The sequence below is a fragment of the Podarcis liolepis genome, assembly GCF_965112155.1.
Source record: "Podarcis liolepis genome assembly, chromosome: 10".
Lineage (NCBI taxonomy): Eukaryota > Metazoa > Chordata > Lepidosauria > Squamata > Lacertidae > Podarcis > Podarcis liolepis.
Window position 1 is genome coordinate 28,672,503 of NC_139562.1, and position 264,075 is coordinate 28,936,577.

A 264,075-nucleotide genomic window follows, 5' to 3' on the forward strand; every position below is an offset into this window, starting at 1 on the left:
TTTTGTGATTTTTGTGATGATTTTTGTGATGATGCGTAAGTGGCCCCCCTAAACAGGATGGGAGAACAATTCTTATTTGTTTAGCTGTAACTATTTTATTATTTCTGTCCTACCTGTGGGAGTTTCCAGTGCAGATTATCAATTTCATAAGACCCAGTGTTCCCAGAGTCCGATGTCCCTGCATACACAGTCTGACCCACAGTGTAGCCTGCAAACTAGGAGGCCAAGCATTTTTACCTGGGGGGCATCCACACACCAATGTTCCCTACTGTCAGGGGAAGGAGGAGGCTGTGAGTGGAGCTGAGCACAGCTTCAGGGCTCGACTCCTCCTCCTGCTGCCATGAAAGGCTGCTGAGCATGAGAGAGGAGGAGCCACCAGCCACTGCGTTCAGCTCCGCCCCCTGTCTCCTCCTGAAATGTCACACACCACACACGTGCCATCACGCGTACAACCTGGCCCCCTCAATCTTCGGTGCAAGTTGGCGCCTCTGCTGCAAACTGTCCCCATATGAAGGGGTATCTCTTAGCAGTTAACTTAAGTAAAGATAATCAGTTGTTTACTTGCTGTTCTGTGGGAATATTAAGGAGTGTCACATGTGCGTATCATGCACTTGAAGGCATCTGCAAAGCCTGTTCAAGTCATACCAACCCACATTTTACAGAGCTGCAGGCTGCAGACTGTCAAGATGGCAAGACTAGACTCACAAATGCTGTGAACGATACAGGCTTTCAGAACGGCAATTCTCAGTGACTTGGGAAGAGTCTCTAATGTACTTAGACAATCAGTGCTGGAAGAAGACTTCCTCAGACAGGGCTCTAGAAGGGAGGTCTGGGTGGTTCTGCTGGGTTCATATTCACTCCAGATTGCTTTCTTAGGATAAGGCTGACAGAAGCATCACCAGCTCCATCCAAGGGAAAGAATGGATTTGAAAAGCAGCCACAAAGTCAAACCATTCAATATCCATTCCCCAGTCATCACACTATGGAGAGTTGCTGCTTCCCTGTTTTTCAGATACAGTTTCTGCTTCAAATATATCACTGGCATAAACCAGCACGATACAGTTTTGTTCCCTAAGGATTATATGTGGGAATGAATGTAGAGGTGGGTGCTGCTCAGTTACTAGGTAGATATTCTTTGAATACATAAGGGTGTGATGTCCAGGGACCTGTCCCCTTTAGTCCTTCCTGTTTGGATTCAGTTCACATTTAAAGGCAAATCTACCTAATTCACACTTTTCAAAACAATTCGCAAACTGAAACACAGCTGTCCTTTGTCATTTGCCCATCTCAGATTTTGCAATGTGGTTCTCCAGCCAAGTATTGCATTTTTAAAAAGGTTTATATGGAGGGGAAGTGTTCCTAAAGGTGCACATGTTAGTGAAAACAATGTACAAAAATGCTTTCTCTTAGGGGAAATTGCTTTGCAAAAATTGTGCATATTAGGCAAAATGACATAGAGAAATGTGTTTTATTAGGAGAAATTCACACTAAAATGCTGGCGGATTTTCACAAGGGTTTAATTTTTTTAAGAAAACTGATGGGGAAATGTGGAGAACTCAACTGAACACTTGAAAAATAAGAATCTGAAACTGACCCACTCAACTCTACTTCCAGGTCAATAGCACCGCATGTTCACACATCAGCATTTGGGTTTTAAACCTTATGTTGTGCTAAACTGTGACAGAAAGCCCTCCCAGAAAGGCACGATGAGGCTACACACAAAGCTGAGCCGCAGGCACATGTCACTTCAGCTTTGGGGGACATTGTCAAGGAATTCAGGCATCTGACTGGTAGCTGATGCTGGTCTGCAGACTCTCTAGGACCAGGGAGCATGTGAGCATGTAAAGAGGAGGGCATCAGCAATGCTTGAGGCTGAAGAAGAGAATGCCTAATGTTTACAGGGACATCATCCATAGCATTTTCACCATCTGCTCCTCTGCTGTGCCAAAGGAGCACTAACTACCTGGCTGCACTGACTAGAAAGAACTGGAGGGTTGTTTTTGCAAGTGGTTTAAAGAAGGGCTTATGTTCAAGACTATGCTGCTTGCTTGTTGGGTTTTTTTTGGGGGGGTGCTGTTAACAAGATCTGGGTCCCTTCTACACGGCTAGTCCCTGCTTTTCACAAACTCGTTTAAAAACTTTGCCTACAGGGCTATGGGTCACGCTGCAAAGCTCATTGCCCATGAGTCCCTTGGACACAGATGTGATCTATGATCTGATGCTGGTTTTGTGAGGATGTCCTATAGAAATTGTGTATCCATGCCTTGGCTGCGCCCTTGTGCAGCATGGCAAAGCACCAGTACAGACAATGGGAAATGATTTGACAGTGCTTATGGAGAGAGAATCTTGAAAAAATTATGCAATTTCAAGAGGATCCATTTAGGGGATCTGGTGTGCATGCATGCCTGCTGGCCTGCTCTCTCTCCCCCTGACACATGCAGAACCTTATTTTTCTCCACCACCCTCCTGGTCCCTGGTAATTCTGTTTTCCTCCCCTACCACACGGTCGGTTTCCCAAATCACCCCCCTTTCCCTCCAACTCTCTTGCTTGTTCCACTTTCTGCTCAGTTGCTCAAGTGCTGACCTCAGCCTGGAGTGGCACATAGGGCTGAATAGAGGAAGTGGGGAAGAGCATTGCTTTTCCAACTTCCTTCTTCAGCTCTATGCAATTTTCAAAGGCAGGATAATGAACCTCAGCCCCTCATGACCAGGGTGAGGGGGTGAAGGCTCAGAGGCATTTCAGACTCCAAGGAAAATCTTCAAGGGCACCATGGTACCCATGGATGGCAGGCTGGCAACTTCAGGTATCCTGTAGTTTACAAGCTAAGAAGGCAGCTGAGAGAGGAGCAAGCAGGCCTGTGCCTTGGTTTCCTGACCCAAAAGAAAAACATGGCTGCCTTGCATTTTCTCCCTTCTGTTTGATTGGAAACCAAAGCAGGAAACAGTGAGGTGCTTGTTTTAATTAATACAAGCTTTCTCTAGCTTACTGCAGTGGTCTCTTGCTGCCATCACCCCCTCTCATGCTCTGCGCTCCTTCATCCCTCCCACCTTTCTGTTTTGCCTTTGCTCACCAACAGTTTAATTAAAATAATCCCAAGGGAAGCAATGCCTTCCACACCATTTTATATCTGAAGCCCCAAGCTGGGTGCATTCTGGTCAGCTTTGGGCCTACAGCTCAGCATCTGAAAATTACTTCTGTAACAATCAGGCAACAGAAGGGCGTTGTTCCTAAAAGAGTTTACCCCCCGGCTGAAATGAAATTGAATTGTTTCCTTCCTTCGGGAAAATGTCTCTCTTCTTGTTTTCGGGGGACATTTGACATGCAGATTTAGTGCCCATCCTGGCTGGTGGTTCTATGTAAGTACAAAAGCTCTCTATTTGGCTTTTCCCCCCTTCCCCCCTTTTCTCCTCCTTCCTCTTTGCCTGGAGAAGAGCATCTCTGCAGTTCCACCAACAAAAGCTGATTCAATAAAAGATATAATCTTAACCTACTCCAGGTACATTTTGCTCAGCTGGAGGATATAGGAGTCTATGATATTTCTGCTTGATTAGATTCCAGGTTTTCTCTTTTCTGAACACGTAAATGCAAAACTCCACCGTGTGACTGTATGATAATGTGAAAATGCATTTGCCTTCCGTTTTCTTCCGCACTGGGATCAGATAGTACATTTGCAATATAAGTTGGGGAGAACTGTGGTGCAGAGAAGAGGGGGGAGCTGCTATCCAGCGCTTGCCTAAGAAAAAGTTGGGAAATTGTTCTCCACTAGCATTTCTTTATATCAGGGATGAGGAACTTGTAGTCCTCTAGATGTCCTTGGACCACAACTCTCATCATCCTTGACCATGCTGGCTGGGGCTGATGGATGTTGGGGTGTGGAGGGTTACAGGTTCCCCATGCTTTCCATTCTAGTTTACTTGCATTTGCCCATGTGCCTCCCTTCTGACTTCTATGGCACCCTCATTTACTGACCTCACCTAAATTTGTCCCTACTCCTTTGCCCATACCCAACTTTATCTGCCATATTGCATTACACATGCAATATGCATTACACATAAGCAGTGTGTGAATATCTCCATGAGTTTGTTGGAGATTTTGCCCCTCACCTTTATATTTGCTTTGCAAAGACTTAATTTATTTATTGAAGCACTTAGGTCCTGCCCTTCTAGTACAAAGACACCACTGAGGATTGTGGCCAGTCATTAAAAAAAGAAAGAAAAATCATTTAATCATTTTAAATATAATAAGATCAAAGCCTGGTCAGAATTTTAAAAATGGTATTCAGTAACTGGGGGGGGGTGACAGTAAGGTGCAGGGCCAGGTGTTCATGAGGCAAGGTGCCACCACCAAGAAGGCCTTCCCACTTGTCCCACTCAGCCATGCTTCTACCCTAAGTGGGTCATGAAGGAGGGTTCTTCCTGAAAGTGCCTGGTGTGGTGGGGCAGCGCTGTGGAGCTGCCTTCCTGACATTGACATCTCTGCAGTTCACCTGGACAGAGCAGGAAAGAGTTTGTGGCTGCACAGGCACACTGGAAAAGCCAATCTGCCTCAGGATTGGTGTAACATGATTCCATGGAGCCATCAATATTTTTGTAGTTGCATTTTGGGACTAACTGGAGGCAGGGCAACTCAGGTGTATGTCATTCTCACCAGGTCTGGCTTTCTTAGGAGTGGATGCAGTTGGTAAACCAGTGTCAGCTGACCAATGGCTCTCCTGGCTGCAACTACCATCTGGCCAACCAGGTGTAAAGCTAAGTCCAGGAGGACCCCCCATAGACCTAACTCTTCAAAGGGAGTACTACAACACCCCATCAAAGACAGGTTAAATCACTATTCCCAAAGCCATCTGCTTCCCATCCTGGGACCATGTGCTGGCAAAGTGGTTGCTCTGCCACTGAGCCATGGCCCTTCCCACATGGAACAACATCCCTGTCCCTTTCCAAATTCTGCCCAGTTTTTCTTTTGAGTGAATGAATGAATGAATGAACAATCTGGAAATCTCATTTAAATATACAATTTACAAGGGATTATAGGGGATGCAAACTTCACAGAAAAGCAAGATACATCAGAGTTGTAAATAATCAAACAGAACCAATTCAAGGACTTAAAAGATGTTCCCCCAGATTTCCCTAGTAACATGAAGGAAGCCATTGAACCCAGGTGCCTTATTAAATTTCTAACCAGTAGGACCTGCAGCAGAAGACGGCAGTGTATCTTCATGCCCTAGCAGAAGGGCTCCTGGTCAGGCAGTCAGCCAGCAAGGGAAACTGGGACTCAGCGGCAAAGTACCTGCCTTGCATGCAGAAGATCCCAGGGTCAATTCATGGCATTGCCTGGTAAGAGTGCCAGAGACTCCTTGTCTGCAGCCTTGGAGAGCCACTGTCAGTCAATGAAGGCAATACTGAGCTAACTCAACATAAGGTACAGTAGTTTTCTATATTGCTCTTATACGGGGCTCAACCAGGCTAAAGTAACTCCCTCCACCTTTTCTGCTCTTCTTTTCTGAATGTCATTCAACATTCTGTGGCTCCCAGAGGTTTCTGAGCATGTTTATTTCTTAAAGGAAAGCTGCCAAACCCCTAGATCATCGACATCTGGTTTCTCTACTAAGGGAGGCAATGGTTGAAATCGAGCACATGGAAAGGAAACAGCATGCCTTTACATTTGTGTGGTGGCTTCAGATAATGATTCTAGCAGCATTTAAAAGGGTAAAGGTATAGGGGCCCCTGACCATTAGGTCCAGTTGTGACCGATTCTGGGGTTGCGACGCTCATCTTGCTTTATTGGCCGAGGGAGTCGGCGTACAGCGGCTGGGTCATGTGACCAGCATGACTAAGCCACTTCTGGCGAACCAGAGCAGCACACGGAAACACTGTTTATCTTCCCGCCGGAGTGGTACCTATTTATCTACTTGCATGTGCTTTCGAACTGCTAGGTTGGCAGGAGCAGGGACCGAGCAACGGGAGCTCACCCAGTCGCGGAGATTCGAACCGCTGACCTTCTGATCGGCAAGTCCTAGGCTCTGTGGTTTAACCCACAGCGTCACCCACGTCCCGCCCTAACAACATTTAGTAATTGTTAAATATGGAGGAAAGCTATCCAAGTGGGCTTTTCCTGGGGAACTTGGGTCTAGTCAAGTCCTATTCATTACTTCAATGGCCATTCTATTTGGGTAAAGCAGCAGACTTTGCACTTAACAAATTCAAAGAAGATACAACGCTGCAAACAGTTTGGGGGAGGAAAATGTCATTGAACATACTGCATAGCTGACCCAAATCTTCCATTCTTGGGCAAGGTGATTGAGCGGGTGGTTGCTGAACAACTCCAGGCACACCTGGAGGATGTGGACCATTTCAGGACCAATCAGGATTCAGGCCTCATCAAGGGACTGAAACTGCCTTGGTTGCACTGGTCGATGATCTCTGGCAGGCTAGGGACAAAGGTGAAAGCTGTTTCCTAGTTCTGCTGGATCTCTCAGCAGCCTTTGATACCATCGACCATGACAACCTTTGGGACAGTCCAGAGGAGCTGGGAGCTGGGGGCACTGTCATACAGTGGTTTCGCTCCTTCCTCCTGGGCTGTGTCCAGAAAGTGGTGTTGGGTGATGAGTATTCAGATCCCTGGGCTCTCACTTGTGGGGTGCCTCAGGGCTCTGTCCTCTCCCCCATACTTTTTAACATCGACATGAAGCCGCTGGGAGAGATAATCAGGGGGTTTGGGCTGGGTGTTCAGTATGCGGATGATGCCCAGCTGTACCTCTCTTTTAAATCAGAACCAGTGAGGGGAGTGAAGGTCCTGAGTGTCTGGAGGCAGTTGGCAGATGGATGGCATCTAGCAGATTGTGGTTGAATCCTGAGAAGATACTGTTCTTGGGTGACACGGGGCAGCCAGGTGTGGCGGACTCTCTAGCCCTGAATGGGGTAACTGTGTCCCTGAAATACCAGGTGCACAGTCTCAGAATCATTTTGGACTCACAACTGTCCATGGAGGCACAGGTCAACTCTGTGTTCAGGGCAGCTGTTTACCAGCTCCATCTGGTACACAGGCTGAGACCCTCCCTGCCTGAGGACTGTCTGGCCAGAGTGGTGCATGCTCTAGTTATCTCCCTCTTGGACTACTGCAATGTGCTCTTTGTGGGGCTACCTTTGAAGGTGACCTAGAAACTACAACTAATCCAGACTGCGGCAGCTAGACTGGGAGTGGCCGCCAAAATCATATAACACCTGTCCTAAAGGATCTTCACTGGCTCCCAGTACATTTCCAAGCACAATTCAGTGTTGGTGCTGACCTTTAAAGCCCAACGGCTTCGGCCCAGTATATCTAAAGGAGTGTCTCTACCCTCATTGCTCAGCTGAGGTCCTCCTCTGAGGGTCTTCTGCTGGTTACCTCACTGTGAGAAGCAAACAGGAAACCAGCAGAGGGGATTCTCAGTAGTGGTGCCCTCCCTGTGGAACTATCTGGCTTTTAGAAGACATTGGAAGGCAACCCTGCTTAGGGAAGTTTTTAAGGATTTATGTTTTTATTATGTTTTTAGATATGTTGTAAGCCATCCAGAGTGGCTGGGGAAACCCAGCCAGATGGGTGGGGTATAAATACAAATATTAGTATTAGTATTAGTATTAGTATTAGCATTTGCCCGGCCTCCCCCTCTTGTTTCTCTGTGGCTTCAAACCTGTTAGCACTCAACCACATGCATTTGCTATTAGAGGAAGTGATTAAAATGACATAGCACAACAATAAGGTGTAACATAAAATATTGCTGTGAAATAATGCAGATGAATGCCATATTAATGGTATAGTAAGCATAGATTTAGTTTGGCTAAGAAGCTATTCAGGTGTTCTCTCAAGTGGCCATCTTGGAAGACTAATTGAGATCATCCAGTGTTATGAATGATGAACCTGGAAATCAGGTTTTTTTTGGACTGTGTACAACATCCTTTGTAAAGGGCCTAAAAAATACAGAATTATCTCAGGAAGCTTTGGGATTTGGCCTTGGCTACCCCTGCTCCAGAAGGTAGGACACAATTCATAAGGTTCAAACTATGGCGGGGGGATTTAGACTGAGCATGAGTAAGAAATTCCTGGTAATGTGAGCTTTTTGACAGTGGAAGAGACTGTCTCAGAATGTGTCTTTTGTCTGAAGTTTTTAAGCACAGACTGGATAGACACCTATCAGAGATGCTCCAGTAGCGGGTGTCCTTTATTGCTACGGGGGTTGGGTTGACCTTTCAAACCTGGAGAGTCCAGGGATTGAATCTGGGACCTTCTGCATACAAAGCAGGTGCTCTTCTACTGAGCTATGGAATCTGTCAATTACAGTTTCTCCCAGGCTCTCATTTTTCCACTCATAAATTTAGTTCTCCACATTTCCACATCAGTTTGCAATTTTTATAAGGTCCTCGTGAATATTCAGCAGCAGTTTAGTGTTAATTTCTCCCGGTACATACAACTTCCCCATACATAATAATTTTCTGCATGATATTCTCACCAATACACGCAGTTTTAGGCATATGTTACCCCAACATAGGCAATTTTGTATATATTACTTGGGTGGAGAACTGCCTTGCAAAATTCAGAAAAGTTACAATTTCTGTGTGTTTCGGTTTGTGCAATGTTTCAGAAAGTGCATATTTGGTATGTTTGCCTCTCAATGTGAACGGAATCCAATTTCTCCCTGGTCCCTACCTGAGCGCCTGCATGTTTTCCTACAGGGAAGTAATACCCACATCAGAATGCTTTTTTCTTTTGCAAAGATCTCCAAGAGCAGCATATGTCTGTCTAAATAGTCTGCCAAATAGCTGGAGTGCAGATGCAATGTTTCCAGTGTGTGCATGATCAGCCTGAAAGGGGACCAGATAAGCAAAGAGTGAGTGGCGGCAGGCAAAGGAAGAGGCAAGCAGAGGATCTTGTGGAGGGTTGCTTTGAAGGACACCTTCGGCACCACGTCTTCAGCAGCCCATGTGATCCCTCCCGGGATAGGACCTGGTGATAGGATAATACAGGCTGCCTTGTGCTGTGGCATCACTAAACACCGGCTGCAGTGATGAGAGGGGGCTGCCTTCTGGGTTTGCTCTCTGGAGAGAGCTATGGAGGGGCATTTTTGAACAGGGGAGACAGGAGGGCTGGTGGTGACTTTGAAAGCATCCTTGCTCTAGTTTAATCATTATTCCAAGAGGGAAACAGGTAGCAGAGGCAGCTGAATACTGAGCTAGTCACAGGGGTAGGGACTTTCCTTCTTTTGTTGTAAAAATACAGTACAACCAAAAAGACAGTTACAATGCAGTGCCTTCCTGCTTAGTAAAACACATCTGGAAGAATGCCTGTGGAAAACCTTTTCGGAATGAAAAATCTCACTGGGCAGCTATTAACTCACTTGTCCATCTGCTTGCAAAATCTGTACGGAATTCTCATTCAGATATAACTTCCTCCACACATGTTAAACCAGCTAAAAGGCATTTGAACCAAATGGATAAACAATAGATGAGGAAATCTGTTGGTGGTTCAAGTTCTCAGATAAACCCCCAGATGTTGGGTTGATAATGACAGGAACAAAGAAAGCTCCCTTATACCGAATCCATTTAGCACAATACTGTCTACACCAAAGGGCAGTGAGCTCTTGCAAGTTTTCAGACAGGGTCCTTTCCTAGTTCTTCCTGTGGATGTTGAGGACTGAACCTGGAACCTTCTCCATGCAAAAGGAAATGTTCTACCACTCGGTCTACCACTAAGCACGGACCTTTTCCTTTTCATAGGTGGTGAGGCTGTGGCAAAGGTCCACTCCCCCCAGCAGGGTTTTGGAATGAGGAATACTCCTAACACACAAGAAACTACACCTCTGAGTTCTTCCAATAAAACATTGAAAAATAGAGCCAGCAAGAGGTGAATCACTATTGACATATAATGAAGTCAAGCATTCGCTGCACTGTTTTTGCCCTGCCAAAATCCCCTGCAGTCTCAACTTTATCATGGAAACTTATTTATTTACTGTTATTATTACTATTTATATCCCTCCCTTCCTCCCAAAGGAGCCCAGGGAGGCAACTCTGTCATGCTTATTTTCACACCAGCCCTGTTACTTCATCTTAACAAAAGCTCCTTCAGTCCTTCATATTCTTCATTTCTTTTACTGTTCAGACAACTGCTGGACAAAAGTGTACATCCCAGACATTTTGCGCCATTTCAGAGGGAAGAGGTCCCCACAAGTTTGAATTAGAATAGAATCATAGAATCATAGAATCATAGAGTTGGAAGAGACCACAAGGGCCATCGAGTCCAACCCCCTGCCAAGCAGGAAACACCATCAGAGCACTCCTGACATATGGTTGTCAAGCCTCTGCTTAAAGACCTCCAAAGTAGGAGACTCCACCACACTCCTTGGCAGCAAGTTCCACTGTCGAACAGCTCTTACTGTCAGGAAGTTCTTCCTAATGTTTAGGTGGAATCTTCTTTCTTGTAGTTTGGATCCTTTGCTCCGTGTCCGCTTCTCTGGAACAGCAGAAAACAACCTTTCTCCCTCCTCTATGTGACATCCTTTTATATATTTGAACATGGCTATCATAAATTAATCTTTTTATTTGAGGGTGCGAGATTTAAGTACCTTCAGGTGAAGGTCTAAGTACCTTCAGGTGAGATGGGCTCACCTTTAAATCTCAGCAGGCCTATTATTTATTCATTGGTTGGTTGGTTGGTTGGTTCATTAAATTTGCATACTGCCCTATACCCACAGATCTCAGGGCAGTTCACAACACAAAATTACAATATACGAAGCACAAAATACATAATAAAAATATAATGAAAAATAAAAGCAATTAACAATGCTATTGTATACACACTAATTATCAATACAACCCCCCCTCAAAAGCCCCCTAAACAATATTTCAGCCCGCAAATACCAAAACCCAAATTTAAGAGTTTAAAACCACCCCACCCTCTAAATAAAACAGCACACACCCAAGTTAAAACCCCATCCCCTGTTAAAACAATAATTTTCAGTGAGTTTTTCCTGTTCTTATGGTTGATTTCAACTCCTTTTATGATGTGTGTGATGTATCTGGTGTTCCTTGCTTGCAACACCACAAAGCCACTGTCTGTCAACATGGAGCCAGATGGACTGATGGCTCTGACAGAGTGTGGGGCAGCTTCCTGTGTATGCCACCATCTTTCACTGAGTGCAGACTGATTTTTGACACACCATTGGAATCACAGTTTTGGAGCATTTGCAATAGTACCCAAGAAGCCAGCTGATGGTATATGCACTGTATTTTCATTAGAAAATGTATTTTACAAAGAATTAATTGTACTGGGGGAGAGAGAAAACCCATGTAATGTAATGTAACAGCTGCAAAATCTTGTGACTCCAATTAAGGTCACAGAAATGCTGAATCATTGCCTTCTCAATTTGTTTACTCCCTTTAAAAGTGAGCATGTAAGTGATAAGAGGGGTGAGATTGGAGGTTGGTTGGTTTTGCCATTGTTCTGCTAAGCGTGGAAACTTCAGGCAGTCACTGTCCAGAAGAGCTGGTGAGGACGCACAAACTATAATTTATGGATTGCCATGAAGGAGTTTTGGAAACAAGAAGACCCTGTCTTGGGCTCAAGGAAGAGAACCACATCGTATTGGACTTCATATGTATAAACACTACTGCTTGTAATAGCTGCCATCTTGCAAGTTAAGAGTCATCTTCAAAGTCTTGTGTGTGGAATGTACTTCATCACGAGGGCTTCGAGGGTGAAATCGCTGCATCACTTTTGCACGACTCAGAAAAATAGCTTCAATGTCTTTAAGCATAACTGATCTGCTTATGCATGCTATGAAGCTCTTCCAAAGCTTAATCCAACTTTCTGAAATTTAAATTCTGTAAGAACCTTGTTAATTTGGAAGTGAACTGAAGTGCCAGTTTTGAGTCCATTGGGTGGGATTCACCTGACCAGCCCCATCAGTGGAAGTCCTGCGCAAGGACTCCTGCTTGTACAACAGGACTTTCCTTCCTTGCCCCCCTGAAATTGGCTCAGAAGGGGTCGGGAGAACCCCCAGAATACCAAAAGGCAGGAGAGGAAGGAGCCTTGTGTCATCGGGCAAGCGGGAATGCTTGCGCACATAGAACAGCTGGAACAGTGTGACGCTAAATTCCACCCATTGTGTTTAACGTGGCATTTGAGATTGATTTTGAGAGCTTTGAGATCAACTTTGTTATTGAGACAGTTTTAATTTGACTGTAATCCTGATCCATGTAACATTTTAACTGGTATTTCTTGCTACGCTATACATAGATATTTTTAGATTTCTAAGCTTCTCGGAGCATTGGTGGTCAGATGGGAGATAAAATAATTAATGTGGTGAAGATTAGAATCGGTTGCCTTTCTTCCTTGACAGAATTTTGAAATTGCCACAAAATTCTGCCCGCTCCCTATTATTACTCATATATATGACCTCAAAGACTGTTTCTTAGGAGTGAGTCCTGTTGAACTCAAATGGTCTTACTTCTGAGCACACATGCATAAGACTGTAGTGTAAATCTTGCTTTTAAAAAATGTTCCTGTAGATAGATAGATGATAGATAGATAGATAGATAGATAGATAGATAGATAGATAGATGATAGATAGATGATAGATAGATAGATAGATAGATAGATAGATAGATAGATAGATAGATAGATATTTTTCCTGCCACAGGTAAGGTATCGCCTAATGACAGAGGCAATATTTTAGAAATGACCCAGATGCAGATTTATGTAAACAACAAATTACAGGTGCCCCTTTTCTGCTTCCTACGATCATTTGGGAGCAGCAATACAGGATATAGCTATACTTGCAACATTCACAAACCTCAATATTGAAAGCAGTCTGTTTCTCTTGGCATCAACACAGGTGAGCCAAGCTTTCTCTGCTTCTTTGTCAAAACTCTCACATGCGGGTTGTTGTTTTTTGCAAAGCCAAACCAAGTTACTGGCTCTTCCCAAGTTCCAGCTGGCAGAAACGACAGTCTACATCTATACTGGAACAAACAGGCCCCAAAAGTAGAAGATAGAATAAGGCGAAGAAGAAACGATGACAACTCTACAGCAGTTTAAATGAAAAGCTGACAGTGTGTGCCAACTAGGGATGGGTGAATGTGTCTGCTTTGGTTTCTCTCCAGTTCTCATTTTTCAGGTGTTAAGTCTAAGACTCCACATTCCCCAATCAGTCTGGGCAACATTTCTTTTAAAAGTCCTTGGCATTTTAGTGTACATTTCTCCTAATATAATTTTTTTTTTGGTATGCTGTTTTGCCTAAAATACACTTTTTGGCAAGAAACTTTCCCCAGTATAATGCAGCTTTGTACGTTGTTTCCACAAATATATGCATTTTTATGCACACTTTACCCTGGCATATGTAATCTTATGCAAGTTACTTGGCTAGCAAACTGCATCGCACAATTCAGAGGAAGGCAAATTTCCAAAGATGGCTGTGTTTAGTGTCACATATTATTTCAGGAAGTACCAATCAGGTAGATTCATCTTTAAATGCAAACAACCAAATTTCTTCCACATCCATTGTGCCAACTCAGATTCCAATTTGCTTATTTAGTCATCAGACCGACACAAATCAAGGATTTAACTCTGGCAAAATTATTGCAATGCCCACCTCTCTTTCTCCCTCCTCTCTCTCTCTCTCTCTCTCTCTCTCCCCCTCTCTCTCCATTTTCTCAGCTTCATCTTAGCCAAACCTTGCTGCTAAGAGTTTGAAATTAGCTCTGCTATGGAAGAAGATTCCTCTTCTTTGCTAGTTTACCTTTCAGAAACCAGCCCTGCAACTCCACTAATGTTGCATGCAAGCATAAGAAACCAGAATGGAATAAAGAAAAACACCATGAGCAAAAGTCAGTTCCAGAGTGCCCCATTCCCTTCTCTTCTTGAACTTAAAGCTTGTATGATTTCACAAGTGGCGTGATTTTTGCCACTGCCAACAGCAAGACAAATACAGTGGTACCTCAGGTTACAGACGCTTCAGGTTATAGACTCCGCTAACCCAGAAATGGTATCTCAGGTTAAGAACTTTGCTTCAGGAGGAGAACAGAAATTGTGCGGCAGCAGCGGGAGGCCCCATCAGCTAAAGTGGTACCTCAGGTTAAGAAAAGTTTCAGGTTAAGAACGGACCTCAAGAATGAATTAAGTTCTTAACCTGAGGTACCGCTGTATTCCCCCCCCCCCATTTCATTGTGTGTTTGAAACTTTTTTTAAAAAAAAGAGCCCAGTTTTTCAATATATTTATTTATTGTTTATTTTATAAAATGTATACTCTACCTGATTGTAAAACAAACAGACAAACAAACAAACAGCTGTTTACCAAAAAGGATGTTTGTCAAAATACCAAAATTAACAATAAACTAAGAACAGATCAAACTCACATCAACTTTCTAAATAGCTGGCTGGCTAAGGCTTGTCAGCAGGCAACAAAAAGAGGGCAGTGAAGTCGCCTGCTTGATTTCAATAGGCAGGGAGTTCCAAGGTGCAGGCGCACTGAATGATAAAGTTCTGACGAATGCAAAAGGGGTATTATGTGGCACTTGCAACAGTGCCAGTTCTGCCAGTCAAAGTGGTCAAGTGGGAATATATGCGGTAAGGCTGTCTCATATGTAAACTGGTCCCAAATTGTTAAGGGACTGATGACTGTATACTAGGTAAAAAAAAAAAAAGGTAAAGGAGCCCTGGATGGTTAAATCCAACCAAAGGTGACTATGGAGTTCCAGCACTCATCTTACTTTCAGGCTGAGGGAGCTGGTGTTTGTCCACAGACAGCTTTCCAGGTCATGTGGCCAGCAGGACTAAACCACTTCTGGTGCAACGGAAACTCTGACAGAAGCCAGAGTGCACGGAAATGCCATTTATCTTCCTGCTGCAGCAGTACCTATTTATCTACTTGCACTGGCATGCTTTCGAACTTCTAGGTTGGCAGGAGCTGGGACAGAGCAACAGGAGCTCGCCCCGTTGTGGGGATTTGAACTGCCAACCTTCAGATTGGTAAGCCCAAGAGGCTCAGTTGTTTAGACCACAGCGTCACCCACATCCCTACTATATACTAATAGTAACACCTTTATCGGAAGCTCTGCTGGGGATGATGGGGTCCTACCCTCCCCCCAAAAACTACAATTGCAAATAAATAACTAAAATTAAAATTAAAAATGCTGTTTGCGATACATCCCTGTCAGGTGCCATATCTGAATGTGGTAAGTGTAAAATCCACCACTTTACCCAAGTCATTAATTAGGATAATGAATGGGAGTCAAAGATCCCTGGAGAAACCCACTTGATAACTTTTCTCAGTCTGCAACGATTCCTTACCTGCTGATCAACCATTATTTTTAGCCACCAAACGAATGTAAAGGCAAGCACATTGATTTCCATGTGCTTTGTATGGCCCAGTTCCATAGATGATTTCAATCATTTCCTGCCAGGCTTGGCTCTGGTAATCTGTTTTCCATTTAGAAATAAGCTACTGAAACTTATTTCCAGCAGAGATATTTTGTCTCTGGTGAGATGCATTCAGCACTTCCCCATTCAGCTACTGGTTGCTTTGAACCAGTTGCTTTGAAGACGCATGGGCATTCTGGCATATTTTTCCAAGAGAAAAAATGGAAAGGCAACAGCCTTGACCTCCACCTTCACCTTTGTTCACGGGGATGGATGGCTCAGTCTCTTTCCAGTCTCTTTGCATTTATTTATTCGTAAGTCTGTTCCACCCCATTTCTTCATTAATTTGTGGGTGAGTTTTTTCCTTAAATGGGCACAAAAAGTCTTGTTTAAATTCATATTTTAATGTATTTCCTCTTTAAGTATGCATTTCTAAATATTTTTTATCCTTAAACTATGCATTTCTATACCCATGTTTGCACTGTGGGGGGTTTTTTAGCCAAGATTAAAACACAAAATTCAGAGAAGTGCAGAATCTTAAGTCTGAAGATCTGACTCTGAAGATCCGAGCTGCAGGCTTCTTTAGTTTTTTCACTTTGCGAGTGATTTCTGCCATTATAATCACTGACGTGATAAAAGTGCACTTACGCAGAGGCATCCACACATCATTCCACTTTATTAGTTGTTCCAGCATCAGTCCAGCAAATCCAGCAGCATCTGCTGTAGCTGTTGATGTCAGTCAGTTACTAATGTTGTTGGTGTCAATTACAACATGTCATTTCCATTCTCACTCAAACAAATAGGGCAGAATGACAATTGGCATTTAAACAATGAAGTATGATGCCATTTTGCCACAGAGGACAGCAGGATGAATAGTGAGATGAACGGCATAGTTTTTGGTGGAAGGCGAACTGCAGTGGAATGGGAACAGTGCTTCATGTGAAGAATACAGGTCACAACAGAAAACATCCCTATCTATGTGCAAAAAATTAATTCTTTGGGTACCCCTATACCAAGGGTTGGCAAGGTTTACCTCACCTGGGCTGGTTCACTCCAGCAGAGATCCCTCTGTTGGCTGGACTGCATGCACCCCCATGATTTCCAGCATCTACACAGACAAGATTTCCGGCCCCATGGAAGCGGGTTCCCGTGCTGCACTGCGCCGGTTTAGCACAGCGTGTGGGGACTTGCCGAGCGGGCAGCTCAGTTCGGGGGCAGCTCGTGGGCTGGTTAAACGACCCCCATGGGCCGCTTGTGGCCCATGGGCCTTAGGTTGCCTACCCCTGCCCTATACAGAAGACTTGCCTGAGCACAAAGTTGTGGGAATGTAGGGCCTCCCTCCCTCTTTGACCCCAAGGCCATCTGAGATGCTGGCACACTCATTCCATGTGGGCTGATTCACTCCTCTTTATCACAAGGCTCTGGCTACCTCTTCCATCTCTCCTTGTAATTTTGATGAAAAAAGAACCTGAATGAAATAAGATTATTATTTTTTTAATATAAAAAACCCAACAAATAGGCAGAGTAATTTTTCTCAGTCAATGGAAAGCATGTGTTCTGGCTTTCATTCCTCCCTTCATTTTCTGGCTCTGCCTTCATCTCTCTCTCTCCCCCCGCTCCCGCTTTTCTTTGTAATGAGGTCAGCAGCTGCTTCACAGCCACATTCATGTAAATCAGTCCCCAGAGCCCCTAAAAGATAAGAGGTGAAGAAGCGCACTCATCCCTCCAGATGCTGGCAAGATCTCCAATTCTCCTGCCTATCTCCTCTGACATCATGCACAACCTTCTCCCACAGAGCAAGAGTGGAGAATTCTTGAAAGGCAAAATCCACAAATGGAGCCCCCCAAAACCCTTTTCCCCTTTGGAAATGTGAAGGGGACAAGGGCAAGGACGGGGCCAGGCTGAAGGTGAGGATGATCAGCTTGGGGCAGCTAAAGTGGAAGACGCAATCACAGCCAGCTGTATCTTGTGAGTAGCCCATGCATGACATGTTAGCTGGCTGAAGAATGGTTCTGTTCCCTCTATTAGGGATGGGAAACTTGTAGCCCTTCACACAGCTCTCCATTCTTGACTACTGGCTGTGCCAGCTGGGCCTGATGGGAGTTTGAGACCAACAACTGGAAGGCCACAGGCTATCCATCTCTACCATACATGGAGAAGCTACCCTGAGATTGTGCATCACGGTGTTCCATGTCGACAAGAGATATGTCCTTGTTAGGTTTCCCACCTTTCTGCTGCCTCTCCTCCTGTATCATTAACAGCACCCTGACATATTGGCATGAATCGGGTGAAGCTCTTCTTTGCCACTTCTCCACGCCAGGAAAATTATTTTATTTGCCGATTTCTGTGTCAGGCAGGCTGCAGTTTTTGAAAAGAGGGTGACAGCCTTTTCTTCTGATGCTCAGAGGTCTTACCGTATAGCAGGAGACACTACCTTCTCTGAACACCCAAATCCTAGCAATTTAATTTGCATAGTATGAAAATTAAAGATGCTAATTGCACAAAGTTGTTGCAGTAAATCAGCACGTACCATTTGCATATATTCTGACTGCTAGTGCATACCTGCTCCTTCCTTGCAGGATGGAAGCCTTTCCCTGACTTTGTGTGGCTCGCTGTCCATCAGCAGAGGGGAGAGAGGTTGACTGTGTACTCATGCCCCAACTAAATTCGAATTAAATGTGCTAATGTTAATTCACAGGTATAGGTGCAAATTTAGAAATAATGACTGCAATATAAATGGAAATATAATACACCTTGCTTGGTAGGGCAGATTGTGACCTGTGTGCCCGCTCAGTCCGCTACCAAGGTTCTGTAGGAACACTTTGGACCTGCAGGTGCTGCTGAACTACAACTCCCATTATCTGTGGCCATTGGCCATGCTTGCTAGGGCTGATGGGAGTTGTAGTTCAGCAACATTGGGTGAGCCAAAGGTTTCCTATCCCTGAGGTACTGCTATCTCCTGCTAGTCTTCTACTGCCCTGCCTCCTTTGTCTCAAAAGAGCCAATGTGGCATTGTTATGGGCAAATCACACTCATATATACTCTGCAGTCTCCCAGAATGCAGTATGTGAAATTCTGCTCTGGGACTCAGCTCAGGGACCTGATGTAGCCAATATTGTGCTCCCAGATGTTGTGGACTACATTTCCCATCAGCCCACTGACCACACTGCCTGGGACAGACGAGAGTTGAGGTCCACACCAGGAGAGCACCACGTTTATGAACAAGGGCTTACAGCCGCTGTGTCAGCTAGGTTTAAGTATACCCAGTGCTTTTTTCTGGGGGGGATGCATACCCCTAAACATTTTGTGAATCTTTGTACTTTTGACCATTTACTGTATTCGTTTTTCCCAATTTGAACTATAAAATGTTGATTTTCTTGAGTCACAATGACAGTACCCCTAAACATTTTTTTTGAAAAATAGCACTGAGTATACCCACTAAATAAAAAGGCTGTAGCTAAATTATACTAACCCCCCCCCAAAAAAAACCCTGGCATTACTTAAATAAAGTCTATCAAAATAACATGCACACTTGCTGGATCATTTTAAAAACAACCCAGAAGTGTTTTTATTGCAGTTTTTGAACAATACAATTAAAGTAACATACAAAAAGGTGGGAAAGTCAAAGCGGGAAAGGTGATGGGTTAAGGTGTTTTGTCCATATAAACTGTTATTACAAAAATATACCAGACTGCTGACTAGAATGCCTAAGTCTGAAGAAATGTAGGCCAAATGGTCTTGTATTTCTTCTTTGTGCTCAGGCTGGTACATTGCCAGCTCAAATAAGGGCAGGGAGTGCAAATCGTTAATCCATTGCTGTATGGAAGGTGATGGCTTCTTCCAAAACTGAAGCATCGGGCATTTTGCTGACCCCAGTCCACGCTTGACCCATAATTCAAGGCCTGGAGGTAAATTCCAGATAGTGGGGATATAATTCAGAAAAACCTGCACATCTTTGAAATGGACTGTGGTTTCCAGGACTAAATTAATAATTTCCAAGACTTTGCCTCCAAAGGGACTTCCAACAGTGCCACTTCATGTGGCTAAGGGGCCCAATTTTTGCCCCACATCACCAATACCATAGCTACACAATAGTTGGGCAATTTTAAATACCTGACTAGCTGGCAACCCTCAGCACTCGCATCCCAAGTAGCCTACCAGCATAGTTATTTAGTTTTAAGCTTTTACCTTTAGTTTTAAGCTAAAAGATTCCCTGTTCTCATTTCAGAAACCCTGACTGTGGATCCCCAACTCAGCCACTGAGAGTGAGAATAAGGCTGTTATCACCTGGGAGTAAGTATCACTGAACGAACTACAACTCCCATCAGTCCTAGCAAACATGCTCAATGGCTAGGGATGATGGAAGCTGTAGTTTGCCATATCTAGTGGGCCAAAGGTTTCCGGTCTAATGGTAGGGCCAGCCCTGCCTAGTGTTATGGAGCATGTAGCAAGAAGGGTCACATTTCCACACCCTTTCCATGTCCCACCCTTATACTCTGCCCTTTATATCCCTGCCACAAACTGAACTGGATTTCTAAAAACTAAGGCATACTGGGGAAACTCAGCATAATCAGTGATTCCTCAAAGGCCCTACCAACTTTCTGTTAGTTATCTTTATAAAAGAATCTAGTGGGTGAATTATTACGGGCAACACATAATAATAAGGAACATGTCAGAAAATAAAGTATGCATGCCCTTAGTACTGTCAGAACTATACATTCATTGATCTTTCAGATATAATTTGATGCAGGACTTAGAAGTTTGTAAATAAGAAAATAATTGGTTTGGTTTTTCATCACATCTCATCTATTAGTATGTGGCGCAGCTCAGACATTTACTGCGACAGCGAGAGTTTGGAGCCCTCCTCCCCTTCCATAGGAAGAAACTTAGGAAGCTGCCTTTTACTGTGTCAGATCAGGGCTCCATCTAGCTCAATATTGCCCGTTCTGACTGGCAGCTGCTCTGTGGGGTTTCGGGCAGGATGTTTTCTCCTAACTCGGGATGTTGGGGATTGAACTTGGGACCTTCTGCATGGAATGCAGATGCTCCACCACTGGTCCTTCTTATGGACCTACCATAGTCCATAAGAAAATAAGAAGAGCCTGCTAGGTCAGATCAATGGCCCATCTAGTCCAGTGACCTGTTGTCACAGTGGCCACCCAGATAACCAATGGAAAACCCTCAAGCAGAGCTGAGCCCAAGACCATTCTTCCCTCCTGAGGTGTCCAGCAATAGGCATTCAGAAGAACTATTGACCCTGACGATGGAGGGTGAATATCATAGCTAGTAGCCATTGAGAGCCTTGATCCTCCATGAATTTGTACAATCCTCTTTTAAAGCCATCCACGCTGGTGGCCATCACTGCCTCTGTGGGAGCAAGTTCCTTTTTAAAAAAAATGCTTTTTATTAAGTTTAGTCTTTTAGTAATGAAACTGTGAATTAAAGATTGGAATGAGAAAACCTGTGGAAGGGAAGGAGAGAAGTCAACGGCTCTACGGAGCATAAAGTAGGATACAGGTAAAAAGACTTGATGTTTTTGGTTTGTTGGTGTTGGTGTATTTAAAATGAAAACTGTGGGAGCAAGTTCCAAAGTTCAACTATGCACTGCTTGACGATGTTCTTCCCTTTCCTGTCACAACACAGACAATGTGACGTGAGCACTCTAACAGTGCAGACATCCAGATGTCTGCAATTATTCCTCCTTATAAAAATGTGGGTGGTGGGGAATGGAGGGTGAGTTTGCTGAAATTAGGCATCCACATGCATACTGGAAGGCAAGGTGTCTGCCTTTCAGAAGTACTGTGTTCAGTGGGACTTAACTCAGAACAACTGCACATAATATGGTTGTGGCCTAAAATGTATGAACCAGCCCTTGATCTCTGACCTTATCCAGATATATGTCACAGCTGGGAGGGGCGGAGTCAAACCATGTTATAGTTTCAACTAAGTCTTAGGACTTGACACAAAGAGAAGCCCTTAGATATTGAATTTATGTATGCTGCTACAGCAGCAAGAATGTTATGTGCCTCAAAACGGAAAGAAGCAGGAGTCCCAGTAAAGGAAGAATGGATACAAAAGCTTATGCAATATGCAGAAATGGCAAAACTTACTGGAAGAATAAAAAATCAAGATAACAAACTTTTTATAAAAGAATGGAAATGGTTTACAGATAAATTGTAAGCAGATAAAAACATTAGCAGGATTACAGTAATAACCTGCAGTTTTATAAGAGTAGATAATTACAGTAGATAATTACCGTATTTTCCCGTGTATAGCACGCCCCCATGCATAAGACGGCCCCTATTTTTGGGGACCACAACAAACTTTTTTGGGGGGGGGATTGCCAAAGTTGTTGAGGTTTTGTTTTGGGGGGGAGATTGCCTGGAGTTGAGTTTTTTGGAGTTCACAACCGCTAATTGCTCTACAGCCTGCCTGCCTGCACAGACACCTCACTGCAAAAGAAATTCAACAGCCCAATTGCCGCAGCCAAAGCAAATCATCATCAGGCCTTGATGCAGCAACCAATCACATGAACAGTCACTGCTGCCAATCTCCTGATGGCTGCTGCCACAAATCGCCAGTCCCCCCTCTGCTATCTTTCCCCGCAGAAAGAGGGGGAAGTCACATTTCGCAATGTTAAATGGATCGTAAAACTAAGGATATGTATAAATTTGAAAAGCATACATATTTTTTTTAAAAAAATAGATTTTTAATTTAGCTTAGAGTCATTCAAGAGATAAACAGCAAAACTCCTTTAGAAAATGCTTTTGCATGAGCCCCATTGAAATGAATGAGATTTGCCAAGAGCAAATCTATCTATCATCTATCATCTATCATCTATCTATATCTATCATCTATTAACCCAAGGCAATTTACAACCAAACAAATAGACAGACAATAAACTCCACATACATTAAAACCAAGAGCAAAGAAAAATACACTAAAAAACATCCAACCCACTTTTAACAGGCCACAGATAGTTAAAGGCCAAAGGAATTTTTTTGCATGGCACCTAAAGATATGTAGTGAAGGCACTAGGAAAGCCTCCCTGGGGAGAGCATTCAACAATTGAGGAGGCACTACAGAAAAGGCCCAATCTCAAAGGAAAAGGATCTAGGAGTCTTGGTTGACCACAAACTTGACATGAGCCAACAGTGTGACGCGGCAGCTAAAAAAGCCAATGCAATTCTGGGCAGCATCAATAGGAGCATAGTATCTAGATGAAGGGAAGTAATAGTGCCACTGTATTCTGCTCTGGTCAGACCTCACCTGGAGTACTGTGTCCAGTTCTGGGCACCACAGTTCAAGAAGAACACTGACAAACTGGAACGTGTCCAGAGGAGGGCAACCAAAATGGTCAAAGGCCTGGAAACGATGCCTTATGAGGAATGGCTAAGGGAGCTGGGCATGTTTAGCCTGGAGAAGAGGAGGTTAAGGGGTGATATGATAGCCATATTCAAATATATAAAAGGATGTCACATAGAGGAGGGAGAAAGGTTGTTTTCTGCTGCTCCAGAGAAGCGGACACGAAGCAATGGATCCAAACTACAAGAAAGAAGATTCCACCTAAACATTAGGAAGAACTTCCTGACAGTAAGAGCTGTTCGACAGTGGAATTTGCTGCCAAGGAGTGTGGTGGAGTCTCCTACTTTGGAGGTCTTTAAGCAGAGGCTTGACAACCATATGTCAGGAGTGCTCTGAGGGTGTTTCCTGCGTGGCAGGGGGTTGGACTCGATGGCCCTTGTGGTCTCTTCCAACTCTATGATTCTATGATTCTATGATTCTATGATTCATGTTGCCACCTTCTGGACCTTTTGCGGAGGATGCACATGAAGAAGAGCCTCAGAATACCATTCCCTTCTAATAGTTTCCAGTTTCGTTAATTAATGAGATTTCCAGGTTGAATACAGCTCCTGTAGAGTTCCTGGCCATTGGCAAAAGGCCCATGACTATCTCTTTCCTCCCCACTTCTAACCTCTTAGCATAGAAACACAATCTAGCCTGAAGTGTCAATATTATATTGGAATTGAATTGTTTTAACTCAAAGGACCAGAGACTACATGATTCCTAATTACAGCTGGAGAGTACAAGATATCTAATTAGAGAGCAATGTAAGACTTTATGTAGGTGGCGTGAGGTCTTTTGAAGTTTCATATTTATAGACAGTGACAAACACTGAGTTGTCACCCGTCTCCCTCTGCCAGCAATTAGGAACCCAACAGCACACCCTAAAAACTCTAGCGTTGTAGCACCTTTTCTCAGAAAGTTGGCTCATCTGCCACACTGTGAAATAGATAGTGTTTCTGCACAATCAGATGCTTGACTTTGGAGGGAGTTATCTGGCAGAGAATGAAACTGAGTGCGTTTCAGCACCAATCAAAAGGTAAAGAGAGCCCTGAATCTGCTACCCATTGAATTTAATGAACTTGACATTTCTGACATTCTGCCATAAGCCAAACGTCTCATTCTCTTATAAGCAATGCAAATGACAAAGAATGTTTCACAATAGAATCATGTCATGCAAAACACAACAGGTAAACCACTTTCCTACTTTACATAAATATTATTTAAAGATTTTTAAAAAAAACATCAGAAGGGAAAGGAAGGGCCTTGAAGTTGCCCATCAACAGTTTGCACTTGACTGGTCCTGGTCACAGAGGTCCCCGCTATGGAGAGATATATTGTGCTTCTATTTAAATGACAGCAATCATTTCTAAATGTGCAGCTATACCTAAATGTGCATCTAATCCTATAGAATAGCACATGCAAATTTTATGCAAATCTGTGCCCTCTTTTCATTGCCATGCATTTCCTCTTTTGTGGGTGTTTTGCTAGTGGCCACTCTAGAGAGGATAGAAGAGCTATTCATTCACCCACCCACCCATTCGCTCATATTTATTTTATTATTTCTATCCCTTGTGTTTCCTTTTGGAGGGGAGAGATGTGTAAGTAGCCACCCTAATATGGAGAACCATACCCAGTTTCAGCCACCATCATGTCTCTTTATCTCACTGTAGCATTACACATTAGCATTGTCAAGAGACACAGAATGAGGCAATGCAGCAGATATGTGGAGGTGATGGGGTCCTTCAGACAGTTCCATATGTGCCATGACAGGGGTCTTGCTGCCACTGCCTTGTCCCATCCCTGTCCCACCACTGCCCCAAGAGAATGCCACTGCCTTCACAATAAGATTCCCTCAGCTGCTCTTTTTTTCCAATTTGTAAACCTAGTTCTCCACATTTCTACCACTATTAGTGTGTGTTTTTAAAAATCTTCATGAAAATTCATCAGCATTTTAGTGCGAATTTCTTCAAAGAAAGACATTGGGGGAAGTAATGCATTTTGTATACTTTTTTTTAAATTGATATATTCATTTCGATGCATGCGTTCCACTAAAATGCGTGTTTTTGTAAACATTGCTTGGTTGGAGAACTGAATTGGAAAGTTCAGTTCTCATATTGTTCTCATTTTTGTTTTTATTTTGAAAGTGTGAATTGAATAGATTCACCTTTAAATGCAAACTAAATCAAATCTATTCACCATCCCTGCTTCTCTCTCTCTCTCTCTCTCACACACACACACAAGCTTCAGCTAGGGACAAAACCTCTGTGAACGCAACCTCAAACACTAGCTGTAGTTATGAGATAGGTAAGATCACCGTCCATGGAAATCTGTGGGCCTCTAGATATCATTGGACTCCCATCAGCTTCAGACAGTATGGTCAGAAATGATGGGGAATGTAGTCTAGCAACATCTTAAGAGCCACAGGTTCCCCATCATTGATCTATGGATTACCTGCTAATTGGGAAGTCAAGATAGACGCAAAGTCCTAGAATGGCAGAGATGACACATATATCAGATAAGAAAGAGATAGGGAGAAGATTACGAGAAGGAGAAGGCAATGAGAAGGAAAGTAAGCCCAATACAAGAAAGGGAAAGGGAAAGGGAAAGGGAAAGAACGATTAGACTAGGTTGCAATCTGTATTGTCAATCATGGTTCCCCTAAAAGAATCCTGGGACTTGTACTTTGGTGAGGGTGCTGAGAAGTGTCATCCCACAGCCCCATCACAGAGCTACAGTTCATGGAGAAACTAGTAAACCAGTTTAATTTATGGTATCGGCTGAGAGCTGTGAGGGCGGATGCCGTGAAAAAGAGACGCGGTCAAGAAGACAGGGTGGAAAAGAAAGCTGGAGGGATGAAGAATGCAAAGGCGAGAGGCCAAGGTCAAGAGTAAGGGATTGGTGTCATTGCTGAAAACCGTGTGGCTGCAATATAAATGGAAATTCCACCCGACTCAGATCGATGTGGTCCCGGGAGAGGGAGCGGGGAGGTGAAGGAGCAAACGCAACCAGGGTGGACTGTCTCATCCCTCAGCCTGCGATCATTGCCCCATTTGATTAGCTCAACCTGCCTGTGACAAGTCATATCCATTAAGAGGATGAGAGCCGACTGGCTGATTATGCCTTGAGGAGGGGGCAGGTTTGATGCTTTGCCTGATCGCTTCATCATTCTGTTGACAGCCAAGAGAATGCAGGCAACTTTTTTTTTTTTGCAGGGCTCGACTTTTCCTTCTTCCTTCTTCCCTCTCTTTATCTGGCAGTATCCTGGTTGCCATGGTGATCTAGATTAAACGCCCCACTCCTCCCCACCCCACCCTGCAATTGCTGCGTCGCGCAGGGTTTTTTTTTTTTATTATGTTGTGATGGCATTTCTAAATAAGGCCCTGGGGACCCGTGAGACATGCTAATGGGCCCTGGAGCCCCATTAATGCACACAGGAGCCTCCTAATAATATGATTGTGCCTTCTGAATTAAATCCCAGCGGAGAAGATGAGGCCTGTTCTGCTCATTGCTCATGGCATACACAAATAATGGCTGCTTAAAGGATCAGCCAATGCTTATTGCGCTATGAAAAAAGAGGCTCCATTCAACTGCCATGGAATTCAGGGAAGTGGGATTATATTGATTTGTAGCAGCCCTCTGGTTAATTGTACAGTGGTACCTCAGGTTAAGGAAATCAGCCCTAAATGCTCACTGGAAGGACAGATCGTGAAGCTGAGGCTCCAGTACTTTGGCCACCTCATGAGAAGAGAAGACTCCCTGGAAAAGACCCTGATGTTGGGAAAGATGGAGGGCACAAGGAGAAGGGGACGACAGAGGACGAGATGGTTGGATAGTGTTCTCGAAGCTACCAATATGAGTTTGACCAAACTGCGGGAGGCAGTGGAAGACAGAAGTGCCTCGCGTGCTCTGGTCCATGGGGTCATGAAGAGTCGGACACGACTAAATGACTAAACAACAAGAACAACAACAACACCTCAGGTTAAGTACTGAGGTCTGCACTTAACCTGAAACTGTTCTTAACGTGAAGCAATACTTTAGCTAATGGGGCCTCCTGCTGCTGCCGCACCGCCAGAGCACGATTTCTGTTCTCATCCTGAAGCAAAGCTCTTAACCTGAAGCACTATTTCTGGGTTATCGGAGTCTGTAACCTTAAGCATATGTAACCTGAGGTACCACTGTAATTCACTGGTGAAGGGTTAGATTGGCATCCTGCAGTCAATGGGAAATGAGGTCTATGGAGCTTCCAAATGTTTTCCCACCCCACTGTAGGGATAGGGAGTCTGTCTCTTCCTCCAGATGTGTTGGACTCCATCTCTCCTCTTTGCCAGCCAGCATGGCCTACAGTCAGCGATGATGGGAGCTACAGCTTAACTTCCAACACAACGTGGCGCAAATCTGGGACACCATCTTCTGGGTCTGCGCTAGATCACAGCCCCCACAAAAAGCACTTCTGCGAGGCATAGCTCCCCAAAATGAATGTTTCTGAGCGCCATAGCTGGGAAAAAATGCAGCCTGAAATTGTGCAAGACTGTGGCGGCCATTTCGGCTGCTGTCCTCTCGTGAGAAAAAATTGGGTGTCCCTTCTTCTTCAGGGCAGGTGACAGGTATGCTATTCTCCAGCACCACATGCAGAGCCACAGGTTCCCTATCTCTGCTCTACTGAATCCACACATTCAAAGAGGAGTCTAAGATCTCCCAACAGATTGATTGACAGGGGGAATGGGATGGGACAGAGTCCTGTGGTTATAGGACTAGACCATGAGACAAGAAATGGTGATGAGGGTTCCACTTTTTAACCTGTTGAAATGTTGGCATTGTGGGGCTTTGCCAAATTATTATTTATGAATCACTTCCTATGAAGCATCTCACAGTGAAGAAGCGTCTCCCACAGGCACCCCAAAAGACAATAAAGAGGACACCTTTCTGATCATGTGATGGAAGGGCATTCCAAAGGGTACGTGCCACCACCATAAAGGCTCAATTCCAACATTGTGGAGAATAGCCCTCCCAATAAGAGAGTATTTGCAGGATGGCCTCTCCTGCAGAGTTCGCTGATTGGTTTGGGTATATGAGAGATGAGATGATCTTTTAGTAGGACACCAGATGGCTGGTTGAAGCCACTGTACAATAATGGGCATCTAGTCAAATTATTTTGATTAAAACATGTAGCTGGAAAATTGGTCACTAATGCCTAATATTCATCGTAGAACCTTATTTTCTTGCACAGCAATTTCAGGGCTGAAAATAGGTATGACAAGAAGAACACCATGCTTTATACAGCTCTGCAAAACAGCTCACCTCCATTAGGATAAAGCTCTTAGAAAACAGCCAACAGGGCTGGCTGAAGTTTGCCTAAACACCCAATTCTGCTCTCCTGCAGTGAAAATGAAAGAAATATAGACTAAAGCTTCCATTTATCATGGACAAGCTCTGGAAATACGAAAGCCTCATTTTTAAAAAGCGTGATATTCTGTTATTCGTGAAACAAATTCAGGCTAATCAGCTGTTTTTAATTTAATTGAAATTGATACTCTACCACACACAATTTTTAAAATTTAAAAAACCTAGCTTGTCAATAAATATGTCCCAAATGTAAGCAGTCTTTGAAGCAATAACTTTCAGACCAAACATTTTCAAGTTCATCTGGTCTTTGAAATCAGCTCAGTCCAATAAAGACTGTCAAATATGTTTTGACTCCCGTCTTCATCAGCGGCATAAATTCATTGTTTTCAGCACAGATCCATGGAGATCTTTTCAAACCACTGGAAATATAGCAACTTAATCAAGGCTTTACAATTCTGGAACCTCCAGGCTAAAAGTATAAGGAATCTCATCAATCTAGTGGGGCCAAAATTCAATGTTTCAAGACCTGGTGCAGCATGGTTTCATAAAAAATTATGAGCAGAAAGCAACCATGTGTGTGTGTGTGTGTGTGTGTGTGTGTGTGTACTTATCTACACAAGCATGAAAGCACATACACAGCCAGGACTTCAGAGCTAATAGGGAAGACTATTGCATATGGAATGTGAAGGGTGGCAAGTCTCTGAATGAAGGCATCAAAAGCTTCTGTGTTTGTTATTTATATATGTGTTTCTAAGCAAATTTGATCTCACCTCTCTATACAGAAAATGGGACCTAACACATCTTGCAAAATGCATAATATCAGAAAAGTACCATTTAAAAAGAAATCAACTAAGCCACACGTTCTAAACATCAAAAATGATAAATGATATATCATAAATCAAAGCTTAGAATTAAATCACAAGTGCCTGTTTATACAGAACAGCAACAGCATCCAAACAGACCATTTTTACCCATTTTCTAAACGCAGATACTGCAGGAGGTGTTGTGCGCGAAGAGGGAAGGTTAGAGCACATAGGGAGGATTAACCCTTCCCTTACCACCTGCACCCTTTGAAGAGACCCCTATGTGACAATTAGGAAGAAGCTTCCATTGGTACTAATGGAGAGAAAGGGCAAGAAGGGGAAGCCTCAGGCTGGGGGGGGGGACATCCTGTGGGCCACCTCTGGCCCATGAGCTAAAGGTTCCCCACTCCTGAGATGCAGTCTTGCTTTGACAGGCCTTCTTAAGAAAGGAATTCTTAATTTACGAGTCGCAGGCAAAATCCTCATTCTTTGTTGCAGCAGATTCTTCTACAGACATAACCTAGTGTATGGGTTTGCATCTATGGGAGGAGGAGCTCAAGCCATATAAAGGTGTGTTATCCTATTCATCAAGACACCTATATGCTTGGAAGAGCTTTACCTGCTCTATCTATGACCACCATTACATAGAGACAGGAGTCCTGTCAGGGGGAAAGCAGCAACAGTAATGCAAACCAATAGAATCAACTCTCCTGCTCCCCGGGAAAGGAATGCCTGGATGCTCTATCATTTGGAGGTCAAATTACTTGGAGGTTGATGAGGAGGGATCAGCTACCGGGAGAAATAACTACTAGGTTTGCCCAAAGGCAAGCTCCCACCCTTGTTTTATGCAAGTCAGTGGCAGGTGGGAGCACCATTTGCAGTGAACTTGCGTCTGCTCAATTCTGCCTTGACTTTTCCCACAAATGGTTATTGGAGCTGAATTTTGTCATCCACACAATAAAAGGAAATGTGAACCTTTAATTAAAGCAATGTTGATCAGCCTTATCTAGGAAGAAGACACGAGGAAAGGGCGGAGGAATGAACACATTACATCCAAATCCAGGCTATGTCTCCCTTTCAGTAGCGCAGTCTCATGAAAAGACCTGGGCTCTGGGTGGGGCCAGGAAGAATGCAGCAAGAGCAGGAAACTCTGGACTGTGGGGCTTCTCTCACCTTGCTGAGGTCGCCTGATGTCAGCCACACACTCACTCACACACACACACACACACACACACACACACACGCTGCAGCTGTGGCTTCTTCCTGGGTAAGGCTGGAACCAGTTGTGATACATTATGCTGCCGCCACTGGGACATCTGGTCCTTGGGCTGAAGACCAGTAGCAGATACCAAGGAAGATAAGGGGGCCATAGCAAGAGGAGCCACTTCTGCCAATAAAACACCCCTTTTCTCCTCCTCAGTATCACATCAGAACAATTCTTCCTGAGCCTGTATTGTCTGCATCTGTCATATATTTGCAGATGGTTATCTCATGTCCTCTTAGTCACTACTTAGCAGAGCTAAATATACTTCTCCTTACACTTCCCTCATAGATCAGTCTTTTTCATGCCAGGCTTTCTTTGACTTTGTTTCTGTTCCCTGACTTTCCTCTCACTTGGCTCTGGAATTGTGGTAAAGCAATGGGATTTTTATTTTTTTTTAAAAAAAAGGTTGTCTAGAAAAGGCTGTAGTGGCCCAACTTTGCTGCCCTGCTGTCTGGGGAACGGCCTTAACTCAGCAGTTTGTCACCTTTTTTATATATGTATAGAAAGAAGGCCCCCAAGATATTACACGAAAAAACAGAAAGTTCATTTTCTCTGGGGCGCTTGGAAGGCATGTCAGAGTGCTTTAGATATATGGCATGGGTATGACTGAAGAGAAGAAAAAAGTGTTATATTAACACAGCTTGGAAGCATGCAACCAAGACACAATGTAGAATTGTCAAGTACACAAAACCACCAGAAGCACACACTTCAGAACAATATGTAGTAAATAAAACATGCAAGCATGGCTCACCCCACAGATACAACAAAAATGTATAACAAAAGAAGAAGAGGGACTGCGAGCATGGTGGCAACCCCCATGAGATTGCTGAAGGTGTGCAAGTGTGCCCATATTGCACACAGAACTGGGCAGGCCTAGACCCTTCTTTCATAGCCAGGGATGGTGCTTTTTGTTGATGTGCAAACAAACTGCTGGTATACAGATAAGTGTACAGCAGGGGAAAGACTTGCAGCTGTTATTCCAGTCCCCTTATGTATGCTTAATGATGTTTAATTGCAATTTTTTGAATTATGCAAACAAAACTACATTCAAGCAAAAACTAAACGGAGTGTGTTCAGACAGGGAACACTCAGATAAGGAAAAGACGAGTTGAGGCATTTTGACCTTGTAGATTGTGCTTTGTGTGTGGAAAGGGCTGTTGGTGTGAACTAATGCACTAATTAATAGAATAGAAGCATATGATTTCTAGAAACAAACCCATATCCTGGAAGACTAGACCAATGAACTTAGCATGGCACAAAGTCATCGGGGTATTATTTTTTAACCAATTGAGGAAATGGATATATACACAAACACAGCAAGTGTTACATAATGAGCAAATGTTGGATCATAAGGGAATAGGATTTGTTCCCTAAGTCACTGGAATAGCCTTAGATAAATCACTAAAACAGTATTTAGGAAATCCTATGCACATCCTGTGAACATAAATGTGGAAGGAGAGTTGGATTATGGTGGCAAGCTCCCCATCATGACCTAAGTGTGTTCATAGAGCATATAAACCTTGGAACTCACTCCCACAAGAGGCAGTGGTGGCTACAAAAATTGCATGAAGAATAAAGCTATCAATGTAATGGGATGGGGGGTGCTGTGGTCTAAACCACTGAGCCTCTTGGGCTTGCTGATCAGAAGGTCGATGGTTTGAATCCCCATGATGGGGTGAGCTCCCATTGCTCTGTCCCAGCTGCTGCCAACCTATCAGTTTGAAAGCAAAACAGTGCAAGTAGACAAATAGGTACCACTGTGGCAGGAAGATAAACGTCATTTCTGAGTGCTCTGGTTTCTGTCACAGTGTTCTGTTGCACCAGAAGCAGTTTAGTCATGCTGGCCACATGACCTGGAAAGCTGTCTGTGGACAAACGCCAGCTCCCTCGGCCTGAAAGCGAGATGAGCGTCACACCCCATAGTCGCCTTTAACTGAACTTATCTGTCCAGGGGTCCGTTACCTTTTTACCTTACTAGCTAAGATGGTTATGCTCAGTCTCAAGAGTGGGAGGCAGCAATGTTAGGATCGTCCTACTCGTGTGTTGGACCCTGGCAGAGACACATGCCTGACTGGCATGTTCTCTCCCTCCTGGTCAGTCGTTCGGGAGCTTCAAAAGCTTTCTCCAGCCCGAACATCACAACGACTGATACCAAAAGGCATTAGCACGCTTAGGGATCCTGCAGAATATTTGCAGTTCGCATAACAGACTCAGTAGCTCAGCATTTTGACTAATCTACTTTATTTACATATAATACACTCAGATCATTCTGACTTAACTCCTTCCTCTTTCTCATCAGACAGCAAAGAGAGAAAGACAAAGGACAATAGTCCCACATCAAGGAACACGGTAATACCAAAACATCCTGTCTCCATCACTTCCCACACTGTGGAATGAAAACATACACCGTCATGTGATAGACAACAATCCCATGACTGCAAGCATGGAGTAAGAATCCTAACAAGCAATGCTTCTGAATACCAGTTGCTCAAAACTACAGCTGTGAAGAGCATTCTTATTGCTTGGGTCCAGCTTGTGAGAGCCAGTGTGGTGTAGTGGTTAAGAGCGGTAGTCACGTAATCTGGGAAACCGGGTTCGCGTCTCCGCTCCTCCACATGCAGCTGCTGGGTGACCTTGGGCCAGTCACACTTCTGTGAAGTCTCTCAGCCCCACTCACCTCACAGAGTGTTTGTTGTGGGGGAGGAAGGGAAAGGAGAATGTTAGCCGCTTTGAGACTCCTGAAGGGGAGTGAAAGGCGGGATATCAAATCCAAACTCTTCTTCTTCTTCTTCTTCTGGGTTTCCCACAGGCATCTGGTTGGCCACTGTGAGAACAGGATGCCGAAGCAGATGGGGCCATGGGCCTGATCTTTCAGGCTCTGCTTATGTTCTCACCTCAACCAGCTCACATATATTTTGCATGTCCAAAGGGACCTATCTGGATGGTTGAGCACCACAATCCTGCCCCTGCCCATGTGCATACTCTGTTCACATGTTGAATCAAAATAGTGTTTCTTCCTCAGCCTCCATTTCCCATCAGCATGAACTTATGATGACTTGTAGGGTCATTATCACATGCAGAGCTATGATCATATTATGGGAGAGAGCTATGGCAGATGTACTGCATGTACCCTGGGGTTCAGTTCCTGGCATTTGCATTTATAAGTGTCTCTGATATCAGATTCTGGGAACCAGAAGCACCTGTCTAGATGGTCCTGAGTTCGATGGGTCCCAAAACAGAGCCTTTAGCCTCAGAGACATCTCTGAAGGAACAGCAGCCAACTCTTGCATTGGGCTCACATCACCTCTGGGCTGCCAAGTGCTGTCTACAGCGTCACCTTGAATCTGCTTGTTGCGTAAAATGAATGAATGACACAAGACACTTTTTTTTTGAAGAATTTGAGTTGCTAACCCTTAGCTCCACTGAAAGGAAATGGTGAGGTGAAAGCAAGTCAATTGCGGAGAAGAATGACAAGAAATTCAACTGGCATTCCAGCTGTCAGCTTTTGGCACCTGTACACTGTCCTATTGAAGTCCATTTGATGCCAGCTTTAGTGGGAGCCGAAGGAGGCCCCTCATTAAGAAACCAGCTTAGGAAAGGGCTGACAGAGTTAGGCTCTGGGAACACTCAGAGCTGAGTGAGGCAGGAGACAGGCTGCCAAGGGATCAGTTTCGTTAAGGGTAATATCAACAAAAAGTCCTTGCTGAGTTGCTATGCCACGTGTATGTCAGAGAGCAGCCTGTGTATCCAAGACAGAACTGACAGGGAGCCAAGCAGATTCATTAGAACTTCTAAAGGAAGTCTCTTGTTGAACACACACGAACACACACACACACACACACACACACACACACACACGCCCCTCATGGGATAGAGAACTCTTCAGCCCATCCATTTATTTTCTTTCCCAGTGCAGTGGCCAAGAGGAATTAAAAACAATGGAGGATGGAGAGGGATACATAGAAAGAAAGTGTGGCAGAACAAAAAGCTTAATGGTGAGGCCATACTAGAGATAGCCATAAAAACATAGGAAGAGCCCTGCTGGTTCAAACCAATGGCCCATCTAGTGCAGCATCGTGTTGTCACAGTGGCCAAACAGATGCGTGTGCAAAACCAGCAAGCAGGACTCATACACAAGAGCACCCTCCCCTCCTGCGTTTTTTTGGCAACTGGTATTCAGAAGCATTACTGCTTGCAGCTGCTAGAAGCCTTCAACAACCCTCTTCTCCATGAATTTTGCCCATCCTCTTTTAAAGCCATCCAAGCAAGTGGCCATTGCTATCTCCTGTGGGAGTGAGTTCCATAGTTTAACTATGCTCTGCACGGAGAAGTACTTTCCCCCCTGTCCTGAATCTTACAACTTTCAGCTTCATTTGATGCCCGTGAGTTCTTCTTCTTCTTTTTATAATAATTTTTATTGAGTTTTCCATATTTATCAAAATCACATTCTGATACATAATTCTATAGCCTAAAACATTGCTCAAATTGAGCATCGACCTCCTTCCCTCCCCCTTTCTGACTTCCAAACGTCTTTACTAAATTCTTAGCATTTCTATACCCACGTTTTTACCTTCTATCTTCTTTTTTATGTTTCACTTCATTACATGTAAACCAGTTCCTTATATTCACATTACAAAACATTCCAACTCAAACCTACAAACGTTTTCAGATGTTTACAATGTTCTTTCATATAAAATATAAATTTGCTCCAGTCCTTTTGAAACAGTTCGTCACGCTGATTCCGGATCTTCCCCCTCAACTTTGCCATCTCTACGTATTCTACCATCTTGATCTGCCATTCTTCCAATGTTGGAAGTTCTTGGTGCTTCCATTTCTGAGCCAGGAGTATCCCTGCAGCCATTGTGATGCCCCTGAGTTCTAATGTTATGAGAGGGTGAATGTTTATCCAATTTCTCCATGCATTGCAGAAATTTATGAACTTCTATCATATCACCTCTTCCTTACCTTTTGTTGAAATGAGAACATTCCAAACACTGCAGCCTTTTGAATGAGTATTGGAAAGAGGATATCTTAACTATATTTAATCCTCTACAGACCCACATGTGTGAGTTAGCAAACAAAAGAAAAGCGCCTGGTGCCTGTTGTTGTTTTTAAATACAGGGGTTGAACATAAAGAGTCCCATTGTTAGGCAGATTTAGTTAAGCATAGGGATAGGCTTTTAAACCTTCTTTTAAGATGTTCCAACTACTTGAGGCAGCTGGCTCCCTTTACTATTCCTGCAGAGAAACAGGCACCACACTGAAGTAAGTTTAAAATATACTTTACTTACAACCATGTTTTGTCCTTAGAAGCAACAATAAAATGCAGATAAATGTTCTTAGTTGAAAAATACAGCAAGCGTGAGGCAGAGAGATATGTTTAAGCATGGCTGCCTCTATTGCTTCCAGCATTGGGGGTGGGGGGAAAAGAAAGAAAAAATGAAGAGCAAACAATCCTTACTTCTTCCGTCTCAGGAGAAGAGGGGATGTCACATCACTGAGTCTATTGTAGCAAGTTAGAACTCTGTGGTCCTTAACTCCTTTACATACTAACTAGCATTGTTAGGTTTGACTGCAAATCTCACACACTTTCCTCCACCTCACACAGCAGAAGACCATTAAGGACAGCAAAGCAGGCAACTGTAATGTAACCCATGAGGCACAATGAAAGGAGGCATTCTCCTCCACGAGCTACATAGAAATGATTGGGATTAAAGCAAAATAGCATAGGGAGAGAGAAGGAGGTGCCATTTGGATTTTCCACCACCAAGTGCAAAATGTCAGAGCACACATTCTTTTAATCAATGGTTTAATGATAGAGTTTATAATTTAAATATATTCTCTTAGTATTAAGAAGTTGGTAATTTGAGAACTTGCTTTAAAGTCACTTGATCCAGGCTGTTACAAAGGCCCAGGATTGGTTGTACAAGTTTCTTAGAAACACTGAAGAATAAAGTTGTTGCATGCCTTTCCTCATTCCTCTCATTTGCCAGTGGACCCAGAATCATCACATGGTGTCAGAAGTGCAAAATAAGGAGCCAACTGAATCAGCTGGAAGCAGTTTTCTGGATATACAGCTAGAAACAGATGATATTAAGAAGCTGTGGCAACCACTCCAATGAAAGCAATAAGGCCCCTGTAAATGCTGTTATATTCTTATAAACATGGATATGTTTACAACTACCACTGAGCCTGCAGTTATCAGGTTATTTCACATAACTGGAAGAAAGTTGAGACAAAGGTTTGAATTGTCCCTGGCAGCCATAGGAGCGGGAGGAAACTGATAAGATCGTTGTCTATGGACCCAGAATCATTACATCTGGGCTGTGAAATTATATCTAAGGTTGGGTATATTTTTTATTACTGCTGCCTATTTAGTAGAGTTGTAGAATGGTATGTTTTTATTTCTTATACTGTATTGGCTTTTTATTACGTGAACCTTCTTGAACAAGCTGCAGTCAGAAAGGTGGCCTATAGATATTTTAAAATAATAATCATACATTAATGTCTTACATTATGAGTTGCTGGAGGGAGTTGCAACAGACTCTTTGCAATGCCGGTACATTATAAAAATAATAAGATACGCAGAGAAGCTACAACTAAGTTATTCCTAGTTTTACATGCTCCACTTCAGTTGTCTGAAGCAGGGCAACAACACTCTTGGTGCAGCCTTTCCCAATCTAGCGCCCTCTAGATGCTGTTAGACTCCAACTTCCACCATCCCCAGCTAGCATGGCCAATGGTCAGAGATGATGGGAGTTGTAGTCCAAGGTTGGAAACAGCTGTCCTAGCCTGATGAAAACAATGTGAAGGCTGGAAAGCACAGGAGGGGAAACGTCTCTTGGGCTCGAGTTATACTTGGGGGGGGGGGAGGTTTCCCACAGGATTCTGGTTGGCCACTGTGAGAGCAAGATGCTGGACTTGAGGGGTCATTGGCCTTGTTCAGCAGGACTCTTCTGATGTCCCTAATTGTGCTTGCCTCTTTGTTGACAGCTGGAGGGGATCAAACAAACTGGTGGCATATGTGCCCTCCTTGTACCAGGAAAAAACAACCAAATATACCAAAACAACAATAACATAAAGGCAGGAATTACCAGGATTGGTGCTTGCTGTATTATTCTATAATATTAATCTTTCAGGCCTATTTTGATTTGACCTAGCACTTTGGGGTGTTGATGGCTATCCACACATGCACTGCAACACTGGGCCATGTCCATAGAAACATTGCAAACATTTGCATTACATTTTGCTGTGTTTTGGTTGCATTCCTTGATTTTGAAAGAATCCACTGCAGAGCTCTGACCATGACTAATGAGTCTCTGAGTGCCCAGCTTGTATCCTTGGTCTTCTATGAGCTGTCAGCATTGGTGGGGTCAGAATGGGGTGGGGACAGGCAAGCACCTTGAATGTGACCTTTGTCCATCAGAGTCTTTATCGCTGTACTTAGAGTCCAAACGAGGTTCCATCTCTAAATCAAACAGGAAGTGTGGGGTCAAGGAAGGTGACGCCAGCCATCAGCACACACTGCTAATATTCTTCCCACCAGCTGCAGCATTGTTTAGCTTGACTGTTTCTCTCTTTTCCCCCTGGGGTTTGCTCACCTCTGCCACAATATAAGCCCACTCTAAACCTACATGCAGAGCTGCTCATATTCTTTGCTCTCCCATCAACTCTCAAAAATCCAAATTTGTTGCCAAGGAAACCCAACTTCTACGTTAAACAAGCTCAGATCCTGTTCTCTAATAAAAGGAGCCCACATCAGTTCAATTTGTGCAAATGTTCTCCCTTTGCCTAAAGCTGTTACGTTCGCAAGCTTGACTCCACACCGAAAAGTTGTGGTTTTGCAGAATGTGAAATATTTGAGCAAAGGGCAGTGTCCTGTCAAGGAAAGACATATGGGCAAGTGAGGATAAGTAGAAATGTGGAAACAGAGATAGTGTTGCTGGAGGTTCATGAGAAATAGAAGGCCTTGCTGAGCCCAGACACTTTCATCACACAGCTATCATTTTACTCGGAATTAAGTCTGGTTAGGTACAATGAGGATTACTCTTGGGGACATTTTTCATATATATGATTCCAGCCTCAGTCCCTTAAGCACTGGAACATATCACTGACAATTCCTATATGATATGGAGCTGTATCATTATCACTAAGGCCAAGGAATTTCCACTCTCCCCTCAAAATGCAATTGCAATTCATGAAAGTCTAAAATTTTGCGTTATACACCAGATTGTGCATTGAACAGCCTATCCTATGGAATACACACCAGGATTGATGGGGTGGGCAGATGGGAGGGAATATCGAGCTCTTGCTTTTCACTGATTGGAGAAGCAGTTCAGAGGAAACTAGTAGAAGAACTTCCTCTTTAAGGCTTAGTGGCATGTCCCATATTATTATACGCAGGCTTACTTCAAAACCTATTATTTCCCTAAAACCTTGAAGGTATGTTGATCCATGAATGGCAGATATTTGCATTACAAATCTTTGGTCAAAGTTGCCAAAATTGCTTCTGCATATTGACATTTCGTGCAGAGACAGAAATATTTTAAAGTTACTTTTTATGTGGTTCCATCTAATCAGATGGAAACCTAGTGGCTGCAGCCATTGGATGTGTGCGGGCGTGAACAACCTCCACACATTTAGAATGGACCACCTGGAAAGCTGTGTGAAGCAGCAAGAGGTGGAGGCAGTTTTGAACTGTTTCCACAGGGGATATGTAATGTACAAAATGGCCCTTAGAATTACTGTGGGCAAGTAGAGAATGGTCCTCCCTTTGAAGTTCTTTCAAGAGCTGTCAGGTCTAAGTCTGGTTTAAAGGGAGAGCAGGAAAGACCCTGAAGATGCCTACCAGCAGAATGTTTAGAAAATAACCAAATTTCATGGCTGTTGGGATATCAGTTGAGATCATTTCTTACAAATATACAAATTTAAAGGGAAGCTACAAGGATATGAAACAGTAACATCCAATGAAAATGAATATGAAAAGATAATAAGAAGTGATGGTATAACAACTAAGGGAATGTTTTCCCTTTTATACCAATCCCTTATTGAGAACCAAATTTGCCCCCAACGGAATTTTAAAAGCTGGTGGTAATTAAATTGGGGCATAACCATTGAAATGGATGAATGAAACTATTTGTGGACAAAAGCACCATATAAATGTCTGTCAGCAACTACTAGGCAACGTTTACTCAAAATTGTGCATGGATGGTAGTTAACACCAAGGTGCCTATCTTATATAAAGCCCAATAGCTCTCTGTTATATTGGAGATGTTGTCAAATGATAGGTGCATATCAACATTTGTGGTGGGAATGTCCACAAATTGAACAATTTTGGAAGGAGGTTTTTAAGGAGATAGATTACAGCTCAGACAATCCCAATAACCCCAGCATTAGCCTTACTTCATTCATATATTTCAGATATGAACCAGTTAGGAAGTTTATTTACATTTATTAACAGCAGCTAGAATGGTAATAGCCAGAAGTTGTTAAACCTTGCAATTAATGAATATTGATCTCTGGTATAATACAGTCTGGTAAATAAGCAGAATGGAAAAGCTGTTGCAAAATTGATGGTGGCAAGGGGAGAGAAAAAAAGATAATTTTTACACAGTAAGGTGTGATTTTATTAAATATGGGGGGGACGGGACATGGATGAGAAATACCTACAACATATATCGCAACATGGTTTAAATAAGCAAGCACTACTTATTAGCTCACTCCTATCACTCTGTTTCCAAGTTGACGTATTGAAGAATTCATTTTACTGGTTTACAGTACATTATTATGCACTGTAAAATAATATGTTTAGTATTTTACACCTCTAATGACCCATTTTTGATAGTCATGTCATGTCATGTCTTATGATTTATGTATGTGTGTACAATTTTGTAAAAAGAAAATAATAAGAAAAAAGCAGTTAGCACCAGGACAGCAGACTGAGCAGAGACACAGGTCTTCCCCATTATGGTGAGATGTATTGCATTTCTGTTTGAATTTTAGTAATTATTTCCAAATTTGCTTCCATAGCATATGGAAATAGTATGCAAATCTGTGTCCGCTGTTTGATGCTCTTCCTCTTTTCTTGGCAATGTGTAGCTGGCCATCAATTTATTCAAATAAAATATAGAATGCTATAAATGTGCTCTGCACAATGATTCCTGTCCAAATGTTTACACTGGGGATGCCAGAAAGGAATTCATTCCTCTCTGCTCAAACGCCATAGTGGATTGTGGTATCCAAAGTAGATCCTGCAGCCTGTTCATGGAGCGGCCTCTCCCTGTATAATTTATGAGGCCTCCAGATTGGCAAAGTACTCTTTATACCACCTGACCACTATAGGCATTGTTTTGCATGTTTCAGCCTCTCCAGTAAAGTGTGTGTTTTGGAGGTGGAGGGGGGACAATTTTCATGCTGTCTTCACAGCAGAATGGGTACACCCCTAGTAGAAAGCAGAATTGCTTTGAGCATGCTGCTGCCCCAATCAGTCTGGGGGTTTTGGCCTGAACCCCTGCTGGGCCAGAACTTCTGAACCCATTTCTCATTCCTATTAGCAAATTTGTGTGGTTCTGCTTCCAAGTTAGCCAAAGAGAACCATATGCAGCCAATGAGATCTGGCTGGTCACCAGACATTGGCTACAAATTCAGCATACATCAGGAGCCAATGCACACAATAAGAATTCAGGTATATGCAGGTGAACTTGGGTAAAATGCAGTTCAGTCTACATGACTTTATTCCCCACGGCCTCCCCATTTGCTATCAAAGCGCAGCGGCCGTCTCTCTTTAGTACATGGCCTGTGGGAAGGGTTGGGGCCCATCTACCACAAGATGTGAAGGGAAATTTCCTCTAGCTCAGGAGTTCCAGGCCTTTGTTTCCAAAAGCAGGAAAGAACAACACTCTCCACTTTAGTTCCCTTGTGTGACAATTAGCAACTGTGCCTGCTGTCGGCAGCTGGTGCATCCATTACAGGAGCACAATCTGACTTAGCAAGGACAACCATGTGTTGAGATCCAGCAGCCTTTCCATTCACTCTCCTCTCCTGAGAGACAGCCAGCTTGGACAAATGATGCTGCAGGCTAGAAGCTGTTGGAGGGGACAGAAGACACACACACACACACACACACACCGCCCACTGCCAGTCTCCTGGGCTTGGCTTCTCTTTTCACTGTGATCCTATTTCTGGAAAGAGGTTGGTGGGCGCTTCATGCAACAGCCAGTTTTCAAGTTGTTGACAACAGTGATCCAGAGCAAGGTATAGCCCTCTTCCTCTTTTCTTTTTCTGGCTCCGTCACTCCAGTGAGAGAAGTCAAGAAAGGGCAGGAACGATGGGAAGCCAACAGACCAATTCCTCTTTCTGCAAAGGACATCAGGACTTTTCAGAATGTGCAGCAAAGAGAGGGAGGGCAGTGCCGTCTCACATCCTCACCTCCATGTCATCTGCGGCTGCCTTGCATCTCCACCACTGATGTCAACTGCGTGACAGGAGATCCTTTCGCAATGAAAAGAGGCTGCTCCCTCTCATCTCCAGCTGCTACTGAACCAATCATCTCAAATGCAAGGCGGGCTGATCCCTGGGGAGCTCATATCACACAATGACAACCCCTTTTTACTTGTTGCCCTCCCACTCCCCGAGATGTCATTCCAGGTCAGAATACAGCCCAGGAATGCTGAAGCAGCAATCCCCTGGAAGAACACCTGTCCCCTTCCATCTGCCAGTCACTCTGTCACTTTCTCACACACAAACATAATGCACGCATGCTTCCCCCCTTAAATGCATTAGGCCCTGTCCAAAGACAGTTTTATTCATGTCCCATTAAAATCAGCGGGGCTTGCAGAACAATCCTATGCCTGTTTGCTCGGAAATAAGCCCCAATGGCTTCAGTTAGAGTTATTTCCTTGTCGGTGTGCACATGATTGCAGTCTTAAGCATGCCAGCGTGTCCTTAGAGCTACCTGCCATTGGCTCTGGTCTCACTTGCTTTTGGCATTTCACAAGGTCCCAGTGTGGGTGCCAGCCATCACTGGCAGCTGAGCCTCTTCCAAAGACAGAAGTGGATAGGTAGGTTCAGCTGGGTGAAGGTGGTCCTTTGGATAGCAGGCCCCAAGCTGTTTAGGGCATTAAAGGTTAAAAGCAGACCTTTGAACTGAGAATCACAACACACACACCCCATATATACATATCTGTGGGGGGGGGGTTCAGATTGCAAACAAAGGAGGCTGTATTTTTCTTTAAAAGCTCTGAGGAAGTAGAAGAAAGAGAATGTAGACCCTGCAAGTCTAGTCCCATCATCACCAGATCCTCCCCACTAGAAATGAGGGATAAATTTTATTCACTTTTGGAAACTTACGGTAATTAATTCACAGTTTCCAAAACATTCGTTGTTGCTGCTGGCATATGCAGACCAAAACACGGCTATCCTTCAAACTGTGCACTTCTCTGAATTTTGCAGTGTGTATTAGTAACTAAAATGTAAAAAAAAAAAAAGCTTTATATTAGAATGCAATGCATTGCAAACATATGCACATTTAGATAAAAATGCATACAAAAATGTGTCTATTTGGATAAATTTGGCCTAAAATGCTGATGAATTTCCATGCAAACATATAAAAAACATCATGAATTGATGTGGAAATGTAGGGAACCACACTTAAGATGTGGGGTGTGAATGTGAAAAATGCAGAGAAACAGAATTGGACAAAATGACAGGAAGGATTCAAAACCTGAGGGACCAGAGATTTACAGAAGATTGGAAGAAGTATATGAATTATTTGAAGAGCAACTGTAATCAACAAATTGCGCTAGTAGGACTACAAGAAGTTTTGTAAGGAGAAATATACAAAGTGTTACAAAGTAGAAAAAGATAGAGATATTGGTTATGAGTTTGAAATGTAATAGGGAAGATAAGAAATGCATATTGAGAGATTAGATTGGAAAATTTTCAGACAGGATTGATGGAAGTCAAAAATTTGAATAAGATGGAAAAGTATGTTTAATTACTGTTGAAAATGATATGTTAAAAAAAACTAATAAAAATTATATTAAAAAAAAGAAAAATGGAGAGAAACAAATTTGTCAGATTCGCCCATCCCTACTTCCCACCCTTTGCCTTTTGTAAGTCTAGTTTACCCCAGCCATGTTCTTCCTCACATCTCCCTTCCCCCCATCTGTGGGCAAAGGGAGGGCTTTTGTTTTGCCTGAGAGCATGTAGGAGGAAAGGATGGGCCAATGGACCAGGGAAGGAATATGGCTGAGCTTATTGCCTTTTCAATTGGCTCCTGGAGCTGTGTCTTTATGAGCAGGCTTCACCTGCTGAAATGTTTAGGTGAAGCTTTTCATGGCGTGTCGGTGGGCACTATCAGTCACTGGTTCTTGCATATCAAGCTGCTGTTGAAGCAGTGTTACAGAGGCAAGCTGAAAAGCTGGCAACTCCGATGGCAAAAGAATTCATGTGTGCATCGTCTTTCCCGGTTGCAGAGCTGTTAAGGAGCAAAGCGGGATTCTCCAGGATGCAACAAGGCAAGCTTCTGCAACAGGGGTCGTGGGGAGGACACACATGATAAAGTATGCAGAGCACTTTGCACATAAAATTTTGGTATAAATGATTAACAATAATACTGTAGGAAGAGCTACTAGTTTTCCCAGAAGTGGGAGAATGGTCATTGCACGTTCATATAGGTTGAATCACTTGCTTCGCTTTAAAAATTCCCCATTGCCACACAGGAAAGCTTGTTTTAAAGAAAAAGAAAACAGCCGCGTTTGAAAAAATGAAGCGGGCGGGGATCAGAATCACCAGATGGCAGCCTTCAGTGTAGCACATGGCATTTTGGGTAAGCCTTTCGCGAAACGAAATTCTTTCCAAGTTCAAGTTGGTGTGACAATCAAGTGATTTGCTAATTGCTGGTTAAATTAGGGTTTTTAAAACAAGAACTGCACTATTGCACTGATAGCATTGCTGTAAACAACTGTGTACATCTCCTCATTGTAGGGCATGTGTTTTAAATTAAATTCTCAAAACATTCATTGATTTGCCAGTGTTTTGTTTCTGTTTCTTTGAAAAGAAAAGAACAAAACATACCAGGGAAAGCAGTTTCCTTCATTAACACTCCCAACTACAGGTCCTGTGAGGTATTGAGTTAATAATTAGGGTGATGAGGTCAAGAGCTTGAGACTGTTCTTGTACTTTTTAAAGGTGTGGTAGGGAAGGGAAAGTTCCCATCAGGTACAGCTTTTTCCTGCCAATGTTGCACTTTGTGTGGAAAATGTAGTGGGTGGTGCTGTGGTCTAAACCACTGAGCCTAGGGCTTGCCGACTGGAAGGTAAGGTCGGCGGTTCGAATCCCCACAACAGGGTGAGCTCCCATTGTTCAGTCCCAGCTCCTGCCCACCTAGCAGTTTGAAAGCACGTCAAACGTTTGCCAGAAGCGGCTTAGTCATGCTGGCCACATGACCCGGAAGCTGTCTGCGGACAAACGCTGGTTCCCTCGGCCTATAGAGCAAGATGAGTGCTCAACCCCAGAATTGTCTGCAACTGGACCTAACAGTCAGGGGTACCTTTACCTTTAGGGAAGGGAAAATTCCCACCAGGTACAGCTTTTTCCTGCCAATGTTGCACTTGGTGTGGAAAATGTAGCATTTGGTAAAAGCACCAATTTTGTTAATGTTTTAAAGGCACCAAAGCCCTCATGTGGTCTGGATTTGACATCTCCATGGATAATGGAACCTAAGGATTTGCAGTAAGGCATGCAAGGATTCTATTGATACAGAGCTTTTTTCAGCTGGAACTCACCAGAACTCAGTTCCAGCAGGTGGGCACCATTGCCATTATAAGAGAACAAGGGGGGCATTCAGGGAGAGTTCCAACACCTCTCTCTGTAGAAAAACAGCATTGACATTAGCTCAGCATTAGAACACACCTGAACATGAACACACACACGGTCGCAGGCTCAATCCCTGCCATTTCCAGGTAGGGCTGGGAAAACCTCATCCGAAACCCTGGGTCATAGGGTCCAAGATGGTTGGCCTGCCTCTGAACACTAGCTTTTTGGAACTGCAAGTGTGAAAAATGCTGTTACATTCAGGTCCTGCTATGGGGCTTCCTATAAGCATCTAGCTGAGCAGTGTGAGGGCAAAATGCTGGATTAGATGAGCCATAGGTCTCTGTCAGACACCCTGGAGAACCACTGTTGTCCATATTGTACTAGAGGAACATGGGTGGCACTGTGCTCTAAACCACTGAGCCTCTTGGGATTACCGACCGGAAGATTGGCAGTTCGAATCCCCGCCACTGGGTGAGCTCCCGTTGCCCTGCCCCAGCTCCTGCCAACCTTTGAAAGCATGCCAGTGCAAGTAGATAAATAGGTACCACTGTGGTGGGAAGGTAAACTGTGTTTCTGTGCGCTCTGGTTTCCTTCACAGTGTCCCGTTGCACCAGAAGCAGTTTAGTCATGCTAGCCACATGACCCAGAAAGCTGTCTGTTGACAAACGCCAGCTCCCTCGGCCTGAAAGCGAGATGAGCACTGCAACCCCATAGTCTCCTTTGACTGGACTTAACCGTCCAGGGGTCCTTTATCTTTTTACCTTTTACTAGATGGACGAACTATCTGACCTGAGCTAAAGCAGCTTCCTGCACCTCTGCCACGTACAGCGTAAGCCCCTGTGAACACTGGTTAGCAACATGGCTCCCTTTCAGATGCTTGCCTGGTTGGGTTAGAGACTTCTGGAGGTCACTTTAACATGTCAGCAGGTCCCAAGGTGGCTGACGACTGAAACTCCATTTCCCCTTGCTCAAGCATTTTCTCCCAGCTCCTGTGTTCTCTCAGCTCCCAATTGTGGCAGAGAGGAATGAGGGTCTGACAAGGCCCTGCCCACAGCCTGCTTTCCCAGGCTTGTGCCATCCATCTTGGCTCTAACTCGTGACTCCGGACAGGTGGGAGGCAGAGACCTGTCACTTTCCTTTACCAGCCTTCCTCGCACCTTTGCCCTTGTAAGCAAGGCATTAACATTCCGTAAAAGCTTCTGCTCCGGCTGCAGCTTATGGCTGAAAGGGCTGGGTCAAGTTATGTGACATCTCCGTCTGGGGCCCTTTCAACCAAAGGACCAATTAACAGGACCTCCCGCAGGTGTCTCCAGCTTCCTAGGACAGAGGAATGTCATCCGTAAGGCTCCGTGTCCACGCTGACAGCTCTTGTAGCATTTCTTTGACTTCCGCCCCTCTTTGTTCCATTTCTTTTCTGTGCTGCTCTTTATATAGCTAGCAGGCCACATGCAGAAAGATCAGGAATGCTCACAGTTCAGGGAGGAGCCGTAGCTCAGGAGAAGAGCCCGTGCTTTGCATGCAAAAGGTCCCAAGTTCAATTCCTGGCATCTCCAATGGAAAGTATCAGGTGCAGACCCTGGAGTGATGCTTCCAGTGATAGAAGGGAACACTGGTATAGGTGGATAAATACTCCGACCTGGTGCAAAGCACTTTCTTATGTTGCACAGTATGGCCTGTTGCTTTAAATGGCTTGCCAATGGGTTGCTTATCGATGAGCCATTCTGCTTATGGGTCGGCCTGTCAGTATAAATGACAGCTGATAAGCACTTACCCAGGTATAGGCTATTGCTTGAATTTAACTAATTAAGTCTTGCTAATGGTAGGAACTAGTGTGCCAAGTAAAGCAGCAGGCCAGCATGCTTGCTCATCAGAAGTTGTACCAATCACAGATCAGCACTACTGCTTGCCATTAAAACAAAAGAAGAAGAAACTTATACCATACATACAAACACACACACACACACAAGCAGAGGGCGCTTTCATAAGACCTGTTTATTCAGCAACCGTCTTGATTTGTTTGCAGGGAGGTTAGACAACATTGTATCAAAGCAACTGTTATCCCAGACTTTCCAGGGCATTTTCCTGTCTCCTCTTTACCGTAAATAGTCCAGTCTTTTGGGGAAGCAGGTTTTAGTGTGCAAGACTTCTCAGTCAAGTGTAACTGCACAGCCTAGATTTGCTGATTTGTTATTGAACCCCACCCCAAAGTATTGTCAGTCTGGAAGCACCCCTTCAAGGATGGAAGCAGGCCTTTTTTTCAGCCGGAACTCACCAGAACTCAGTTCTGGCACCGCTCAGGTGGGTGCCATTGCCATTCTAAGAGAACAAGGGAGACATTTATGGTGCGTTCCAGCACCTCTTTTTCTAGAAAAAATAGCACTGGATGGAAGTATCTGAAAATCTGAATGTCAAGGCTACATCCATGGGTGTGTTTTCTTATTCACACCTTGTTCCTTCCTCTTGATGAGAAATAAGTTTCCCCTCTGCTAAAAATATGGACCATTTTGCATATTATATACATTCCAGGTTTCCTAAAGTAACCAGCACACAGACAGATACATACAGCAATAATAATATAAAAATATGCATGTGGTAATTAGCTGGTGAAATTACATTGTAGAAATAAGGCACAGCAAGGAGCTTGGCTCTTTTAGTATTATACATACAGTACACATAATATATGTGTGTTTTGCATATAATCAGTCTGGTGGCTTTTTTAAAAAAAAGACAAAGCTCAGACATCGGTGGGTGCTCCTCAGGAGGTGCTCTGATGTGAGCAAAGCTCAATTAGTCTGCAGCGGCCAGACTCCATGCATAAATCTGCTTGAAACTGATTCTTTCTCCATCCCTACCAGCAGCATAAATATTGTCTGATAAAACAGCTAACCAATAATATAAATAAGCAATACAAACAAGACACCAGTATTTATAAATCACAGCAGGATCCAAGCAGTGCAACAGCCTAAAGTTAAAAATGGAAAACCAAACAGAGAAGACATGCAAAAATGAAGACTGTCAGAACAGAAACAGCTTTGCTCAGGTCAGGACAGACTTAGGTACCTGTTGGGTCTTATGGAGGTGTGGGTTCCAAATCAGAACATCCAGATCCAACCAAAGCAGGGGTCAAACTGCACGTGGAGGTAGAATTCAGAGCAGCTTTTAATCACTGGACTCCAATGAAACAATGTTGCTGATAAGATCTGCCCAGGCAACAACACAGAAGAGTGCTGGGAAATTACTATAGCAATACTGTATATCTGTACTGATTTCCCTGTAATATAATCCAGAAATGGAACCCAATAAAGGGACAGCAACTGCTTATGTCCCAGGATACATCTTCAGAGGCAAGATACCCGCTCACATGAGGCTATGGACAGGCATGGAAACAGAGGAGCAGGAGTAAATGTGAGGGGGATGGCAGAGGAGTCTGAGATTGATGAGATGACAGCAAGGGGGAATAAATAGTCTCCACAGTAGAGAAGTCAGATCCTCCAAGTGTTACTGCTACAATCAAGGCTGTTTAACATGCAACCCATTCCTATCCATGGCTACGTTAAAAAACAAGCTAACTGGTATTGGATGTTGTACTCATACCATCACAAGGAACTGCCTTGTGTCACAAAATCATAGACTGTAGAGTTGGAAGGGACCCTGAGGATCAGCTAGTCCAGTCAATAGACAGCTGTCCCATAAGGGGATCAAACCTGCAACCTTGGCATTATCAGCACCACACTCTAACCAACTGAGCTAAGTCAGATGATTGGTCCATCTAACTCTACACTGCAGTTTTGTCTACACCAACAACAGCTCTTCAGGGTTTCACACAGGGGACATTCTCAATTTTTGCTGGTGTTTAATCAACTGTAAAGGTAAAGGGACCCCTGACCATTAGGTCCAGTCGTGACCGTCTCTGGGATTTCGACGCTCATCTCACTTTATTGGCCGAGGGAGCCGGCGTACAGCTTCCGGGTCATGTGGCCAGCATGACTAAGCCACTTCTGGCGAACCAGAGCAGTGCACGGAAACACCGTTTACCTTCACGCCGGAGCGGTACCTATTTATCTACTTGCACTTTGACGTGCTTTTGAACTGCTAGGTTGGCAGAAGCAGGGACCGAGCAACAGGAGCTCACCCCGTCGCGGGGATTCGAACCGCCGACCTTCTGATTGGCAAGCTCTGTGGTTTAACCCAGTGTTTCCCAACCACTGTTCCGCGGCACACTAGTGTGCCACGAGATGTTGCCTGGTGTGCCGCGGGAAAAATTAAAAAATTCGAAAGATTTTTTTTTTAAGTCAAATTTTCGATTGGGGCGCCGTCACTAGATGACCCCTGGGGTTCCCTCCCTCCCTCCCGCTCTGCGCCTCCCTCCTCCTCCTCCTCCTCCTCCGGGGAGGCCCTTCCTGGCTCTCGCCCAAGGCTTGGCGGCTGCCACTCACTCACTCGCTCGCCCACCCGTCCCTCCATCCCTGCACCCGGCCTCTCCCCCTCCGTCCCCGACGTGGGGGCTGCCGGGATCCGTAGTCCTCTCGCCCTTGGGCTCCGCACCCGCGCGGGGTGTGCGAACTACGTTTCCCAGCGTGGCCTGGCGGGCCGGGCGTTTTGTTTGAAGCGCTCTTCTCCCGGCCATGGAATGAGCGCGGCGGCGGCGGCCGGGCGGGCAGGGGCTCTTCCGCACAGACCCTGCGCAGCCTGCCTGCGCCCCCGCGGAGATCGGGTGGCAGGATGGAGCCCGGGGATCCCCGCGGAGGCGGAGCGGCGGAGGCGGAGGCTGCCCCCCAGGTAGGGCTGCGTCGGGGGGGGTTTATTTTTGCAATGCTGCATCCGCGCCGGAGGGGACGCATCGGACCGCGGGGAGACCCCTTGGCGTGCGTGCAAGGCAATGCATGCGTGCAGGCGTTGCATGGAGTGCAGTGCAATGCAATGGCAACGCGGCGCCCTGCATGCATGCATGCAACTTCCACCGGCGCTCCGGACTTGGCAGGTGAGGGGGGTCCCCAGTGGGTGGCAGAGAGAGCCGGGAGGGCGAAGGGGAGCCGGGGGGGGAGCAGCGCTGCTCCCCGAGCCGAGCCCGGGGGGGGAAACTTCGACGTCGTTGCGCCGGGTGTTGGAAGCGGAGGCTGGCGGGGGCCCCTCACCTGCAAAACCTGGTCGCCTCTCATATATTTCGTGCATTGCATTCATCGCCCGCTTTCTCCTCCAAGGAGCTCCCGGGGGCGCGCGTGGTTCTCCCCGTGTTATCCTCGCAACAACAGCCCTGCGAGGTGGGTCAGGCGAGTGGCCCAAGGGAGCACCCAGGGATTGTCCTGGCCAGGTGGGGTGATTTGAACCCTGCTCTCTGCCCGGTCTTCGTCCTCATTTAGCCCCCACATGTGCATGACTGTGCATGACTGAGGTTTTCCCCCCTCGTCTTGGCTATGGTGTGAGTCTGTGCTGTTAATTAATGGGGTTCTGCCTTCGGAGAAGATGAGCCAGCCCTCAAGGAGGTGATTATGTAATTTGCTAGCAATTCATGTCCCTCCCGGCGTGACGCTGCGCGCTGACGTCACGGAGCTGTAATGGTGGTGTGCCTCGAGATTTTTTTCATGAAACAAGTGTGCCTTTGCCCAAAAAAGGTTGGGAAACACTGGTTTAACCCACAGCGCCACCCATGTCCCTTTAATCAACTGTACTGGCTCCCAAAGAATTACAACAATCTTTGCCACCTGCTTCACTGGACCTTTGGAATTTGTGACTCCTTTTTTTAAAAAAACAACAACAACAACCCTTTTTGGGGGGCACACCATATTTATTTGATGCTTTTTAGCTGGTGTTTAAAAGTATTGACCTTTAAAGCCTTTTATTGTTTGGGACCAAGAAGGACTACTTGTCTCCACATGTGCCTATCCCTACACTAACCACCCACTATCTCAGGCAGAACAACATGTAACTATTAAATCCGAGGATATAAGACCTTTGTGGGGCTTGATTGCACTTTGCCTGCTATTGCATCTTGCTTTTTCTTTATAATGCCAGCTGTCAGCTATATGATACCGGATTAGATAGGATCCCCAAACAACCTGAGAAAACGCAGACCCTATCTCCTTTTGTACTTTTAGCAGCTGCTTAATCTGCAGAAATCAGCTGCTGAAATTGCATGGCATGGTGATAAATATTGTCACTTGCCTAAATGATTAAGCTGCCTTTAAAGGCACAACCACAGGAGCCCACTGAAACCCCCGACTCCTGGAAAGGAGTGAGAAGATGCCAAAATTTACAGCTGCAAGGATTTTCAGGCATTCGCAAATCAAAGAAAAATATTGTGAAAGAAGACACACACACACACTCCACCTGAATGAGAACAGCCTCAACAAGTGCCTGTAACTTCACAGGAAGCCCCAGATTAAGATAGCTATATGCCAGCTATTCTGAATTAACCATCAACAGTGAGAGCCATACAAACAGGAATGGAGAAAGCCATATTGGCTGGGGTTGATGGAAACTGAAGTCCAGCAACATTTTGAAGGCCACAGGTTCTTCATCCCTGAAGTAAGGAATATCATATCCTCCAGCATTTCTCTAATGAAAATAGGGGTGTCCTATATAACAACAGCAGCAGCAGCAGCAGCAGCAGCAGCAGCAACAACAACAACAACAACAACAACAACAACAACAACAACAACAACAACAACAACAACTTTATTATTTATACCCCACACATCTTACTGGGTAGCCCCAGCCACTCTGGGCAGCTTCCAAAATATATAAAAACATAATAAAACATTAAACATTAGGAGGACTTCCGGGGAGGTGCCTCAGGCAATGGCGGAGTTTCTCTGACCAGGAGGAACTTGCACCGTGGAAATTGGGTCTGGCTGCCATGGCGAAGGCAGAGACCCGGAAAAAATCACAGGCAGGAGAAGCCTGTGAGCGTGGGATTCGGCGGGCACCTTTTGCGCCTCCCCTACTCGCGGGGAAACCCGGTTTCGGGGATCCGGAGCGACGTGGGGTGAGCGGCGCGGGGCTTCGAATTGTCTGCTTCTTCCACGGAGAGAAGCCGCATAGCTGTTGTCAGAGAGCGCTGACCTTTTCCTGTGGACAATTCGACTCTAAAGTAATTACCCGTGAGTAGAGCTGAAGCAGGAGAACTGGATGTTTAAACGTTTAATTTGACATCGCAATGGGGAAGTTCAAAACAGGAAGTCCGCCTTCCCCTTTTGTAAATAGACTGAAGCAATAAGGTTGCAAGCTGAAGTCTTGGAAAGCCTTATATAAAAGATTTCCAGTGGTAAAGAACATTAAATCTCCCCCTCGGAGGCAGGAGAAGAGGGGGGGAAATTGTGGACTGAATATGCCTGCAGGAGAGAGTGAAGGGAGCTAAAAAACCGCCGCTCTGACCCTGGGAATTAACAGAATTAACAATTAACAGAGTGGAATACAAAAAGGGAGGTGTGAGGAGGTTGTTGAAATAAGTGAATGAAAGATAAGATATTGAAATTGGATTGTGTTTTGAATGGTTTTTGTTTTGTTTTGTAAATTGTTTGTGTTAGTGTTGTGTAGTGTTTTTTGTATGGTATCGTATTGTTGTATTGTTGTATTGTTTTTTGTTTTGTTTTTTGTAGTGTTGTGTTTAAATTGTTGAAAATTAATAAAAAAAAATTTATTTTAAAAAACACATTAAACATTAGAAAACTTCCCTATGCAGGATTGCCTTCAAATGTCTTCCAAAGGTTGTATAGTTTCTTATCTCCTTGCTCAGTGGTCGCATAACTCCATACCCTCCAACATTTCTCCAAGGAAAATAGGGACATCCTAAGAAAAAGTGGATGGCATTCCAGGATGAAATCAGAAACCAGGATGGCTTCTGTAAATCTGGGGCTTTCCCTGGAAAATAGGGACACTTGGAAGGTCTGGAATATCTGGAATTGGATGCCAGGTAAACAAGGGCATTTTAAAGGCAGTAGCCTAGATCTAGTTGAGATTCCTGCAGTGCAAGGAGTTGGACTAGATGACCCTCAGGGTCCCTTCCAAGTCTACAGTTCTATGATTCTACTCTCCTCTCTTTCAAACTGGGCCCCAAATATCCTGTCCCTGTCCCTTTTAACGAGAATTTATTTTTACTTTGTTTAGAAGGTGGCGATGCATGCTGTAAAGGACAAAGGCAGAGCATCCACACGCAACAAGTCTCAAGTCTGTTAATATAGAGAAATGCCATTGCTGGTAAGGCTATTGGATCCTGATCCACACAGTGCTTTTGTGCCTTTAAACAAGGAGAAGTTCGTCATGTGCATCGCACCTGTCCTGCTGAACCTCACAAGTATTAGCAATTCAGCAAGTGCCTTTCAAAGCCAGATGTTGGTAACTTTAATGCCTGGCACCACCATCAGAAGGAACCTGAGATACAGATGTGTCCGTCCCACACCCTGTGAAGGTGCTCTGAATTAAGTTTCTGCCCATCTCCTTTTTGATGCCCTTCTGTTTGGCTCTCCCTTCTCCTCCCATCACCCCGCTCCTTCCTCCATGATGGTCCTGAAAAGGAGGCTGCATTATCCTCACTGAGCCTGTGTGGTTACATAGCCCAGAAGCCTATAATTAGCCTTAATTACCAGAATCACAGCTTCATTCCGGCAGCTCTATGCCGTGGAGCACTCAACAGACGGTGTCAAAAAATACCAATTATCTCTGTGGCGGCTGCTCCCTCTTCTAAAGAGAAAGAGAAAGATGGGAGATCGGGTGGATGGACAAATGGACAGTGGAGAAAATAATGAGTAAAAGAGGCAGACAAGACAAATCCCGTTGGCTGGCCTTTCACTTCCTGGCTGCCCCTCTCCTGCCCAGCTCTGGCTCCCTGGCACTGCTGCTTCCATGCTGCCTTTTGTGGTACTTCACAATTGCCTCCCCCAGGGATGGAGGGCAAAGGCCACATAGCAATAGTAATTTTTTTACCATGATTTGAAGCCCCTTCCTGGTGGTAGTTTAAAATGAGACACCAATGTGAACCAATTTTATTTTTAAAACAGCAATTCCAGGCCGGCAAAGAAGTCATGACCTTTGACCTGGAAGATCTTGCCATCCTGGACCCAAATTGGTCCAGAGTTCCAATTTGTTGCATTGCACTATCTGATCACAGATGGGCTGCAGTTATTGAGCTGTGTTGGAACTGTGTGGCATATATACTCAAAGGAACTCTGGCTATATACACATTGTACAGTTAAAGCCCCAAAGAATCCTGGGAATTGTAGTTTACGCCCTACAGAGCCATAATTCCTAGCACCTTTTACAAACTACAGTTCCCCAGAATTCTTTGAGGGGAAGAATGAGCTTTGAATGTGCTTTAAAGGTATAGCCTGTACACAGCTTCTGATACAGCCCTGAGACCAGGATGGATTCAGCTTAGGTTCAGCACTCACTTCAGCCAGAGATTTACATGCTGTCTGTTGGTCGGCCAATCTCTCTCTCTCTCTCTCTCTCTCTCTCTCTCTCTCCCCCCCCCATTTTCAGTTGCAATGTGTCAAGCATTTTGCACTTATTTTGTGTGCTTGTTCAAAATATTTCTGCCTCACGACAGACCTCCAAGGCAGCTTGCAATAAAAAAAAATGCAACAAATATTGGTGTTGTCTTTTTTTTTAATGGGATGGAGTAACCGGGTGATGATACAAACTTCTGGTGCTCTTATATGTTCCACACTGACCACTTGGGGAAATTGCCCTCCCCCCCATTTTGGCTCAAGGTTGGGGTATCTCCTCAGACATTTGAACGATCTTTAATTTTTGTCAGTGGGGTGTGGGGTGATGCAAATAGTTCACTCCTTGGGCTTTAGATCACCAAACTGCGGTGATCCTAATCCTCTCAATCATCTTATGTTGAAATAGTCCTACTTTGAATTGGGCTGTACTGTATGTTTCTAAAAATTAAAAACATGCTGCCTTGCTGATGAATTGTCTACAAATGTACAGGTTATCTTATGGGAGCAATTCAAAGTGCAGCAGCCACAAAGAAAGCTCTAAATGACCTGGGACCTGCATATTTCAAGCCATGCTGGCTGCCCCTTTAGATCTGGCACAGAGTGAACAAGAAGGGTATGGGATAATCACAGCCCCTCTTCTGTTTCTTCCTGGCCAACCTTCTCCTTCACCCTAGGTACACCACTGTAGTAATTCCAGACCATAAGATGTCACACAAGGTTTGATGGCTCCTTTTGGGGATTGTTGCACTAGCCCTGGCCCTAACTAGCCGCCATATTCAGGGTCTGGACGGAGGAACTTTCCTTCATGACAAATTGCCTAGCAATCCCAGGCTGGACTGAAGTCCTTCCTCTGCAGTGTGAGGCTTGACTTAATTCCTTGAACTTACTTACTTCACCAAACTTTTATTAGGCATTACAAATATAGGCCATCAAAAAACATCCATATATAACATTTTAAAATATATACAAAAACAGCCATGTAAAATAGGTAATAACGAGGATTTCCATTGGAGTTTCTTCCCACTAAATAGTGCCATTCACCACTCTAAGAGATACTATTGACAAAACCTCAGCCACCCTTGCAGTTACTTCCGGGTTAACGTCAGACAGAATCTGATATTTTCATTGTGGTGTGATGTTAGACTACCCCAAAAAGGGGGTGGCACGTGTTTGCGTAGCTGGTTGTACAATGGACATTAGAAAAGAATATGTCCTACAAAACACCCATTCCTTGAACCATCTAGAGCAGGGCTTGTCAACCTGGTCCCTACCACCCACTAGTGGGCATTTTAGGATTCTAGGTGGGCGGTAGGGGGTTCTATGACACAAGCTGAATCCTCCTTCCATTGAGCACTGGTGGGCGGTAAGGAAATTTTACCATCAAGAAAGATGCATTAGTGGGCAGTAGGTATAAAAAGGTTGACTACCCTGATCTAGACTGTCATACTCAAATGACCTTTGTCTGCAGAAGACAAAATAGTGCCTACGCTATTTCTGCTCTGCATTTACGGTACACGTATTCTGGACGAGGGCTGTATTACTTTTATTGTTGCTAGTCGCTCTGAGCCTGGCTTCGGCTGGGGAGGGCGGGATATAAATAACATTTTATTATTTTATTATTATGTGCAGAAGGTTCTGTTACAGAGCAGTCAAGGTTGCTGCTGTAGACAATATCTTTGCCCTCCCAGGCTCAAGACGGTGAAAGAATAATTCCTTATCTTAGCATTTCTCCGAAACTGTTCTTGGGGTGATCTGTGCCAGTTGGCACCATGGATAATATGCAAGTTGGGGCAATGCACCCATGTAGAAAAATGAAAGGAGACAGCTCTTCCCTGCTCACCTGGTTCTCTACTTCTCTCTTTCTCCGGGCTTGGCTGGGAACATCTAAGATCTACATGTGCCAAAATAAAGAGGCTGCAGACTCCAAACTGTGGCGGTTGCTGGTGATGGTGACAGGAATGCCCATGGAAAGCAGAGACCTAGCAGTCAGAGCTCCTCTCTCTCCTCCTCCTCCTGCCACCAAACTCCCTCCCTCCCTTGGCATTCCTAGACCCACATCTGTATGTCTGAGATTATTCAGACACTGACCCTCCCCAGCGTTCTGGGCAGCCTCCTTGTCTCTTCTCTCTTGCCTCGTCAGCTAGAAGCCTGAGCTAGAGCGAGACGAGCAGGACAGAGCACTGGGCTGGAAAATTGGGTACAGAAGCAGCAATGAATTCTTAATGTCATCTTTTCTGGCTAGACATATTTTGTTGTTTGGTATGGTTTTCTTCATTTTCATTATTATTATTTTTTTATAATAAAAAAGGGAAAAAGAAAGACTGCTCAGGCTCTTGATTCATTTCCTGAGGCAGCGCTGACCAACCTGCGTCACACACTCCTAGCCTCTGGGCTTTTGCGCTGACAGCACTTTAAAGCCACAATGAGGAGCGGTGGTCCTCTGGGGCCAGGAGTATTTTCCCTGCCTCCACGAGATCTCAGAAATGTGTCTTTTCCCCCAAAGGCACTGGGGCAATAGAGCTAGCCAGTTTATTATTTTGCATTAAAATCATTTGTTTGCCACCTCTCCAGTGCTCAAGGTGCCGTATAAGAACAAGAAAGCATGTGAATCAGGAGGCAGCAAAGCCATTTCAGATCAAGGGCCACATTCTCTTTTGATCAGCTTTCTGGGGGCCAGTGGTGAGTGGGGTAGAGGCAAAAGTTGACAGAGCAACTCATACAAATTTCACCTTTGTGCAATCAGTTAGTTTTACAGGGCATCCGATTGCGCCAATTGACCCGCCTCCTCTAGGTTTAGATTCATTTGGCACTGATTGGCATTGACAGGGAGCCCCTCTTGCTATGGAACAATCTACCCCCTAATCTACCCCCCATCCACTCAGAGCTAGGATACATCCCACCCCACCAAGCTCAGTCTACAACCAATATATGGGGTGGCATTGGCTGTCAGATTCTTCTTCCTTAGTCTCAGTGTTGCCTTTGTAGAACTCAGCAGGGAGGAAGATGGGATCTAAACTGGAATTAGTCGGTTGTGTTTCTACCAGCCATTCGCCCTGGCTCTACCTACTGCTGGGCCTCCCTGCCTTCTTCCCTACCAGTCCCAATGGGTGCCAGTATCTAAAGGTCACCTGTAAATTGACATTTTCCTTCTGCACAAAGTTTGCTGATCAGCAAAGGGAAAGTGTCCATTTGCAGGTGTGGTTTGGATTCAAACCTCACCTGCAAATGGATAAAGCAGGGCTCACTCTCAGACCCAGCCACCTGATCACTGCTGACAGCACACCCCTTTGAGGTTGTCACCTGATCACATAATGATGTCAGGTGACTGACAGATGGGCAGCTCTGCCTACCTGGCAAAGTGGCCCATGGGGGACTAGAGGAGATTAGGTTCTAGTTCAGCTGGTTCCAGTTTACCACTATGTATTTAGCATTTATCTGTTTTACTCAAATCTGCATCCCCATTTGTCCTTTTCCTTTGGTGATGCATTTTCTCTTTTCTGGTGCAGCTGAAGTGGCCACCCTAACTGTATCCTGTTTGGATTGCAGATTAGGGTTGTTACACCTGAACGTTCCCCATGAAAAAAAAATCCTGACTTCTAGTAAACTAGCTTGTCAGGGTTCCATGCAGAACTTCTTCCTGTCTTTTTCTTCCTTTCTCCAGTTGCAGGAAGCTCAATTGGTTTCTCATGAAAGGACACCTGCAACTTGACTCCCAACCTATAACCCGAAGCAGTACAGCTCAGAAAAGCTTTTACCACTTGATTCTGGCTCCTGTGGTCTTCCTGCCTGCTTACTGTTGGCAGAGTCATATTGGGGGTTTTTTGGCTGCCTGAGCCAGCTTGCTTGATCCTGACCTAGAAACAAAATGGGGCCTCTGGAATAAAAGGAGAGCAACTAAGGTCCTCACAGCTGAATGGTCTGCGATTATTATGGAGATCAACGTATCACAGGGTTGTTATGGCCAGAACCTATGCAAATGGACACAGTGATGGTTTGTAGTTCAGTGCATGCAGAAGGTCTGAGGATCTCCCCCTGGTATCTTCAGCTAAAGATCATTTTCTCAGGGCTGCAGAAGAGACACTGCCTCTTGGAGCTGGCAAAACTAAGCTTGGGGGCTCAGTATGAGGTACTTTCCTGCTAAAAGCAGGCTGTGGCACAGTCTAAATCAGGAGTGGCCTGGAGGCTTCTGTTAGAGTCCTCCTATGACTCTCAGATTCCTAGAGTGTATTTGCATGGAAATGAACAATAGTCTCACAGGTCAAATAACAAAGCCAACTCATTTACTGTGATGCCTTGATGTTTACAACTATTGGTTTGTGTATGGAGGAAATAACATTAGTGTCATATAGTGTCTGGAAGCAGGACTTGCTAAGCGAGAGCTTCTGAGTTATTTTCTCCAGATTACTGTGCTTAGTTTGGATAGTCCAATACTTATCCGAATAGCCTTTTGATTTTCTGCCTTGGAGGGGGGTGGATGAAATCTTTATGCAAATATAAATAGGGCTCAGAGAGAATGGATAATTGAGGACAGTGTCTGCTGGGTCATTTTCAAATAGGGCAGTTGCTGGGTTGTTGTTTTTAATGAAAAGAAGGCTTTGTATCTCGCACACTTCAAAGGAGGAGAATGAAAAACAATTTTGTTCTTTGAATTTCAAAAAAACTTGAGCCATATCAGAAGACCAATATGGACATGAATGGAACAACTAGCTAGCCTTTGATGCTGGTATTTATTTTATTCTTCTTCAACATTCTTAAACACCCATCCCTCACAATGATCACAGCTCCCCAAATCATATCTGCATGTATATTAAATTTCACCTCATTCACTTATTCCATAGTTGTTACTAAAGAGACAGACCATCAACAGGCTGCTGCTGGATAGAGTAGCCATGTGCTCTAGTTTGCAGTCCCCTATTTAAAGGAGTCTTCTCTTTGAAAGGGTGTCTGGCCCGAGTCTGCTTTAAAGATAAATGACCATAAGAAGGGAGAGCCCATCAGTGTTGTGCACTCGGACAGTGGAGAGCGCAGGCCACTATTTCTGTTCACCATGAAACATGGGGATTGGGGGGCATTCCATTCAGTTCACATTTAAAGGTTAATCTGCCTAATTCACACTTTCTGAAACAACATGCGAATCAAAACATGGCCATCCTTTGAAATTTGCACTTTTCTGAATTTTGCAATGCCATTCTCGTGTCAAGTAATGTGCACAAAAATGCATATGCTAAAGTAAAGTGACCATAAAAAATGCATATATTAGCGAAAACTACATACAATAATGTATAATGTTAACAAGGATTGCTTTGCAAAGCTGTGCATATTAGGCAAAATTGTGTGCAAACGTGTGTGTTCAGAAAATTTCACATTAAAATGCTGCTGAGTTTTCATGGGGAGTTTTTTCTTAATTGCAAACTGATATAGTAATGTGGAGGACACAAGTGAAGAGTGAAAAACTGGGCAAAACCAAAACTGACAAATTCACCCATCCCTAGAGAGAAGTATTTATTATTACTATTACTATTACTATTAATGTCTATACCACCCTTCATTTGAATATATCAGAGTGGTTTGCAGCATAAAAATATAAAATACATAATAAAAACAAGATGATAACCATCCCTTCCCACAAACACATTTAAAAGGACATGAAATATAATTCAGCCAAAGGCCTGGTTGAAGAGGAACATTTTTGCCTGGCATTTAAATATGTATAATGAAGGCGCCAGGCGAGCCTCCCTGGGCACGGCATTCCCTTCCACAAATGGGGAACCACCACAGAAAATCCCCATTCTTGTGTTGCCACCCTCCATACCTCTCACAGAGGAGGCACACATAGAAGGGCCTCACATGATGATCACAGAATCCTGGTCTGTTCATATGGGCCCAGAAACTAATTGGCAGCCAGTGCAGCCAGGCCAAGAATCAGTGTAATATGCTCAAACCATCTTATCCCAGTGAGCAACTTGACTGCTGAATTCGGCACCAGCTGAAGATTCCAAACTGTCTTCAGAGGCAGCCCCACGTATAACACATTGCAGTAATCTAACCTAGAGGTTATCAGAGCATTGGTGACAGAAATTAGGCTACCCCTGTCCAGAAAGGGGCACAGCTGGGCCACAAGCCAAAGCTGATGAAAGACACTCTGTGCCACTGAGGCCAGAGGCAGATTTAGGGCAGTGTAACTGGTTCTGCTGCACTGGGCACCGAGCCTGGGGGGAGCCACAGGGTGTCACAACTATGATGTAGCGAATTGAGCAGAACGGAAGGTAAGAGGTGGCAGGCGCCAAATTTTGACCCTGCACAAGTGCTGCTGGAATTTGAAAGACCCAAGCCCACCCCTGCTGAGGCGATCTGAGACTCCAAGTGATTGCAAAGGATCAAGAACTACCCTGAAGTACCCACTCATTCAGAGGGAATGTAACTCTAGAAATTAAATTACAGTGGTACCTTGGCACTCAAACGCCTTGGTTCTCAAACGCTGAAAAACCCGGAAGTAAGTGTTCCGGTTTTTTGGAAGCCGAACATCCAAAGCGGTTGTTGGCTAGTGTTTCCGGGACACTTGCACCAATCAGATGCTGCGCCTTGGTTTCCGAACATTTTGGAAGTCAAACAGACATCCGGAACGGATTAAGTTTGGTGCTTTTGTTTTTGCCATTTATTTTTTGTTTTTGAGATTTTTCCATTTAATTTGCTTTTGTGAGTGTGTAGAACCCAGTTCAGTTACTGATTGATTAATTGATTGTGTGACTGTGAAAATAGATAAAAGCCCCCCATCTAAACAATATTTTTTTACAAAATATTTTATCATCTTCAGTACTGTCTTATTTATTTTATAGTACAGTACATTGATTATTGCTTTCATTTTACGGATCAATGGTCTTGTTAGATAGTAAAATTCATGTTAAATTCCAGGTTTTTGGTGTTGCTTTTAAAAGTCTGGAACAGATTAATCCGTTTTGCATTACTTTCTACGGGAAAGCACACCTTGGTTCTGGAACGCTTTGGTTTTGGAATGGACTTCTGGAACAGATTAAGTTTGAGAAGCAAGGTACCACTGTATAGTATTTATTTTTAAATTCTCATCTTTTCAAGGAAATAAGATCCGTGTCCCATTTTGTTTTTGTTTTTTGGTGATGCACTTTATCTCTTCTGGCAATGTATATGCAGCTATCCTACTATTCGTATTCCCCAACATACTGACCTATAATTACAAAGATAAGCTTGAAATTCTGAGCTTACATGACAAACGTCTCCTTCTGAAAAGGAATGATGTCACGACTTTCCCAGTCATATTTTACAGATGGTTGTAAACGTGCAGGCATCACGCGTATGTTTGATAGGCCATGATTTGTATGCCCATCACAGGACTTTCTGGATTTTAAACAAGGATTTTAAACAAGTTCACATTCATATTATTTTTGACTTGAGATGCAGGGCCAGAGCAATGATTTTCTAATAGTGTAGCCTTTGATACTGAATCAGTTGTTTTGGTTTTAGTCTTAAATAGACAAGATGGAAAAGTAGCGTTGTCAATGCTATTGTGTTGGTGGGAAGAGAGCCGCAAAGAGATTATGTAATTTGCTCAAGATCACTCTAGAGGTCAGTACAGACCTCTATGAAGAGGTCCTTCAGCAACAGCAAGAGATTTCCTTGTCTGAGGCAAAAATGGCACTGCCCCCCACACTTTGTACAAAAGCCATCCAGTCTGGCAGTTGAAACTTACTTCGTGGCTGAGGATGGCAAAGCATTTCCCACCCTACCTGAAAGCAGCAGGCTAGTTTACATGACATAGAGCAGCCATTTTATGACTGGCGCCCATGGCATTTTTTCAAAATTCCAAATACATCCACTGGCCCTAAAGATTGTTGGTCCTGCACAAGCCCTTGATAACACTGGGCAACAATTTTTTACTTTTTGAATGTTGTCTAGATTTCTACAATTGATTTAGGGTATTTTTGCACTGCTGAATCAGGAAATGGCATCCGTTTCTCTCCATCAGGTCAGGTTTTTGTGCTATGTTGATTTTTTAAAAATTATTTAATAAAGTCAAACCAGACCAGATTAAAAAATGTCCTTTCTTGATATCCCCTCTGTGTAAATGGACTTTTTGTGGTAGCTTTTCTGACACAGCCACAAATTTCCACTATGGCTTTGTCTATGTACTTACAAGTTTATTAAATTTGTGAGGTCCATGCCTTTACACAAAATACCATAAAACATTATTAAAAGATAAACAATAAAATTATAAAAATAAACTAAAATTCATGCCATGCTGTCCCAGCAAGGAAACTACCCAATAAACCCCACCATTCAGGAAAGAAGATGCAGCAACAGGTTAGGAGAGCAATGGGAGGGACCTCACCGTTTCATCCAGGAACCATACCCTAGTTTTCATAGCCTTCACCACAAAGACCGCTACCACGTGAGAAATCCGTGGATCAGCGTCCACCAGTAAAAACTTTACTTGGTCCTCAGAGCTGACTATTGATTTGGGAATAGTTTGTAACATCGCATCCCTGAAAGCCGAATAGATGGGACAATACAACATGTAATGTATGAGATCCTCTTTGGTTCTCATATAACAAGGACATATACGCTGCTCTACTGGGATTTTTGCATAACTGCCTGACAGATAGGCCGTAGGAATGGTTTGAAAACGGGCCATAATAAAGGCTCTCCGAAGAGTGGGATTGATGATATTCGCCAAGTAATTGGCGCAGATTTTGACTGCTTTCAGTCGGGGAAACCAGTGGGAGGACCCTAGGATCTGTATTTTTGTGATATCTAACAAAGCGTCTTTCTCCAGGATCCATTTCCAGACTTTGTCCGGGCTCCACAGTTTGAGGATATTAAACTCCGGTAGGGTGTATCTAACCAGGATCTCAGATAAGTTTTGGCGCCAAGTGGTGTTCTTTTGAAAGGATACAAAGGCTTGTTTGGCCAATAAGGTGTTTGAAGTGTTTGCAAGGTTGATGTAAAATCGTAGGAATCTTAAGTGGGCCCTGGCAGATACAGAGGGTAATCCAACCTCCACCCTCAAGAAAGCTGCTGGGGTTCCTTGAGGAAGGCCTAGAATCCTCTTGAGATAATAATTTTGCAAAATTTCAAGCCGTTCCAACAGCCTCTGATTCCACCCCCAGAGTTCTATCCCATATAACACCTGGGGAATAGCTTTCCCAACAAACGCTCTTAATGCCGGGATCACCAATTGTCCCCCCCTGGTATGGAAGAAACTAAGCAAAACACCAATTGTTCTTCGTGTTAGAATGGTTACAGCCTTAAAGTGGGCTAGCCAACTAGATGTAGCCTGGAATGTAACACCCAGATATTTAAAAAAAGGACACTGTTCAATCACATGTTCATCTAAAGACCATCTAAAGATGTGGTGAGCTCTAGTGAACACCACAATTTTTGTTTTGTCATAGTTTATCTTTAGTGAATTATGGGAACAGTAGGCTGCGATCCTCTCCAGCATGCTGCGTAAGCCTCTTCGGGTGAGTGCCATTAAAGCCATGTTGATTTGAAAAAAATCAGATCTTGTGACAAAATCGATTACATTTTTGTGGCATTATCAGCTGATTTTTGTCAACACATATCATCCTAAATATGTTTTTAAGAGAAAAAAATGTTTTTCCAACAACATGTACTGATTACCCGATAGAAACATTGATTACTGTAAACTGAATGGTGGGCATTGATAAAGGTAAGTACACGTAAATTCCATGTTGCTTCACCATTTTTCAAACTTCAGGGCTTGAACTTCCGTTTCTTGTAACTCCTGGAATGCTCAGTGGTAGGGAGGTCTCTCTTCAGAGTCCAACAGTAGTTAGCCATCATGACTGCGTCCCAGCGACCCTGATACCTGGTCTCCATCTCTCTTATGTCCTGATGGAATCTCTCCCCCTGCTCGTCACTCATTGAACCCAGGTTCTCAGGAAACCGGTCCATATATGAAAATAGGTAGTGCATTTTGACGCTCATGTTGCAGCCCAGGTTTCTGAAAGCAGTCAGCATGTTGTTGACAAGTTCTGCATAGTTTCTGGCCTTATTGTTGCCAAGAAAGTTCTTCACTACCAGAACAAATGCCTTCCACGCTTCCAGTTCCACTTCGTTCATTGAGTTTCCGAACTCTGGATCTCTGATGAGCTGACAGATCTGAGGACCGTCAAAGATGCCAGCTTTCAACTTCTCCATGGTCAATCCTGGAAAAGCCTGGCACAAGTAAGTGAAGCAGTCACCATCCTTGCCCAGAGCCTTGGTGAACTGCTTGATTAAGCCGAGCTTGATGTGCAGCGGTGGGAAGAGTATTCTGTCTCTGTCCACCAGTGGGTCATTGATGATGTTCCTTTCTTTGCAAGGCACCAATTCCTCCCGCACAGGCCAGTCCTTCTTCGTGTAATGCTGAGCACGGTCCCTACTATCCCACATGCACAGAAAACATGGGTACTTGGTGAAGCCAGATTGTTGTCCCAACAAAAAGTTCACCATCTCCAGGTCAACACAAATAAACCACTTATGCTGATCATAACCAATTTTCTCCAGCACATACTTCACCGCTTGATAGTTCTCCTTCAGTGTAGTCGAGTGAGCCAGGGGTATAGAGGCAAACTGGTTGCCGTTGTGTAGCAGAACACATCTCAGTGATCGCTTGCTGCTGTCAATGAACAGTCTCCAATCTTTGGGTTCGTACTGTGGCACTCCAAGCTTGAGCAGAAGCTGCACAATATCTACACAGTACACCAAGTCCTTCTCTTCTGAGAAAAAACGGAGGTACTCTTGATGCCTGTTGCGGAAGAAGCTGATGCGAGCACTGTCAGAGACCTTCAACAGTTCGGCAGAGTCCTTTGACAAGCTGAGGTGACGAACTAGATCATTCAACTCCTTTTGGGGAAATGGATGTGGAGCATCATCTTCAAGAACCACTTCTTCTTCATGTCCTTCAACACTGGAGGCATCTTCATCACTAATGTCAGGAAGTTCTCCGAAGATAGGCACTGGAATTTCATCACAATGAGCTACAGAACGACATGCTGATTGAAGATCAGGATACTTGAGGCTGCTCCGGTTCTTTCTGTTGATCCCAGTCACATCAACAGCGCAGAAGTAGCAGTCAGTGACATGGTTTGTCGGCTCCCTCCAAACCATGGGAATTCCAAATTTCAGACTCTTCTTGCCATTGGTCCACCCACGTAGAGTCTCGGTGCATGCCTTGCACACCATGTGTGGCGCCCAAGCTTTATCCTGGTCACCAAGTTTAATACCAAAATAACTTTATGCTTTGCCGCACCAATTTATGGAAGATTTCGAGGTTTTATGACTTCAAACTGATCCCTTTTTGACATAATCAACCAGAACTATCGGACCTGGATACTTCTTGTCATTAAAATAATCATTTCCAATCAAAACAATTATTCGACATGGCATTTTACCACCACCAACTTCTTCTAAAATGTTCCACACAAGCGTACATGTGAACAAAAACGTAAAAAACGACATGTGGCCATCGCTCAAAAACTTGACCTGATTGAGCAAAACCAATGTGATTTTTATATTCAGCGCATCAGATTCGTCCTAAATCAACTGAAAAAATGCAGACAACAAATTTGTTGTTGACCAGTGTAATTATCTAGTTTTCTGACCTCAAGGCTAGGCCCTGCTATCTCACAGCTTCTCACCTAATCCCAATTTTCTGCTGTCCACCTTCCTTTCTAAAGTCTAAAAGTCTAAACTAGAATAATTCAGTGCTGTGTTTTCACAAGGCCACAAAGGAAATGCATTTGCTTTTTCCGTTTCCCCACATAATGAAATATTTTCACAATTCTTGCAAATGCAGTTTAGCAATGGCAAACTGCAGAGAAAAACACTAACATGTTTGGGGATTTATTTATTTTTATTTTAAAAAAAAGAACGTTAACACGTTTCAAAAGAGGATGATATATTTATGTACTGTGGGGGTTTTGTTTTTTTAAAAAAGCTTTGTTGGTGTGATTACTTGTCCAATCTTCTTTTGCCCTTAAACCCCTTAGCTTTGGGATTTTTTTCTTCACTTCCCTTATTTGCCCAGCAATAAAGCTTAGCCATATGGATAGATACAACAAGTCGGGATAAAGTTTTTCTCCTTTGCTCATGAGTGCCGCTGCACTGCTGTACATTTGCAATTCATTCTTTCTCAGTGGTCAGGCAATTAAGCTTATTACCATCTCCAATAATGTCAACGCATGCTGGAGTGGGAAGAAGGGTCAGCAAACAATGGCCTTTCTCATCATCAGTGGGCATGGCAGTACCAGACAGAGAAAAAAGTCAAACCTAACTTGCAAGGTAGCAGTGTGTAATCTAGCCAGCTGCCAGCTTGCGGCATCCTAGGACAGAGGTGAGGAACCTCCAGAACTCTTTGTTTCGTGCTTGGAGCACTACCCCGGCTATATCCTCCCCAGCCACACCCCCTCTCCTCGGGCTGTTTGGGTGCATCTCCTTCTCCCCCTGCCTCAGCACCCCAACTTCATGTTTATTTAAGGTTCTAAACAGGCTGAATAGACTGTTCAAAGCCCCCTATTCAGTTCAGAGAGCCAGTGTGGTGTAGTGGTTAAGAGCGGTAGTCACGTAATCTGGTGAACTGGGTTCACGTCTCTGCTCCTCCACATGCAGCTGCTAGGTGACCTTGGGCCAGTCACACTTCTCTGAAGTCTCTCAGCCCCACTCACCTCACAGTGTGTTTGTTGTGGGGAAGGAAGGGGAAGGAGATTGTGAGCCACTTTGAGACTCCTTAGGGTAGTGATAAAGTGGGGTATCAAATCCAAACTCCTCCTCCTCCTCTTCCTCTTCTTCTTCTTCTTCTTCTTCTTCTGGGCCTGGATCTAGGTCATCCCCAGATCGTCCCAGGTTGGATTGAGGCATTGACATAGGGCTAGGGCGGGCAGAAGGTTGGCACGGGATCTAGAGGTAGATCTGTGGACGATTTGCAAGGGTTTCTTGGCTCTTACGGTAAATGTTTGACAACAGAAACAGTATGCCTGCAATCCTCCACCCACTTAACCTGGGTGTAAGTTGCATACAATTGAGTGAGTCTTCCTTCTTAATAGACATACAAAGAATTGCAGCATGAGAAGACCTTTCCCACCCACTTTCTAAATTAGGCTGCTGAGATGACGTTAGTGGGAGGTTGGGGTGAAAGGATTTTGAGGTGGTACTGAAAACAAATTGCTGGGCTCAGTATGTGCTCAGCAGGACACTCTGTCTCTTAATTCTCTGGGCATGTCCTGAGCCATTATACTACAACATACTATGAAAGGTGGACTATGGGTTCTGGGGTGGGGGTGGGGAACCAAACAAAATGGATCCCAGATGCCTGCCATCTTCCCATCCCTGTAATAGGGGCCACACACAATGGTAAGCATGCAAGAAGTTGTCCTGTGTTTGTCATATGCAGCCCTGTCTGCATTCCGCCTCAATTCGCCTCCCACCAAAAACTGCATTATTTGTCTTGCTGTTGGCAGTGGCAAAAATCACGCCACTTGTGTAATTATGTAAGGCGCGTGGTCATTACATTATTCTTCCCCGTTGATTTTAATGCAAACGAAACACATTGCAGATGGGGGGGGGGGGGACATAATCAAACATGGATCGTGTCCTGACAGAAAGTAACAACAGCAAATGCCAATTCTATTTGCTGGATTGATTTGCGTTCTGGGCATGGGACAAATAAGTGAAAATCAGCAATATCTTCTCCTGTTTTTGTTGGATGCCTATGACATTCCAAGAAACTCCACAGACCTAGAGGTGGCCTGATACGCTAATGAGGTCTGAGTGTTAATCCTCAGAGAAAGGCGCCCTTTTCTGCCTCACTGAATTTCCACATCCGTCTGATCCCACTCGTATTTTTCTTCCTTTCTAATGTTGGGCCTTGAAATGTTTTTCAGGACCCTTTCTTCTGCTAACGTAGCCAGAAATGCTATATCTGTCAAACTTGCCCTTACCTTGCACTTGTCAGAGGTGCAGGAGGTCTCTTTGGGCCGGGAGTTGACAACCTTTGTCTCCAGCAGGAGTGGAGTTCTGTCTGCTCAAAACCTGAAGCAGAAGGCCTTCCTCTCTCCAGCCTGCCTCCTCTCTGACCTCCTGTCAGGAAGAACCCTTAGCGCTAATTGTGCTGTGAAGGCTAGCTCATGAAAAAAGCGAGAAGCCGGCAGGGGAAAAGTTTGCTTCCTGTAGGCCTTTGAGAAACTCTCCGAGAAGCCGTCACTGAAGATGTTGAAGCACAGCAAATTAATAGCGCTCTCAGATAGTCAATCCACTGACCCAGCAAAGGCAACCTAATGGCAAATAAGTACTTACCTTCTTCGTTCTGAGCTCGGCTGGGCAACCACAGTATTTGCACACAGCTATGAACCAGGCTTTTTATGACGCATTTGTATTGGTAGCCCCTCCTCCTCGAGCCTCTTCCTTCCAAGTACTAGGGTTCTCCTTGAAGAGGAACAGTTTTGCACGAATTGTATACCTCACCCTCTTTGGTACACTTCCTCACTGAGTGGATCTTGCAGCAAAATGGCGGAGGTGGTTTGAATGGCAGCCCAGGCTAGGGAACGGAGGGACTGAAGAGCGCAATTTTATTCATTTCTGCTCAGACACAAGTCTCATTGTGTCTAATTGCACTCACTCCCAGCTGTGTGTATAGGATTGCAGAATTACTTGCTTTTGAGGGTGGGCGGTGTTGGTGCTGAGAGAGCTCAATACCTCTCAACAAGCCACTCAAAATCATATATTCGTTTCAGAGTTTTCAAAGGCAATCAGACGATATCAAAATAAAATGGTTGCTGGCTGATTTGGGCATATTGGTTACCTGAATTGTCTGGGTGTTTTCTGTGAGTTACGTTGGTCTTGTTCACATAAGGCAGCAAGCCAAACTCACCATGGCTACAGATTGTGGTTAGCAAAGAGAGAGCTTGACCAGGCAACCACTGTGGGGAATGCTATGAGGGCATCTATGTGCCTGCTCAGTCTGCTGTTCAGGTGCTAAGTGCTGATGAGCTTTCCCTTCTTATAGGGATAGACTTATTAACGCCCATAGATGCAGATTTAGATATAATTTCTATAATCAAAATAAAAATATGACACATCTCACAAGGGATAGGCTAATTTGTCATTTTCAGTTTTCTCCTTTTCCAGTTTTAAACAGAGTCCTCCACATCTGTTTATGATTTTTTAAAAAAATCCTCATGAAAATCCATCATTTTAGTTTGAATTTCTCCTAATACACACATTTGTATTTAATTTCCTGTAATATACAGTTAAGCGAAGCAAATTCCCCTAAAATTGTGTCTTTTTACCCTAGTATATGTGGTTTTTATGCAGGCTACTAGACTCTAGAAAGACTTTGCAAAATTCAGATAATTGTGAATTTAAAATAATAGCTATACTTTGGTCCTCACATTGTTTCAGAAAGTGCAAATCAGGTGGATTCCCCTTTAAGAGTGAACTTAATTCACTCTTACAGGGGAATTCTCTCCCCCCCCCCATCCCTACATTTCACCATTGTGGGTGGAAATGGTGGCCTGCTTACTCCAATGTCTGGGTCCCAACTGTTGATGGGCAACCGCAGCACTCCCTTTTTATAGTTATTTATACTTAAACCAGTCTAAACCACAGAGCCTAGGGCTTGCTGATCAGAAGATCAGCGGTTCGAATCCCCGCGACGGGGTGAGCTCCTGTTGCTCGGTCCCTGCTCCTGCCAACCTAGCAGTTCGAAAGCACGTCAAAGTGCAAGTAGATAAATAGGTACCGCTCCAGTGGGAAGGTAGACGGCATTTCCGTTCACCAGAAGCGGCTTAGTCATGCTGGTCACATGACCCAGAAGCTGTATTTCAGCTCCCTCGGCCAGTAAAGCAAGATGAGCACCACAACTCCAGAGTTGTCCATGACTGTACCTGACGGTCAGGGGTCCCTTTACTTTTACCTTTATCCTTAAACCAGACTTGTACCAGATAACCCTTCAAATAGAGGACTCCTTAAAACAGGAGTTGTTTGACTCCAACTCCTACAAGCCTCAGCCAACATGGCCAATGGGATGAAGAGATCTGGAGTCCAGCCACATCTGAAGCTCACCATGTTGGCACCCCTAAAATAGAGGGCCACCTTCTATAAAGCAGGATGCCGGGCCACCTTTTCTCTCAAGCAATTCATGTCTCCAGTATTGATGTCAACGCCTGAAAGGTCAAGAAAGCCTTAGGAAGGGCAGGGATGGAGTTGAGGATGCTTGCTTGTTTCTCTGAGGAGGCAGGATAGAAATGAAAGGGTGGGAAGAACAGTCTTTCACCCACTGAGAGAACTTTTGGCTGTTGCAGGAAGCGTTGGTTTGCTTTCCTGTGTTGCAGGATGCACAGTCATCAGGCATTATAATAGACAAGTTTGAAATGATGCATAAGTCATTGAGCATCCTGCTTTTTTGGCACTTCCTATATCATGCAAAGCTGGCAACCCATCCAGCACACATAGTAATTCTTCTGCCGTAGCTTCCCAGATTGTCATACAGACCTCCAATGCTACTTCACATGGGCTTTGGGGGTGTGAGAGAGTGAACATTAGTAGTGTCCTGAAAATAGAAGGCTGACATCCGGGTGAGCTACGTCACAAATTAAATTGAAAAGGAAATGTTAACTGTGTTCTAGTTTCTTGTAATAAGCAATACCTGTAAAGATTTTGTACTTTTATTTCATGACACGTGTTTTCATATGTGTTGGAAGCTTTGTCCCAGAGTGGCTGGGGCAACCCAGCAAGATGGGTGGGGTATAATAATAATAAATAATAATAATAATATCCCATCACTACCTCTGAGATTGGAATACTAAGAGTTGGAGGGGACCTTGCAGAACATTTATTCTAACCTGCTGCTTGATGCAAGGAATCCAGAATCAGGGCACCCCCAAGAGATGGCTGCCATCAGGAAATCTGCTTGAAGAGTGAGAGCCCACCACCACACTAAACAATTGCTTCCATTGTTGATGTGCTCTTACCATCAAGACATTTCTCCCAACCAAAACATATCCTCCTGCAACTTAAGCCCATTGGATCATAACTTAAGCCCCTGTGGGGCAGCAAAGAATGGGTCTTTGCTGTCTTCTATTTGACAACCCTTTTGTGTATTTGAAGAGTTGCCCATTTGACTCGGATTCTTCAACTGTTTATGTGACTGGGGCCCTCCATTTTGCAAAGAATTGTGTCTCTGGGTGTGCAGGTTCATTCTGTTGTTTCTGCTTTAGGCACCATAAGGCCAGCCTTCACTAGATGCTCCTCTCCAGCTCTCACCTAAAATACAAAAGTCACAATTCATCAGAGTTAGGTAAGCTTAACTCTATTGGTGTCAGTGGACTTAAGGGTGCCTAACTCTGTTTTCGGCTATGACCAAAGTGCTTTTTCTTTTCTTTTTCACATAGCACAGGGTAGTGAAACAAAGTGTGTATTTGTGTGGTGTGTGCATATGTCGTCTTGTTATGAGATATCTCCAGGATGCTGAGCACATGCCCCACAACCCCAGTGCAGCTTTTATCTTGCGTTCATCTTCCCATTATAACTATCTTGTCTCTGCCAGGACAGTTTCAACCAAGGAACATTTTTCCACAGAAGTCATTCACAAGAATCTTCATCACCTGTAAAATGTTTTGTTTTTTTCAGCAAGCAAATGGAAGGAGAGAAACTATAGGTGAGCAGTCCCAGTCATACTCTTAACTCATTTTTCTTTTCTTTCTTTTTTTTAATAAGAAATTTATTGCAAATATAGAAATTGATTTTCTCCATACAGGAATCTCCGATTCAAGGAAAACAATTTCGTGCCATTCAGTTTAAAACGTGTGTAGGATGGGGGAGAGGGAGGAAGAAATATCAAATAAAACTCAAACCTAAAATTAAATCAAACTTCAAAAAATAAATCTCCATACACAACCAAGATTCACAGGATCATTACAGGAGGAGGAGGGAACCCGAATGGCTGGTGAGGACCCAAACCAGCAGATGCCTCCAATTGTGTATTACATTCAAGGGGCAGGGGAGCAGAAGTGGGACTTCAGGGGGAGACTGGGAGGAGAGGGGGCACTACCCCCTGCTCTTGTACCCCAATTCTGTGCTTGTGGGTGGCAGGGCTATGCAGGGATTCCACCCCTCTTACAACTGGCTCCCTCTCCTCATGTCGTAGTATGGATTGGGAGTGTAGGAGTCACCTGAAAGCAAGGCCTCATATTGGAATCAAAGGCCAAGAATGGAGGTGGGGGGGCAGGCAAGGATCTAAGGAAATTCATCCCTCCAGAGGATGGAAAGGAGATGTGTGTATCTGGGAGGAAGGACCTTCCATTTGCAGTCGTCTTCCACTGTGGTTTTCCTGCCCTGAAGTATATGGAGTTAAATCTTCCTGAACAAGATACAGTAGACAGAAAGGGGTAGATGTTTTATTCCAGTTCACAGCAAAAAGGAACATCGATGAAGAGATCCCCAAGGTGGTTTAAGATCTGCTTCGCGGAGTTGATCTCCACAAAGTACCAAAAAAGCAGGAATGTTAAAAGAGCATGGTGGGGGATGAAAGTTTCCTCAAAGCCCACAAAAAACCCCAAATAAAACAAAAGCTCAGTACAAAACATTTCACAGTGAGATTCATTAAAGAACAACTTCCCAGTGTTGTAGTTTATACACCGTGACTCTAGGGAGGCTGTTGTCCCTGATCCTGGAAGGGTTGCACTTTCGTCTGTGCGCAGTGTCATGGCTGTTGAGCGGTGGGTGATGGCCGCCACTTAAAAAGGGATCCCCCCATCTGATAAATGGGCTTTCCACATGCTATCTTTGCTGGTCCTTTCATATGCTCAGGGCAAGGAAGATGGAGCTCATTAAGCAGCTCTTGATGTCCTTCCGTGGCTGCATTCTTCTCCATGAGATTTGGCTGAGTTGGGCTTTCTGGTGCTTAGTTCATGGAATGCTCATCTTGGCATATTGTCTTGTATACTATGCACTTGGTTGCATCTTGCAATGTCTAGTTTAGCTAGTATGTCATCTGATGAGATTATGCTTAATGAGAGTATATAGAATTAGGCTCTGGATTCCAAGAACTGGTAACTGGATCCCACAAATCACTTATCCTCCAACTTGCTCCATCCTTCTCTCCATCTCCACCTCATTAAATTTCCTAATCCTGTCTGCTTTCGTTCCTGGTCTCCTCCTCCATCACCTCATTTTTCCCCAACACTACACTATGTTCTTGCCCAGTTTTCCAATGGAGGTCTTATCAAATGAGGACTCCCCACTGGACACTTCAGCAGCAGAGATGGGTAAGAAGGCTGCCCTGCTTTACAATGTTCTACTATAGCCAGGGCTAGGAGGCTTTATTGGGTGAGGGACTTATTCCCGCATGGGAAACCTTCTGGGGTGGGACCATATGTCAGCGAGGACAGGACCCAATGCAAAAGTTGGTGAAGCAACAGGCGTGACTCTTACCTTTGTAGAGTTGGCTCATTCCAGCTCTGCAAAAACCAGTGGTTTCAACAAATATCCAAACCTCTACATCCAGGCAAGCAAAATGTGCTGGCCACACTCCAAGGACACAGTTCAGGCAGGGAAAAGCACTTGAGGAAGGAATGGAGCAGGGTTGGTGTTAGGGGAGGGGTATGGGCTGGCCATGGTCTGAAGGCACATGAGGCCCCCACCTTCCTGAAGCTAAGGAGGTCTGGGTCTGATTTCCAGGAGACCACATGTACATTGGTGGAATATAAATGTAAGCAACTATATTAAAAATAAGCAAGTGTATAAGTGGCCCATGGAACAGTTCTGTGGGTCAGAGAGAGGGGGGCCTGGAGGACTGCATTCACTGCCCCACCTCTGGGCAAAAGGTTCCCCATTGCTGTCCTACAAAGACTCTTGGAACATACATTGATTTGCCATCGTATCATGCAGGGTTCAGTACACAGATCAGCACTTACAGAGATTCAATGCTCTGAACCAGAACCTCCATGCCCCACTGTCTGGACCCATGCCCCTTCTTTCTAGTCATTTTCTATATTCTAAGATACACATTTTTCCTCTTCATTTTCACCACTATGTCACTCTTTCTTCATGATCCCCTCCTTTTATATCCTACAACCTCCTCTCCCATTTTTTCTTATCACTTTTTTTCTGGAATAGATATAGTAATTTCTATGGAGAATTGGTAGCAGGGATGCCAGTGAAAGTCTCCAAACATAGGATCACAATCAGATTTTGGAAGGCTCATCAAAATCCATCTCAAAGGAGAGGTGAGTTTTATGGCCCCTGAATTACATGTTCTCTGGCTCAGATTAAAACCTGAGCCGCAGAAGAATTCCTAACCTCCCCGCTCCCATCAATGCTATCTCTCATAGTTACTTAATGCCCTCTCTGCTTGTCCCAGTTTTCTCAAACCATTCCACTCTTCCTTTCATTTACCTTTCTAGAGCCAGGGACAGGAGAAAGTAAGATGACTGGAGGGAATATTTCCCCCTTCTCCCTTCTGTTGCACTGATGTGATTAGCAGTGTAACAAGATGCAAAAACTCGGAAGGCCATGGAAGATGTGGTTCTCCCAAGAGTTGCTGCAACTGCAGTGGGAAAAGGATGACAGAAATGGAAAGCTCCATTTCTTGGCTGCAATGGCTGCTGCTGCTGGGGAAAACTTTAGAGGACTGCAACAATTTGTAGGGTTTGGGATTTTTCTAAGCTCTTGGCTTGGAGAAATGATCTAAGATTTTCATTTTTTTCGGGGGTGGGAGTTAATCCAATACAAGCTTGGGGGAGCTCATCCACATGTCTCTGCCCTGATCTAGTAAAATAGCCCAAATGACCACAGTGATCCATTGTGGCCTTGCAAGTTCTAATTATCACTGTTTCTGCATTATTTACCCTCCATTTCTCAGGTGTCCCTCGCTGTCCCCCCAACTTCTGTGTTTCCCTGTCAACCCCAAATCTTTCTATAGTGTTGGCTTCCCAGAGGCTGAGTGAAACTGGTATTTATTCATATCTGACCTTCCCCAAAACTTGTGCGACAACTTTTCATGCATAAGGTAGGGCAAAACTATCTCAAGTTTCATCCTGTGTTTGTATTTGGCCTGGCAGGAGAGGAGCTGGAACAAAGTAGTTTGATGAAAAGACAAAGAACTTCTGTGCAATCCTCAGGGAAGCTTAGGATGAAAATCAAAGCTTCAAGCTAGCCCAGGGTCACTTGTCTACAGCAGATTCTTAAACAGGCACGTTCACAATACAAGATCTCCAGTCTCCTAACAGGCTGGTATACTGGATGGTAACCATTACATTCAAATAAGGCTGTGCTTTTGACTTTTCTTTTTTGCAACTTTTCCAAGTGACCCCATCCACCTGTCTTGAGTATCCTCAACAAGCTTTTTCCAATCCCTGTACTGGGCAGCTCAGAGTGCTGATAGCCAGAAAAAGGCACCTTATGCTGGTTTTTTGGAGCAGCAGTACTAACAGTCCCAAACAGATATTTCCTCCTCTTGTTAGTCCAAGTTTCTGCCTCTTGATACCTGTCCCACAGTCTTGGCTTTCTTATGCCTCTTTTCCAGTTCTATTGCCATGATCTTCTGTCACCACCCCTCTCACTCTCCCTCACCACATATCATCACCCTCCTTTTGGGGGTCCCTTTTCCTATTACCTCTCCCCACCCTCATCTGGCCTCCGAGAGCCTCTAGTTAAGTATTGGGGCTGATTAGCATTGCAAACACATCGACACCACCTCAGCCAAGATTCCTTGACATAAATTTCCATTTGTCGTTCATGAATATTTCAAGCCCACCTCAGGAGAAATTATCTGGCACAGGAGGCAAGATAGCAAAGAATGAAGTCGGGGTGGCACTGCAGTATTTGCAGAGGCGGTGCCTGTAGCATCTTCCAATGAGATCAAAATCACAGCACAGTGTCTTTTCACAGGTTGTAGGTGCTGTACAAAAGCCCACTTTGCCCTTGTACTCCTGATCCTCCTAGGAGATTTCTCCTGAGTCATTTCTAGAGGGTGTGCGATACACTCCAGATTCTTATCTTTTTCTTCCAACTCAGTCACAGGAGGATGGGCTGTACGCACCACCCCTCCCATGCGGAACAGGTGTCCTTCCTTCCGAAGTGCCACTTTGGGAAGAATCTGGTTCACTGTCAGTTTTAGGTTCTTCTCTACCACTGAAGTAACCGGAGTCCCTTTCAGAGGGGAGTACGAATCCAACTCTGGCCTTCTCTTCCTCCCAGCAGTCTAAGCAAGGTCTCCATCACTTGATGGCTGTCCAAGCCCAGCAAAGAAAACAAAGCAAGAATTTTCTAGGCTAAAAGTGTCCGGTTTCTTCTTGAATGCGCCCCAGGTATTTCAGGACTCCAAGGCAAGAATGATCAGCTCACTCTGGGGAGGCTCCTTTAGTGCATTTCTCCACCACAAAGAGGTGGAGATCAAGATCATTATGTGAGCTACACAGTGGCTTCGTTACTCAGTCACCGCAAACAGTTGAGGAAGCTTCATCACCAGAACCTACTGGAGTCAAGGGGAGACACACACACACCCCACTGCTTTGGACGAGGCCTGCAAATTCCCAATTAAGGTGCCCTTAAAGCTAAAGGTTCTGGTTCTGCGCTGGGATGACCCTAGCAACAGATGTTTGGCCAAGGATTGGGATTTCCCTTGACCTGGCTGCCCTCAAGCGTTTCTAGGAAATCAAGACTCATGAGGGTAAATGACTACCACAGGATGAGCCCATGTTGAAGATTTGGTGCCATCATTTTGGCCTCAGAAAGTCATTGAGGCCAAAGCCAGATGCTTGCAAAGGGGCAGTCTGCCTGTAGGGGTGGACTGCATTGGAAGTTGGGGTTGCTATTTTGCTGGTGGCACCTGGTTTGGGTCATCTTTGGAATCCACTCCCTCCCAAAGTTGTCAAATCACAATGGCGGTCAAGGGCATATGGGGAATTTGGAGGCAAAGTGGGAGGAAGGAGCAAAGGAGCATGGTTAGGTTTAGTCTCGACAAACCAGCACATACACAAAAGATGTTTTTGCTCAGAAAAATACAGTTAAAATCATCATGCAAATATAACGCTTAAATCTCCTCTTTTCGGACTGTGTGCATGTACTCTGTGGTTGTTCAGAGTCTCATCTAGCAGCAGGGAAAGGGTTGGTCAGAGAGTTAGAGCAAGCCTTCCTCTCCCTTTGCCACCCCTCTCCACTCCTAGCCTGTTGGAACAGTTCTGTCCTCCATCAGCTCTGGAAGATCCTGGGCTTACTATGTACCCACCACCACCTATGATCTAATCTGAATCCTTTTTTTTTCCCTTTTCCCTTTTCAGAGAGATGGAGGAAATTGAGATCAATGGCAACACACAGCACACAGCCTCTTACGTATGATTTCATCCTGCTCCACAATAAGAGATTATGGGATGGGGAGGCTGGGGTGAAGCAGAGGAAGTGGGAAACAGGGTTTGTTTGCACCTTCCTTCCACCCTCACTGCCTTTTACCCTGATTCCGAGTCAGAAGGCAAGTTATCTCATTTCCCTAGGGTTGTGAAAATCTATCTGGGGTGGCTTTGGTGTGCCTTTTAATAGCAACATAATATGGGAGAATTTTGGCTGGTGCAGTTTCTGCCACCACTGCAGCATGAGTGTGGGAGAAACTGCCAAATTTCTCCCATCTCCACACATATTAAATGGCACAGGTATCCTGTCCTAGATGGATTTGGGTGATCCTATGACACCAGAATGATCCAGCAACACTTCCCCGTATATGATGGTTGATGGCTCTACCTGGCCGAATGTTCCAGTTCCTCAACAAGTCCAGCACACACAACCATCACCACTTTTGAATCACGCTGAAACATCTCCTCTCCTGCCAACAAACTCACACCTCCCTCATTGTTTCAAGCACCATAAGGGTGTGCTATCCAGGATGCCCCCTACACCCTTTACTCAGACCGAGTGCTTTAGGGGAGTCAAAAACTGTATTTGGTCCTGCTGTTAATATCTGCCTAGGATCAAAGCACTGCAAAACTTCCCACAACACAGGAAACATGCCAGCATGCAAAAGGGATTCTGCAAGAAGTCGGGGGTTTCATTCATGAATCCACTGGGACTCAGCAGGAATGCACTTTGCCCCCCTCCCACCAGAACCCCCACTGGATGTTATGCCCATCTCCCTCAGTAATATTCAAACAATTGCCATTCTTTTCCTTAGGCTTTCTTCAGGATTCTCTCACTGGGGAATATACTCACAGTGAGCGTGCCCCCAATATTTCTCCTGAGGGCTCCTGGCCAGATCTTGTAAAGGAAATATTTCAGACTTGTCCCCTGGAATTTTAAGAAGGATCTACTCCTCAGATAGGGATCAACCTCCATATCCTCTCTAGGAGTGAGACAGATTGTCTCCAAATCCCAAACAAGTGTTTACTCCTGGGATTTGTCTTGGAATTCCTCCCTGTCATCACCCAAAAGCATGCATCTCTTAGGGTGATGGAGGAGAAGCTCTGTTGGATCAATCAGCAAAGATCTCATCTCTATTCAGTTCCTACCAAGAATGTATCTCCAGGATCTCAGCCCCCTCCACTTGTTTCCATGGTAAACAAATCCCTGAGATTTAACACGCCAATCACTGGATGGCACTACCAGCCCAGACTGCTTTTGCTATCCACACTATTGCTCAGGTAAGAGAAGGGTCCTCCTACGATTGCCGTGTGAAGCACAGCATGTATCAGAGGTGGAGGCGAGGTAAGAATTCTCCCCACAGCAACCCAGTAAGCACTGACCATTCAACTACAACTGCCACAAGAACCCTAACCACAGAGCCCACTTACCCAGCCACTTCAAAATACACTTGGCTGCTTGCCTCTTAGTTTGCTAGATCAGACATTTTGTAAATTCAGCTTTACATTGTTATTCCTGCTGCTGTTGGCTGCAGGCAGACAATCGGGAAGAAGAAATACTGCAAGATGCAGAGAGATTAGCCCTGGCTCTGCAAGGCCAAGCTTACCTTGAGTGTCTACATCTGGGGTCCCTGTTGGGAGAAGTGACACTTCTTTTCTTGCATTGGAGAAAGGACTCTAGTTTGGTGCTTGGGAACTAGAATCCAGGACTCCTTTGGGCCAGCTCTACTAATGGAACAACACTGCCAAGAGAAGATCTTGGGAAGAGGCATTTGCCCCAGTGATGGCTCCTGAAACAAATCCTTGCTTGGGGGGGCTCCATCACTGAAAAGGAATTGCTGGGAGATTCCCTGGCTGAAGTAACTTGTGCTTTGTTGGTGTGTTCTGATGCAGGCAGGTAGTGGGGGGCTATAAGCTATGGAGCTTTGCTGCAAGGTAGAGATGTGAGGAAACTTCATGGTGGTGAGCAGAGGGAAGGTACGCCTTATCAAGTGGTGTAATAAGACATAGCAAGGCAGGGAGGGCAAGAGGGAGTGGAAACGTTCCGGAAGGCAGAGACGCTTTATGCTTGGCACTAGAACTGATAAAACATCCCCTATCACCACCTCTATAGAACACAGCCTTCATACAGTGGCTCTGCTATTTAGATTTAGCAAATTACCTATAACGTCACACTCTGCAGGGGTGCTACCTAGGTATCTCATGCTTGCTTCCTATTCTATACCAGCTCTCCTTGATTAAACAATCCCTTGTCTCCATGGCAGCTTGAGGCCACATCGGAGCTGCTGAATAACTCCAAGCAGTGCACTCAGCCTGTGCCTCTTTGCGTCCATTGACCATTGCCTTCTCTGCTGTTCCCATTGGCCACTGGCACTCTTTCCCAGGGGAAAAAGGAAGTATGGTGGTCAGGAGTAGGACAGCTGCATCTGCAAGGAAGCAATGGGATCTAAGTAGCAATCTCTGATATCAGGGTATTATCTTCATTCAAGGGTATAATTCATTCCAGAGTGGCGCCCCACCCTGCCCCCACCACAGTCTATAAGTTTATGAAAATTTTGTTGCTGGGCTTACATTTTTGTCATCTTACTTCGCACTGCTATAGCCTAAATACTAATTCAGTAAAAGATATTCTGTTCTATTCAATGGGCATGAAAAACGGGTGATGGCAGCATGGTGGCAGGTCTGTGGTTGAGACTGGCCTGCCCACCTGTTTAACTGATGGATGCCTATGCTTTCCTATTCTGATCTGACCCTTTATACACTTTGAATAAGCACCTTGCCTTTAGGCCTTCTTTAACCCTCTCTGCTCCCATCCAGTGTTCCGTCGTAACAGCTTCCTACGCTGCAAGGACAGCCAATGTGGTGGCCTCCAGAACTGCAGTTGAACTGCAACTCCCATCTGCCCCAGCCAGGATGTGCAATGTGGGCATGGTGGGAGCTGCGGTCCCAACATCTGGAGGGCACTATGCTAGCTACCGCTGCAGTGTAGTGTGTATATCCAGCCATCAGTGTGTTAGATTGATTCCCTTCTCTATCCCACCTTAAGGTCAAGTTCTGGCAGTGAGGTGTAATGGAAGCCTATTTGAGATTCGCCTTGCCCACCAAGAACCTCATAGCTGATCACAGGCATTCTTTCAGTGGATGAGAGCCCATCTGTCAGTCTGTCATGAGACTCTGCTCCACAGGATGCCCAACGTATTCTGGGATGGAGTTGTGTGCTGTTCCCTAAGCCAAGCATATCCGGGGTCAGGGTTCCTTGAGATCATAGAGGGGTTGCAGATGCTGCCCTCCTTCCCTTGCAATTCTCTTTCCTTGTGTCAGGCAGCACAATCACCCTCTCCTCTTGGAAGACAACTGAACAGCCCACCAAGGTGCAGGGAGGCACCTTGTGAGCTAATGCTCTTTCTTCCTAACAAATGAGGAAAGTTATGGAGGAGACCCTACTACTGATGCTCCATCTCCCAGCCCCTTCCAGAGTGAAGGAAGCCAAGCCATCTTGTGGCAGCCTACACCACACAAGGTTCATGGGCAGGTGAGGACATGTCAAGAAAGCCTCCCTTTTTGCTCTTTGCTCCTGTCCTTGTGCAGATAAGGATATATGGAGGAGGTGGGAGCAGGGCAGCAGTCTGAGAAAACCTCTCTGAGCACAGAGAGGACATTCGTATTACACCATGTCTTCATCTGGACTCTGAGGCCCTTGAAACAATGGGGATCACTTTTCAACAAGCTGTGCCAACACAGCTGAGGTTAACGTTAAATGACCCAACCACATCAGCAGAGGTTGCCCACCTGGGTCATTCCCATAAGACTGGCACTTGTACTCTCTGCAGGCTGCGAATCTCACATCCGGCACTCACACAACTGGCCCTCGTCAGCATGGCTGGGTTGCTGAAATGTTTCCCCAGCTATGGGAGATCCACTCACAGGAAAGTGCCCCCCATGCACTAGGGCAGCCTTTGCCAAGCTGGTGCTCTCCAGGTGTTTTGGGCTACAATTCCCATCAGCCTTTGGCACCACAGCCATGCCGGCTGGGTCTGGTAAGAGACGTAGTGCAAAGCCTATGAGGGGCACCAGGTTGGGGAGGCTGCCCTAAGGCAACCTTTTCAGAGCCCCTTTAAGTATAGGGAAGGGAAGGATGAGGAGGCATCACCCCTTCCCTGACCCCCCTTTTGTCTGGGGAATGAGCAAAATCCTCTCTTTCTGGAACAAAATAGCAAACTGGAACAGAAAATCATGTGGGCTGTCTTAGCCTATGCCTGATTAGCATCCTTCCTTTGCCACTTCTGCTACATACCAGCCCAGTATCTCCCTTAACAGTCACCCCCTTCTCTTTACCTCAGTACAAAAGCAAGTATCTCCTCCCCACCAATCCAAAGGAGTTAACAGTGGTCCCCATAACACAGTAGCGACAATTCATTTTACACGGGCCTTTTTTCCTGTTCATTTTTGTAAACTTTAAAGAAATGGTTTTCAGTTTCTTTTATCGGGGTTTTGTTTTGTTTTTGTTTTTCACAGTCAGGTGGGTTAATTTGTGTATGTGTGTGTTGATTTTCTTTCTTTTAATGAGAGAGTCACAACTTCTGCTGAGCAGAGACACCTTTCCAGTAATCCAAGATATCGTGCAGGTCTTCGTCCTTGGCAAACTGGACCTTCTTCCGCAGGGCGTGGCCGGCCGCCATGTAAACCTCCTCCCGGTGGTGCTTCTTGTAAGGCCGGAAACGCTCCCAGATCTTATGGGTGCTCTCTGAGGAGTACTCTGGGCTGGAGGAATAGCCCGAGAAGTAATGTCTAGGCGAGAGCTGAGAATATGTGGAGTCCCGCTTGGACCGGGAGAGCGGCTTAAGGAAGGACACCCTCTGACTTAAGGTATCGCCGCTCTCCTCATAGTAGAGAGCTGGGAAGGAATGCCGGTGTTCACTGCAGTGGTAGGATGGTTTCACCTCCAGGTGGTGGATGGCACCTGGGGACACGAGGGGAAGACGATCCAAGGGGCTGTTGAGTGGGCTTCCTTTCTCAATGTACTTGGAGTCTGCCTTACTCAAAGGTGGGTGGTCAGGTACATCAAGGCTGAAGACCTTGGCACTCTTGATGGAGCCGCTGGAGGAGACACTGCAGGTTTTCCTGGTCACCGCAGCATCTGCACTGAGCTGACGCTGCAGGGGATGGTGGGAGCTCTCCTTGTAGGGTGGTGAGAGGAAGCTTGGCCTCTCCAGCCCAACAGAGGAACCGGCTGGTATGGACTGGCATTCAAAAGCCATGTCAGAGTCAACACCACCCCCTCCCCCCAAGAAAGAGGCTGTGTCCAGCTTGAGGGCATCAATGCAATTGTTGATTATCTGGTTCACCTTGTCCACTTCCTTGGCAATTGTTGAGATTTCGGCGGCTGAACCTTGCCCATTGTCCAGTTCATGCAGGTCATCATCCCGCTGTGACCTGTCCAGCCCATCCCCACCACCTGTCCGAACCTCAATGTAATTGCCCTTGGTGGTGACCTTGGGAGTATCCATGCCAGCCTCCATGGATTTGGATGAGGGCATCTTCTCCCCAATCATGGATGGAAGAGAGGACATCCGTGAGACAGGGATGACAGGCGGCTCTCCCAACTTCTGTGACGGATGTACAATTGAGCTGGTATCAATATCTGAGCCATAACGCATCTCCAAAATTGTTTTCTTGACGTTGAGGGACTTTTGCTTCTCCTCTTGCATCCTACGCTTCCTCAGGCAATAATAAACGATGCCAAGGATAATAACCATTCCAAAAAGACAACCTAAGATAGTCATGATGTAATGGGTAGTGGTGGATGTGTTGGCCATGGGTTCCTCTCTCCCTTTGCTCCTGGTGGCAAAGGAGAGGCAGGTGTGGTTATAGCGCTTGGAGTTGCGTATGGAAGCCACACAAAAGGTATAGTCTGTGTGAGCCTTCAGGTGGGTGAGAGTGACAACTTCCTTCTTCTTCTTCAGGGTCATTACATCAGAGATGTAGCTGTTATTGTACTGGACCAGCACGTACATCTTGCTGAAGGGGAATGGGATGGTCACCACCAAGGCAGCTGAGGTGATAGTCACCTGCTGGAGCTTGATGCTGGGGATGTAGGAGGAATCCGTGGTGGAAGACGCTGGAGGCTCTACTGAGAGGAAGTCTGGGCTGATGCCTGAGTTCTCAGCATTGTCCTCCTCCCTCTGAGAATCTGGGATGTATGGTGTGGGGTTGATCCTGGAGATTAAGGGGTAATTGCCATCCCCACACATTGACTTGAAGATGGTGATGGCATTGCGGCTGTGGTGTGGCCGAGGCATGAGAAGTGGGTAGCCGGCAAACTCCCGGGGAGTCTCACACTGCAGGCGGTCATAGTTTTTGGTAACATTGTTGAAGGCCACCAGCCACATGAGGAAACCATAGAGGTTGCAGTCGCAGTTGAAGGGGTTCCCAGCCAGTTCGCAAACCATCAGGTTGCTGAGGCTGGTGAAGGTGCTTCCCTCCAGGCGGCTGAGGCGATTGGAGGACAGGTCGATGCTGATGAGGCTGGGGCATTCGTTGAAGGCCGTGGGGGTGACCACCTCGATCAGGTTGTGCTGCACAAAGAGGAACTGGAGACGGCCCATGCCGCGCAGCATGCTCTCCGTCAGGTTGGTGAGCTTGTTGTAGCCCAGCTGCAGCACCTGCAGGTTGGACTGCCCCATGAAGGCTCCATCCTCGATGTAGGAGATCTCGTTCTTCGTCAGGTTGAGGTCCGTCAAGTTACCAAAGCGGTTGAGGGAGGAGTAGAGCACCACTTTGAGCTTGTTCTCATTCAGCCGCAGGTCATGCACAGTGCTGTTGATGTGCTGGGGAATGGTCTCGTACGGAGGCTGGTTCTGGCTGCAGATAGCGAGCCAGACATAACCTTTGTCTCCTTCGATCAGCCAGCAGTCGCTCCAGACACTGCTGGGGGCAAAAATGCAGAGCAGGGTAGCCACCCAGAATCCCAGACGGAGCATGTTGGGCTACAGTGCCCCCTTTAGGCTAAAAGAGGCAAACCCAGCAACAACAAGAACAACAACAACAGAATTGAAAAGGAGACTTCAAGAGGGCGACTTGACGCCCTCGGAGCTTAGCAATCAAAGGACATGAGCACCCCAGTTCTGTTGGACGCCACCATTGTCATATGTGCCCAGTTTCACACACAGTGACAACACTGACTAGCTGTGGTCGTCAATCAGAGTGAAAGTTGTACTTGGAGGGGAAAGATAGCTATCTCTCTCTCTCTCTCTATTTGTGCTTCTTCTCAAAGCCAAACAGAAATGAAACGTTCAGCAACAAATCTTCTTTGTGTGACTCCTCCACAGCCTCCCCTGAACAACACCATGATGCAATTGGTGGGAGAACAAGGCAGCGCCGCCTTGGTGTCGCTGACACTCTTTGGGTGCAGCTTCCGCCTCCGCCTCCTCTCGTGGGTCCCCTCCGAGATGCTTCAGAACTTCAGATCAAACGTGTTGAAAACAAACAAACAAAAAATGTAGGGAGAGGAGGAGAACGTAGGGAGGGGGGAGAAGGAGATGGAGGCAAAAAGGGAGGGAGGGAGAGAGGGATCCATCTGTCGCTGAAATCTGGAAAGGAAACACACAAGAGACAAGAAGAGGCATCAATTAGGGGGGCTTTGAAATATGAAAAAAGACAGCTAGGTTTGTTAGTTTCACAGGGATGGGGAGAAGCCGAGCGCAGGGCAATGAGGATGGAAGAGGGGGGGGGGCGTATGTGCTGGATTAGCATCGCTTGCTATGTCGATAAGCTTTGGCGAAGGGAGCCCTTGTAACATAATCTTGTATATCAGTGATAGCCAGAAGGGTACTTGGGTTCTGTTATGTAACAAAAATCAGAGCCTTGTGAGGAGGGGGAGCGGAGAAAGTGGAAGATGGGGACAACGAAGTGGAGGGGGGAGGATGTACAGCTGTGTTTCGTTCAGCTTAACATACCCCTCCCTTCAATGGGGATTTTCAGCTGTCCCTGGAAAAACAATTTCTCTCTCTCTCTGTTGTGTACACACATACGCGCACACACTCAAGATAAATAAATAAGGGTCCTAACTAAATGCTTTTCTCTTCCTTGATGCAAAAAAGATAAATAATTCATTTGTTGTATAACTGCTCTTGTTCCGAAAATAATTCTCTCGCCTTAGCAGAGATTTTTTTTTTGAGGGGGGGGTAATATAGTCTGGGTGAGTGCAGGGGGGGAGCACCTTTAATTGGCGGAGAAAACTGTACAGCTGTGATGGTCACAGCTGGGCTCAATGCATGCTGAGGAATAGGGAGATGTGTCAACAGCACACATAGCTAGCAGTCCTTAGGAGGTCGACTCTCCCCTTTGGAATCAAGATGTTGTGGTGATTAACGGGTTTCTTCTTTACACATCTGAGTTTACTGAAGTGCTTCCACATCCCTTAGCCCCAGAGCGGTGTGTATTTTTTGCTATTTGGTGAATGGTCGGGCCTTGGCAGTGTGGAATTTGTAGCGGGGTGCAGTACGGCAAGCTGAGAATCTCAACGTTGTCCCCCTTTCAAAATGCCAAGTTTCTGGTCCTCAACAATACAGTGGTACCTGAGGTTAAGAACTTAATTCGTTCTGGAGGTCCATTCTTAACCTGAAACTGTTCTTAACCTGAGGTACCACTTTAAGCTAATGGGGCCTCCCGCTGCTGCCAGGCCACCGCCGCGAGATTTCTGTTCTCATCCTGAAGCAAAGTTCTTAACCCGAGGTACTATTTCTGGGTTAGCGGAGTCTGTAACCTGAAGCGTCTGTTACCCGCGGTACCGCTGTAGGCTTGAAATTGCAGAAGCGATGCCTGGTGAAACCTAAGAAGCAGGAGAATTCCCAGTGGTCAGAGAGCGTGTGAAGCTTCAGTGACCTGAATAGCCCTTGCTGCTTTGCCATTCCCAGCAGAAATGTGCCACCTTGCATAATTGGACCAGAGAGCAGAATTTAGCTTCTCAAAGTTCAGAATTTAAGTTACGTTAGTACAGCTCCTTTCTTTCTTTCTTCTGGTTCCACTGACATTGGAGGCAAGATTCCTATTGACATTTAAACATAGGAAGGGTCATGCTGGGTCAGTTTAAAGGTCTAACTAGTTCAGGGATAACCAACATGGCACCTTCCAACTCCCATCATCCCTGCCCATCAGCCATGCTGACTGCGGCTGATGGGAGCTGAAGTCCACCAAAAGCTGCTGTTGGCGGCCCAATCTAGTTTAGCTTCTTGTTTCCTGTTTATCACACTGGCTAACCAGCTGCTTCCAGGAAGTTCAGTAGTAAGTTGTGAAGGCCATGCTTATCCACAAGCAACTGGCATTCATTTTCACACTGCATCCGAACTTTGAAGTTTCATTTAGCCATCTTAGCTAACAGTCATTAATATAATTCTCCCCCTTCTCCTCCTCCTTCTCCTCCTCCAATAATCTATCTAACCCCCTTTTACAGCCCTTGAACCCAACAGCTATATCCATTTCTTGTGGCACTGAGTTCCAAAAACCAAATGAACATTATCCAAAGAATTTCTTTGCTCTGTGAGCGACCTACACCTATGGCCAGTCAATTTCATGAACTGAACCCACATTATACAGAGTTATGAAAGGAGGACCTTTCTTTGCTTTCTTCTGACTGTGCCTCAACTTACAGATTTCTGTTATAGTCACATTTTTATTTGGACTCTTTGCTCTGGCAACCATGATCTTGCTAAATAACCAATCTTCCCTTTCCCTAATTTACACATTAAACAGAAAAACCCGATACCTCTGCCAAAAGGCTGTGAGGGATAAAGTCCTGATTGATGATTTTCACAGCACAGTTCTATCCGTGTCTATTCTGAAGCAAGTCTCACAGAGTTCAATGGGGCTCATTCCCAGGTAAGTGGGTCTATAGCATTGCAGCCTTAGACTTCAGTGCTGGTAAACAAATATCATTATCAATTGCAGATTGGTGGAGCTTTTCTTGCTTCAAATTCAGTCACGCGTCAAGTTCATATCATACTTTTCCCCCCCTCCCCACTTCTCAACAAAACAACTGAGGACAGTTGCTGTGGAATCTTGTACCATATGGAAATTAAAACTACAGGAAAAGGGAAGACCTGACAGAAAAGAAATAAAAGGTGTTCAAGGAGCATGTTAGCATGTATTTTGCTGAGACTTAACAGACATCTTCAATCTATTCACTCTTGTCTTAACGTTTCAGACTTCCAGATTTTACATTAACAATGAAAGTGACAAGTCAAAAGTAGGCTATTCAGGTATACAAGTTGTGTTTGAATGTCTCAGTGTTCCTAGAGTATACCTGAGTCACATAATGTTACCTGCTTGTGGGGTGTATTATTGACTCCCAGATAGGAAATGATTACGTAATGTTACTAGGGTGTCCTGAAGCCCAGAGAGATTTAAAACTCAGTTCACACATTGCAGTTTTGAGAAACAAAATAGTGACTTGCCACCTGCCTACTTTGCTCTGTGATTGGATTACCCAAAGCCCAGAGATGAGGCAGGAGACTCCAGGGAGATGGCAGAATAAATCCCTGCTCTCCACCAGAGGCTCCTATGCCAGGAGAAACCCAACAGCTAGTCCTGTCAGCACCTCTGTGGCTCGTAGCAGTTATTATGACCTCTCCTTCTGACTTTGGGGACTCCATCATTCATCCCCCAGCTCATGTGCGATTCATAACTAGGGTTGAGACAAATATTATCTCAGCTTGGCCTCAAGGCATACATTTTTGATTGGGGTAGAGGAAGGGGAAATCGGGGAAATTAAATATGATATTTTTGCAAGTTTAGCTATGCTGTGTTTTAATATCCTCAGCAATGACCGACTGAAACAACAGCATGTGGGTTTGTGCACCCCATCAGATAAAGAGGCATCCAAGATCAAGGCGTCTGTAGGAGTGAGTCGGAACCCAGAGAAGCAACGGGAATGCTCCCCTGGGCTTCCACACTCCATCCCCACCCCACTTGCCACCGCCGCCACTGCTGCTGCTGTGGTGAGCAGCTTTCTGCAGACTGAAAACTTGCTTGCATAAGCAGCAACGTGTCAGCAGCAAAATCCACAGCACTAAGGATGCCCAAGGGAGAGCTCAAGCTACTCCCCAAAGTGCCTGTACTAGATCTGTGCATTGATTGGGTGTGTGGAACCACATGATCCAAGCTGCTGGCATCTAGCCTGCAGACCTTCTAGGAAGCAACTTGAATGCTCCCTGGAGATAGCATTATCTCCAAAACATGAAATAGGCTCAAAGCATTCCAGAGAGGCTGCAATAAACAAACAACTAAATAAAAACCTCACTGGAAGAAAGATCAAATTGGAAATAGAAAAAGTGAGTAATTTTGGTTCAGCTAACTTACTGACAGTACTCCATAAAGTATCACCTAAATCTGTGATAGGTTTGTGCAAATTATTTATAAAATGTTTTACATGCCTCACTGTGTCCCATATTTCAAAGTGTGATGTTCTCAGAAGTCCTTGTTTAAGGAGTTTCATTTGAAAACTGAAAGTGGAGATGGGCACAGGAAGAAGTGTGATGTCTGTGCAGCGAGAGAATCCCAGAATGCCCACTCATATAATAATCACAAAAATAATAACTTGCAATATCTGTTATATTTTCAGTGCACCCCTGACTGAAAAGCAATACCCCTACTGGTCAGAGGGAGGTATTGCTTACCTAAACTAGCAGTGTGGGAGGGTGCTAAAAAGGAAGAAAAACATTCTTTTTTTCTCCTTAATTGATCAAGGCTGCAATCCCAAGCATGTTTAGGATTAACGGTAAGACAGCAGGATTGACATCTGAGTAAGCATGCATTTGAATTGCAGCCTGTATGACCCTATCACCTCAAGCCTTCAAATGAGTGTGTTCTTCATTATTTGTGTAGCTTCTTCCCCTTGACCTTACTGCCTTGGGTGACCCTACTGGGAGTACGAAACTCCCGATGGCTTCGCTCCCAAGGATCATAGGAATACGCAATGATCACTCACCATGACAATGATCCAGCGAGTGAGAGTGTGAAATACCTATTAGGTTTAAGTCTTTCCTCTTTCTTGAAAGTATGTTATATTGTTGCTGAATTGCTTTGTTTGTTTTAATAATATTATTAGGGTGGTCTTGTGTCCTACTTTGTCAAGAACAGTCCCTTATATGAAGGACAGTTCTCTGCGTGAAGGAGTCCTCTGTTTTAAGGGTCGTCCAATATGTCTGTTTTAAAAATAAAAGAAATGTAAGAAGGGAGATCAGAGGTCTTGCAGTTGCCCGTCGACAAAGTTAGCAGATGGAGCAGGCTCACGGGTCACCTGCTCAGTCTTTCCCACTACATTCAAATGGGGGAAGACTCTCCAGGCAAATTATAGTAATATTTTCCAAAAGCTACATTTAGACGATGGTAATCATTTTGACATTTTCATCTATACATATACATTAGCGCATGCAACTTTTTACACAAATCTCTGTCCGCTTTTTAAGTGATGCAGAAGCAGCTATCCTTAATATTATTCTGGTCTGCTTGTTATTTATTGTTATCATTGTTTTATACCAATTTTATTATTTATTTCTATTGCTGCCTTTTCTGGTGCTTTATGATGACTCTGTTTTCCATCAAATGTTGTGGCATTACATACTATATTTATGCAGGGATTTTTTTTCCCAGCCAGAACTCACCAGAACTTAGTTCCAGCACCTCTCAGGTGGGAGCCATTGCCATTACAAGAGAACAAGGGATGTATTCATGGTGAGTTCCGGCACCTCTTTTTCTACAAAACAGCACTGCATTTATGTCATGGGAATGAGTACAGTATGTGAGAGTCTAGTATGTGAGAGCTTAGTCATAAAAGGCCACCTAAGTATACCTTGGGACGCGGGTGATGCTGTGGGTTAAACCACAGAGCCTAGGACTTGCTGATCAGAAGGTTGGAGGTTCGAATCTCCGCGACGGGGTGAGCTCCTGTTGCTCGGTTCCTCTCCTGCCAACCTAGCAGCTCGAAAGCACATCAAAAGTGCAAGTAGATAAATAGGTACCGCTCCAGCGGGAAGGTAAACTGCATTTCCGTGCACTGCCCTGGTTTGCCAGAAGTGGCTTAGTCATGCTGGCCACGTGACCCGGAAGCTGTACGCTGGCTCCCTCAGCCAATAAAGTGAGATGAGCACCGCAACCCCAGAGTCGGCCATGACTAGACCTAATGGTCAGGGGTCCCTTTACCTTTAAGTATACTTTAAACAAACATACAAACAAAGGTGAGGTCTCATATTCTCAGGTGACTCCTTTCTCTAGTTTAGCTTTCAAGAAGGACCTAAGGTCACATCCATAGGTCTTCTCCCCAAGAATCCCAGGAAATGTAATTTAAGAGTGTTGGACAAAGTAGGTCTGTGAGGAGTAAACTAATGTTCCTGATTTTTTTTGGGGGGGGAGCCATGTGTTTTAAATGTATGGTGTGTGGATAATGTTTAAGACTATCACTAAATCCTTTCTTGCTCTAGCAAAAACAACACAATTTCCAAGAGAAAGACTCAAAGGACAAAAAAATAGAACGAAGGAGGGGGGCCAGGAGAGAAGAATGCAGATCCTTGAGAAACTTAACTTAATCTGTGCAGAGAGAGATCTGAGCTGATCAGGGCCTGCAGAATTACTAGGGCAGCTGGATTAAAGGATCACAGATCGAATTGGAGAAAGAGGCAGCTGAATATTCAAAATGAAGAGCCAAGATGAGGAGGAGGAGGAAAGAGGCAGCAAAGGTTGTTGAGGAAGGACAAAGCAAACTGTGAGAGAGACAACCCGAAATCTTCTGAATCCTAGGGAAGATGAATCTATTCTACTCGTGATCCCCTGTGATAGGACCTGGTTTGTTGCCAAGCAGAGTCCGCATTGGTCAAAGCCTACACTGCAAAGTGGCCTGAAGGAACATGAGAGAAAGCTCCATTGTTGAAGCCGGGGTGGACCTAAGCACTGCCAAGATGGGGACCTGCCTTTGTAAATCACTCTTCGCACCTTGGTGGGAGAGAGTGGGATATCAAACAAACAAACAAACAAACAAACAAACAAACAAAGCAATTAACTTAGATTTCCAAGGTCTGTAGACACTAATTTGCTCGTGCCCTTCCTAAGCCCCCTTCCCCTTCCTTTTCACTCTCTTCATTACATTTGCAACTTTTCTTCATCCTCCCACTTCACATATTTTGCCCATTTTATGCCCTATTGTACGTTGACAACTTGGCTTTCTTCTCTCTTTTTAACTCTTCGTGCTCTCCCTATGGAAGTTTTTTTCAGTAGACTCACACACAGCCTTTTTCTTTTTCCTGCTGGTTTTCCCTTAGCACATATCTGCACTGTCTGTGTCGTGTTCCACATCAGATTCAAGGATCCAGTCATTATAGGAACAAGTGTTTAGAAATTAGTGCACGAGTTTTGCTTTTCCTCCCTGTCCGTTTCCCCTTGTGTGCCCTGGTTGTTGCTGTTGTTGTTTTTCCAGATTGTAAGCCTTCAGGTAGGGACTGTCCTGTTTTGATTATGTGTAAATAAATAGAATGCCTAAACCCTCCATCCATTTCTTTGTGCCCATCATATTTTTCTTCCTTTCCCCTTTCGCATTCCTTGCACATCTGTTGCAAAGTCTTTCCTTTGTCAACCTGACCTTGTTCTTCTGCTTGCACCGGACTGTTCCCTACCCCATCCCCATTACTCACTTGTCAAGTCCTGACCTCTCCGCACATCTCTCTCTTGCCTATCTACTGTATTAGGGGAGGGATGGTGCCACTTCTGTGCTCTGTACATTGGCTAGAACTCATTAGAGCTACATTAAACATTGAACAACAGCAGCAGTAAAACAGAAGACCCCATCTTGCTCAGGGCTGGTTGATGTCTCTGCAGTACAGTCTTCCACGTGTGCAGTAAGCAAACCATTTGTGGAAGTGTGGGCAATGGGGCAGGCGAGGTCCAGGACACACCTCTTCTCTATCCACGGATTCAAGTCAGGGGAGAGGAGGAGGGTGGTCGGAAACCTCAACGCCATCCCTGACCTTCCAGGGGACACACCTGCCTCAAAGACCCTTAGATTACCTGCCTCAGATCACCTTTGTCTGCTGGAGTGCAAAAAAGAATTGCGGATCATGGGAAGGGGGAAAAAAAACCCTTCCAATCCCAGTTAATCATCTGGGGAAAGCATGTAACTATTACAGAGGAACTATTCACCTGTCTCAAGTGGTCCACCAGGTATCTGTGCCTCAGGGCCTGTGGTGTCACAGGAAGGCTGTGATTTCTCAGGCGTTGCATTCTGTAATCCTAATCAGACCTGATATCATGGCGATACCAGGAGGTAGATGCTCTGATTTCCTCCCAGAGGTACCGAATGAATTCATATTTGAGGAAGGATTTGAAAATGGGTCCTAATTGCTACGCCTCATTTCTCCTCCTGCGTGACAGGACAGGAATAAAACAAACGGGAGGAAAAGGACATCTCTCCTCCAATTCCTCCCTCATTTCACTTGCAGAGATTTCTGATCCGGTCAAAACTTTTGTGAGTCAGCAAATGTCAGAAGCAAAACTCATTAACCCTCCCAGTTCTCTTCCGTGACCCGGACCCTCCTCATCCTCTACTCTCCTGTAGCGTGCTGCTTCTCTTTTTAGTAAATTTTTAGACACAGGGATCTGCAGGGACAACCTGCTCTCATCATCAATCCTCAGAGACCATCCATCACTTGAGGGAGAGGGAGGAAAGGAGAGGAGGAATACAACACAGCCCTCCTTCTGCCAAGACAGCAGAGCCCCTGCTATAAATCAGCTCAGCCAAAGAGAGATTTGTAACAAGGGGAAGCAGCCCAGCACCCTCAATACTGGCCAGGAAAGATGCTGACTCCCCCATTTGGCTACAGCCTTCCTCTTGCTTCTCAGAACCCACAGGCTGGCAAGTATTGATAGGCAGGCTGGGAGGTGAGAAGGCAAGCATCTCTTTTCCAGGGAATATGAAACATGAGAGGGCTGGTTGTGGAGAAATATGAGCCAGGCCCAACACAGCTGGGAGGTTGGCTGGCTGGCCAGCCACAAAGTGATCTCTCTTGCTGATTTGATGAATGAAAGTGGTTTTAGCAACAACTCCCTCCCAGGACTGCTTTCCTCCCATTACGCTCCTGAGATACACATACACACCCATCCCAACCATACTATGCTTCTTAAAGCTCTGGTGGAAGGAAGGACAGGGTGGTAAAGGCCAGAAAGGCTACATTCACACAATACATTCCAAGCAATTTCATGCCACTTTAAACAGGCAGGGCTTCCCCCAAAGAACCCTGGGAAGCAATGCTTTTTTTTCTGAGGGGATGCAGGGGTACGCATACCCCTAAACATTTTGTGAATCTAAGTTTGGCCTCATTGAGGGGCAGTATTTCATTATGTGTAGGAAAATGAGAGTCCCCCTAAACATTTTGTTTAGAAAAAAGCACTGCTGGGAACTATAGTTTGCAAAAGGTGCTAGGAGTTGTTGGGAGACCTCTATTCCCCTCACAGAGCTATAATTCTCAGAGTTCCTTGGGAAGAGGAATTGATTGTTCAAGCACTCTGAAAATTGTAGCTCTGTGAAAGGAATAAGGGGGGTCGCCTAACAACTCCCAGCATCCTTAAACTCCCCAGAATCCTTGGGGGGAAGACGTGGCTGTTTAAAGTCCTATGACACTGCTTTAAATGTACAGTATGAATGCGTCGTTAATGGCGGATTCTTCATTTCTCTTCAATGCAAGCTTATAGGTGATTCTAATCTAAGTGATGTTGAATACAGACTAAGTGGTTGGTCACCCAACATTAACACAGGGTGTGATCTGATGGGCATAGTATCACTGTTTGCATGAATGTAGTTCAATAAGGACTAGCCAGTTTAGGTTCACTCCAGAAGACTAGAGGTTAGTCATATACATAGGGTCTTATCCACATCACTAAAACCAGTTCTAACCCTTGTTAAGTGTTGTGGCTTCCCTAAAGAACTCTGTAAACAATTCTTTTTGGAAGGTTTGAACTTTTTAAAAAAAATCCTCATTGAATTATAATTTCCATACTTCCTACAGCAGTGGAATCTGTGTTACTTAAAATATGGGATGGCATTCAGTGCTAGTACAGCTCAGAGTAGACTTACTGAAGTTAATTGACATAACTAGCTTAGGTTCCTTAATTTCAGAAGGCCTGCTTGGAGTGGGACTTAACTGAATACCACTCAGAGCAGGCAACTCTTTACATCTAAGTTTCTGGATTTCCCAAAACTGCATGGCCTTTCTGCTATTGATCGGTAAGGTAGATTAGGGCATTCGTATCTGTGGCTGAGTGTGCGCAGTAGAAAGACACACAAAACTCAGTGTAGCGGAAGAAGAGCTCTCTCTCTCTCTCTCTCTCTCTCTCTCTCTCTCTCTCTCTCTCTCTCTATCTCTTTCTCTCTCTCCCTCCCCCCTGAAAAAAATCTTGATTGATATGTATAGACTGATTTCACAAAGTTAAGTTAAATTAAGCTAAGCAGATATATAGGATTGAATGTTTAATTATTAAGATACAAAATTACCATCTCAGTAATAAAGTTACAAAATAATAACAAGGAAGTCACGCATGGGTGGAGGGAAGACACAGGGCAAGAAATAAGAAATGGATAAATGTTGGTACATAAAGAAATGTGAAAATGTGAATTTACGAATATAATGTATATGTATCAATATGTAAAGATTTCATATATGTATTGCAACATTAATAATAAATAAATTAAGCGAAAAGAGAGAAAAAAATCTGGTGCAACCTCCTGAGGTTATAGAGATGCCCTAAGATTCCAAACTCAATGACAAACTCCTTCAACTGAGAGGTGCCCTTCTGTATATCCAGTGCATTGCAACCTCTGTAGCTCAAGTCATGAGGAAGTTTATGGAGAGCAAACTGGTTATCAAAGAGCTGCCCACTGGGGAATGCAACATTTGCATGTAGCTTTCAGTGACGGCCCTCCAGGGAATGAGGGCATTAGGAAGCAGGCACTCATTCTACCACTGTATAAATGGTGCTAAGAGCCTCCCCATTAGACATTTATGCTTGACAAAACTTGCCCAGTGCTTAACTGATGCCTTAGGGATGTCAAAGCCAGGGAAGAGACTATAAGGCTCTCTCTTTCTGCTGGTTCTTGGATGGCACACCTGCCTTCAGTGCTGGAGGGCATCAATGCCACCTACTGTGTGTGGGCTGTTGCAAAGGATGTTACCTGGATATTTTTGTGTGGCTGCTCTGCTTGTTCTATCGGCTTGAGGCTCTCTGCCGTGTAGTTCCCTACCCAACAAAATGTGGATAGAACCCATGATGCTATTTCAGGCAGCATTATGACCTTCTTAAACTTGCCATCAGATTTTTCTTTGCATATATAAAAACCTGGACATTCTAACAATTGTAGATCACTGTGTTATTTCTCAATTCTGCCTTTTTGGAAACAGCGCATAAAGTTCTGTTTATTCAAGATGTACTGCCAGCGTTAGGAAACATAAGCTAGGGTTACAGTCACCAAAATGGAATGCTTCATTGCCCTTTTGGGGCCAGACGGCCCAAAATACAACTTTTTGGTTCCTGAAATTCATTCTGATTGTGCGGATATAATATCAAGGACAGAATTCTACAGGATGTGTTGCTAGTGTGTGAAAACAGTCAATATCTAAGGATCCCCAGGCATGAACCTCCATATGGTAGAGACATCAGACACCATCCTGGCATCTGGGCATCTTTACTTGGTCGCAGGTGGCCCAATAGATAGGTGCAAAATGTGCCTGGTGTCAGGTGGATTTCAATCACTGTGTACTACCTCCCATCTTGGAGGCAATATGCTTCTGAATACCAGTTGCTGGAAGGTAAAACGGGAAGAGTACAAACTTTTTGGCCACTGTGAGAGCAGGATGTTAGTCTGAACCAGAAGGGCTCTTCCTATTCATTATTTCTCTCTTCCCAGTTGAAACTGCATTGTTCGTTATTTATTGATATGGTTTGCAACTCATTAGCAGCCTGTTTTTCAATGATTTGCTGTACTTCGCTATTGAAGGTTGTTGTTGTTTTCTCTCTGGAGAGACAAATATATTTTCATTGACCTAGGAGCACAACTGAGCTTTTGAAATTCTAACCCTATGCGCAAGAGCAAACCCCATTGAACATGCTAGGGCTTATTTCTGAATACATGTGTCCAGCTTTGTGCCATAAGTCTCCCTGCATTCAATAAAACTTAAATGCATGTCGTTTTATTTGCATTTCACAGTATAGAACAGGGGCAGCCAACAGGGTGCCCTCCAATGTTGTTTGACTGCAACTCCCCCCAGCCCCAGCCAGCATGACCTACAGTCAGGGATAAGAATCATAATCATAATCATAATAATTTATTATTTATACCCTGCCCATCTGGCTGGGTTTCCCCAGCCACTCTGGGCAGTTTCCAACAAATTATTACTATTACTATTACTATTACTATTACTATTACTACTATTATTATTAGTGATAAAAGATCAAACATTAAAAGCTTCCCTAAACAGGGCTGCCTTCAGATGTCTTCTGAAAGTCAGTTGTTTATTTCCTTGACATCTGATGGGAGGGCATTCCACAGGGCCGGCGTCACTACTGAGAAGGCCCTCTGCCTGGTTCCCTCTAACATCATTTCTCACAGGGAGGAAACCGCCAGAAGACCCTCAGCACTGGACCTCAGTGTCCAGGCAGAATGATGGGAGTGGAGACACTCCTTCAGCTATACTGGGCCAAGGCCGTTTAGGGCTTTAAAGGTCAGCACCAACACTTTGAATTGTGCTCGGAAACGTACTGGGAGCCAATGTAGGTCTTTGATGACTGGTGTTATATGGTTTTGGCAGCCACTCCCAGTCACCAGTCTAGCTGCCGCATTCTGGATTAGTTGTAGTTTCTGGGTCACCTTCAAAGGTAGCCCCACGCAGAGCGCATTGCAGTAGTCCAAGCGGGAGATAACTAGAGCATGCACCACTCTGGTGAGACAGTCTGTGGGCAGGTAGGGTCTCAGCCTGCATACCAGATGGAGCTGGTAGACAGCTGCCCTGGACACAGAACTGACCTGTGCCTCCATGGACAGCTGTGAGTCCAAAATGACTCCCAGGCTGCGCACCTGGTCCTTCAGGGGCACAGTTACCCCATTCAGGACCAGGGAGTTATAGTCCAACAACATCCAAAGGGTACATACCAAGTTGTACCCCAGTGTAGATTATTTGCCAATATTATTTCACTGTTAAATAGTTGAATGTTTCTCAAACTGAGTTGGAGGTAAGCAGGGGCACAGGAGAGCAGCTTCAAGTCTGCACATGTATGCATGTAGATAAACCATTCTGAATGCCATACTGGTAGCAAATGTGAAGAAAAATTCAGTGCCCTAGTGTCTGTTGCTTTAATGCTCCTTGGGCTGGGGTGGACAGTCTCTTGAGTGCTGAGGGCTGGAGATCAGATGGTAGGGTGCAAGATTTAGGGGGAGACGTGGCATAGTAAGAATTGGAGCTGCACAGAGAAGTGAATTGGAGCTGAGATTAAGTGGATGAAGACACAGAAGAACAGGGGTTTGTGGAACTTTGATCAGGCAGCTTATTTTGAACAGGGCGCAGCAGATTTGGAACAAGGAAGGGCTAGACTCAGTCAGCCACATTGGGACTGAGTAAAAGAACAGAGTCAAACAAACAAATATACAAGCTTTGGGGCTTTTTATCCCCCTCTCACCCAGTGGCTTTGGCAGAGCCCTTTAGGCAGCCCAGCTGCTCACATCCATTTGCCTGTATCTTGGCTTGTACAAAGGTATAAGCAGCTTTGCGCACAATTGAAGGATTCCTGCAGAACCTCACTTACTGTTCTCCTGGAAGAGGAGGTTAAAGGAGCTATTTGCCTATATTTCAGCTTAGAAGAAAGTAGCTGAGGTGTGTGTGTGTGTTTGTGTGTGTGTGTGTTAGGGAATGGAAGAGAATTTTGTTCAATCCACATTTGTAAGCAAACCATCTTAATTTGTACCTCCCAGACTATTGCACAGGCTGGGATGTAAATTATCCTTCACATTTCATACTTATCCAAATTTTGCAATACAGTTCAGCTCAAATAACATTAAAAATGTGTTTTAAAAAATGCACAACACAAAGGGAATAGGAAATCTGTACATTGGGACAGAACATGTATTTAAATACGTATTTTGTGGTAAAACAAGCATTTGAATATGAGTTTTCAGAGAGACAAGTAGAACAGGATGTGCTTACGAGTAAACAGGTGAAACTGACATGGATTGGGGCCAGTCTGATGTCTTCATCCACAGGGTGTACATATGAGGGGGCCTTAATATATGGGACAAAGATAGGAACAAGATAGGAAAGTGTTGGAGAACAAGTTTTGGATGGATAGATTTTGCCTCCAAGGCCTCCAGCTGCATATCCAGGTGGGTTGAATATACCCAGGGCTTTCTTTATTTTCCAGCCAAAACTCAGTTCCAGCACCTCTCAGGTGGGTGCCATTCCCATCATAAGAGAACAAGGGAGAGATTTGTGGTGAGTTCTGGCACCTCTTTTTCTAGAAAAATAGTTCTGAATATACCTAAATCTTTTTGGGGGGTGCAGGACATGGAAGACCTATTAAATTTAAGGTATGTGATTTCATAACATGTGAGGAACACTGCATCAGTTCTCCAGTTTGTGATCAGCTTAATTGACTGTTCCTCCATTCAGGCTTCCAGAATTTGCTTCATATTTTAGCTTTCAATTTGTTATTTGTCAATTCATAGCCTTGCTATCAGTTATTCATGGTCATTTACCTTTTCCCAACTTTGTATTTATTATTCATCAATTCCCAGTTCAATACAGATTATCAGTCAATTACAGCTAACGTGTAATTTGTATTCGTTGCATTCATCTCGCCCATAATGGAGTATATGGAATTGGCTATGCATGATCTGGCCAAGGGCACTTTTATAATCCCCTTTCTGTCAATTCCCTCTTTATATTATTTTCATCTGCAGAAGGATGATTTTTAATGGCCATTTCGTATACAGCTTTGCTGTTGATTATCAGTACCTACCCTGAATATCTGGGATGAGGGAAACTGCACTGGGGGACGCTCTGTCTGTGTGTACACACATCTGCCTAGACAGACAGATACCTAATGTATCAATTTGTTTCTTCCTCATAACAGTTTCTAAACGACTGTGGATTCTCCATTATGCAACTTGCTTATGTAACTGGGGACCAGATGCCTGTTTACAGTGAAGACAAAAGTTGAAACGGACTAGTTGAGCAGAATTGAATTAAACTGATTAAGCCAATTCACTGGAGTTAAATAGAACTGAAATGAATTGAATGGGCGCCACATTCCCAGTAACCACCTCTGGGAGTACGAATGAAAACTGGAACATTTGGGATAGGAGCAGAATGTTCAACTCTGATTGGAATCCTTACGGAGGCATGGTTTATTTTCCCTCCAGGCACACTGTCCCACAGGTCTGTTCAATAGATACCTTCACAGTTCTCTGTTGGCTGTAACCTGGATTCACTTCGTTCTAAACAATCAGGAACACAGTGACCTCCCTGAGTACTCTCAAAGCTAGCCAAAGCCAGGTTTAATATATAGATCTGCAATAGTTAGACTTACACACAGTGTCCAGACAAAATAAAATAAAAAATCCTTCATGTAGCACCTTAGAGACCAACTAAGAAGTGTGCATGCACACGAAAGCTCATACCAATAACAAACTTAGTTGGTCTCTAAGGTGCTACTGGAAGGAATTTTTTAAATTTTGTTTCGACTACGGCAGACCAACATGGCTACCTACCTGTAACTAGAACACAGTGTCCAGGTTCTGGGTTAACTATTTAAGTCTGTTTTTGTGGTCTCCCCCTATAATAATATAATAATAATTTATTATTTATATCCCACCCATCTGGCTGAGTTTCCCCAGCCACTCTGGGCGGCTCCCAATCGAGTGTTAAAAACAATACAGCATTAAACCTTAGGTAAAAGTGACAGGATTCCCACACGCATGGCCTCAGCATTGAGGCATTGATTTAAACACACACAGCCGGGTCTAGATGCTTACCGAAATTGAAAAACAGAGCATGGAATCATCAGCATTCAGATGGAGAAAGGAAAAATGGTATCAAATGGAACCGGGAAATTCTGTCTCCAGAAAAATGGATTGCCGCTCCAGACTTTTTCCATCTCTATGGTTTAATGGGTGTTCCCAATTCCCATGGAATACTGCCATCTCCCCACTCCAGGTTTGTACCAACCTCTTCCCCCATAGTGCCCACTCCCAATGGCTGGTATTGGGGGGTGGTCCAGGAGTAGAAGCATGCAGCCAGCAGCATTGTTTTGTATTCTGCTATTTTATTTTTAGATTGCTATCCATCTGTCCCATTTACTTTAAGTTATTAAATTAGGTTAGCTTCTTGGTATCATTTTACACAATGTTGTTGTAGTTTAACTTGTTACGTTTAGGTTAGTTTCTTTGTATTGCTTTACGCAATGCTACAAGGAGCGACTTTCTGCACTTACTGAAATGGCGATTATTTCCAATTGCTCCTAAATTCTAATTGCTTCTAATATGCTTTCTAAGTGCTACACTTACTGTTCTTTTGAGATGCTTTTAGGCACAATTTTGTGGGAAAGTGGCATCTAAATCTGTTGAGATCATGGGGGGTGGGCAGAAACATCCAGAAGGCAAACACCAAGTTTTGAGGGTGGGCAGTGTGTGCATGTGAGAGACACAGGAAGCTCCCTTATACTGAGTCAGACCACTGGCTTATCCAGCTCAGTGATACCAACTCTGGCTGGCAGCAGCTCTCCAGGGTTTCAGGCAGAGGTCTCTCCCAGCCCTACCTAGAGATTGAACCTGAGGACCTTCTACATAAAAGCAGGTACTCCACATGGAGCTACGGCCTGCTCCCATGACACAACTGCCATTGCCAGACTGGTACATTTCTCCTGAAACTTTTGCAAACTATCCTTCCCCCACAAAAAATTGCCCAAATTGCCTGCCCAAATTTACTACCTGTAAATTGGGGAGTGGGGGTGGAAAATGGATAATCAACCAGTTACAGTTCCCTGGATTCTTTGGTGGAAGCAATAACAGTTTAAATGATGTATAATTCTGTAGTACAGTCGAACAGCTTGGTTTTCGAACAGCTTAGTTCTCGAACGTTTTGGCTCCCGAGCGCCACAAACCCAGAAGTGACTGTTCTGGTTTGCGACCTATTTTTGGAAGCCAAATGTCTGATGGGGCTTCTGATTGGCTGTAGGAGCTTCCTGCAGCCAATCAAAAGCCGCGCTTTGGTTTCTGAACATTTTGGAAGTAGAACGGACTTCCAGAACGGATTCCATTCGACTTCCAAGCTACAACTGTAAAGATAGGCCCCATTGTCTGAACTATAAGCAGCACCTTGTGCTCCAGAAGTGCTTGTAAAACTGAAGGCTTGGAAGCTACTGACTCAGTTTTGCTGACAACAGACAACTTGTATAGCTTGAGTACTGGTGAGGGTGTAGCACCAGAGTCCAGGTAGCACAGATCAAAAATTTCTGCATAGGGATTCATGGGATCAATGTGATTGGTGTAGAGCTGTGGTTCCCAAAGTGGACAATACTGCCCCCTGGAGGGTTGGGGGATTACCCAGGGTGAAGCAAGAGGGTGGCAGGGGGCGCTGGAGGTGTAAATGACTATCAGACTTTGAAAAGCTGGCATCGCTGGATCAAGTTCATCAATTTTGTTGAATTAACTAAATACCGTAAATTTCGCTCCATAACACACAGATTTTTCCTCCTAGAAAGTAAGGGGAAATGTCTGTGCGTGTTATGGAGCGAATGCCTACAGATGGCGGGGGAATCTGCTGCAGTCGTGAGCAGTCCGTGGCTCACTTTGAAACAGCAAAGCGGGTGTAAGCGACTCCTGTCAGCTAGCGGAGCCGGGGAGGAGGGAGAGAAGCAGAGCGGGAGTTGGCTGCTTTAAAACAACCCCTGCTCTCTGTCCCTGCCTGCAGTTTTTTGCTGTCCGATTTTGGATTAGGCACTGTAGGGGCTGTGTGTGTGTGTGTGCTTGAGCTATCGTTCTCCTCCTCCTGCTTCCCCTTCACTCTCCCTGCGCCCCTGCGACTTTAGAATCGACACTCTGTGTGTCTGTGTGTGCGTGAGGGCTGCTTCTCCCCTTGCTTCCCGTTCACTCTCCCTGCGACTTTAGAATCCACACTCTGTGTGTCTGTGTGTGCATGAGGGCTGCTTCTCCCCTTGCTTCCTGTTCACTCTCCCTGCGACTTTAGAATCCACACTCTGTGTGTCTCTGTGTGTGTGAGGGCTCCTTCTCCTCTTGCTTCCCATTCACTCTCTCTGCGCCCCTGCGCTCTCCCTGCACCCCTGTGACTTTAGAATTGACACTCTGTGTGTCTCTGTGTGTGTGAGGGCTCCTTCTCCTTCTCTTGCTTCCCGTTCACTCTCCCAGCGACCCTACGACTTCCAGCGCCCTGCGACTTTAGGGCCAGTTCTCTCTGTGTGTGTGTGTGTGTGTTGACCTCACTGCGCTTGTTGGGGGAAAGTGTTGGTCGCAATTTTTCTTGATTTGTCTCAGAGTGGTTACTATCGTGGTTTCCTTGCTGGGGAGGAGGGAGAGACGCAGAGCCTGCTTGTTTTAAAGGAGCAAAGCCGGAGAGGAGCTTCTTCTGCGTTATTAGCAGCATTCTTCTCCACACCCCCCACGTGTGCTCCTTGTCCCTTGAGTGCTTTTCCTTCCCTCCCCACTTAAAACGTGGTTTCAAAGCACGGATCCACATGGATCCTCAGGATTTTTGCACTGGGTCACCCCAAATTCACCATCAGATCACATAGCATGTCCATGGCTACAGCCTGCACCAAAAAATACACGCACCCACTGTTTCATGGGGCCGCAATGGCGCAAAAACGTGGTTACAAAGCATGGATCCACATGGATCCTCAGGATTTTTGCATTGGGCTACCCCAAACCCACCGTCAGATCACATGTCTGTGGCCACAGCATGAACCACAAAAATCATACATCCACTGTTTCGCTTAGAATATTTTTTTCTTGTTTTCCTCCTCTAAAAACTACGTGCGTGTTATGGTCAGGTGCGTGTTATAGAGCGAAAAATACGGTAGTTTTAATCGGATTTTGAGCAAGTGTGCAATTGATTGTTACTGTTTTGAATTGTGTTATTATCTTCCTAAGTGGAAAGTGCTATTCTGAATAATGTTTTTGATAGGGTAGGGTAGGGGAAACTGTGGATGAGTTTATGGAACCAAGGGGGCAGCAGTTGAAAAAAGTTAGGGAACCACAAGTGTAAAGGATAGTGGGGGAACTCAAAGCATTATAATTCATACTGCATAAGAGGACACTGCTGCAAAGCTTCTCACAGCATTGTCACCTTGCTGCAAGGATAATCTTCAGAGCAGCAATGAGTTTGAAATAAATAAATAAAATGGCATTCAAATCAGCAAATTTGCATGCTATAATGCACATACACACATCAGAATTTTTTATTCAACCACTCGATTGCTTTATATCACTGGGCACAAAATTCTTGTCCCTCTGGCATTTTGATAGCAAAATCCCATCTTCTGCCACTGAGGAGGGGGGAAGGAGGAGATCAGTTTCACCCCTAGTTTCACACCCATTCAGAAAATTGAGGAAGTGCTGTGACTCAGGGACAGAGCATCGACTTCACGTGCCTTAGAAGGTCCCAGGTTCAACCCCTGACTTCTCCAGGTCAGACTAGGAATTTTCCCTGTCCCAAACCATGCCACAGATTACTGAGCTAGATGGACCCATGGCCTGATTCAGTATAAGGCAGTTCCTTGCTCCTAAAACCCAGACCCAACCCATGGAATAGACTTGGACTGAGGTCAAGAAGGCCTAGACTCAAGTCCGACTCTGCTATGGTGCTTTTTTGCATTGTGACCCTGTTTATGTTGCTCAACCTCCATCCTCCATCTGCAAAATAAGAATAATAGTGGCCTACTTCAAAGGATTGTGGTGAAGGCACGAATAATAAAAGATGGTAAAACCCTGTACAGATCCAAAACCTACTCTGAATGAGAAACAATGGCAAATTGTGATGCTTGTGCATGTGGCAACATGGCTACATATTTCTTTAGGCCAATTTTTCTTTTCAGAATTAGTAATACTTTCGTCCTTACTTACTGATCAGTGACTGGAGCCTAAAGGGCCCCATCTCAACAGCGCAACCCCTCCTCTCTCCTTGCCAAGTTGACAATCTTTTGTGGGACCATTCATCCCTGTGGTGGCTGGTGGTGTTTCTCTAGTTTTCACTTTTAAAAAGCAACCTTGATCTTGCTCAGAGCCACAGTGAGGCTCCCCCTCCCCTTTTTAAAAAGGGGTGGGGAGAAGGGAAACCCTCAGCCATCTCATCTAAGCCAAAGCTGTTGGATGGTTATTAGCCATAATGACTATGTTCCGCCTCAATTGCAGTGCTTCAGGTTACCAGTTGCTGGAAGCTCTTGTGCTCAGGTCCTGCTTCCAGGCTTCCCACAGGCATCTGGCTGGTCATTGTGAGAACAGGACTCTGGACTAGATGGGCCATTGGCCTGGTCCAGCAGGGTTTTGCTTCTTTACCCACCCAACACTTCTGAGAAATCTGCCTGCTCCCAGTCTTTGTGGCCATGGTTCCAACACAGACACACACAACCACATAAATTGTTGAAGAAAGTGAAGCTGGAAGGTTTGTCCCAGTGCTAGAAAGGACAACAGTCCAATTTAAGAATGGGGATTTTTGGTCTGCGAGCATTCACTCCATCTTTAAAGCAGCCTTCCTTTCCAACAAATATGCTGGCCAGGGACCAGCCCTATCATTTTGCAACGTTCTTGCTGAAAACCTTGTATTTAGCTGGCAACCCAGAGCAGTTTCCATTTGTCTGTATTTCTCTCTCTTTCCCCTGCTCCCTTCTATCGCTCACCCCCCCCCAAAACCCTTGCCCGAGGCATAACAAGGAATATCCACTCCACCTCTGAGGCCCGGAGAAAAATCTTTGCCAAGCCAAGTAATTCAGAAGCAAAAGGTAACAGCACATGAAACAACACAATCATGTAAATAAGCCCCCTGCAATGATTAGATCCCTAATTCATTAGATGGCGAGAAAAGAGAAGAAGGGAACACGAGTCCAAAAGGAGATAATTGTGGTCGATCAGGAGCTGTGAAACAGAAGCGAGAGCTTTGGAAGGCAAAATCTCATTTGCGGCAAATGTAAGCGCTGGGGGGGGGGGAGGTCTTTTATGTGCCAGCCAGTTCCCAGGAAGGGCAGAGAGAGGCATCCTTTTGTTTTACAAAGCATTTTTATTTTTATTTTTTGCTGTACATATTAATATCATTATTAAAGATTAAAGAGGATTTGCATCTGCCCTAGTCCACCCTGCAGCCACTGCCAGCAGGGGAGTGGTCCAGCAGAGCAGGAGAAGGGGTAGGATGGATCAGCAGGGGATTACAGAAACCATCCAAACAGTTATCAGTAATAAATCAGTGTGCGTCACTCTCATCCCTGAAGGGAGCCGGGTACTTAGCAAAGAGCTCTGTCCTCTGCAGCAGCCCCCGCCAAGGAGCGCAGAGCGGCAAAGGGTTTAGGAGGCGAGGTGAGGAGAGTTCGCCATAGGAAGGTTAGGCCCCATCTGTGCTACTCATTTATGTATAGCAGTATCACATCACTTTAAACAGTCATGGCTGTCCCTGCAAAGAATGCTGGGAACTGTAGTTTGCTAAGGGTGCTGAGAGTTGCTAGGAGACCCCCTGTTTCCCTTGCAGAGCTACAATTTTCATGAATTCCCTGGAAAGAGGGACTGACAGTTTAACCACTCTGAGAATCATAGCTGTGTGAGGGGAATAGAGAGCTCTTAACAGGCTCTCCACACCCTGGATTCTTTTGTGGGGGGGGGGAGTCGTTTCATAGGATTCTTTGTGGGGGGAGCCATGGCTGTTTAAAGTGGTATGGTCCTGCTTTAGATGTCTAGTGCAGATGGGGCATTAGAGGACCTAGAAAAAGAGTGATGGCAGACTTCTTGTGGTGGATGGGGAATGAATGGAGGCTGGGAGGTAATCTGTGTTTGGAAGCTGCCCTGCTCATGGGTTGTAGCCAACACTATTCATTACTCAGAGTAAACCCATTGAAATGAATGATCACAAATAATGGGGTGCACTGGTTTCAGTGGGTTTGCTCCATACAGACCTTCGGTGGCTGCAACTCACATGCTTCAATTTCAGCATGGCACTGAAAGTGGGGGAAGCAGTGTCTATAAGAACAGAGATTTGTCCCAGTCAAACTAACTCTTGGGAACTGTGTACACCCAAGATGATGCAGACAATGTGACCCTCTTTGCACATGGGAACTGGGAGTGTGGGGAGGCTGGGGTGGAGAATCCTGCAGGGGCAGAGCATGTACACAAGAAGAGAGCATAACCAGAACAAAGGAGAAGGTCCCCAACCTTGAACAACCCCCAAAACAATGAAAACAGCAATATAGGAATACATGCAACGATTTACATTTGCAAATGTAAAGGGAACATATATGCAACCACATGAATGTATATTTTGATCTAAATATATGAATGTTGTTGCTTTGTTGTGTGTTGTTGCTATTTTGTTCTAGAAAGAATCCACTCTATTCCATACGGAATATTATCCCTGGGCCTATTATTTTTCCAACAGTAAGTATGTTGGATGCACAACTTAAAATTCCCCGCTGGTTTGAATGATAAAATGGATTTTAGAAGCATTTTTATAAGCATTTTTCTGACTCGTACAATAGTGGATATAAAGCTATTGTTTGTCTCTCTCCGAAATGGTAGCTCTGCTTCTGAGTAATTGTTCTACTTAAGTGTAAGTAGCTGTTTATGAGAATCACCGATACGTGATTTGGCAGCTGATCTCCACCACCACAAGAACATTTCTGAGCAGTAGCATAGAGATACCCCATTTACGGATGTGGGGGGAGCGTCACCTTTAGACTACCGATCAGTATTTTCATATTATGCAAACTTTTTGCACTAGAAGAATTTGCAACAGCCAAATAATCGTTTTATGTTAGTCTTTGAGAGCAACAAACCCTTTGTAGTAACATCATTATTTATGGTATCATATTTTAAAAGATGAGCATACTTTTAAGAAATAAAACAAGAGGCTTTAAAGATAAACAAGAGGTTACAGTGGCCATCAGTGTGTTCTGATAAGGCATGAAAGAGGATGCAGTCCAAGATATTGTGTCATTACAGTGGTACCTCCAGTTATGAACTTAATTCATTCCGGAGGTCCGTTCTTAACCTGAAACCGTTCTTAACCTGAGGCACGCTTTTGCTAATGGGGCCTCCCGCCGCCACCGCCACCGCCGCACGACTTCCACTCGCATCCCGGGACAAAGTTTGCTACCAGGAGCAACTACTTCCGGGTTAGCAGAGCTCATAACCCAAAGCGTTCGTAAGGAGGATGGTACGTAACCAGAGGTTCCACTATATACTGTGAAGTGTCTGGAGAAATTGTTGCAATTACTACACAAAGCTGGCTACCACTTAAGTTTGTATCTATGTTCATTTTACATGCAACTGTAAGCTCCTTTCTTGACATTTTCATTGTTTGGGGGGTTTCTGCGATTTTTGTTTGTTTGTGTGTGTTGTTGTTTTCACTGCAGGGAGCATGTCATGGGGGTGGGGGGCTATCTTTTAGGATAACAGTGGGGCCTATAGTTTTCCTGAGTGGGGAGGCAGGAGATTGGTTTGAACTAGGAACAAGCTCTATATAGCTTGCAGTGCTCAAGAGCACTTCAAACAAATAATGGAAAAACTAAACCTTACAGAATATCCTAAGGGAAATTAATTTGAAGGCTCCTGCAGAACTTCTAGCAACAGAGAGAAGAACTGTGATGTGAAAAGAGGCCAGGGCCATGACTATGGGGGGACAGGATGCTAAATAGGGAAGCTGCTTTCCCCCCTGTGAGATCAGGATGTGGCAGCTTGTATCCGCTCCTCTCTTCTGGGAGAGAAACAACTGTCCCCTCCCCAAAACAGTTTGGAAGCAAATGGTTAAACAACTCCTTTGCACCACCCCTTGCTATTCAACCTCTGCCCAGTCTGAAGTCACTTACATTTGCTTTATCTAAAAAAAGAAAGAGAATCATGGGGATGGGAAGAATTATGAAATCACCCTTTTAAAAATCCTGAGAGGCAGAGATGCTGCAAGAGGCATTGTAGATGAGAACTGAAACAATATTTCTGCAGGGACAGTCATGAATAACAGGATAGTATCAATGGCAGTAGTGATGTATGGAAGTGAGAGCTGGACTATAAAGAAGGCTGATCGCCGAAGAATTGATGCTTTTGAATTATGGTGCTGGAGGAGACTCTTGAGAGTCCCATGGACGGCAAGAAGATCAAACCTCTCCATTCTTAAGGAAATCAGCTCTGAGTGCTCACTGGAAGGACAGATCGTGATGCTGAGGCTCTAATACTTTGGCCACCTCATGAGAAGAGAAGACTCCCTGTGAAAGACCCTGATGTTGGGAAAGATGGAGGGCACAAGGAGAAGGGGACGACAGAGAATGAGATGGTTGGATGGTGTCCTTGAAGCTACTAGCATGAGCTTGATCAAACTGCGGGAGGCAGTGGAGGACAGAAGTGCCTGGCGTGCTCTGGTCCATGGGGTCACGAAGAGTCGGACACGACTAAACGACTAAACAACAACAACAAATCAATGGCTTTGGGACTGCATGAGCCATATTGTTCTGCATGCACATTTTTGTGGAGCAATCCAGAGCTGGCACATTCTGGCCATGTTCTGGCCATGTTCATGCATAAGCCCTAAAGTGTGGTTTATTATACCACACTGTGTGTGAGCAGCACATGGGCCAAGCATTCTTGCTTAGCTCCTCTCACATGGGTAAACAAACCAGGATGGGGCTACCTTAGCATAATATCAACACTAAGGGCCATGGTTTGTTAGGGCAAAGCAAACCATGATCTCAGGTCCAGACACCATCATACTATGATAGCCCCATCCTGTTTTGTTTACCTCCCGAAAAAAGTGAGGAGCAAAGCAGGAGTATGCATGTTTCATACACCAGCACACGACTTGTGAAACATATGGTTCAGTAAACCAAACTTTAAGGCTTATGGTTATGAATTAACAGGGCTGGTTTGTTGTTGGCTAGCCTGGGGGTGGTTTCATCTTGACACACACAAAATCTGCTGCAATGGTTGAGTTTTTTCTGTTCCGTCCCTATGAACGTCTGTGCTGTTCATCCCATTCATTAGCCTGATCCTATGCATATTTGCTCAAAAGTAAGGTTTATGGTATTCAATGAGGCTTGCTCCCAAGTATGTATAGGATTGCGGCAGATGGCTGTGAATCAGGAGGATTTGTAGCCTACTATGCTGATCAGCTATAGACTGGGATCGGCCTCCTCTAAAGAGCCCACATGTTACATCTCTCCAAGCTTCCATCTGTGCTCCATATTAATGCTATTAATGTCTATAGGCACAACGTATCCCTCCTTGCTTTTCCCCGCATCTTCCGACACCTGGATGGCAAAAGCTGGTCCAACTTTCAAGGGCTCCCTGTCACGCACACTCCCACCACCCACCAGAAAGCTAGCACCTGACACACATTTTGACACAGGCCTGCCTCCCCCCTACACACCTCAACTTGCCTTACAGCCTGAGTTTTTTCCCCTCCTTCCATTGCCAAAACACAATGACTGTTATAATTAACAGATTATCTCAGCGCGACAGCTGCAGTCCTTTGAAAATTAGGTTGAATAACAGGATCCTGGCGTATGGTAATTTCTTTTCATCTCCAGAATATTTCTCTCTCTCTCTCTCTCTCTCTCTCTCTCTCTCTCTCTCTCTCTCTCTCCATCCCTCTTTCTTTCCTCACCCTTCCTGTCAGTTATTTCTTTGCAGCTAGATGGGCATTGTGGATGCAAGCACACACACACATACACACACTCTGCCAGCATTTTTCATTCTGCTCTTTAAAAACAAAACAACACAAAACCTGTCCTCTTTCATTATGCAAGAGAATGGTGGTTGCTAACAGGAATGTCAGCACAGCAGTTAACATAGGTGCAAATGGAGCTGGGGCAATGAGGTAATAGGTGCCTGAGTGAGCCCCACGCTTCTGTGCAAAATGACAGGGTGACTGAGGTCCCAGGCTGAACTCCGCTTGCCACTTGGAGACATGATACTCTTTACCCGGCAGAGAGACATCAATACCTGACCTCAATCCCACACAAGTAGAGGCATCACTTAGACAACAGATGCTTTTTACATTCAGTCTGTACCCCACGGAACGTTTTCTGACACCCAAAGATCCAGTGCCCTCCCCCACCTGCTAAAAGATCAGCCACTTAATACCCTTTGCAGAAATTATCAACATCTCGTTACCCATCTCTTGTTCCATCAGAACTCTCTGCCTTTGTCCTGCTTCACATTCTCTTTTTTTATAAATTTTTTATTGGTTTTTCACAATTTATATAAACACAAACAATACACAATACAGACAAACAAACGCATAAACAAACATGTATAATTTCAAATCCTTTTTTCTTAAACCTTACTTCACCGACTTCCCCATACCTCCCCTTTCTGCATCCCAATTTCCAAATTTGTTTCAGCAAATCCTCCCCCTTGATTTTATCTAATTTTCCCTTATTCTTTTCTTTTACTTAATCTTTTACAGCTGTAGTCCCCTTTTTTCTATAACCTCAACATTTTAGCATTCATTAATTTTACAATATTTCTTAAGATAAATTTTGAATTTCTTCCAATCTTCTTCCGCTTCTCTTTCCCCTGGTCTCGGATTCTGCCAGTCATTTCGGCCAGTCCCATATAGTCCCTGCTTCACATTCTCTACTTCCCAGAGGTTCCAAGGAACCTTTACAACTTGCACCCCAGCAGATGCTATTGGACTACAACTTCCATAATCCCAGGCTAATGGCATGCTGGAAGGGGCTTGCTTATTTATTTAAAAGCACCTCTAAACCACTTAATATCAAAAGCATCCCGAAGTGGTATACAAAAATAACCTATAAGCAATCAAAAGAGCATGGTAAAAACAGTAAAACAGTGTTAAAAGCTGAAATGGTTAAAAACAGGAATTGGGAAATAACAGGGTAGCTTCTAATGCAGGCATCCCCAACCTGAGGCCCTCCAGGTGTTTTGGCCTACAACTCCCATGATCCCTAGCTAACAGGACCTGTAGTCAGGGATGGTGGGAATTGTAGTCCAAAACATCTGGAGGGCCAAAGGTTGGGGGTGCCTGTTCTAATGGGTATAGGGAAGCCTGAGCAAAAAAGGCAAGATAGTTGAAGTAATCAGTGATGATTCACATATGGCAGAGGGAAGGACAGTCCACAGTGCTGCAGATGACAGAAAATGCCTATTTGGTTTCAGCAACCTGCAATATTCTCTAGAGGGCAGTACAATGAGTAAGATTTCCCCAAATTTCCAGTTGGGCTTGGGAAAGATCTAGGGACCAGACTTTGACAGGTGAATGGGATGAACCACCTGTCAATCGTATGCCACTGTTATGACATCACATGGTTGACAGGTGGGTTGCCTCGCCCACCTGTCAAAATCCCTTGTGCAGGGCTCCTAAGCACCCAACAGCCACCTGTCTGTCAGGCACTTAAGAACCACAGCATCACCAGCCCTATATTCAGCCTTTTGCAAGACTTGGCTGCAGGAGAAGTCACATCTGTTCCCAGCAGGAACCTTGCAGCTTTCTTAGGCTGCTTCTAGTCAGTCAGGAACAAAACACCTCTTTCACTGACTACACTCAAATAATGAAATGGCTTCCTTTGGTCCCCACCCACCATGTGTGGGCAGCTTGTAGCTAGCAGTTACCAGCCATCAGAGGTCATTAAGCAAGCACCTTCAGTTAGCAAACGAGACAAAAGCTTAGAGAGGAAATCATTTTGCATGTCCAAAGAGCAGGTTTACAACAATATTCTTGACACCCACCCACATATCCCATGCCCCCTGCTTGTTAGCAAAACAATAGCTCTGCCATGAATACTCTTCACCATTGTTCACAACAGTTTCTCCCTGAGTTATGTTAAGAATCGGTTTTCCCTCTCTCCACATCTGAAATGTCATTCTTGAACACCCATTCTTCTTATTCTCTGTCAATAAACATGTCCATACACTTCTTTCTTCATATTCATTCCCCTCCACATAATTCTTGTGTAAAAATTATGCTTTTCTTGTACTAAATTTGGGTTACCTTAACATGGAACTTCTTTTTTCCCATGCACACAACACTGGTTATGTATCACGTTGTCTTTTTTACCATATCTGCATCATACCATTATTATTTACCTAAATAAATTCTTCCATGCCCCTCCCACAATGAAGAAACTACCACCACATATTCTTATGCCACAGCCTTGATCCATTAAGCTTCCACTCCTGAACTAAGATATCTTCACCCTGTGCAAATATCCCTCTTACCTTAGCCCCATGCAAACAGCAGCTCTGAGGCATGCTCCCTCATCCACGCCTACAATTTCCACTCTGGTCTTTGAACAATAAGTAGGGCTTTGTTGAGGAGTCATTGAATTTGATCCTCCAGTTCTGTTAGAACAAGTCATATCCAGGATACATTTAACCAGGCAAGAGGCCTTTGGGCAAGAGCTGGTTCTATAAATCTTTGTATTAAGAAGTGACAGGTGGTAGCCCCCTCACAATGTGATAGAATAGATTAATCTCTCATCTACTTAATTTTGTCCTTTGACGAGTTGCTAGGTGACATATCAGCATACAACAAGCAGAAGTTGCAGGTCCAAATTGGTCTTCAATTATCCGTTTGGTATTTGGTTTGATCATTCTTGCACCTTCTTGGTAGTAGCGCCCACCCTGTGGAATGCCCTCCCATCAGATGTAAAGGAGATGAGTAATTATATAACATTTAAAAAACATCTAAAGGCAGCCCTGTGTAGGGAAGCTTTTTAAGGTTTAATGTTCTACTATGTTTTTATATATGCTGGAAGCCGCCCAGGGTGGCTGGGGCAACCCAGTCAAATGGGTGGGGTACAAATAATACATCATCATCATCATCATCATCATCATTATTATTATTATTATTATTGTTATTATTATTCCTTTCAGACCACTGGCTCATCTAACCAGGGGATGAAATAATTCATGAAAAACTCTTCGTGAGAATATCTGCAGTCCCCACAATCCTGTCCCTCCCACTTTTCTATTTTACTATTTGTTTCTGGTTTAACCACATGAGTGAACTCAACCAATCAGGGTTCACATAGTGAACAAAATTAATTCACAACACTAGGTAGCTAATCAGATATGGCTTGGTGGGAATCTGGCACAGCAAGAGTTTCTGGGGTTGGTGGTTGGGAACCAGGCTAGCGGCTCAGCAGACTCAAGAAACAGCTTCCAGGCAGCCTATAAAAAGCTCACTCTTGCACTAAAACAGAGTGAAGAACAAGACCAAAGATCATTTACTACAGAAGCACAGCTGTATCCCTATTGGCTACTTAGGTCATGTGATCCTTCTGAATCTGGAGAATGTAGTGCCCACCCCCCATGCTATTTGCTGCAGTGAGCTTTCACTCATTTACACACACACACACACACACACACACACACACACACACACACACACACCCCTAAAAGGTCCTTTGGCCTATAAACTATTCCAGTGGCTGGAGAATAAAGTCCCCGAGTCATGCTCAGTACCTGCAAAAACGTACCCATAATTCAAGTAAGCAGTTTTGCCTTTGCCCAGTCTCTGCTTACAGCAATGGTTCTAAAAAAAATCAACCTTTTAATCCCATCCATTCCTATAACTCCAGTGATGCCCAAGGGACCAGAGTTGTTTCAGTTTACAAGGCCTTCTTCCTTCTCACAAACAAAGCTCAGTGGCATAATCAGATCCTAAGCCTCTGTGTCCATGCATCTAGCTACGATGCCAATGTAATACTGCTATCGCACTGGCCAAAGGATCCAGTGATGCAGCACTGAGTCACCCTTCCAGTTGATATGCTCCGCCCAGGCCCATTTATGTGCTGGCTCAGTGAACGGCCCACTTACAAAGCCATCTGTGTGCTGGTAGCTGCAGGGAAAGCTTTGCCTGTTTTGTCAACCACCTCATCTCACGGCAAGACACTTACAGTGGGACCTCTGGTTGTGAACAGGATCCGTTCCGGAGGTCCGGCCGGATCCCGAGGTTCCCACAACCCGAGGATCACTGTTCTGCACAGGTGCATGGCAGTAGACCGCTTCTGTGCATGCGTGTGGGGCGGTAGACCGCTTCTGCACATGCATGCGCGACAAACCCTGGTCCGATACTTCCGGGTTTGCCGCTTTTGTAACGTGAAGTTTAAGTAACCAGAGGGTTATGTAAGCCGAGGTGCTACTGATTTTGGATCTGTGCTAGAAGCTGAACTCTGCAAGGGGAGTGAGGTGTTCTGCTTCACTGTGTCTCTGTATGCACAGTGTTGCATTTCTGTTTCACTTTTGGTCCATTCTCTATCAGAGACACTCAGGATCTTCAGTGCAATATTCTTTTAGGCAGCCCCACCCCATGTTATAGAGACACCTTTAATTCAGTAATATCCTCTACTCAGAGCTTTGTGCTATCCTGTTCACTCACCCAGCTGCACTAGCTTTCTGATCCATACGCCCTCTCTCCAGCAAGTGAAAGTATCTCTTTTAGTCGTTTAAATATATGCATATTCATTTTATCCTTCTTACAGTAAGATTTGTCTGGTCATTGAGCCATGATCCATTCCACAAGCGTTCGAGGAATGCATTCCCAAACTGCATTACTATTCCACGGACCATTTGACAATTGCTGATGCTATTGGCAGACCACTTTCCAAACTACATGGGTCCTCCATCCAAACACCCCATGACTAACATCCCAGAGGAAGCAGCCCCCACGCCAATGTGGGACTATATCAGTCCTGAGACCCATAAGCTATAATTTCCTACTTTAGTCAGATACCTTTGCTGGGCATGATTGCTTCCACCTTCACACTTTCTCCCACACCAATCCAAGCAATTGTAAGGAATTTTGCCTATGCTTTCGCTTCCAGGTGTGCTTAAAAATTGCATAGTGACAGAACTCCTGAAAGATCAAAGTGATGCTTGCATGGTCGCTAAACACCAGGGAGCTGACCACATGGGTGGATGTATCCAGACCAGCAAGACAGTGGAAACTAAGACACGAAGGAAAGATGTAAAAAAATATCCTGATCTAAAGCCTTCAGATGATGGGATATTCTCTAGGTCTGAAGTATTATGGCGGGGGGGGGTTAACCTGTGGCACTCCTGGTGTTGCTGGACTGCAGTTCCTATCATCTCTGACCATTGGTCATGCTGGCTGAGGCAGATGGGAGCTGGACTCCAACAAAATAGCTCAATTGGTTAAAGCGTTGTGCTGATAAGGCCAAGGTTGCAGGTTCGATCCCTGTATGGGACAACTGCATATTCCTGCATTGCAGGGGGTTGAAATGATCCTCAGTGCCCCTTCCAAGTCTATGATCCTATGAATTCTATGAACTTCTGGAGGCCCACGGCTTCCCCATCCCTGAACCATGGGAATATTGAACAGCAGAGCTCTGTTCCCGATTCTATAGCTACTCTTGAAATATAGTTGCTACTGTGCCAATAATGACTTCAGCCTGGTTCTTGAGGACTTTTGTGCTGGGTTATTAATTTATAGCAGGATGCCATTTCTTGGAGAATACAAACAAGAGCACAGAATGGAAATGGCAGTTTAAAACCATTGGCAACGTAGCAATAAATGGAAGGGAATGGAGATGGAAGTTAAGTGTATTTGAGGTTAAGGGGAAGCTTAAAGCTCTGCATGCACTTCTCCGGCATGTGAAACACCAAGATCCACGAGACAGGGCTGTAAGTTGATCGTCTTTGGTTTCTTTTAACCAGACATTACTAATAGGATACACAGGGCTAATATGCATCATTTATGTAGAAACAGGCTTCTTGTCTGCTTCATGTAAAGGGTCAGGCTAGATATCAAAAGCCTTTGCAAGACAGACCTTCATGCATGCAGAAGAGTTCAGGGTTTGGATGTATATAATTTTGAATTGCCTACGGTGAAAATCTACTATTACAGTGTTACCTCTGGTTTCGAACGGGATCTGTTCTGGAGCCCCGTTCGCATCATGAGCAGAACGTAACCCATGTCTGTGCATCTGCGCATGCACAGGTCGCGATTTGCCGCTTCTGTGCATGTGTGTGATGTCATTTTGAGCGTCTGCGCATGTGCGAGTGGCAAAACCCGGAAGTAACCCTTTCCGGGACCTCCGGGTCGCCGCGGGATGCAACCTGAAAAGATTTAACCTGAAGCAAATGTAACAAGAAGTATGACTGTACATGCTTCTATGGTCTTATTTATTCATTGCCCTCATGCAGAGCCATGCCATGTTGACAGGGTGGAGCTGCGCTTTGAGCCCCATCCCCACTATCACTGCTCCTTCCTGCAGCAACTACAGCTGTCTGCAGTGAAATTCCCACATGCAAACAGTGGCTCATGAGTAGGTGCTCTATGAGATTGGGCAACCTGCTTGCAGATTACTGGTTGCAAAATATGCAGGCTGTGTAAATATCGGTGGCTTAAAACACAGCCATGACAGCAATGCCACTACTAGTCATTGCAGCTGTATTCTGCCCTCCACTGTCAGAGGCAGCATGCTTCTGAATACAAGTGGCTGGGAACTGCGGGTGGGCAGGGTGGTATTCTGCCCATGTCTGGCTTGCAGGCTAATAATAATAATAATAATAATAATAATAATTTATTTATACCCCGCCCACCTGGCTGGGCTTCCCCAGCCACTCTGGGCGGCTTCCAAAAAAATATTAAAATACTGTACTACATCAAACATTAAAAGTCTCCCTAAACAGGGCCACCTTCAGATGTCTTCTAAAAGTCTGGTAGTTGTTGTTCTCTTTGACATCTGGTGGGAGGGCGTTCCACAGGAAGGACGCCACTACCGAGAAGGCCCTCTGCCTGCTTCCCACAAGCATCTGGTTAGCCACAGTGAGAATGTGAAGCCATGCTAAATAGGCCATTGGCCTGATTCAGCAGGCTCCTCTTTTGTTCTTAAGCCACATTTGCACAGTTTTGTACACACCGGAAAGGGGGAGGGGAAGTCTTAACCCACATGACCGATGTCAGGGGAACCAGACTGATGGGGGAATGGTGGAGACTGCCCCCCCCCAAACTTCCCAGAGAAGAGGAAGGCAGTATTGAATTGCAGCAGTGGTTTGAGGAAGATCACAGCTCAGAGAGAGGTGTACAGAAGAGTTGGGAGGTGTTGGAAGAAGAGAAGGGGGAGACAGAGACAGATCAGCCAACTGACACGTTATTACTGGAGAGCATTTCTGACACACACACCCTTCTCCTAGAACTCAGCGTGCATTGAAAGTGGAAGAGCAAAGGACTCAGAGAAAATTAGCCCCAGGCAGCCACCATAAGGGGAAGTGCTGTTGCTAGGAAGGGAGAGGGGAGGAGCTCAGTTGGAGCAACTCCATTTTAGGAAAGGTTATATTCCTTCATCGTTCTCTGTGAATTATTGAATAAATTGCTTTGTAAGAATTCTAATGTTTCTCTGATTCTGGGCTGCCCCGTGGGAGGGAGCTGATTCCCCAAAGCCTGACAACCCGTTTGGTTCTCCTGCTCCTGCAACCATCCAACCCCCGGAATTCATATTCATGAAATGGCCATCTCCTTTGAGATAGCACAGCTGTATCAAATGTACACACTTAAAGATGAAGCAAATGCAACTTAGGTTTTCCAGTAGGATTGAAGCTGGCTGGAGGGGGGAAAGGAGCATCCACCAACAGTATTTATCAAGGAACTGAAGGATCAATATGGATGGTGGCTAACGTTGTGTGTGTATGTGGCTTTGGAAACCAGCAGCAGGAGCTCACTGGATGCAGAGAAGCAATACCATATACACAGCCGCAGTTTCAGCAGTTGCTGAAAAAGAGAGTAGAAACATCAAGAGTGAGGCTATATGCACAACCCCACTGTCAACATGGCAAGGCCTTGCACATGAGCAGTGAATTAAAAGGATTTGCAAAATGGTGAGACGGTCACAATGAGAATGAAAGGGGAAAAGACAACAGAGGCAGCACACAGTTAAAGAATGGCTTAAATGTATCTCTGGGTATACACAAAAATTTACCCATGTGGGTCTACTCATTATGTGCAGCATAAAATGCCAGGGATCAGGGCCCAGGTGGCATTGGGTTGCTATTTATCTGGATAGCAACTCAGGGGTCAGTGTATTCATGAAACAAGCCATGTGAGATGCTACAGTAAGTTTTTTTCTGGTCCAGGCTCAGAATCAGGCCAATATTTAAGCATGAAGTGGTTTCATGAAACAACACACGTGATTGGCCAGAAGCTCTCTTTTGAATGCTATTTCCCAGAAGATTTAAAAAAATCAGCATTTTTAAAAATAAAAAAGAGTTACTAAGAAAACACGGTATCTGCTGCTGCTGCTGTATACATTATGCACACTTGTATTAATTTGCTTATACTGCACAATTCATTCTGGTTGCAAAATGTTATGTTTCTGAAAAAAAATGTGAATTTTTGCCAAGGGCAGGATGCTAGGAGGGAGATGACTCACCGAAGACTGTGGGACAGCATGATACCGCAGCAGTCAGGATGTAAGCTGAAGTTCTTATAGGAGGAAAAGGAACATGGGTCGCTTTAAAAAATATTGTCCCTCAACTTTCAAAGATTCCAAATAAGCAAATTGGCAACCACCAACAAGTAAAGGCTACCTCCATCTCAGACTGAGCAAGATCCATCGGCTTTGCCCTGCTCCTATGTCTCAGAAGTCCTGGGTGGGAGTTGTTGCCTAGTAACTGCCAACTACACACTACCAGCGAGGGGAGATTGCTTCCATCACAGGCTGCTCATCCCCACTTACTTGCATCAGACAGTTTTGATGGAGCTGCTAGACAACAATGAACAGTATGACAACAAAGAAAGACAAGGACCAGGGTAGTCAATGCTGCCTGAATAATTCTGGTTGCAGATGCATTTCCTGTTGCCGTGCCAGGTTGGAGTATGATTTTATTCTGAGAACCTTTCATAAGCCACTTTGAGTGCCTCTCGAGGCTATAAAGAGGGATATAATACTATAAATAAATAAACAAGGCTCTAAATTTTGAGCCTTCCATAGATATTTACCCAGCTCAGGGTCCTGTTTCTGCACTGTAGCTTATGCAAAGCTTCTACATCAGCCTTCGGCAACCTGGTTTCTTCCAGATGTTTTGGGCCCTGCCAGAATATCAGGTCATGGAATTCTGTTCTACATGAATGGGGTCACAAAGCTTGCATCAAGGTAGGCAAAGCTCCACATAGGCCTTCCTGTTTACACCCACAGCTTCCTGGCTGTGAACAGGGCAGCTCTTACAGGAGGCAAATCTCTGTCAAGGCAATACGCTGGAATCTCTTCTGACAGCAACAGATTGCAGGATGTGGGCTGCTGATCATAGGATCAAGCTTTTCCCTTGGACCATGAGGGCTGCATGCTTCATTGCTTAATAGTAAAATTTTAGAGCTTCCGGTAAAAAAAAAGTAATCCATTATCCAGGCTCCAAGCAGTCATTCTTTCCTAGCCCTTTTGATATCCTCTTTATCGCCATCTTGAACATCCAAGGCTAATCATTAAATTTTCCTTTCTAAAATGTCGCTAGCTCCTGTTTCCTGCTGAATGGACACTCTGGCCTACCATTTCCACCTTCCTGCTCCTGGGATCCCTCAATCAACAAAGCATTGACGTCTCATTCCCCCTGGTTACACTCACAATATGGAATGTTCTCTCAAAATGGGAAGCTGTGTCGGGACAACGCTGTCCATGGTGCTGAAATGGAGCGGCGATGCTGTGAAGACTACGGATGCCCAGGTCTCCAGGGGTGCAATGTGCACTCGGTAGTGGCCAGAAACATGAATCACCATTAAAATTGACAACTCCCTCTTCGGTGTTTATTCCCCTAGCAGTCACTTCCACAATCAACTCTGTTTTACAAGTCAAAATGAGATTCTACTTTCCTCTTCCCTGCTGCCAGCGCTGCAGCCTGAAAAACCGAAATTTACACATCACCAGCGACAGTACAGATTGGGGTGGTCCTGCTGCTTGTGGGGGGGGGCGTGACAGAGTGTGCTCTTTCACTGTGTGCTCTTTCACTGTGGGGGAGGGAAGGGTGGGGTTTCTTGTAAAGGATTTTGATCTTCAATGTAAACTAAGCAGGTAGCACAAGGAGAAAAGTGATAGATGAGCCAAGCCTCCTGATCTGGTTGGAAAGCTCAGCCTCAGCCAGAAGACAGAATTTCCTCAGTATGAGCAGCTGAGTTAAAAAAGAAAAAAAAGGAATCAAAGCATGGGAAAGAAAGCGAAGTGTGGGGTTTTTAAAAAATCCCCATCTCTCTAGAGAGCTAGCTTAATGTTTTCCGTCTGTCTGTCTTCTTCCTGCTTTCATTTTTCTCTCTCCCCCTGCCTTTCCCTCACTTTTCTGTACCATCTAAAAGCAATCTAAGTGGTGGGTAAACAAGTCTAGCTGTTCAGTTGATGACCACTTAAATTTCTTCCTCGCCTCACTGGGCTACCTGTAGTAGGGAAAGTGCACGGTTGAAAATTGACAGTGTTGTGTATACCATTACCAGGCTGGTGGTCTGAAGACTTCTACAGAGCTTGGGAAGAGAGGTGGAGGGAGAGAGCAGCAAAGGCCAGGAAGTCTGGGTCCTAGCTTAAGTGACATCTACAGCTTTGCAAAAGGTTGCCATGCATCTTGGTTACTGCATCTTGTGTGTGCAGCAGACTAGCACACATAGGAACCAAATTATCAAAACACACAAACTTCCAATAGATATACATACTTCAGCTCTGAGTTAAAGCCAGAAGTTTCACACCTATCAAACCCATGTTTGGTAGAATATAGCCAGATCTGGTGATGATTTATATATCAGAGTTGAGCAACAGGTGGCTCATCAGTGATCAGCATGTAAAATATTGGACTTGGACCAGAATCTTGAGTCCCCAATTTGCTCCATGATTTTCTTTATGGGGCCACATGACAGATAAATTGCAAAGCATTTTGGACATGGAAGTGCTCTGTTACTACAATAAAAACCCCATGGTTCTTGTCCAGGGATCAGGGATCTTTTTTAAAGAATGATAACAGTGCAAGTTTCTGTTTTAATTAAGTTTCTAGTTCTCATGCTCGCAATGATGGCCCTTCGTGGTGAGCTATTTGCTTTCTCCTGCTCTGACTCTGTGAAGTCCTTCCAAATATAAACATTTGCCCAGCACGATTTGAGAAAAGCTAAGCTGTTCCTGGAAAGAAACTCCATCAACAAAATACAGAACAGTATGATGGGAGGAAATAAAGGAGAGGGGGGAAATGTGTGTGGAAGAAGGAATGAAAATTAATTTAGAAATGAAAACACCGAAAAAGCAATTATTCCTGAAAAAAGAAAGAATCATACAGCAATAGCAGGGGAAAAAACATTTTTTTTACTGAGCTTGTTAACATTTGCAAAGTAACCCTAAATTTATGCCATTAATTTGCATATATTAGTTTTTTCACTGCTACTGGTTTATAGTCTCTGTGAAATCTTTGCAAACGCATGTTTCCCCCTCTTCACTTGCATTAATTAACACACTGATGTTCGCATATATAACTTTATTGGAAAACAGAATGCAGCAGCACTGTAATCAAGAGGTTCCTACCTCTGCCCGCCTCCACCCTCTCAAATGAATGCCCATGCCCAGGACAATCTGATCCCCGGGTGCAATCCTGCCTTCAGGTATGGATAGGTAAACTTCTGCATGTTCCACTAGGTGCAAGAAACCTCTACAGATACCATTGTTTCTGGTCCATAAAGAGTTAAAAGCTGCAAACTACTCAAGCTGTCACATTGCCATGCTGAGGCACACTGTGTTTACACATAAGCAGTCACTGGGGAGCCTGGAATTGGATTCCTGGGGGAAAGTCAAGCAAAGGCATTTTGAACGCAGGTACTTAAGGCTCACACTGCAGAGAAAGAAACAGGTATTCTGGACAGCCGGCAAATTTGTTAAATTTATTAAATGGCTACATTAATTCCCAACAGCCCAGTCATTAGAGATCCTCTAGAGCTGGACTGACAGTCTATAGAATCTGGAGGACAATGTGAATGTGGGCCTGGGAGTCTGAGGCACAGGACCCCAGCACAGCAAGTAACTGACACGGTAGAGGCCTTGGGAGACGCCAGCCTCTTCCTGCCTCAGTGCTCCATATGTGGACCTGGGAATAAAAGCACCCACTGTGAAAATGAGCAGCCATAGTCAGGCACAGAGAACCATAGTAAATCAGAAACTTTGGGATTCTAGATGGTGTTCTCAGAAGGCTGAGGAGGGAATTGGGGTGATGATCGCACATACCTTTTTTAAAAAAAGTCCCTTTTTAGGAGACATCGAATTTCACTTGTTTGCCTTCTTATTCTAGAGTGTTGCACCCTGTTTCTCGGGCCCTCACCACTACCTACATCACTGGATCACACATTCTTTGCCTCCACTCAGCTGCCCAGGAAGAAAGGCATAGCCCACCCATTCAGCAGCTACACAAAGAGCCATTCAGAGGGGCCTTCTCCCAAACGCTTCCACGTCAGAACGTCAACACTCTTTGCTACCCAAGTGAGGAATGTGAGGCTTACAAGCAATGAAAGAACAAACAGTTCCCATGTAGTGCATCTCCTCCTTGCTCCTTTTCAAGGAGGTGCAGCAGTTCTGTCCACTGGGGAGAAAGAGGTGCTTCCTTGCTTCTCTTTATAGGCTCCCAAGCAGGGCCCCTTCTCGTTTGATGCCCTTTCCCCCTTAGGCCAAAGGAAAGAAAAAGGTTGTGTAACATCCCAAATGCTGAAACCAGGTCACACCCCAAGCAAATTAGGGCATGCAGCATCTCTCTAACCAAGCATTAGCAGAGAGCTGCATGTACCAGCTATGCCAAAGTGAGGGAGGTCAGAATGAGGGAGCTTTGCCTAAACTTCCAGAAGGGGATCTTTATTGGTTAATGGCTGTTGTTGTTTAAATAAGAAGTGCAGGGGTCAAAGTTTGTCTGCTACTTGACACCTCTTCTCCACCTCTCAGATTTTTTTTGGGGGGGGGAGCAAAATTTGACTACTCAGAGATAACCACACTCTGCACATGCTCAAAGGAACTCTTTGATTTGTTACTTATTACACCCCATGTTCCAGGCTGAAGGCTAAAAACAAGATCTAAGTCTGAGCCCTGGCTTGAATTAAGTGTAGATCAGCTTTTCCCAGTATTGTGTCCCCAGATGTTATTGGATAGCAAGTCCCACCAGCCAAAGGAGGCATGTCCCAATGGTCAGGGATGATGAGAATTGTAGCCCAACAATATCTGAGGACCTAAGGTTGGGAAAGGGTGGCATCAACAGCAGTGGCGTAGTGTGGGTTGTCAGCACCCGGGGCAAGGCAAGTAATTTGCGCCCCCCTAACCCGTGGATTTGCGCCCCCTAACCCGTGGATTTGCGCCCCTAACCCGTGGATTTGCGCCCCCTAACCCTAACCCCCAGATGTTGCGCCTGGTGCAGCCGGCCCCCCTGCACCCCCCACGCTACGCCACTGATCAACAGCACTCACCACCTTTGGGCAACCGCTGGGATTATAGTGCCCTCGCAGGACCAGGTTCCTCTAACGTCTGCCTTGGATCCCTGCATGTGGGCTTCCCTGCTACTGGCAGTGGCAGGCAACCATTGAAATTTTCCACATTGCCCCCAAGTGCCACTATGTTTGGTGGCGGGGGCATTGTGCTACCAGGTAAGCTCATGGCTGGGACCTCACCAATATGTGCCTCCTGAAGGGCACTTTGCCGAGGGTTCTCTCAAACCTGTGGTCAGCCCTATCTCAGCCCCACACATCAAAACTGTCCTTGAATAATGCACCTCAGCAAGTGAGGATTTTGGAGCTTCACTGGGGGAAAAAGATCCTTAATGAGAAATCTAGTCTGTCCCACCAAGGGGACTTTAAAACGCCTGTCAAACAAGCAGGCCTTGCTTCTAGGTCTTTAGACAGGGGTGGCACTGTAGTCTAAACCACTGAGCCAATCCCTGCAACGGGGTGAGCTCCCGTTGCTCGGTCCCTGCTCCTGCCAACCTAGCAGGTCGAAAGCATGTCAAAGTACAAAGTACAAGTAGATAAATAGGTGGGGAGGTAAACAGTGTTTCCGTGTGCTGCTCTGGTTTTACCAGAAGCAGCTTAGTCATGCTGGCCACATTACCTGGAAAAACTGTCTGTGAACAAATGTCGGCTCCCTCGGTCAATAAAGCGAGATGAGCGCCACAACCCCAGAGTTGTTCGCAACTGGACTTAACTGTCAGGGGTCCTTTACCTTTACCTTTTTTTATGCATGCAAAAAATCAGGCAGGTGAAGTACTGGCACCAAGATAAAACTGATGGGGGGAACTTTACCTGCTAAATTTTGATATGTCAGGCTACCCTAAAGAGACAGAGCCTCTTTGTTATGGTCAACCAAATGTAGCTGAACTTCAGGTTAGCAGGAACCTTCTGGCAGTTCCCTCACTGTGAGAAGCGAAGTTACAGGGAACCAGGCAGAGGGCCTTCTCGGTAGTGGCACCCACCCTGTGGAACACCCTCCCACCAGATGTCAAAGAGATAAACAACTACTTGATGTTTAGAAGACATCTGAAGGCAGCCCTGTTTAGGGAAGTTTTTAATGACTGATGTTTTAATGTATTTTTAATCTTTTGCTGGAAGCCACCCAGAGTGGCTGGGAAAACCCAGCCAGATGGGTGGGGTATAAATAATAAATTATTATTAATTATTATTATTAATTATTATTATTATTATTATTATTATTATTATTATTATTATTATTATTCATGTTACTATGGAGCTATGACTGCCCTGGTGTAGAAGGCTTAACAATGCACTCCAGAGCTGCAGAGCAGCTTGCCCTTTAATGTGCCACCCAAGAAAAGAAATAGTGGCCCCATTAATCAATTCAATCCCAAACTATATTTTCCCCTTTAACTTAATTCTCCATTTTCTATCAATCTGAGTCTATCAAGCAGTTAATTGCTGTTTAGGAAGGAGGGGGTTTCAAGTGAATTGGGTGTGGGGGAGTGGAGCGAGCTAAATTTCTCCTCCTATCATTACTGTACTGCTGCTTGGGGGTGTCAAATGCTGGGGAGGATATTTTCATTTACTTGCTGGTTCTCCCATTGCCTTGGCAACATGAACAATGAATTCAAATCATGAAGCCAGCCCTGGTGTGGTGCAGAAATTAAGGGTTGGGTTCTTCCTTGCTTCGTTTGAGGGGATTGTGGAGGGGGTGGGCAAAAAGGCAGAGAGAGAACTAACTCCTGACTAGAGCTACAGGTGCATCAGATGTAGAGCAGCAAAGATGGGTAGAGAGAAATATGTGCTAAGAGAGGCCAGTGCACACACTGACATTAGGGGCATATGAACCAGCCATCATGCACTGTCACTGGAGGGGTTGCACAATGCCCACAGTGTGGGAAAGGGGGACAGAGACACATTTTACTCCCTCTGTCCTAATATATACTAGAAGCCAGAGCCTAAACGGCCTCGGTCCAGTATACCTGAAGGAGCGTCTCCACCCCCATCGTTCTGCCCGGACGCTGAGGTCCAGCGCCGAGGGCCTTCTGGCGGTTCCCTCATTGCAAGAAGCAAAGCTACAGGGAACCAGGCAGAGGGCCTTCTCGGTAGTGGCGCCCGCCCTGTGGAACGCCCTTCCAGCAGATGTCAAAGCGATAAACAACTACCTGACATTCAGGAGACATCTTAACGCAGCCCTGTTCAGGGAAGTTTTTAACGTGTGATTTTTTTTGTATTTTTGGTTTTTATGGAAGCCGCCCAGAGTGGCTGGGGAGGCCCAGCCAGATGGGCGGGGTATAAATAATAAATTATTATTATTATTATTATTATTATTATTATTATTATTATTATTATTATCCAATGAAGCAAAAGTAGACATAGGTCTCCATTCACTGCAACTCTAGAATTCACTGTCACAAGATGCAGGCCACTGACTCAAATGGCTTTCAAAGGGGATTAGGCATCTTCATGGAGGACCAAGCTTTCAATTGCTATCAGTGGCTGCTAGTTTCAGGATCAGAGGCATCATGCCTTTGAATGGCGAATGACTGGGAAGCAAAAATAGCACAGAGGGGTATGCGCTGCTGTACTGTCCTGCTTGTGAGTTTCCCATAAGCATCTACTTGGCCACCATGGGGAACAGGAGCCTGGAGTAAATTGGTCTGCAGCCTCATCTAGCAAATCACTTAATGTTTCTAGCGGCACTAACAGTGAATAGTACTGAAAGAGAGGAAGCAGCTGACGTATACAGAGTCAGATCTTTGGTCCAACTAGGTTAGTATTGTTTACAGACTGGTTCTCCAGGGTTTCAGACATGAACTTTTCTGCAGGTCTGCCTGGAGATGACACTGGACCTGGAATCGTTTGCATGCAAATCAGGCACTCTGCCACTGCAGTACAGCCCTTCTTCTCACTTTATAGACATTGCCTGATCAATATGCATAACCTTCAAGTGGTGTTGGAGGATGTGAGGATTTCACACATTGAATGTGCAGAGTTACAAAGTGAATATTTGGGGGGGGGGTTAATGTAGTCATGCCCTGCCTTATCATATATATAATACCAAGACAACAATGCAGTATGATTAGGCGATGTATACAGTACTTGGTTCATGCAGCCAAGTTTGTGCACATTCCCTAACATCATCTGGATTCTATGCACACCAACTGGACACTGTGCAAAATCCCCCGTTTATGCTGTTCATTGGGCTTTTAAAACAAAAACGCCTACAAGATTATTGCTTTGACCTGGTCCACCACAAGGTTTCCCCCTTTCCAGGCAGACCCACAATATGTCGCCCTAAGGTGTTGCATTTCTAAGCATAACCCCTAGAGCCTAGTCTGAGAAAATATTGTTTTAAGTCTGGCGAAAGGTCCACAGAGTAGTCTCTCCATAAACAGTGCTGAACTTAGTTCATATTCAAGCTCAGGGATGGAGGCAGTCCTGTTCAGGGAAGTTTTTAAAGTGCAATGTTATACTGTGTTTTTACTATTTTTTTTTGTTGGGAGCTGCCCAGAGTGGCTGGGACAACCCAGTCAGTTGGGCGGCATACAAATAACAAATTATTATTGTTATTATTATTACTAACCAGACATCCTTGGGCAAGTCACTCTCTCAGCTGTAGTTCCTCTTCTAGACAACGTGCTAATAGTGGCCTACCTCACTGGGTTATTGTGACGATGATCACAAGAACTGATAACAGAGCCAGTCATAATGCACACACATTCACTGTATCCTTGCAGTCTTAATTCTTGTTGTGACTTCTATACTTGCTTCGGTGTTTATCCTGCCCTCTCATGTGCATGCAGCACACCAGGATTCAAGCTCTGATTCCTGCCATGAGGCTTGTCCAGAGGGGCATCCCCAATTGGTATGCCAAAAAGATTCATCATGTCCAAGGCATGCCAGGAGAACAGGAACTGCTCATGGTACTACTTCACACACGCAAACCCTTGCTATTGACTCTCACAGGAGGGAAGGAGGGATGCCAGCTCAGCCCTTTCCTCTTCTGCTAAGCAGATGGAACCACAGCAGGTCTTTCAGGACCTGCAAATATTAAGTTGGCTTGTTTGAGTGGCAGGTCTTTTCCCGAGATGCCCAGCATGTATGAGTAAAGACAAACCCCAAGCCATCCTAGAAGCACTTCAAAGGAGGTTTCACAAGAATGCTAAATGTAAATGAGTGACCTTTAATATCTCAGCTTTGTTGCACAGTCAGTGAGGTTTTTTTCCCTGACTCTTCCAAGGAATATTTAATATGATGGGTGATGATTCTTATCCGTCATAACACTGAATGGTGCAAACCAGTTTGCCTATTGCTTGCATATCTGCTCAGAATGTATGTACAATTTTGTTCTACTTGGACACTGCTGGTTGCTATGTTTTATCTGTACCACCCATCCTATATTCTAATTCCAGTTCAATTCTTCAAATATCATAATCTGCGTAGCCAAGATGGCAACAACCATACACAAGAAGGAGACGCCAGCAGAGTGGGGGAACACCAAGGTTTGCAAAAGTATTTTTTAAAAAATTGGGTGGGGGGGACTCAAAAAACACTTACTGTGGAGAGAAAATTGGGGGGGGGCAGCCAGATGGATAAATGGAATGAAGAAGCTGGAGAAGGAGAATGGAGGGAGAAGTCAGATAGAATGAAAAAAGCATCTCATTCTATGGATACGTCATTTCCTGGGTCACACTGAGAGGCTATTTTTAAATATCTTCAAGGTGTAAAAGTGAGAGCTACCCACAGAAACCTGGGGGGAAATCCAAAGTGTTAATACGACTGAGATTTAGCAACAGTGTGTACAGCACACACACGCATATAGACGTGCCCCCCGCAATCTGAAACAGCTCAATGAGGAGTAAGCATGCTCAGTGGGCATGTAATGCTGACTGACTGTGGGGAGAGAAGCAGAAAACTGGTTGGCAGAAGGACTGGACTGGCTGGGACCTTGACCAGAAGCAACCTGCACTGCAACATTTTGTTGCAGAGCCCCAATAATATATATTAACAGCAAACTCAATTATCAGAGTGTCATTCCTTATGTAACCAAAACTGAACCATCCACACACAAGAAGGAGGTATCATCAGCCTTGAAGGGACCCCAGGGATTGAAAGAAGAAGAAGTATTTTTAGAAACACAAGACAGGCAACTTCTGCAAATGCATGCCTAGCAATGCTGTCTGACTGGGGAGCAGGGTTAAAACTGGGTGGGAGGGCACTTGAATGAACTATCCTGAACAGGAACATTTCACGGTGCAACATTTTGTTGCAACAGTGCTTGCCTTTACATAATAAATCTTCAAATTGAATCTAGTTTAGCTGCGGTAAGGAGTCTGAAAAGCCTCTTCTTGAGTCAATTAACCTGAAATTAAAAGCCCTGATAAAAAGTTGCAAGAATACTCCTCTAAACATGCAATGGAAGGTCAAGGAGAAGAAAATCCCCTTTGCAACCCAAAGAAAACAATAAATCATAAAAGTGTAAATCTGTATTACATTAAGTTATTTTGAGAAATTGCTCCAAAATGTTGGCTGGTGTTCTGGATTAACTGATCCAGAATAAAATAATGTGTGTTTTTTTAAAAAAATAATCAACACAATTCAAAACTTGGAGGTGGTGATAGAACTAGAATTCATACTCTAAGCATTTTTTTTAAATTATGCTTTCCATTTTTAAAAACAATCCAAACTCTCGATTAACTTTACAGCTGCAACCCTAAGTTACAATTTACGAAACTGTGTGCGCATCATTCTTTCTCCCAAATCCTACCATTTCATCTCTGGTTGAGCATTAGAGCACCTGTTCCACATGTGAAGATTCCAGGTCTAGTCCCCAGCATCTCTAGTTTATAAAGGATTAGCTAGCAGTGCCTGAAACCCTGGAGTGCTTCTGCCAGTCAAGTCACAAGCAATAGTGGGCTAGGTGGCCAAATCTCACCTGTGATAAGGCAGCTTCCTACATTCTTTAAGGGAAAGTATCTGACAGTTGGCCTCCCCACTGCCTTAGGGGCCTTCCTCTTAGCTTCCCTGCGTTCTTAAAGCAATGACTACAGAGAGAGCCTTTTTAGTGGTGGCAACGAATGAAAAACTGGCCACAAAGCATGTAGAAACAGCTCAACCACACCTCCTTTCCTGCTGTGCTGTTTTGTTTTGTTTTAAACTGTGAGGAGTTTTCAATCCAGGGGAGCCTTCAAACAAGGTGGTTCTAGTGGTGCAATCCTTTCCATGCCCCAGCCCTGCTGCCTGTGCAGGCACCACGCACAACCGAGGGGGACCCACCCTCTATCGACATGGTAAGGGGTTGCTGTCACAGGGACAGTGTGCGTTCCAGCGAAAGCGCGCAGGCAGCAGAGGCAGGAGGGACTCCCCTTTGCAACGTTCTGCCTGCCTCCCTGACTTGCGGAGAGGGCGGAAAGGGTTTTCCATTCCCAATTAGGCTTCTTGGCCGCCTGTCATCCCGTGACTCCAAAGTCTCCATCTGCTCAATTATGAATACCAGAAGAGAAGAAAACAAACATTTAATGTCTAATCTAATCAGCCCTCCTCTCGCTAATTAACACCCTCCGAGTGCACACACAGGCTTCCGGAGGTATTGGTGGGGCTGGTAATGACCCCCAACCTGTGCGCACATATGCTGTGGGGTGAGATGGGGAGGGAAAAGTCCCCCGTTGCTCCGCGCTGCTGCAAAGGCCAAAAGAGCGAGGAGGCATCATTATCTGCTCTTTCTTTTCCCTGTACTTTCCCGGATTCTCTCTCGCTCGCTCTCTGGACTTCTGTTTTCCTCCCTTCACGTCATGCTAAGATCAGTAGGGTGGGGGGGGTGGGGGGAAGTCTCTTCTTGGAAAGGACCCCCACCCCACCAGCAAAGGGGAGAGGGGCCCTGGCACTAATCCGAAGCTGAAACGCAGGCTAATGTGGGCCTCCTGAGCGCTCCTGCGCCATAATGGAGGGCTCTGTTCAGGACGCTAATTAGGGGTCTTCAAAGGCGGCATTCTGCAGCGTGCTTTCTTAAAGGGAGGTCTGAGGAAAGACAAGAGAGGGGGTGTTCTTTGCTCAATGGAAGAGTTTTGGCGCTTATCACCACCAGGGCTGTAAAAGGTTCTTTCTTCCTCCTCCTCATTCCCTCCTCCTCCGTCCCCCCACCCCCACCCCACCCTGCAGGTTTCCCATGGCAACTCCAGCATGGTATCAAGCAAGTCACAGGCATCTGGCGGTGCTACAGCACCACACACACACACGCACACGCACACGCACACACACACACATCTCCCTTCAACAGTCCAGAGTGTGTGCCAGGGATAGGCAATATCTGCATCTCATATCGGGGAGGGAATGGACAGGGCTTCTTGCTGATTCTCGGAGAGGGATGAAGGGAGACAGGGAAGCAGAGGCAAAAAGGCAGGTGCAGGGGAAGGCATGGGGATTATTGAGGAGCTAAAGGAGAATAGTTGGAGTCTCCGTGCCTTAGCACTCCTTTCTGCTTGCTTCTGCTGCACCCTGGAGAGGATTAAGGTGCTCACACATCCTGTTTTACAGAGGACATCCTTTGACTCGAAGGTCTATCCTTTATTTTAATGTATTTTTAATCTTTTGTTGGAAGCCGCCCAGAGTAGCTGGGAAAACCCAGTCAGAAATATTATTATTATTATTATTATTATTATTATTATTATTATTATTATTATTATTATTTAAAGGAGCCCTCCATTTAAAAGGCTGTCAAGTCCAGGGTTCCTTCTGCACTATATATTTAAAGAAGTATCATACCACTCTAAGCAGGCATAGCGCCCACCAAGAATTCTGGGAACTGCGGCTTGTTAAGGGTGCCAAGAGTTGGCAAGAGACCCCTATTCCCACTCACAGAATGACAGTTCCCAGAGTGCTTTAACAATAAGCCTGTCTTCCCAGGGAGCTATTTCACTTCCAACAAGCTGCCTTGGGGTAAGTGGTCCACTTTGGCTCCAGGGATATCAATATCGCAAGGAAGCCGGTGCTGCTGTTGCTTAAAAGCCCCATCTGCAGCTGCAATCCTAACCATGTCTTCTCACATGAATTCAATAGAGCTGACTCCCAGGTAAGTGGGGTTAGGACTGCAGTCTAAATCTCAAATTGTGTGACTATCCATAATACACAAGGTATTGCCCCCACCCAGTGGATAAATAGCACAGTGGTACCTCAGGTTAAGAACTTAATTTGTTCCAGAGGTCCATTCTTAACCTGAAACTGTTCTTAACCTGAAGCACCACTTTAGCTAATGGGGCCTCCCGTTGCCGCCGGAGCGCAATTTCTGTTCTCATCCTGAAGCAAAGTTCTTAACCCGAGGTACTATTTCTGGGTTAGCAGAGTCTGTAACCTGAAGCGTATGTAACCCAAGGTGCCACTGTATACCAGTGCACCCTCCTGCTTATGAACAAGCCTTTCTACAGAGACCAACAAATAAAACAAAAAATATCAGCAGTACAGACAGAAGGCTCTTGCCAATGTTTCCCACAGGACCTTTCTCCAGGGCGCAAGGCCTTGCATTCGGAGCACTCATTTGGAAGAAGAACACTGTGTACGGAGCAAGCTAGGGTGTGATTTTACCTCTTTCAGCCCCCAAGCCCAGGCAACTTGGTCACATCTTTCCATGCTAAGAGATCAAACGATATAAATTATATACGAAACCTCTGATCAAAAGCTAGGCACGAGGATCTGTCAATGAGAGCTAATGAACTGGCAATATGGCCTGAGGAACAATGACTGCTTCGAGCCCACACAGTCACCACCACCAAGAAGACCAGCAAGGGGGAAAGCAGCTTGGCCTAATCTGGGTTTAAATGTTTGTTTTAACACTCACCTCTTCAGCCTGACAGTCACAAACTGATTTCACTTTGATTTTCCTTCATGTATCCGGGCTGAGGACAGCCCTTCATATTTATTTCAGCGCCAAATTACTGCAAGCACTTTAGAAATTATAAACAACAGTGCGAAGTTAAACAGCAAGGTACTCCTGACGTAAATCTGTTACCAAGAGTAAAAGGTAATTGCTTCTTAATAACTTGCTCTGGAAACTATCAAAAGATATATGATGCAGGTAAAAAAAAATTTAAAAAAAAATTGGAAAGAAGTTCCTTGACCATGGTAAAGCAGCAGCTGAAAAAGAACCAAGAGATGTCCTGCCATTATGTATTGCTGCCTTGTGCTCAAGATCTTAAGACAGAGGTGAGGAACCTATGGCACAGAGGCCATATAGAGCCCTCCAGGTCTCTCTCGGTGGCTCTTGAGGCTCCAGGCCACACACCCTCACAGAAGCCACAGCCCCAAGTACTTTTGCCTGGCTGGAATATGTCCTTGAACTGGAGTAATGACTCTTGCTTACCTGAAAGGAGAAGGGAGGTGTGTATTTGTAGAAACCTCTGCCTTTTGGAGGGTTGGAATGAAACCTACTATACAAAGGTTAAGAGACACATCTACTGCTCTGCCCATTTTTGCACCTGGCCCTACCCACCAGGATCGCCAGAAGGTTGTCCATATGGGAATATATCTCACCGGCTAAAAACGGTTCCCCAACTTTGCCTTAAGACGTGGGAGGAGGCCTATTCCCTTAGCTTAGCCTTCACTAATTTTCACAGCTTCCCACAAAGAGCTCATCTTGACAGACACCACCCATATATGTGCATATATTGGGCCATCAGAAGGAATCACAGAATTGAAGAGTTGGAAGGACCACAAGGGTCATCTAGTTCAACCTGCTGCAGTGTCAGGATCTTTTGCCCAATGCGGGGCTCGAACCCACAACTCTAAGATTAAGAAGCTCATGCTCTACTGACTGAGCTACCTCTGGAGAAGCTTAGGAGCCTGCCAATATGGCTGTGTTTCATATTAAGGATAATACTTTGTGTTTCCGGAGCATGCAGATTTCTAGAGCATTTGAGAAGGATGCTGGATTTCATGAAACAACTCAAAACCATCCTACTGCTACTGTGATGGATCTGGAGAGAAAGAGGGAAACAAGCAAAGAGAGAAGTGGATGATGAAACCTACTCTGCAACTGGTATCTCTCCAAATAACCATCTGCCCTGCTCTTCACAGAAGCTTGTTTGAGGTTATGGTCTCACACGGTGGCCCTTTGTACAAATGTGATCTAAAGAGTTTCTCAGAGACAAGGCATGAGGGATCACATGCTACTCTCAAAGCTCCTTGGTTGGATCACACAGAAACATTTTGGCACAGGGGGAAAGCAGCAAATGTGAAACAGCACACCCTCGGGGATGATTTTTTAGTAGTGTGAGATGTCTGTGAACCTTCTGGGATTTGCAGACGTTTTCTCAGATATACATGTACACATATGGGCAAATAATGGGTACAAGGAAGAGCTCAGGCATGGGGTGGGAGAGAGGTATGGCTACCTCATGGTTCCCAGCAGAAGGCTCATCTATTCTGCTGCAGAAAAGCCAGGGCTGCAAAGTTGTTAAGTGACTTTCAGGAAGGAATATATGTGTGTCCTTTGATGTAGAGTGTGCCTTTTCAGAAAGGGATGAGGTCCTTGTTGTGTGGGCCCTGGTAAAATATTGATGGGAGCCTAGTACCAGGTCATTCACATGAACAAATTCAAGCTGCAAATAATCCTGTGCTACGGAAGTTGCTGAGCAGCTGCAGGAGGGCAGAACAACTGATGCGCATCCTAGACCACAAAAAAAGAAAGAAACAGCAACACAGAAAAACAGTGGGGTAACGAACCAAAAGAGGTGAGGAGAGAGATTTCACACAGAAAGAATGAGGAGAATCGAAAGAGCCGTGAGGCTCAGGATGAGAAAAAGATGAAAGTAATGTGAACTAGCAGAATAAAGTAATGAGACAAGAGACAGAGCAAACAGCTGAAGTTTATTTTCACAAGGCGCAGCTCTCTTGGTGTCTGCCTCGTGAACAAAGCATACCTCTGCATTCAATGAAACACATATATCTTATCTCCCAAGGCATCAACCCACTTCTCACCCTATTGCTAGTGCTACATCCTGTAATGGAAGCTTAGGCCAGCGTGTGGCTTTCCAATTTCTTACTTTACTAGGGGCTGCCACCCCTGCCCGCATTGCTCACCAACTATGCCTTCCTGCCAACCCCCTCCCCTTTATACCTTACTCAATGCTCCCATCCTCCATAGCTTCTTCAACAACCCCCATCACCCCCAATCTCCCCATCCCTGCCTATCTACCACGCCCACTCCATTGCCAGCCCCCAATCCCAAGATATTTCTGTTGCTGCCGCCAGGCACAGGGGAGAGGGAAATGAAGAGGAGCAGTCAGTGGGGTGGCAGCGATAGAGGGAGAACAGAAGGGCTAGTAAGAAAGTGCACCTGCCACTGCCTGACTGCGGATCTGCTGGCCTTCAGTTACTTCCTGCTCACCTCTGAGGATGCTCGCCTGCTGGGGCAGCTCCTACACAAGCACCCTGCTTTGTTGCCCATTTTTTCTTCCTCCACCTCAAATGCTACTGAACTATGGTCAGTGTCAGGTACGCAGCAGCAGCAGAGCAGGACAATGGCCTCTCCAGGCTCTTCCTCTGTGGCTCATCTCAATCACCTGCCTTGGGGTTCTCTGTCGATCCTCCAGGCCTCTATTCAGCTGTCAGGTTCGACCTCTTCCTCTACCTCTAGTGTGGGGAACCTTTCACCTTCCAGCTGAACTACAACTCCCATCAGCCCCAGCAAGCACAGTCGGTGCCCAGGGAAGATGGAAGCTGTGGCTCAGTAACATCCAGAAGGCCAAAGCACCTGCTCTACCTGGACTGGAGAATCATTGAAGACGTGCATTGGCTCCTCAGCCACCCACTCCAAGTCAAGGACCGTATACTGCCTGAGCATATTACATTTAAATTTTGCGAACATGCCCAAATCTTGGGAAGGGATATAAATATTGTAAATAAGCATGCTTATTTAAGTCCTTAATTCTAGGTGAATCCCACAGAATATTCCACAGCTGAATCATCAGAAGGGGGCGTTGAATCGTTCCAGCTCTTGGACTGGCCCGAAAACGGAGATTGTCTGTTCTGGCTCTAGCACACGCTGGGTTGCAAGATGAGGCTGTTTAATCCCTGACACGGCTACAAGCTTGCTACTGCCACTGGCATCCTCCTCAATTTCCATTTTAATATCCCAAAATTAAATTCTTCAGATTTATTAAACAACTGCCATACTATCTTCACACTGAATCTCTCGGCTAATGAATCTGAGCTAGTCAGGGAGGCCGCTGCAGAGAAATCCCCTTATATTACCATGCTAGGATTATTTTAGCCGCCTCCCTCCCTCCCTCCCTCCCTCCCTCTCTGTGTATGGGTGTCAATGGCAGTGCCCAGGATTTTGTTCCTACCTGGGTGTTGCAACCTCTCCTTGGAGGAAAAAGCAGGCTTCCTGACAATTTCCTACATCTCTACCACCCCACCACCCACTCTTTCACGCTCTCCCACTTTCTCCCACTATTGGAACATAGGAAGCTTCCTTATACTGAATCAGAGCCACTGGTAGATCTAGCTCAGCACTGTCCACACTGGCAGGCAGCAGCTCTCCAGTGTTTCAGGTGGGGAATCCTTCCCTACCTGCAGATGCTGCAACCTTCTGCATTCAAGGCATAAGCTCTACCATTGAGCTGTAGCTGCCATTTCCCTCTAGAGCAGCCTGCCTTCCTCGACCTGGTGCCCTCCAGGTGATTTAGACAACCACCCCCCATCAATCCCTGGCAGCAAGGAGGAAGGCAAAAGCACTCTTCACCAAAGAAAATCTCCCATTGCTTCAGCTCTCAATACCATTATATTTACCCAGCCTTTGAGTGATTGTTGTAGACGGCAGCCATCTGGGACCGGGGTCCCTGGAGAGCTTCCTTTTAACTGCCATTGACTGGTTGAGTGACCTTAAGCAAGCCACTTCAAGTCTTCTTGCCCATTTTCTGTGAAACAGACATGCTTCGCCACTTCTTGGAGCCCTTGCGAGACCCCAGTGAAATCTGGGTAGCAAAAGCTACCGAATTAAAAGAGTTGAAAGGGCAAACTCACTGCACAATGCCTCGCCACCAAGAGCAAAGTGAAAACTACATGCTGCAATACTAATCATGAAAGTCAGCCAGGGTTCAAGCTTTGTCCCAATTTGGAATACTACTTGCACAATTCTAAATACAACTTTGAATATGAAAGTTTACCTCCACAATTTTATGCATCTATTTATTTTATCTACATCCCTCCTGTCCTCCATAGAGTTCTTGGTGCCACACATGGTTCTCCCCGCTTCTCCATTTTATCATCACAGCAGCCAGTTAAGGTAGGTTAGGCTGAGAGGATGTGACTAGCCTAAGGTCAGTCCGTGAGTTTCATGGCAGTTGAACCATGATTTCCCAGTTCATAGTCTAACTGAGGGTGCTCAAACTTCTCAAACCAAGTGGGCCACAAGAGGACTTCAACATGGAATCTGTGAGCCACACACTGCCTTGTCACATAGGGTGGTGGGGAACAAGGTCAAAATCTGAAGGCTCCCCGCAGCCCTTGCACTGCCTTCCCGAAGCCTCCTACCTCCTTCCCAAAGCTCTAACTATGCTTTGGGAAGGGGGCAGAAGGATTCTAGGACCCTGTCAGAGCTTCATGCCTCCTTCCCAAAGCCCAACACCTCGCTTATCCAGCTTTGGGGGCTGGAGGCAGCCAAACATTGCCGAGGGCCTCCTAAAAAGCTTTGAGCTCCTAATGCGGCCCTTGGCCCCATGTTGGACCACCCTGATCTAACCGCTGTGCTGCGCTGCCCCTCAGATGCTTTTGACTTCCTGGCATCACTTGGTTGTTTTGCCTCTGGCTTGTTTGATATTTGAAATCCTACAAACATTTAATTCTGTCAAAAGCCCCAAACCACTGCATGTTCCCATCAAACACAGCCAAACAGTAAGTACTATTGCATGATGACTACCAAATACTTCAAAATCTAAAACACTGGAACAACCTATCACTGGAGGTGAGATGCCATCTTCAAATATTTGGGGGGGGGGCTTGACATTCTGTTGAATATTTGCAGGGAATAAATATTTGTAGGGGGCAGATACCTTTCCACAGCTGCCACTACTCCAACATCTGTTGCCTGAGGCAGCCACCTCACAACAGCCGTGGGGCTGTCCCTGGGAACAACCCTCCCAAGTTGTGTGTTTTAGTAGAGATGGAGGGGAAGAAGCACTTGAGCTGGAATCTGCTCAATGAAAGGAGCTCTGTGCTTTGGAAAATCCTCCTTTTCAGGCTGAATCTTCCCAGCCTGAAGAGGGGATAAAAACTGTTGAAGAGGGATTTGAGCTACTCTTCCACTTGAGGTCACCCCACTTAAAGCAAAGCTTGAGTTTACTATGCTGCAGCATCTCTGCACAACAAAAAGAAATGGCAACGGGACCCAAGGACATGCTGGAAAAAATCGAGACTGGAAGGCAGGGGAATGACACTAATCCCCACCTTCTCCCAACAGGTAGTCGCCCCATCTAAACTGAAGGATATTGCACAGGAAATCTCAGTCCTCACCTCTACAGGAAAGGCTCTCCCTTCCACCACTTCGAAAGCTACTGATAACATGCCTGTCTTTACTATATAATGCTGCTGTGACCTCCCAGCTCAGTAAAGGAAATCCAAGCCAACCCAAATTGCGCTTTCAAAGCTTCCTCCCAAAACCCATCTTGCAAATGTGCAAGTGCTTTCATTCTGTGTTGGGTAGCTAAGGGGTATTTAGAAATGGGTGCTATTAAATGTACATACACACACACACAATCCCCACATTCAAAATGCAGGACTGCTTATTCATGATTTCTTGGGGGGAGGGACATATTTTACATCCCCTTTGTACCCACACAATCCCTGCACTTCCAGTAACGATCACATGGTCTAGCACACCCAGAAAGTGTGCAGCGGTCCATGTGGATGATTATGGGCACAAAGAGTGCTAATAGCAACTTTGAGAGTAGGGGCAAAGGCTAATGCGTGTGCATTTGAAGACACATGAGGCATGCAAATTGGAATGGGCATGTTTATGGGATGAGAAAGGTGCCATAGGAATGCCTGCTGAAGTGTGCCTCGTTAAAATAGAGGCATGTATATGAAGATACATGTGCAACACATTCCATGTCTGCACAGACTCACTTCCACCCATGGAAGCAACCTCCTGGGGCAAGAGAGACACGCACTACCCTCCTTGTCCACAAACCACACTGTGGCACAGGGGTCCTGCAGAAAGGCATTTGTGAGGGAAATATATAATCCCAAGGATTCATGCATGCCAGCAAAGCCACATGCCACAGAAGGAGGGAGGGGACACCTTCCAAATTCATTTTCAATCAACCATCAAACGTCTCAGAATTTGACTAAGTGCTGTGCTAGGTTTGATTCGCAGTAGGGCTTCACAGAGGTTGCCAGTAGGCTCCCATCACAAGTGAAGCTCCAAGTGGTCGCAGTTTCCCTTGCCTCAGCCCCAGCATAACTAAACAAAGATAATTTGGCTAGCAAAACTCCCTTTGCCCAACACCTAGCACCAGTCTTTCTCTGACATCATTCCTTCAATGGCCGCCATCAGCACCACAGTGTGCTGTTTGATGAGAGGAGCAGGCGCTTTGAGCCACAAGTCATCAGTCATAAGCTCACTGGGTGGGGCCTCAGAAAGCCTCTCCTCTCAGTCTTAGCCCACTAATATAGGAACTGTAATGATGGCCTAACTTGCAGGGCACTTGGAAATATTACCAAGATAATGCATGTAAAGTGGTTTGAGCATTTTAGGATAAGCAAATTCCATGGGTGGTTCGTCATCCCCATTCCATATCAAGCATAGGAAGGCAGAATGGCCCCAGCACTGACTGGGAAATGAGAGCAGGACAGAGTTTCTTGTCCAGTCAAGATGCACAAAATAACTGGGCTGTGGAGGGTGAAGTTACAGAGGAGAAGGGGCAAGGGAGAATTGTCTACCTCCTAATTTCAAAACCTTTTGAGATACGAGTCTCCTGTATTATGAAACACTTCAATCTGCGTCAAAGGGCACTTTCCCTCAAAGCACATTTAGCACTGCAGCACTCAACTGGAAGAGGAGAGAAGGTATCATAAGGAAATTTAGTACTGGGTTTGTACTGGGATCACTAACTTGTATTGGACCACCCATGCCAGCTCTATTAGACCACAGCCTTCCATTCTGGAGTACCAAGAAAAAGCACAGGATTCAGCACCTTTCATGATGATATGTGTGGCTTGTCTGTGCTCAACTGAACTATAAACCTACCCCATAGTGACAAAAAGCTCTCTTATCTGGGAGGATCCCTAGATCAGTTTCATACAACATATATAATATAAAACCACGTGCATGCATGGTCTGGACCCCGGCAGGAATAATATGAGTTTGCAGATGGAAGTGTCATAGTAATCAAAACACGGGTCAGGAAGAAAAACAGCAAAGCAATTGCCATGAGCTAAAGGCCTTGACCTCCCATGTATATCTCTATTAGCTTCACTGTTGTCTTTATATCCTGCCTTTCTGCAAAAGAACACAAGGTGGCTTACACAAGAACAACTCGAGCTGCACACAAACGCACCATACATTTAAAGCACACAACTTTCCCCAAAGACTCATGGGGACTATAGTTTGTTTCAGGTGCTGGGAATTGTAGCTCCGTGAAGGGTAAGCTGCAGTACACAGGATTCCTTGGGCGAAGTCGTGTGCTTTAAATGTATGGTGCGTACACAGCTAGAGTACATGATACAACCCAAAAGAGAAAAGAAACTCAAACAAGGTGACAGCAGTTAAAAACAGTCAACACTTTAAAAGGCAGCAGGTCAGATAATAAAATATGGAGAGTCATGAGATTCTCCCCTTCTCTGGCTCAGATTTCTTCCTTTAACCAGGGATTCCTCTTCTAAACCAAGATTTGAAACCTGGATCTGATGCTGCTTCTACAGTTAAGAGAGAGCCTTGTTTGCTTAACTGTGGTTACCTTTAGTGCTGATGTACCACAAAAGCAGAGTTAGGGGAGAGGTGGGGTTCTCAGGGGGAAAGGAAAGGGAGTGTGTAATCCTGCACCACCTCTCCCTTGCAAGCCCATAAACACAGTTAAGACACTAGGAGCGTTGCACCTGCACTGGTTCTATACATTCTGTCCTTTTGCTGCATGCAGTTCATCCAAGGTATGAGTCAATTAACCTAGAACAGGCCATTAAACATGCTTTTAGCAGCCTACATGGAGGAACTGGGAGTGTGGGTATGTATAAATATGCAGGTGTATTTGAAGATGTGATCATAGAGGCTGTGGTCACACTACTGAGCCAGTACACTGTCAAACCCACTGACAGCTGCTCCCTTGAGTCTCCTGGACACCATTTTTCCCCTCCTCCTCCTCTTCCTAATCTCTGTGATGTAAATCCATTTGCAGCGAGTGCCTGGGGACTTTTAATTCCGTTGGCATTAAACGCACTAAACCTCTATTACCAAAAGCTTTTAGGATTTTCCCCTGAATCTACAAAGTCAGGTTTGTAACATGACAAACTCCAGTTCCTGGGTGCTTGCAAAAAATTAATTTGTACATCCTAAATGCCAGGATCACAATGGGATGGGTGTGACATCCCCGTTTCTGACTGTAAGCTCCAGCCACTGATCTGCAAGAGTTCTGGGCAGGCATTGTCCGCAGGTGCTAGGGGTGCGATTTAGCTGCCAAGCCTCAACGCTAGAGGTTTGCTGAAGTTGCAGTACAAGACAGCAGGCAGGATGCCATCATAGTTGGGGGCTGGAGGTTCCCAATTGCTGTAATGTAGAGGAAATGATGCACTTTAGATTTCTGTGCCAGAGCTTTCTCATCGACTTGCATCTTGTCGAAGCAGATGGGGTGACATGATTGCATCACAAAATGCTTGAGCATCTCAGACACACATTTATAGGAAAGGTGACGCAGCCTTGCCCTCCTTGCTGCAGTTTTCCAGGTACTGTAACAGAGGAGAGACTGGCTGCACCTCCCTGTTCAAAGAGATTCCTGGACAGAGTGAGGTTCAGCCAAGGGAACCAGCTAGAAGGGGAAAGTGGGAACAGATTACCTTCGGGTGTATTAACACAGAAATGATGCAGACATCTTGATCCTGGAGGAGCCAAATGCCAAAACCTACAGGAAGCAATGCAGTTGCATCTTTGCTCCAGCTGCTTCCAAGTACTGCAATGTAAATTACCAAAGGCTGCAATCTACAAATTACGGAGGCAGTCCTGTAGCTTTAAATGAAGCTCTTTAGCAATAAGTGATTTGTGGATCACAGTTAAGGATGTAATTATCAAGGAACCACTTACTTCGGAACAGCCCACTGAAATCAACAGAACATTCAATAAAGTTGCAGAAAGGTAATAGTTCAAGGACTGGGGGAAGAGCTGGAGGCATCCGATTCGAAACGGCAGCACTGCTGAGCTTTTCATCATCATATACAAGGTACATCTCCTGTTTACCACTGAAGTGGTGATGATGAGAAAAAACTACACCTAAATAACTTAGCCCTCCTGTGCACCCACAGAAGACACACAGGAGTTTTGCTGCACTGCATCAAGCAACATCCCTTGAAATAACCTGGATATAATTTTGCATACCACGAATGCTAGCCAGGCATATTGCCTCCCAGACCCCTCAAACTTCTCCTGCCCTTTTCTCATATGCATAGAGGTTATTCAAAAGGTAGGGTGATGAGAGAGCTCCTCACCTTTGAGGCACAAGAGCAGAGTTTCAAAAACATGAGATTCATAAAAGGTACAGGAACTGCAAGGGCGTTTGGCCACCAGCTTTCTCAGGACAAAAATCCTCCAGCAATTGCTCCCTTAGGTCTGCTTCTAAAATGATGTATGAAATGGCAGCACCATGCTAATGCCCCAGAAAGGGGAAGGGGCAGGTGTTTGGGGGCTGGGTGCGGTCCACAGGCTCCTGTTGAGTAACAGAGGATTGCTAGAAGTGAAACCTGCAACAAAATGTAGCAGCAAGAAGCGGTTCTATGTAGCTATGCCTCTTTCTAGGATACACCATACATTCCCCCCCCCCTTAACACTTTCTGGACTCGCCCCCCCAAAAAATCATTCAACATTCTGTACCCCGCAGTTTGCTTGCTCAGTCATCACTGAAGGAGGATCTCCCTCTCTTAAGGTGTATGTGAGGGGGGGGTGTTGGGGGGGGGAGGTTTGTACTTTGGTAAACTCCAAGTCTGCTAATTCAATTATATAGGTTGTTTCAGATCTATAAAGACTGGTATTTAGAGAACTAAGCATGTGAAATATTATTGGATATTGGCCAGGTTTAAAAGCCTAGATTAGTAGGGCTGCAAGGTTGCAGCCTAGAGATCTGTACTCTTGAGGCAGCAAGAGATGAGGCAGGTTGTACTTTTGCCACCTGTACCTGCATCTGTCCTGTTGTCTACTCACCTGCATGCACGATACACCTGGAGTCCTGCAGGAGGCAGGACCTGGAGGTGGTTTTGGTCTCTCACTGCATATCGGGATTTAAATGGGCATGCAGGTATCTTTATAGATCAGCTATAAGCAAAAGAGAGCATTGCCTTGGACCTCATATGCCAGTAAGATTAGAATGAAGCTTTATGAAATTGAGGGATGATGCTGTTGAGGGTATCCTTTCTGGTGCTCATGAAAATGGGTGAGTTTTTCAAAATTTGCCTAAAATACTACACAAGCATTTATTCTGCTGGGGTAGTATAAAAGAGAAGGCTCGGTCTTTTTAAAAGGTCAGAAAATATCATGAATGTTTTTAAATATTTGAAGGCTTAAGACAGTGCAGTGTCATGGCACTAATCAAATCAATTCACATTCTATTGTTGAACCAATTATATCATCACAAACTTCTGCTCAAACATTAGAACAGAAAGAGAACAATATTACAGCTGTTTTCTGTTAGCAGCAGCAAAGGCTTGCAGATATGTCAGAGCAAAAAAAAAAGAAAAGAAAAGAAAAAAAGATTAGAGGTCGTTACAATTAACTACTTTTGACACTTCAAAACGCAATCTCTATTTCAGAGCTGCCACAGCCCATTTTGCCAATATATAAGGAAGAATGTTAGACAACAAGCTTATAAAGGCTATCAATATTAGCCATATCAGATAAAAAATCATTTCCCTTGCATATGGTATAACGAAGAACACAATGGCAAATATTTTAAGGTGTGTGAGCCCAGCTTATATACAGTGTTTGATCAGGGTGTGATAATAAAATCGCTCTAGTTATAGGGTGTTACTTTAAGTGCAAACAAAGTGTTATGGATGACAGCAGACCCTAGTAGATAGAAATAACTCTCAAGGAGACGGGCAATTTAACTTTTAATATAGCAGACAGAGTATGAAAACGCTGACATCTGAATCAAGTCCATATCTTAAACTATTCAGTCTCTTTTTAAAATTAATGCCTGTACCATGTCCATGCACCAGTGACTTAAAGGTTGTACATTAATATTAATTTTTCTTAACATTTGATTTTTGCACAAGATTGTCCAGCTATTCCTAGATACATTTTACAATTATTTTTTTAAAAGATGTTAGACATAAATTACAGGGCACATTGTTAAACTGCTCTAGGAAACATTTCCTTGGGAGTTACTTCTAATCCATTCGAAAATGCCCTGTATATGACATGAAGAATGACAGACACACAATTTAAACATGCATAAAAGCCTACTTTGCTTCTTGCTGAACTACCTGTTGTGGTTCTAAGCATTTGTTCTGTGGAACTTTGAGCTGCTCTGTCTCCATTTGTCATGGGGACTGATCATTCACAGCCCATGACATTTATTAGAACCATTGCCCATGTGACCCTCCTAAAAATAATGGAGGCATTAGCGGCGATTTTTAAAAGCACACTTCTCCAGCAACAAAATGCCATGAGTTTGATTCTGACGAGGAGAGCAAATCAAACCCCTCTTGCACTAGACCATGTGTGTGTGTTGGATTAAGTGGAGGAATCCCTCCACCCATCTCTCCTAGCTGAGCTGGCTTGCCACGGGCCACCAAACATGCAGATAGGAGGCATATATCTGCTGGTGAAGTCCAGCAGTAAGCACTGAAATGGACCATTCCAAAGGATCCGGGGCTGAAATGGTCCTGGATCTGCTACATCACAAACTAATGTCAATGCTTTCACATGCCAGTTTTTGGCCCATTCGGGAGCTGGCATAGGGGCCTGGCCTGAACATCTCTCCGTGTGTGCACACACACAAACACACACCCTCTGCTGCCATGAGTGTCTGGGCCATAGATGCAAAGTCCCACCAGTGGAGGTTAGGATTGCAGTCAAAGTCACACTTGAGTCCCATCGAAATCAATGGGAATAAAGGTAGTTATAACCAACTTGTGCCATTGGTTTCAAAGGGTCTAAAGAATGACCAGCTTGGTCAAGATCCAACTCTAAAGTCTGAACAGTGAGAAAATGCTGATTTTTCCACAACAGGAATGTCAGATGAAGGAAAGATGTTCTGACTTTCCATAACGGAGGATAGAGCAGCATATTCATTGCTTAACAAAACACTAACATTGAAAGACCAATAGCAACTTTGTCCCCAAAAAAGGGAGCTGCTGAAGAAGACCTGTGGTTAGGACAACTGGCCTTTACGGCAGAATAAAATATGTTAATTGAGACTTAGTCACAACTCATTAAGTTCCAATGGTTTAGCCATGGCTAATATTTGCTATTTGTCCCATTGGCTAAATCAGGAACAGAGGACCTGTGGCCCTTCAGATATTGTGGGCTACAACTCCCATCGTCCTTGACCATTGACCCCACTAGCAGAGGCTGATGGGAGTTGGAGTCCAACAACATCTGGAGCAGCGGTTCTCAACCTATGGGTCCCCAGATGTTGTTGGACTACAGCTCCCATCATCCTTGAGGTCTGGCCTTGCTAACTAGGGGTATGGGAGTTGTAGTTCAACAACATCTGGGGACCCACAGGTTGAGAAAGGCTGATCTGGAGGGTCACTGGTTCCCCATCTCTGGAGTAGATCCAAAGTTGCTTTTTCACTTCGCGTGTAGTTTAGCCCCCATTCTCCATTCCCAGTTGAAATGAAGCTTAAGAATTTTCAGTGGCACATGCTCACAGTCTCTGTCTCCCTCTCCTCCTCTCTCACCATCAGAATTTACATGCAACTACATGTAATCAAACCCTGATGGACCCTCTGGTATGCTGTTGTTTTTTCCAGGAGGGAAATCTAATTTGGGGGGAAAGGCACTTAGAAGCATGGCCAATGGTCAGAGAAGATGGGACTTGTAGTCCACCAAAATCAGGAAGACACCACATTGGTTGCTTCTGCACAGTGCTGGGCCACTGGAAACCCAAAATTTCAGCCAGAATTTGGAGGGGCATTTGGAGCAATAGGAGAATTTTGCCTTTCAGGGATAAAGGGAAAATTTATTGGGAGCAAGGAACAATACTAGCCTGTGCTCATGTGGTGGCCTAGTAGCAAATATTTGCTATTCACAGCTCTCAAATCCTGCTTGGAACACAGGCCACAGGAGCAGCAGTACGTTTTGGATTCCTGCCTCTCAAATTACTTCTCTCTCCCATCTGAAAAAACAATCCCATCTAATTTTGCAGTCATTTTTGTAGCAGACCAATCTTAAATCTACCTGTTTGGTCCTTTGTTTATTTATATGTATAATAGGACGGAAGAAGCAGGCAAGCCTGCAAGGCTTTCATCCAAGAGTTAAAGGGTATATTGAGTTATACCAGGGGGTGGGGAATAGATATTCAGGACAATGTAGTCAGTAATAATCCTGAAATGTCCTTTTCAAGTGACTGCTGTACCCAGATAAACTCAAGTTCCATATCATCATGGCACAGCTACTCTTTGACCGCACTCTGGCTTACAAAAAGCCCTTGGACCCTTTTATTCTCCAAGGAACTGGCACAGCCCTGTGACTTGGGTGAAATGGGTCAGATCAAATGAACACAGTGAACCATCACAGAATAGGACCAACCTTTTGCAAGGAAGACTGAATATTTCAGCAGTTTTGTGTTCTCCCATTTCAGTTTCCCCTCCTTACAAGGTTTTCTTTTCCCCTTCCAGATTTTCTCTGGCACAACGAAGAGGTAATGCTGGGATACACATGTCATATACAGTGGCTCTCCAGCGGTGCAAAATGCAAGCCCGTCTCATTGGGAGAGACTTTCGAAGCCATTTTTGAAAGTTAACAAATAACCTTTTGACTCTGATTTCCAGCGCAGGTGTTGGTTCCTGCAGGGTAGAAAATTCACATGCAAAATCCAATTTATTTTCAATAATCATTCTAATTGAATTTGCAGGCCTTAAATCTCAGCAGGTATAAGATTAGCAGTCACTGGAGCCAGCCAAGATTGTGCTCCTCCACATTTTCCACCATTCTGCCATGAAAACCTCCAAATTCTGCAGCCAAATATCAAAGTCATTTAACAAGCTAAATACATGTACAGTTTACTCCACACACCTCAGTTCATTCTGCTTGCAAAATCTGAGTTTTCATAGAATTGCAGGAAAGAAGTTGGACATGGAGGGGCTGCTGGCTCTGAGGGCCTCCACATGATGTTGGGCCAAGGAGACAGTGAACTAGGGTTACTGGTGCCCATCATCTTCTCTAACCAAGCTAGCAGAGGTGGTCTTGGGTGATTTTGGAGGAACCCAATACGGCAGTTCCTCCAAATGATCCTGGGAGCTATAGTTTGCTAAGGGTGTTGGGAATGGTACAGTGAGAGGTAAACCACAGTTCCCATTATTCTTGAGAGGAAGTGAGCCATATGCTTTAAATGTACTGTGTGGATGTGACCTCAGTCTGCTTTCAACCTCCATAAGAGATGCTATCCATGGTACTGAAACTCTTGACCTGCCTTGCTTCACTGCAAAGTGAAGTCTTGCACTGCCCAGCTCCTTCAAGACCCTGCAGCAAGGTGGGTCAAGAGGAGCAGTTCTCCGAGTCTTCAGGTGGGGGGCTCTCCCATCCCTAGCTGGAGATGCCAGGGACTGAACCCAGGACCTTCTGCATGTAAAGCAGGAGTTCCATCACCACTGAAGGTCTTTCCTGGCAGACCTTCACCAACATCAGTTAGATAGAAATGGAGCAAATACAGCTCCATTTTCAGTGTACATTTTCAAAAGCAAGAATTGGGTGTTTTGCTCAAGAATGGAAATGCTGTTCCTGCCTCTGAAATTCTCAACAGGTATTTTGCCCGTGGTCAGAGCAGAGAGCTGTTCAGCATCCAACGTTGATGCCAAATGACAGAACTTGCTTGTTTTCCAGCTAGACCACAAAAGAACAAATCCAAAGGCAAATGCAGAAAAGAAATAGTGATGTCACTGAGGCTTTCATGGGAAAGGGAGGAGCAATGCACTGAAAGCTATTGTTGAATATGTTCCAAGCATGGTAAGGCTCTGCACAGGCATACACAGAATTAGCAGTGACCCTGCTGTGAAGGCATGCTCATTACCACTGAATCATACATAAAACCTTTTCACTCAGATTAAGCTCAGGGGAAGCTTGGTTTGGGGGAGAAGCTGAATTTGCACAGCACCAATTGGCTGGCCTTTATATCAATTGTGAAGCTATCTCAACCCTTCTCAAGGTAAGGCTGTGTACAGCTCTGAGTGGCTGGCCTTTTCGTTATCCATACAGATACCTCTCTTTTTTATGTGTGAAGGTATTTTTTTTAAGAGTAACAAGCAATTTAAAACACATTTTTCTAAAAAGACACCAATAACAAAGTGCGCAAGGGGCTTGAAAACAATAACAAAAGCAGCTGGCTTCCTTGCCTAAAGCATTGCAGGATTTGGGAAGCAAATAGGAAGAGGCACCCTGAATTTGACGTGGAGGCTGCACATCGGAGCAGGGACAGGAAGCCTGCAGCCCTCCAGATGTTTCTGGACTCCAACTCCCATTATTTCTGGCCTTTGCCCATGCTGAGCTGGGGCTGATGGGAGCTGTAACCCCACAACATCTGGAGGCTGCAAGTTCCCCACTGCTACATTAGGGCAAAGGCAGGAAGAAGCAGCTCACCCCACAGCAGAAAATCCCACAACTGCTCTTGTTTGCTTTCATGTGTCCTACTTTTGCCATCCTCTATCTGATAGGCTGTCCAGTCAAAGCCTGATTAAAGGTAAAGAGCCAACTGCAAGAAGAGAAAGCAGGAAGAGCCTTGAAGTTGTCCATCACCGTATTTAGCACCTGGACAGCAGACCAATCAGACACATAGCTTGCCTCGCCACAGTTCCTCCCCACCCCCTAGGGTATGTATTGCAATTCTATTTAAGTCAGGGGGTGGGGAAATTTTGGTCCTCCAGATATTGCAGGGCTACATTCCCACCAGTAGCCATACTGGCTGGGGCTGGTGGGAGTGAGTATCCAACAGCTGGAGAGTCAAAGGCCATTTTAGGCAAATCTGTGTTCTCTCTTCTGGCCACCGTATTCCAGTTATGTGTATAATCACTGTAAGTGCTTCCTGGACTGCAAAATCCACAGCCTGAAAACCACAATCCACCTTGCAACTCAGCAGGCTGCATTATTAACTTACCTGCAGACCTTTCAACCACTACATTTCAAGGAGATCTGGGAGTCAAACCAAACCAGTTAGTTTTGAACTGAGCGAAGTAATGTTTGGTCCAGCGTCAACTTCAAGTTTTATTGACCCATGAAAAGAATGCATTCCACCCTACGTGCTCTGCTTCCCTGTCAGAAACACACTCCCAGACTAGACTGGCTTTGAGCAATTACTTGACCCCCGGCTCCCTCTTTGGAATTTCCAGAGAAGATTTGTCAGAAAGGCAGGTGGACGCTTATATATACACACCTCAGTGACCTGAATTCTGCAGGCTGTGCAAAAGGAGAAGAGAGTCCTGGCGAGAATGAAAAGGAGTAAATCAGAGCTTTGAGGTGAACAATGCAGAGCCATTAACTCCATTGATTGCCTTTCAGCTCTGAATCAGCTGCAGATGTAAAACAGGACAGAAAACTCTGGGAAACTTGAAAAAAGTAGCCCCAGCTAAGCACTCCTCTCTGTGTCCCCAGTTACGTACCTGCTTCTTGTGGCATCGTGGACCCCGGAGTATGAATTGGATCTGGAAATGCAGGCACATTTATTCCTCTATATTAAACATTCGGGGTGTAGGGTGGGGAACCAAATCACACAACCAACCAAATAGTCCACACACAATTAGAGCTGAAACAAAGTCACATCCACCCACATCTCCGCCTGGGACTGGAGATTTGGAACTAATAACCGCTGCCCCAAAAATAATAATCTTATTTTCCTATAGCTTTAGAAGGATGTGAATTTTTAAATATATTCTCTGTTCCATCAGCTGTCATTCTGCTTGGCCATGATGTAATTTTAATATACCTGAATTGGCTCCCTTCCCTCTTCCCTCTTGCCCCTTTCTTCCTTAAACATCATGTCTACTAGATTGTAACCCATTCTGGCAGGGACCTGTCTGTTTTCTATTATTCTATGGTGCTTAGCTGAATTTTAATTAGAAAGGGGGTCTCACGCCTAAGTTCTGAGCAGTTTGCTCTCTTGCCTGTGTGCCTTTTCCCACAACACTTTTGATGCCTTGAACAGTTTCCTTCTCCATCAAGCTGCTCCCTCGCCATCTTCAAAGGTTTAATTAAAACCTACTTCTCCTGCAAAGTCTCCCTCTCCTTCTCTCTCTCTTGGAATCCATCCCTGTAATGCTAAAAACTCTGTATCGAGGTGACAACTGGATTTTTAAAAAATAACAACAAAGTAGCTTCATTAACCGAGAGCCAAACCGTAACACAGCAATCGATTGGGAGTCCCAGATCTCACTTGTCAACTGTCATACACAGCAGCTGTCATGCCACTCATCAAGATTCTGTTTCTCTAAAGCACAAGTGGGGAACCTTCCAAACCGCTGTTCAACTCCAACTCCCATCAGGCCCAGCCAGCACTGCCAATTATCGAGGCTGATGGGAGTTGGAGTCCAACAAATGTTCCGAAGGCTAGAGCACGCCTCCTCTGTGAACTGCACTAAAATATTCACAGAGACAAACATCACCCTTTATGTGCCTTTTGCTTCCACTTCACCTTCCTCTCCCAAACCCTCACTTGCTTTATGAACAGTACAATCCTAATCATATCTACCTAGAAGCAAGGCCTATTCATTTCAGTGGGGCTTACTGAGTCCTCTTCTCCCCCTCTGCTCTGTCTTTCTAATATACATCCCAGTCCTTCTCTCCCCGCACACCACCACCAAGTGTATGCACCAAGTGTTTTCATTGAGTTTTACTTTATGACGCCAATATTTTATTTCTTGCATTTGTGGGTAATTTACCCTCGTTCCAAGCTCAGAACAGCATTTTTGTCTCATAAGGACTCATGGTGTTAGTTGAGAACGCACGGTAGCAAATCCACACCACACATTTAAAGAACATGGAAACTGTAGTTTGTAAAGGTGCTGGGAACTGCATCTCTGAGGGGGTAACTACAGTTCCCAGGATTATTTGGGGGCGGGGTTGGGGTGTTAAATGTGTGCTGGATGTGCTTTAAATTTGGAGCTTCACAGCTGAGGAGGGATTAGAAGCTAAGATTCCCACTCCCTTTCACGTCTCCTCTGTTCTTCACTGGCTGAGGCTGCAAAAACTTTTCACAGCCTCCTTAGGATTTTACCATCCTCGGTGTCATGTGCATCATCTGCAACCCCGATTCTTCACTCTTGAAACCTACAGAATGTATCCATGCCAAATAGCACTGCTCCTAATATACTACTCTAGACCTTTGAGGGAACCTGAAATTCCCATACATACCATCTGAGTGAGCACAGGAACGATCCAATACAATTGGCATTGCTTGCTGCTAGGGTTTAGAGTCTCTCTCTCCCTCTCTCCCTCTCTCTGTGTGTGTAGAAACTGCAGATCTGGACAAGAATGAGAAAGCTGAACTGTGAGCTGAAGGCAGCTCCACTGACGCAACTTGTCTCTCTGATAAGAAATAGAGGATTTGTTGCCCTCTACATTTGCAAAGACACAAAATACTACCAAAAATAATGCTGTAAGTCCCCGGTTCTCTTTCCAAACCAAATCAAGATAGTGCTGCCCTCTCATCACGCGAAGAAGTGGGGAGTATGTACTACTGCGCCATTGATTCCCTAGGGATAGGGAACCTGTGACCCTCTATATGTTGTTGGACTACAACTCCCAGCTGCCCCACCTAGGGATTATGGGAGCTGAGCCCCAACAACACATCAAGGTTCTCCATTCCTGGTGTACACAGTCTTATTATGTTACACAGGCAAGTCCTTGGCGCAGAAGTGCTTACAGTAGAATATATATGCTTTTGTGAAATCTGTATTCCATGCATTGCCAATATGCCACTGCTGCAGAATGCATGTTAACTAGCAGCAGCGATTTGAATCTGACCAGGATGCAGATACAGACATGCGCACACCGCCCCTCAGCTGCAGCCCATTTTTAGGTTTTACTTGCAAGCACATTCACACAAACATTTGAGAAAGAGCTTCAATCTGTCACTTTGTGAGCATACTTGGACAAGAGCTGAGCCCAATGTTCAGAGGAGGGTTGGCAAATTGGGAGGAGGGGAAAAGGGAAAGCATGGAAATGGAGAATGTTGATGACCTTTGAGGCACTTGCAGGATTTTTTAAAAAACCTGTTAGCAGTCAGAAGCTGCAGTAGTCAAAAAGCCACCCTTGCTTGCTTGCTTGCAACCATTTTTTTCCTGCATTTCTTACTCACAGCAGTGACAATCCTCAACATTTATCTTCCTTCGTCAGATGCAGTGTGGGGCAAATTGGGCCCTGACGGAGGAGGATCTGCAGCAACATGGCAGCAAAAACTGCTTAAAGGATGTAAGGAGGAGAAATCTAAAAAGAAGCACCATGTATCTGACTGTGCTACTGTCTCTGGCTGCAAAAAAAACCATGCAAGTCTCTCGCTTGGGAAAGCCATCTGAATTTTTCGACCCTCTAACCTGCCTCCTCATCTTTGCAGGGCTTGAGAAGTTGGGCAGGCACTTCCTGAGCAGCTCTAGCTTGGTCATCTACAGCACACAAGCCACTATTATGCATCCAGTACCTCATGATTGCCCTTCTATGAGGACGTAATGAAGCTGGGATTTCAGAGGATCTGCTCTGTGTGTATCATCAATTATCATTATTATCACTCATCCACTTTAGGCTATTATGATGTATATTAATACAGCCCGGTGTATTAGCAGAGCTATCTCGAGGCACAGAGGCTGGCAACATCTGTGTAGGCAGATTGTGAAAAATCCATCCCCACCTCAGAGTTGACAGTTGACGCCAGGCAGCAGACAGTGGCGAGTCCGGATTTTGTGGCAATGTTGTGCTTTCTCTTGCCTTCATTTATTATGTCTTCGGCTTGGGGAGAAGACTTCTCTTCTGGAAGGAATGTCAACAGGTGAAAGGGAATATTTTCCACTCAAGGTTAGAGACACTTCAGGGAGTTTGAGGTGGACACTGGAGCTACACAGTCCTCTTTCTGGTTCCATAGTCACTGCTGATCGAACAGGATTTTCATATTTCTATTTTTAAAAGCATTTCAGAAACCGGGGGGGGGGACCTATAAGGAGCAAGTGTGTACATTGCAGGTAATGACGACTCTTATATCACCTTCAACTCTCTGGAAAGGAGAAAAATACTGTCTGTCTCCAGCTTCCATTTCACTGACCATATTGTCTTTTGTTTATCTCCTGCCAATCTCAAAATATCAGGATGGTGCACCACAATATATAAAAAACAAGACATGAAAAACCATCCAAAAGCAGCACATTGTACTATTGCTGGTGTCAGGAGATTGAGAGCCAAGTCACACTGCCAAAATCTCCCTCTATGCAATGCATGCTGGGTCGTTTGCATGGAGGATACAGCCAGCAATAATGAGGGCCTTCCATGGATATAGCCAGAGCTCCTCAGCGGCAATTTCTGCTACCACAGCACCACCTTTTGCAGATGCTCACAGGACCATGGGAAGACCCTCGGGAGAATGAATGGTCAGGTCACATGTTATGTTCTCTGTGCCAACACATCCCCAGGAGCAACTACACTGTGGAAGATTTTGACAATGTGTGAACTGTCTCACAAAACAAAAAGCAGAAATAATCATAAAATGCAATGATCCAAAGAAGTACATGACTACATCTACAGGACAGTGGGATATTTGTTGTGTTTGTGTTTTTTAAATAGCACAAACATATTGCACTGCAAGCTGCTTTTTAAATTCCTCAAAATATGAAAGCTGCTTTTTAATGCAATGATACTGAGGCAAGTGGCTCTAGATGTCCAGGTTTAAGGAAGAGACTTAAAGGATTTGAAAGTCTGCAATGCTCAGCAAGTGAGTTTTGCACAGTAAAAGTGTGTTTATCTGCTTTGTTTTTCACTTTTGTGTGGCTGACCAGCATAGTTTCAGCAGCTGGGCTTCATTGCTGTATAGTAGAGATTTCATTCCTTTTAATGAATTAGCAAGTAAGGCAGAAAACAGAGTGGTAGTTGTGTATCACTACATCCAAGGCAACATCTCCTCACCAAGTGTCTGGATCCTGCCAACTCTTTATGACAAGATGATATCAAGAGCAAGTACAGATAAGATCATCACAGTCACCATGGAGGTGTACCAACCTCTATGAAAATAACAGTAGTTTCTCTATCAATCTTATCAGGGGAAAGAAGGCAATGGGAACCACCACAGAATAAAAATCCAGGAACGTGCTTTTCTCATTGGGTACTTTCACCATCAATGTGCATGGTGTTTTCCAAAGCAAACCAGTGGTCTCCTTCCCACACAGAGCTTGCAGTCTTTTCTATTTCAAGTGAAGCATTTCATTAATAACAGAACACACACCCCCCCTCTGAAGATCAGACTAAAGGCCCATCTAGCCAAGGATCCTCACAGTGACCAACCAGATGCCGAGTGGAAGCCCAAAAGCAGGACCTGGCAGCAACAGAGCACTCTCAACTTGTGATTCCCAGCAACTGGGATTTAGAGGCATATTGCCTCTCTCTGTCCATCACCTCTCGCCCATTTCTTCTCATCTCCTCCCTATTCCACATCTCTCAACAACCCACTCTCATCCACTCCCTTCCTTCCTTGGTATTAGACTGGTCTGGTTTTCTTCTCCCCTTTCCCCTTCCACCTCTCTCGCACTTTCACACTCCCCTCGGCTTCATTGTAACTCTCTTCCTTTCTATTTCTCACCCCTTTCTCATCCATCGCATCATATCACCTCCCTTGTGGACTTCCTTCAGTTCCTGAAGCCGGCTCCATGGATAGCATTGCGTTTCTCCCTCGTCTGCTCCAAACTCGGCTCATTTCCACCAACAAGCATTTAGTGGTGGTGATGGGGAACCGTACCAGGCTTCCCTTTGTGCTCCTGGCAGGCTACATGGCTGCAGAAACAGCTCATAATCCCACCCATGCCTTCCCACTGAATCCTCACTCTGTTTCCAGAATGGAAAGCCACAAGCTCCCTTTCTATTTGCAAACAAACAGTGTCTTGAAAGAGAACAGTTGCCTCAGTCCTGGCTTGCAGGAGCCATTGTCCTCCTCCCGCCATCCGTGTTATTTACAAGCCTTGCTACAGCTTCGCCTCCACCCCACCCACCAACATAAAAAGGCCAGGCAGTTCTCAACAACCCACCTACTGCTAAAATAGCCCATATCACAGAGAAAAGTCCAGTGCAGACAAGGGTGTGTTCAGGGATTCTCTACAAGCGGAGCAAAAGCACGGGTTTAAAAATAAACCTAGGCAACTTAAACAGATTTGTACAGAACCGTGATGCTCAAAAGGCCATGAAATAACAGCTTCTCCTGTTATGGCATCTTTTTTATTTCGGTTTTAAGCTGTGGAATATGCAGAATCCTGGATGGACAAAGCAACAACGTACAAGAAACAAAACTGTAGGTGCTGCTGCGTCACCATTCATGGGCAGTGAACATTTTATATTTGAAAGATTTATTTCTGCAATTGTGCGATATTTCACACATCGGGGGATATAGGTGAGCAGGCGGATGGTGCCCAAACCTCAATCTGTGCTTCCGTGTTCATCCAATTGCTTCAGTGCACACCTAGATTCAGGCTCAACAAGCAACTCCAAGACTTCTAAAGGCCGTAAGAGTGACAAACTGTCTGCAATCTGGCTACAGTCCTACATGCTGCCATGCTGAGGGCTTCTTTGAGAGTGCCTACAAAGCAGCCTTTTTAGCTTTGGAAGAAGCCCACCTTTAATCCCAACCTGGAACAAATAACTCACTTTTCTAATATGAATTGTCTTTCTTTCTGCTTGCATCTCTCTTTGCTCATTTTACCCCACCATCTCTTTGCATAACTCTTTCTCCAGTTGGGAAGCATTGCTAAATTGTGTCCCATTTTGTTGAATTAAGCATTCACATCACTGACAACTGGCTCTGCTTCTCTGTGTTGACCTGCATCTGACTCCAGCCCTGACATCCTGCCCTCTGGTGCAGCGGAGTACCAGTCTTTGCTCTCTTCTGTAAGATGTCCCTTCTCATTCAAGGATAACACAGGGTGTATGGTAAACTGTATGGTAAACTGAGCAATGGCATTTGCTACCATGCCAAGGACCGAGACGAGACAGACAGGTTGGGAGGGCCTGTGGGTGTTGGGTGTGTAGCCTTGAAGTGTGTGACATAGCACACTGCAAATTGGGTGAAATGTTGCATTCTCTCCTCCGTGGGGAGAAGAAGGGGCTTTATGTGTGGGCAACGGGGGTGTAGGAGTAATGAAGGCAGAGAGAAATGGGGTGGGGGAGGTGTTGGGAGAGGAAGCAGAGACAAAGAGATAAAGAGACAGAGCAAATGAGGCCGTGAGTGGGAGGGGTGTGGGGTGTGGGTACAAGGGAGCAGAAGCAAACAAGCTGCAAGAAATTGTAAAGAAGTGAGAAAATAATTGCTACCTATTGTTATCGGTTAAGATATTCAGCTGCTTTAATTCATCGCAGGCATTTTCCAAGCCACTGGCAGAGATTCAACAAACCAAAATCTTTAATTGGCCTTCTGTACTCTGCTGACCTTTCCGAGGAAGAATGGCTCAGAAGGGCCCTCCGGAGTCAATCGGAATAACAGGGCCACTGTTGCCCTTCACGGAAACCTCCAAATGGCATCACCTCCTGTTCTGCTTCCTTAGACCTGCTGGGACAGCTGCCTTTTCCTCCTTCCTCCCCTTCTCCCCCCCCCCAACCCCTTCAGAGTCTATGTAATTACCACCACTAATGCTCCTAACAATTAAAAAGAAAAGCCAACCTAGTTACTCCCTTGGAAACAAGAATATTCATGATACAGATCCCAACCTTCCTTGGAATGCTCAGTGTGACAAACGCAGGACTCCCAGCCATCTCCCGCTTGGACAGTGGCTCCATTTGCACATCTTTAGCTTCATCAGTGCCATCGCATTAAATGTTCCCAGATGATTCACTGAGTTATCCCTGCCTCTTCTGCTATGCAAGGATGGAGATATGGCTCGACACGACTAGCATTAGTGAAGCATTAAGAGAAAGCAAAATTACTTGCATGGGAAGGAGAACTTTCACTCTAAAAAGCACTCTGACAGCAAAACAACAACAACATTTGCATGGCAGCTCCCCAAGGAAGCTCATGTTGACCTGATGTGGAAAACTGACACAGCAGGGATTGCAGAGAGCCCATTTTAGTTGTGCAATAAACTGGCACTGGGAAAGTGTACCCCTCACTCGGTTAAAGATACCATAGCTGATCATTCCTATGAAGTTGAAGCTGCAGTCCACTACACCAGGGTGAGGAATATGTGACCTTTCATGCGTTGTTGGATTTAAACTAACATCTCCTTGACCACCGACTATGCTAGTTGGAGCTGATGAGAGCTTGGGTCCAACAAAACCAGACAGTTCCCTGCTATATACAGTTACCTGGGGTTGAGCCCCAGGGACAATAGCGGAATGCAATTCTGAAGATGCACATATAGGGTTGGAATGTTCACTGGTTAAATCTATTTAAATCTGCTTCATTAGAAAATGATGTAATAAACCCTGTTTGGAGCTTGTGTCTAGAAAGGAGTGGAGAGGAGATCATTTGCAGTGTGGGATGTTAAGTGAAGTGGGAAAATGGATTTAAGGGAACACTGAATGACAGCTAGAGGAGTGGAAATTTGGGGAGCTGACAATTGGGAGATGGCAACAGTGGAGTGGGGATTGGCTTGGAAGGGATGGGTCTTTGCAGGTCACCATTTCTAATCACATTCATCCCAAGCTTCAGTTGATTGTGAATTTGTTTCTTTATATCCTCAGATAAAACACATTGACTGTGGTTAACCTTGGGTAATTGCCAGTGAAACCCAAGCTTTAAAAATGCCATCTCCATACCTACTCAGTGCTGTTAGCACAGGAAGACTGACAGTAGTTCTGGAGAAGAAAAGCATCATTTCCTTTTAGATGATGCCTGCATGTATCACAGCAGGCCCCATCTTAGAAAAGAAGGGAACTGTGCTGTTGAAACAGGAGAGCAAAAGAAGGTGGTGTGTCTCTTCGAAGATGGCGCCTGCTGTGTGCAGTTTTTATTAGTTAATTATATTTAAAACGGGCAATATTTTTAAAGGTGTTGCCTTTAATTGGGGAATGAGCACCTTTTATTCTGTGATTAATCTACCCTATTAAATTGACTAACAGCACACACAGTCTGTTTAAGTTGGAGGTAAGCCCTTACTATGCCCAGTGGGGACTGAGGGTTGCAGCCTCAATGTTAACCCAGTGTACAGTGTGAATACAATATGTGCGCCACATTACATCTCATATATATTTTAGAGAGAGATTGTGTGGGCAACTGTTATTGATGAGGAAAGGCAGTGGGTTGGCAAGGAGAAAGGATTTCTGCTCGGATATCTCAGCAAGGATGTGCACGCTAATGTCCCATAAAATGACAGGCCTCTCTCTCTCTCTCTCACACACACACACACACACACACACACCAGATGTTCAATTATAATATGCAGTTTTTGTGACCAAATGAATAGCCATGGATAGAAACTCATGAGCAGCTTTTAGCCATTTGTACATTTTCTTTAGCAGTCTTTAGAAGCAACCAGAAGCAAATAAGAAGAGCCTGCTAGCTCAGACCAATGGCCCAACTAGTCCAAACATCCCATTCTCACAGTGACCAACCAATTGCTGGGAAGGGGGACTGGCAAGCAGGACAAAGGAATTGTCCTCCCTCCTCCATGTTTTCCAGCAACGGGTATGCAGAAGAAGTACCACCACATCCAGCAGCCACTGATAGCCTTAACATTCATCCATTTGTCCAATCCTCTTTTGATGTCATCTAAGGTGCTCCAAGCCATCCACCCAGAAAGTCTACTTCCTGTTCTTTTCACCATCTAAGCCAGTCTTTTCCAACCTGGGACACTCAGGATGTTACTGGAGTCTCCCACCATCCACAATCACAGGCCATCCCGGACGGCACCGAGGATGGGAAAGTCTGGCCTGAGCATTTCACAATAGTCTGTATTTTGTTTTGGTTTTTAAGCCTAAAAGCTACACGAAGGCTGGCAGCCAACGAAGCGGGTCCTGTCCCATGAATGCTTATGCCACGATGAATTTGTCAGCCATTAAAGTGCCCCCAGACCCTTTGTTGATTTTGCTGCTACAGACTAGCATGACTACACCTCTGGAATTTGTCACAAAGTAGGTAACAAATGCAGTTTTAAGCAATAATAAAAGGGAGATTAAGGGTCTAACATCGTTTGTAGACATTAGGAAAGATGACCCTTCCAAGCACCAGCGGTTTTGTAATGCATCCTGTTCCCTATATTCCGTAAAAGATGGGTAGGGCAATGAGCGTGGACAGGATCCATTATGAAGTATGCTCCTATTCCTGCTTTCTGCCCACCCAGCCCAGCAATAAAACTGTTAAGAATCCAACCCCTGGAGGGAAAGATTATTTCAGAGCAGCAAGACGTGAAATAAAACAAAACGTGTTTGGGTGCAGACCCAGCCTAACAGAGTCAAAAACCCCAGTATTTTCTTCGTGTTTCTAACACCACCAGATGTCAAAGAGAAAAACAACTACCAGACTTTTAGAAGACATCTGAAGGCAGCCCTGTTTAGGGAAGCTTTTAATGTTTAATAGGTTATTGTATTTTAATCTTTTGTTGGAAGCCGCCCAGAGTGGCTGGGGAAACCCAGCCAGATGGGTGGGGTATACATAATAAATTATTATTATTATTATTATTATTATTATTATTATTATTATTACATTGCACATGTGATCTTACCAAAGATCCTCACCACCAAAAGGACCCTCAGCTGCCTGTGTAGCTCATAGGCTTCATCTGTTCTTGGTGCTCTCTTCCTTTTATGAGTGGTATTGAGTCCACCACGGTCCATGCACACACCATACATTTCAAATGCTATTACACCATGTTAACAGTCATGGAGAATTCTGGGAAGTGTAGTTTGTTAAGGATAATGGGAACTGCACCTCTCTCAGGTCAACACCCTTAACAAACTACAACTGTCAAGATTCTCCATGGCTTTCAAAGTGGCATAAAGTGCTTTAAATGTATATAGTGTGGGTGTGACCTCAGCTCCCTCACAGTTGTGACAGCTGTTGCTTCTAGGACATTCATACCTGGCTGGCTGTTTCTTGCAATGCCCCCATATGATAAACACATCCTATGTTTCCGTGCACTTGGATTTCCCGTATGTGTTTGGGCTGGCTGCAAATTTTGGCTTCCGACATCCTATATCACCCCCCCCACCCCCTTTCCCCCCATAGATCTCTCGCAAAGCTCATGCATTCTCAATAGCAAGTGCACCTGCTCCTTTTGTATTCTATTTTATTCCTCATCATAAAGACAATTGGGGCTATAATTTGAGCAATCGAACAACCTATAATCAAGAAGAAAACAACACCAACCATCACAAATCTCATCTTTAGAACAAGGAGGAATGGATGTGGTTTATTGTCTTCATGTCAGATTTAGCAGTAATCATATGCACGCTTACATGGGCAGTCAGATCCATTGAATCTAGCAGGGCTGAATGATCATGTACAGGATTGGGGTGTCAGGGATGTCTGCACAAGTTTGGGGTAGGGGGTTGGAGTGTGGTATGCTTACCCAGGAAATCTTTAATATTTTCATACAAGAAGAAAGAAAGAAAGAAAGAAAGAAAGAAAGAAAGAAAGAAAGCCAGAAAATATGACCTATTAACAATATATCAAAATATCAACTCCTATATTTCACATCAGTGATATTCAGTGCCATAAGTGTTGATGTCAATCAGGGGCATTGCTAGACTAAGGACACAAACCCACAATGACACAAACAGGATCTGTCTCTGCTGTCACCCACAACTGCAACTGTATTGGAATTGCTTTGTTGCCAAATATTTTAATTGTGTGTTTGCCACCCTGGGCTCCTTCGAGGGGAAAAGCGGGATATAGATTTAATAGTAATAGAAACAAATCTGCTGGGGTCTTACTGGCACTGTGATTTGCAATGCCCAAGACCAACAGGAGGGGTGTTGTATTTTTTTTTAAAGGGGAGGAAGGGGTTTCAAGCCCCATGGACAATTCCCTAGAAATACCCTTGATGCCAGTGATATTCCCCAGAAAACTCTCCTCTACTAAATTCTGGAAAAGCTGTCTCTCAAAACCTGAACTGCTGGTTTGCACAAAATATGCAGGCAGATCAAGATTCCCCACTGCACCCCAACTATTAGAATGTAAATTTCCAATCAATTTTGCCATTTAAAAACTGCAAGGTTTTTAAAGCTTTGCTTTGTCTGAAATGCTTAGTCCCAACAGTAACAGGGCCTGCAACCATGACTTTAATTGAAATCTTGATTTAAATCACTGACTAGAAAACCTTCCATTGAAGTCATAAATTTTCACCCGTTCTTCTACTGTTACCATGGTTATCTTTTTAAAATAACAATAAAAATTCACCCACACTGGATGATAATACAATTTACATGTACTGATTTACAGCTAATCAGAGACTTTTACTGAATCAGATAAATGATTTCCGTATCTATGGCTCTATGCATTTAGTATTTTCATATTCCTATTCTCTCTTCATTGTGGTGTATTTATAAAAGTATAAAGAAACAGATGTTACTCAGGATGGAGACGAAATATGTAGGTCAGTAGTTTTGATGGCTAGGAAGTTAAGTTTCCATGGTAAAAATAACTGGTAAATAATATATGTTCACAAGCAAGGATCCAAAACTACTAGGTAACTTTTAATTGGCAAGTCTAGTGGAATACCACTCTGCAGCCAATCATATCAAGTCCTAAGTGCAATATATGATAAATTATGCCAGATGTCCCCTTCCCCCTTCCCATTCGGGTATATAGGAAAATAAACCTATAGTTTAAAGTTTTGATAGGGTTTCCAAAATTGGCAAATGGATCATATCCATGTATTAATAATAGATAGCAACGCTGATTCTTAAAGTATGAGTTAGGACTCAATACAAAGAATTTGTTTTAAGAACTCGGCTTGAGCCACATCTCTATCCATATTTATTGGACAGATTCAGAGTGTTGGGCCAACTCTTGTCCCAAGCTTTTCTTTTTGTGACTGACAGAATGGGAAGATAATGACATTGGTTTTTGTTTTCCCAAGCAGTCTTTGAAATGAAATATATAGAATCTGAGACTGAAAACAGAAGAGTTCTCAGACAATGGAAAGTGGCATTGTAGCACCACTGTTGCCTGTGCTGTGCACCACTACTAACTCTAGCCTGCTCAAACAGCTTTTGTAGCAAGGGCAAAGGAAGACCTAGACCCAGAGCAGGACTGGCATCCTTACAGAGGGCCTAGGTCAGGGTCTGTCTATGAAAGGACCCCAAACAGTGATCCCTAGAGATCACAATGCCTAAACCTAAGATCCACAAGTAACTAGTGTAGACACTCCATGCTCCAGAGGTCAATAATTCAATGACAGAATATCTGGTTTGCGTGCAGATGCTCCAGGTTCAGTCCCTGGAATCTCCAGGTAGAACTGGGGTGGACCCCTACCTGAAACTCTGGAGAGCTTTGTCATCCAGTGTGGACAAGACTGAGCTCAATGGACCAATGGTCTGGCTCAGTATAAGGCAGCTTCCTGGGTTCCTATCACTGGATTTGCAGCTTAGACAGCAAGGAGAGGATTCCAGACTCTAGGCCAGAAGACTGTCCCTTTAAATTCATCACTCTCCAGGAAAAAGGCAGAGCCTGAGAGGATGTAGTAGAGGCTGAGAGGCAGACAAGGCTTTGTTTGGACCATTTGTGGAGCTCTCCAAGGTCCTGTAACTCCAGTTGCACTGGCCTCGGGAGGCCAGATAAGCTCCAGGATCATACAGACATAGATGGCAGAGTTCAAGATGTCTGAGAAATTGTGACCAAGGAGTCCAGACTCCAGTACACCACACACAGAATTCAGAAAGTGTCCTGCAGGGCTGAGGAAGTCTCATGAAACAGAACAAAGCCATGATTTGAAAAAAAGAGAGATCCAGAGATACAGTTTTTGAAATGATGCTAGAATTTATTATCTCTACTGGAATAAGGTACAGTGGGCACTTGGGTTGCGAACGTGATCCGTGTGGGATGCAGGTTCACAACCTGCTTCTGCACTCGTGCGGGTTGTGATTTGGCGCTTCTGCGCATGTGCGACCGCCGAAACCCAGAAGTAACCGGTTCCAGTACTTCTGGCTTTTGGCGGTCCATAACCCGAAAAAACACAACCTGAAGCGGCTGTAACCCGAGGGATGACTGTATATAGAAAGAGGGGGGTAAGGTCTTCTAGATAAAAAGGGGTGGGAAATCTATTCCACATTATATAAACATTGAAAACAGAGAGCAGCAACTCAGGGGAGTGAGTGCATTGTGTGTGTGCCTATGACTAACCACCAAAGTGAAGGAAAGAAGTGGGGAAGAGGAGCACAGTTATAAACAGAAGCAGCAGAGTGAATGGTGACTCAGGGCTCATTTACTAGCAACGGGGAGGCAAAATGTGCTTTTGAGGTATGAAAGAGCAGCAGCTCAGGCCAAGCCGCAACTCCCCATTCAAGAAAAAGTCCCTTTGGCAGAGAACAGTTGCTGAACATTATAGGCAAGGCAGTGCCCCCTGCATTGGCTCAGGTAAAAGGTGAGTGCACATCTTCACAGGCTGAATTAAGGCCTTGCATACCTACGGCAGGGATTCCAACTCCTGCCTGATGTTTGCCTAACCTTGGCGTGGGAGGAAATGGTGAAGAGCGGGGAGAAAGAGCACAGAGAGATGTGAACTTCCACCTTGCCGGCAACAAAGAACAGAACATGAAACGGGCCAAAGGCAGATGAGACAGTTCTGTTGCTGAGCAGCCTGGCCTGCCAAGCTGCCTGGATGGGAGGCTTCCCAGCAAACATCACTTCCAAGGAAAGATTAGGAAACTCCATGTCACTCCCTCAGATACATTGGATCTGAAGCTCCATTTCCAGATTGAGCAACCACGGGTCTTCGGTCCCATCCCCCTGATATTTCATCCACCTCACTTGCTATAGGGATGAAGCAGAGTTTTAGATGTGGGGAGACATTCTGTAGGACTGAGGGGAACCAAGTGGAGGAAAAGCCACCACTCTTGAGACTTCAATATGGCACCCATCACCAGATTACACCCTGGCAACCCAAATGCATTCCATAGTAATTGGCAGCTAAGCGAGGCAGAGGGCCAGTGTCAAATTTAGCACCGGGCAACAGGCTGAGCAACCTACCTCTTCTCTTTCCCCCTTCCTCCTGCTGAAAAGCACAAACACTCCTTGGCTTGTTCAGATGTTACACCAAACGCAGATATGAGCTATCTCCATGCATGTACAAGTGCTGGCGTGAAAGAGTGCACACCTGTTGATTTGTACAGGTGCATACACAGCCTGTGCCCTTGTTGAAGGTGACATGACAAGACCTCTAAGAGGGGTAGCTGGATACAAAATGAGGGCTTGGGCTCCTGCACTTTTAACAGTTGCTTTAAAGAGGGGATTTCAGCACAATGAGCCACATCTGTTGAAATTCCTTCTTCTGCACAACCTTTAGAGGTGCAGGAGCTCTGACCTCTTTTGTATCTGGCCAACCTAAGACCTCAAGATGGGACACCTTAGGCTCTCCTCCATTATCTGCCAGCTGCTGCTGTCTTGTGTTCGTATAGTATTTATATGTTGCGAACAACCCTGTGATCTTTAGATCAGTGTTTCCCAACCGGTGTTCCGCGGCACACGAGTGTGCCGTGAGACATCGGCTGGTGTGCCGCGAGATGCCTGGAGGGAGGCGGGCGAGTCGGGCGGCGAGAGGCGGGGCGGCGGCGGCGAGGAGAGGCCGCGCCTCCTGCTGCTGCCTGGCGCTCCTCCTCGCAGCCGGCAGCGCTGCCTGGGCGCCTCCGCGCGACTCTGCCTCGCTGGGTTTGGTCTCCCAGCAGAGACGGGTCACACGCGCCCCTCCCTCCCTCCCTCAGCCTGCGCGGAGGGAGAGCCAGAGAGAGGCATCGCTCCTGCGCTCCGAGGCAGATTGAGCGCAGCTGAGAGGAGCTGCCGAGGGAAAACACTTTCACTTTTGTGGGTCCCTCCCGGCGTGACGCTGCGCGCTGACGTCACGGGGCGGGGCTTTAATGGTGGTGTGCCGCGAGATTTTTTTTCAGTAAACAGGTGTGCCGTTGCCCAAAAACGTTTGGGAAACACTGCTTTAGATGAAGGTGGTATACTAAATAAATAAATAAATAGTACAGGACTCCTGGGCTGGCTTTTAGAAAATGGTCGTGAGCTTGCAATCACATGCCAAAAAGCCAATCCTGTTGGAATGAAGCTTTGGGCATTGATGCTACCTCACCACAGGCTGAGTAGACTTGTTAAAAAGTGTGGTTCCTGTGGACTGAAGCAGATGTGTGAAGAGAACTGCTCATTGACCAGAGATATTTAAGCCCTTAGTATACCTGAAGGAGCATCTCCACCCCCATCATTCTGCCCAGATGCTGAGGTCCAGCTCCGAGGGCTTTATGGCAATTCCCTCACTGTGAGAAGTGAGGTTACAGGGAACCAGGCAGAGGGCCTTCTTGGTAGTGGCGCCCACCCTGTGGAACACCCTACCATCATATGTCAAGGAAATAAACAACTATCTGACTTTTAGAAGACATCTAAAGGGAAGTTTTTTATGTTTGATCTTTTTTCGTATTTTTAATATTCTGTTGGGAGCTGCCCAGAGTGGCTCGGGAAACCCAGTCAGATGGGCGGGGTATAAATAAATAAATACATAAATAAATTGTTATTATTATTATTGTTATTATTCAACTGGATGACTATGCACGCAAGAAGAGGCCTGCTGCTCTGAGGCAAGCCTAGCATGAACAAGGCCTACAAGGACTGTGTCACGTTCTGCTGCAATCTGTCAAATTATTGTTATTATACCTTCACATGCATCGTACTTTACAGAGGAACAAGAAGCCAGTCTCTGCCCCCCAGGAGCTTACATTTGAATATTCAACACAAGGGAAGCAATAGAGGCAGGGGAGGAAAATGTGGTTGTCTATACGCAGACTTAGTCATTCAGCTCAAGTCACAGATCGCTTTCACAACTTGACAGGGGAAGTTATGAAGAATAAAAACCGCAATCCCTCGCACCATGGGGTTTCCTATAACACCATAATAAAAACAGCCACCCTCCACCCGCATTGCATGTATGATACTGTTCCAAGATCAGCGTTTCCAGGTACTTACCACGCGCTGAGAGAACGCACCTCAGGAAGCAGGATAAAGGTTCTGTTATCAGAAGGGTCCTCTTGCGAAGAGAGTTAAGAATCGAGAGGATCTGTGCAGAGCCCTACTGCTAAAACCCAGATGCAGCCTCCAACTATCAAGAATGCCTTTATTTGTCAATTATAAAGTCCCTCAGGCCTCCTCTGAGCATTAGTCACAGTGATTTGCCCAGGAAGAAAAAAAATATTGCAAGCAATTACTACAACTGAACATACTAAACGGGCAATTCTTCAGGACACTGGTGAATTTTTCATTGAAGTCCAGCTACTTAAGAGTGTGGGCTGGGACTTTCAGACAATGGCAGATTGCAAGTTGCGGCAAAGCTGTCTTCAGTAGCTTAGAGAACAATTTACACTGTGAACAAGCAATAGAGAGGACAGAGGAATCTCCTCTTATGTGGAGGAAATGTTCTTTTACGTATAGAGTCATTTCAAAAAGGAAACTGTGGTCAGGTATTTTCCCGGGTCTAAATCATGCATGGCTTGGATGGGTGCCCACACCTTGTTGAAAGCACCTGAGCCAGGTCTGAGCTTAGTGGGCCTCGGGAACTCAGCTAGCAAGGCTTTGCTTTGTAGTGGTTTCAATTTCTCAATTTGTCAGCGTGGGCTAGATAGACCAATGGTTTGACTCAATATAAAGCAGCTTCGCGTGCTCATATGACTGCTTCACTATGCATCCAAATGCCCAATTTTTTCAAAGCGTGAGAGATCTTACCATGTTACCACCCTTAATAAAAACCTTTTAAGGTTTAAAATGCACAAACCCTGAAAAATCAGTTGTTGGGATCACCATGTGCTAGCATTCTGCACAGACATCTTTATCTATAGCCCATGGATCATATCGTCCCAAGAACTCCATGTTCCCTCTGGGAGAGGTATACTTTTAGAGGAACTAGCAAACACCCAAAATTCATAGGAAGCAAACTGGGCACTCTCTTATGCCAGGCCAGACTATTTGTCCATCTAGCCCAGAATTATTTACTCATATTGGCATTGGCTCCCTGGGATCTCAAGCAGACACACCTCCAACCCAACTATTTAGAGGCGGCCAGGGATTGAAATGGACCTTCAGCATGGAAAACCCAGGTTGTGCCACTGAGCCAGGACTCACATAAGGTGGTAGTTCCTGACTTTCCTCCATAGTGAAATGGCCAGTGGACAGTATCTCCTCCCAACGTGGCAGCAAAATACTCCATTATGGAAAAAGCATTGCTATGGCAGAAATTCTCCAAGCATCCCTTGTCTCCAAGCATATCCCAGCAAATCCCAACCCCATATTAACCTGAGAGCTAAAGCACATCCTGATGCTTAGATCTGACTACAGCAACTTGCACCCTCTGGGCCTAGCAGCTGCAAGATGGCCAGTGCTTCTCTTTGTTATCATCTCCCCTGCTAAGCTGCGCATTGGGAGAACACGAGCGAGACCTGCACGCTCAGATGCTCAACCCAACTTAGGTTCATGCTGGAATGATGGGAACCGAAGGAAGAGCATTCTCCAGCATCAGATGATCCCAAGCACGTGTTCAAGCTTATGATCAAAAGGGGGGGGGGGCAATAGCACCTGCAGATGCCTTGATGGGACAAGCACTTCCTGCAATGTCAAGGCCCTTTAAGCAAGTGCTGCGTGAAAGGTACGTTCTGCAGCCGGTTGCACCCCTCAGAATGCAAGCAGCTCAGCTCTGAGCTTGCATGCCGTCGCTTTGCCTGTCAGACATAAACAATGCTGCTCCTCTGACAAAGAAAGAAGGGGAAAGAGGTGTGTGTGTGTGTGTGTGTGTGTGTGTGTGTGTGTGTGCACTGCGGGGGTGAGGAGTGGAGAAATGGAGAGAAGGCAAGAAAGAGGCATGTTTTTTGGGGGGGAGGAAGAAGAAAAGCTCTGGATCACAGGCAGCTAGCGCTGCATCGGGTTCCCTCCCACATCCCGATTTCCAAGCGGCAAGCTCCACGCTGGGCGGCTGGGGGAGGCTGGGAAGCAGTTCCTCAACTAGGCAATTGTTATCGAGCAAAGCACAGGTTGAGCAAGACCTCCCTCCAGTGCACTTCTGCGCGGAGGAGGAGAAGGGAGAATGGGACCGGATGAGAAGGTTCTCTTACCTCAAGATGCTGTGCTTTGAACGCCAAATTGCAAAGAAGCCGGGTCAGGTAAATCCGTGTTCCCTCTGAGCTTTGGAAGAAAAGGATATTTAATCACATTTAGGAACGGTCCATGACTCGTCGATCTGGCGCTTTGATGGATCGGAGCTTCAACGGATTCATTGCTAAGCTCTTCGTCTTCTGCAAGGAGAGGAGGAAAGCGGGGGGGGGGTGTGGAGAGAGAGAGAAAAAAGCCTGAGAGTTGGAGGGAATATTCACTTCTTTCTTAGGTTTCCAATGGCAACAGGATATGCCACAAATGAATAGTGAGTGTGTTTGAGTGCATGTATGTGAGAGAACGAGAGAGAGCAGCACACAGCTGCTTAGTCCACGGGCAGTGCAGGATGCAACCTAGCGGGGCATGTCAGCGATCATGGAAAGAGACAAGTGAATGTACACAGGAAAGGAGGCAGACGGACCGAGAGAAGCAGCAAGCCAAGTAGAGTGAAGCAGAGTCCTATCCCACAACTCAACACCTGACCGAGGGCCCAATGCTCAAGGCATGCACATTTTGTGGGGTTTGCCTTGGAGCAGTTACTCTCTGCCCCCGCATTAAGCATTCCCACCCTTCAAGGCACTCTTGCTCAGCTTTGGTGAATTTTTCCCCAGCCACTTCTCAGGCTGCGGAAGCAAGCACTTAAAATCTGAGGGGTTTAGTTTCACATCAGTTACCTAGTCCATGGGCAAAGCAAATCTCAAGGAGCACATACAGCCAAGGAGTGTGGGTAGTCACCGGTGTAACTGATGCCTTTTGCCGTACTGCAGGGTCAATCCCATGCTACGTTGTCCTTGTTGAACATGCGCAATGTACTTTGAAACTGCCACAGGAGGCCGGTGGTTCTTGATGACAAGACAGAAGTCCTCCTAGGACTCTTTCTAACGTCACCTTTAGCAACGCGGAACAGCAACTCCTTCACATGCCACTTGGTAATATCAGAGGTCCACAGTCAAGAGCTATAGCCTCCATCCCACTGCTCCTTCCCATGCCACCCCCATCCCTCCCAGGAACATGTGAGTGAGTGAGTGTGTGTGTGTGTGTGTGTGTGTGTGTTAAGGTGATGTAGCTTGAATGCCTCTCACATGACCGACACAGGTGCTCCATGCTACTGAGTGGCAAAGGGAAAAGAAATTCGGCATTGGCTCCCATAATCCTAAAAGGGGTGAGAGAAACAGCCCTTAAAACTAAGCTTCAAACTGCATTGTGGTGAATGTGCAACTCTTGATATGCCAAACATTACATGTGCAAAAAATATTTGTATTCTGGCAGGGGAAAGCAGATCAAGGGGTGAGTTCAGGGCCCTCTTGTGCAACACACATGTATGCGCATACAGTAGGCAACACACAGTATTAGAAACTCAGATATATAATCTAATCGCCAAGCAGCACCTTAAACCTAGGTTACGGTGGTCACAACAGAATGCCTAGGTGCCATTTTTTCCCAGTGAGGTTTTTTGTTGTTATTATTATTGATTTCATTTCTATACCAGTTTATATTTTAAAAAAAAAAACCTCGAAGAAGTTAACACCATATTAAAACACCAAATAAAACAATCCAGAATGAAATAAATTCAAGCTTCAAGAAAAGTATTTCAGATCCTTTTCTAAGCGACATTTTGCTTTTCCCATATTTATTTACCTACTTGATTTATATAGCTGCCCCATTAACAGAAGGACTCTAGGAAGCCAAGGTGGTGTAGTGGTTAGAGTGTCGGACTAGGACCTGGGAAACCAGGGTTCAAATCCCCACTCTGTCATGAAGCTCGCTGGGTGACCTTGGGCCAGGCACAGCCTCTTATCATACCTCACAGGGTTATTGTAGGAATTAACTGAGCCATGAACCTCTTGAAGAAAAAAGTGTGATACAAATGCAATAAATAAGCTCTTCTGCTCACCTGCTTAAGAAATGGGAGAGGTCAGCCAGATGGAGACATCCATCACCAATGTGGCATCCAAGAGATCGCCACGTGGTCGCAATTAGACCCGTGCCATTTGCAAGAGGCGCTGGGAGAATTCCTAGCCCTGGCAACACGCACAGCACACCCCACAGAAACACATCCACCACACAGACATGAAGTTCAAACGGCAACTTCCTTCCAGCAACGCATCCTCTGATGTACTTTGTGAGCAGATACCCACGCACGGAGGCCGACCAAAACTGCTGCCACCTGATGGGGCTCATTACAATGGCTGTAACATCTGAGAGTTGCTTTCAGTTGAATCATGTCTCCGAGCAGTTCTGTCCAACCACATGGAATGGGGCTTTCCAACATTGTTGCTGACATCGAGGAGTGCTGTCACGCAGAACCCCTTGCCAGCAGCCTCCTTGTGGATCCCCATTGCCTTGGAATTGACCCTCACTCGTACAAAATGTGCGCCTTGCAGTGACCATGGAGTGTTTTTAATGCATTCATCACAGAGCATCTCAACCCGCTGGAGTTTGGATGGAGAACACAGTTTCACTTGTGTGCCTAAGCCGTGGGACAGCCTCTGAGACGGTGAAGCCATTTAAAGAGGTAGAAATGGAATGCTACAATGATTTGTTTTCGAGGTCACCCATGCTGCAGAATTGTACCTTCACTCACCTCCTCCATTCTGCCTGCTTCCCTTTGCAGGATACTTTCCCTGCCAGCCTCCTGTGACATTTCTAGTTAATATTACTACGCTGTAGAACAAGGGCGAGCACCTTGCAGCTCTAGGGACACATGCACAGCTCTCAGCCTAATTTCCTGCAGCCCTTGGCCTAATTTCAAAACTGATCTCTGCAATCGGTTCAGAACCTCTGATGGTAGGGATTTCTCCCTTCCTGGCAGCCAATGGGCAGGGAGGAAGAAGATGACAGGCAGAGATAATGGGGTGGCAGAGAGAAACTTTTTTTTTATTAAGTCCCCACTCACTTTTGGCTCTGGCCCTATCAATTGCCAGCATGCAGCCCTGCACCCACAACAGATTACCCTTAAGGGAAATCAGCTTTCAATGGAAAGATTGCCCACCCCTGAAGCATGGACCACTTCATACATGGATGTTCAGACGAAGCAGCAAGCAATGGCATGTATATGGCCACTTCCACACCTTACATTATAAGCACATTTAAACCACATGGCTCCCACCCAGAAGAATTCTGGAAACTGTGGTTTCCCCCTCACAAAGCTGCATATCCCGGCACCCTTAACAAACTACAATTCCCAGGAGTCTTTGGGGGAAGCAGTGTGCTTTAAATTGATGCTATGGGTATGACCACAGTCATCTCAAGTCCACTGCCCCCACTGCCACAGATGGGACTTTTGTATCATCTCAATGTCCCCTTAGTCTCTCGCACGGTTTTCAGTTGGCAAAAGTTCACAGTTCACTCTGGCTGCGGACACACCATAGCTTTAAAGAACATCACCAGCACCCCATGTAATAAATAAAATAAGCCAAAGGCATGTGCAAAAACACACACACAAAAACCCAGAAACTAAGGGGATCTCAATCACACAGCCAGTCCCTGCAGAAAGCAGGGCTGAGCTCACCACTCATCCCCAGGGAGGCAGTGGGTTCAGCTCTGCTGGAATGGCAGCATGAGTTCTGCACTGTGGTTTCAAGCCCCCGACAACAAGCTATCTGTTAGGTGCTTGGAAAGTGGCACACAGAGGACTTTGACCTATCCATCATCTGTTGACACAATGACATTGAGTGCTTGATAATGGGTTGTCCCACTCACCTATCAACGTTGACCCACAGGGGTTGGGACCCATCAGGCAAAATAGGTTCCCCACATCTTAAATGGCATCATCACTGTGACAAAATTCAGTACAACACAGGTGCAAGCCAGTCAGCCACAGCCAACTAGGCCCTTATGTCTAGATACATACCAGAAAATATAGGGAAAACCCACAGACAAAAACATGCACAAACACCCACAGAGGCTATTTTGTCCCATGCTGAATTATGGCTGCCTTCAAATTGTTTGGAAAGGGCTGTACTTTTCCATAGTTTATATACCCAGAGATAAAATTCTGACAACTCTTTGCATTTTCCACTCGATACGGTGCTGAACTGAATAGACAACAGGCCAGTTCTCCCCCCTGCCCATCATTTCCTGCCCCCCCCAGTGCGGCCACAGTAGTTCAGGATCTACATGGCCAGAGAAGAAGTATCATCCACAGGCACAAATCCTGCCCACTCTCCTCTTGTCCTCCTTGCCTTTGGCAGTGGGTATGCATAATCTGCATGCAAAGAAGAGCTGGAGGTCTCAGCAGCCCAGAGTGCTGTGAAATTGGCTGATAGCAGCATCGGGGGAACAACATGACTGCAAATCCTAAACACGGCATAAACTCCAATGGCAGGCAGGTAGGTGGAAGGGAGAAGAAGAGCCAGGTGTTCCCAGGTCAAAGGAGGGATGGGAAGGGAGGGGGGCTGGTGGCAGAGGGCGACTGAGGGACACAGGCAAAATGAGATGGGTGCCAGAGGTAACATTAGGTACGGCTTCCTTCACAGCATATTATGGACAGCGGATCCCAGGTCACTGCAGTGGGTAAGTAGGTCATATTTGCATGTGCGTGTGTGTAAAACAGAGCAACTGAAAATGCACACACACAAACGTCATCCATTTACATTTCTTGAGGGGTTTGCATGAGGGCAAAGGCACATGCTGTCTACTAAGCCTTCTTCAGTTCCTAAGATTAAGCCGCTGAAACACCCTCTGCGTGGGCTACCTTTAAAAACAGTTCAGAAATTTCAACAGATCAAAACACTCTTTTGTCTGGTGCCTATTGAATGGAGTACATAATACAGTCTTCCATCAGCTTCAGCTGCTGGCCCAGCTGCACCCTGCACAGGGACAGTCCAACTTCTGTTGTGTGTGTGCGCTCTGGTAGCCTCTAGGTTAGATCACTGCAACATGTTATATGTTAGGGCTGCCTCTGAAGGTGGTTCGGAAACTTCAGCTGGCGCAGAATTTGGTGGCCAAAACCATTTGAGCATATTGCACTGATCCTAGCCCAACGACACTGACTGCCAATTAGTTTCTGGGTCCAATTCAAAGTGCTCGTTTTGACTTTTAAAACCTTAAATGGCCTAGGACTGAAATACCTCAAGGACCGCCTCTCCACAAATAAACCGTACTGGACTCTGAATTCATCATCTGAGGCTCTTCGCCATGTGCCTCCTGGATGAGAAGTCTGGAGGGTGGCAACACGAGAACGGGCCTTTTCTGCAGTGGCTCCCACTTGTGGAATGCTCTCCCCAGGGAGGCTTGCCTGGTGCCTTCATCGTACACCTTTAGGCACCAGGCAAAAATGCTCTTCAACCAGACCTTTTGCTGATTGGCATCCAATTCCATTATTATTATTATTATTATTATTATTATTATTATTATTATTATTATTATTATCATCATCATCATCATCATCATTATTAGGGGGTATTGGTTTGTTCTTGTTCTTATTTTTATTGTGTATTTTGTGTTTTTTATATTGGAATTTTATGTTGTGATCTACGGATGAAGGGTGGTATACAAATTTAATAAATAAATTCAGTATTAACCCCACAGGCATATTTGTCTTGATTTAAAGAATTGGTTTGGACCTTTAAAAAACTAAGTCAGTGCTTCCCAAAGTGGTCAGTACTGCCCCTTGGGAGGGCAGTGGGATTAACTAGGGGGGGGGTGCTAAGAGTTCTCAGCCCAGTATACCTGAAGGAGCATCTCCATCCCCATCATTAAGCCCAGAAACTGAGGTCTAGCACCAAGGGCCTTCTCGCAGTTTCGTCACTGTGGGGTTACAAGGAACCAGGCAGAGGGCCTTCTCGGTAGTGGCGCCCGCCCTGTGGAATGCCCTCCCATCATATGTCAAGGAAATAAACAACTATCTGACTTTTAGAAGACATCAGATATCAAGGAAACAACAACCAGTATCTGATTTTTATCTGAAGGCAGCCCTGTTTAGGGAAGTTTACCCAGATGGGCAGGGAATAAAAAATAAATTGTTATTAATTATTATTATTATTATTATTATTATTATTATTAGTGGGTAGCAAGGGGACACTTGAGGTATAAATGTCTATCAGCTGGTATCACTGGATCAAGTTCATTAATTTTGTTGAATTGATGAAACTCAATAGTTTGAAATGGATTTTGAATAAATGTGCAATTACTGTTTTGAATTTTATTGTGTTATCTTCTTGCTTAGTGGGTCATGCAAACCACTGTTCTGAATAATGCTCTTTATAGGGGTGGGGGGCACTGGGGGTGAGTTTATGGAACCAAGGGGGTGGTGGTACAGAAAAAAAGTTTGGGAATCACTGCACTAAATGGCCTAGGGTCCTGGATACCTTTGGGATCATCTCTCCCCCCCCCCGCCCCCCGTCTAAAAATCAGATTTGGAGGCCTCGCCAGGCTCCATCGCTGGTCCTTTTGCCTCTAAACTGTAAACTTTCCTCTTCTGGCAGCTTTTAATGTTCAAAGATTTAGAGGGCCTACTTTTGGTACAATTTTTTAGATTGCTGCCTTTTAGTTTATTTGTGGCAGTGTTTCCAGTGTGTACCTTGGCGCTTGGTACATATTTTTCTCATTTTGTACATCTTGTGCTGTGAAGCTGCTCTAAGCACCCTATGGCAGAAGAGGAGTTTGCGCTTCTTGCTTATTTACTTACTACAACAGTAATGTCAAAGCATTCTTAAAACTCAAATACCCTGAGGCTGTGCATTAGAAACACAAGGATGTTTTGTACACAACAGGGTGCTATTTTTGTACTACTAACCTTATTTACAGGCTTTCAGGGGTCTAACTGGCCACGCTGTGTCCAGTTGCAGGCCACTCTCCCTGGAAAGCACTAAGGGGAGAGGAAAGAAGCACTCTAGTGTATTTCCTGAAGCACCCATCTCTCCACACCTGGGAGCCCTTATTGGACTGCTGCTTCCTGATACATGCATAAAGATGTCTAAAGACCCACATCTATCGCCTGTTTGCTTAGCACTTTATAAGCTGACTTTACCAGTGTCCCCACAGCAAACACAACTGCCCCATAGTGTGTCAAGAGGTATTTGTTTCTATGCATATATAAAAAAGGACTATTTGCCATCCAAAACATATGGAACTCGGACTAGACCTACTGAAATTAATGGCCACGAGTAACTTATTGCTATTTAATTTCAATGTGTCTCCTCTGAGTAGAATTTAACTGGATAGTGCATGGGCCTTGATTTGCAGTGCCGTGTATGCACTTTCAAAATACAAGTTTCTAGCCATCATGGGCCTGGGCATGCATTTGGAAACTAGCAGGCAACAGGCACTATCACTGGCCATTGTGAAAGCTGTGAAAACATACACAAGGATCCCATTCTCACCTATGGGAAGGAAAATCATCTCATTACATAGCCAATAAGAACTTTCCAGTTGCAATTTATTAACTGCTAGCACAGGCATAGGCAAACTCAGCCCTCCAGATGTTTGGGGACTACAACTCCCATCATCCCTAGCTAACAGGATCAGTGGTCAGGGATGATGGGAATTGTAGTCCCAAAACATCTGGAGGGGCGAGTTTGCCTATGCCTGTCCTAGAAGCTCCATTCTTCAAGGGAAGGAACATATGAACCCTAGATGCCTACATTTCCCTCCCCTATAATATTAGGCTTCAATCCTATGCACCAGAGATAAGAAACCTGTGGCCTTCCAGATGTTGTTGGACTACAACTCCCATCATCCCTGAACACAGGCCATGCTGTCTGGGGCTGATGGGAGTTGGAGTCCAACAGCATCCAGGGGGTAGTATAGATTACCTATCCCTGCTTATACATGCTTATCTGGGAGTAATGCCCATTGAACTCATTATGACTTACTTTTGCATAGAAATGTATAAGACAGAACTGTCAGTCATGCTCTTGTCCTCAAATAACCCTAATTGTTCCCCCTCCATCCCCACACCTTTAATTCTCTCACCATACAACTCTGTACCTCTAGGTTGTACCTGAATTCTTACATCAGAGTCAGGGTAATTAATGTAAACTGAACAGATTTATCCAAAATAAAGACAACAAATGTTAGTATTTATCTCAACATCTGTGCAGAATTTAATTTTAGCACAGAACTTGATATTATGCAGAAAGTGGGTTTGGATGGTGGGTCAAAACAAAAAACGAAAACAGGGCATCATGTCCTATAAAGGGAAAGGGAAAGGACACCTGGATGGTTAAGTCCAGTCAAAGGCGACTATGGGGTTGCGGTGCTCATTTCGCTTTCAGGCCAAGGGCGCCGGCACTTTGTCCACAGACAGCTTTCCGGATCATGTGGCCACTTCTGGCACAACGGGACACTGTGAAGGAAGCCAGAGCACACGGAAACACCATTTACCTTCCCGCTGCAGCGGTATCTATTTATCTACTTGCACTGTCATGCTTTCGAACTGCTAGGTTGGCAGGAGCTGGGACAGAGCAATGGGAGCTCACCCCGTCATGGGGATTTGAGCCACCGACCTTCCGATTGGCAAGCCCAAGAAGCTCAGTGGTTTAGACCACAGTGCCACCCGCATCCCTATCCTGTCCTACACACTAATTGTGAAGTCCGCTCACCTTCCTCAGTGGGCAGTGCTGCAGCCAGGCATCGGACCATGCAAATGATTCAGCGAATGGCTGGCCAGATTGCCTGGCTGCTGGCTATTGGCCAATGCCAGCAGCCCTGGGACAGACACTAACTGTGAACTAATTCTTTGAAGTATGGATTCTAACATAGCCAAACCAGCACCATCCGTGCACAAGAGACAAGCATTGGCAGGCTTAGGGGACCCCAATATTTGCTAAAGTACTAAAAAAACTGGGGTGAAGGAAGGACTCCAAAAACAGCCCAATGAGAACTAAGAATGCTCAGTGGACACAGAACACTGATGTCAAAGAGTGAACCGGCACTAAATCACATTGTTCAAAGTTGGAGTTAACTCTTTACTAGCAAAAACACAACCTTCACAGACTTGGCTGAGTGTCAGGCCTCCTGAGCACAGCAGCTCATCCACAGTAGGTCTTGTCCCATTAATCAGTTGCTGAGACTGAAATTCCCCACCTCCCACAGCCATCTAAGTCTTCTCCTTTCCAGGGCTCCCCCCCCCCAAGCAATCAGAGACTGTACCTGCTTGCCGTCTGCCACTGCCCTGCCCATTTCAGCCCTCTTCTGGTTCTGGGAGAAAGTGAGGGAGCTTGTAACAGCAGGAGGGGGAGACACTCATGACTTCACCAGCCTGACTCACCTCTGCCTCTTGGCCTCCCTCCTCCCACTTGCCTGCTCCAGCTTTTGCCTCTGATTCTGTACTTCTCTCTGGCACTCACTCTCTCAGCTCACTAAGCCCTGTTACCTCTTCAGCTTCTGACACCTCCTCATCCCAGTCTCCTCGCTCTTCTCCCTTTGACCATGCATTGCTGTCCCACCACCACACCCCAAGATCTGAGCTTTCTTCCCTTGGTTGTTCCCCTAGCCGGTGAACCCCACCCTTCCTCTGTCTCCAACCAGTCCATGGCAGTTGACCACCATTGAAGGGGAACAGGAACAGAGGGGAGCACCCTGAAAAGGGACGCCGATGTCTGGAACCCTGAAAAGCAGCCCTCCGTACTACAGCATTTAGTTGCAGACCCAAACTGTCCAATCCTTCAAGCATAGCCACTCGCAGCAAAATGTACTTCCCACATTCCTTACTGGAATCATCCTCCAACCCTTTCCTGCTCCCTACACATCACACACATGTTGCTTGGTTCATATGTTATCCACTGGATAACTGCAACGTGGTATATTCACAAATCTCATCCCACAGTCATCTCAAGCACAACGCTTTCTAACGCAGCAAGTTCACACATACAGTGGTTTGCCGTTATGGCTGCAGCCATCAAATGTAAGGGAATCAAGTGATGTTTGTGTCTGAAGCTGCCCCCCAAACACCCTCACGTTCCTACACTCCCACAAACCTGCACATCTACTTCTTCCCAAATCATCTTACACTTAAAAATACATCCACCACATTATAGCATGCCCATGTAAGGCTGTTCTATCAGTAAGTTTCATTCAAAAAGCAACATCGCTCACCCACTCCTACACACACTGCCATATCCATTTCATAAACTTGGAGAAAACAGCTAAAGAAATCATCAAAATTTCCAGCTGTGGCAACTTCAAAATTGACTCCCTTTCCCTTTAATTAAGCTCTCTCGACTCTCCCCAGTGCACCACATTAACTTCAAGAGGCATTTCATGGTGTAGTTTTAGATGAAAATTAGGTCTGCAAACGAATAGCCTCTTCTCAGTCCGAGACCTGGCTTCACCCACATAGCTCCCCTTCCTCACATTCGCCAGTAACATCTTTTTTGCATTACACTTGTTAAATAATTCAGGCTGGAAGGGGGAAATGAAAAGGAGAGCAGCAGAGTCCTGGAAGAGTACCCAGCCATGGCACCAACCAGAACGCGGCTGACACATGCTGCCAACTTGGGCGGCTGTCACTGAACCTTGACATCGCTTACAGCTACTCCAGTTAGAGTGTTGTCAGGAGGGCACTTTAGAAGGGCTCTGTACTTACTGTTTTCCAACAGTGCGGAATCAAAGACCTTGCTCAAGTAGAGACCACATTGAACTTTTGAGTGCAATCTGGTGCTGGAAATAGACCTAGAAGTTGTCCCCAAGACCTCTACTCCACTCCAAGCCTGACCTCTCCATTTAGAAAACACAACCAGGGGCATCTGCATCTGTTGTGAGCAATACATGAGGACATCCTGTACGTTACAATTGCCTGTGTGCAATTTTGAACACAAAAAAACATAAGTACAGCCTACTGGATCAGGCCAACGGCCCATCGAGTCCAGCATCCTGTTCTCATACTGGCCAACCAGATGCTTGTAGGAAACTTGCAAGATTAGAGCACCTCTTCCAGTTGTTTCCTGCAACAGGTATTCAAAAGTATCACTGCCTCCAACTGGTTGCCATGGCTAGCCCTTTCCTCCACAAATTTTTCTAATGCCCTTTTAAAGCCATCTAGGTTATGGCCATCACTGCCTCCTGAAGGAGTTCTTTAGAACACATTTGGGTATGTGTCGGTTACACGTTGTGTATATTATATATGCCAGAGGTGGGGAACATCAAGACAGCCCACCAGACTTCTCTAAGTGGGACAATGGCCAGACCACACCTCTTTCAGGCCCTGCTTCACACCCAGAATGTTCTTCCCTGGCTGGGGTGCGCCCTTGAATTCTGATAATACCTTTTGCTCACCTGGATGGATGATATAGAACAGTGTGTCCTAAAGTCGGGTCTCCAGCTGTTTTTGAACTACAACTCCCATCATCCCTAGCTAGGAGCACCAGTGGAGATCCAAGTTTGGGAAACACTAGTATAGAGGGAGGTGTGGGAACTAACCTACTATACCAGTTCTTGCATGTGGCCCTTGGGGAGTTGCTCAGAAAAAAGTTTCCCCACTCTGCTAAATTCGCATCCAAATATGGCATTATGCATAGGCAATGCTGGTGCTAAATCTGTAGGCTTTGGGCATCAGAAGAGGGGAGCTGATATAATGCTGGTGTTTTGCATCAGACGGCAGCTGATGAACAACCTCCATGGGTTGCGTCTGCATTCACCTTTTAGGATGAGCAGGGACTCTGAGAAAAATGATGCTCTAGTATACAAATTTTAGTTCAAGATTCTGAAAAGGTAAAATTATATTGTTTCCAGAGTTGTCTGGCCAAGCTGCAAAAAACTGAACCCAGAAAATACTCTTCCATCAAAGAGATATCATAAATCTCCCTCCCCCCCCCAAAAAAAAAGATACATTACCTGCCCCTCTCTCTCTTTTTCAGAATCCTCAGTCAGGTCACTAATTTGGCCAAAGCTAAAACCCAAGCAATTTACAGCCTTTGACTAAAGGTCGAAAGAGCCACAAATGCCACGGCACTCAATTCGAAAAAGAATTTCCTGAACCACAAGGATTTGAACAGCATACAAATTAATCCTTGAGTATGAACTTCCACTAAGGTCTTCCAAGATTCCACTCAAATCCCATAATCCTGAGTCCACTACCCTGATCCTCCATGGGTTTATCTTGAATTCAGTCCCAAAACTTTGCTAGGCTGTTCTGACAATACATCTTCCTCCAGCTCTTGCAAGAACTTCCTGGCCTGTGGTTGGCCCTGGAACCCAGTTACACATGGCACCTTATGTAGAATTTCCTTAAGCCTTGATAGCCAATCCAACTTCGTTGCTAGTCCATTGATTTTGAGGCACCCGTGTGATGTCAGATGAGCCTGAAGTATCCTTTAGAGCAGCCTTTCTCAACCTGTGGGTCCTCAGATGTTGTTGGACTACAACTCCCATCACCCCTAACTAGCAAGGCCAGAGCTCAGGGATGGTGGGAGTTGTAGTCCAACAACATCTGGGGACCCACAGGTTGAGAACCACTGCTTTAGAGGCATGAGCTGCAGGTTTCGAGACTCTCTTTACTGGCAGCGGCTCTGCAAGGTCCCAAACAATTCATCTTTCCCATCACCTGCTACCTGGTCCATTTAACTGGAGATTGAAGCAGGGACAACTGGAGATTGAAGCAGGGACCTTCTGCATGCAAATCAGATGCCCTGCCACTGGGCCACCATCCTTCCCAAGTTGTACTCTCATTTCACAAAGGTCAGTGCTGGTAGGACCCAACAGGCCTGATTTGTGTCCACAGGTAACAAACTCTGGGTCCTAGATATGCCCCATAATTCTTTGCAGTATGAAAGCATGTAGGGCTTCTTTTAAGGTGAGTTGACGTGGAAGAGGTTTATCTTGAAAATCAGGAGCCTAAGAGATGGCTGCAATCCAATACTATAAATGACTCTGGAAGTGGCAGCAGCCAGGAAAACAGATTTGGCATTACAAAGGACTCTTGTAATGGCTCTCATTTCAACAGGGAAATCCCAGAGAAGATTAAACAATACCTGCCTTTCATAACTTGGAAGGAAATAATATACAGGTGTTTATAGATGTGTCACCGATACAAATAAACAAGTGAAAAGATATGAAAAGTAGCTTGATTACATAATGTGTGTTAATTACATGCTAGCTGCAACATGCTTAGGGTGGCATCAAACTCACAAAGCATTTTGTTTGAGATAAAGTTTCCTCCGCCCTCCCCGAAAACACACACAAGTCAGAAGGAACAAGCCGCAAAACAGAATACAAACACCCCTCCATTTTCCTGTACAAACACTGAAAAGAGCTATTGTTCCTTGCAAGCACAAAATATTTATTTAATATTTGTTCAGAAAGCAAGAGGCTATATTGGCTTTCCGATTAGAAAGGTTTTTAATTTTTCAGTGTTTGTGGAATGCTTGCTGCAACTATTTGCTTTCTCCCGAGAAGCCTATAAATCTCCTCCAGGGAAGATGCACTGGGGCACATTCCAGAGCATACACAGGCCCTTTGGACCTTGCGGTCCCACAGTGACCCGAGAATGTGACCTGGAACACGTCCAACACTCTCCTACGACTGCATACTGCAAGGAAGGATCAGCGCTGGTGGGTGAGCCGATTTCATTCTAAGGAAGCTTGGGAACAATTGCAGATCTCATTAAAAGGGGGTGCTGGAGACGTTTCTGAAGAACCTTAGTGCTCTGCAGAGTTAGGGTGACCATGTGGCTGCTTTAAAGAGGAAAGTCCTCTATTTGAAGCAGTCCTCTGTTTGAAGGGCTGTCTGGTCCAAGCCTGGCTTAAGAGAAGTGAAACCATAAGAAGGGAGAGTGGCAGGGACCTTGAAGCTGCCCATCAACCATTAGCACCTGGGCAGCAGACTGAGCAGACACACAGCTCTCCTGGTTTTCCCGTTATTATGAGACACACTGCATTTCTATTTAATCATTTCTAAATTTGCACCTACTGTATACATATAAATTAGCACATGCAGATTATGTTGGCATATCCATGCCCTCTTTTTTGTGTGAAGCACTTTCTCTTTGTTGGTGGCACATAAGTAGCCATCCTATCTGAAAACTATTGTTGGGAACTATTGTTCTATCAGTTTCTGCTTTAGCTGCAGATATCTAGTCTTTAGACCTTCAAGGTTATCCACCTTTTCCGTCTCTGATTATAGGGCTGCCAACCAGCCTCAGCCACTTTGCCTTTTAACATCTGCTTGTGAGGCAGATATTAGCTGGTGATAACATTTATCTGTGAAAACATCACCTGCCGATTGCAGCATATCAAGCTGCTGCACAGCAGCAGTCTTGCCTGTACTTTTCTGGTCATTTGGCAACTGCAACTGCCCTTTTCAAATCCTTCATGCCGCTTCTGCACCCATTAATTTGCGGCATGGTTGCCATTTATCCCAACTGTCCCTTGAAGTCTCATTCATCCTAGAGTTAAACCCAACAGAAATCCAGAGTGGAGTCCCTAAGATGGTTGGGTGGTACTTTTTTGCCTCCTTCCAGCAACTCCTGCAGCCAAGCTGGTGCCAAATGTATTGCTCTGTTTTCCTTTGGACCACATCAGTGAGCCCAAGAGGAAGATTCTATCATCTGGGCAGCCCAGAACCTCCAGACACACTGCCCAGGTTTGTGTCCCAAGGAGATCATTTTGGTGCTTCTAACACAGTGGATTGACTTCACCCCTGGAGGTGCACTCCATTGTCTCTCAAGACAGACATGCCAACAACAATAACAGCTCTTGTGTTTATATAAAAAAGGTAAAGGTAAAGGACCCCTGAACAGTTAAGTCCAGTCATCTCGCTTTCAGGCCGAGGAAGCCAGCGTTTGTCCACAGACAGCTTTCTGGGTCATGTGGCCAGAATGACTAAACCACTTCTGGTGCAACAGAACACTGTGATGGAAACCAGAGCGCATGGAAACACCGTTTACCTTCCCGCCACAGTGGTACCTATTTATCTTGCACTGGCATGCTTTCAAACTGCTAGGTTGGCAGGAGCTGGGACAGAGCAATGGGAGCTCACTCCATTGCAGGGATTCGGACCGCCGGCCTGCTGCTCAGCAAGTCCAAGAGGCTCAGTGGTTTAGACCACAGTGCCACCCATGTCCCTTTTTTGTGTTTATATAGCAGCCTGGCGCGCACACAAACCAATTAAGCAGAGTTTTTCACAACACTTTTGCATTCCTGCTAAGAAAAGTTCCACCTGTTGAATTTATCCACACCCCACTGCTGGTAAAAAGGACAGGAGCAATAATTGCCAGAACAGCTGGCCACCCTGTTTAGTTCCACTCTCGCTCCCGTGGCCTTTCTTATCCATTCCCCCCTTGCCTACATTTGCACTTTCTGCCACAATGCTATGAGTCCAGTTTCTCCAGCTTCCACCTGCTTAGTATGTAACTTGAACCTTCCAGACTAACCATAAGCTAGTTTGGACAAATTCATGGAGGCTGCAAGCCACAATAGCTATGTTCTACCTCCATTGCCAAAGTCAGTTTGTTTCTGAATTGCTGAGAATCACAAGTGGGGAGAATGCTGTTGCATTCATGTCCTGCTTGCAGGCTTCCCATAGGCATCTGGTTGGCTTCTGTGAGAAGCATATGCTGGACTTGATGGACCAATGACCTGATCCAGCAGAGCTAATGTTCTGATGATCATTGGTTCCAGAAAAATTTATTCCATCAGTACCCAAGCATTTTGTGGACATAGGACAACATGTAAGTCATAGACACAAAATGACTAACAAGTCCAGCCTCATGATGACCACTACTTCATCTTCAATAATAATTCTTCAAAGTCTATGGTAACCACAGAGTTCCTTGAAGAATAGGTAGTGGTGCATTGTTTCTGACAGTTGTCCCCCCCGCAAACAAAGAGAACCTAATAGCAAAGTGACTAAGAGCATGCGGTGCTCAGTGTCTTCCTTTGTTATGAGAAGCAGTTTGAACCAAGCACTGCATTTTATCTTCTCCATGTATGTACTAAAACATGCAATTCCTAATGGCACAATATGCAAAAGTTTATATGCTCCACTTGTTTCCATGCACCAGGGGCAGCCCTTGGCAAAACACAGGCTCAGTCTCTACCTTTGGTGGAAATTCTGGGAAGGCATTTCAGAAACTCCTTTTTAATAAAAACATACCAGCTTTCCTTTCAATCCAAAATTGCTTATGGCAAATGCCGCTGAATGTGTATGATAGCAACTATTACTTAACTACATCCATTATCTAAGTACTGTGAAATTAAAACACTCTACTAAATATTCTTAACTTTGTTAAAACGTAAGCCTCTAGAGGGCCAAAAAGCAGAGTATAAATTTGCAAATAAATTCAAGCAGCTATTGTGCTCTATTTTTCTTACACATCTACTCCAGATCCCAGTGCAGAACAGGCTACTGTGAAGAATGGGAGTAGCCAGGATTCTTGTTGCAGGGGGCAGAACCTCGCTTTGCTATGTATTTTTTTATTGGGGGACAGCTGCCCCTCCCTGCCTGCCCCCCCCCCCGGCTATGCCCATGCTGTGAAGTAAAAATAGAGGCAGATAAGAGCTTTCAGTGATATGTCAGTGTGGAGAGGGGTACACAGACCCTTTATGAGAAAGGAGGGAAGTATAGAAGATGTAGAGGCTGGGGTCGTTGTTGTCGTCATTTCCCCGCCCCCGCCCCCGCTTGTTTAAGATGGGAAGGATGCTTTCGCTTTCTACATGAGCAATGCAAGTGCTGGATTAGAAGCTAGTATCTGTAACAGAAATTCTTGCAGCAGTGGGAGGAACAGTAGAAGGAAGCAGCAAATGGCCTCTGCAAAGAAGCATATTCAAATAAAGTTTTTCTGTTGAGAAAGAAACCTCAAATACATGGGACATAAGTGAATTACATGGATTATAAACCTCCTTCAACATCTTCACAGTCCAGAGAGGAAATAGAACAGAGCAGGGATTTGGGACTCAGTGGTCCTCCAGAGATTGTTGGGACTCCAACTCCCATCAACTCCAGTTTCCTTTCACTCTCAGCTCCTTGTTCCTCATAAGGCTTGGTTTCCAGACCCTTGATCATCCTGGCCACCCTCCTCTGCACACATTCCAGCTTGTCATTATCCTCCTCAAATATCAAGCAACCCCTTCTCGTAGGACTTTTGCACACTAGTAGAAAGAACACCAAGCATGCATTATTTTCTCCAGATTTACTCTCTGTTGCTCTGCAACTAGCTAGGAGGATAACCTTTTGGCTGGAGCACATCAGATCCTGGCTAGCTGGGAACCCAGTTCATCTTGAGCAAGAGTCCAGCTATTAAACAAGTATTGATCTCGATCTTCCTTTCATACTGTGTTTTAGAAAAGAAGACCGCTGTTTGGAGGTCGTGTGCCTTTATACCTCTAGCTTGATGGGAAATGCCTCATTGTTTACCAGTGAGACTGCTAAGACTCTGCAGGAAAGAGAAGATGCAACATTGCCATTGGAGACCCTTCCCCTAATATTCTACCCCTAGCTTGATCTACGTATACCATATTTTTCGCTCTATAAGACACACTTTTTCCCCTTCAAAAATTAAGGGGAAATGTGTATGCGTCTTATGGAGCAAATGCAGGCTCCTTGGCTTCAGCGGTAGCAACGCGAAGCCACCTGAAGCCCCCAGAGTGCAGCAGGAACTCCCGCAAGCCTTCGGAGTGAAGCAGGAGTTCTCGCTGTGCTCCGAAGGCTTGCGGATAGCCACCTGAAGCCTGGAGAGTGAGAGGGGTCAGTGCACACCGATCCCTCTTGCTCTCCAGGCTTCGCTTCGCTGGAGAGGCGCTGCACAGTTTTCCCTCTCTGCACAGCGCCCCTTCAGCAAAGCGGGAGGAGAAATGGAAGGGGCTCCATTTCTCCTGCCACTTCACTGAAGGGGCACTGAGCAGGGAGGGGGAGAATTTTTTTTTTTCCTGTTCTCCCCCTCCTATGGTCCGGTGCGTCCTATAGAGCGAAAAATAAGATAATCCTACTACTGTGATTGCTATGGGGAACACGATTGGGGTGGGTGTCTTTCTTTATGAAGAGCCACTGCTCTGAAGAACTGTCCAGACTGAGCTTAACTATACTGGTTTAATCTGGACGTTACCAGGGTTGGCTGAAATGTTACCATGCTTCAAGGAAGTGGTGAACTGCATGAAGACACACCTGTGCCTAATGGGCTCCCTGTGAAAGCCATGCTAAGAGACCATTTGCAAACCAGTTCATGGAGGGGGCCTTATTGCCCTGTTTGTTTGTTCGTAATTATTATTTTTAGCTCACCCGCAGTGTTGCTCAATGGCCAATGTTAAATTTGGATGCATTTAATTAACCTATACAAATGGACGGTGGCCTTAACTCGCGCTGCCCTTGGAGAAGGGCAACTGCAGCAGAAGGACAAATCCTCTGGACGTACATCAATGCCGTCCCCCCTCCTCACACAACAGAGGGGTGACTCTTAGAAGTCGGAGGAGAGGGAGAGTTGAGCAGCCTGTGATCTCGCCAACTTGAGCACTGACGCAATACCAAGTTCTTTTTTTTTCTTTCTTCTTTCCTTAAAGAGTTTAAAGCCACTGCTTAAAGTGGCAGAACAGATTGCATGAGAGGCTCAAAATAAGGCTCCTTCTGCAGACATACAGATGTCGGCAGGTTTAGGAATCATCCTCTGACCTCAAACTCTTAATTGGATTCTACAGACTTCATTTCATCATGATTTATTCAGTTATTTTGGGAACTTTTGTTCACCGAGAACATTGCAAGGCGTACAATGATGGTTCTTGCCCCCTTCTTCCACAATTTGTACCCGGATGCCATTCCAGGGGACCTGAAATGCTGCCTCCTCCTCCTCCTGTTACCAGATCAACATTCAAAACAAGGATGGGGAATCTGTGGTCTTCCAGGTGTTCCTGAGTAAAAAGTCCCATCGCCCCAGCCAACCATGGTCTGTGGTCAGACATGAAGGGAGAAACATCTGGAGGGCAACAGGTTCCTCCCAGTTCAAAGGGCAGCACATACTCTTGAGCTATGGGGTCTAAAATCAGGACTGCCCCTTGTTTTATTTTTCTGAAGCTGTGACATTCTGGAGTCCAATTATGAGACTCTACATAGGTTCACAGGACAGGCAGGACACTGCAGAAGAGAGGAGGTATAAAACACATATACTATCCAACCAGCCAACTTACGTATTACAAAGTGTGAAAGGAAGGAAGACCTTGGCCTACTTTACCATTTGGCCCTTGCTCAAAATCAAAGGTAGCCAACATGCTGCTCTCTGGATATTTTGAAGTATGGCCTTTGCTGAGGGAGTTTTAGTTCACATCATTTAGCTGCCCCTTCTCAAAATGAACAGGATTCCCAGTATCAGACTTGTTCTAGCCAGAGTATTACTTACTGGCTAGTTGCAAAGTTAGCAGGGAGGAATATGTGTTCAGTATTTTTGGTATTAGCATGTACTATAGGAGTGTGTGCTGGAAACAACATTTGTTAGTGTCTATGCATGTACATCAAATGTATGTACATTGTTGTATATAGGAATTAGGATTGTGTTCTCTCCTTCCTCTTCTCATACACTCAATTAGTTACTTTCCCTTTCATGCAGATTATACATTTGCTATTTTATCTGAACCATCAAACTATAGTTTGTGCTTCACCCTCAAAGTAGGATTGTGAACGACTTTCAGTCTTGGTTTGGAAAGCAGATATAACCATAGTTGGATGGTTCTGATACAGTACTAAACTATGGTTTGTTCTAAAGCCAAAGTAACTAATTGAAATGTAGTATGTTAGAAGAAAAGTGGGGGGGGGGTGGAATGCAAGCCGAAGGCTTGTTCTGACATAGCATCAAACCCTAATTTAGCACCATTCTTTAAAATAAACGACCTCCCTAGGCGCCCCAACCCTTTCTGGGCTTTCCCCAGAAACAATTTCAAGAGAAGAACTCAAATTTCTGCTTAAGATTCCTTTCAGAATGTCTCTGTTTGATGGAAGCAAAGGCCCTACACACATTTCATCCATTTGACATGCTGACCACAGAAAAAAAGCAACTTTTTTGGTTAATATTTAAACACACAGCTGAATCAATTCTCTCACCATTACCCTGCCCCCATCCCAAAGGGTGACTTCCAGCAACACCAGCTTTGCTTTTTTTTAACTCTTCAAGCAACACCACAAAAGAGCTTGTGATTAAAAGTGGCCATACAAGGATAAACCCCTTTAAAAGAACATGACAGGTTGACCCATTTGGCTCCCATTTGACACTGGACTTCTATCTTAGCATCTATATCTGTATGCAAGAAGCTGCCTTCATATGGAGCCAAAGCCCAGGAGTTTCAGCTCGGATCAACACATCTCTTCAAGGGCTCATAATTGTCCAGCTGTGATCTGCTGCCCTTTAACTTGCTACAACCGTAGGGGTTTGTCCCCAAGTCTGATCCTCCCAAAAAACTTCTTCTGAAGAAGAAGTGTGCATGCACACGAAAGCTCATACCAAGAACTAACTTAGTTGGTCTTTAAGGTGCTACTGGAAGGAATTTTTTTATCCTCCAAAAAAATAAACTATACCATATTTCCGTTCAGTGTCAGATTTCATGGTGATGATGATTAATTCATTCAAGATCAGAATCAATTTTGTAGAGTTTTTATCATGGTGTGGGGCTTTTTGTAGTTTATTGTTAGTTTGAGTTGGCTGTTCCTTTTGTTCTGTTTTGATGGCTGCTGGAACTGCTCCGAACTGCTTTTTATCTCCTGTTTATTATTAAATGTGTTTACACCATTTTTATTGGCTGCTGGTGGTTCTTTTACGGATACTATATTTTCTGGTTTTATTATTTTTAACTATTTTGTGAAAAGCAACCCTGAATACCAGTTGTGGTCAAAAGGGGCGGGGGAGATAAATATTTGAAATATAACTATAATATTTTGGCCTATGGGACCAGAAGCAGTAAAGGGGATAACAACATTATTTTTATTATATAGAGTCTGGCCAAGTCCTGGAAAATGTGTGCAGCACTGGTAGGACTGGATACACTGCAAAAATGCAGAAAAACCACGTCCGTCTGGAGGACAGGAATTTGGCAACAAGGCTGCGTCCATCCAAATTGACTATCATTACATCCCACTTTTGAATACATTTCACTTCTCGCCAGAAGCCCTCAGTATTTTGAAACATTAATCCTGGACCACAGCTCAGCACCTGCCATTCACACACTTCAGCCCTCATATAACCCTTCCGGCCAGAGTTTCCAAGCACAATTCTGCCTCTGCATTTCAAAGTGCCTGGCTGGCTATTCCAGGCCTCCTCCTCTTAAAACAGGAGCGAGTCCCTGATTGCCATTCAAGATGGATTCTCATTACTCCAAAGTGTCCCTCTAGGAGACACATTAAATAGTCCACGAGGTTAACTTAATCCAGCTGATTCTGTGTGGTCTCTGCCCGAATTCCCGATTAAATTAACATCCTTGAATCTTAATTAGCATGTGAGGCAGAGGTTGCCTTAATAACGGAGATAATAATGCACAATGTTAAAAATAATCAAGCTGCGCCCTTCCCCCCTTCGCACATGCAAATCCCCTTCAGTGAGAGAGAAGATGCAAAGGGCAGCACCGACTGAGATGCAACTGGGTTGCTTCGGGCAAAGAGAGCACAAGCAACTATGTGGCTAAATGACTAAATTACATGGGGAAGCACCGTCGTCTCCATGCCTGTTAGCTGACATTTCTCAGAAGATGATTCCCCCCCCCAAAAAAAAACTCGCCAGATTTTCCCCACCCAACAAAAGGGGGTGCTTTGCATAACTTCCTCCAAATATTCTCTGCCTCTTTTTATGTAGCTACCACCATTTTTCTCCCAGTGCCTGGGCACTATGCAAGATTCAAAATGGTGGCCAAGCTACCAATAGACGGCATAGACACACCGTCCATTTAAAGCGCTATTACAGTGGTACCTCTGGTTATGTACTTAATTCGTTCCGGAGGTCCGTTCTTAACCTGAAACTGTTCTTAACCTGAAGCACCACTTTAGCTAATGGGGCCTCCCGCTGCTGCCATGCTGCCGGAGCACAATTTCTGTTCTCATCCTGAAGCGAAGTTCTTAACCCGAGGTACTATTTCTGGGTTAGCAGAGTCTGTAAACTGAAGCACATGTAACCTGAAGCGTATGTAACCCAAGGTACCACTTTAGCAGTCATGGCCAATACCCAGAATGGCTTAACAATTTCTCTCTCTTCCAATGGAATTCTGGGAATTGCACCTCTGTAAAGAAAGGGTATAGGGTGTCTCAACACCCTTGACAAACTACAGTACCCAGGATTCTCTGGGGGAAGCCATAACACAATGCAGCTGTTTGGTAGGGGGAGGTAATCAATCATTCACTGTTTGCAGACTGAAAGCAACAGTAGCAGCAGCAAATCCTGAGCATATTTGAGCCAAATCAGCAAACACCAGCAATTTTTACTCCTGTTTCCGTTTCTGTTGAAATTCACCAGCATCCCTAACCCCTCAGTCCTTCTCCTTGGCCCTCAACCCGTTCAGATAAAGATACAGGATGGAGGGTGTGAGGACTATACACGCTGTTGCCGTTTTCGCTATAGGCAAAGAAGAAGGTTATAAGATGGAAGGCTGCTCAACTCACTCCCTGTTTTCTTACGGCTTGGCTGGCCCCTGGAATAACAAAAAACGAACTTGACAAGTGGAGCTGTCAGCATTTGCTCTGATTTAGTTAACCACAGGGAGATTGCAACAGCTTCCCATCCCTCTCTGACACAGACTCAAAAAGTTTTGAGGGTTTCTGCATGCGAAGCACAGCGGTAGATGCCTGCAACCAAAGTACTGGTTGGCTAGTTCATATCAATGTGTGAAATTCAGCGTGTGCGCACACACAAACAAACTCTCCTACACATAGGCCACTGCTTCTTGGCCTTCATCGCTCCCTTAGGGTTGCTAGCACACAATGCTGCAGTGACAGTAGAAACTACAGCCTAGCAACCCCTATTTTTATTTATTTGTTTCAATTACATCGCCAATTCAGACTCTTGTGGCCTCTTGGCTCCCTCCTGCCCTTTATTTATTTAAATTGTTTATTAGCTGCTCTTCAGTCTAAGCTTTCAGAGTGGCTCACAAAACGCAACGGAACAAAGAACAGCGTACAAATCACAGCAGAGGAGAATGAAATTATCCTCATAAAACATCAAACACCAACATCCAGCCTGGTGCCTTCCAAATATTTTGGGCTACAACTCCCATCAGTCCCTACTAGCACAGAAATCTGATCCAGAGAAGAATTCTTGGGCTTTTAATTCTCACCCCGCCTTTGCGGCATGTTTTCCTGAGCCACCACAGCTTGTTTCCAGTCATCTCTACTTATTAGCCCCTTTTTGCCTCAGTTCCCTGTCACCTCAAGTCTCATTCGCAATTTATTTTCCCCTCCAGCTGCTCCTTTTCAGTCCTTTGCCTAGTCTGCACCTCCTCCCCACTCCCCCCGGGTTCTGAAAGCCTTAGCTTTCCTACAGGCCAGGATCTCTTCCCAGTTCTCAGACTACTTAACCCTGAACATATGGACAACTAGTCCATCCCTCACAGGAACTAGACTGCAAGCTGTTTTGTTCCCCAAGCAGTTAAACATTCCCCGAGCCATCACAGCAGTTCAGCCAATCAGTGTTAAAGGCTTCCTTCACCATCACAAAGTGAAATATCCAAACACCTTTGAGCATTTCAAATCCATGACTGATAATCAAGGGCATCTCCCAGAGGAATGTGAAATCTGGAACAAATACTCTGAAATGTTTTTGGTGATGTTCTATTTCTTCCTTCCCATCTTATAAACAGTAGCTTCTCCCAGGTCTTTGAACTTAACACTAGCAGTAAGCAAGGAATGATATATAACTATGTGTAATTTGTTAAAATGATGCAATACAGCAATACATTTGGCATCAGCGTGGTTGCAAGAGTTGCCAGACGGAGGAGTACAAGATGTCATCCAACTGTTTTAGGAACTCCACTCCAGATTTGTGTAGAGTTTACTCCTGAGCCTTTTCTTCTCCCAAAAATATCCCAGAAGGCAACAGAGGTTTAGGATCAGAGTTCTCCTCCTCCTAGATGGGCTACCTTCCCAGGTTGAGAAGCCCCATCTATCCCTCACTTCCCTCTGCAGCACGTGCAGGAACCACCTTCTTGTTCGTTGGACCCGCTATTGGTCTCGTCCATTCAATCTGCCAGAGCCTGTCTTTGCACGCAGGGGAAGTCCCTAATTCACTGAGGGTTTGAGACTCATTGGCTGTCCTCACTGCCAGAGCCAGGCAGGGTGTGATGGGGATCTCTGCGGGTGGCACATAGTTCACGCACCATCCCCCAGGTTGTGTGCCTGGGGCAATGGCCCCTTGCCACCCCCCACACTACGCCACTGTTTACCTATGTCCCCCAATATTTTATTCAAGTTGGCACCCCTCTATAACACAGCAGGCAGGGGTGGAAAAACACACCGATTGGAAGAAATTTAAAGACTATTTGAATAAATATTGTAATATTAAAAATTAGAAGTTACCTGAAAGTAATAAACAGGCCTAGGATTAAATTAGGAGTTAGTTAAATAAATGAGATTTAGAACGTTAAGAAAAGTTAAGAAATTAGCTTATAACTGGAATATTGTGTTTTAATAATGGTAGTGGAAATCTGTTACATTCAGATACAAGGAAACTCAGATGGAAGGGACCAGAGGAAGTCAAATAATATGTTTATGAGGTTGGAAGTTTAACTAATTATTTTATTTGTGTTATTTACGTGTTTGTTGTTATATTTGTTGATTTTACTTGTTTTATTTGTTTTATTTTTTCATCATTTTTCTTTGTCTTATTTGTTTTACAGTATGTGTTATATTTGTATAAAACTCAATAAAAAAATTATGGGGGGGGGGAACACACCAGCCACTTCATCAGATGCATCATCCACAAACACTTACGCCATAATAAGGTGCCACAGGTCTCTGTTCTATTGGCAGAGAGTCACGCGGTCATGTGCAATACCTGCACATTTTGTGCCTGTCTCAGGAACAGTGATCTCAGCGTTTTGCTTTTGTGTGCATCGGAGCTTTGCAGCTAATAAAAAAAGGAAAGGCACCAAACAAAACAAAAAAAAGACACTACCAACAAGTCATGGAATATCTGTGCAGCATATGGAAAGGAAAGTGTGCCTCTGGCTCTTCTGGAGTGTCGCCTCACACCTCGGCATGTGCCAGCAGAGCTTTGCTGCTCTCAGGAACACACAAGAATGCTTGCTTAAGGTGCCAAGGCGCACCGGGCCAGAGCAATGGGTTCTGGGAGCTGCAGCTTGGTTCCTCTCTGGCAGGTGAGGCACAATAGCAGATCCAACAGACTCCACTCCAGCTACATGCGACATTCATTCTGTCTCCAAACGGGATCATCCTTTTCTCCTCGCCCCTAAATGCCTAAGGCTGTTCAGCGAGCGGCAGAAAGATCAGCAACCTCATCTGGAGCTCTTTAATGTAGGCACAAAGAAACACTTTGCTTCAAAGAGCTTAGATCAAGATCCACACTGCACCAGTTTTGCTTTACAACAGCTAATGAGAAGCCTGCACCCCCCCCAAAAAAAAAGCATCATAGATGCTTGACCTGCAAGATAAAGGAACAGTTGCTGATACTACTGTGGACTCTTTGCTGTTTGCTGCTTTCCAGCACAAGCTGCATTTCTCCTGGCAATAATAATATAAAAAGACGATTCCTTATGCTGCTTCCTTATGTTGAAGGAATAAGGAACATTGCAGTGGACGGCCTGGGCCAGAGGTTATTACTGCAGATTAAGCGATGTGCTGCTTTATTTATCCAAAAATTCTGAAGGGAAATGGAATCCAAAAGGGAAACTGACTCATTTTATTTATTTTGCTTTTTGGAGATTTGTATACTACTAGCCTTATCGGTTTAAAACAGCATACTGTATAAAAACCAACTTGCTAGGCTTAAAAACAGACCCCTAGTAGATTTCCATATAAATAAAATAAACCTTAAAAAAAGAAGAAGCAGGAACACCTCTTTGGTTAGCAAAGGCCACTGGTAATGAAACATAACCCGTGTCTTCTGGTGCCTCTAAAATATTGCAAGACTAGCAAAGAGTGGACAGGCAGGAAAACGCTTGGCCTTTAAAATGTCTTAGAGCTGAGTAGGCATGCAAGCAAAATCCCAACCTTCCTTCCCTATTCTTAGTTTACCTCCAGACTTTTGTGGGGCAGATTCAAGCACATACAAGAAAATTAGGTTTGCACAATTAATGATGATGCTAACTCTCAGTAGAATGAGGGGTAGGGTAGCCATGTGACCTACTTTAAAGGGGACAGCTCTCTTTTGGAAGCACTTTACTGTTTGAGGGGCTTGTCTGGTCTAGACTTGGTTTAAACATAATGAAATGAACCCCAAGGAAGAAGAGCGAAGAGTGGCAACCTTGAAGTTGCCCATCATCGTTTTGCACCTGGAAGGTGCTCATCTGGCCACAATCTGCCCCACCCACCCACTATATTCTGATAGTGTATGGATGGTTTTGGCCAACCAAACAAATAAAAGCTCCTTCAGAGCAGGGGTGGGGAACCTGTGGCCCTCCAGATATGTTGGACTCCAACTCCCATCAGCCTCAATTAGCACGACCAGTTTTCAGAGACAGCTGTAGTCCTGCAACGCCTCTTCTGTACCCCTGCTTAGGAGGCCATAAGGACTATTCTCACAACTCTAATTTACTGCATCATCCCTCTTCTCATTTTCAACCCGAATGTGGAAATTCCTGCAATTTTAACCCCGGTTCTTTTATTCACTGCTGTTTTAATTTCTAGCCTGTTCAACTAAGAATTTCTAGTTAGCTAAGATCCTTCAAAAAGGGATTGAAAGCAACCAAGCTGAGTCTGGCTCTCCCAGAGCCCAACGAATCGATTTTTCCAATCTGCCTTTCCCCCCACCCAACCACCCTCTAATCCTGTTGAGCCATTTTTAACTTGCTTTGAGGCAAGTGAAGGAAAAGCCACTGGTGCCTTAAGGTTCTTGCCTGACCTTGGATAGCAAGTGATAAAGGCTTTGATTTCAAAAATTACAGTGGGAGCCCATCATTAGTCCATAATATGGATCAAGGAAAAACAAACAGACGCGAAGGCCAGCTGTCATTGAGGTGAACGGCTGCATGTTGTTGTGTTTGAGGGGAGGGGAGAGATAAACTGAGATTTTAAAAATGAAGCTTTGGAGTGGGGCGTGGAATCACCCAGCAAGAAAAAGACAGATAGAAACAGACTGTCTGCCTTCCCTTGTACGCTGCTTGCATATTTGTAAATAAATCAAATATTTTAAAAATGCCATGAGTCTCCTGTAATCTGTCATCCAAAGCAAACCAGACCCAGTTAGTACTGTTGTAGGGACTTGGAGAAGAGTGAAGAAACAACAATACGCTAGAGATTTTTTTACAGAACTGGGAATCTGGAGAATCGGAGTTCTAGACAGAGCTCTGCCCATGCAACAGGACTCGTTTCCTCTTTTCCTCCTACACCATCTCTACAAAAATGTGCAGGGTCCTCCAAGCCTCCATGGCTGATCCTGAGGGTGTGCAAGGAGCCAGAGGGGACAGGAGAAGAAGAGAAAGTACCATGGCATCATTGGCATGCATGGAAGTCTATTGCACTAGTGAAAATGCACTACCAGATACAGCCTTAGCTTAGGAACTATAGTCACAACTCAAGGTTGAGGCCCAATCAGTCCTAGCTATTAAATTAAGCATGTGCTCTAACCCCTTCCAATGAAATCAGAGGCATTTACACATGCCTCATTTTGGTGGGGTTGTGCTATATGTTTTGAGTCTTTATTTCAAGGGTGGAGAATCTGTGGTTCTCCGAATGATGTTGGACTACAATTCCCAACATCCTTGGCTGTGGGCTAGGCTGATTGGGACTGATTGGGACCCCTACTTCATTTCAATGCAACCTTTTTTATTCTAACCTCCTCCTAGTCTTTACCTTCATAAAGTTCTTGCTTGTTTTACATGAAGTTACCATCTTGTAAACCAAACATGTTCAATCAAGAGGAAAGAAAATTACAACATGTGCAAGTTATATTGGCATTTTTTCAAATATCTTTAGCAAATAATGCTTCTCTCTAATCCACTGTAAACAAGACACAAAGCAATGGGCCTTAACTAAAGGAAACACAAGTGAAACATTAGTGCAGCCTTCTCCAATACAGCCTGCTGCAGCTGGTGGACTACAACTCCTATCGACATGGTTGGAGAAGACCATGGAGTTGTAGACCACCAACATTTGAAAGTCACCTAGCTGAGGTAGCTTGCATTAGAGAAAGGCCTCTGGGGCAGAAGGTAGATTTTTCAGACTGAAGATACCATGATGGAGGCATGCTTGCTGTGTTGCTGCCCACTAATCCCAGTATCATCACAGGTTTTAAGGTATGTGGTTCAAAAACCTGAAATGCTTGTTTGACCAGAGATGAACGTATGACTAAAGAAATGTGTGGGTCTGGGAAACCACTTGTCTGTTCATATCAGTTTCAATTTAAAAAGCAAGCACACATAACTATTGTCTGTCTATCCTTGAAGTGAAGGATATCTGTGTCTAGGAACCTAGATATTCACAAAAACATCCAAAGTGGAGGCGGCATGATCTGGAAGGGAGACAATTTCATAATCCTTCTCCCACCCACCACTTCTCCCTTGTGTTCCATTCCCTCATTACCCATTTTTTCTTCCAGCTAGGGTTTCCAGTTGTGTTTCCATGGGGAGGGAGCGAAACATCCTTCCTCTACTACGTTTGACAGAAACCCAAGTTCCAGGTCCTGAATCTCCATAAACTTCCAATGAAATAGCAGTGGAACTACAGAAAAAGCTTTGAAAAGAGGTTTTGGAAATGGGGAACTCATTTTCGGGAGAATTTCAACCAGGAATTTAGAAGGGGTGCTTTATTTACAGGTTCTCTCCCTCAGGATAACCTGACAGATTCAGAGACTCAATGGATAGCTTTCCAACTCTGCAATGACATGGATATGATTCAAAATGATGCGAGTTTTAAAAATGAAAGCTTACTTTGGATGCAATGGCTGTGCAGAAGCACTGAATCCTAAATCTTTTTCCACAGCCTCAAGGAAGGTTCTCTACTGGTTGGGGGGGGGGACCAAGGATGGCCTAGAGAGAGCCCTTCACATCTTCTTACAGCCCTGAGACAACTTGATCCGAGGAGTTTGAAGGTGTTGGTTTGGGGGCAGAGAGGAGCTAGTGAGGTGCAAACAGACCTTAAGTAGGGGATGGAGAAGAAACTCATCTTTGTTTGCATTTTAATGCAAACTACCTAATTTGCACTTTTGAAACAAATATGTGAACTGGAACATGGCTGTCCTTTGAAATTTACACTTTGAATTTTGAGATGCAGTTCTCCAACCAAGCTATATGTACAAAACTGCATATGCTAGGTGGAAGTGTGCAGTAAAAATGCTTATAGTAGTAAAAAAAACCATATACAAAAAAACCATTTTATTATGGAAAATGCTCGGGGAAATGTATATACAGTATTAGTCAAAACTGCATACCAAAATGTGTGTATTTTGAGAAATTTGCATTAAAAAGCTGGTGAAGTTTCAAAAGGAGCTATTTAAAAAAATACAAAACAAAACTGCAAATTCCTATGGAAATGTGGATAACTGAATTTAACATTGGAAAAATGAGAAACTGTGAAAGCCAAAATTGGCAGAGTCATCCGTTCCTACTTTAGGCTTGTGGGATCTACTGGGGTTTTTTTGTTTTTGTTTCTAATAGAGCCCTAAAATCCATCAACTAGAGCATGATACAAAAGACACACACTTACAATTAAAGTATTCTGATCCCAGAAATTTATTTTGAGTACAAAAACTGTATAGAGCTCATATGTTCCTGGTTTCCGCTCCTGGTTTCCCCAAGCTTTCTTTATTTTAGCAGTATAATTTTAGGATAGGGAGAGGCATTTTGCTGCTTTTACTAAACAACTGAGAGTCAGAAATCCTTAATCTACTGCTAATCACCCAGAGATCTACCATTAGATCTAGACCTGCTTCTTCCCACTCCTGCTCTAGGTCACTGGTACCCATGGGAGTATCATGTGTACACCTTTATGTTGTCTTTGTTTAGGTATAACTGATGGAGTATTAATGTTAAAGGGAAACCTTTGCCAGAGTAATAAGTTTGCTGCAGATGCTTGGATTAAAAATAAAAAGAGATGGGAGAAGAGCTTAAGTGTCTGGGGGAAACCCCCCAGCCCAGGAAGGCTAATATAGTCAAGCTAAAGGAGTATGAAATGATGGAGAGAGGGTAATAGAAAATACAACATTGAAAAGCTAGAAGAAGAAAAAGCAACGAAGGCAAGAACGAGGTGGATGTCTTCAGTGCAAAGCGGAAAAGGAAGCCAGTGAAGAAAACTCAAAATATGTGCTCAGGCAATTGACACAAGCAAGCAGACTCAGTCCTCTAATCTTTTCTAAGCTCTAGCTTGCAGTTTTCAAAGCTGGCTAGCTAACCACTCAGCCTTCATTCATTTCAATAGGAATTGCGTGTCTAACACCCTCTGCAAGCTGGAGAATCCCAGCCCACAGCTATGGCTTTCACACTCATTGATGTTCAGCTGAATGTTTCCTTAGCCACCTCTAGCAAGCCTTTCTTCACCATCTTCTGCACTGATCTAATAAGCATGTGATTCTGTATGAACTTACTTCATCTCACAAGTTTCAAAGGCAAACGTGCTTCTCCCAAGCCAGAGAGAGACTTCCCACCTCAACCAAACAATCTCTTCCCTTTATTGGTCTCTCTGTATCATTGATTTTGTCCTTGATCCTGATTCCCAAACGTCCCATCTGCTGTAGCCTTCAAATCTATGCAATGCTGCTCTCTTCTGCCGCTGCCAGCATGAGATCCTCCTGCATGCTGGGCATTAATCTTGCATCACAAAGCTAAATACATAATGCAAATTCTGTTAAAAGTAATAGGACAATCCCAGGTATATCACAATATCACAGTATCACAACCAGGAAAAAAGCCAACTGGGCTCAAATTTGTGGGAAGCATATCATGGGAGTTTTGAGAAATATACATATTTAGCACACTCCACATTCCATTTACATGGACCTAGTGCACCTTTTTTCAACTGTTAATTATTAAAGGTTTTTTTCCTGAAGTGGTTTTCTAGAAGCATTTACCCGAAACGTGAGAAATCTTATGCCAGAGGCTTCTCCCCTCCCCAAACTACTTGAGAAGCACAGCCAATCCAGGTTTTGCCAAATAGTTTTTAAGTTCACCATAGGTATTAGTGCATGTTTCCATAAAATTGTGGGCTGGAAAGTTGCTTTTTTCCAAGAAAATTGAAAAGTAGGATTCCAAGATTACACAAGCCATATAAAAATCCCACATGAGCTTTAGGTCTACCTCAACTTAGATGCCCTGTGCTGAGGAAAGGAAGTGTTTAGATCAATGTTTTCCAAACTTGGGTTTCCAGCTGCTTTTGGACTACAATTCCCATCATCCCTGATTACTGGTCTTGCTAGCTAGGGGTGATGGGAGTTGCAGACCAAAAACAAGTTGGGACCCACTGATTTAGGTGAAATTCCATCATCTTCTTTTTGTTGTTGTTGCTGAGTAGGGTGTCAGAGGACCAGAAGTCACAGTTCCTCTTCATCAGGTGATGGAGATGAGGACTGTGAACCTGAAGGAGAAGGGCACAGAGGGCGAGCTGTACCTGCTCCTACTCCTATCTAAGGGCTCAGTTTCAGTTTGCTCCTTGCTGGAGCAACCTCAGAGCCCTGTGTCCCCCAGAGCACACCCTGTGCCTTGCATCCAGCCTTAAACCTGCCTTACCTTTTCTTACGCCCCACCTGAGCTTTGCCTTGCCACCCCACAGGATTTAGACAGGTTCAGTCTCACATTCAGGGCTTCCAAACTTATGGAGTAAAACTTAACAAAAAGGGCACGGGGGAAAGCTAAGTTGAAAGAGCAGGAACATATTGGTTTTCCAGGGCCATATTGACATAAAACTAGAATCGTATCACAGGAAAAGCAGGGCACTGGGAAAAGCTGATTAAAGTTAGAACTTTGCACCTGCTGGGGAAATGCCAGAGAGAGACAAAAGCTCAGCTGGAACTGCAAGAGCTGGCAATGTTCTCAATCTACCTACTCAAGGGCCTGGCTCTGCATGCCTTTGTAACTGTGTAAAGGTAAAGGGACCCCTGACCATTAGGTCCAGTCGTGGCCGACTCTGGGGTTGCAGCGCTCATCTCGCTTTATTGGCCGAGGGAGCCGGTGTACAGCTTCCGGGTCATGTGGCCAGCATGACTAAGCTGCTTCTGGCGAACCAGAGCAGCACACGGAAACGCCGTTTACCTTCCCGCTGGAGCGGTTCCTATTCATCTACTTGCACTTTGACGTGCTTTCGAACTGCTAGGTGGACAGGAGCAGGGACCGAGCAATGGGAGCTCACCCCGTTGCGGGGATTCGAACCACCGACCTTCTGATTGGCAAGTCCTAGGCTCTGTGGTTTAACCCACAGCGCCACTCACGTCCCACAGACTGTGTAGGGATGGCTAAAGTGACCTTACATCCATAGCCACTTTGGTGCAGAATTGTTTTGCCTGCTCACTTGCTTTCACACACCAAACTACTTGTTCAGCCTCGAGTCAACTGAACCAGGCAGCAAGATGCCACTAAAAGCACAATGAGAGCTGTCAACAACATACACTGTATACCAGTCGCTTCAGCAAGCAGCAATAATCCACTGTAGACTCAAATTTCAACCTGAGTGAACTCCATGGCAGAAAGGCTGCAGACTGAGGGTGGCAAACCTGTGGCAGGCGAAGGGTATGTGGCTGTTGTGCCCAGGCCGGCCATGAAGTTTGAGTGTGTCCTGGCTATGGCACAGAATCAGGCCAACACATAAGCCTGCCTCTCAGATGGCCTTTTGGTTTGACTTGCAGAACGCTTGCCAAAGGAGTGTGGCTGCCGGCTCTGGAGAACTCCAGTTATAAATTGCTAGTGAATTTATATTCAGCAATTGGCCCTTGCCTGATCTGTTTCCCTTGCTTCTTAAATGTTTGACCCACCCCTTAACTGGTTCTGAGAGCTCTCTCCAATTTGCAATTTGGGCATGAATTTATCCAAGTATATCCTAGCAGATATGTTACGTAACAGTTATGGCAGCGTCTCAGATAAAATATTGGAACTCCATTGCACTTGACATTTGTATAAACCCCAAAAGGTCAAGCAGTTGTGTGATCCATGCAAGAATAAGTAGTAAGCAGAGCTATATAAATAGGACGCCTTCTTGTCAAAGCCCAATATTGTGTGTTTAAAATAAAAAGCAAAAGAGCATACTGGGCCACGGGGGAAGATCAAAATCAGCAGTAGGGCAATACGTTTTAGGACCATCTAAAGTGTCAGAAATCAGTGACATGTCAGGCAGAATGTTAAACAAAACAGGAGAGCTATGTAGCTGTTCCCCAATCTGCAGTTTACAACAGGAAGGGTTTTTTAGACCATGTCCAGGACTATTTGGACAAACCTGGAGGACCACAACATGGATGCCTGGGACTGATGTACTGTACATTGCTTTGAGTGCCTTCTGGTGAAAACAAAGACCAGAAGATACAATAAAGTAAGAACAGTTCCTCTGGCACTTTGATGACAGTCAACCTGCACTGCAACTCTGAGGAATGGAATCATCAAGAGGAGCAGCCACCAACAACCAGTCCAATAGACCATTCCCAGTCCCCACTTATTTCCAAAAGTATCTGTCACCCCCAAAACCTTTCAGCTCTCCTAATATACTTCAGCCCTGTTCCAGTGTGCAGGAGCTGATCCAGGCATAGGCAAACTCGGCCCTCCAGATGTTTTGGGACTGCAACTCCCGTCATCCCTGACCACTGGTCCTGTTAGCCAGGGATGATGGGAGCTGTAGTCCCAAAACATCTGGAGGGCTGAGTTGGCCTATGCCTGGGCTAATCCCTGTGAAATCCTCATCCCTACCCACTGAACCCGCTGTCCCAGCACTAAATTTTCTCCGGCAGGACAAATCCTTCTCTAACCTCCTCTGCCTCCTTGACTTTACAATCCCATTGTCAGACTATTAGCATTTCTGAGCTAATCTCCTGTTATTATCAAAGCCCATGAGCCATCTGTACCTGAGGGGGGCCAGGCCTCCAGCTCTTGCAGTTCCAAGTTCTATGGCAGCAGTTTCTAACATTATCTCCTCAGCCCTCCACATTTTAATGCTAGCATTGTTTATTTCTATGAGGGCTAAAGCCTTTGCTTTTCTGTTTTGGGAGGGAAGGTGCAAAGCAAAATTTCCAGACTGCCAAATTCTTACCAGGTGCCAAGTTCCATTTCATGGGTGCATGGGATGCCTAGCACTTCTAAGGAGTTCGTCGTTCATCTTAACATCCAGTGCTAAACTGTCTGCAAGTAGGAAAGCCATCACCTTATAACAAAACCTTAAAGAGAGTTGCACCACTTCAAATATTCTCCTGCTCTCCCGGTCCTCTCCCACTGAGAATGCTAAACTGAAAGGGCTGGAGGTGTGGCCCCAAGAGCATGAGAATCTGCCGTGCAGGTACAGTCCTAGAGAATTTCTACCATTGTGAAAATAAAATGAAAAAATCCCAGGTCACACATTGCCAATCCTTAGCCAAGAGCCTGTTTGATTCTCCTTCCACGCTAGATTACCCTTGACTTCACCATCTCACACCCCCAGGGTGCCGTGCTATAGAGAACTGCTTTCCCATGAGCCACAGTCAAAATTCCTCCCTGGCTCCTTTGTTACATCCTGTTCTCCTGAGATATATATATATATATATATATACCACTGAGCACCACCTGAAATAATTCTCCCTCCTTAGTGTTTTACACCTTTCAAATACTAGTAGGCCATTATCATGTCATCGTTTAGCCAAGCTATACATATTTAGCTCTTTTAATCTTCCCTCATAAATCAATCTCTACAGCCCCTTAATCATTCCTGTTGCTCTTCTCCGAATTCCTTCCAATTTGTCAACATCTCTGCACTTGCAGGGCGCCCAGAGTCGAATACAATTTTCTGAGCCTAGTCTCACCAGAACAGTATACAGAGGAACTATTACCTCCAGGCACCAGACAGAATGTCTCTGGATATTGTCATACAGAGACACCTCATTACATACATTTGACACTGGGGAATAGAACTGAAGAGTGCTTCCCCTCCCCTCGTCTTCAAGCAGAGGCCCTTATCCTAGGAGCGACAGTATCTCTCCTGCTGTCTCTGACAGGAAAGGCAGGTGTCAGACAGAGACAAGGCTACCCTAGACCAATAATGGGCTACATTATCCAGGTATGCAACATGCAAAGACAAAAATACACTCTCTAAAACAGAATTAAGAATTACTTAGCATTATTCAGGCATTCAAGCACCACATGTGGGGAGGAGGAATACTTTGGAGTTATGTTGCCTCCTCCAGCATCCTCATCCACGTGAGATGCCCCAGCCTTCTGAAACTCAGCATGTACAGTGTGATGGTGCTGCACGACAACAAAAAAGCACAGTTTCATTAATTGCAGCCATAATTAATGAGGCTAGTGGGTGGATTTGCCTCAGTGAAACACCAAAGGCATTAGGCAATTTGTCTAAGGAGGTAGAAACGACATGTACTGATTCCTGGGTCCATGAAAATATCTGCTTTGCTTATGTCTGCGCACATAAGGAACTATGGAAGGGCCCCTTATTATAGCCATGGTAAGAAAGGCCATGACTCGTCCTCCACACAAGTTGCCACCAACACAGGCACAATCAGATCAATAACGAGTTCAGGTTTTCAATTCGTTCTTTAGTCATATTTTCCTATATGAAACATCACAACTTAAAATGTGCACGCAGGGCCAGACCAAGACATTTTGTTGCCCGAGGAGAAGGACAAGATGGTGCCGGCCCACATTCCACATACAGGAGACAACTGGACTGTGGGAACTGAATCTTACTTCAACCAACTGCACCTGAGCTAGCTAGGAAGCCCAAGGCAAGCCATGTGGCATGCACAGCTGTCTCCTCCAACAAAGGGGAACAACTGGGATGGGGTTCAGAAGGAATAGCTGCTGCCACTGTGCCCCAACATCTGCTGCCTGCAGTGGCTGCTTCACTCCACCTAACAACAGAGCTGGCCCAGCACCCACAGTGGAGTTTGCATCTGATTTCAGAGATCTGATGTCTACTGCTGAGATGCTATGGACAACCTGCCTAGTCACCTGTGGCCTGCAGAAACTTGTCCACAAATTACCATGTCTTTTTATTGGGAAAAGTAAATGTTCCATCTTGGATCTTGAAATAAGGAATGAAAGAAATGCAACCAAACAGACATGGCAAAACAGAACAATATCATAATTAACTTATAATTTAAACCTTCAAGTTCATCCTGTGCTGACCTAGCCATGAACCCCATAAACCCACCCAAAACAGCCCTTCTTACAGTGCTTTCAAAAGCTGCTCAGGCTTTGGTGACTTTGTTGTGGGACCCGGTGCCATAATGGGACGTCGACTGTCTGGGAAGCCTCTCTCTTTGTGCCCTTATCTAAATCAGATGCATAGACGGCATTAAGATAAGAACTTAAGATGCACCCTGCTGAATCAGACCAGAAGCCCATCTTGCTCTCACAGTGGCCAACCAGATTAACAAGGTGATGGATCTTAATAGAGCACAAAGCAGAAGGTGATCTCTAAAACGTATGCTGGGTCTAAGACTACATTTCTATATTACATGGAAAATGTAATAATGTTTCCATGCCATTCATTCCTTGTCATCTGCCCACATGGTCTAATGTGGCTATTTGGTGTCCTGTCATTGCCCAATAGAAGCAGCCACTGAAATAGAGGTGGCAAGAATGATGGCATCCAGATTACATGCCAACAGGACCCAAGGTGCTTAGCATATGATGGGTTAAAGTCAGTGCATTTCTCAATATGTACCTGGAAAAGAACAGGCAGCCGATGCAAACTGGGAGCACGGCTGCTAACAGGAAAACATTGCTGGAAGCAGTTTCCTTGTAGGTTTGCCTTACTCCATATGTGCCCATTCGACTGCTTCAATCCACAGAACTGGTACTGTTACATGTGCCACATAATACTTGTTCCACAGTTATAAGAACATGGAATCTTTAAAAAAGTACCTCCTCTTGAGATCGTAGGCTTGGAGAGCCTCTACCAATCAGGAAGGTTAGATAGACCTACTCTCTAACCCATGAGTATGGGTTGTATCCAATTCTAGCCATACTCGGAGCATGCCCACTGAAATTAATTTGAGTTCATTCATTTCCATGTCAAACATGGTTTGATAGAACCCTTATAAGCTCAACAGTTCCCTCTCCTGAGCAGCAGCCTTCTGTGAATCATGGAATTTTGTCAACATGCAAATATTACAGTGTCCTGACATCACCATCAGAAAATTCACTTCTCGATATTCTCTCCCTAGATACTCAAGTGGCCCTCATTTGTATAATGCATTCTGCACAGCAAAAACATTAAGGCCTCTTTGCTTAGGGAAGATCCCTGTGAAGGAGCCAAATTATTATTCCCATTTTTACAGGCAGAAATGGAGACATGGCAACCTGGCAGAGAAACAGCTTGTACTCTGGCCACACAAAGAGCGCAGGAAGCAGAAACAGGAATTCGTAACAGGTCTCCTGAGCACCTGACTCCAAAGTCTTCATTGAAAACGTTGTGGGTTTTAAAAAAAATTTAAATCTGTAACAGTTTTCATAGCAAAACAAATAAAACCACCATGAAATCAAAGCATATACAGTTCCCTGTAGCAACACAGCACAGCAACAATAAATGAGTGCTCTGGCCTCCAAATTCCCTGGGAAGTTTTTCAGGGCTCCAGACAGAAGTGCACTATGATGACCCTGAGGCTCCACAAAGAGTCCGCATGCAGATACTTCACTGGAAAGCAGATTCCTTGGGGTCCACCAAAATTTGGCTGGGCTTGATGGCCAATCATTGCTGCTAGAAGCCACAAGGGCTTGGCTTTCAGGCTTCTTTCTTCACAGTGGCAAAGTAAGGGCAACCTATTGAACTGGCTGCTGCCTGGTGAAGGGGAGAGGTTTTCAAGAAGTTGCAAGCGGGTGTTCCCTTCCTTCTAGTGCTCCAATTGTAAAGGCTGCAGAGAGAGCCTTCTTACTAGCTACTGCTAATACATATTGCTATAAGCAGACATTTTACTATAAACCTACAAAACGTACATCTACTATGAATGTACAAATCTCATGGTATTTACTAAGTAGAAAAAAGTATTTTTTTAAAAAAAAGCAAGAGAGAGAGAAAAGAAAGATTCATATTTCTTCCCACACCCGATTCATGAAATACTGTGATATTTTATGTTAGCTCCTATTTTTAGAATGCTGCCAGAGGCACATTTTGGTTAAAATTGGTAGAAGTCATAAGGTGGGGCAAGAATATTCCATGATGATTCTGCCAACCTTCTCCCCTAATTCAAGGAGGGCTCCTTTCCAACCTTGACCAACAATGTTGCTTCCCTCCCAACACAAGGCACATCCTGGCACCATTTTGAAAAGACACTCTCTGTCTCTCTGCATAACTGGTAGGATTAGTTAGTCCTGCGACAAAAAATACTGAAAGTGTTCCCTACTAGCCAAAATTAAATTCCTGGTCCAATCAGTGATCTGGCAACTGCATTTATGAAATCTTTTGCATTCCAAATTCTGCAAGAAAGAATGAAGTTTATATTAACCATCTACATTCAACTGGGATATGGCACACCATGGCAAGCTTCTCTTTTGTGGCATTTGCAATGATGGACCAATTCTGTGCATACCGGTAGATCCTCACGATGACCTAAGCACAGGAAAATGCAATTGGGAGGCTGCACAGACTTTGACTGCAGCAGCTACAGGCTGAGATGCAGGCTGAGACCCTACCTGCCCACAGACTGTCTCACCAGAGTGGTGCATGCTCTAGTTATCTCCTGCTTGGACTACTGCAATGCACTCTACATGGGGCTACCTTTGAAGGTAACCCAGAAACTATAACTAATCCAGAAGGCAGCAGCGAGACTGATGACTGGGAGTGGCTGCCAAGACCATATAACACCAGTCCTGAAAGATCTTCATTGGCTCCTAGTACGTTTCCAAGCACAATTCAAAGGGTTGGTGCCATAGCTGTCAACGTTTCCCTTTTTTTAAGGGAAATTCCCTTATTCCGTATAGGATTCCTCATAAGAAAAGGGAAAAGTTGAAAGCTACGGTTGGTGCTGAGCTTTAAAGCCCTAAATGGCCTCGGCCCAGTATACCTGAAGAAGTGTCTCCACTCCCATCATTCTGCCCACACACTGAGGTCCAGCACTGAGGGCCTTCTGGTGGTTCCCTCATTGCGAGAAGCAAAGCTACAGGGAACCAGGCAGAGGGCCTTCTCGGTAGTGGTGCCCGCCCTGTGGAACGTCCTCCCATCAGACATCAATGAAATTAAAAACTACTTGACTTCTAGAAAACATCTGAAGGCAGCCCTGTTTAGGGAAGTTTTTAATGTTTGATTCTATTTTTAATATTCTGTTGGGAGCCGCCCAGAGTGGCTGGGGAAACCCAGCCAGGTGGGTAGGGTATAAATATATGATGATGATGATGATGATGATGATGATGATGAGACAGCCATAAGAACAAGGCTTCCAAACATCATCAGCCATCACCGTCCATGTCAGTGCTTCAACACTTTTTCTTTTAGAAACAGGAACAAACAATCCAGAGAAAACTCTCTCACCAGCTTAGTTCCTCCACTGAAAGAAATAAAGGACAAAGTTGTTCCCTGAAGCTTAACCACCTACCTATTTAGATTCTCATTTATTTGTGGAGGATTTTTAATGTGCAAATTGCTCCAAGCTTTGCCTTGTCTGTCTGCACGCTCACCAAGGAGGAGAGATTATGCTTGTCTTAATGACAGATGGAACTCATGGCTGAAAGTTAGTGGATTGTCCAGAGACATAGTATAGATAGAGGGAAGGGCTTTGTATGCTGGTTTCCCAAATCTAGGGGAGGAAGATTAATTCTTCCCACAGAAAGACAGGTTTGTTCATACAGCCTTCTTTTCCATAACTAGGGAAAGGAGATGTGTTCACAACAGATATATACAACAATATTCATAATAAAAATCAAAATAAAACCACAGAACCACTCACTTCAATTACATTATTATTATATCTTTGTTATGATTACTGAGCATACACCACCCTGAAATGCAGAAGGATGAGGGGCAATGGGATATTGTTTTAAATAAATCAATACTCCATCCCGCACAATGAGTTACTGCTGCTCAAGAACAACTGTGGGGGGGTTTGTTGTTTTTTTTTGTGTGTGTTTAGATTTAAGAAATATGGTTTATTCACCCACTGTATTTACACCTTCAGTCTGCATGGAGGGAGTACAGATCTTACAGCATGGTCATTTCAAGAGGGGCATGTCTCCCACAGTAGTGCAGCCAGCCTGCCCAAGATGGATCCCAGTCTTTCTTCTTCTTCTTCTTCCCAGAACACCCTGCTTAAAACTCTATTTTCCTGTCACCTCACACCCAGTTACCCTGGCAACCTTCCAACTCCCCAATCTCTGTTCATACCTCAGGGCAAACAACTGTGTTGAAGGGAGAACATCCTGGCGTCTGCCAACAACCCCAAAATTCAGGGCCAGTAGAAAGCTGTCTTTCAGGAAGCTCATCGTGGCAAGGGGGAGGGGGACTAATCTGGTCACTTCCATCAGCCATTGAAGAAGCAGCTGCCCCAATGCTTGCTTTCCTCATCCCTCCTCATCCCTTTTTCCTTTTGCACTGTGCTTATTAGATTGCATGTGTGCAGACAGGGGCTGCCTTATATTTTGATACATAGTAGTGCTTGGAGAACTGTACATGTTTCTCAAGCATTCCTTAATAATAAATACTAGAGCAACCAACAATGCTATAACAACAGCAGTAAATAGCAACTCACAGTTCATCCGTATGAGCAAAAGATATCATTTATCCAACAGAAGAATCACCACTAACTCCTCCAATATATTATGTATCATTGCATGAGTATCCTACTTAGTGCTAAGGTTTCACTGGTAAACACCAACTCCAAGAAAGCCAAGACTTTCTGGTGACGTGACCTTTCCGGCTGAGAAACACCTTACTCAAGAAGAATGTACGTTTTATCTATTCCACTTCCATTTGTATTCAAATAACGCCTGCTGATATGTAGCACATGATTTCTATCCATCCTCTGGCAATGCTCACATTTATGCACCACAAGACTCAATGGTTTCTTTTCCCCAAATGCACAGGGATTTTCAGTTAAACCATCCCTCAGATGGTTATCAGGCGTTCTGCAACAAAGAGATCCATTATGGCAGGTGAGCATCCCTGAAAGACATTCTAGGACTTCCTTCCAGAGCATTAACGTAAGGAGATAAGAAGAGCCTTGCTGGATCAAGCCAGTGGTCCATCTAGTCTAGCATCTTGTTCTCACAGTGGCCAACCAGATGCCTATGGGAAGCCCACAAGCACAACCTGAACACAACACTGTCACCTCCTGTGGTTCCCAACAACTACTATTCAGAAGCATAGTAGGTCAGACTTTCAGGTAACATGGGGCAGCAGTGAGGCCCCCAAATAGCCAGACCACATCAGGTTTGAGGTACCATCAGCAAAGTGTCCTCTGGTGCAGCAACAGTGCTCTGACAGAGGAAACATTCTATATATCCCACAGCGCCCCCAAAATACTAAGCATCACTCTGGGGATTGTGTGAAATTAAAATGATAGTTCCCAGAACCCCAGAGGGAGCAGCCATTTAAATTTCCCACAATGCCCTGGGCTGCTGTTACATGCTGAGAGCTGCTCAAGGGTGCTGTTTGCCGACACCAGGCCTGCCCTCATAAGTATGCAAGAAGATGATTTCCTCTAGAAGAAGATCCAAAATCCTCTGCAACATGCTGGAGTTCTACAGCAGGCAAGCTGATATGAAGAGGGGGGAAAGAGGTTCCTTGAAGGCAAAAGTCTGAAAACCTCCATCAATTCCATAGGGCTTTCGAGTATGAATGGCAAACAAGAGCTAAAGATTTGGCTTGGAAGTGAAGAACCCAACTACAAATCCTTGCTCTGCTGTGAAGCTTGCTGGATAGCCATGAGCGAGACACTCAAAGGCTGGCTGTGGTCCCCAGAAGAAAGGCAGGGCACAAACTTCAAATGTTAACACATTGAGTTAACACGCAAGTGCTTGCCAAGGTACCATCGCAATGCAACTATCATTGCAATGAGAAACACATAACTCTGGATTTGTCAGCTACCATGAACTGGAACATAGGAAGGTGCCTTACACCAGCTCACACTGTTCTCCATCTAGCCCAACTCTGACTGGCAGTGACGTTCCAGGGTCTCAGACAGAGGTCTTTCCCAACAACCTGCTGGCTGGTTCTCAGAACTGAAGATGCCACGGACTGAGCCAGGAGCAAATGGCACCACCTTTCCTGGTACAGTTGCTGCCTTTAGTTTCCAAGCTCTCCACAAGCTAGCAAATTCTTTTCCAAAGAGTGGCTCTCTTTTGCAAAGGAGTAGTGGAGCTACTAGTGATGATGACTCTACTTCTGGAATCAGAGGCAGCCTGCCTCTGAATACCAGCTACCAACAGGGGTGCACTTAGAGGTCAGCCAGGTTGGCCTCCACCGAGGGTGCAGGCCCAGGAACTGCAAAAATTGCACCTCTCTGCACTGATGCATCTCCTTGCCAAGGGTGTAAGGAAGCCTAGGTACATCTCTGACTACCAAAGAAGAGAGCAGGAGAGAGAACTATTGCCTACCTATCCTGTCTGGGCTTCTCCTAGGCACCTGGTTGGCCATTGTGGTAAACAGAGATGCTGAGCCAGATTAGCCTTTGCTGTGATCTAGCAGGTTCTTATGTTCTTTTGAAATAGCCTCATTTAATTTCCATAGTAAATCTACCCTGGCGTAGCCCATAGAAGGTTCTGACAGGTCTGAGCATGCAACTCTGCAACTCTTTGGTGGTTTTATTATAGTTGCCACCACCAAGTTCTGTCTGTTTTTATTATTTATTCACCTGTATCTTAAGAACTCCTTCTCCATTTTAATCAATACTGTAAGAGGTGATTGTTGCTCTCATTTTACAGTAGGGGATCAGAAGCTGAGAGAGGGCAATATCTTCTGTTTCCCAACACGACCATGGCAGAACTGATGATTGAATCCAGATCTTCTAGACCCCTAACATTCGCTCCAGCAGACAGTGACTCTAAATTTGCTAAATACATTCTGATACAGCCAACTCTGATGCACCTATTAATTTTTTCCCAGGCTACTTTCACTCATGCTGCAAATCTTATATGAAAGCAAATCCTGAAGGGGTGACTTACTTCCAAAGAAACATGTTTGGAATTGAGATGAATGTAGCACAGCTATTAATTGAAAAGTTGTTTTAATGAATGTTCAAATGTTGGTGAATATTAGCGTTCACATGTGTATGCTGACAATCCCACATTAACTTTGTGAATTCCTCAAAATAAATGTATGTATTTACACTACTTGTCAGACAGACACAAGTGGTTGCTGGCATTCATATCCAGGCGACAGTCAACATTCACTAGCAAATCCCAAAATGTTTTGACTTTGGGGGGAAAATATTTGTCTGGGATCATCAACATTTGCATGCCAATGTTTACCCAGTTTCAGACATTCTGTTTAGAAAGCCAATCATATTTTTAGTGAACTGGCACAAAACTATGTTGTCCTTAATTGGATCCACCGATTTTTTGTTAACAAGCTCATGTTATTTAGCTTCAAGTAAAACAACAGAAGACAGAGTTCTGGAAGAAGGACTATCTCTCAGTGGTAGAGCATCTCCTTTGCATGCAGAAGGTCTCAGGTCCAACCCCCAGTATTTCCAAGTACCGCTAAGAAGGATTTGTGCATGAAATTGTGGCTAGCCACTGCTAGTCAATGTAGACAAGACTGAGCAAGATGGACCCAGTATAAGGCTTGTTATGTTCCCCCCCCAAAAAAAAAACCACCTATACATCAACAGGACACTGTTATTGGACCCCTTCCTTTGACTTTCAGTCCTATGAGATTTCCCATGTTTCTGGTGCTGCTGCTCTTAAGCAAGCCAAGACAATGGGGATCGCTGCAGCCTGCTCTTTCTTCCTTCTCTCAGTTCCTATCGTATCTCCATCGCAACCTCTATCTCCTGCAGCTTCATCACCTGGCCTTCCTGCTATATGAACTGCTAGTGGGAAGCATAGAGAGATGGGGGGGGGCTCCATTTAAATAATGCATGTTCCATGCAAATGAAGCTTTGCTTGAAAATGCTAGCCGTGCTGTTGAGCTGCACTTTTCCTGGACTCACCAGGAGGGGCCGTTCATTGGAGACCTCGACAGTACGAGTGCTGGAATACGGTGCCGCGGTGGGAGCATAATGCTCGGGCAAACAGGGCATCCCAACTCCCATCCACTCCTTTTGTCTTCTGGTGCATATCAAAGTGTTTGGCTAACGTAACCCATTGCAGTTGGGGCTTACCATATCTGGAGCGACAGCTTCTCAGCCCTGCACAGTTATAAACAGATATACATGCCTTCACACACAAAAATCATAGCATGCACTACCATCTCTGTCTCTGATCAAATCCTACCTCCCTAATTAAAAATCTATTGGATGGAAGAACTGCATTCTCATTCTACAAATGTGGCTCTATTAAAGGATTCCCTTTAACATACACCTGCGCAAATCTACATACGTAGTAGGCACCATTCCTTAACTACCAGAATATTTGACATGCATCCATCTGCCCTGCATATATGCCAAAATCAGCACTTTCACATACATGTATGAAAGCATGCATGTGCATGTGCACACGGAAGTGTACACACAGCAGGTTCTGAGCATATCGGCGGCTGCCGTCTTTTTGATTTACGCTGCTCTCTGGCTCGAAGACTAAGGCTCTGTCTTACTAACTAGCACCAGTAAGCTTTGCTCTGTACACCCGAGGGTGAGGGTGTGATTCAACTGTCCACCTGCTTCTCCTGATCTAGTTCTTTTCGGGGTTCCCATGCCCCCAAGCAGGACGCTGCTTCAGTATGAAATCCACAGAGCCACCTGTTTCCACCGAACGGAAAGAGAAGACACACAAACAGCACACATGCACGGACAGCCCACTCGCAAGTTGAACATGTGTGCAAGTCTCCCGTGCAATGCCCACACAAAGGTTCTCTTCCTTTGCAAATGGACAAATCTTATTCAGCCTACACAGATGCATCAGCCCTAATCTCTTCGATGCAAGGCACACAAGCACAGAGAAAGAGGGAGGGGGAGAGGTTCTGCACCCAGCCAAGCCAATCCACCAGCCCTTTTCCCACAACCAGCAGCAGACTCGCTTCCACCTACATCCCCCAAAACTCAAAGCCCACGCACCTCCCTGCCAGTCTCTGCAAAGAGCCCCTGCCAAAAGTTTACTATGATGACAGAGAAGCGGAGGGAGAAGGATGCAGGGATGGGATTCTCCTCCTGTTGCCTCCGCCTGGCCGATGCCGCCGCTGCCACCACCATGGTTGCAAATGAAAAAATTGAAACCTACCCCTCCCTCCTGCTGCTAATGCTCTTGCAGGGGCCGGAATAAGATATCCAGCCAAGCACAGCTGCACACAGCAGGCTTAAGATCTCTTCAGAACTCGAAGCTGGGGAAATGGAGGGGGGGGAGCGGAGGAGAGAGAAACATCCAAGGCAAATCCATCATTCACATCGGTATTTTTTCTCCCAACCCCTGATCTTCCTTCACCTGTAGTCCCCCCACCCCAACCATCCACACTCATCCACATGCACCTCATTTGCCTTCTCCAGTTTAAGCCCTAAAGAATGGAGAGAAGGCAGGGGAAAGAGGGAGGGGGGGAGCTAGCTGGGGGGGGGATGCTTTATTAAAATGCAACACAAAAGCAGCCAGCTAGAATGGAGACCGCGCACACCCCGCATCATTGTGGCTGCCGCTTGGAGAGGGGTGGCCCCCAAAACGCACATACCTGCTCCTTTGCAAGCGATGCTGCTCCAAGTTCAGGGTTTGCATCCCAACGAGAGATCGAGCAGGAGGAGGAGGAGGAGCAGGCAGCTGAGGACTACTCTTCATTCAAATTCCCAGCGATTGCTGATGGGAGGGCTGGAACTGAACGAGAAAGAGAAAGAGAGAAGGAGGGAGAGGGGTGCTCTGGCTGTGTGTGTGTGTGCGTGTGTGTGTGTGCGCGCGCGCGCGGGGTGCGTGCGTGTGTGTGAGAGAGGGGGGAGAGAGAGGGGGAGGGAAGGCGCGTGCCTGGCCCGCACGCCCCTCCTCGGAAGCAGTTCCCGGCTCCGACCACCCTCTCCTCGCCAAAAACCCACACCACCAAGAGACACCGGGAGCCGAACGCAGCCGGGCAAGGCAGAGCCAGGCGGAGGCTGCCGGGCTTCGCGGCCGTCGCTACCGCAGCCGCATCACTAAGGAGGAGGAAAGGGCAGGCCAGAGGATTGCAACCCAAGGGATTAATTCCGGCCCCAGCCTCGGCCGTTGTCTTTTCTGTTTCCTTTTTTTTCTGGCCAAGGGGGCTTCGGAGCCGGCTTCCAGGAGCTTCCCCTCCAGTTGTGGCAGGTGGGCCCCGGGCGGCGCGCAGTCTCTGCCCCCACCCCATCCATGTGCTGGAGGGTCAGACAAGCCCCCCTCCCCCGTTCACGTGGACACATCTGATGGGCTGACCCCACCCCGCCAGCAACAGCTGTTGGGAACAGCCTTCCGGGATGCAAGCGCAACAGCTGGTCGCTGTGGCCAGGAGGCACCCGCGCCACGAGTGGCAGGCCTCCAGGAAGATCCAGGGCTCCGTGCACAGGTTCAAGCCCCACCTTGGGCAAAGGATTCCAGCATTGCAGGGGGTTGGACTAGATGACCCTTGGGACCCTTTCAAGCCTACAATTCTAGGGTTCGGATTCCAAGTCTAGCACAGGCATGCAAACCGCAGCTGCTGGGAAAGCTCTCTGCTATGCGCAAGCTCCTCGCATATGCGAAGGCAACCGTTGCTGGGCAGGTACCCTCTTCCCTCCCATTAAAGAACAGCTGGGGAAAGAGGGCGAGGAGGGTGTGCGGGAGAGATGTGGTGGTTTCCCAGCTGTTCTGGCGGCAGCTGGAAAACTACCCCCATCCCTCCTGTGCAAACACGTGACACGGCCACCTACACACACGCAGCAGCAGCAGTAGCAACAGCTGTCTTTCTCCTGCACAAATGCAACAGCTGAGTGTGACCAGGCAATGGTGAATCGGAGGGCCGAGCTGCAACAGCAGCTGGAAAACGACCCATAGCTGGCTCCCTGCTTCTGCAGGCATGAAACAGCTGTTCAGCATCCTTCACCCCAGATGCTGGACGGGTACCGTCCTCACCCACACACAGCAAGCAGTTACTTCCCCATCTCTCCTATGTGCATGAAACAGCTGCTGGCAAACACCTGCACCCTCATCCCTCACACTCGCAAGAGGATCCATACCTTGCCTGTACACATAGAGGCACACAGCAGCTCCTTGAAAGCCCCTCTCGCATGCAAATAGACAAAAGCATTTTGGTGAGCAGGGGGAGCTAGTCTTTGAGTATCACAGAAATCTACCACCAGCAGAAGCATGCCTAAACCACCTACATTTTAAACACATAAGCAACAGGGGCTGGGGAATATATTTCATATATGCATATGCAGCAGCTAGGAGCCCACTATTAGCATCCCTCTCACACCCAGTGGCAGCCAGAGTCCCATATCCCTTTCTACCCCTGCTGCTGACTAGGAAGCATCCTAGACAAGTAGGCAGGCCACTGGTACCCGTACTTTTGCATACTCAGAAACAGCGGATGCTGGTCTACTGGTCTACCTTTCAGCCAAAAATAGCAAACATTGTCTTTGTTTATATATTTTTTTAAAAAAACCTCTTCAAAATCTCAGTGCTGCACACTCTTTCCTGTCCCACACACGTTTTATACTTCCTTGAATTTACAGAGGCATTTCTGTCTATCTTCCGTTCTCTGGCCAATCAGCTCTCTGCACCACTCAGCCAATCCTAATCCAAAAGTATAGGTATGGCAAGGAGGTATGGCATGTGTCTCTAAGCAGAAAAACCACATGACTGATTGGGCTGCCGGAAAGTCAGCCCTGGCTGGAAAGTTCTTGCTCCATCTGTTGTTATGAGGCCTGTCCGGCACGGCCACTATAACAGATATGTGAGGGGTGAAGATTGCTTTAACAACAGCCCTGTCAGAATCACACATTCATTCTAAGCATGGTCAGAGTTGTTTCCCAGAAGTCCAGAGAAGCAACATGAATTATTCCTTACTTTGTGGAGCCTATTTTATTTGTTTAGTTTACTATTTGTTTTGTGACCTTGCTAGAGTGAGTCTCTTTCCATAATAAATACCAATTTTTTACTTCATTATTTTACACTTCTTTTTTAACTAGGAGAATAGTGGGTGGCTTGTGTATATGTTGCAACAAACTCTGTATTGACCATTTCTCTATATTCACTTATTAAAAGCTGCAGCAGCTGCTTGATGAAGGAAGGCAGGTAAAGTAAATCTGTGCCATATGCAATTCCAGTTTTTCTGGGAAAGATGTGCTGCTCTGCTTCCAATGAGCTCTTCACGTAGCAGGGCATATATCTTGAATGTGCAAGAGTGGAGGAAAATGCTGTCACTATTATTTCCCACCTTGCTCTTTTGTGAGTGTGCCACAAAATAAAAAGTTTGGGCTCTATACTTGGCTGGGTATGACTCCAAATTCTTTCCCAAACTTAAAAAATATTCTCCCAGATCTCAGACAATACAGAGGTTGGTTATGATTAGTCTAGTGTGATGCTGAACTCTGCACATAAGCATAGATTATTACTTCACATTTTCATAATTGAGCTATGCATTGAAAATATGTTATACCCAATAATTGGGAGATTGTCTATTGGTTTGAATACTTAGTTATTTTAGAGAAAAAATGGTGTTTTGAATGATGACTAAATTGACCACTGTGGGGAGGAAAACTGCATGCAACTAGAAGCAAGCTTTCCTCACATTAAAAAAAAATGCATGTGTTTAGTTTTTTGGTAACATGTGTAGGTGTAAACAATACATGAATTCAAAAACCTGTGTCATGCTGTATAGCTTAATTTCTAAATAAGAGGTATGGAGTCAAATCTTATTTAAAAAAACAAACATGTTTGGGCTGTCATACATGGAAACTCTTTCTCTATCCATAAATGTGCAGAGAATAATTGGGGGTGGGCAGAGCAGAGGAGACAATGGCATATGTATGTGTACTGAGACATTCTTCTAAATAAGTGCTGTACAAGTCCTACTCAGATAAAAACAGCAAGGTTAAAAATTGCAGCCCAACCCATTCAAAATGTTGCTAGCTGCCACTGCACACAAAACATACGCAAACAGTTTCTAGGAAACATCTTTTGTGTGCACATAAGCAATAGCTGACTGCAGCACCTTTGCAAAGATAGGTAACTTTAGACCTCTGACATACAATTGGAGCACCAGAAGCCACACACAATACAGAGATACTCCTACATTCATTGCAAAGCAGCATCCGTCTCATACTTATAACCGTAAGCAGTTTCGCAGCACCCTTCAAACCTCAAACACAAGAGCTGCTGGAGAATTAGCAACAAACTTCCCACGTTTACAGCTAGTCACATAAGAAACACCATGTCTCGTACATCACCTTTCGCCCCCGATAGATATATATTAAAGTTACAGAGCAAAAAAGGAACAAATTCAACAGGTGCAGTTTCTTTCCTGGCATAAAGGGTGCAGTCATGCAAAAAGTTGCATCTGTTGAATTTCTGCTACTGTAAAGCTATTAAAGGCAGAGGGACTTTGCTTGGGGGCAGGGAGGTAGGTGTAGCAATCCTAATCTACATGCCTCTCTTTAACTCTGCCCTGACACATTCACACAGAATAGCTAAAATAAAAAAATTCCTTCCAGTAGCACCTTAAAGACCAACTAAGTTAGTTCTTGGTATGAGCTTTCGTGTGCATGCACACTTCTTCAGATACACTGAAACAGAAGTAGAATAGAATAGCTGTTAGAAATCTCTCTTAACTGTCATCAAAGCGTGCTGGGTAATGTAGTCCAAGAGTGTTGAGAATTGTCTGTTGGACAGCCATAGCTCCACCCAGTCTGAACTGCAGTTCCAAATGTTCCTTGAGATTATTAAACCACTTTTAGGAATGTAGGTAAGTCTACCCCCCAGCCACATGAGGCTGCTGCTTGAAAGCTACCCACTGTGTTTTCAACACCCAACAGTTGCAAGGGGAATATCTGCATCATGTACAATGTGGCACAGGTTGTAATAAATCAACACACATGTGCAACAGTTACAGCAACAAAAGCAGCTGCTCTTATCTCTATGAAAGACCAACAAGGCCAAAAGCAGTCTAGTTTCTGCTCTCTCACACATACAGTACACTAACAAGATCTGCTGGAAAATGTGCATCTATTCAAAAACACTTGCATTTTCTGGCGGTGTCTATAATTACTCGTGTTGTACATAAAGTATACATGGTGGCAGCATATTCTCAGATGGGGTAGAGAAGCTTGGTTTATAACTCTTCTCATCCCTGACCATGGACCATTCTGGCTGCCGCTGATGGGAACTGGAGCCCAATAGCATCTAGCAGTGATGGCCAAACTTGGCCCTCCAGCTGTTTTGGGACTACAATTCCCATCATCCATGACCACTGGTCCTGTTAGCTAGGGATGATGGGAGTTGTAGTCCCAAAACAGCTGGAGGACCAAGTTTGGCCATCACTGATCTGGAGGGTCATAGGGGTCCTTCATACTTCTTCTAAGAAAACAATCCGCATGCATTACAATCCTATGAATATGCCCAACAGTTACGCAGGTGGCTCTGTCCTTTTCACATAAACATTTTTTTTTATTTGTAAATAAAAATATTGTGCCAAAGGGGAATGTTCTACTTATACCATATGTATTCCTTTTTCTAGTTAACTCTTTTTTCAAAACTTATGGTAATACACACTTCTATATTATGACTGCCTATCTTTTTAAAAAATTCTCCTTCTCCTTCTTCTTCTTCTTCTTCTTCTTCTTCTTCTTCTTCTTCTTCCTCTTCCTCTTCCTCTTCCTCTTCTTCTTCTTCTTCTAACAACAGTTAAAATAACACACATGCACAAACTGCCCTATAAAGAAAGGTTGCAACATTAGGGACTTTTTAGTTTAGAGAAAAGTCAAGAGGCAACATGATAGAAATTTACAAAATTAGGAATGGTGTGGAGAAAGTGGCTAGAGAAAGGTTTTTCTCCCGCTCTCATATCACCAGAACTCATGGAGATACAATGAAGCTGAATGTTGGGAGATTCGGGACTGATAAAAGAAAGTGCTTCTTCACACAGCACAGAGTTAAACTATGGAACTCACTTCCACAGGAGGCAGTCGTGGGCACCAACTTGGATGGCTTTAAAATAATAGTAGAGAAATTCATGGAGGAGAGGGCTATCAGTGGCTTTAAGCCATAATGGCTTTGCTCTGCCTTCACAGTCAGAGGTAGCAATGCTGCAAAATACCAGCTTCTGGAAACTGCAGGATGAGAGAGTGCTCTAGTGATAGATAGATAGATAGATAGATAGATAGATAGATAGATAGATAGATAGATAGATAGATAGATGATAGATATAGATAGATAGACAGACATACAGTGGTACCTCGGGTTAAGTACTTAATTCGTTCTGGAGGTCCGTTCTTAACCTGACACTGTTCTTAACCTGAAGCATCATTTTAGCTAACGGGGCCTCCTGCTGCCTCCGCGCTGCCGGAGCATGATTTCTGTTCTCATCGTGAAGCAAAGTTCTTAACCCGAGGTACTATTTCTGGGTTAGTAGAGTCTGTAACCTGAAGCGTATGTAACCTGAAGCGTATGTAACCCAAGGTACCACTGTACACACACACACACACACAGAGAGTTTGTGTGTGTGTGTGTATACAGTATATATATATAAAATTTTCTGTTTTACAATTTAAAATACTCATTTACACATCCTTAAAATATCAATGACTTCCCTTCTTCTCTTTCCATGCTTCACTTTACATAGCATAAATCCCTGAATATTTTACAAAAACTTACTAAACCATTCCGCATTCCATTACTGCATCCATCAAAACTCACTTACACTGTTGAATTTATCTTAATGCTGCCAACGTTTTCAGGTGTACACAATTCCTCCCCCCCCCCATATATTCAATAAACGTTTTCCAAGCTTCTCTAAAAGTATGTTCTTCTTGTTCTCTTATTCTATATGTTAAGTCTGCACATGTTCTGTCAGCTCAAATTGCCATTCTTCTTTAGTTGGGACCTCGTTCGTTTTCCATCTGAGAGTGCTCTAGTGCTCGACTCCTGCTTGTGGGTTTCCCCACAGGCACCTGGCTGGCCAACAGTGAGAACAGGTTGCTAGTCTAGATGGTCCATTGGCCATCTCTTGGCTCTTCCTATGTTCTTAAGTTCTCATAAAGATATCCGTATCAGGCGTATTCTTTGGGGCTTACTTTGAGTTTATTCTATATGACTGTTCAATACTTGTTTCACATCCCAGATCTAATTCTAGGAATTCCTTGAATAGTTCCCCCAGAAACATGGTAGGCAGGTTCAGTGGTTACAGCTTTGCTCTGTCACTGTTCCTTCATGTGGGGAAAGGCTGCACCTGTGGAATTTGCTTGCCACCCAGCTGTTAGAGAAAGGTAGCAACTCTGCCCATTTTAAAAGGCAACATTTTTTAACATCTGATAAATCACTTCCTAGCAATTTGGGGGTTGTAGCCATCTAAGTTCTACTCAGAGTAGACCCATTGAAATGAATGGGGAAAACACATTCCATACAAGGTCAGCCCTACCATTCAGTAGAGCGAGGTAAGCTTCTGATTTTGGGTGCCTTGAAAGGGCAGCAAAATGTTAGAAAAAATACAATAAATGAAATAACTATCAGGAGAAGCTTGTTAGAGAGATGCTGGTAAGATTTTTCTGCCTCAGGTGCCAAAATAACTTGGTTGGCCTTGAGTACTATGAATTTGACCTCGCAGGGAGGCGGAAGAGAGAATTTGCTGCTCTGCCTCAGGCAGCAGAATACCTTGGGCCAGCCCTAACTCCTGACATATAAAGCAAATCAGGGGAGGGCAATCCCCCCAGATGTTGCTGAACTACAATGCCCAGCAATAATGGCCAGCAACCTGAGCAAGCATGGCCAATAACCAGGGATGGTGGGAGGTCAGAGATTCCCTACACATATGAAAAGACAATGAGTTCATGCCATACAGGAGGGGAAAGAGGGCTGGAGATTCCAGAAGAATCCCATCACCTCATTCAGTGGACTCAAAGCAATGTGCATGGATTGTCTTATTTTAGCCAATCAACAAACTTATGAAGTAGATTAGATGGGAGCAGGTGAGTCACCCCAGGATCACCCAGTAAACTTCAGCAAACTGTGGGGCTTTTAAGGTTGATCTCCCCAGTCGAGATGCAGCACTTTAACCATTATACTACGCTGGCTCACAATCAGCGCTTAAACCTACTGACTTAAAAGTCTTGTTGAGAGAGGAGGGTCTTCAGCAGGCTGCAGAAAAATGGCAGAGACGCTGCTTGCCTAATATTGCAGGGGAGGAAATTCCAAAAGGTAGGTGCCGCTACAGTAAAGGCCAGTTTCCTGCGCTGTTTGGAATGGGCCTCCCAATTAGATAGTATTTGCAGGATGCCCTCACCTGCAGAGCAGAGTAGGTCTTTATTTGCATTTATATCCCACCTTTCCTTGGTGTCTTTCTTCAGACAAAGAAGCCTTCTGAGGACTTCAGAAACACAAACACCTCTGCAAGAGCTAAATTTGCACCAAGTCGTTTTCAAAAGATGTACTTGGCTCTCCTCCCCAGAAAATGCAAACATTTGTGAAAAGATATACAGTGGGTTAAACCACTGAGCCTAGGGCTTGCCGATCAGAAGGTCGGTGGTTCGAATCCACGCGACGGGGTGAGCTCCCATTGTTCAGTCCCTGCTCCTGCCAACCTAGCAGTTTAAAAGCACAAAGTTTAAGTAGATAAATAGGTACCGCTCCAGCAGGAAAGTAAACGGCATTTCTGTGTGCTGCTCTGGTTCACCAGAAGCGGCTTAGTCATGCTGGCCACATGACCCGGAAGCTGTACGCCGGCTCCCTCAGCCAATAAAGCAAGACGAGCACCACAACCCCAGATTCATCCGTGACTGGACCTAATGGTCAGGGGTCCCTTTATCTTTATCTTTACCTACACTGGTACATGGTTACCCAGTATATCTTGTTAGTGTGTGCATAAGAGAGGAAGCAGAAGCAAGACTGCTCTTGGCCTTATTGTGTCTTTCATAGAGCAGTGTACATAGTTCCCCTCCATATTTTATACTTACAACAACCCCTTAAGGTAGGTTAAGGCTGCAAGAGGCAGTGACTTGCCCCTAGTGACACACCTAGTGAACTTTACGTCTAAGTGAGGATTCGAACCCTGCTCTCCTAGTGATGAGACAATCTTCCAGTTATTCACTTGAATATAAATACCACAGTTGCTGTCAGTCACGTATACAAGTACTAAAGGGAAATGAGCCAGCAAATACCTACATATAACACTTGCAGAATATCACACTTGCAGAATAAGAAACTTCATTCCCTTCTCAACAGCTGTACAAATAAACTCATCTAGTTGCCATCCCAATATGTACACACAAACAACAGCTGGAGGGATTCACTAATGTGTACCACAGCTGCTGAACAGTTATCACACCCCCTCCCTCCCTCCCTTGACACCTGCACAAGTATACCAAGAAATTAGTGAACATTTCACAACACTCCTCATAGAAATATGCCACTCTGCTTGTCCCAGAGCAGCTTGTCCCTAACCCAATATAATGAGTGGAAATCTTTTGTTTGTTTATTTAAACCTTTTTTAAAATCTTACACTTCAAAATAGGCCTTGCCTTCGGGGTTGCAATCTAAAAATAATAATAATAAACTTTAAAATAAAACTTTTGAAAAATAAGTTCTGTCAAGTGTCCATGGAAAATAACCTGGTTTACAATGATAGTGGATAATAGAATGTCCTGAATGCCTAGCCTACCTGGTGTCAAGTCTGTATGTCAAGTCCCCAGTACAGGGTCAATCCATGTGTTCAAACTCCAAACCAAAGTACAGTCCCACAGAGATCCTGATGCCTCCAAGCTGAGATTCATCAACATGGGCAATTGAACAGACGCAGCCCCTCAGCTCTGGGCACTTTTTGTACTTTGCCTACTGATTGCAGCATCTGGGCTTGATCATCACCTGCTCCAAGCCTCCTTTAGCTGAGGAATCACACACTTCCTCTCAGAGCTAGCAAGCCCTACCTGGTCAGCTTGGGAGCTAGGTTGTGGGTCTTTGCCTGCCTTGGCCCCCTGGAGCACCCCTCCCACTGCTCCCTATGCCTCAGAGCCCGCTGTGTTTGTGAAGAGAGGGGCCTCTCTGGTTCTGGTGATGGGTCCAGCTGCTCTGGTTCCTGTGCAGTGACCTCCATTTCCTCATCATCCTCTGTCACCCCGTGAGTACTTCCTACACCAACCTCTTTCCTTCCCCATCCCCAGCTTGCCCCAATGTGTCCCAGTCCATTGCTGGGATCCTCTTCCACCTCCCCGTTGTCCTGCCAGTTCATAACACAGAAATGTATTAAGAACTTCATGCCTACACTAATAATCTTTTAAAACTGAATCCATGACCCTCTGTGAAACACTGAGTCAAAACGTATTTTGCTACATAATAGAATGAATCAGAGGGGAAACTGTGTGACTTTAATATGATATTAACAGGCCACGTATTGTATTTATTATGGCTCAAATTGCACTTATTTAGAATTTGTTAAACAAACAACATAGGCATTTATTTTCCGTATTACAAGGAAAAGCCCAGTAACAACCAACCCTTCCTTATGAAATGTTCTGGGAAGTTAGTTAGTAAAGGATCTTGCTTAGTGTCCTTCTTGTATGTGTGTAGAAAAACACCAAATTTCACAATTGCTGCTCTAAGCAAATTAATGGTATATGAGCTGTGTGACCAAAGGTTTTGGATTATCTTCCTGGGTATAGTGTAGTGTAGTGTAGTGTAGTGTAGTGTAGTGTAGTGTAGTGTAGTGTAGTGTAGTGTAGTGTAGTGTAGTGTAGTGTAGTATAAATGCTTTATTTGGTTTGTTACAGCAAGGAAATTGCATGTATGTTTGTTTAGGAAATATACAACTCAGAAACTTAATTCAAAACTGCTCTTTTTCTTAGTGATAAAATGCTGCAAGCCTATACACACTTATTCAGCTTGCCCTGTACATCACCTTGGTTTAAATCAATCCACCTTGATCCCTACGAAGTCATGGATCTCTCTTCCCACTTCAGATCTGGCTAGGAAGGAGAGACCCCATATGGCAGCGAAACTCAGCCTCTCTCACTGCAGTCAGAATCTCTTCGCTGATCTATAATGCGGTGAGCAGTGACAGATTGATTTTACAGCTCTGCTTGGAGCCAGCCGCTGGCCCTGGGTTGGGGATGAATCAGCTTTCTTTGGGCTCTGGCTTTTATTTCCCTATTTTCCTTAAACCTCCCTCACAGGCAATGAATAGAAAAGCAGAGCAAGGAAGTTGCCATATAGGTGTTATTGGCATGTATTCCCACTCCCATAATCAGGAGCGACAATCCTTATTTCGAGGAGGGAGAGGTGAGCAAATTTCTAATTGATGCTTCGCTTGTACCTCATTCAGCATTAACTGCCCTGCACGGACACCCAAAGACTCTTTTCCGTGATTGAACTAGGAATCCAGAATGCATTCAGAAGAGGACTAGCATCATATATAAGCTGTTAAATTTAGCCATCCTTGCTGCACAGATAAATTGGGCTACAGTTTATTCAGTTCCATTTATTTCAACGGGACTGCAGTTTGGTTCACACATTACCAAAGGGGGGGGGAACCCCGCTGCTTTACATGAGGGCATTTTCTTGCAGGAAATCACAATCAGCCACACCTGCATCTTGGTCCTCATCTCTGACAACTGCAAAGGTGGATTGCATGCGACTAGGCATTCTGCAACCCAGAAGCAGACTTCATCCCATACTGAATTGCAGCCATAAAGGCTCTCCTTCTGAGAGACCCTTCCAACCAACAGAATCCAAAGATGCAAATGACTTGGGGGAAACCAGGCAGCAATTGGTTCAGCTGCCGCTCTTCATAATACTTTGAGAGATGTTCACGCAAACAGCAGACTGAAAATTGTAACTTGCTTCAAGGCACCCATATTTCATTTTTAACAGCAATACAGCCCCCTCACTGCTCCTCTTAAGAACTGCCAATTTTCCTTTAGGTGCAAACAGCACGAGACAGGGATACTTAAGGGGTCCTAATAGCCCGTTGACAAGATTACATTTTGATACCAAATTAATTTGCAATAAACATTATGTATTGGTTTCATCCTTGCAATCAATACAAAGACATTTGAATCCACTGATGTCAGCCTCCTGTTTCAGTCAGGGAGGGAGGGGCCAGCAGATGCACAGTAATGGCTCTGGTCACAGAAGGAGGTAGATGAACCAGCTCATTGGTACCCACTGTTGATGTTCCTTTCTGCAGCCTAATCTCACCTATTCCTTTGCAACACCTTTCATGTCAATTTTGATCATTCTTTTTGGACACTTAGGATTCATAAAATTTCCAAATTCCAGTCATGCAGTATGACTTACCTCAAATGGGTATGTGGTGCAAAACCTGCATGCAAATATACACATAGTATTCTAGCAAATTTTGTCATTTCCAGTGATTATAGCAAGCAGAATTCCTTCCGAGAGCAAGGGGGAAGTCCATCCATGCAAAAGAGCTATTCTGTAAATGTAGCCTATCAAGGTCCCAGGTGAACAGCCTCCAGGATTGACCCTTCAGATTCAAAAGTTCTTTTGATCTAGGAAAATCAATGGAAGATGAGCCTTGGAGCAGCGGGACAGGCCCAAAAGAAGAATATTTTCCAGGTGTTTATATTTATTGAGAGAGAGAAGATTCCATGGCATCCACATCACATTTACTCTCCTGTTTTGAGTAGCACCTTAAAGACCAACTAAGTTAGTTCTTGGTGTGAGCTTTCGTGTGCATGCACACTTCTTAGTTGGTCTTTAAGGTGCTACTGGAAGGAATTTTTTTATTTTGACTATGGCAGACCAACACGGCTACCTATCTGTAACTCTCCTGTTTTGGTATTTCAGATCGGAAATTAGCCCAAGTAGTGTGTGTGGCCCAAAATTAAATGGATATCATGGGGAAGAGACATTTCTTGCTCTTTTCTTCTTAAATAGCCCGGTCTCCTGTTTTATCCTAAATGAGAGAGAAAAAGAGAATATGAGGTAGTCCTTAAGTTAATTTTTAATTGTAATATATGTAATTGCTACTTTTATATCTACCTTCTTCCTAAAGCACTGAGTAGTCAGTTGTATTTTGTCACGGTTATTTGTGTTTGCAAGGTTATTATTATTTTCATTGTTTTAATGATTTGATGGTCTGCAAGTTTTCTAAAATGTTTACCTTGAGAGGGGAATACAACCATCATCAACAATAGTTATCATCTTCATTCTGTACAATATGGAGATCAGGGGTTTTTTCTTCCAAAATATGAGAATTTCAGTTGTTCTTTTAAAAATGCATATGTTTCTAGCCCTCATTATTTCTGCTGACATTGAAAACTTCTGATCAGTGTTTCAAGGGCTCAAATACCATTGAAAAATTTGAAGCATTTAAGAGCTTATGGACCCTGAATGTTTGATAGTACCCTGTTATTTCAAAGCCATCATAACCTACTGTTCCACCTTCCAACAAATCCCACCCCTTATTTCCTTGGGTGCTCTAACCCCAGCCTAAAAACTCAAATTCTGTCAAATAAATAAAAATGGCAAATTAGAAGAGAACCATCCCTATCTGATTTTAAAACTGAGCATCCATAAGGCAGTGTGGGAAGCTGCAAGTTAGTTTTCTGATTTCCTCCCCACCGCCTCCAATATATTCAGTGTCTTCATTGAACCAGAAGGCAAAATGTCAAATGGGCACAATTGCCTTAGGGTTGAAGTGGATTGATAATGGTGGGAGTCAATAAGACAAATCTCCAATTTCCTTAGCACAGCTTTCTTCATTCACATCCTGAAAGCACCTCTCCTGAGGCTTTTAAAAAAAATATAATCCTATCTAGGCCCAAAATTCCTGCTTTTTCAAATCGCTATTTGGTTTATTCCAGAGAAGAGATGGAGCTTAGCTAGCCTCCTGTGGTTATCATTTCATTTGGCCGAATGTCAGGAGTGTTTCACACCTTACATTTTTAAAGGAAGAGGCAAAACATTTTACTTGCAGCCAATAAAACTGTACAGTATCACATACAACAAACATGAGTTTCCTGCATTATGTAGCGTCATGTAGCTGTCAGGCAAGGGACAAGATGCCTCCCTGCACCCATCCACATACAGAACTTGGTAAATGCAAGGAACTTTTTAAAATGCCACTTGGGGCTGCCATTTCACCAGCAGCTGGGTAGATCCATTTTGAACTGTTAAATATACAGTGGTACCTCGGATTACATATGCTTCAGGTTACATACGCTTCAGGTTACAGACTCTGCTAACCCAGAAATAGTACCTCGGGTTAAGAACTTTGCTTCAGGATGAGAACAGAAATTCTATGGCAGCGGGAGGCCCCATTAGCTAAAGTGGTGTTTCAGGTTAAGAACAGTTTCAGGTTAAGAACAGACCTCCGGAACGAATTAAGTATGTAACCTGAGGTACCACTGTAATAGCACATAGCAGGACAATTAAATAGCCCCCGTTTTGGTTTTCAGGCTTTTTGCCCCTGAGACCCATGGAGTGTGTGTGTGTGTGTGTGTGTGTGTGTGTGTGTGTGTTGGAAGATGTTTGAATTTAACCTCAGGCAGACTTCCTACAACCAGGAATTGAAGATATATGGGTGCATGTAATTACTTGCTCAGTCAGATTCTTTTTTCCAGAGGCATCCTTTAATTTGGCAAATGACACCTCAACCCTAAAGTCTTCTTCGCCTGCTCTCCAGAGTCCCTACACTTCACATTCAGCATTCATCCTCTATGTGTCACACTGAAGCCTTCCGCCCTGGTTTTCTTCAGCAGCCTCCCTGTCCACCGTAGGCTATGGCCCTCTATATCTTGTGGCCTATCCTGGTTTTCTGCCTCTCTCCTTTCTCTTGTGCTCTCTTCGCTGCATGAGAATTCACTCCCAGCTATATTTTTTTCCCTCTTGGTGTGTGCAAGCACCTTTGGAATCCCTTCCCTATTAGTCCACCTCAGGGATCCCGGCTAGTCTCACAGTTCTCTAAACACAACATACCAGTGTTCTGCTTCTCCTTCATGCTCTCAGTAGCCACCTATCAAGATATTCAGTACTGCTGAATGTGCTTTAGTTACTGCAATTCTACAGTAAGTACACCCATAGCTATTCTGAGATTAAATAGTCTATTAAACTTTTTTTTAAGGAAGCTACTGTGATCAGTTTATACAAGCACTTCCTTTGAAAGCCCGTGTAGGACAAGCTACTGGCAAACCCACTGAACACACTGGTGAAAAGAATTAGAGAATTGTAGGGTTGAAAGGGTCCCTGAGGATTATCTGGTCCAACCCCCTGCAATGCAGGAATGTGCAGCCATCCCATAGGGGGATTGAACCTGCAACCTTGGCGTTATCAGCACCACGCTCTAACCAACTGAGCTATCCAGGCTGAGCTAGTCCTCTGCTATTTACTTATTCCATTTATATCCCAAGGAGCTCAAGTTGGCATTCATGGTTCTTTTCCTCCCCACAACAACCCTGTGAGGTAGGTTAGACTGAGAGACTATGACTGGCCCAAGGTCATCCAGTGTTCTTCATTGCTGAGTGGGCATTCAGACCCTCGTCTCCCAAGTCCTAATCCAAAACTCCAACCACTGTGCTCTCATAACGTGGAGTGGGGTTCAAGCTGTTAACCTTGGTATAAATGATAAGAAGTACAAAGATGACCCTGTTTTCATTTATGAAATACTGGAAGACAATGCCCTGATCCATCAGGGGTTCCCTTGTCCTAGGAAAGTAGCGGTTCAGGCCAGAGGGCATGAGCCAAAGTGCTGATCTGGGATAGTTTCAGGACCCTGGACAGCACTACACATACTAGCCTAGGTTTCTGTGGGCGTTCAGGACCATGGCTAGTAATCCTGCAATTAAGGTAAAAGATCAATCATTTTGGTACCATGCTGGAGCCTAGCAAGGAGAGTCCTTCTGGAAGCTCCACTTTCTCAAGTGTTGCACCCTTAAAGGGTCCCACATCTTGTTTCATCCATTCCTCTAGGGAGCAAAGGGCCAAAGTAACCTGGTTTGGGAAAGCTACCCAGAGCCTTTCTGCTTCCAGTAAGGTCTACTTCTCAGAGCAGCGGTACTTCCCCTTAGCGGAAAGAGTGCAGGATCCAAGGCAGAGGGAAGGACTAGGAAATGGGTATGTCTCTGAGATGCTGAAGAGCTCTATCTCTAAAGATTCTCAGTCCAGGACCCCAAGAGGGAAGGGTCATAGCTCAGGGGCAGAGCATCTAATTGCTCCCACATTCACTTCCTAGCATCTCCAGGCTAGGATATAACCCAACCTGAAACCCGGGGGAGCTGCTGCCAGTCAGGCATAAGCAATACTGAGCTAAATGGACTAACAGTCTGATTCAGTATAAGGCAGCTTCCTATGTTTCCATGATGAGCAGGGTGGGGTGCAGGCGAGCCAAACGTCACAATTGAAAACATTGCAAGCCTGGTTCTTTGCGTTTGGAAGGAGAGATGGGTATTTAGGGATGAGGTGGATTTGTGTTGGAACAAATCAGTGAGCATGCCTTGAGAGCCCTCCTACAGTTGCTCATTTAACAGGCGAAGAACTCCTGAGCAATGTCAGTCTTTCCCCGCTGAAATGGAAGAGTTGGCAAGTCCAGGAAATTACTGGTTTCCAGAGGTAGGGGAAGGCTGCTGTGATACTCACCAGTGACTAAGACACCCTGCAGATGCTCAGATGCAGTTCTTCCCTAGTATTACTCCCAAGGAATGACCCTGGAATTTGCTAGAATCAGCCCTTGGTAAAAAAAAAAAAAAGAGCCCTGGAGCAGGCCTAATAGTTCAGGATCCAAGGCGCACTGTGTCCCTACTAGCACAAGCTGACAAAGCCATCCCTCCCCCACTCCTCTCTGAACTGTAAGCCTGATTTGGAAGCTGGCTCATTCTGCAGCCCTGGGCAGTGGTACTTCATGTCTTCTTCACATCCCCATCTGTCAAATTATGTGAATAATAATACTTACCTCAGAGGGTGGTTGTGAGGCTTAATTAGCTAATGTTTGTAATGATTTATATAAGCACTAAAGTATTATTATTATTATTCATAGAAATGTTTCCTACAGAGCTTCCCTTTACCTTTGCCAGTCACCATTTACAGAGGCACCTCAGCAGAGGATGATCCTCAGGAAAGCATCTCTTCCGATGGAATTTCACAGGGAATAATAGATGAGGCCACTGTGAGTCATGGGGTGGAAGGGAGGGAGGGAGGGAGGGAGGGAGGGAAGGATCCTGCAGAGGGTTGCCTGAGCCAGCCTGAAGCCTGAAGGGAAAGCTGGAAGTCTGAGGGAAGGAGAGAGAGGGCGACATACGGCCACACACTCTTCCCTCTTCCTGGTATGGGTTAAAAATTCAATTCGCAGAAGTCAAAAGCAAAATTCTTATTGATTTCAAAAGCAGCGAGAGCTAGCTTTAATTTATTTCTCCGGCACTCTTTGGAAGCTATTGAGTGGTCTGTGCTCAGGGAAAGAAAGAGAAAGTATTAAATAAGATACGTTTGATTAAAAAAAAATACAGAAGCAGAAGGGGGGAAATGGTATTGTGCTTACAAATCTTAGCTACATACACTTTTTGTGAGTGGGGTGGGGTGACAATAGAGACAGGAGGAGATATTTTTCTATCTGTCTGGAAGGTGTTTGCCACACTGGGTGTGCTAACCGTATATAATAAACATAATAACAATAATTTAAAAAACCAGATGCCCTTCTGAGAGGCATCACACCAGAGAGATAGTTATACCTCTGCAGTAAATAATAACCATCATCATCGATGAATTTAGATTTATAGGATAATAAAAGGGCTTCTATTGAAAGCTGTAGAAATCTTTTGTTGCTATACTAAAAAATGTAATTATCATCCTGGTTCTGTGTCTTTTTCTCTTCACAGACACAGGGCTACCCTGTTCAAATCTCACTTACTGATGTTGAAGTCATAATTAAGCTAACTATCCTAATAACCACAGTGATACCAACTCCATTGCCAACACTTGCCTCCTAAGCTGTGGTATGTTGTCTCTGTAGCCCAATATTTCCACCCATACACTTAAGGCTGATTCAGATATGTATTTCTGAAGTTGCCTAGTACATCACAAAAGTACCACACCACCTGAGTTTCTTGCAGGTAGGTATTGGATTTGTCTGAAATCACACACATACACCCAAAACTGCAGGTTTTTTAATTTTAAAAAATCCACAGTTTTCAAGATGTGACATATTGGAGAAATATTCCCCAGTGCCCAAGTGAAGTGATACAGTCACCATGAAAGGGCTTCATCATCTCAGAGAAACTTACTGGATATGAACCAGCTTTTAAGGTACATATCCAGGAATATTATTACTACATTTGTATCCCACACTTCATCCAATGAGCCCAACACGGCCTTCATAGAATTATTTAGGTTTACCTTAACAAGCATGGAAAACATAGGAAGTTGCCTTATATTGAATCTGGTCCATTTAGTTCAGTATTTCCTACACTGATTGACAACAACTTTCTGGGATTTCAGGCTTGGAGATAGAGAATGGCCCAAGATTTCACAGCTGAGAAAGAGTTTGAGATTGCATGCCCCATATCCAAACCCAACACACCAGAGCCACCCATCACCGCTAGCTCTCTAAACACCAGTAAGGTATACACAATCAGAATAGTTCAATACTAGTCAAAAGTGAGACCTGCAACAAAATGTTGAAGTGTGGATGGAGTGACCCTAGATCAAGATTCCAACCATTTCAGTTCTTTTCTGCCTGGCATTTTCCCTCCAACAGTCAGTTAGCATTCCATATTCAGTCCCCTGTTTTTGTAATTCCCCACCCTAAGGTGGGAGATGGTATTGTTTTCGGTACTTCTGTAAAACATGGGTTCTCCTAAGCCTGCTGACCTCATGTGTGTGGATGGCACCATTTTTACTACAGAAGCAATGGCATGGCATAAACACTGAAAATAGAAGGAATGATAAAATCCTTCCCTGCTTACCCCCCTTCTGACTGCATGCTGCTGAGTGAAGAGGGGAGTCTAATCTGCATTAATGATTACAAATATAAAACAAGCAGGTGGTAGTTTTTTGACTAGCAGGTGGTACTTTTTTCCAAGTTACTAATTTATTTCAAAGCCACCCAGTGGGGCTTCCACACAATTCTGCCAAATCATATCCTTGGCCTATACAGGGGCAACCACAGGAACAGGCTGCTCTGATACCTTCCTCCACAGGATTGCAACCCAATCATTTGGGTCTGGCTTAAAATTGGGAACTGGGTGCAGGTAAGCAGTGGGTTCAGTTTTTTTGCAATCCATCTCTTCCTCTCCTTCTCGAAGGCAGCCTGGCACAGTTTTCACAAACTACAGGTTTTGGTGACAAACCTGACTGTACCCCTTCAGGCAGTCAAGAAACTGTTGGGTGTGGAGGAGCTTTCAGTCTCAGAAACCCTGGTGCTTCACATGACTGAGAATACTCTTCCAGACAGAGAATACTTTTCCAGACAAAACTGCTCTGTTGTCAGGAGTGCGTGCAAGAGCCAGGTCCTGTGACCAGTAGGGCTTCGCAGGACTGGGGCCTTCCTAAGTTTGTTCTGGAGAGGCAAGGCACGGCCACACTGGTTTGGCCACTTGGTAACTCACTGCACCTGGTGGCAAGAGCCGGGAAGGAATATAGGGTCAGCATTTCTCTTTGGCTCTTTGCCACAGCAACACATTTCCTGCCTTGCTGCGCTTGGCTTCTTGCTTCCTGATCCTTGGACCTCGGCTTCCTGAATCCCTGCTTCTTGATCCTCAGACACTTGACTTTGTGACTCCTTGCTTCCTGACCCTCGGACCCCTGGCTTCTGGACTCTCTTTTCTGCTTCCACCCCGCCATCTTGCCCCGGTCCTCCGCCAGGACTTCGACTGCCCGTAAACTGAACCGTGACATCTGTGCACATAGAAAATTAGGGCTGTGCACAGGCTGTACCTTTCAACCACATTCAAAGTGCATTCTTTCCCGCAAAGAATTCTGGGTGCTGTAGTTTACCCCTTGCAATTGTACAAAAGCAACCTTTAACAAACTACAGCACCCAGAATTCTTTGAGGGAAAGAATGTGCTTTGAATGTGCTTTAAAGCTGTGGGGTACACACAGCCTGTATGTCAGGGAGAGGAGTTCTAACCTTGCCTTCTCCTTGACATGTCACTTTTTAATGGGCAGGCAAACTTATGTATGGAGTAGTATTCAGTCAAGTGACCCCAACCAGCAGTCTGAAATTCTGCAGTCCAGACGCAGGTTTGCAACCTCCTCTTGCTATTTCTGAAGACTAGACTTGACTCTGAAAGAAGGAGAGGACAGTGACAACAGCCTGCCCAAAATAAGCTTAGACCCTATAGTTCACAGGTGGGGAACCTTTAGCCCTCCAGATGTCGTTGGAATCCATTTTCCACCAAGCATGCCAATGCTCAAATACAATGCAGTCCCACAATATGTAGAGGGTTACAGGTTCCCACCTTTGCTATAGTAGTCCACCTGCTGAATTTACCTCTCTCACCCTTTTTAGACTCTCTTCACACTAAGGGTCCTATTTCCTTCCAGGCAGCCCTCCAGGGGCCACTTGCCAGTGGGCAACAGATGTGAATGTTACCATTGTACAGCAGACAAGTTCCTTCACACCCACACACTCTGTTCTCTTTTCTCCATCAAGTCAGCAAAAGGCATTATTCAAGGACACATTTCAGCCGGGCAAAGGCACTTAAGGAGGGTGCAAAGCAGGCCCCACAAGTGCCTGGCCTGAGAACGGGGGTGGGGTGTTGTGGGGACACAAGGACTAAAGTCTTGGGCCCTGGGACTGAGATTCCCTGCCTCTGCCCTAAGCAATGGCCCAGCCGGAGAGATAACCAGTGTGGCAATTTATCCCCTTTCCTCCCCTTCTTTACTAAACTGCTTAACAAGGGAAGGAGGCAAAGCCTTCTGGAGCGCAGCTGGTCCCCTGACAGAGCTCATCTCCTACAATCCTTACCTGTCCTTTCAAGAGCTCTGATGGCAACGTCTCTTAAGAGCAAGCCTTAATCTCCTCTCCATCTACCAGACACACAGCCAAGTTTGACAGGGGACTGTTTGCTTTCCAGTGTGTCCATAATATTAAAATATATGTTGTGGTGAGGCCTCCTAAATGTATTTTTCATTATTTTTATTTCCCCCTCGTTATCATATTTGTGATTTAGATGCAGTTTTCTCTACCCTCCGTGCTTAATGAGTCGTCAGCTTTATTCACTCACACTCCCATCCTCCCGGGAGCATGCTTTGATTTTCTAGTGGGTGCGTGAAAACACAGATTAAAGCAATTAGACAGAAATAATCTTGGGGAAAGGGGAGAGAGATCCAGAGCGCCTAATTATGCCGTTTTAATCAAGACACAATTATGCAGAGACTTTTATAGATTATAAATTAGCCAAACTGCAAAAGTGAAAAAAAATTATATATAGAAATTTAAATATCATCTATCATGCCTGTTGTTACCTTTCCGTCTTTCCTGAACCAGATCGTAAGAGCCTATCTGAAGAACTGGATTCTAAAGGCTATCCTGGGAGAGTAAAGAAAACAAACTGGATTTTTATTCTTGGCTGAAGTAGACACCTTGGCAGTGGCAGCTAATCCTTTGGGGAAAGAAAAAACAACATATTAATATTATCCAAATCCAGAAATATTGACATTGTTATTTCGGGCAGAAGAGCAAAGCTGCAAGTACTTCTAAAGATTTATTCATACATTAAATCCCCTACGTGTTTCGAGCCCAGCTGTTCATCAGCAGCAAAATCTATACCATCTTTCAGTATTCTAAGTGGAGAAATATTTTCCAACAGATATTTTGAGTGACTTTTAAAGTGTGGGTAGAACTATATGTTATGAGAGGGGACAGTTTTCCAAATGGACACACATTTGTGGGGAATACTCTGGTGGGAGAAAGGTCCTTACAGCAGTGGCTGGTGTCAACTAAGACTGATAGGGTGGAAGGCAGGGAGGCCAACAGTAGGTGGCGCCAGAGCCAATGACAGGCAGAACCAACCAATTCTAGTTTTGTTCACGTTCTCCCTGATGAATTCTACAAGGGGCAACCACTTAGTCTTAAAGGAGGAGGAAGAAGACAGGCAGGGCCACTTCCTGGACTGGTTGTAAGTAAGATGGCAGGCAGATGAGGTTAGCAGGGCAGTGCCCTATGTGCCCGACTTCCACTGGGTGCCCATTCCCACTTTGGACAGCTACCAACTGCCCTAGCAGGAGCCTCCAATATGCTGGCCCTGGGCCAATGGATACATTGAGCATTGTGGGGAAATGTGAATCACTCCACCCAGTGGCAGAGCTTCATGATCCGGCACCAGGGGCGGAGAGCAGGCGGGAGCAGGGCTGGCGCACGTACTGGGGGCAGGGGGGCGCCACCTACACTCCTCTTTCTCCGCTAGTGACTCCACCTGTGAAGGCTGGGGTTCTTCTCATCACCAAACACACCTTCGGTTTGCTTACTTATACTTCTGCCACTTAACCCACAACTGCGATATACTGCCCCAAACTTCCCAAGCCTGCTTCCTCTCTTCTCTGCCTCTTCCCTCCTCCGTAATACTTGTCCTCCCCTTTTTGTCTTCTCATATTTCACCAAGGGTGATGCTCTTTCCCTTTATTCCTGCTCCAGTCAGGATCTTACTTTCATTTGTTGGTACTTTCCCTTGCTTTTCCCCCCTGTTTACTATCTGGCTCTCTGATGGTTCCTCCTCCGCTGCTTCATGCTCCTCTCCTCCCTTCTAGTCCAGCCAGCCTTGCTCTTTGTTCTTCACTCTCCTTCTCTCTTCTATTCATCTACACTCTCTCTGCCACTGCCTCTCTCACTCCCATTTTCTTTCCTTTATGGCAGTTCATCCCCTCCTGTTTCCCTTTCCCTTTCTTGCTGACGCCCAACACATATATCACTCGACTTTTATCCTCTGTCAGGTTGTGCAACACTCTGTCCTTGGAGAAATCTCCCATTTTCCCCCTTTTCCAGCCCAACTAGGTCATCTTCCAACCAGACCACCAGCACACTGGAGTGGAAGCCTCCCTGATGTCTCATAAGAACATAAGAGGAACCCACTGGATCAAGTCCATAGATATCTAGCCCAGCATCCTGATCTTACAGTGGCCAACCGGATGCCTGTGTGAGGCCCACAAAACAGCACCTGAGTGCACTAGCTGTGTCCCCTCTTGCTGTTTTCCAGCAACTGGTATTCAGAGACATACTACCTCTGACTGTGAAGGCGGAGCATAGTGAGCATGTGGTGTAGTGGTTAGTGTCAGACTAGGACCTGGGAGACCATGGTTCTCATCTTCACTGGGCTGTGAAGGTCATTGGGTGACCTTGGCCCAATCACACACTCTCAGCCTAACCTACCTCACAGGATTGTTGTGAGAATAAAACGGAGGGTGGGATTAAATATGCCACCCTGAGCTCCTTGGAGGAAAGATGGGATATAATAAACATAATAAAATCCCAGCTAGCAGCTACTGACAGCTTCATCCTCCATGAATTTGACCAATTCTCTTTTAAAGCTTTCCAAATTGGTGACTCACCTCATATAGTGTATGCAGTACTTGCTCAAATCAACGCACACATCTAAACAGCCCTCTCACCTGACTTTCAATGTCCCTTTGGACCTTGCATTTGCATAACATCCAACTGCACAACATGCAAATGTACAAAAAATGCTTTTTTGTGTCATACAAAAATGTGTGACATGAATATTTTTAATTGCACAACCAGACTCACTGGTTGATTCCAGGTAGGGTCCTCATCAGTGCTTTTTTTCGGGGGGGGGGACAGAGGGGGATGCATACCCCTAAACATTTTGTGAACCTAACGGGAGAAGAAACTAAATAATAATAATTAAATGTTTGTTTCTTCTCCAGCACGATGAATCGTCAGTTCCATTGCTACCCCTGATGGCGGCCTCATTTCCTGTTACGATGTTTCCTGAGTCTCAGACGGAATGCGAGTACACCTAAATATATTTTTTAAGGAAAAAAGCACTGGTTTTCATACCCCAAATAGGCCGTTCAGCCACTTTTATGTGTGTGATAGGCATGTCAGCACCCACATATTCTGTTTTTTCACTCATTGGTCCCATCTGCACTACAGTCATAGGAGCTGTAGTTGATTAAGGGTGCTGAGAATTGTTAGGAGACCCAGACTACAATTCTCTGGGTGGCTTAACAGTCGATCCCTCTTCGCAGGGAACACTGGGAATGATCTCTGTGTGGTGGGAACTGCCAACAACACTCCGCTCCCTTAACAAACTACAGCTCCCAGGATTCTTTGGGGGAAGCCACTACTGTTTAAAGTGATGCAATGCTGTTTAAATGAAAATATAGTGCAGATGGAACTGTGGACACTCATTGCCACTCCATCATTTGCCATTCACACCAAGGGACAGAGCTTGAGGGAATCCATCTGTGCTGGGTTTTTGTTGTTGTTGGTCCCTGCCAGAAGTGCATGCAAGCAAACATTACCAGAACATAATTGTGTTTCACAATGGGAAAAATAGAGGGGAGTGTTTGGGGCATGGCTGGAGAGTGGTGAGGAGAAAGATAATACTGTGGTCCTGGTAGTGCCATTCTGCTGTTTGATTTGGCAGGGGCAGGTTTGATTTGGTGCATGGCAATATGTTTTTTAAAATTCATAATATCCCTTAGGTCCCCGTAACCATTAACAGCACAACCACACATTTCCACCCACCCATATTATTTAAATGTTCAGTACGTGTACCGCAGTTACAGTCTCCAAGGTAATCCCACCACATTTACTGTGCTGAGATCTTTAAAGAATAGCTCCTTCGAACCAGGTTGTTGAAATTCATTAATGCCTTCAGCAGGTGGCAAATGGTCAAAATTGGTCTCTTTTGTTTGGTATGGGGGAGGCTGCTGGCCAGGGTGTGCTCAGGTGAGGAACTAACAAAGGTAGGGGTACAGTGTAATGACAGAGACAACCCATCAAAACATCACCACACGTGTGACAATATACTCAGCCAAATATATTCCCTAGCGAGGTTCCACACCACCAGTGACTACGGATGTAGAATATCGTAATCCCCATGTAATTTGTGGTGTGGGCTTACTGTACTCCATAAATGTATGGCATATGCTAGAATGGCACAGTGGCTGTGTGAAGAATGAGGTGGTGGAGGAGGGTTCCCGATTCAAAGCCTACCTCTGGTGTAAACTCACCAGGGACGCTTAGGCAAACCATGATTTCTTATCCTCAGCCTTTCACCTGCAACATGGGGTTAATAATAATGACACAGGGCCTTACTTGTGTTTTTTTAAAAAATCATATACCGCTTGATTGTAAAAAACAAACAAACCTCAAAATAGTTCGTAAAAAGATAAATCAAGTAAAATTTACAACTTTAATTTAAAACATTAAAAGTTCTAGTGCTAAAACTAATTAAAATTACCTCAACTTTCTAAGCATCTGGCTAGCCTTGACTAAGCAAGGGTGTATTCAGCAAGTGCTGAAAAGAGTTCAGGGAAGGCACCTGCTTGATGTCAATGGGCCGGGAGATCCAAAGTGCAGGTACCGCCACACCAAGCAATTGAGTTCTTACAAAAGCAGAAGGGGGATTATGTTGCACCTGTAACAGTGCCAGTTCCACCGACTGAAGTGGTTGAGTTAGCACATCTGGGGCAAGGCGACTTCATAGGTAAAGTGGCCCCAAGTTGTAAGAATTACTGAGATAATGCATGTGAAACTCCTTGGGGCAAGGTAAATACTATATAAAGATAAGCATATTATTTCCGACAAGTATGTTACCAAGCAATAAGCGAATGGTGCCTCTGGGGCTGGCCAGAGGGTGCTTCCCCCAGGCCCCTGTGGGGCACTGTGAGGAGGCACCTCTATTTGAGGCAAGAGAGGCAGCTCAGAGACCAGGGGCAGCAGCTGTGGCTGCCCAGAGGACTCCCAAGGAGAGGGGAGAGGAGGCTGAGGGCACACTCTGCAAGGGAGGGTGTTTGAAAAAGGGTGAGAGGCTGCCAGCTCTGCAGGCAAGGGGTGACATAACTGGGCTCCTGAGCCCCACAGGGGTGCCACAGAAAGAAGGTAGTTGGTCAAGGGAGCCGTGGACTCAAAAGGTTGAAAACCTCTGCTCTAAAGGCATACAGCCTGCTTGCTGCCATGAATTCTGGGTAGACTTATCCCAGAAGCAATTTCCTGGGCTAATTATTCCAATTAGGGAGACCACTAGAGGGCATCCAAAACTCTAACTTATCTTGGTTGCAGATAGCGTCGCCACCCGTTCATAATCTTCATGGATCATTTATACTTCGGGTGCCCTGTCCATAATAAGTAGAACATTTATTATGGGTGACGTTTGTCCATGTTTTTTGTGAAGGCAAAAATTATATGTCTGAAGAACCATCTTCAATCAGTCCTGCCTTCAGTTTCAGAAAATATGGGCAAGGAAATAACAGCTGCTGGAGGCAGCAGAGACCAGAATCAAGTATATTTTTTAAAAAATTGCTTTAAGGAGATCTAATGCCTAATGTCATTTTGTTTGCCACACACACTCTGAAAACAGACTGCTGCATATCAGGGGCATAGAACCCATGACTACAACTCCCATCATCCCTGACCATTGGCCATGCTCACTGGGGCTGTTGGGAGCTGGAGTCCAAGCCCTGTTATTTAGCATTTTTTAATATTTAGTAATCATATCCTCTTAAGGAACTCAGCCTTGGGTGTTCACTGGAAGGACAGATCCTGAAGCTGAGGCTCCAATACTTTGGCCACCTCATGAGGAGAAAAGACTCCCTGGAAAAGACCCTGATGTTGGGAAAGATTGAGGGCACAAGGAGAAGGGGACGACAGAGGACGAGATGGCTGGACAGCGTTCTTGAAGCTACCAGCATGAGTCTGACCAAACTGCGGGAGGCAGTGGAAGACAGAAGTGCCTGGCGTGCTCTGGTGCATGGGGTCATGAAGAGTCGGACACGACTAAGCGACTAAACAGTAACAACAATCATATCCTGCTCTTCTACAAGAAGTACCCAGAGCAGTTTGCAAAAAAAAGAATAAATAGAAATGTTAATATGTAAATTCATGAACATGACCAAGAGCTGCTGTTGTTTTTTAGCTGAACACAACACAAGCATTTCTCATAATAATGGTACCATATCCAAATCTCAGTTTATCATCAAGTTGTAGGACTCCTCTAGGTGCATTCTGCAATGTGTCATTGACATAATAATAGTGCATTAGTGGTGAACTGGAGTGTTGGAGGGTATGAGGAGGATGTAGTGATATTGGCAAATCCTAGTATGTTAAAACTTGGGTTCATGCAGGAGAGAAGCATTGTGGGAGAGTCAAAACTGTAGAATTCTGGGAATGTGTATCTGGTTCTTTTAATTGCAGATTCCTTGTCTTTAGAGGTGTGAATCAAATTGCCTCCTCAATTGCCTCCTCTGGGCAGGAAGAAAGATGTTATCTGATTTGTAAAATCTGACAGTTGGGAGTCACAGATGTGGAATGGTGTGAAAAGGCTATCAGGTAATTTGTAGCTTAGAAGTGTCTGGTGTGTCTCTGGGAATGAAAGGGGAGGCTTTGATCTTCAAGGCCTCTGTGAATAAACAGAGTTCAGCTGTCCAGTCTCCTAACAATCAGGAGTTATTGTCTCCGAGTGCAGCCATTGGTGAATTGCTAATTAATCTAAAGAATGGATTGGCCCCTAAATTTTGTCTCCACGTGGGATTCTAAAGGATAAAACTTTGGGGAATTGAGATGCAAAATGCAGACCATCTTGCCATGCAGATCACCTTGCTCTGGTGTTTGCCTGAGGGCATTTAACCAGAGGAACGGACTTTGTGATTTCTTGCTTTGCTTTGAACTTCTGATTCTTTGTGCGTATGTTTTAGTTAGTTATACAGTCATACCTCGGGTTGAAGTAGCTTCGGGGTTGAAGTAGCTTCGGGATAAGTATTTTCGGGTTGTGCACTGCAGCAACCCAGAAGTAACGGAGCGTGTTACTTCCGGGTTTTGCTGCATGCACAGACGGTCAAAATGACGTCATGCGCATGTGCAGAAGTGGCAAATTGCGACCCATGCACAGGCAGACGCGGGTTGTGTTCGCTTCTGGATGCGAACGGGGCTCCGGAATGGATCCCGTTTGCATCCAGAGGTACCACTGTACTAAGCAAGATTTTTACTTTCCTGTTTGTAACTTTTAAGAAATGTGGAAGCTTTTATTTTCTGAGTGACTTTTTTTCAATAAATTTGGAAAAGGACTTTTGCCTTTTTGTATTCTGTGCCTTTTGCCTGAGAAGCTGAACCAGTGTCTAGTCACTCCGACACCTTCTGGTTATAGCTGCTGGATTTCTGTCTGTGTCACGGTAGAGTGACCCAGAGTGGGGCAGCCCGGTAATTATCAAAAGGTAGTTCTCCTCCTTAGACTCCTCTCAAGAGTTGATCCTGGAAAGGAGGTGGTGGCAGCATCTACTGTTTTGGCTTGTTCCTTAAACCCTCACGTCTTATCCCTCTACCTGCCCAGGTCTTGCTGGAGTTTGGAGGACTGAACAGGGGGGTGGATAGTGGCATATGCGACCACGACAAGGGATAAACCCTCTGGTGGGGGACATGTCATCCTCCTTTTGGAGCAGCTTGCCCAATTTTTGGTCCCCACCTTGCACTCAGCTCTCACCTGTGGCTCCCAGAAGCTGTCAGCGTGCAACAGAGGCCACATCCCAGGAAACAGTTTCAACTAAACCAATTGAGGGTAGCTGATGGGTCTCAAACCCTTGGTAAGTTAGGGACTTCCTTTGCATGCAAAGACAGGCTCCAGCAGATTGGGTGGACAAGACCAATAGTGGGTCCAATGGTCAAGAAGTGGTTTCTGCACGTGCTGCAGAAGGAAGTGAGGGGCAGATGGGGCTCATCAACCTGGGAAGGCGGCCCATCTAGGAGAACGAAAACTCATCCTAGACCTCCGCTGCCTTGCAGGGTATTTTTGGGAGAAAAAAATGCTAAAGAGTAAACCCTAAACAAATCCAGAATGGAGTCCCTAAGATGGTTGGATAGCGCCTTGTAATGCTTCCTACTGGCAACACCTGCAGCCAAGCTGTTGCTAAATGTATCACTCTGTTTTCCTTTAGACCACATCAGCAAGGCCAAGAGACCTCCAGACACATTGCCCAGGCTTGTGCCTCAGGGAGGTCACTTCAGTGCTGCTAATGCAGTGGTAACGGAGGAGGACTACCCTCCTGAGCACCTGAGGGCCCTAGTCCTGCCACTCAGCGTCTGGCCTAGGGCAGGGCCTGACAGGCTCCATAAAGGACTGCTGCCGCTGCTGCTGGACAGAGAGGGCTCCATTTTTGTGTGTGTGTGTTTTAAAAAAAATATTTTTTACTTATGTCATTTTAAACTGTGATATTAATGCTGTATTCTTAGTTTTAGATTTTGATTTGTGTGGAAATTGTTTTCCATTTGGTTGTGTATTTTTTTGATGTGGTTAATTTCTTGTCTATGACTTTTGCAATTACCATATTTTTCGCTCTATAAGACGCACCAGACCACAAGACACACCTAGTTTTTGGAGGAGGAAAACAAGAAAAAAAATATTCTGAATCTCAGAAGCCAGAATAGCAAGAGGGATCGCTGCGCAGTGAAAGCAGCAATCCCTCTTGCTGTTCTGGCTTTTGGGATAGCTGTGCAGCCTACATTCACTCCATAAGACACACACACATTTCCCCTTACTTTTTAGGAGGGAAAAAGTGAGTCTTATAGAGCAAAAAATACGGTATGTAAGTCTTGTCATGTTGTAAGCCGCCTTGAGCATTGCTTTTGACTGTGGAAAGGTGGCATACAAATAAAATGGTGATGATGATGGTGGTGGTGGTGGTGGTGGTGGTGATGATGCTTTGACTTCACCCTTGGAGGTGCACTCCATTGTCTCTTGAGACAGATGGATATCAACGAAAAGTTGTGGTTCTGTGATGCTTCCTCAGTGGTACGACATTTTTGCTGCCTGAAGCAGTTACAGCAGCATAACAAAAGCAGGACAAAAAGAAGCTAAAACTTTTGTGGCATAAAACATTATGGACAGCGGGAAGCTATGGGACTTGCTCTGATGGGAAATGAAGCAGTCAAACCACCCCAACACTTTTGCAGGCCAAAGGGAAGCAGAAACATATATCAAGAGCAATAACTGAGAGGCTATTGTAGATAGCAAGCTGAACTTGAACCCTTAGTGCAGGAATGGGGGGGGGGTGTTACCCTACGGATGTTGTTGGACTCCAAGTCCCCTCAGTCTCATTCAGCATGGGCAGTGGTCAAAAACGATGGGAATTATAGTTCAATAGCATATGGAGGACCACAGGTTGCCATCCCTACCATAATATGATGCTGTGTGATACAAATGGCCTGCATCCTTCTATTTGTAATATCAAAAGCATCATGTCCAAGACTTGGGAAGCAATAGCATCTCTCAGCTGAGCATTGCTCCCTTCTCTTCCAGAGGACTGTGTCCACTTTTAATATCTGATTATCCAGAAGAATGCTGCCAAGTAGAAATTATGGAACATAATATAGGATCTAAATGACAAAATTGTATCAGGAGCTTATGCAGGGATTGGAATTATGGAGGGGGGTGATGAAGGGGAAGGGATCTGTTGACAACTTCCAAAATTTAAAAGGATGTTGGGGGTGGAGGAGGAAGAAGGAACAAATGATTTGTTCTCTCAGCTAAGAAGAGGGGAAGAAATGATCACCTTAACGACAGACAATTTACATGCCACTGAGAAATGTTTGAAGCAGTTTCTTAATCATAGGAGCATTTGGGCTGCGGTGGGATAAAGCACCTAAGAAGAGCATCTCCTTCCTTAGAGATTTTCCAAGGACATTTGCTTCAGTTGTTTTTGGTCGAGGGTATCCTGCTGATTAGCCTCAGAGACAGTGGTTTGGTTCCTAGCTATAGGGAGGCCATCCTGGCTCCCCGAGTATTTTATTCTCACAACAGCTTATGTGTTTTCAATGGTGGTTGAAAGTCATCAGTCATGGCTCCGTAGTCACAAATTCATATTTTCCTCCTGGGCAACAGGCAGCGCTGCAAGCAATCGGTCTGAATGCCACATGTCATAATACCACTCAGCTGGGAGCTGGGATTATAGCTTCCCCCCATACACCCCATAAACTGGCTGCAGGGAGAGAATCATTGGAATCAGCATGGGTCACCCATTGGGAGTGTGTTTTGCAGCATGTTGTTCAGCTGGTGGTGGTGCACAGCACTATACACAAGCCATACCTAAAGGGGGTTGTTTGGGCTTCCTGCCTTTCTATCGATCACACTAAAATGTTTGATGCACCATAGCTCAGTTTTTGCTACTTGTGCTAATTCCAAATAACTCCTGCAGTTTTGATGCAAGCATTAGAGAACTAAAGCCTGAATATCAGAAGTGTTGTAAATTTCACCATCACTCTGATATCTAAGGGTGTGTGTGTGTGTGTGTGTGTGTGTGTGTGTGTGTTGCCAATAAAGGCTGAATGAATCTAAGGTTATAGCACAGCAATGGTGAAATTTCAAACTCTTCTGATATGCAAACTTCAGTTTTCTTATTAGGTTCATTCATAGCACAGTGGTCCTTAGTAATGACAGGATGAGGTATATTGTAGAGTCTCCTCCTTGTTAGCCTGCACTCCCCATCTGCTCTGATCGCTTTGGTTTATCCTTCTCTTGTTCTGTTCATAGAAACATAGGAAGCTGCCTTATACTGAATCAGACCATTTGATCCATCTTTCTTAGTATTGTTTATGTTGATTGGCAGCAGCTCTCTTGGGTTTCAGAAAGGGAGTTTCACCCAGTCCTACCTGGAGTTCTGCAAGCAAGACAAATACTCTACCACTGAGCTACTGCCCTTCCTCTGTATGATCCACCTCTTGATGCCATTGACTGACCTGCTCTGATGTCAAAATGAGCCTGTGTTCACACGGCAAATTGTCATTGGCTTACATGTGCTGCTGCAACAGAAAAGCTAGCCAAGTTGGCCCAAGACAGCTGGGTGCATTTGAGGCCTTAGATTAGCAATGGTGAGCCTGTGGCTCTCCAAATGTATATGGACTACAGATCCCATTATCAGTTACCGCTAGCCATGCTGGCAGGGACTGATGGGAGTTGGAGTGCAGCAACAACTGGAGAGCACCACAGGGTCTCCAAACCTGCCTTAGCATTTGAATTCCCAAGGTTCATGACCATCGAGTGTGAAATGAAACCTGTGTATCTCTCAAAGAACTTCACAGGCTCGTTGTACACACAGATCAGTTAAGCACTCTAGAGAGCAGCAGACAATTGCTTCTACATAACAACAGCATCAATTATTACAGCCACTATTGCTGCTCAAGATTTATTCAATCAAGGTGTACGAGATGCTATTTAAATTATGGCACATTCCTTGCGCAAAAATATTTGCGCTTTGTGACACGTGGGCAGGGCAGGGAGAAGATGAAAGATGAAGCACGAGATTTGAGTGGCGAGTTCAGAGCAGTAGTGGGTTGGCAGAAAGGTAAAAAGAACTTAACCTAATGCTGTAAGAGTTTTCTCTTGCAAAAGAAATGAATTTCAGAGAAGAATGTTAAGGGGGAAGAGAGATGGGTGTTTGATGGATGGGAGGAGGAAGGTTCTTTCCAGCATAGGTCTAGACGGCTTCAAAGTGGGAGAATTAAGATGGCTGATAGTAAGTGAGCTTCTGGAGAGTGGAGACAGAAGATAAGGGAACAGTGGGACTGGCAAATGTAGTTGGGGCATTAACCACACCATATTTCTGTATGCCCAGTTGCAAATGTGGACAGGTTCTTTTCACAGCTGTGGGCCCATCGTGGGGAAGCGTCACCTCAGATCCACGGGTTCCCCTTTCTCCCTGCCCAGGGCAGCCCTGCCTGCCCCTCAGAGCCAGTGCAAAACACCATGCTGGGCCATGGTAGAGTCAGCCTCTCCTCCTTGCCTGCTCTCCAGCAGCTGCCAGGAGCTGCCCAAGGGAGGAGACCAGCAGCAGCAGCCATGGAGGGGCAACGGGATGTTCCCTCACAGTCGCCACTGCCTCCCAGGAGAAGCGCCAGCTCCTCCTCCTCCCTGAGCTTGGCAGCAGCAACACTGGCAGGGAAAATAGGGGCATTCTGGGATCAAATCAGCCAGGATGGTTTTCATAATTCTGGGACTGTCTCTGGAAAATCAGGACGCTTTGTGAGGTATGCCAAGCAATACACATAACCATGGAAAGAGAGGCCCTCATAAGACCATTAAGTCCAGAGTCTAAAACAGTGGAGGCTGGTCCATTAGGGCAAATGGGGCAGTGCCCCACCAACCTCAGCCTGCCTTCAGCCACTCCTGCCTACCTGACTGCGCACTTATAACCAGCCCTGGTTGTCAGTTTCCTCCTCCTTAGTCTGAGTTTTGCCCTCAAAAAGCTGAGCAAGGAGGCATATGCGGACAAAATTAGAATGAGTTGACTCAGCCTGTAAGTGGCTCTGTCTACCATGGCATCCTTGCCTTCTGCTCTACCAGTCCTGACAAGCACCAGTGGTCTGAGATTACCGAAGTGTGCCGCAGCGCAAAAATGTAGAAAAGGAGGTTAAAGTCAGTCAGGGGGCCTTGTACCGTACCCAAGAAAACCAATCTCGATTTAGTGTCCCAGAAACGGTTCCCAGAAGAAATGAGCTTTGTATGACAACCTGGTAGTGAAGTTTCAGTGTCTCCTTCCATAACGCTCCTAAAATTCCCATTCCCCAAACTGGTGCCATATTCCATCTTGTAGCTAAAATAGAAAAGGCTGTCTATTGTGTCCCCAAGATTCATATTTATTGTCTCTTATTATGAAAGCATGTGTAATCATTTTCTGGGTGAGAACGTGTATGTGTATGTAACGAGACAGCTTGACTTTTCCTGCCAGGGAAGTGTGGGTGAACATTTGCAAGAATTCTGACAGGGTGCAACTCAGCGTCTACACCACTTTGCCTGTAGGCTTCTCACAATGCTATTTCTCACTGTTTATCGTCACTCCACCTTCCTGGTGTTTCGTACCCGACACCCTTTCTGTAAGGTTTCCAAGCAGAAAATGAAAAGATAAGTGGAGCTGTCTTTCGTACTACTGGGCTGGGATATCCTGGAATGAGAGATTCTGTACCATTGCTGCTGCCATTCCTGTGATGTGCAATAGGATTGTGAACCACCAGCTCTACAAAATAACCGAAATCCGTTCTGATGTTTTCCAGAAGTGTGGCAAAACATTTAGTCCTAGGGTGACCTGGTTAAACAGGAGATGCTGTTAAATTTGTTTGCTCTGTTCTGGGAGAATAATGCACAAATGTCCGAAGTTCAGCTTTGTCAGGGAGGGGGAATCAGAACATTTTGGATTATGCATGTGTCAGCTGTCTCATCAGTACATGTGGAAGTCCCCCTATAAATGTCAAGACTTCCATGAAGGAGTTCAATTTTTTATTAAATTTGTATCCCACCCTTCCTCCCAAAAGAGCCCAGGGTGATAGGAGTTGTTCGGCCATGTCATTCAGTGAGGCCCAAGTATCATTACATACATATTTATATTTAATGTTGCAACTGTAATACTATGCATGTCATTGCAGAAATATGCCCCACTTTAATTAGGGTGTAATTCCAAATACTGTAGATGCATACAGTCGTACCTTGGTTACTGAATGCCTTGGAACTTGTACATTTCGGCTCCCAAACGATCGAAAACTGGAAGTGGGTGTTCCGGTTTTCAAACAATTTTCAGAAGCCAAACGTCTGGCACGGCTTCCGTGGCTTCCGATTGGCTGCAGGACGCTCCTACAGCCAATCGGAAGTCGCGCCTTGGTTTTCTAATGGTTCTGGGAGTCGAACAGACTCCTGCAATGCATTCTGTTCGAGAACCAGGGTGCGACTGTATAGGATTGCTGCCTAAATTTCCCATTTTAAATAGCCACCCTGAGAACCTTCCCTCCTCATGGTGAGAGGAAGCAATGCCCCTGAATACCAGTTGCTGAAAACCACAGGAGGAGAGAGAATTGTTATGCTCAGATCCTGTTTGCGGGCTTCCCGCAGGCATCTGGCTGGCCATCATGAGAACAGGATATCGGACTAGATGGCCCCAGCCTTATCCCACAGGCTCGTCTTACGTTTATATGTGGTGGGATATATTTTAAAAACAAACAAAGGAATCGGGTACTATTGTGCTCAATATTATTACCTTTCCTTGAAGCTAAGACACATGACGATACCAATGCATTGGTATGTTTTCAAAATCCTTATCGCAACCCCTCTAACTATCACTTATAGATTTCCTATAGAAATGGTAAAGAAACACACCAGGATGGAAGGGATGTCTGTCCTGAGCTACATTGTAGTCAGGCCTGGGGGTGAGTGGTGGTGTAGGACTGCCCCCTGCTGTCCCTCAAGTTCGACTGCCAGATCCTTCGCCTGCACGTTTACCCATCGTGCCTCTTCTTCACATACAGAGAGAAGCATAAATATCACCTCCAAAAGCAGCCTATTTTTCATTAGATTTTCTTGCGAAAGACTTCGTCCTCAATATCTTCCCCCAACCACTCCTTTACAGCTGCTGCCTGATCAGCTACGCAAATAAGCCCATCAGTGGCACAGAACCCAGCCAACATTGCTGCAGAGAAGAAGCAATAAGCAATCCTTAGAGAGACAGAGCCAACTGGCAATAAATTTGCACTTGCTTCTGTATTTGTGTGTGCATCTCCTGATCAACAACAATAATTGCTGCCTATGTACAAGGCTTCCCTCCCCAAAGCCTGTTTGCATTCCTACCCATCAAAACTGTCACCTCCCCCGCTGCTCCAAAGAGTGCATATAGTCATAAACAAATCCAAAGCAAGTGGGATATGTGTTGGAGAGGTTTGGAAGAGAGCTTCTTGCTCGCTCATAGCAGAGTTAAGTACAATGGCAATTGATCCAAGTGCATTAAAACTGGGTAAGAATTACATCTACCCTCTTCCACCTTTAAACAAACTTTCCCCACAAAAATACTTAGGCTAGAATAAATTACAGTCACTTAACTTTCCAAATAAGTGAATTTTTTACTCAGAGTTTCCATAGGTTACAGCAAACAAATCTCCATCTGTTGGCAGTAAAACAAAGATGAAAAAAGGTCCAAACAATTTTAAAAGAAAAGTACTTGGTTTCCTTACAAAAAGGATCATGAAATGTTTGGGTTAGCAAAGGATGCTAAAATATCCTTTTAGAGAGATTCTTCATTCATGTGCAGCTTTTGCTGAGTTGGGAGCCAAGCCACATGGCCTGTTCTTTGCTTCTTCCAGGAAGCGCAAAGGGGGGGGGGATTAAGAAGGGAGGGAGCAAAGCCTGCTGAGAGCCTACAAAGTCTCACCCACTTTCAACATGAGCTCAGGTTAACCCTATTTATGAACACAAGTGTGAATCAATAACTATCTATTACAACAATATGAAACTTCTCCTAAAAGGTATGGCAAAATTCATAATGGCTGTAGGGAACCTGCTGAAGATCACATGACTCAGATTAGTTAATGTAGGGGTAATCTGTGACCCTCAAGATGTTGTTGGACTCCCAGCTCCCGTCAGCCCCAGCCAGCATGGACAATGGTCATGGATGATGGAGCTGGAGCTCAGCAACATCTGGGGAGGGAGGATTTCAAGCTCCCCAACTTGCCTTAATGCCTATCTGTATGGCAGAAGGTGACACTAATGGGATTGTGATGACATGAAGAACCTAATTAACTTATTAATCATAGGCTTGCTCACATGTTGCTCTGAACACAGGTACAAGTCATCTCTACACTTTCCACACTGAGGTCCAGCACCGAGGGCCTTCCGGCGGTTCCCTCATTGCAAGAAGCAAAACTACAGGGAACCAGGCAGAGGGCCTTTTCAGTAGTGGCGCCCACCCTGTGGAACGCCCTCCCATCAGATGCCAAGGAAATAAACAACTACCTGACATTTAGAAGACATCTGAAGGCAGCCCTATTTAGGGAAGTTTTTAATGTGTGACATTTTAATGTATTTTTAATCTTTGTTGGCTGGGGAGACCCAGCCAGATGGACGGAGTACAAATAATACATTATTATTGTTGTTGTTGTTTGTTTCCCAATGCTTGGGGCAAGTGTACCTGGTTGCCTGCGCCCCACTCTGCACAAGGCTGATCTATAGCCCGAGTTGGAGGGCAGACCTGACTTAGTTCTATTTGCTATTTTTTACTTGTCATCAGCAGTATTATACTATTATTTTATGGGTTTTTCCATTTGATGTTACCTGTTTTCAGCATTTGATTTTATGTATTTCATATCTTTTATTCTGCATTTCCACCAAGTGTGCCAAAAGTGTCTAGCAACAACAGATAAGAATGCAGTATTAAAAACAAACAAACCAAGCACTTTAAAAGTAGCAATTAAAAACTTACAAACAGCAGAGAGAACGCAAAGAACTTATCAGTCAAGCTGCAAAGTCCAGGATTGAAATGCTTCAAAAACACCGAGAGAGAAAGCAAAACACACAACCTAGCACGTCTACAAATATTTTTTGAGTTTAAAAAAACACCATAATTTGAGTATGAGATATGGATATATGTTGCCTGTCAACAAATTTAGATTTGTGAGCAGACGGATTCTAACAATTATTCTAATTATAATGGTGTTCTAAAGAACAGTCTTACTAGAACAGCTGGGAGAGCAAAGAACCTATTTGGTGCTAAAACTGAGAGGCATGTTTGATAAGTTTTTTGATCTGATTCTTCAGTTATAGCTTACTGAAGCTGGATAATGATCCCCCAAAGCCATGAATGTTGTATAATGTAGTGCCATTATTCAGTCTGTAAAATGGGGATAATGTTTTCACTATGATGTTCACAATAAGTGGCTTTTGTAAGCAAATAATTGATCCACAAAAATTACTGGTAGTTGTGACTATATCCCATAGAGATGCAGGTGACGCTGTGGTCTAAACCACTGATCCTCCTGGGCTTGCCGATCAGAAGGTCGGCAGTTCAAATCCCCGCGACGGGGTGAGCTCCCGTTGCTCGGTCCCTGATCCTGCCAACCTAGCAGTTCGAAAGCACGCCAAAAGTGCAAGTAGATAAATAGATACTGCTCCAGTGGGAAGGTAAACAGCGTTTCTGTGCACTGCTCTGGTTTTGCCAGAAGTGGCTTAGTCATGCTGGCCACATGACCCAGAAAAACTGCCTGCAGACAAATGCCAGCTCACTCAGCCTGTAAAGTGAGATGAGCGCCACAACCCCAGAGTCGTCTGTGACTGGACTTAACTGTCAGGGGTCCTTTACCTTTACCTTTATATCCCATAGAAAGCAACAAGTCATAAGCTGATCATAAATATCTTGATTTGTTTCATTTGTTTCAATATGACATCATCATTACTAATTCCAGCTGCATCTGGGCTTTAGAGGTTGAGGCTCCAAAATTAAATTACTGTTATCATCACCATCATTTTGCTATTAAATTTAATACCATGATAAAATGGAATATTTCTAACCAAAAAAAAAGAAAACGATATACATGGATAAACATTGTCTCAGAAGTTAGTATTCTAATGTATTACAGATAAATCCATTTTTCCATAAATGTATCTGATGATGTTTCATCTTTAATCCTCTTTATGTAATTTTAGTTAAAAGAGCTAATGTTCTTATCCGTTTATACCAATCCAGCAAGGGTGCTGTTATCTCCAATTTCTAAGATGAAATTATGCAATCTGTGCCAATGGCAGCAAAGTGAGTATTAACTCAAAATCATCTTCTGAGACAACCCAGGCATCCACCTACATAAAGAAATTACACACAGAATAATACGTGCACACAAAATTAATCTCAAAATTAACCACTCCAATTAGTACCTGAGTGCTTGGATAGAGAAGACTATTCATATAATGACATGCTATAACTGTGACAAATTACAAAAGAAACAACCATTGATAGGTTGTTGCTCAGTTGCAGTTAGAACTGATTTAATCTGAACTTGCACCTCAGCATTTATGGCAGAGCCGAAATTTATTTGTTTATTTAGTGTGCAGTTGGACACAAAATATGCAGTTGGAAGCCGGTAGTGTACTGTTTGAAAAATGGGGAGAAATCCAGACACTCTAGGCATGTTACTTAACCACTTAAATGACGGGCACCGTTTACAAATTATATTCCATACTTAATCTGCCCAATCATATTAAAACACCTTCTTCTTGTTAAGTATAATTGGTTTAATTGACACTGAAATAGGAAGGCCTGTGTATTGGCGAAAAGGTTTAATAAGGGGAGATTCCATTGAAACTAAATGAAGAGCAGGCAGTGGTCTCCAGGCTTTAACTGAGTTGATAATTAACTGTGGGATGTTCTCTACTCTTAAACTGAACGTGTTCCTTTGATCATATGAGAAAGGCATTTGGACAAATCGCCATTTTGAAGGAAGTCGCCTTTGAGGGGTTTTGTTGTTGTTGTTGTTCCCAAAGCTCCGTGGAGTGAGGATGTAAATGAAGCTCTCCAGGTAAACAGTCTAAGGCTGATGGAGGCTGGAATGCAGGTAATGGAGCCTGTGTGAGAGAGAGCTATGTTTGTCAGCTCCGATTATAAATTAACGTTATTTCTAAGATGCTGAGTCTTGATATTGTATGGATATTTGATGCCTTTGTTTTGTTTTGGAAGGAAGTTCTGAAAGTAAAGATTTGAATTAAACTGATGGGCCTTGACCATGTTTTTATTCCAAAAGGATTCAGTTTTTAATCCATCCAGTTGCTTCAAACTGTACAATATTAATATCTGCAATATCTCTTTGGGGCCAAAACCTTCTCTACTTCGTCACATCCTTGTAAATACCTATAATGTACTGTTATATCAGGTATGTCCAAAGTCTGTTCCGGGGGCCTAATCCGGCAGCGCAACAACTTTGGGGTAAAATTGTAAACAAATATCGGCCCTCACGCATGTTCACTTCATACAATCTGGCCCTCTTTGAAAAATGTTTGGACACCCCTGTCTTATATGGTACCTTGTTTGTTTGTTTGTTTGTTTGTTTGTTTTGCTTTTTGCAGCCAATGCAAAACGGCTCATCTGGTGTCCCACTCAGCCAATGGTGGCATATTATAAAGGATGTAAAGATAGATGTTTTCTGTTTCCACAGATAACTGGGGTCTGCTTTTGCTTTTGAGCACAACATTTGCATTTATGATTGACACTGTGGGGTTTGGCAGTGAGTATGCAGGTGAGGATACTAGCAGTGTTCTTACAATCTGACAACCCTGCAAAACATTTGACCTTGTTGCTCAAAGCCATGGAGAACACATTCTCAATACATTCAATGCCCCATATTTCATCAAAGAAAACAGATTTATTGATTTATTTTGCTTTCTTGGAAGAGTGCTACACACACCGTTTTCCCTCCCTACCACACACAGAAACACGAGAGACATACAGAAAACTTCAGCTGGGTGTGGGAGGCAGAGGAGATCCAGTGAGTGAGCCAGTCCAGAGAACTACTATTAATTTATTAATCCCTTCTGGCTTTGCTTGCCAAACTGCACTGTCACCTAGTCAAGCTTTTCAGATTGACGCAGCCAATCACAGGCATGGACTGAGTCTGAAACTGTCTAGTTAACCCTCTGAAAAAGCTTCATTGGTTAGCAACTTGATTCTGCGGACAATACAAAATGCTCTGGCAGAGGGAACTAAGCAGCTCATCCTACCAATTGCTTTAAAAAGAACCCTGCGTATGGTTATGGCTTCTGGCCTCATGGTCCATCCACAAGTTATGCTCTTCAAAAAAAGGGGGGATTTTAAGTTATGAAGGGGTAAGCTGTGTTTCTTCTCTGGAATATTAATAATAATAATTTATTACTTATACCCCACCCATCTGACCAAGCCTCCCCAGCCACTCTGGGCGGCTTCCAACAGGATATTAAAAACACAATAAAAGATCAAACCTTGAAAACTTCCCTAAACAGGGCTGCCTTCAGCTATCTTCTAAAAGTCTTCTAAAAGAACCCTCTGCCTGGTTCCCTGTAACCTTACTTCTCACAGTGATGGAACCGCCAGAAGACCATCAGCGCTGGACCTCAGTGTCCAGGCAGAATGATGGGAGCGAAGATGCTCCTTCAGGTATACTGGGCCAAGGCCATTTAGGGCTTTAAAAGTCGGCACCAACACTTTGGATTGTGCTCGGAAATGTACTGGGAGCCAATGTAGGTCTTTCAGGACTGGTGCTATATGGTTTTGGCAGCCACTCCCAGTCACCAGTCTAGCTGCAGCATTCTGGATTAGTTGCACTTTCTGGGTCACCTTCAAAGGTAGCCCCATGTAGCGCATGTTGCAGTAGTCCAAGTGGGAGGTAACTAGAACATGCACCACGCTGGTAAGACAGTCCACGGGCAGATAGGGTCTCAGCCTGCATACCAGATGGAGCTGGTAGACAGCTGCCCTGGACACAGAGTTGACCTGCGCTTCCATGGACAGCTGTGAGTCCAAAATGACTCCCAGGCTGCGCACTTGGTCTTTCAGGGGCACAGTTAGCCCATTCAGGACCAGGGAATCCTCCACACCAGCCTGCTCTTTGCCCCACCCCCAAACAGTACTTCTGTCTTGTTGGGATTCAACCTCAATTTCTTAGCTGCCATCCGTCCTCCAACCGCCTCCAGACACTCACACAGAGAGTGGGTCTTGCCCTCCAAGTTTATGGAAGGTAAGTGAGAAATTGGTCATTATGAAAAATAAGAAACACTGAGATTTTCCACTAACTCCACTAGAATAAACACAAGGAAGAAAACAAACAAACACAACCTCCCTCCCACAAACATTATCCCCTACGGGTACTTAAACGAATATATCAGGTTCATTTAAGCCCAGAATTTTGTAAAGAGAAGAAAATCAGCAGGAATGTTTCCAGGGCTTTAAAGTGAGTAAATAAAAACCCATTTTCTGTGAGAAACCTTGTTTAGAGAGGGGGGAGTATTTCCTAGCAACCTTTGGGACAGCCTTAACAAAGCAGCTTTCTGCTAGTCCAGGTGAACCAGAAAATGAAATTGACAAGCCAGTAACTTGAGAAAGGAGAGAAACTGACCTGCCTTTCTTCCTTGCCTCCAGCTGTAAAGTAAGGGGAGAAAAGAAGCCAGGAAACAAAATTGGATTTATTTAACTTTTAAGAAGATATGAGGCAAACCAAAATCAAATATTGAACACCCTAGAGTCTCTGGCTACATTGGAAGCTTTGTTGTATCTTCTCTGGCTTTATTGGCCTATGTGATGAATAACACAGGTTATGAAATGTTTGGTAAAAATAGATGAGCGCTAGCTTTATAGTGTCCCATAAAGAACAGCTCTCACCAGGGATACAGCTCTTCAACAAGCCTTACCCAGTGTTGTTGATTGCTAGTGTTTTCCTAATGATGGTTTTTGACTCTTCGCAATACTGGCATTTAAAATCAAAGGATGCTTTAAAATAAGGCTACTCTTCCTTTCCCAATTCAAACAGAAACTCCTAATGCTGATAAGCATCTTGGGAAGAGTTTTCCAAACTATTATTAGGATCCACATATCACTGCTGGCACACTAAGGCTGCAGTTCTAATTCCACTTACCTGGGAGTAACTCCCATTGAATTCAACACTAGAATGGGCAGATTTAATTGCCTATTTAAAAAATCCAGGGGGCTTAAACTCTGCTAACTGTAAAGCAGGCATGTCCAGCAGGTCAGTCACGATCTACTGGTCGATCATGGGGTGCCCCTGGTCGATCCTGGTTGATCTTTGGACCCCCTGAGCATTGCAAGCCCCCCCAAAAAAAAGCAAAAAAAAAAAAAGCCCAACAACTTGGGCTTCCTAAAAAGAACTCATCAACTCTGGTCCATCCACCAATGACAATGGGTAGAACACTGCCAGTTTTTTTTTTACTGTGAGTAAATCGCCGTGTCTTGGGAGTTGGACGTGCCTGCTGTATAGGACTGGCCTGTAAGCATACAGTGAACAATCAGGCAATAAGCTTAGCTTTAAATGTACACACAAGGAGGGAATCAAACTTAATAATCCTGACAGAGCAGAACTCTGGGGTCCAGTTATTGGAGAGTCTCAGCTGCACAAAACATGGCTTTGCCTTTAATGGCAGATCTGAGAAATTCAAGGGAACGTGTGGTGGCTGTTCCCTAAACAGAGCTCACCAACTCCAGAGAAGAACATTTGTGCTGGAAGAGGCAGGCTATGGGAAGATGGGCTCACAATTAATAATATTTAGGTCTGTGGCTGGCAACGGGATTTGGGAACCTTGGTTCGCCTCTTCCTCTCAACCATACCATTTCTGGCTGCATGACAATCTTTGACTAGTTTAAAACTTCCTTTAATGCAAAGGAGTATGATGAAGATTAGCAACAGTATTGAAAAAACTAAACAACCATAATGCGAAGTCAGATAATCTGCCCATGGGCTTTTTGTGGTGCCTGCCTCCTTCTGGTTTTTAAGCACCTCTGTCTAAGAATGATGAACCAGCACCGTTCTTAAAAAGTGACATTCGACTGATAGAGACGCCAGAAACTGGCCCGGGAAAAAATGGTTAATGCCTCTGCAAACTCTTCCAAGCTCCATCAGTTGTATAAATGTCATGGTAAATGAAAGGAGGCCCCACTGGGAGTAATGTGCCTGATCTCAGTGTGCAGCACTCTAGGGCAAAAACAAAGTGTGCTTTCTCTCTCTCTCACACACACACACCTTTAGAGATTGTCAACTGAAGGGGTTGAAGGACAGGAGTGGAAACAGAGAAAAAGGGAAATAAATAGGGCTGAATGGAGAAGAGAGGTGCTGCAGTAGTCATGAGCATAGAGGAACCAGGACTGGCCCAAGACATTTCGCTGCTTGAGGCAGATTATAAAATCCCCACCCCCAGGCCCAGATCCCATGTATGGTCTGGCTGTGACATTTTAATCTAGAATTGGGACAGCATCCACCATTGCAGCCAAGGCAGCAGGCCAGCATAGTGGGTGCAGGATCAGTCATTGTGGCACACAGAGTTGTACTCCAGCTGAGGGAAATTGCTGAAGGGGCTGCCCCTCCAGCATCTGCTGCCTGAGGCATTTACCTCACTCTGCCTAATGGTAGGGCTGGCCCTAAGGAACAAATACGGGGGGAATGAGTGACCGATAACCCAGCAAAACAGGCTAGAAAAAGCAGTGGGAGAGTGAAATCTGGAGAGAAGTAAAACAGATGCAGGTAATGGGAAATGGCAGGAGAAGGAAATATATCTCCAAAAAAAAAGAAAGAAAGAAAAGAGGAAAGTTACAAGTAGAAAGGAGGAGGGGGCCTGGAGTGGTTGTCGGATGTCAAATCTAATGGAAAAAGAGGATTTATCTGCAAAAAATAACCCAAATCTAAGCTGCAGCTTGAGAGTTGCTGTATTTAGACCCATAAAAAGTGTGGAGCATTTATTCTTAAGATGAAGGAGGAGGGAGAAAGGGCCATAAAACAAAATCTCTGCTTTTGAGGGAAAGCAAACACGCTTTTTGCTGGAGAAAGACTCAAATTATCTAAAGAGTTTCATGCCAAGAGAAAGCAAAAGCAAGGGCCAAGTTTTAGTGATCACTCATCCATGGTGTTGGAGAAACCATTTTGTACCTCTTGGGCTTGCCGATCGGAAGGTTGGCGGTTCGAATCCCCGCGACGGGGTGAGCTCCCATTGCTCTGTCCCAGCTTCTCCCAACCTAGCAGTTTGAAAGCACACCAGTGCAAGTAGATAAATAGGTACCGCTGTGGCAGGAAGGTAAACAGCATTTCCATGCACTCTGGTTTCTGTCACGGTGTTCCCTTGCGCCAGAAGCGGTTTAGTCATGCTGGCCACATGACCTGGAAAGCTGTGGACAAACACTGGCTCCCTTGGCCTGAAAGCGAGATGAGCGCCGTAACCCTATAGTTGCCTTTGACTGGACTTAACCGTCCAGGGGTCCTTTACCTAGAGTAAACTCATAAATAGTCTACAGTGCCTGTGGGGGGGATTTATCACTCTCTTCCACCCTGTTATTCTGGGTGGAGTGAGTAAAGGTACTACCAAGGCTATGGCACGTGATGTCTGACTTCTCTGTTATGGGAAAACTGAGGCAATGGGATTAGCTAGGAAGAGGGTGACTGGCATTTGGAGCACCCTGACAACAGACCTCTTTTCTCCCCTTTACAGAGAGCTGCAGCCGTGCAGTAGACATCAGTTTCACAAGTTGTAAAGCCAGAGCCACAGCTCAGTAGTAGACCATCTGCTTTGCATTTCATTAAAGCAGAGCATGCTCTTGAAAGCTATTTCCATGATTTTATGCCCTGCATAAGTTCTTAAGAGACAATATCACATGACCCACCAACCCACACCCATGCTAACAGCTCTATATCTGTGGAGCTCACACAACTGGCAACATTTGTCCTGACGTTGCTTCCTATCTCTCTCTATATATATACTATCTATATCTATATCTATATCTATATCTATATCTATATCTATATCTATATCTATATCTATATCTATATCTATATCTATATCATCTATACAGTGGTTCCCCGCAAGACGAATGCCTCGCAAGACGGAAAACTCGCTAGACGAAAGAGTTTTCCGTTTTGGAGGTGCTTCGCAAAACGAATCTCCTATGGGCTTGCTTCGCAAGACGAAAATGTCTTGCAAGTTCCTGCGGGTTTTTTTCTCTCTCCCCCCCCCCCTTTTTCTAAGCCGCTAAGCCGCTTATCAGCTGATCCGATCAGCAGATAAGCCGCTAAAAGCCGCTAATAGCTCTAATAGCGCTAATCCGCTAATCCGTCAATGGGCTTGCTTCGCAAGACGAAAAAACTGCTAGACGAAGAGAATCACAGAACGGATTCTTTTCGTCTTGCGAGGCACCACTGTATATATATCCCAGGAGGAAATGTATTAAGACACCATTGGATGGTTTGATCCAAACAGGCAATTCAGTTAAAATCAAACTGAGAGAAATATGTTAGATTTAGAGTTGCAAGAAACTGAGAACAAACATTATTGCAACAAATGTTGTAGATTGTAAATATGTGCATATTGATGATGAAGACGTGTTTTTAAGCATGTGGGGTGCTACATGCTCTCTTTGTGCTACTTTCTTTTTTTACTTTGGGTGCAGCTTTATCTAATCCTTTATTTTTATTTAACTCTTGAAATAACATAATTGGTTAATCAAGCCATGTATCCACTGAGAAAAGCCAAGGCATTTCTCTCTCTATCTCTCGATTTCTCCCTCTCTTTCTCCCTCTCCTCACCCCCCCTTAACATCCTGAATTTGATAAGTGGGATGAACCAGGCAGCTGGGTTCTGAAATTAATTTGTTAAGGTCGCTGGGAATTGTAGCTCTGTGATGGGTAAGTTACAGTTCCCAGGCTTCTTGGCAGGGGGACCATGTGCTTTAAATTTATGGTGTATATGCAGCTGAAGAGCGAGAGAGAATTTTTTTAAACCTTTTCTGCCTGAAAGAGTAGGGCTCTGGGATTCTGAGAGATTTACAAGGAGGAAGGTTAAAAAAAAGTTATTGATGCACACTATAAGTCTCTCTCTCTCTCTCTCTCTCTCTCTCTCTCTCTGTGTGTGTGTGTGTGTGTGTGTGTGTGTGTGTGTGTGAAAGAGAGACAGAGACAGAAATACCTTTAAATGCTTAACTGTTTTTATTGATAATTTTAATATTCCTTGTAAACAGCTTAGAGGTTTTATTACAGCCAGGTAGCACATTCATTGAGTGACTGGGCTCCCCAGGCAGATAATGAAATAAAATAAAAACAACCTATAGTCTTATGGAAAGAAAGCATCCATTGGTCAGTAGTTTGCTTTGCTGTGCACAAAGTCTAGGGAGAAATTTGCTCTGGAACCTTTTACACTTTCCAAAACCATCCATGAGCCCAAATGCAATGACCCTTTAAAATGTGTACATCTCTGAATTTTGTAATACAGTTCGCCAACCCGAAATTTAGTTGGGAAGTGTACCTAAAAATGCATATACTCGTGAAAATATCATAAAAGGCTTCTTTTCCTTCCCAGAAATTGGCTTGCAACAATGTGTTATCATTTTAGTTGTGTTGCTTGTTTTAAATATCAGGAATGTGAGACTTTGGAGAGCTGCCACTTTAGTTAGATTAGGGAAAGGGAACCTCAGCAAACATCACCAGGAGGGCCACAGGTTCCCCATTTCTGGGCTAGAAGGACCAAAGATCTGACTCAATAGAATGCACCTTCAGTTGTTCATATGAGATGGCGGCACCCAACAATGTGACAGTGGACCCACCAATCAAATGCCACCATCTAAAGTTATGAAGGCTATTGCCAGCCCTGATGCAGTCTCAGTTTTTGCTTTGCTTTGGCTTCCCATTGTGATGAATCTCCTTCCCAGATATCTGTATATTACAACAATAAGGTATACTTTACAAACGACATACCGGGTATGTACAGTCATACATATTTACAGTGATGCATATGTGTCTTTCACCACAGTCACGGACCCTCCAAGTGTCCCTATTTTCCAGGGATGTCCCTGATTTAGAGAAGCTGTCCCGGTTTCTGATTTGATCCCAGAATGTCCCACTTTTCCTTAGGGCATCCCTATTTTCATTGGTGAAGTGTTGGAGGGTATGGGGTTCTCTGACCCCCAAGCCGTCTGAAGGCAATCCTGTATAGGGAAGTTTCTTTAATGTTTTATTGTGTTTTTATATATGTTGGAAGCCGCTCAGAGTGGCTGGGGCAACCCAGTAAGACGTGTGGGGTATAAACAGTAAAATTATCATTATGGAATGGCACGTCCCTATTTTCATCGAGAAATGTTGGAGGGTATGCAATCGTTGCATATACATTTGGTAAGAGACAGGCACAAACCTGGAATATCTGTGTGTAAAAAGGATCTCCCTTCCCAACTTGGAATAATGGAAATTTACTTTAGGAGGCTGGATATCAAGAACTTGTTCCTCACAGAGGAACTGTTGGGCTATGGAAATGTCTCCTGAGTCATGAGAAAGATTGCTTTGGGACAATTTTAAAATTAGATCTGCAGACAAACCCACAGCTGTGAAGAGCCCTGCATATTGACTCTCTGACCCAGAGCTTTTCCATCTCGGCTCTGTGCGACTCGCCTCTGATGGATAGCTGGCTGCAGAAAGGACTCTATTGCCTTGGCAGTCGTTCCCCTCTAGTGGACGAGGGGCCACGTGGCTGCGCTAGAAAGCTGTTTCCTCATTCTAAGAAATTGGATTAAGGGTCAGAGGATCCTGGCTGTTATTTACCTTTTGATTAAAGCCGGCCTGCCTCCCTCTTGAGCAACACGGGAGGACAATGTTGCTGTTATGTACTCTGCTGCCAAGCCTGGAGCTCAATCTCTGGCCTGCAGTAGAAGCCAGAGAAAGAGAGAGAGAGAAGCAGAGGGTGGGGAGAAGGAAACAAGGCTTTTGGGCAGGCCTCCATTCCCTGTTTGTTTTGTAAGCAGGATCTCGTGCCAACTTTATGAGCCAGGTCAAGAATGGCTGCTGTGGTTGATTTGACCCCAAGGACTCGCTCAGGGCACTGCCCCAGGTAGAGCAATAATCTCTTTCTGCTGACTCTCTAACATACTGCAGTTGTCTGCACTGGGCCCTCAGCTATGCATCCACTCTTCTGGGGTGGGAAAATATTTTCCGCTTGAAGGCTGCATTCTCTTTTAGGTAACTTTCTGGGAGCTAATGCCTGTGCTGGACAGGGACAGGAGCAAAAGCGAGCAGAGCAAGGAATGGAAATGTTTCCTTTGTGCAGTATGCTAGTTCCTAGACGTGTTCCTCTCTATCTTCCATCCAGGGAAGGAAGAGGCATTCTCAGAATTCAAGGCATATTCTAGCTAGGCAAAAGCACTCAAGGAGGGGGCAAGACAAGGCCAGTTGGGGGTGTGGATTTGAGAGTCTCGAGGGCCAGGCAGAAAGCCTTGGAGGGCTGCATTCAGCCCCAGCCTTTGGTTCCCCATCAATGATGGGGTTCCCCCCCTTTGCAATGAAGGGGGGGACCTGCGGTCCTCCAGATGCTGTTATAACTCCCAGCATCCCTGACAAACATCCATGCTAGCCAGGGCTTGCTCAATACGTTCTGTTGTTTAAGGTAAAGGGGGGAAATGGCATGCCCTCTCCATTCTACAAGCCGAACCAGACTGGACTGTCAGTTGAATCTGCCTGTGACACTGACGACAGGATAGCAGCCAGCAGGTTAAGGGGGTCGGGACCGGCTTTGTGGCAATCGGGGTAAAAGAAGCTGCAGAGTTCGGGAAGAGCAGCTGTCATGGTAGGGCTGGCCCTGGTGGTGCTGGGGCTGTTGATGCATTGATCATTGCAAAGCATCCCTAATTAATATTATTGTATAATTATATTATATAATTATATATAATATAATTATATTATTATATTATTGTATCTGTCCTTCTGAATTTGCCACTACACTACTGATGCTTTGTTGTTCA

The 264,075-nt window shown here is 44.9% G+C and overlaps 1 protein-coding gene across 5 annotated transcripts; it reads right to left on the reverse strand.

The window, feature by feature from the left end:
- Positions 1–72,136: 72,136 nt before the first annotated feature.
- On the reverse strand, positions 72,137–215,479 carry ELFN2 (extracellular leucine rich repeat and fibronectin type III domain containing 2). 5 transcript variants are annotated; one of them, XM_083462305.1, is made up of 4 exons: positions 215,242–215,479; positions 214,803–214,902; positions 169,275–169,454; positions 72,137–85,372 (listed from the first exon to the last, which is right to left on the reverse strand). In XM_083462305.1, exon 4 carries the CDS (start codon positions 84,761–84,763, stop codon positions 82,355–82,357), a length of 2,409 nt encoding a protein of 802 aa, XP_083318431.1. In that variant the 5' UTR covers positions 84,764–85,372; positions 169,275–169,454; positions 214,803–214,902; positions 215,242–215,479; the 3' UTR covers positions 72,137–82,354. The 5 variants fall into 5 exon arrangements, with proteins under 5 accessions (XP_083318431.1, XP_083318430.1, XP_083318432.1 ...); XM_083462304.1 differs by lacking the exon at positions 214,803–214,902; XM_083462306.1 differs by lacking the exons at positions 214,803–214,902; positions 215,242–215,479 and adding an exon at positions 214,640–214,709.
- Between the last annotated feature and the right edge of the window lie 48,596 nt (positions 215,480–264,075).

Coding starts and splice junctions, on each gene's coding strand:
- ELFN2 (XM_083462304.1), bottom strand. CDS start 84,763: ATGCTCCGTCTGGGATTCTGGGTGGCTACCCTGCTCTGCATTTTTGCC.